The 284029-nt window shown below is 49.2% G+C and overlaps 3 protein-coding genes, 2 long non-coding RNA genes and 1 pseudogene across 14 annotated transcripts in view; 4 read left to right on the top strand and 2 right to left on the bottom strand.

Annotated features, from left to right (window-relative positions):
• LOC140496507 (suppressor of cytokine signaling 1-like) overlaps positions 1–18095 on the top strand; it is a 22066-nt gene extending 3971 nt beyond the window's left edge. Inside the window, exons 1-3 of one of the 3 annotated variants that reach the window (XM_072596321.1) lie at positions 1576–1850; positions 2403–2508; positions 13721–18095. In XM_072596321.1, coding sequence (XP_072452422.1) covers positions 13769–14458 — 690 coding nt within the window. In that variant the 5' untranslated portion in view covers positions 1576–1850; positions 2403–2508; positions 13721–13768 and the 3' untranslated portion in view covers positions 14459–18095. Of the gene's footprint in view, positions 1–1575; positions 2509–13720 lie in introns of those variants that run through there. The other 2 variants (XM_072596320.1, XM_072596322.1) reach the window with 2 other exon arrangements.
• Positions 18096–34396: 16301 nt separating this feature from the next.
• Positions 34397–41556, top strand: LOC140531554 (uncharacterized). Its single transcript, XR_011976373.1, has 2 exons — positions 34397–34709; positions 41239–41556. It is a non-coding gene; the product is annotated as an uncharacterized lncRNA (long non-coding RNA).
• Positions 37730–38444, bottom strand: LOC140531553 (chloride intracellular channel protein 1 pseudogene; annotated as a pseudogene).
• A 24151-nt stretch (positions 41557–65707) lies between the features above and the next one.
• Positions 65708–84710, top strand: NFAM1 (NFAT activating protein with ITAM motif 1). The gene is made up of 6 exons (XM_072596319.1): positions 65708–66052; positions 73807–74139; positions 75323–75438; positions 76344–76487; positions 82032–82118; positions 84527–84710. The coding sequence occupies exons 1-6, from the start codon at positions 65998–66000 to the stop codon at positions 84578–84580; spliced, it is 789 nt and encodes a 262-aa protein (XP_072452420.1). The 5' UTR covers positions 65708–65997; the 3' UTR covers positions 84581–84710.
• Positions 72415–94753, bottom strand: LOC140496506 (uncharacterized). 2 transcript variants are annotated; one of them, XR_011964280.1, is made up of 3 exons: positions 94488–94753; positions 84972–85166; positions 72415–72666 (listed from the first exon to the last, which is right to left on the bottom strand). It is a non-coding gene; the product is annotated as an uncharacterized lncRNA (long non-coding RNA). The 2 variants fall into 2 exon arrangements; XR_011964279.1 differs by having other exon boundaries at positions 94382–94752.
• Positions 94754–94853: 100 nt separating this feature from the next.
• TCF20 (transcription factor 20) lies at positions 94854–277686 on the top strand. 7 transcript variants are annotated; one of them, XM_072596317.1, is made up of 6 exons: positions 94854–95221; positions 216999–222731; positions 264053–264146; positions 270767–270816; positions 271460–271586; positions 276304–277686. In XM_072596317.1, exons 2-5 carry the CDS (start codon positions 217035–217037, stop codon positions 271541–271543), a joined length of 5925 nt encoding a protein of 1974 aa, XP_072452418.1. In that variant the 5' UTR covers positions 94854–95221; positions 216999–217034; the 3' UTR covers positions 271544–271586; positions 276304–277686. The 7 variants fall into 7 exon arrangements, 6 of the variants coding, with proteins under 6 accessions (XP_072452418.1, XP_072452419.1, XP_072452416.1 ...); XM_072596318.1 differs by lacking the exon at positions 94854–95221 and adding an exon at positions 163725–163778; XM_072596315.1 differs by lacking the exon at positions 94854–95221 and adding an exon at positions 173511–173693.
• Positions 277687–284029: the final 6343 nt, after the last annotated feature.

Here is a 284029-nt window from a genome sequence, read left to right as displayed (position 1 = left end):
AAGTCCCTCGGTGCCATAATCTCACACATAGAAATCCCAGAGATGGGAGCTGTGTTTTCTTCTAATCAGACTAGTGATTTAATTGATATAAGGAAGTGACAGTGATATAATTCTCTCCACTGATGCAAATTGACACCTCCTTTGCACCATAGCCTTTTTTTAGAGAGGGGCCTGGGACAATGAGAAGTAGCCACTCGCCCAAGGTCACCCAAACAGGATAGGTCAGAGGCTGGGACTTGAGTCCAGATCATCCCAGGAGCCAGACCAACTCTAACTACTGGGCAACACTGCCTCTCCCAAAGGTAGCAGTGATAGAGCTTAGATTTCAGAAGCAGACAAGTTCCTATTATAAACCACTTGGTTTCCAGGATTTTTCTGGGGGGTGCGGTGGGGTGCTATGATGCCCAGGCAGGCATCACTGTGTAAGCAGAAATATTATTAAATAGCACAAAGATTTACAAATATTATCTCATTGGCTATTTAATTTTGAAATCTTGACATTGTAGAGTTTTTATTTAAATAATGCATAAAGAAATGGAGAGGAATGAAAATAGATGAAAATCTTATTGGGTGTTTTGCAGATACAGGAGTATTAGAAAGAGCATTGTGTGGGAGAGGAAGTCAAGATGTGGGTCTTTGGTCTGACCTTGGGTGACTTGTTGAATTTCTCTTGCCTCAAATTTCCTCATCTATTAAATGAGGGAAGGGGATGATAGAGGACTTGAGGCCCCATCAAGCACTGAAATTCCAAACTGTTTCTGAAGCACCTTAGCCATGAGAGCCCTGAGAAGGTTTGCCAAAACACCTTTGCCCTGCCACCCAGGGCAAATGTGCTCATTTCAAAATAGCCTTTAATGACTCCGGGCCAGCAGCTTCCTGCAGGGATGAGTTGTGAGCATCACTTTCAGGGTACTTGCTATCATATGAGGGAACGTTCTGGATGAAGAGAGGTATCTGGTGAATTGCTTTGTGGATGATGATGGCCGCTCCATCGACCGCCAACCTAGCTCATGCCCCTCAGTCTGAGAAATCCCATGCCCACCATTTGCTCTGGTACTTTTCTCTTTGTTCTCATTAAAATGTGAGCTCAGAAATACTTACAAATGATTTCTTATCCAGATGCCAAATTGCAGGGTTTTAACAGGCCTTGAAGGCAAAGGTCATACAGCTGTGTCTGTTTATCTACTTCTGGAGACACCCATACTTGTATGAAGATGGATTGGCTGTTGTTTGAATGGAGGGCAGGGACTGTCTGCCCATGTGTGCCCACTCTGGGCTTGTCCTGGCACACAGTAGGTGCTTGTTGTTTTAATTTAGTCGGTGTGTTTTTCCCAAGCTTTTTTCAGGTCAGCTAGTTTTTGCACTTGAAATTTAGACAGGACAATTAGACAGACCTCACTAGACTATGTCTTAGATTATAAAATGTATGTGTGTCTAGGTAGATATACATCTCACCTTGGGAGACTTGAATAATTATTCTCCAACAGGTTCATTAATTAATTTTGCTCTCCTGTTAAGATGCCTAGAGCCAAAAGCAGGAAGAAAAAAGTCAGGGATCTCTGTTCCCAGGCGAGAGGGCTTGATTTGTTTGCATTTTCCTTTCTTTTGGTGGAAAGATGAAAATGTCTCCGTGTACTTCACAGGAAGTGAGTGCTTGATAGAGCTGAGCAGGCTGGCTGCATGTTTCCAAGAACTGGTCTCAAGATATTTTGGTAACACACATTCTCTCTCACCTCCCCCTTTCACTCGTCCCTGGTGCTACGCTTTCTTCCTCTCTCACGGACACATACGCAAATACCAGTCAATACAAACAGAAGCAGATGAGGCCTGCTTGCTTCTTCTTCAGCAGGGTAAGGGAAGCAGGTGCTCACATCCAAATACCCTCTTCTCAGTCCAGGATGGGAGGTCTGTGGCTCTGGGCAAGGTAGGGCAATGCTAGGGGCATTGGCAGCCGCCGATCCCCAAGTCAGAATGGCTCGTGCACCAACTGATCTCGCTAAGTGGAAGGAGCACCATCTCTTTCTAAGTCTCAGGCAGCTCATTTCGAAATCACTCTCCTTCCCCGGGGACCAGAGACTAAAGTCAGAAGGGCTTTGCCTACACTTCCTTTCCTCCCTTGCCCCCTTGGCAAAGGAAGGGTATTTGTATGGGTGTGAGGCTGTCCTAGTAACAAGTCCTCCTTGGGCTGCCCCATTCCAGGCCCTTGGGGAGATGCAGAAAGGAGCTGAGGCCAGGGTCTTAACAGATTAATCTTCTCTCCAAAAGAGACAGACAGCATCCTCTGGCTGGTGTGCTATGGATCAATGAATTCATCTTGAGCCTTGGAATTTCTAATTGGAAAGGGCTTTCAGAAATCATTTTCTACACCTGAATGAATCTCTTCTCTTGTCTTTAACCTGCAGGAATGAAGTCTGATAGGATGGAGATGGAGGATACTCAAGCTCCTCAGGAAGGAAAGGCCAGCCAGGTCTGAAACTAGGCTTTCATCGGTGGAGGCTTTGCCTGAAGGTAATTCACATTGGGAGGATGTCCTCTGGGACCGTCTCTGCTTGGGAGGGGAGAAGCAGCATGATAGCTGGAGAGGAGACTTGGGCTTGTGGTCCCTCTTCTGAGGGAGGGGGGATTGCCTCTGGCCTTTTTCTCTTAGGAGGAGACAATCTGAAGTCACGGCAAAATTTCCATGGTCTTGGTTACTTGCCTGTAGGCCCTGAAGGCTGCCTAGTAGAGAGTAGCTGAAACGACATAACCTTGATTTACCCGTTTCTAAGGCTATATTTTTATTTGTTTGGGTTTTAATGGTTTCTGTTCACACAGCGAAGACTGTGTAGCTGGGTGGTGTGTACAGTGCTGGCCCTGGAGCTCAAATCTGACCTCAGACCTTTATTAATCATTTGACCCCTGGCAAGTTATTTCACCTGTCTGCCTCAGATTCTGTAAAATGGGTATAATGTGAGGACCAAATGAGATGATTATAAAGGACTTGGCAAACCTTAAGACTCTGTATGAATGCCAGCTATTATTATAATCATATACAAAACTTATTTGGCAACAGGTAGGGAGAATGAGTGTGCAGACAGGTCAAGATGTTCCCTATGTAACATTCTTTCCCCTTGGCCTTCTTTAATGGACTCATCATAGCTTCTGGACTGGTGTCTTTTCAGCCTTATTAGATGGAAGGGTCCATGAGGTCTTGTCACCACTTTGTATCACCCCCCGGCCCAGACAGATGCTTCATGCACACAGTAGGTGCTTCCTGCATTCTTTTGGCATTATGTAATATTTCACATGTAAGTCATTGCATAAAAATGCTGCTGAGTACTTGATGTATGCACAGTCTTCTGAGGATTTACCGGGATTAAAGAGAAGTCAGACTGGGGGAGGGGTGGGGGACTTGCTTGAGGCTTCATATTAAGAACAGAAGCTTGTGGTTCTATGTAATGAGAAGAGGATGCTGGGACAGGAGTCAGGAGACCTGGATCTGAGGCCCAGCTTGAAAGGCTGACTTGTGCTTAGACAAATCACTGACCTCTCTAAATCTGACTTCCTACTCTATAAGATGGACACAGTAATAATGCCAGTGTGTGTCAGAGACTAGCTGGGAGGCTATCTTCACCCCACTAGGACACACTGCCTCTCAAGCTCAGTTTAAGAAGTATGTATTTACTGAATTATTGGTCTGTTCCTACCACTGTCCTAGGCACATTGGGGGAGACAGAAAAGCATAGGACAAAATAGTGGTGGTACATTGGTATCTACAGGGAGAGTCAGAAGTGATTCCCCCACTTCTAGGACCCATAGAGCACTGGCAGTCAGGAAACCCTGAGTTCAAATCCAGTCTCAGATACTTACTAGTTGGCTAACCCTGGGCAAGTCACCTAACCACTGCTGGCCTCGTTTCCTCATTTGTAAAATGGGGATGATAACAGCACCTACCTCTTACAGTTGTTCTGAGAATCCAATGAGATAACACTTGTCAAAAGCACTTAGCAACCTTAAAGCTGTCTATACATGCCAGCTATTGTTAGGACAGATTCAACATCAAACACGTCTGCTCATCTTCCTCTTTCCCATTAATGCCTGGTGAGATGCTGCGAGGCATTTCTGGGCTTTCAGACAAAGGCAACATGTGATGAAAAGCCAAGGAGAAGGGTCTGTTGGACTGGGGAGTTCTAGCTGCTTGTAGGGCTGTGGAGCAGGCTTAAAACTTCCTTTTCTGTTGATGTGTTTGGGAATCACACGATACTCCAAGGTGGATACAAACACCCATCTCCTGGATGCCTGGGAATGTCAGGGACTTGTTCTTAACTGTGGAGATGGGGCTGGATGCTCTCCAAGGTCTTTTCCAGGAAATCCTAGGATCCTGGGATCTATGGCTTCTGGTGACTCTGGTCAAGGATCATGGGAGCCTTTCATTTTTACCGTATCACTTTTCTGGAGAATCACGACTTTATTCTGGAGTTGACTGCACTGGGCCTGTTTGTGGTGGGTCCTTTGTGGGTCTGGATGGAGAAGAAGAAGTCTCACTAGGGCTTACAATCATATTGGAAGAGGGAATTTCTCTCCCCATCTTATGATATGGTTGGACCAGAGGAGTTCTGAGGTTGTTTCCAGTTCTAAGATTATCTCATTGTTCGGAGGCCACTTCGTTTCTCAACCTGCTCACATCACCATTATCCCTGTCTGACAGTTTTGTTTTTAGTGGTAGTAGCATGAAAGCAAAAGCGAGCAGGTTTCTGTAGCTTGCCCCTGCCTCCCTCTCTCGCCAGCCGTGGCTGGGCTTCCCCATACTCTAGGGTTGAGGCACACATTAGCAGAGGGGGTGGGAAAGAAAGCTGGTACTTCCCCAGGGTTTCCTCTCCAGTGGCTGTACAGAGGGTTTCAGATTCCAGAGAATGTCAAACTCTCCCCTTTCATGCATAAGAAATTGAGAACCAAATCACTTGGGTGAAATGCATATTAAGAAGACCGTCACCATTATCAGGACGTTGATGCATGTATTGTACTATCTGCGGTTCCAAGTGGCACTTGAGTTTATACCGTGATCATCCAAATTATCATCCAAATCCAAAGGATCATCCAAAGCCTTACTAAACTAAAATATAACTGAAAGAGCACTGGACTTGGAGTCAGAAATCCTGGGTTCAAATCCTGGCCATGACACTTATTAACCAGAGTCAATTCTATCATCACTATTATTATTAATTATCATTATCATCCTTTGTATTTGGGGCAGGGCCCTGAAGCCAGAGGACTTTGGTTTGAATGCTGGCTCTGGCACTTACTCCCCATGTTTCTTTGGATGAGTCTCTTCTAAACCTTGTCTGTGAAATGAGGGATCTCCCTTCTGAGGTCCCAGCCCTATATCTAGGGTTCTAAGTATTTCCACCCCCTTGCCTTAGTTTCTTCACCTGTGGACCAGATGGCTTGAGATCTCCCCCCACTCTTTATCCTATGACTCTGGAACATTAAGCCAGAGTTTTACTGAAGTCAAGAACCCAGAATGTCCATGAGTTCTCTCTCTGCATAAGGTTGACATCTCTCCTCCCCTTTCCTCTCATCATTTCACCATCAGAGGAGCTGGTGATTTATTTGAAATCCTGGAAGGGGAGCCATTGAGACCACAGGTAGAATCTAAAATATTAAACATCTGGGGGAGAAAATGGAGTCCAGAGGAACAGATGTGATACGTAAGAAGGCAGGAGTTTGAAAATTCATGATTTTGTGGATGGGGTGATTGGGCAGACTGGTTGGCAGCAGGTGGTCTGCTGGGCATCTGAGGTGGAGCAGCCATGGTTTTCCCCATGCCAGTTTTGTGTAATGCCAGCTCATTGAGAACATTCTTTATTACCAATTCTGCAGACTGATTTCATTTGATCAAATTTCATAATGTTTTCTAAGATAATCGTTTATGTTAAGTTTGTCTAATGATTAGGAGCTTAGTGCGTAGACAGAGTTGTTGATTTGGAGTTAAGAGACCTGAGTTCAAATCCCAGCTCTGACACTGGTAAGCTCCACAATGCTGGGCAAATTGTCTCAGTTCTCAACCTGAGTTTCCCCATCTATTAAACAAGGGGCATACATGATAGTTGACCCTCCTGCCATATAGAATTGCTATGGATAAAGCTGTTTGTAAAGGACCTACATAAATGTGAGATGTTATCTGTAATCATCATGTTTCTGCGTTCCTTGTGTCTCTTTCGAGAGTCCTCTGATTCAGGGCACCCCCACTTTCTGCATCAATTTCACTGGATCCTCAGGTACTCGCCTCAGCTTTTTGTCATCCTTTCATATATCCTCTTAGTTTCTCCCTTCTCCCACGAAAAGGAAGACACATTTCCAGATCTACTAGTCATGGAGTTTCATATAGTATTCTGGGCGGTGGGGAATCTGAGGCCTTGAGGCCATATGTGACCCTTTAGGTCCTCAAGCGAAGCCCTTTGACTGAATAAGACCACACTTGAGGACCTAGAGGGCCACTTGTGGCCTTGAGGCCACAGATTCTACACCCCCATAAGACTGTTCAGTCATTGGCACCATTAACTCTGCTGCTCTTACACAAAGTGCCTAGGCTTTTCAGGGAGTTTTCAGTGGTGTTTTGTCCTGAGTTGCTTGGGGAAATAATATTATCCTAAGCCCTAGGCTTTAAGAGTTGATTGGCCCAGTGCTCAGGCCCTGAACATTCCAGGTGTTCTGTGTGTGGCTGTCAGCTTGGGGCTGGTACCAAACTGGGCAGTGTTGGAGCTGCACCTTGTTCTCAGCCTGTTCTGACTTTTGTATGAGCTTGGGGGCTATGGTTCCTTTCCCTGTCCCCTGGTTCACCAAATGTTTACATAGTCCTTGTGGTCTTCGGCACACAATTGATTAGGAGTCTAGAGCAAGAAGCACTCCCTGGGTGGTGACTGCTTCCAGTCTGGTTAAGAGAGAGACAGATTGAGAGGCAAGCATGATGCTGTTAGACCAGGTGGGGTCCAGCTCCTCTCCACATTAAACACAGGTCTCCCCTGGTTGTTTCACACTCAGCAGCCCCCAGAGCTTGGAACGGGTTGTATTCCTAGTATGTGTGCCATCATGTGTGTGTGTATGTGTATGTATGTATGGGTGTGTTAAAAACCTGCTAATCATCTCAGCAGGCAGGATTCCATGTCGTCAGTGATAATAGGCAATGATTCTGCTCCATGATGCCAAATGAATGAGGCCCAGAAAAGGGCTCTTAATTAACCCTCTGAGCATCTCTGCCCCTTGCCTCGGTACTTCTGGGCAGACTTCTCTTCTACCGGCTCAGTCCAGGTCCGGCGTGAGCTTATCTCTGAGAATCGGAGGGTAGATAGTGTTGGTCAAGTGCTGAACCCACAGAACTCCCAGCATTTCAAGACTCAAACCTTAGAAATCACCTGGTCCTACTCCCTCATTTTACACCTGTGGAAATAGAGGCTCACAAAGACTTCTCCAGGGTCACAGCTCATCAATGTCCAAGGCAGGATTTGAATCCAAGTCTTCCCAACTCCAAGTCTGACTGTACTCACTACACCAAGCTAGAGGGAGGGAGACCTGAGCCGAGTAGCTTTTAGGATAGCCACCACACCCGAATCATCCGAGTTCACTGAGTAAGTGGCAAGTGTATTACCCTACACTGAAAGGCATTTTGATTATTGAGATTAGGAAGCTAGACACATCCTGAGCCAGGTGCATAGCTCCATTCCAATGCCAGGAAGATGCCACTTTTCAAAAATTGTTCTAATAAGCCCTTTATGACTCAGAAAGACAAATGTAAGAAACTTGGTATCTAAGAACTGGGTGTCCCACCCCATCAGCAGCATTCTATTGTAAACATCTATAGAGAAATGGGTTTATATTATATTATATCAGTGTCTCTATAAAGTCTTAAACACATTTCTACGCTTCTCTTTGATAAGAGTAATTAACATCTCATATGAACTAGAAAATTCTAAATTGTCAGCAGCCTTTCTTTCAGAGGCTGCAAAGGGGTGCAGTAGAAGGGGAGCTGGGCCTAGAGTCAGGAGGACCTGAATTCAGATCTAATCTCAGACATTTACCCTGGCAAGGTTACCCTGGCAAGTCACTTAACTGCTGTTTGCCACAGTTTCCTATCTGCTCTTGTGGAATGATAGTAATAGCACCTATCTCACAAGATGGTTGAGGTAACATATAACATAACATAACATAATATAATAATGTTATATTATATTTATAACATATCATATTATATTTATAACATAAATACAATATAATACCTTCAAGTATTCTATCAATGCTATTATTATTAATATATTATTATTATTAATATTACCATAGTGTAAAGTACTATGAGGTTATTGAAAAAGTCAGCATAGGTCCTAGCAGTGCCGAAGTGCCCCTTGGGGAGAGCCAGTCTCAAAGGCCCTGATGCTCTTGGTTCAGATACACCAGTCATTGGCCCAGTCCACCTAAATTTGTCCCTGTGGACAGTAGGTATTCATTATCCTTGAAGACAGCTAGAGAACATCCACTTCTGAGCGGAGAAATGCTCACACACCATTTCAGCTGGATCCATACTTGGCAAAGAGCTGTTGCCAGTAGCAGGTAGAAGAAATGACTTTAAAATTCACAAAAGAGGGCATTCCCTTATTTCCTTTTCCAGTGTTTTTTTTGTAATTTTTGCATAGACATTTTCAATAACCAAATCCTGATTAGCAGGTGAAAAAGGGATCCAAGACATCCCCAAAGTGGATGGGAAGAGTCATAGCTTTTGCTAAAGTTACCAAATGTCTCTGGCCTCGGGTCCGCCTGTAACCTTTGGGAAGCTTCATTGGCAAATGTGGAAGTTAAAAGTGAATCTTGATTATAAGCTAGCACTACCACAGTTTGTTTAGAATTCTTTTTTCATGGCCAGTGGTTTCCACTAGAAAGTCCTGTCCTTGAACCAAAGCAGGGCTTCTTCCCCTTCCTAGTGGCAGAGACCCCTCAAGCGGTCTGATGAAGCCCAGAGACCCCTTCTAACAATGATGGTTCTGAATAATTGAAGGAAATACTGTATCCCAGGTAGGGGTTAATGAAAATAAAGATGTGGTTTCTTTTCCCATCCAAGTTCACAGAGCCCAGACAGCTCCTGAACCCCTTGAAGTTTAAGAGTTTCTGAACTAAATCTTACACATATAAAACTGACCTACTCAGTAAGTTACTGGGGGGTAGGGTGGCATTTGGGAGAGCAGGAAGAGAAAGGGAGAGGAGAATGCCTGTTTTATAGACAACTGTGGTAGGTAAAGTAGTCCAGGTTTGCTGCAGGGACCTAGAACCAAGGCTGCTTCTCCCCACAGACTAACAACGTGTGGACTTCCCATTGAGGTCTTCCTGATTCCCACTATGAACATCAGTGGGATGCTGCTTCTGGTGTGCTCTAGAAGAGTAAGAATGGGGAGGGGAGGGCAGGCAGGTCCCAAAGGCCCCCACAGGGTGCAGGCGACAAGTCCGCCCATAAGTGTCTCGCTCCGGAGGTGTTCTACTGGACCTTGGTAAGGTCTTAGTGTGTTTGAATCGAGATGGCTTGGGAAGCCTGGGGCTGGCCTTGGCTTCCCCACCCTACTTCTCCACTTCTTCACCTCCATGCAGTGTTGATCTGCTATGGCCTTCCCTCAGCACCCACTTCCTTGCTTCAGTGGTCTATCATCTCACTCACCTGGATATTCCTTTAGCTGATACAGATTGCGCTCCCTCTATAACAAGGTAGATCATGGGTTCTTAGGCTTTTGGGGGGGTCATGGATCCCTTGGGCAGGCTGGTGAAGCTCATGGACCCCTTCTCAGAATAATGGTTTTAAATGTATAAAGTAAAATGCAAAAAGAAAACCAATTATATTGAAATATGGTCATCAAAATATTTTTTTTTAAAGTTCATGAGCCCCAGATATATGATCTTTACGATTTGTTTCTGAAGAAACATTTACACCCTGGTGATGAGCCTGTCCAAATCTGGCTAGGCTGGGGCTCTGGTATCAGGTCTACTGTTCATCACTGGACAATCCAGAAAATTGTCTCAGCTTGATAAGACTTCCTAGAGATTGTTGTCCATTGGCACAGTCTTCAAGAGCCCAGGGTCATCATGCCCATGTTCCAAGGAGGCATCAGAATGTGAGCATGTGCTATCAACTCCCCATTGTCACCAAAAGAACACTGAAATGAACTCAAAGACAGAATCAGAGGGCAGAACAACACCAAAAGCCAGGGTGGGGGAGGTGTTGGAAGAGAGGGTAAACCAGGCAATAGCTCTACCAACCACCCAAGTTCCAAAACAACCCTACATTGGGTTGGACCTATCATTCTGATTTTGAGGGCTGACTAGGAATGACTTCCAAGAGAGATTGGGAGGAAATGAAAAGATAAGAATGGGGAAAAAGGGGAGATGGGCAGCTGCCTGGGCCTGCTGGTGGGGAAATGTGGGTGGGAGGGATGGGAAAGGGAGGAGAACAATCATATGTCTTTGCTTGAGCAGAGGCTGATCTGTGGATCGGTCACAGCCTCTCCTCAGGAATCTGTGATGTCAGGTGGGTTTTTTTCTCAAAATTCCAGCTCATTTCATGTGTTGGAAGAGACGGAGAACAGAATGACACAGTCCAAGAATGTGAGCACACTGCATTTGGAAGAGTGGGGGGTTAGTTTTCCCTTATAAGTGAAATCTTGCCTAGGGAAGACTGAACACCAGAGCACTCCATGCCATAGAAGGTTATCCAGGGCAAGGGTGTTTGATCCCCATGGGCTGCTGGTCTATCTGCTGTGGACTGGGAAGAGATTTCAGTGGGTCCATGAACTTCCTTATTTTCACTAACCTCTCACTGAGATTTAGCATTTTCTTCGGTTATTTGAGATTATGATTTTGAGTAATCCCTGGGCTTTACTAGGTTTACCAGGGTCTGTGGCACAAAGCTGGGTTTAAAAGCTTCAGACCTAGGCTAAAGTAAATCAATTTAGTGCTATCAATTCATTTTATGGCTTGTGTACAAGTCACAATGAACCAAACACTTTCCTTGGTTTCTCCACCTGTAAAATGGGGCAATAGTACTTTTAAGCCATTGAATTTCACAGTGGAGCCTTAAGGGTCTTCCACTTCAGCCATCTCATTTTGAAAATGAGAAAGCTAAGAATTCCGAGGACTGACCTCAAGATAAAGCTGGGACAACAGCCTACACTACAGCCAAGGTCACCCAGCTGTCTCCTGTCTATCTCTTTCTCTTCCATGGCCTCCCACACCCTATAATGAGAACCTAGGCACCTTTCTGGGCATCTTGGGAGTAACAGAGTAGCTCTTGGACCATCTGTCTGTTAGCACATGAACATCCATTGTCCAATGAACTAACAAGTGTGTTCCAAAGGAACAAACCAGTTTCTTTGCTCCAGAGTAAGAGAATCCATGTCACATCTTTCTTGACAACAGCTGGAGAAAAATCCCCCCAATGAAGGGCCTCTGTTTTCTCTCCTTTATGTTACCACTTTCTTCCTCTGAAATTAGAAAAGGTGACTCCATGGTAATTCCTGGTCCAAAAGGACTTCATGCCTGAGCGCAAAGGGCCTAGGCAAAAACTGGCGAAGTGCCGCCATATTATGGCCATGTTTTGTTGGCCATGAACCTCTTTGTCATTCAGTGACTGATAAAATTATTTTGAGTCATGGGGAAAACTCTTACTTCAGAGTACCCCCGAATTACTGAAGTAGCCCAACTTATAGAGATGGCAAAAAGTCATTGCCATAATTAAAATATGTAAATGTTTATAAATTTTGTCTATTGGTGGGATTTTTCTTGAGTCAATATCAAAGGGAGCTTTTTTTGGCCCAGAGGCCAATGGAACTTCCGAAGGAAAGGCATACTTAGAATGACCCCACAGGAAGAGTTATGACATAGTGTTAGAGAGTGGGGAAAGGGACAGGCTGTATGACTGTCAGAGCCATTCCTGTTAATATCACACGGACATAATTGTTTTCAGATAGCATGCTTCGGTTCTCCTGGGTCACTGGACCCAGACTAGAAGGGTCCTAGACCTGGCATCTGAAAGAATTTATAGCTTTCATTTGTCAAATGAGCAAAGAAAACCAAATTGTTTTCAAGAAGTATAATTGTATAACGGTGGGGATGGGGGAGCTACTAAGAAATAGAAATGCCTACCTATTCGCTGCCTTGATTTTATTTTATTTTAATTAGAAGTGGTTTGGTTTTTTTTTTTTTTCCCTAACGCCAGCCTTGGTGGGTTTCACTAATGTAGCGCCTAGGGAAACCTAGGTTTTTGTGTCTTTCTGGGGAATATATACATTGCTTTAAAAACAATTTGTTGGAAGCTTTCCCCTCCAATTCACCATTAAATTCCAGAGGCTGTCAGTCACTGTGAGTGCCGCTTTGAGGCTCCTGAGCCGGTGATTTTGTTAGAAGGGCTTTGTGCATTAGCTTGACATGTAATTGAAGACTGTGGTGGCGGCAGCGAATGAGGTCCTGGGTACAATCTCATCCTGAACTACTGAGGAATAAAAACGGGTGGGCAGTATTTGTAGCCAGTTTACCCTGGTAGGGCACTTGATTCTGTATGCTATTAAAAATACTGTATTTTTGCTGATTTTTCACTAATTCAGCCTGGTATATAAGTAGCTCTAATTAGTGTGGCTTCATCACTGGGTCATCTGTGTATTGCACATGAGAATATTATGGGGGGAGCAGAGCCTTCTTCACTTGAAATTTTGATGGGCTGTTTTTCACGAGCTCGGTACTTCATGGCTCCAAGGATCCATGATTAATTTCCTCAGGGTGGCCACACCCTCCACCAAGAAACATTGGAACCCTTCCATGCCTTAGGAGAAGGCCATCGTGAGTTTGTGGGATGGGAGTGGTGGTCAGTGAGTCAGTCAATAAGCATTCATTAAGCATTCATTTTGTGTCAGGCATGCTGGAGATACAAAGAAAGACAAAAACCTGGTCAATCCCATCCTTCAGGAATCTCACGTACTGGGTTCAACTTTCTGGTGACAGACAAGTCTATGGTCTCATTGAGTATGGGTGACTGAGGAGAAGGGGAAGCCCCTTAACAGCTGCACTCGTCCATGTGTCCCCGTAAGTAAAATATAAGGGGTGACTGTGGAAGGAAGAGACTGGCCACTTCTTTTAGAATAAACTTGGTAGAGCTCTTTAGGCAAGGGGCATAAAAGAGGTGAACACCAACCACCCCCCATGACAGAGGAAGACTCCCTTCATGAATACAGGCTTTTGGGAGGACAGGGAAGAGAAGGGAACAGAATAAAAAGACAGATGACTGCGATCTGCATCAGCGGAGGGAAGGTTCACACCGAGGTCCTCATTGATCCAGCTCGTTATGGAGTAACTCAACTGGGCAGCTCTTTGAGTCTTCTGGTGATGTTTCCATGGCTGACTGTATTTCTTAGCTTTTGCTGCTTCCAGAGTCATTTTATGAATCACCCCATAAAGCTGGCATCATTACAATACACTTCGCCTTCCCTTGTTGTGTCTGGCATCAGCATCATTGAAGGGGATGAAAGTCATTTGGACCTCAGTTTGGTGGACATGGGTATTTCGTTAAGTAGCAGTTCCATTACTCATGGATCCCTCGAGTTTCCGCTTTGGGGGCTGTTTCTGTGTGCTTGCCTCAGTCCGTGCCCCCTCCCGCCCCTGGGAGCCTGGCACACGTTGGGTGTCCCTCCTGAGCCGAGTCTCTCCTTCATGTCTTCCCCAGGTCTGACTTAAGGAAGCTAAGGATGCGTCATTGTTGGACTCATGGGCCATGTGGGAGACGTCCGGAGGGGGGGCCAGTGGAGCAGATCTTCGAGGACCCGAGAGACCCTCTCCCCCTGCCCCACAGCGGCAGCCCGCGCCTTCCTTCATCCCATCTCCATCTCGATCCAACCCGCCCACTCACTATCGGGCCTTTCGGAACCACGAATGGGGTGTGGTAGAGCGCTCTCTCCGCATTCTGCAAGCCACTGACTTCTACTGGGGGCCTCTGTCGGTGGGCGAGGCCCACGCCCGGCTGGAGACGGAGCCCGTGGGCACCTACCTGCTGCGGGACAGCGCCCAGGGGGACTGCCTGTTCAGCGTGAGCGTCAAGGTGCCGCTCGGCCCAGTCAGCCTGCGCATCGCCTTCCAGAAGGGCCGCTTCTGGCTCAAACATCTGTTTTCCGACTGTGTCGTGAGGTTGCTCGAGATGGCTGTGGAGGCATCTCAGAGCAGTGCCCTTTATTGTACAGAGGGCTGCCCCTTGGTCTTCTCCAGCCCGCTAAGAAGGAGCCAGAGCTTGTCCCCGGGACAGGACTCCTGCCAACGAAGCCTGGACGCTTTGGGGGTAGCTGCTCCCAGGACAGAGCCCTGGGCAAAGGCTTCGGAGGAGGACACCACGGGCCTCTCCCAGCCTTGGCAGGAGCGGGACCAGCTGCCCCCCAGGATTCACCCTTCTCCCCACCACCAACCAAAGTAGGCTTCTGAGCCAACTTGTGGAGGGAGTCTGCTGCTGCCTTCAGGACCCCACCCTGTACACATGTACTAGGTTCTCTGAGAAGACAGACTGTTTCAGAGGCAGGGGTAGGGGGAAACTCTTGAATAAACCATTCCAAGGCTCCACTCGCCTCCCCTCCATGGGGCTGGGTGGGGGCTGTTGTCCCATCCTTCCTCATCAACCAATCCCCTTTCATCCTCCAAGCTTTCCAGGAGAGGATGAGTCACATATTAAAGCCAGGCTTAGTTTATTCAAGCATAGTCTTCTATTACAGTGGAGGCAGCAGACACGAAATGGGGACCCATCCTTGGGGGTGGTTCTCTCCCCCATTAAAGGCAGCCTCCTATGTACCTCCTTCCTCCTATGGAGACATTTTTCTCCAGCCCAGTAGCAAGCCCAGGTTATGGCCAGATCCCAAGTAGTGGGGCATAGGCTGAGACTGTTGTATTCCTAATGATCCTGTGGGGTGGGTACTGCAGCCTCTCAGGGTGAGAGGAATTTTCATCCCTATATTGAATATGAAACAGGCCAGGCAAATTAAACAACCCTCACAGAGATCCATGCCTCGCTGGTGGCCTGGGGCCTAGGTCACAGAGTTCCTGAACAATCATCCAGGATTTTTTCAATAACCTTGTGCGGCCGCCATGTTGCTTTTTCTGGCCTCAGACTCTTGTTTTTGTCCATAGAGGGGTAAGAGCAGAAAGTTCAGCAGGGTGTAAGCTATGGGAGGATGAGTGGGGGTCAGGCTGAATGACCTCCCCATCAGGAATTCCTGCTTAGGTAGGCACTGGCCCAGTTAGCCTCTGGGGTCCCTTCCAACAAGGAGATTTCTGATGGTGTGGCGCCAGCCAGCCAACCTGGACAAGTGGGAGAAGCTCACAAAAGAGAAAGGTCTGGCTAAAAAGCAAAAAATGAGAGGGTCTCTGTGGATTTCTGTAAGTGAAATGAATAGGTGTATCTCACTCAAAGTGAAAATCTGATAAGACCTTAGCCCAAAATGGTCAAGGTGTCCCATTGCATCCTGGGCCATCTCTAGTCATTCTGATGAATATCAGAATGGACCTGGATGGCTCTGGAGGAGAAAGTGATGCTGGTGACCTTGCACAACCCTTCCTCACTCAAATCCAAGTCCACTGCAAATCATGCCATCATCTTGGTGTCATGGCCCTCTTTGAAAATGAAGGACAAACACGATACAACAAGTGGAAGGTACCAAACAGGTCCACTGCAAAGAAACCCCAGACTTGTAGAACCCTCAAGCCAAAGGATCAGGGATGCTATCTAGTTCAATGCCCTCATGTTACAGACCAAGGGGAAGAGACCAGCAAGTGAAGTGACTTCTCCAGGGTCACACACCTGGTTAGGTGTAGAATCCCAGGCCTCTGGTTCCCAGCTCATGGGCCTTTCAGCTAGACAGGACCATTCTCCTTTTATTGAATCTTTTGATATTTTTTAACACTTCCTTTTCCATTCTGTGTCCTAAAAATGTATTTTAAATGGAGGGTCACTGGGGGAAAAAGAGTTCATATTATGGTACCTCATTTGTCCATGCATGACCATGATTCCCCATAGACATGAGAGATCAGAGGCCGTGTTATCCCTTGTCAGGAATGTCTTGGAAACTTAACACAACACCTGGTTAATAGTAGGCACTTAGTAACTGTTGATTGATAGGGAAAAAGTTAATGTTTCAAGCAGGGAAAAAGTGTAATTAGGTGACCTATGAGGACCTGTCCTACTTACTAGAGGACATATACACTCACCAGTCACTTTATATTTCTTGGGACATTTTGACTTTTGAGATCTGAAAACCGTCACAGATTTGCCCAGAGTCTCTCTCTCTGATCAAAGTTAAAACAAGATCTGACCTGTTCCCTGCCATTACAGAGTTGTTAGGCAATTGTACCCTGAAAATGGGGATTTTGGGCTATTGCTTGCAAAAATGTGCCAGCTGTATATTGGTCATGACTCAGGGTGCCTGCAGATTTGGGGTTTTCCCCTCACAGTGATGAGTGAATATATTTTGTATTATAATTTGACAGAAAGGGCCTCCTCAAGTGTTAAAGTCCTGAGAGATGAAAAAACCAAGGCTCAGAGTGGTCTGTGGTCACTTAACTCTGTAGAGAACCAGGCATCCGTAGGAAGCTGGTTTGCAGAGCTCCTGAATAACACAAAGAAAGTCGGAAAAACCTTAAGATCGACCAAGAGACAGTCAGATAAGGAAAGACTCAACGTTTCTGGTCTTGGGCAACTTCTTAGGATTTCAAATAATTGTTTCTTGCTGTGTCTTCTTTTGTTCTTGGAAGTGGAGAGAGTTCTAGGAAAGGAGTTAGGAAAACCCCAGTTTGAATCTAGTCTCAGACACCAGCTGTATAACTTGGGCAAGTCGCTTAACCTTTGTTTGTCTCAGTTTCCTCAAATGTAAAATGAGAATAATAACAGCCCTTACCTTTCAGGGTTATTGTAAGGATTAAATAAGGTCATATTTGTAAAGCACTTAGTACAGTGCCTGAAATATAGTAGGCATTTAATTCGTGCGTGTTCTCTTCCTGTCATTTTGGCACCACTTTACCTATTAGCTATGGTGGGGAGAGTCATTTCACTTTCAGATTCCTCAGCTCTCCAACCTCCCTTCCTCAAAAACTCTCCATTCTTTATGCTTTTATCCTCTAATGGTGGAGGAAGAATCTGCTGCTAATAGACCAGTCCTGAACCCGGAAGATGCTGTGGCTGTCATTACCTTCTGGAAGATGACTTCCCAGGTTGCCCCATCTGAATGCCTACAACTAACAGCTGTCATTCACCAATGTCATTGGGTCCACATCCTAGACTAATTTTTTAAAGTTTAAAATTATTTAAATCTATGTAATTAGCTATCATTTTATACCAGATTCAGTACCTTAATTCTTAAAGGAGAAAATGAAATCATATACTCAGACTTCTTGACCTTTGGGGCTAAGGTCAATTATAAAGCTCATTAATGACAACTCTGGATGGAACTGTCTTGATGTTTATAGCACCTTAAAAGCCCTTTCTTTATAGTATGAATTAACAGCATAATAAAATTACAAACAGGTTGTTGAATATTTTTTGCTAGTGGGTATTTCATCTCTGGAGAGCCACAGGACCTCAGAAGTTCTTATAAGGAAAGGATTCTTCACCTTGCTTGTGTCCTAGAATCAACTAATGGGAATACTGCAGCCTTTTGGGAAGCTATGCCACACATGCATCAGAGAAACTGCCAGACTGGGGGCTGAAGAAGGGTGACACCTGGTGGACAATGAAGATATTATACTCCTTTGCTGGATAATTGATACAGTGACACACTACCTTCCTGTAGGCTTTAGCTGCTTCCTGAGCTGCTTTAGACTGATATTATTTCAGTGCCCTAGGTATCTCATGGTGTACACACAAAGCAGCATGTGTATAACATTTTGTATTTCTTTCATATCATAAAAATTCATACTTGTCACTAATTAAGATTGTCATTTTCTCCATTTCAAATTATTTAAAAAATATTGTTAAATCATTTGCATTCTGGACATGAGACTATAGCTTATGATTCCCCATTCCAACTGGTTCATAAATCATTAATTACAATAAAAATCAAACTATTCAATTGAATTCAACAAGGGTTTATTATATACCTACTATGTTTCAGGCACTATGCTGGTTGCTGGAGCTACAAAAACAAAGACAAAACAGTCTCTGCTCATAAGGAGATAACATTCTGAAGTAGAGGTAAAGGTAGAGGGGGAGAAACAGCATATAGACACAACAGAAATTCCAAATAAATATGAAGTCATTTCTAAGTGGTTGGGATGGGAAGGAGGTGACTGGAACTGAGCCTTGAAAGGAGTTTGGGTTTCTAATAAGTGGAAGTGAGGAGCAGTCAGGGACTCAAATAGCCTGTGCAAAGGATGGCCTGTTGTGCACAGGAACAGTGAGTGGGTTTAGCTGAAACATGGAGTTCGTGATGGGAAGTAATGTGTAATTACCCTGGAAAGGCGGGCTGGAGCCAGTCTAGGAGGAGCTGATTTAGCAGTCAAGTTCACAGAGTGTTATTTACAACCTGTCAACACATCGATTGTGCTGAGCCATTTTTTTTTTTTTTGGCACCGGTTCAGGGGAAAAAAGAACATCTAAACGGTCCCTCCTCTGAAGCAGTTAATAATCATAGAGTATCAGAGTGGGGTGAGGTGGCAGGATTATGCTCCTGGGGTCTGCTGAGTCCCTGCACACTTAACATTAACCTAGGCGCTCAAAGCATGGAAGGAGATGAGAAGCAATTCCAGGGGAGAAAGAGATTTACTCTGCCAGACCCAGCTGTCCAAGCTCACACTCTCTGTCTCTGTCTCTGTCTGTCTGTCTCTCTGTCTGTCTGTCTCTGTCTTTTTTTGGCTTTCTCTGTCTCTGACTCTTGCTTTGTTTGTCTCTGTCTCTTCCCTCTGCCTTTCTCTTTGTATTTCTGTCTCTCTCTCTGTCTCTGATTCATTGCCTTTGCTCTCTGTCTCTGACTCTGTATGTGTCTGTCTGTCTATCTCTGAATCTGTCTGTCTCTCTACTTGAGCACTGAAGAAACTTGGTGCAATCTAGGAGGAGAGATGGGCTTAAGCAGTAGAATGAGGTTTGGTGGGGGAACTACAGAGGCATTGTTTGATTTTCTTTCTTCAATTTATCAATCAACATTTATTAAGCACCTACTAAGCACTGGGGATACAAAAAGAGGCAAAAGACAGTCCCTGCCCTCAAGGAGCCTATAATCTAATGGGAGAGACAAGAAGCAAATAAATATGTACAGATAAGATAATATGTACAGAGATAGGAAGTACAGGAAGAATTCAAAGAAGGCACTAGAATTAAGGGATTGGGAAAGGCTCCTTGCAGAAAGTGGGATTTTATCTGGGACTTAAAGGAGCCAAGGAAGCTTGGTGGAGACCAGGAGAGAAGGCGTTCTAGGCATGGGAGAAGACCAGAGAAAATACCCAGAAGCAACAGAGGGAGGGTCTTGTTCATGGACCAGCTGTGAGGCCAGGGCCCTGGAGTGGAGAGTTCACGTTGGGGTATAATAAGGGGTAAGAAGACTGAGAGGGAGGAGGGGGCTATGCTAGGAAGGGCTTTGAATACTGAACATTTGATCCTGGAGGGGATAGGGAACGACTGGAGTTTATTAAGTACTGGGTACCATGACTGGACCTGTGCTTTATGTGGTTTTTAGTGACTGAATGGAACATGGACTGGAATTGGGAGAGACCTGAGGCAGCCAGAGTCCCAGAAGTTATGGTCATGGTCCAGATGTGAGGTGATAAGGGTCTGCACCAGGGTAGGGGCAGGGTCAGAGGGGAGAAGGGAAGGTTTTGGAGAGACAGGTGTTGGAAATAGATTGGACATGGGAGCTGAGAGATAAGGAGGAGTCCGGGATGAGACATTAATAGGGAAGGTAGGAGGGGGGACATGTTGGGTTGGAAATGTCACCTGGACCTCCAATTCAAGGTGTCTGAAAGGCAGTTGGAGATGAGAGACTAGAGATGAGCAGAGAGTTCAGGGCAAGCTAAGTAGATTTGAGAATAATCAGAATAGAGATACTAATTAAATCCATGGGAGGTGATGAGATCACCAAGGGAAGACATCGAGAGGAAGAAAAGAGGGTCCGGGATAGAGACTTGAGAAACACTCTTAGGGGCATTATCTGGAGGAGGATCCAGCAAAGAAGACAGAGAAGGAGCCAAGGAGACAGTGAGTCCCAGGCGTGGAGGTCGGTCATTTCAAAGGCCCAGGGATGGTGTGTTGGGGGCTATCAGGAAGACAACTACAGAGTAGGGGGAAGACAGGACTGGTTGGGAAGACTGAGGAGGTATCTCAGGACCTTGCCTGAGCTACTTGGGACAGAGGATTGGTCAACATGCAACTTACTTCAGGAGCCTGGAAATTCTGGTTTAGGGGAGGGATCACTTTCTTCATCACTTAACAAATCATAGTTCTGCCCTAAATTACACCTTCAGGGGTAAAGTCATGGCTGATTCATTTCCCACTGCCCTCAGCCATAGCTTATTAAGCTAAATGGTGACCTTGCCCATTTGGGGATCATTCATTCGTTCCGTTATTCCATCAACAAGCAATCTACTATGCCCTGGGTCCTGTGCATACTGTACAGTAAGGGGCTGGGGATGTGAAATTAAACAATGCCTGCCTTCAAGCAGTTTATATTCTAAGGGGGGGTAGGGTAGGACATCATACATGTATATAAGACGCATCAATAAATACATGAAGTGAATCCAAGCTTGTCCGGGGAGGAAGCATCATTTTACAATGTGTGACTTCCCCTGTTCCAAAGGGCCTGTCTGAAAATTAGCTTGAGAATAGAGCCTAGGTCCCTTCTTGCTCCTGAGGCCTACCTAGAAATTACTCATGCCATGGCATTCTCCACAGAGTCAGAGGGGCAGAATATCAGAAAAACTATCACATTCAGAAACAGGAGACCCAGTTTCTAATGCCACTTCCTACCATTTACTAGTGATGTGGCCCTGGGCCTTAACTTCTTTGGGCTTCAGCCTCCTTGTCTAGAAGTACAACAATAATGTTGTACCTGCCTAAGACAGGAAGCTGGAGCAGCTGATCACTTGAGGTCTTCTCCACCTCAAAGATTTTTATTTAGATAAAAAGCAAGTCTTCACTGAGTGTAGACAGGGAAATGAAGTGGTGAATGAAAATGATGGGGCCTATAGTAGACCAGAAGGCCATATAAAATGTCATTTTGTATCTTTCCCCAAAGTACCTTTGCAGATGGCATTTTGGGATGGGGAAAATCTCAGGTTTGTAACATGTCCTGCAGTTTTCTGTGTGTGAGTAAATAAACTCACTGTTTTTATTGTTAATATATAGGTTTGAATACAGAACATATTAATTCCCAAATCTGAAATCAAACTCAATTTTTGAGACTAGACTCCAGCATGAGGGAAAATGGATCCAGGGAATTCAGACTGACTCTGTTTTAAAATGATATTTGATCTAATTCTTCTTTACAACATGACTAAAGTGGAAATACATTTAATATAATTGTACATGTATAACCTATATCAGATTGCTTGCCAGCTTAGCAATGGGGGAGAGGGCAAGGAGGGGGAGAAAATTTAGAAGTCAAAATTTTATAGAAGTGAATGTTGAAAAAAAATACAGACCCGAATTTTTTTTTTAAAATGAAATTTGAACAAGAAAACTTTACTAAAGAGAGTGGGGGCCTACTGGTTAGGAATGGCTAGATGGTTTGGGTACATGATTATAATGGATGAATATAATATAATGACATTACTGAACTGTAAGAAATGATGACCACAGAGAGGTATGGGAAGACTTACATGAACTGATGCACACTGAAGTCAGCAGTACCAGGAACGCCATAGGAATGCATCACTGTCCTCCTTACAGCTTCTCCAGGAGTCACTGAGGAGCTCAGGATCCTAGAAACAGGTGTGATGGTTGAACCAACTGTTGATTATAAACAAGTTATGCCTGAAGGTGTCAATCTCCAGTATTCTCCTCCTCACCCCCTAGGGTTGACTTTGGATGTGACTCATGCCTCAGAATGATGGGCAGAAGGGAAGCAGAAAGAATGTGTGGAGCCTAGAGGGGAGAAACTGAGGAGGGATGGCCACCTTGGAAGGTACAGAGGGACTGCACCCATGAGATGTGTCAGTGCTGGGCCCCGGATCTAGGACAGTGTGAGCCCAAGTCAGATTCTCTGTTTCTAAATCCCCTTTGTACTGTATATGCAAGTTGGGGGTTCCTCACTCCCCTTTCTCATTTCTTCCATTTCTCTCTGTGGAGAAGATGGGAGGCTGATTTTTTCTCCTCAGTACCCCACCCCCGATCCCGGAGGCTTACATTTGCTTCTTAGAAGTCTATTTAACCTTTTGTTTACACATTCACCTTGTCTCTTAAACCCAGCAATCAAGCTGGCACCCGTGTTGCTAGACAGTTTCTCTGTTCAGCACAGTGTTCAGAGTAGGTACTTGGGGGCAATACCAGGCAAAGGAGAGAGAGTTTAAACAGTGATCTTTTTCCAGAATGTGATCTAGCTCTGGAGGCTGAGTTAAAGAAGATTGGAGTTTTACACCTTCCAAGGTGTGATGAGACCACTACCTACCCAGGTTCCCCCCTACCCCTGTCATCTGGATTAATCTAGTTCTTTCTCTAAAAGGCAAGGAGAAGGTACCTCACTCACTACTTATGTGGTCTGGGGGCTAAGAATCAACCTCCATCTCCGTGGACTCTAACCCTAACTCCTGGAAGCCTACAGCCATATTGATGGCGCATCCTGGTCACCTAAGGGCATAAAAAGGTCACCCATGTGGCGTCAGGGTCCTGCATACTTGTTAACATATGTTCTCTGCCCTGATGACCTGATACATTTCTGTATGAAAGGGAAGGGGCCTCCTTCTAAGGTTTCATGTACCCTCTCTATGCTGTTACTAAGTACCATTCCAATATTGAACCTAAACTCACAGGGCAATGGCCTGAGTCAGCCCCACTTAGGGCAGGGAGAATACATTTACCAGGATTCTGCTGGACAAGTGAGTATGAAGCAGTAGCTATGTCTAGCCAGCCAGCTAGGCTGACATCTGCCCTATTTTTGTTTTAAAAGGAAAACTATTTCTTCACAGGGAGAAGGGAGTAGCTAAAAAGTCATTCTCAAAAGGGGAAGAGAAGCCTGCCCACACAAAGTGGGGTGGGGGGGCTGTGGGGGGGGCACAGGAGCGACTGACAATCCTGCTCAGTTCAGAGTTCAAAGCCACTAAATGTTAGATATAACGTGACAGCAATGTGTGTGTGTGTGTGTGTGTGTGTGTACACAACAGTGTGAAAATAATAGAAATTGAGCACTGCCAAATTATAACGACCAAGCTTGACTCTGAAGAACAGGTATGGGAAAGCCCTTCCCCTTCTGTCCTTCTCTGCAGAGATGGGAGACTATATATAGGGGGTGCAATACCACATGGAACATCAGATCTTTGGGTCATATTGGCTTTCCTGAATTCTTTTTTTTTCCCTTCTTTTTTAATCTTTGTTATAAGAAATGGCTCTCTGGGAAGGAAACTAGGAAGAATATATCGGGAAATGTAGGTCATGTAAAAACCAAAGCAATCAATAAAATTTTATTTTAAAAAAAATAAAAGGGGCCAAAAGCTTAGAGAATGAGGCTGGTACACAGAACCCCAGGTGTGAGGAAAGTATATGCTAGAACAGGCTGAAAGAGCTTGGGGGTGGGGATTAAATAGTATTTGCCAAGGCAGGAGCACCCAGAGCTTTGCCTTAGAGCGTATCACTAAAGTGCAGGGTGTTGACAGCCTACCTACTCCAGCAGAATGAATTCTTCCTTCCTTCCTTCCTTCCTTCCTTCCTTCCTTCCTTCCTTCCTTCCTTCCTTCCATCTTCTCTCCTTTCCCTCTTCTCCATTCTCTCCCTCTGTCCACGTAGGAAATCATACCCCTACCTGAGGGTGCTCTGCCCAAAGGAATAGGAATTTTCATTGCTGAAACTTCCAAACTCTACTACCAAATTATTGAAGGGACCATTGTCTACTTAGCATCCATCCTCTGGGAAGAGAAGGAAGGCAACATGGCCCAGCAGAAAGGGCCAGTAGGGATTGGAGTTCATGGGTTAGATTTATTTTTTTAATGGACCATGCCTGAAACCCAAATGACTCTGGCTCTCATTGATTGACCAACAACAGGTTCCAGCCCAAGCCTCACTTAGTGGTCATTTGGGGGGCCCTGATTGGCTCAGAGTGAATGTAAATAGCAATTGTTTCTGTTTTGGCCGAAAATCCTAAAGGTCTTCCCCTCTCAGATTGATTTTTTTTTTTTGACTAGGTAAGAGAGGCTATTCTCTGCCTCATTTCTTATCTAGCCTTACCATGGGCATTGCTTCAGACAAAATGAGACTTGGAAAGATCTTAGCTTAAAAAGGCCTAGGACTCCCACCGTATTGGGGCCAAAACCAGTCTTCCTGATCTATGTCTGAGCAGAAGAGAGTGAGGCAGGTGACTTTGCACAGCCCTGCCTCACTCAAATCTAATTCATTTGTGAGTCATGGTGTCACCTCCCTGATGTCAAGGTCCTCTTCCAGAACGAAGAACAAATAACAAGGCCAGCAGAAGGCAGAAAGCAGTGAGCTTATCTGGAGGGCTCCTTCCTGGGCCCCATCCTCCTTCATTCCCTTGCCCTATTGCAACTTTTCCAGGAGCAGCCAGTGTCTGGATGTTGTCTTTCAGGACATGGAGTTCCAGGGCCTCCCCACCTTCAGCTGAATTTGGCCTCGAAAGTTGACTTTGAGGGTACCTTTTCTGTTGTTTGTCCCCTGCTTGAGAAAGTGGTGCTCACTTGGCCCACATAAAAGAATGGCCACTTATGGCTTTGGGGTAACTGTTGGCAGGGGAGGAAGACTCCAGCAGGGTTTTGAGGCACCCCGGGGCATCTGGGGCTGCCCTCTGGCTTCAGTTCTGACAATCATAGGAAAGTTTCCTTCTCTTCTCTTCCTAAGAATCTCTCTTGATCAACCAGCTCCATCTAGAACCAGAGCACAGCTCAGTGATCCTGGAAGGCCCTGGGCACCCTCTTCTCACCCTCCTTATCAGACTAGGGATTCCTAGCAAAAGACAAAAATAATCTCTGAGGAAGGAGATCATTTAAAGAAAAGAACCTGAAAGTGTTTTTAAATGTTGACTTGGTTCTGTTGTTGTGGTTTAGTTATGTCTGACTCTTTCTGATCCCATTTGGAGTTTTCTTGGCAGAGATACTGGACTGATTTGCCATTTTACAGATGAGGAAACTGAGTCAAGCAGGGTTAAATGACTTACCTAGAGTCACACAGCTAATAAGTGTCTAAGGCCAGATTTGAACTCAGGAAGATCAGTCTTCCTGACTCCAGGCCCAGCACTCTGCTTACTGTGCCACCTTGGCTTCGTTGGAGTCTGATAAGAAGTCACTCACTGATAAGTTTGGGAGTGTTAGCACCATTTATGAGATTTAGTAAAGATTTTGTGTAAACTGCCTTAAGGGGGAAGGCATAGTTTTTAACTGTGTAACTCAATAATAAACTTTTCTTTTTAAAGCTGGGTCTCCTTATTTTATCCAGGCTAGAAGTGCTGGGACCACTCCAGTCACACTCAGATCAGCAGGGAAGTTTGGACCTCCTCCCATGGCTCTGGGTCAGGGATCACCATGCTGATGCCAGACTCAGTGCAGGTGCTCAGGTGATCCACCAACTTCAGCCTTCCCTGTAGCAAGGACTATACCATGCCTGGTTGTAACAAACACTTGATCCCCAAATCTTGCCCCTTTGGCTTCCTGGTACCTGCTACACGAAAGTAGAGTGATAGCTAACACACCCTCTTTGGCAGGGAAGAAATTGGTCCAAACTCTACTACCAAATTATTGAATGACCATTGTCTACTTAGCATCCATCCTCTGGGAAGAGAAGGAAAACAACATGGCCCAGTAGACATGGGTTCAAATCTCAGTGTTGCTTCTTTCTGCCTGTGTGACTTTGTGCATGTTGGTTAACCTTTCTGGGCCTCAGTTTCCTTGCCTGAAAAAGAAGGGGATGGGACTGGATGCCTTCAGTTTCCTTTGAGCCCAAGAGCTAGGGGACTAAAATGCTGAGACCTTCTGAGATGAGATCCCTAAAGATGGCGTTCATATCCTGGAGGAGATGACCATCTCTAAACTAGGAGACTCCACCTCTCTTCCTGCCCAACCTAGACTAGGAAGAGCTGACAAGGGTGATGATAGGGCCCAAGACAATGATCCCAAATGGAAACTAAAATCATGAGACAGTAGGGCCAGAGTTGTTGGGAACCTGAGGAGTCATCTAATTCAACTTCCTCATGGGACAGATGAGGGAACTGAGACCAACAGAGAGTAAGTGACTTGCCCAAGGTCACTTGGGCACAAGGCAGGAAATAAAAAAGTTGGGAGTATAACTCCAAATTCAGCACATTTTCATCCTGCCATGGTGCACCTTCATGACTCCATCCCTGTGCCTGGGAACCTCTAGGGAAAAACAAGATGCTACAATCTTCCTCAACCCAGCTCTGTAAAACTGACTCTGAAACAATACTCTTCCAGCAGAGGCCAATATCTAGAAAATTCCCACCTAGCAGGAAGTAGGAATCAACTTTGGGTTTTGCCTCAAGGGAAAGAAATGAGAGAGGCCAAAGACTTGTGAGCACCAAGTAATCTCACAAAGAATAAAATTGACTATGTTTTGACAGACAAGAAAAGACTTATCACAGATGTGGGAGTTAACCCTGAGTCAGCTCTCTGTGCACGATCAGACCATCAACTTGTCAGAGGTAAGAGCAGAATTATAACAAACAAGAAGAAAGTATAATAATGAGAAAAAGATATTGCATATAATTAAGAAAAGAATTAACCCTGAATTATTTAGACATGACGTTGAAATTTTTAAAACGGGAAATGGATAATAGAAATGACAACCAATACTGACCAAAATAATTTCATCCAATTGTTAAGTCAATAAGTTAAATGGTACAACAGGGAGACCAAAAGAACCCAGGAAGCAAACATTTGACTTGCTGAATTGAGAGAGGTGATGCCAATGGCAACACTGGGTTAGAATATAAACTTGTCTGTAAATCTTACAAAGGACCATGATGGATCAGTGTTATCTCGTAAAGCAGAGAGAAGTAGAGGGTAAAGTCAATCTAGAGAAAGTTTGCAAACTATCCAGTTAAGCAAAGTAATCTTAAGGGTATTCAAAGATGAAGCAGGAAAGAAGAAAATTGGAAAAGATCTGCAAAAATCATTACCACAAACTGTTTTCTCCTGAAAAATAGTGCACCCCGTACTTGGATTCTAAATTATAGTTTCTGAGGTACTTACATAGGAAGCAGGAATAGCATTAAAGAGAATGAAGGCAGGAAAAACAACCAGATTCATCAAATGTGGAGAGAAAAGATCATGCTTGAGCTGGTACAACTAGAAAGGAACTGATTTACAAGGTGTCTAAGAAAGAAAGACACTAACTAGGTGAAAGAAAAATCTCTGACCTTATTAATTTATAATTTATAAATTCATTTTAAAAAGTTCACCAAGAAAACTTTAACACCTACCAACCTCTATGCCTACTCTCCTATCTACACGAAATCTTTGTGAAAGTCATCTATATACGAAATGAGGGTATCCTTGATGAGGGTATCAGTAGAGAACAAGCAGAGTTTGCAAACGATATTGACCAATGGAGCATATCTTTATTTTCTCACAATTGACTGAAATATATGAGTATGAGATCCTATTGTGCCTATGGAAATGGCGAACCACTCCAGTATCTTTGCCAAGAAAACCCTAAATAGGGTCCCAAAGAGTCAGACATGTCTGATGACATCATGATATGACATCATGCCTACTGTTTGTTGATGACCAAAAAGCATTCACCTCAGCAGAATCTAAGATCATTCTAGCATCCCTGGAAGATGAAACAGCAGAAACAACGCTGTTCTGTGACCATCTGGTCATAAACATCCATCAAAGCACAAAAGAGGCAGATAAAGGCCAGTCAGCAAGCATTTGTAAAGGGCTTCATTTATTTATTTGTTTGTTTGTTTTATTTGCGGGTCACTCGCTGCTTGCCAAAAATATTTGTACCTGTTGTAGAAGAGATACCAGCAGCTAGTTGTTGCAGTAGAGTTCAGGACCTAGAAGCAGGAAGACTCCTCTTCCTGAGTTCAAATCTGGCTTCAGACACTTAATAGCTGTGTGACAGCTGGGCAAGTCACTTAGCCCTGTTTCCCTCAGTTTCCTCATCTGTAAAATGAACTGGAGAAGGAAAATGCAGACCGCTCCAGTATCTTTGCCAAGGAAATTCCAAAAGGGGTCATGAAGAGTCTGACACAAGTGAAACAACTCAACAACAATGAATCCAAGTCAGGAGAGGGAGTCCCTGCGGATGATGAAGTCTTCCAAATGTTGCCGTTTGTGGATGAGTGTTCTGTGGTGTGGATTGCATCAAGCTTCAAGATGCTGCAGAGCTGTCTGGAAGGGATTTGTAACCACTCAATGGAGTGTGATCTATCCATCCGCAAGGGAGAGACCAAGTGGATGAAGTAAATCTATTGCCCAGATTTCTACATGCATCTGAATGGGCACCCTACAGGACTCATCTCAGCTGATGTGTATTAGGGACAGACGGGACAGATGGACAACGAGTTGGGTCCAGATTTGAAAAGGAGGAGGAGAGCAGACTGGATGGACTTTGGGAAATTGCAAAGATCTTTTACTGACCTCAAACTTCCCATGATCACAAAGGCCCATCTTTTCAAAACAGATATACCATTGGTGTCATTGGACGTCATTGCTCCTGACAAGCTCAAAATAAGTGACTATGCACATTGATTACAGTGGTTTTTTTTTTTTACTTTCCAATGTGAGAGGTTGGGGGGCAAAGGGGAACAGATGAGAACCAGAGAAAGTAAATGCTTGTTAAATGAAAAAAAATTGTATAGAAAAATGAACAACTAAAGATGAGTGTCATGAAAAAGGTAATGGGAAAATATATGGCAAAAATGAACAGGCTGTATTATATAACTAGTTGGAAACTCCAATGAAGAACAGGAAAGGGAGTGTATGGGAAGGAAGATGGGCTGGTCATGTGCTAAGAGTGAAGGCCAAGAGGTAGATGGCCAGTGGGCTCCCCAGATACCCTGGGAACATTGGGAGAAATAGAGGAAAGCATGTTGGGCGGACTCCTTTCAGTGAAACTTTGGATGGACATGAACAAGAGTCACACAGAATGGACAGACAAAGATGTGTTGCTGGAAGGAACTCCTAAATGGATAAAATCATAGATCCACTTGAATGTTTGGCATCAGTTGCCTTTGAGAATCATACAAATGCAAACTTTCCTCTCAACTATCTAGGTAATTGGTTCACTTTGGGTTCCTTTTAGCTGGAGATGTGTGGCCTGAAAAAATCTTTTGACCACACCTCTTGGAGTCTTGGAAGTTGGAGCATAAACTGAGGAGTTGGGGGGATTCCTTCTAACCTCACTCTTCATGGGATCATAGCCCTAGGGTTGGGGGGGAACATTCATTTCACAGTTGGGAGAACTGATGTTCAAGGATCATAGATCTGGAACCTCAGAGACTGTTTTATGCAATTCCTTCATTTTACAGTTGAGGAAATTGAGGTCCAGATATGTTCAATGACCTGCCTAAGGTCACATGACTAATAAGTGGCAGAGTCAGGATTTGAACTCAGATCTTGTGACTCCTAACCTAGCTCTCTTCCCACTGCATCACAGTCCCGTCTCTTTATTGGCCATGGATATAGACTTGGTTCTCTCAGTTCGTCTGTGTTCTGATCACTTTCTTCCTCATTTTTGGACGACTCATCATATTTCCCCTGTGAAATCAAATCTTTATGGATTCTGAGTTTCCTCCCTACTATATTAACCTGCGATATGGTTGAAAGCAGCTAGGTAGATAGAGTGCTATGCCTGCAGTAAGGAACTCAGGTTCCCATCTGGCCTCTGACACTTCCTAACGGTGTGACTCTGGGCAAGTCACTTAACCCTGTCTACCTCAGTTTCCTTATCTGTAAAATGAACTAGAGAAGGAAATGACAAAACATTCTGGCGTCTCTGCCAAGAAAACCTCAAGTGGGGTCACAGAGAATCAGAGACTCCACAACAGCAAACAGTTGAGGACATTCTCTTAGCCATTCTCGCTATTTGGCAGGGACCCCAACCCAAAGGAGCCTGGGAAAGAAGGCAGAGATTTCTAAGAATAAAATGCTAAAGGGGCAGATGCTGGGAGATCCAGAGTGTATTCTCCATATTCCCCCCGGCTTCCTGTAACCAGGGGCAAGTCATTTCTTTGTCTGGGTACAATAGAGATGATAATAGCTTCTTATACAAGCGTTGTTGGGATGAATGACATTTATTTATGTCGTGTTGAAGCACCAGACGATCAGCTGGGCTTGGAACTGAATAGGAGGAGAGGAGTGGGCACAAGGAGGAACCTGTGGGACTTCCAGTCATCCCAAGCTGCTCCCTGCACAAAAGCCCATTGTCCAAGCATCCCTCTCCTTGGGGCTGATGCTCTTTAATAAAAATCAGGGTATGCCACCATCTCCAAAGAGACACACCAGCCAATGGTAGTGTAGAGACAGATGGTCAGTGTCAGTGGCCACAGGAGCGGAGATTCGAAGTCTCACAGGCATGAGGTGTCGGAAAAGGTGTCCCAGACAAGATGGTATGGAAGCCCCTTGAGGTTCCATCTTTGTTTCTACACCCTCATTGCCTGGAGCAGTGCCTAGCCCAAAGTTGGCATCTAACAAAGGGATTGTTGAGCACAGATCCAGAGACTGAAGGGAACTCTACCTTCTCATTTTACAGAGAAGAAAACAGGCCTAGGGACTTGATCAAGTCTCCCAAGTAAGTGTCAGGGGTAGAATTAGAGAGATCCCAGATGATGAGTGTGTTGGTGCATTGTGTGCATGTGCATGTGCATGTGTTTAAGCTTACTTCAAAATGGGAAGGATATGTGTATAAGGAATGTGCATATTCCTCAGGTTGGCTATGCCTTCCACTGATACACATAACAGCTCCTCTGTGTCTTAGATCAAAATCAAAGGAATAAGAAAGCATTTTGCAGACCTTAAAGCTTGATATAAATGCTAGCATTGCCAGTCTTTGTGAGTGTGTTGGCCTGAAAAATTCCACCACTTGGTAGCCAACCTAATCATAAGATCATAGAGTGTAGGGCCTGAAGTCAGAAGGATCTGAGTTCAAAGCCAGTCTCAGATAATTACTAGTTGTGTGAGCCTGGTCAAGTCACTTAACCTCATCCTGACTCAGTTTCCTAATCTGTAATATGGAGATAATAATAGCACTTACCTCCAGGATCATTCTAAGGCTCAAATGAGATAAGATTTTTAAAGCACTAGCTATGTTATTGAGATCAGAAACATTTTCACAATCGTCTTTGTGTCTCTGGCATCTGGCAGGTTGGAGGGCATATAGTTGGTGCTTAATAAAAACTGGTTAATTTATTGATTAGGAAGACCCAGACCTGCCTCCACACCATGAAGAGACATTTGGAGAAGATGGGAGCAGGGGTTTATGATGTTCTCATTGCCCTCTGGAGAGCCTTAGAGACTGATATGATTATAAATAATTGTTAGAAAACATTAATGTTCACTCTGCAGATGGCCCAGATTTGAATTCTAGGGTTTTCTGGTTCAAACAGGGGCTAATTAGGGCCCCATCTCCTTGAGCTGCCTCAGATGTACCTGCTAAGCCACTCTACCAAAAATGTCACTTCCCAGTTTGCATAGATCTTTTTCTTTAATGCATCATGAAAATTCCCGCTGCAGACCAAGAACAGGCAGAGCTCCTTCAGAAGGAGGGCTGCTGCCCATGTCTGAGGCCTCCTCTCTGCCTCCCCTACTTTCATCTTGAGTCAATGAAATTAGGACAGACCCTAACCACATTTCATTTGGTGCTTGAGATCACAGATTCTGGGTAACTGAGATCATTATCATTTCCTAGAAAGGACTTCAACTATGTTCCAGCCCAGCTGGGCAGCACCCACCCAAGGTTCCAGGAGAGACAGGCCTAGGAGGAACCTCGATGGAGCTCAGATAGCCCAGGAGGGAGGAGGTGAGATTGCATTTTCCATGAAGTAAGGTAGGAATTAATCAGCCATGCAAATTAGCTTGAAAGAAATTAACCCAGAGAAATCAGACAATGAGTGAGTGCAAAAAAGGTTTTTTATGTTCAACTTTAAAACACACCCTATGATTTTTAGGCCAGTAGGATGCAAACTGATGTCCTGTCTGATATGGACCAAATGTAGCTGAAAGGGGTGCCAAGGGCATACTTATCATTCTCTTGGCTAGGGATCCTTGGGTTCTGGAGCTTGGGAGTGCCCTCCTCTGCCTAACTCTGGGCTCTCCCAGCATCAGAGGGGTCAGAGGTGGGTTCAGGTGGGCAGGGGCTGGGAGGAGGGATGGGGGGCAAGATCTGTCTGGGCCTCAGTTTCCTCATCTGTTGAATTAGAAGACCTGAGTCCCCCTTCATCTCTAGGTCTGAGATTTCTGTGAGCCTCACTCCTTATCCCCAGTCAAGGAAAGGCTAAACAAGTCTCTCTCTCTCTCTCTCTCTCTCTCTCTCTCTCTCTCTCTCTCTCTCTTCTGTCTCTGTCTGTTTTTCTGTCTGTTTCTCTCTCTCTCTCTCTCTCTCACACACACACACACACACATACACACACACCCCTCAGCTTGTCACCCTGACTTTGCCTTTCTAGGAGTTGTGCAGACAGGCTGCCTTGGAATGAATGAAGTTCACTTCCAGAGAAATGTGACCCTTCTGTGACATTGCTAAGTGCCCATGCTGGCATCCAGGTATTTTTCAAATTGCAGCTTGGCTTTTATACTCAGAAAATTTCTAGGATGGCCCACTCAGGCTGAGGGTGTAGTCCCCATGTAGGCAGCAAATTATTATTCCCATCCTTCTCCTTCCCCTCCCTCTTCTTTGAACTATCGGATAGGGAAACCTTGGCAGCCCACTAAACTATAAATTTGATCATTGTATATTGAGACCAAAACTTTTCCCTAAGAACACATCTCCAGTTAAAAAAAATGTAAATCAGCAGGTACCAGCAATTCCCCAACATTTTCCATAATGCACCTGTTCCACAAAGCAAGGCACACATTGAAAAGTGACAGCATTAGCTAGGTAATCTCTTATGGGTAGCTAACTACTTAAATAATGCAGGGAAATACAAAGCTGATTTTGAGCCCACCAAAATACTATTTTTGGGCAGCTAGGGGGCTCAGTAGATATAGAATGCTGGCCCTGGAGTCAGGAAGACCTGAGTTCAAATTCGGCCTCAGACACTTACTACCTGTGTGACCCTAAACAAGCCACTTAACCTCAGCCTGCCTCAGTTTCTCTAACTGTAAAATGAGGATAATAAGGATGCCTACCTACAGAGTTGTTGTGAGTTTTGAATGAACACATAAAGAGCTTTGCAAACCTCAAAATGCTATATATAAATGTTAGCTATAATTCTTACTACTAGGCTGTAAGCTACTTCTTGTGGTGGTTCAGTTATTTTCCATCTTGTTCCACTCTCTATGACATGATTTGGAGTTTTCTTGGCAAAGATACTGGAATCCTTTGCCATGTCCTTCTCCAACTCATTTTACAGTTGGGGAAACTGAGGCAAACAGAGTGAAGTGACTTGCCCAGGATCACACAGCTGGTAAGTGTCTGAGGCTAGGTTTGAACTCAAGTCCTCCTGACTCCAGTGCTAACATTCTATCCACTGCGCCACCCAGCCACCTGCATAACCTACTCAATGCTGTGTTATTCTCTTTAGTAATAGATACTGTAGTAATATCTGTTGAATGAATGAATAAATGAATCAGCTTTAGGCACAACAAAAAAACCGATGTGGCAGAATGACCATTTAATAACATGTTCTATTTATTTGAGGGGAGTACCACATATAGTCTCTAGTCTCCAAACATGGTGCGTTTTCAGAAAGACAATTGCAGGGTAGTGGGCTTGGTGCCAGGAGATCTGGGTTCGAGTCCCAGGCATGTGGCTGTGGGCAAGTTGTCGAACCTCACTGGGCCTCTGTTTTTTCGTTTGTAACATGATAGTCCTCACTTTCCCTCCTTCATACCCCTGAAGAAAGTACTTTACAAACCTCAAAATCCTATATTAACATATTCTTGTTATTATTATTTTAAAAACCCACTACATTTAAGAAAAAGTTTTTTCAGTTTTAAAAACTATCCAACATATTTCACTCTTTCATTCACCTATGTGGGTTGACCCTCTGCTGATGCAGAGAGCAGCCCTTTCAGGCCCTCACATCCTTGGTGCCTTGGTTTATATTTTTATTTTGTTTTCTTATCTTTCCATACAGCTCCATTCTTTTGGACTTCCTGGGCTTTTCTGGCCCAGGGCAGCACCAGGGCTCTCCAGTGGCTTTATCTCACTCTGGGGCAGCCCTGAGGCTGACCACTGGCTGTCTCTCCAGACTAGATGGGAGGACAGGGACCCTCAGTCACCTCCAAGTTCCATTCTGTAACTGTCATTCAGGGCCTTGTTGGCTCATCACCAGGCTGGCTGCCTACGGGGAAGATTGCCCTTCTCAATCACGGCTGTTGCTGACTCAGGCAGCCACACCCAGGAGCTTCTGGTATGTTAGAACTGCTCACACTTGGGAAATCATGAGTCCCTGAAGTACTTGGAGTCAGGAAGTCCTGGGTTCAAATTTGGACTCACACTTACTAAGTAGGTGACCCTGGGCAATTATTTAAACTCCTTGGGTCTCAGGTTCCTGTCCTGTGGCAGGGTTGGATCATAATGAGAGAGGATATCTGTCTCAACTGGGCTGAGTTATCTCACTGCCTACTACTGTTTGGCGTAGACCCTCCTGTGTCTAACTTTCGTTTTGCTGCTGATTGGGATTAAACAAATTTTCTTTGCCCTTCTTTATGGGCGTTCATGGTGGACCTGGTATTTGAGAGCAAAGAGTCTAGCCTTGGATATAGAACTTCTAACACCCTTCTCTGTAATGCAGGGTCTCCTTCAGGTCCAATCCAATTGCCCAGAAAAAGATTAAAGAACGTGGAGCCTGATTTCTTTGGCCTGAAGTCACAGGTTTTCTCTGGCTGAGGCTGGCAGCAATATTCTGGTGATGGGGAAATTGTAATTCCTTCCTTCTTTCTTTCTTTCCCTAGAAAATGGAAATAATGATTATTCCCACCACCCTAATTTGCCAGGCCATTTTTAGGATTCTAAGAATATGCCTGTAAAGCATGTTGGAACTGCTCAAATGTAAGAGGCAGCTTCAATTTGGCCCAGACTCAAAGTTTTCAGATTCTTTGCAAAGTACTTTCAAGGTTAGGGTGAGCAGTGAGGACTCAAGTCTGAACTTAGGAAAGGGATATGTCAGGTTAATTCAAAATTCAGTTCAGCTTGACAAATATTAATTAAATACCTCATGGCAAAATGGACTCTGAAGGGAGATACAGAGTTCAAGAAGCAGAAATGAGGAAGGTTTGCATTGTAGATATGGGGGACCCATCAATGCAAAAGCTTGGAGGCTGGACATGAGATGTCACATAGGAAGAAGAATCCGCAGGCAAGTTTGCAGTTTTGGTGTGTAATATAGTTTTGGTGTATAAATACCCATCCACATGAGCTGCGGCCTACCCCGTCAACCTTGAGCTACCAAATGGAGAAGCTGGGCATGCTTGAAAAGCCGGCTCCCAACTAAACATGCTCAGACCAGACCCATCCCTCAGTAAGGGGTATGAATGATCACACAGCTTTGTCCCCATTCCCTCTCCAAGGTCAGTGGGACCTTAAAAAGACTGCTCACCCACATAACTTAAGTGGGTTTCACCAAAATGAAATAGAAAATGAATCCACTTAAAAGCCCCTTGTGGAGGTGTCAGGCCCTTGTGGGAGCCTGAATCTTTCAGTCCCTGACTCCTCTTCTGAGCTTGGCCATGGACCTACTGGCAGGAGAATCATCCCTCCCTTCCTCTTTGCCCAAGGTCGCCCCTCCTAGCTCACCTACCCTCTCTCCCTGGGGCAGTCCCTCCCCTCAGGCAGGGCCTTCACCAAGGGCTCAGGGGGTCACCTTGGAAAGGTCCCCCAGGAGTCGCTAGCCCAGAACATACCTCCCAAAGCCAGAAGGACTCTCTAAGAGAATGGCCTCCGGCAATCCCATTTACATAAAATGCCCAGAGGCCACTCAGCTCTGCATTTTCTCTTCTTTCTGGGACCTAAAAGAGCCAGAAAACTGAGGTGGTGGCAGGTGGAGACACTCAAGCTGCTCCTGCTGTGTGTGGAGAACAGCTGGGCAGATAGGGTGGAATGGGGAGTAACTGGACCCGAGTACAGAATCCATATGAAACGTGAAATCAAATCCTCGAGCCTCCTACTGACAGGAGAGGCAGGGGGCCAGACCTGGAAGGTGTTAAACACCAGGCTAAGGACTAGATCTTCAAGGCCCCAGGCAGCTGCCACAGAAGAGTATGGAGGGGAGCAACAACAGGATAAAGCCTAACTGGGGACTTAAAGTGCCCAGGGACAGAAAATTAGAGATCTTCAGGCTTTAATGGGACTTTAGAAGTCATTCACTCCAGCCTCTTCTCCTTTCAGGAATTCCTTCCACAGCCTCCCAGATGCCTGATAAATCTACTGCTTGCAGACTTCCTGTGATGGGAGCTCAGGTTGGGCAAAGGCCTGGCGAGGGATATGAAGTGCTGAATTCAGGAACAGAAAATAGACCAGTTTGGCTGGAATAGACAATCAGCAATTCATTGGATATGTTGGGGGAAGTAGAAAGGAGAGTTTCCCAGAGTTCCCTTCAGAGGAGGCTATTTATTGAAGATAAGACACAGGCCCTGCCTTAGTGGAATGCATGTGTCTGTATGCATATGTGTATGTATGTGTATGTGCGTATGTGTGGGTGCATGTATATGCATGCAGCTAGGAGGCACAGTCAGGGCACAGCCAGAGCACTGGCCCTGGAGTCAGGAGAACCTACCTTCAAACATGGCCTCAGACACTTACTAGCTGTGTGACCCTGGACAAATCACTTCACCCTGTTTGCCTCAGTTTCCTCATCTGTAAAATGAGGTGGAGAAGGAAAAGAAAAAGGCAAACCCTCAGTATTTTTGCCAAGAAAACCCCAAAGGAGGTCACAGAAAGTCAGACACAACTAATCAGAACAATAACGTAATACACACATACACAGATACAGAAATATTCCATAGACAGATGTAGAGATAGATTGATGGAGCATGTATATAATATATAAATAATAGATGACATACACATGTCTATTCACACATATGTAATATGCCCATGTACCTACGAAGGCAGATATAGACACACACACACACACACACACATACACACCCCTAACTCTGCCTCCCCACTCCCCTGGACCTCTCTAATTAGAAGGTGGAACCATAAATTCTTTTTTTTTTTTTTGTATTTTAACATTCATTATTGAAATATTTTCATCCTATCCCTTTCAAAAAAAAACCCAACTCATTTCCCTCCCCATCCTGCCCTTAGGTACTTTATTTCAAAATTCTGTGCTCAGTGACCATCTTGAAATGTGTTCATTGGGCAGCCTTATCAAGCCATTTGTGAAAGAAGTAGTGGGGTAAAGGAGGAAAGCAGCTCTGTCCATGGCTACTGTAGGACTTTAGCTACTAGCTCATAGGCCACCACTACATCCTCAGCATCTGGACAGGTAGAGGTGACTTCCTCTCTGGCATAAGCATTGCACAGGTATCTTTACACCCCTTGAAACTCTTCTGGGATAGAAAATTCCCAATATTTCTTACATCCAAACTATACAATGTGGAGCTTGGACAGTAGATTGCAATCAGTCATCGTAAGCTCATCACCAACCAGAAACTTTCGGTGGGAGACACCTTCATCTTCTGCACTTGTCTTGACAATCTCCTCGGTAAGTGGTGATGTCAGATAGTTGTCAAGAACCTTCAGGGCTTTCAACAGTCCCTTCTCCAAGCTGGCATTGAATGCAGGGTTTGAATTCTTGGTGTAGGCAGAAAATTTTGTGAGCTGTAAAATCTTGGCCAGCTGTATTGGATTCTGGGTTCTCAGCCGCCAACTTGGGGTACCTAGGGGGACTCAGCTCCTCCAAAAACTTTTCAGTCTTGTTAGTGTCTGTGTGTACTTCAGTGCCATACAGTAAAAATGGGAGCTGACCTCCAGGACATAGCTTCAATATTGTCTCTGTTCTCCTCTTAGTGTCTACAGTGGTGACATTGAAAAGCCAGAGCACCATGAAAAGTCTTTGGGAGAAGGGGCAGTTCCTAATCTTGGTACCATCACTGCGGGCCTTGATGAACAACTCAACCTGTGCTTGCTTTTCAGTCATGGTTGCAACTGGGACCAGGAAGCAGCAGGCACTGGGGGAACAACCAATCCTGCCCAGGAGAAGAGAGGATTCCGGAATCCTGGAAATGGGGAGTCTGGGCAATCTAGCTCCCAAAGAGGGTTGTGGTTGGGGGAAGGAGAGAATTGAACTAGGTACTTGGAGCCCCTTTACTTCTCTGATCTCAACTCTAGACCCCTTCCTTCTTGCCTCATTTCTGCAATTGGAACCGTAAATTCAAAACCTCCCTTTAAAGAGAGTGCCTGGACACAGAAATCTCCTGACCCCCTCCACTCTGGGACTTCTCTGCCTGCCCTCCCCACCAGGTACCTTCTTCTCCCTCATCCATCCTTTTTCAGCTTTCTCTTCTATTTTATCACCATCTAAGAGATCCTAAGCTCCTTGAGAGCAGGGATTTTATTTTTTCTTATTTATAGTCTCAGTGCCTGACATGTAGTAGGTGCATAATGAATGTTTACTGACAATATCTACATCTGTACCTAGATCTCTCTCTCTTTCTATCTATCTGTCTATTCATCTATCTGTCTGTCCATCTATCTGCCTACCTGCTTGTCCATCTATCTATGCATCCATCTACCTATTTTTCTGTCATTTTAAGCCTGTCTATCCATCCATCCATCCATCCATCCATGTGTCCATCCATCTGTCTGCCCATCTGTCTGCCTGCCTGTCTATCTATCCATCTATCATCTACCTACCTACCTACCCACCTACCTACCCACCTATCTATCTATCTATCTATCTATCTATCTATCTATCTATCTATCTATCTATCTATCTACCTACCTGCCTGTCTGCTTGTCTGTCTATCTGTCTATGTGTCCATCTACCTATTTGTTTGTCATTTTAAGCCTGTCTATCCATCCATCCATCCATCCATCCACCCATCTATGTGTCCATCCATCTGTCTCTCTGTTTGTCTGTCTGTCCATCCATCTGCCCACCTGTCTGTCTGTCTGTCTGTTTGGGATACATAATAAGCTTGGCTTGGCCTTGAACAGGAGCAGGAGAACAGGCTGTTTTGCCTTTGGGAATCAACAACATTCTTTTCAAGAGCTCGGACTTCTCCCTGAAAGGAAAGCCTCTCAGTTTAATAGTAATGTTCTGTCCACTTCACTATGGGCTCTTGGAGAGCTCATGGAATCCTGCTGTCTTTCAGAGGGAAGGGGAGAGGTAGGGGAGGAGTGGGAAGGAGGCTGGTGCTGGTTACAGGCAAGGAATAATTAAGGAAGAGTAGGTTAGCTGAGAATCCTGGCTTCCTCCCAATTTCAGCTCAAAGGAGACCTTCTGCCACAGGTTTTTCTTGGCCTCTTCCCCCTGGAGCTTCCCTCTGGTCTTTTGGCCCCATCTCTCCTCCCATTGGAGAGGGGCTCTCCAGGCCTCTGCTAGGGGTATCCTGCAGCCCCCTCCCCACTGTTCTTCTCACTCTAGCCTTAGCCACTCTTCCCTGCTGAGTACTGACCTCTACCAGCCTCTCCCCAGCCCAGTCTGCCCAAGCACTTGTTGAGGAGTGAGAAAGGAATGCCTGGGTCACTCAACCATAAGTCTAGGTGGCCTTTGGAGGTCCTTTTCAATGCTATTTGGACTCATTGAGAGAGTAAAGGGGTTGGCAGGAAGGTTGAATTCCACAGCGAATCAGACCACTTCATCTTCCGTGAAGACCCCTACTGGATGCATATTGATTTAGAACATCACTTATGAACATTATCTATGTTTTGTTACATATTACATTTTCTCCTGGTTCAGGCTGCCCTGGGGAGTGTTTGGCTCACAGGCCGACTGTCAGACTTCTCTGGCTTAAATGACCTGTGAGATCTCCTCCAGGTTTAAATATGGGACACCCAGAAATGATGAGGATTTTAAATTCTGTGTTTATCCTAGTATTGTGGGGTGACCACTGAGCCTTAGCCTGCCTCTTTCATTATCTTGTGGGCCTTGGCCGCCCCCTCTGATGCATTAGTCTGGTGAACCGGATTATCTCTGAGGCACCTCCCAGTTCTAATAATTGATGATTTATTGCTATCATTAGCAACAATAATAGTAGCTAACACTGAAATACCATCTGCTCTGTGCCAGGCGGGCACTGTGCCAGGCATTTTACAATAATTATATCATTTGAACCTTACAGCAACCTTTGGAGGGAGGTGCTGTTATTATCCCCATTTTACAGATGAGGAAACCAAGGCAAACAGAGCTTAAGTGACTTGGCCAGGGTCACACAGAGGCCAAATTTGAACTCAGGTCTTCCTGCCTCTTTCCATTATTAATTAGTCAGTCAATAAACATGGTCCAAGTGACTTTTCTCTCCCCTTGTCAAAGGAGGGGAATTAAGGTGTTATGGGACAGTGGGAAGTCTACTGAGTTTGCAGAACCAAAATTTGAATTTTGATTTTGTCCCTTAATAGCTGTGTGATTTTGGGTAAGTTGTTTTCCTTCTTGGGGCCTCAGTTTTCTAATCTGTACAAGGATAAGGACACTTAAGTGACTTTAAAGGTCTCTTCCAGGCTTTGAGTATCAGATCCTCTATCTAGCCAGGGGTGGGGAGCCTGCAGCCTCAAGGCCACTAATTTGTATACCCTCAAAGGGCTGCACTTAAGGACCTAGAGGGCCACATGTTGCCTCAAGGCTGCAGGTCCCCCATCCCTGATCTAGGCTGAAATAAAAGGTCTCTCAGTCACTCCAGCATCCCTCATAGCCCTCGTGAGTAGCTTTAATTAGCCCAGTATAAATTTCATATTTATGTCTCCATCCCTGGTGCTCTCACACAATTTCCCAGGTGTCTCCTGCATTGATTTAGAAGCTTTCATGGACCTTCAAGGACAGAGCTCAGCACGCAGGGAGGGTCCAAGCTGTGTTGTGGCCGAGGATGGGGTAGTGGAGACACAGACTTGAAGACACAGGACCCTGCCTTCAGGAAGTCAACTAACATTAATGAAGCACCTGCTATGCCAGGCACTGTGCCACATGCACTCCAATGAAATCCACTGAACGAATGTGTGTCAAGGGCCTCAAAGGGAGGGTCAAGATTTACACAGGAGGTTCCCTGCCTTCAGAGACCTTAGCTGTCACACAAAATAAACTCTCTAAAACCTCACTTACCCTAGAGTGAGCCCTACCTCATAGAAATGCTGTGAATATCCAAGGAGACCACGTGGTGTCCCTCTGATTCTACCCTCCTTTCTCTGTGCTTCTGCCCCTGTCTCTGCCCTTGGAAAAACTGGGCAAGAGGAGGGGAGGCAGCCAGAAGTAGGGGTCCTGGAGTGAAGGTCTCAAGGACAGGGAGATCCCAGGGCAGCATGGTGGATGTCAGGCTGAAGCCACTGGGAACTGGGCTCAGATCCTCAGCTTCTTTCAAGGCTCAGCTGAGAACCCCTCTTCTACAAAAGACCTTCCTTCTGAGGGATTCTCTTTAATTTATCCGGTTTAGATCTTGTTTGCACAGAGATGTTTGCATATTGTCTTTCCATTAGACTGTGAGCTTCTTAACCATCTTTCTTCCCTTCCCTTCCTTCCTTCCTTCCTTCCTTCCTTCCTTCCTTCCTTCCTTCCTTCCTTGCTTCCTTCCTTCCTTCCCTCCTTCCTTTCCTCACTCTTCCCCCCTCCTCTTCCTGGTATATAGTAGATGCTTAATAAATGCTCATTGAGTATTGATTGACTTCCAGTAACAGAGCCCCAGATGGGTGAAAGCCCTGGTCATGGGACCTTTTTTCTTTTCCCAAGCCCATAACCTTCGCTGAGAGAGTTCTGGTCCCTGGGTCAGAGTTCTTCAGTCTCCACCCTGTGAACGGCCCTGCTGGATGCTGATCATACATCAGCTGTGGACTGCATAGCACTGTCTATACTCCTTTCTGGTTCTAAGAGGGATAACTATGAGGAACCAAACAAACTAGGCTGTGTCTTTCCTAGAACTCTCAAGTTCTGAGCACCCTGGGTACTATTTAGCAGAGGCTACGAGCCCTTCTGCAGCTGCAGGGAAGATGGTCTATGACTTTTTTCTTGTATTTAATTGATTCCTTACCAAGACTAAAACGTGCTAAAGTGCGTCTAAGCAGGCTTGGCCATCCCTTAGGGTGTCCATCAGGCTCCGTGAAATACAACCCGATCAAGGGAGATGGTAAAGATTCTTCTAGGGTGGAGGCTTAAGGGCTGCTTCCAGTTGGATAAATGTGCACTAACCACACTCCCTAGACCTAGGCTGTCTGTATGGCTACCCAAAGAAAAGCTGAGCCAGGGGGACAGAAGGTCAAGTTCCTGTGTGAGAGCCATAGAAAGTTTGACATTTCCCCCAACACACATTTTGACTCAGTGGAGTAAGACCTTATTGCTATCAAGGTGAGCATCAAGGTGAGTGTAGTTACTGAGGTGTCAATGAATCATTCACTCAGGCAAGAAGCACCTACTATATGCTGAACATTGTGCTAGGCAATAGGAATGCAAAGACAAAACTGAGACAGCTCCTGCCCTTGAAAGCTTCTATTCCACTGATGGACACAGCATATAGTATATAAGATATACACAAAATAAAAACAAAGTCATTCGGTGGAAAGGAGGCACTAGAAGTTGGAGATATAATTAGTATAGCACTTGGACTGAGCTTTGAAGGAGACAAAGGTGAGGAAGGAGTTTATTCCAGGGCTAGGGGCCAGGCGGTAGGAGGACAGGAAATAGGAGTGTTATGTGTGGAAACCCCAAACAGGACCAGCGTAGTGGCTATCGGCGCCACCTGGTGGCTAACTTAACAATTCCCATTTGTATATTGCTTCAAGTTTTAGTAGCATTAGTAATAACAGACATTTATATGTTTATGGCATGCAAAGTGCTTTACGTATATTAGCTCTTTCTAGTCTTTAGTTTGCAAAGCACTTTCCTCACAATAACTGCGAGTTAAACAATCCAAGAATCATTACCCTTGAAGGAGACTGAGGCCCCATGAGGTGACCTAACTTGGCCAAGGTCTCATCGTTACTTGTAGAAAGCCACAAAGCCAGGATTTGCACTCATGTCTTCTGACCTGAAATTGAACGTTTGTTCCATTATACCTCAGCTCCAAATTGTTGCCCTGGAAGCAGACACTATTATTATGGAAATGTTCCAGGAAGATATTTTCTTTCTTCTCACTCTAGTTTCTGTTGACTTTTGATTTTTTGCCCCCTACTACCCCCCAGGACTCCTTCGCTGCCTGGCTGGAATGTTTTCATACTAATGTACATTTCCTGTAGGAGGAAGAAACAGCCCAGGGAATCAAGTTAAAGCTGAATTTAAAAAGAAAAGGGAAAAAAAAACCCAGATCCCAATTAACATTCAGCTAAGAGAGAAAATGATGTCTCCTCCCAGCAGTAAGTCAGGAATGACAGCTCTATCTGAAGATGAGCTGAGGGGTCAGAAGTGATAGGTTTGGGAGGAAGGCAGCAGATGGCCAGAGATAATTGTTGGAGAGAGAGAGAAAGAGAGAGAGAGAGAATCAGGGAATCATCCTCATCATCCTCATCATCTGTCTGTAGAGAGTGAACCTCATCCTGCTCCGGGAGTCCCCTGCCCTCTGGTCCCCTTTGGACTGGGGAGGAGAGATGGGCAGGACAAGGTTGGAGCTGGAAGCCTGCGAAGGGCCTTCCTGGCTGGACCTCTGCTGCCAGTGTGTCTGCATTCATCCCTTCTGACCTTAGCATGAAAGGGAACCCTGCTGTCTGTTTATGGTCTGGGAAAAGAAGGTAGATTATGCACACACGTATACACACATGGGCACACACATGTATATGCACATGTGCACACACATCCAGACTGGGGACAGAATGTCTCCAGCTTTTCAGAGGAAAGATTTTATTTCTTGGTGATCTGAGTGACACCTAACGTGACTTCTTGAAGGTTACATAAGTCACAGCCTGTCATGATGCCCATCAGGCTTGAGCAAATGGCAGAGTGGAGTAAGAGTACCTTCCACAATTGGAAGGTACCTGTTCCTTGAACGAATCCCCTTAGCATAATCTCCAACAAATGGTCTTCTAACCTTCACTTGGATAATTCTAATAACAGAGAACTCACTACCTCATAAAACAAGCAGGATAGAGTGGGAAATGCTACGGATTTGGAATCAAGGAACTTGTGTCACTTACTAGCTGTGTGATCTTGGGTAAATCATCTGACCTCTGGGGTCTTCATTTTCTCATCTGTAAACTGAGGAGGTTGGATTAGCAGACCTTCAGAATGCTGGTCTTAGAGTCAGAAAGACTTAGGTCTGAAGCTGGATGTATGACACTGAGCAAGTAAGTCACTTCATCTCTGCCTCAGTTTCCTCATCTACAAAAAAGTGATAATAAAATATCACCCCTAATTCCCAAGATAAAATAACACGCGTGAAGTGCTTTCCAACCCTTCAAGGGCTTTAATTAATACCAGTTATTTAAGGAGTCTTCTACGCAGTATTCCAGATAGGCACTAAGTGGGGTGTTTGTTTTAAACAGTCGCCTGCAGAGGAGAAAAGGAGAGAATGAGTGATCTTGGGGGAACCGCTCCAAGAGGGAAAAAGACAAAGGCTTCAAAGGCAGCTCGGCTTCAGATCCAGGGCTCTTTCTCAGCCAGGAGAGGCTGATTGATCCACAGCTCAGCCTAAATCTGGATGTCAGCCCGAGGGAAAGAAAGCACACCGGAAATGGAGGAGATGCTGGGGAGAGAGGAGCAGGGAATCATCTTATAATTATAAATAAAAATAGAGAGGCTCAAAAAGATTTGTCACGATCACATGGCTGGGGCCTCGCCCCACCTCCTGCTGATCTGGAGCTCTAGTGCCCTTAAAGGGAGAGAGAAATGCTAGTTATTATTCTGTATCATGTGTATTACCTTGGACTCTCCCCAGCAGATTTCACTCCTCAAAATGCATGAGATTTAGAAAAGAGAGAGAGATGACAGAGAAGTAGGGATGGATGGATAGGTAGCTAGAAAGATAGAGACAGGCAAATAAAGAGGTAAATACATAGATAGATGGATGAAGGGATAGATCAATGGATAGGGAGATAGACAGGAAGTAGGTAGGTAGGTAAATGGCTAAGTGGATAGAGACAGATAAATATAGAGATACAGATGGATGGAAGGATGGCTAGACAGATGTTAGGTAGGTAGAGAAATATATAGATTAATATAGAGATCTAGATAGATCTATGGATAGATCATGGATCGATAGATAGATGTTAGGTAGGTAGGTATGTAGGTAGAGGAAGAGGAAGATAGAGATAAATAAATGTAGAGATCTAGATGAATTGATGGACAGAGAGAACAAGAGGGATAGAGAGATAGACAGTCAGAAATAGGTAGGTAGGAAAAGATGACTACATACCGGTAAATACATGGAAATAAATGACAGGCAGACAGACAGAGGTGAGTAAACAGATGAGTGCACAGAAGTACCTGTTGCTTTTCTCCGGTTTATCTTGCACACATTTCCTTTGTATAGAGTTGTTTGCAAGACTTTGGACAAGCCCCTCACCCGTTCCAGGCCTCAGTCTGCTCATTCACAGAATGAGGGGCTCTGAGGCCCTGTCTAGCTCTAGTTCCCCCATCCTGACATGGGACCTCTCTCTAGATAGGAAGGTGGGGCCCCAAGATGCTGAGTGGGGCATCCATTGTTAGTCTGACTAAGACTCACAAAGCAGCTTTCTTTTTCAAAAACCGCCCAGTGAAGGGAGGAGAGGCAAGGAGGAGAAGGAAAAAGACAAGGAAAGAGACAAGAGAAGATGGGGAGAGAGGGAAAGGGAGGGGAGAACAGGGAGAAATCATCCACCCCAAATCCCTGCCCTCCAGGAGTGTCCTGGGAGGACGTACAGACAAGGGATAACAGAATATAAGGACTGGCTGGTGGGGGGGGGGTGGGGGGGGCAGTTAGGGGGAAGAGCTTTGGACATGGAACCTAGAGAGGCCTGACACTTACTGCCTGTGTGACCTTGGCTAAGTCCCTTAACCTATCTGAGCCTCAGTTTCCTCCTGTGTAAAATGAAGGGAGAAAAAGATAGTTGGCCTCTGAGGGTACTTCCAGCCCATGACTGTTACAGGCCCAGAGAATGTCAGCTACTGCTCTCACCCCCAGATTCAAACCTGGGGCATTGATAGGAGTAGACCCTCTAGAAAGGTTTGTTAAATTGAATTGGACAAAGAAGGAAAAGAAGGACAAAAGAGAAACAGCTTTCCTGTTGTGAGGTCTTGGTTGTGCCTGGATGGTTGGCATGCATCTCTGGGCAAAGCTGGCCTGCCAAACCAAGCCAAGCCAGGAGAGATTGGCTCTGAGCGCCTTGCTGGCCAGTGAGGAGGGCCTGGCCCCGGGCCTTAACGGTACTCCCCCACCCATGTTCAGGCTGATAGGAGAGCTCCCCCAACACTCCCATTGGTTATGCCCTCCAAGCCCCTGGCACCAAGAAGAAGCAGCGTTTGGGGTCCTGGGACCAGAGCTTCCTGCTTAGACCAAGCTCCTGCTGCCAAGACGTGAAGAGGGAACAGTGTGGCTGTTGAATTCAATTTTTGGTCCCTGTTCCCTGGACTTGTGTGGTTCTTGGGAAGCCAAGCAATGGGCCCCTGGAGTCTGCTGCCATCCTGGCTTATCCTCTGGTGTGTTGCCCAAGCCACCAAGATGCTGGCATCCACACAGAGGACTCCTCATCGACTGACTGATGGTCATCCTTGGGAGCGTGGCCCAGGAGCCTGCTGAGGACTGTGGCTCCTGCTCCAGCTCTCCTCGGCCCATTTCTAAGTGTACCAGGGGCTAGTGGTGCAAAGCCCAGGAAGTTTGGGTAGTCTCTGCCCCAGGGTCCCACAAAAAAGGCCCTGGGACAGAGAGGACCATTTAAAGATGGAAGCAAAATGTTGGGGGGCTTCCTTTAGGATGGAGCTATCCCAGAATGCAGGGTCACCTGTCCCCCATCCTCTTGTCTTTTAGTAAGCTTTCCCACACCCCACTCATCTGGGGAGGAAAAAAATTCTAGAGCTTGCCATGAATATGCAATAAGAAATAAAATAAGGCCACGAATTCATTTCAATAGGATTGTTGTTCAGTTGTTGCTTCTTTCCTCCCTTTTAGCCACCCTCCCCTTTCTTCCCCCTTCCCCTCCTACTACCTATAGAGCTAGTTAGGATTATCTGCTTAAGGTTATTGTTCCCTCCTTTAAACAAATCAGATGAGAGTACCTCTCAAACAATGCTCATCTCCCTCCCCTCCTTCCCTCTACTATAGTTTTGTACTTCTTCCTGTGATATAATTTGCCATTTTCTGCTTCCCCCTTTCCGCACCTCCTATTACAATCCCTTCTCTTACTTAAATCATATTTTTGACATGACATCATTTACTTTATGCCCGTTCCCTCTACATATATCCCTTTTATCATAATAGCTGCACAGTTCTCAAGATTAACAGGTATCATCTTCCCTTATAGGGAGGTAAACAGTTTGCCCTAATTAAGTAGCAAGTTTTTGTTTTTGTTTTTTCCCCTCTGTTTACCTTTTTATGATTCTCTGGAGACCTGCATTTGAAGATCAAATTGTCTATTGAGTTCTGGTGTTTTGGTCAGGAAGCTCTGGAAATCCCTTATTTCGCTGAATGACTTTCTCCTTGCCTGAAATGTTATGCTGAACTTTGCTGGGTAGTTGATCCTTGGTTGAAGTCCCAACTCCTTTGCCTTACGGAATATTGGGTTCCAATTCTTTCGATCTTTTAATGTAGAAGCTGCAAGGTCCTGTGTGATCCTGACTGTATGTCCTGTTGTTCAGTTGTTTCGATCATGACTGGCTCTCTGTGACCCTGTTTGGGGTTTTCTTGGCAAAGGTCCTGGAGTGGTTTACTGTTTCCTTCTCCAGAGCATTTTACAGAGGAGGAAACGGAGGCAAACAGGGTGAAGTGATTTGCCCAGGGTCACACAGCTAGTAAGTGTCTGAGGCTGGATTTGAACTCAGATCTTCCTGACTCCAGGACTATATTGTCAATAGGATAATAATCATCAATTATCCATACCCTGTTGGCAGCTTCTCTTGCCCCTTTGGAGGTATGGGTATGTACCAGGTTCGTAACCCCTGCCATGATGGAGTGAGCTACTTGGAGGGGTAGTGAGTTCCCCATCACTGCGAGTCTTGAAGAAAAGCCTGGATGCCCACATGTCAGGCCTGTTGTGGTTGGGATTTCCATTCAGGTCCAAGTTGGACTAGCTGCCTCTGAGGTTCCTTCTCTGTGAGCCCCAGTCTTCTCCTCTATACAACAGACATAATAACAAGGAGGTAACAATTCTAACAGGGAGGCCCTTCCTAGCTAGTGCCTGCCCTCCTTGTGTGTGCCTGGTGGTTTACACTTTGTCTCCCCATCAGATGATGAGTTCTCTGAGAACAGGGATGGTCTTTTGCCCTTCTTTGTGCCTCCAGTGCTTAGCCTAGGGCCTGGCACATCTTGAGCATTTAATATATGTTTGTTGACTGACTGGACGGATGGATGGATGGTCTCTGAGAGTCCTAATATACAATGGGAGAATCCTCTCAGCGCCTGCAGTGGCCCCTTCTGTATTTATTAAGCACCTTCCATGTTCTTTGCCTGAGTGGACTAGAGTAGTCTGGCTGAGTTTCGCTGAAGAGTTTCAAGGCCAAGGAAAGAAAGGCGGCTGATTTCCCCTCTCAGAGGCTGGACAGGAGGGGAATCTGTCCAAGCCCAGAGGGGAGAGCCAGGACCCAGCAGCTCCAGTGGGGCTGAGAGCCCCGCCTGTCCATCACCAGTGACTCTGCACCGTGGAGGAAGGGGGCTGGGAGCTGCATCTCCTGTGTTCCCAGAGGCCCGGAGCAGGCAGCTGGGTGGGGACTATAACGGGAAAGGTTCTGCTGATGAGTCCCAGAGAGGGCAGCCTGCCTTGTCACAGCCTCGCCAGCACGTGGCATCCTCTGCCACCCTCCCATCATGCATTCCCCTTACTCCTGGCTGTCAAGCCACCAAACAGTAGGAGGCCAGACTGGAGAGCTTTACAAATATCAGGTCGTTTGATCATCACAACAACCCTGGAAAGTAAATGCTGCTATTACCCTCATTTTACAAGTGAGGAAACCTAGGCAGAGAGAGGTGAAGGGACTTGCCCAGGGTCACACAGCTGGGAAGTTTCAGAGCCAGATTTGAACTCCAGACTTCCTGACTCCAGGCTCATCTCTGTCAATGGATCTGAACTGATTATTTCACTTACTGCCTGTGTAACTTTGGACAAAACCCTTTATTTCTCCAAGCCTCAATTCCCTCATTTGTAAAATGGGAGTGAAAATACTTGAGGCATTTACTTGGTGGGGTTATTGGGAGGGTCAAATGAGAAAATGTGTATAGAGGTCTTTATACTTTAGCTATATGAGGCAGTGTGACTTAGTGGAGAGTTCACTGACCTTGGAGTCAGGAAGCCACAGGTTCAAATCTTGCCTCAGATGCTTTTAATTGACAGTTGTATGACAGATTCACTAACTGTAAAATGGGACTAAAACAGCACCTGTGCAGTTCAGACAACATGAGCTAGCCTCTGATCCTCACAACCATCCTGTGAGGCAGGTACTTTTACTATCTTCATTTTACAGATTGGAAAACTGAGGCTGGGACAGGGGAGGTGATTTTCCCAGGTTCACACAGCTAGTGAGCACCCAAAGCAGGATTTGAACCTGGTCTTCCTGACTCCAGGCCCAAAACTCTCTCAGAGGTGGCGCCACCTATAACCTTGCCTCTGGAATCATGGGGTTCCCTTTGCCTTTGGTGAGGCCTCTCTGGGTGTCTTTGAGCAAGTTGCTGGGAGAAACCATATCTCCCTGACTCCAAGTTATAAGAGTCAGTGACCGGAGAGAAGCATTTTGCCAACCTCAAAGTGCTCTATTGATGCCAGCTATTCTTATCAACAATAATTAGAATTACAGTGTGGGTACCCACAACAAGGACAGCACCACCTGGGATTTCCAGGTGACTTGCATGTCCATTTTAAGGAGTGGCCCAGCCCAGCCCAGCCATGTCCACTTCTTTCTTCGTCTCTGGAATCCACCTCTAGGATGCATGTGCTTATGTTCCCACCACTTATATCCTCCCAGCTGTGACATTGTTCATTGAAGGGTCCTCCCAGCTCTGACCTTCTCTGTTCTCTGTCCTAAGGACCCTCTCAGGCAAGGTAGCTGAGGTTCAGGTCCCATGAAGGCCACATCAAGGATACAGGCAGGAAGTTTTCCAGGGTTTCAGAGTGGGGAGAACTTAGCTTATGTTCCCAAAATCCAGGAAGGCTTCCCAGAGGGGATGGTTTGGGCCCACGCCAAGGAAGACAGTGGGCTGGTCTATGGGTCTGTCTCCCATGGCTCTGTCTCCTGTGGCTCATTGGGCTTCCTGCCAAGAGGCTATGTCTCCAGTCAGCACACAGTCACCCCCCGCCTTCCCCTGAGCTGAGCTCGGCTGAGCTGGATGACTCAGAGGAGCTGGGTGATGCGGGGGCTACCTCCCACCTCTGTCACCCCAGGGACAGATGAAGCCAGGCAGAGACTTTCCCACAATGCCAGCTGGGCTGTCGGGGCTTCCCCTGCTAGAAGAGAGGGGGTAGGAACTCCCAAAGAAGAAGGCCCTCAGCGATACTCCCAGATGGCTCTGTCTGCCCAAAACCCTCTGAGATGCATATGGCCTGAATGCATGAGTGGATGAGAACCCAAGGACTCTCCTCCCCACAAGGGCCTGTCTGGCAGCACACTCCGCCTCCTGGACACCCAGGCCAGGAGACAGGGTCAGTCTCATAGGCAGCTTGGGCCCTGGTGCCATCCTCTTCCTCAATGACCCAAGAAGGGGGCTCAGAGATGAAAGGGCTCTGGATTTGGAGTCTGAGGTTATGGATTCAAGTCCTGTTTCCATGACTTTGCCTCTTGGTATACTGGATAAAGGGCTCAGCTTGGAGTCAGGAAGACCTGGTTTGAATCCTATCTGTGTGAACTTGAGCAAGTCAAGCCAAGGAGTCTACAAACCTTTATTGGAGGAAGGGATGAGAGCTTGGTCTAGGAAGACAGGCAAAGGCCCAGGAAGACTTGGGGTTAGGGGGGCAAGAACATGCAGAAGACCATGTAAATACATAGGGATGTAGACAGGGCCCAAAATACAGAGGTGACCATAGCCCCCCTGCTCTCCGCTGGGACATCGGGGCTGGACTCAGGGGTCTTCCAAGGCTCTAGAGCTAGAAGAGGCCAGCCCCATGGTGGGTGCAGGACCTGAAACCTGGGGGTGACCACAGGAGGATGAGGCCTTGTCTCCAGGCCCTGGTGCACACTTGGAGGGGGCTCCTCTCAGTCACACTTCTCAGACCTTGCCTGGTCACAGGGGTTGGATGAGATGATCTCTAAGCCCCAGGAGCAGCCGGGAGCAGGCTGTGACTGGAATGCGGGAAGGGAGTGTGAAGGCTGTGGGCTCCAGCACAGATGGTTTTAAAAAGCATTTGGCAAATTCTAGTCACAAAGGAGGCCTTCCTTTGTCCATGCTACTGTTGTATGACCACGGGCACCAGGGAGCGCCATAGTGCTCAGAGCAAACCACCTCAGACACTAGTGGTGTGACCATGGCCAAGTCATGTAGCCCTGTCTGCCTTAGTTTCCTCATCGAGAAAATGAGCTGGAGAAGGAAATGGCAAACCACTCCAGTATTTCTGCCAAGAAAACCCCCAATGCGTTATGAAGAGTCAGGACTGAAACACTGAACTACAAATTATCTGGTTGACACTTCATATGGACATTGATGTCAGAACTGGGAGGGGCCTGTGAGATCCCTTAGTGACTTGCTCATGCCAAGTGGTAAAGGGAGGTTCTCTGACCCTAATCCAGGGCTCTTTCCACAATATGAGGCTGGTGTTTTGGCTGATAAAGGCAAAGAAAATATCAGGGGAAAGAGGTCTTTTGTTGATTCAATCAAAAGAGAATTTTAAAAAGAGGAGGAAGAATTGAATTACAAGGGAGTATGTGTGAGTGTGTATGAGGGTGTATGTGTGTGTGTGTGAATGTATAGGTGAGGGTGTGAGTGTGAGTGTGTGAGTATGGGTAAGGGTGTGTGTGAGTGTGTATGAGGGTGTATGTGTGTGTGAGTGTGCATGAGGGTGTAGGTGAGGGTATGTGTGAGTATAGGTGATGGTGTGTGTGTGAGTGTGAGGTTGTGTGTGAGTGAGTGTGTATGAGTATGTGTGAGTGTGAAGGTGTATGTGTGAGTGTAGGTGAGGGGGTATGTGTGAGTGTATATGTGTGTAGGTGAGGGTATGAGTGTGAGTGTGTGTGAATGTAGGTGAGGGTGTGTGTGTGAGTGTAGGTGAGGGTGTGTGTGAGTGTGTGTGAATGTGTATGAGTGTGTGTGAATGTGTGTGAGTGTAGGTGAGGGTGTGTGTGAGTGTGAGGTTGTGTGTGAGTGAGTGTGTATGAGTATGTGTGAGTGTGAAGGTGTGTGTGTGAATGTAGGTGAGGGGGTATGTGTGAGTGTATATGTGTGTAGGTGAGGGTATGAGTGTGAGTGTGTGTGAATGTAGGTGAGTGCGTGTGTGTGAGTGTGTGTGAATGTGTGTGAGTGTGTGTGAATGTGTGTGAGTGTGTATGTGTGTAGGTGAGGGTATGAGTGTGAGTGTGTGTGAATGTAGGTGAGGGTGTGTGTGTGAGTGTAGGTGAGGGTGTGTGTGTGAGTGTAGGTGAGTGCATGTGTGAGTGTGAGTGTAGGTGAGTGTGTGTGAATGTGTGAGTGTAGGTGAGGGGTATGTGTGAGTGTATATGTGTGTAGGTGAGGGTGTGAGTGTGAGTGTGTGTGTGAGTGTAGGTGAGGGTATGTGTGAGTGTGTGTGTGTGAGTATGGGTAAGGGTGTGTGTGAGTGTGTATGAGGGTGTATGTGTGTGTGAGTGTGCATGAGGGTGTATGTGTGTGTGAGGTTGTGTGAGTGAGTGTGTATGAGTATGTGTGAGTGTGAGGGTATGTGTGTGACTGTAGGTGAGTGCGTGTGTGAGTGTGTGTGAATGTGTGTGAGTGTAGGTGAGGGGGTGTGTGTGAGTGTGTATATGTGTGTGTGAGTGTGTGCTATCCATCAAGAGCCTCCTCTTGCCCTTCCCCCAGTTTGTGGGCAGACCCATGCCCACACACCTGCTGGGGACATCTAACAACAGATGAGCCACTCTCTCTCCCCATCCCTGACACTTGTCATCTCCAGGTGAGGAGAGGTCTCAGAATACTGTCATTCAGACAGGAGTCAACCACCGCCTGTCCCATGAGCCAGGTCTTACCTAGTCCCCTCAGTGCTGCCTCCAGTCAGGCCCTGTCAGGATGACACCAAATAGCCAGGCCCCAAAAGGGTCACAGACTGTAGGACCTACCTCCCCTGAGAGAGAGCAGAGACACCCCTTGCTAGACCCATGGGGCAGGGACCCAATCCTACAAAAACACAGACATAATTCTGTCTGCCACCTCTCTGGAGACAGCCCTTGTCAAGAGGCTGGACTCCACAATCTTGGTCTTCAACACTATTAAAATGGGGCCACACCTGGGGAGGCTGAGCAGCCTAGCCCTGGAGGAGGAAGGCAGCAGCTGTGGCCAGTAGCCCTGATGGGGGCTCCCTCTGTCAGGAAGCAGGGAGAAGAGTCCAGAGAGCCAATATCATGGCTTGGAGGTCTTCATACCTACTCCAAACTGTGGTGTGTATTGAAAGAAGAGAGAATGAGAGACCAAGGTAAGTCCTGTCCCCAGTAGAGCAGAGACCAAGCTTTGAGTGTGTCTGTGTGTGAGTGTTATGTGAGAATGTGTGAGTGTGTGTGTGAGTGTGTATGAGTGTGTGTGAGAATGTGTGTGTGTGTGTGTGTGTGTGTGTGTTGTCCCTGGAGGAAGGCCCTTGTGTGAGGAAGTCAGGGGTCTTGGACACTGAGAATACCGAAGGATTACGTGGTCTTGTTGACGATGCACAGTCATCTGTGTCATTGATGACACCTCCCTATTCTCTTGAGGAGCTCTGTGGCAGAGGTCATGGGACTCTTCTCCTGGAAAAGACCCTCCTGCCATCCCCAGAGAAACCCCACGCAGTAGCTCCCCTCACAGCCCCACATGGGGACAGGACCTTTCACTCCTGGTCCAACATCAAGGGCCCCGAGCCAGAGGGAGGCACAGTAGGAGAAGGGATGTCTGATTCCCTCTTTGGGGTGGGCTTCTCCAGGAGTGTTGTGACTCTGGAATCTCACAGAGTTCCAGATCTGTAATAATTTTTCCCAAAGAAGCTGAGACAAGGACAGTGGAAGTTCAGAGATGGTGGCCACAGGCTCCCCAGTATCAGAGTTCCCCATGGGAGCCCTAGACTAGCTACTCTGGTCTCCAGTGGAGAGAATTCTGTCCAGAGTGTTCTGTGTAAGAATCTCCCTTCCCTCTGTCGGGCTGTGATGTCTGTGCTTGATGTCAGCTGCTTGGGGCCGGTGAAGGGTTTGCTGGGCTCCAGCCAAGGGTAGGCACGACTCTTTACTGGGCACCTGGATTCTTCAGAGGTGTTTCCTTGTCCTTCCTTGGAAGCTTTTCAGATACAGACAGGTAGAAAGATCCGAGTTCTGAGGAATAAGGGACTTAACACCAAATAAAATGGACATTTCCATATATAACAGATGACTGCCCATGAAACTGTTACTTATAACTTTTAAGTACAAAGATTTTTAAAGGATTTATACTTTTTAAAAGTATAAATAAGAAATTCAGTCCCAAACTTGTCAACCTGTCCTGTTTGGCCGTCTTTCCTTCAGTTCTCATCTGTGCACTACGAATGACCTCAATGACTTTTTCTTTCTTTCCCTTTTTGAGGAGACGGCAGCTCTATTACTTCCCCCTCTCTCCCTCCCAATTTCCTTCCCCCACAACTGTACAAAACTTTCCGCACCAAGCAAAGGAATTTATGATCCAAGAAGGATTGTCGATGCTGGTGAAGGAGGGGGGTTGATATTCTGTGCTTTAGGACGATCACTTGAGCTGGTTGATTGGGTAGATGGGTAGATCTATGGATAGATGGAACAAGGGAGAGATGAGGGGTGGCCCCGGGTGGGATCCGCTGAACATGCCCTCCAGCAAGTGTCAAGTTTCCTCATCCCCATTCTTAACCTCACAAGCAGTCAATGGGTTCATCTTCCATCCTCCTTCTGAAGCCATCCAGTAAGGTTTTCTCAATAGTGGCCCACTGCACTTTGAGACTAATCTAATTGTTAGCACTCCATCTGCTCCTTTAGAGTTGGGGTTTAGCTGAGCAAGGTGAATGGCCCTTCTCCTGGGATAGTCCTTCAAAGGCCTGGACAGCTTCTCTCACCTGGAGGAAACCTATCAACTCTTTCTGACTCTCCTCCCATGACTTGGTGTCCAGATTCTTCTCCATTCTGACCTCTTTTCCTCCATGGTCACCATGCCCACTCCCAAGACTCTTTGAACCCATGGTGCCCTGGGAGGTATATCGAGGGACTTTCCTCTGTAGGTCCCAGATAGGACTTCCATTAATACTGGTCTTTTGGTCAGGCCAGCCCAGACCCTTGACTCATTGTGAATTTGTGGCCAGCTCAGCCCTTCAGCTCTTTTCCATTAGAACTGCTGTCAAATCAGGTTTCCCCAATCATTTCCACTTGTTCCCTTAAAGATAAATCTTGTTGGTTCCTTTAAGTTCTGAGCAGCTTGGTGGCACAGTAGCTAGAACCCTGAAATTGGAGACAAGAAGACCTGAGCTTGAATCCTGCTTCATGCATGAGGCACCATCTGAATATTTCCAACACTTCCTAGCAGTGTGGCCATGGGTGACCCTAAGTGACTTAACTTTTCCTTGCCTCAGTTTCCTCAACTGTAAAATGGGCATAATGATAGCACCTCCCTCTCAGGATAACACCAATTATCCAGGTACTCTCTAAATCCAGTTTTTCCTCTTCACCACACCCTTAGGCACCACCTTGCTCTTTCCCAAGTGCTCACAAGCCATCAGGTTAATTCTCCATCCCTGTGTTTGGGTCTCCAGTTAGTTTTACACATTTTCCCTTCTAAGGAAATGATAATTTCCACTTACTTCCAGTTTCTTGGCACTTCCTTCATTGCCTAGGATTTCACTTCTTTCTTTTTTTATTTGGTGGCAATCAGGGATAAATGACTTGATCAAGGTCACACAGCTAGTAAGTATCAGAGTTCACATTTGAACTCAGGTCCTCTGAACTCCAGAACTGGTACTTTATCTGCTGCGCCACCTACCTGCCCCACTTAGGAATTCTCAAGAGTTCTATGAAGTGACTCTATGATCCATCTCCAAATTCCTGGACCCTTTGTACCTGGAACCTGATTCACTTCAAGTGCCAATGTCTCTCTTACCCTTGTCTCATATATTTGGAGATTTCCATCGTTTATGATCTGATACCTTCATGCTTTCTCTCTCACAAAGGTCCAGTGGCTCCCCCTTGCCACAGGATCACAGGTAAATCACTTGTTTGACCTCAGAAGTTCCTTCCCCTCTCTGGTTCTCAGTTTCCCCTTCTGTAAGATGAGGGGGTGGAACTGGATTGGATACTCTCTAGGCTTTTTCCAGCTCTGACATCCTATATCAGATCCTTACTACAGAGGGGACAACACCCCTTAAGGTCTGAAAGTTTCCTTCAGAGCTGAGGGGAGGGGAGAGGGTCAGATAAGGGAAGAAAGAAGGGAGGAAGGCTCCTCTTGGCTCCTTCCAAACCCACCCAGCCCACCTCAAATCCACCACCTATGAAAGGTCACTGGTCTCCTCCATGAAGTCTGCCAAGGTCTCTCCCATTCTCCCCACAATTCCTCTTCAAGCTGGTCCCAGCCCTTTGCTTACCCCTCACGCAGACTCAACTCAAGTAACATTATCTGTGCAAATGCCTCCTTTATCTCCCCTCCCAAGTTAGTGATACCTCAAGGACAGGGGTCCAGGAAAACTTTCCCCTCCAGGAGCCCCTGTTGTTTCTTTGTCCTACAAATGGGGAGTTTTGATTGGTTAATGTCTGAAGGCTCTTCTAGATTGGGCCTTCTTGAGTTCTATTCATGTTATATTATAAATCTTCAAGACCTACATAAATGTGTGTTGTTGCTTATGCAGCACAGGCTTCCTTCAAATAGGCTTTTGAGAGCTACTCCTAGAGCAGGGGTGGGGAAGGCTTTGGATCAGCAGAGGTCTTGAGCCCCCATCCAGGGCTTTCTTTGTTTTTAATCAAACCAAATGCAAATGCATATTATAACCTGAAACAAAAGTCTTTAGTTAAACAACGGGAAAATGCTGGATTTGAGAGCCAGCGTTTAAATCTTACCTCTCCTTATTATCAGCTGTGACACTGGGAAAGTCATTCCCTATTTCTGTGCCTCAGTGTCCTTTTAAAATTAGGGGACTGGATTTAATGATGTCCGGCTCTACGTGTGTGAGTTGGATAGTCTGGATTGCAATGACCACATCAGAAGCCACCATGACCTTTCGAGTTTCCTTTTGCCTTTAAATTAATGATTTAGAGTCTGATCGATCCTTGGAGCTCTCTTGGTGCCCATCATGGGGAACTGTGCACTGCCAGGGTTCAGAAAATGGGAATCTGAGAACTCTGAGGTTCAGGAGGAAGCAAAGGCTCAAAGAGGAGATATCCCCTGCATGGTCAGGCCAGCACTAGCCTTTGCTCTCCCTCTTGCCTTCAGCCATTTACTTACAAGACAAGACTCAAGGCTTCAGATTCAGGGTGTCTAGCAGGGAGTGAAAGAAACAAAGACCCCTCAGAAGGGGCTCTCACAGTCTCATTAAGCAGCTCCAGAGAAAAGGCTGAGGAAAAATGGGAAGATAAAGAAAACTCAATCAGCTGCTTTCTTGAGGGGGGGGGGCTTTGGGGTGAAGAACCTGGGTTCTCCATAAGGGAACTGATAGAATTGGGAAGGATCTGAGGTCAGCCTGCAGAACCTTCACAGTCCAGAACATTGTATAGGGGGTCAGGGCATCTTACAACAGGGACAGAGAGAGCTGGGAGGGGGCCCTAGAACACGGACTGTGAGAGCTGAGAGGGAGCCCTAGAACAGGGATTGTGAGAGCTGGGAGGGGGCCCTAGATCAGGGACAGAGAGAGCTGGGAGGGGGCCTTTGTTGTCATGCCCCCTCTCCTAAGGGAATCTTCATTTTAAGACCAGTCTCTGATTTTGGCTCAAAAGGTTCTGTCTGTGATTCAGGGTGTTTCAGACCCCAGGGAAAAGCCATCAGGTAAACATGTGTGTGTGTGTTTGGGGGGCGGGGGTTAGTCTGCGGGGTGAGAGTATTTCTAGAGAAGGGACAATCTGGCTGTGTTGCTGAGAGCATCCTCTGCTGGAGGAGGCCGGCCCTGAGGCCCAAGGGCTTCTGTAAACAGCTCAACAAAATGTATTCAGGTACAGAAAGATGGGAGAGTGACAAGCCCCACCCACAGGACCTGTCCCTGAGGCCTAGTCAATGCTCAGATAAAGCCCAGGGGCCAGGGATGCCCACATCCCTCCAGAGCTGAGGCAGCCCTTAGGATGGCAGAGAGGCAAGAGAACTGCCCTTGGGCCTTCAGAGGGGGCCAGCTGGCCTAACCCCAGTGCCCTGGGGTGGCCTTGTCTCCAATTCAGGGGCTGGGCAAGGGTGGGGCTCCTCCTGTTCTTGGGGTTCAGGCCCCCGTTATGCTCTTAAACTAGGAAGCACCCCAGAGAGCTTTGGTTTGGAGTTATTTCAATTAAAATTTATTGAATTAGAAATTAAAACTGAAAACATTTAAAATATGTATTTATTTCATAAACCAACAACACTAAACCTATTGCCTGTTAACATAAATAACATTTTTATAAGGAAAAAAAAGACTTTTCCAAAACAAAAAATCGGGGGAAGCGTGGCATTGTTTTCTGTACTTTTGTGAACCTCCTTAATGTGTGGCTTAATAGGGGACATCTGCATGTTCTCTCTGTTTCTGCATTCAATCTGTTGCGTTGTGTTGTTTGGTTGAAATACAGGAAGAAAATCTGGCCTCACACAGAAATGTGGTTGGAAAAGGGCAGGGTGTGTTGGCATGCCTTAATGTGATTATGAAAATGGTTTGGACCTTGAAGATCCTGGGAAATGGGGGCAGGGGCGCAGGGGGCCGGGGTCCTCAGGACATACTTTGAGAGGATTCTTTCCTAGGCGGTTCTTTCTTTATTGCTGGATTCCCCCCTGGGCTTGGCACAATACTTAGCAGACAGCAGGCGCTAAATAAATGTTGGCTATGTCCTAAGAGCTCTCCCAGCCCTGACATTTTCTGTTCTGTGGTTCCCTCCCACCCCTGACCTTCCAGGTTCTAAGATGCTTCCCAGCTGGATTTCCCATAAAATCAGCAAAAGCGTCTGTGTGGGACTGTGTGGAGCCTCCATCACCGAGAGTTTGAAGGATGCTAAGGCGAGCTGGGGTTAGAGCTCTTCCCCACGCCCACCCTGTTATTCTTGGTTGTACCTTCTGGGATCAGGCAACCCAAGGCTACTCCCTCTCCCTGCAGGGCAGCAGCCTTCCAAATGTTTGAAGAGTGTTGTCCCGTGTTCATGTGTTTTGCCTCCTTGCCGGCTCGGCATTCCCAGTGGGATGCTGGCCAGCTCTCTCCCATGCCTAGGTCCCCATCTCTCGCCTTCCTGGTCATTCCCTCCTGGCTCTTTTCCAGCTCATCATGCTTTATCTGCGTCTGCTCATCCGCCCTGACAGGAAGGACCCTCAAGAGCCTCCCAGACAGGCAGAGCTAGGCTGGGCGATCCCCCCTCCCTACTTCAGGCATGTGTTCCTCCGATGTCTATCACCATGGCATCGAGGCAGTGAGACAGATGGCCCCCCGGAGGATTGCAGGAACAGCATGAAACAGATTATCCATATCTCCCCGAGACATGTGCCGTCATCTATCATTGTGAGGGAGCAACGATAAATATCCCTGTGGCTCCCTCCACCACCCCCCTTCAGCCCCAACGGGAGCCAGAAAAAAAATCCTTTCTTCATTGATCATCCCTTACTCATGGTGCCTCGCATCCCACCCAGCCAGGCTTTCCTTCCACTTGGAGCTGGAGAGCCTGGGGACTGGAAAGTGGCCAGACCCTTATCATCATCCTTCTGTGGAGGGCGAGGATGAGTGAGGAATTGACCTGCTCTCGAATAATGAGGAGAGACAATCGTGACTAGAGGGTTCAACGGTTGGCAAGTCACTAACAAAACAGCCCAGGGAGAGAGGGGCCATAGGCATCACCATCGCCTCTTCTACACATGGAGAAACTGAGGCTTGGAGAGGACAGCTCACTTACCAAGGGCTGCAAACTAGTTAGTGTCCAACATGGTTTTGGTTTGGTTGACTTCGTGTCAAAATTTTTATTAATATTTTTTGTTTTTATATCACCTACATTTCCAGGTAGATCCCTCTCCTTACTCCCACCAAGAGAAAGGGGGGGGGGAATCCAGCAAAGCTAATCAACATATCAATTGTCTGACAAATATGTGCGATATTCCACACTCATAGACCCCCACTTTTGCTGAATGGAAAGGAGGTATATTTTCTCATCTTTTTTTTTAGGACTAAGCTTGGTCATTACAATTAAGTTGATAACATATTATATCATCTGATCCTCACAACAACCCTGTGAGGGAGGTCCTATTATATTCCCCATTTTACAGATGAGGAAGTTGAGACTGAGACTTAAAGCTGAAAAAGAACTCGTCTAATCTCATTTTACAGACAAGGAAACTGAGACTCAGGAATTTTAAGTGACTTATCAAAGGTCACACATAGATTATATCTCTAGAGCTGGAAGGAACCTCAGAGACCATTTTGTCCAACCACCTCAATTTACAGATGGGGAAGCCGAGGCATGAAGGGGTTAAATGACTTATCCAGTCATACAGCTACTTTAACGCTATTTCTCAGAATGGAGGAGCAAATCCATCCAAATATTGAGTCAGTCATGAGGTAAGGGGCAAACAGGAGCAGCTGAACACGGCTGAGCAGCACGCCAACCTCTTAACATTGCCATACTGTCTTTGACCTCCTGGGGTGATATGCGTAGCAGTGAGATCCGAGAAGGGATCTGAAGTCAGGTCTTCCTAATGACAAGTTCACTGAGCCACACTGCCTTACCCTTTCAAAATCTGAAGAGGAACTAAGGAACTGACTTGTAGCAAATGCCCATGAGTTCTGGACGGACAACGGCCGCCCTGTTTGAGACTGGGGCTTTTGCACCAAGTCTCTAACAAGTTGTGCTTCATTCCTACCTCTTAGGTCTCTGACCATCCTACACTATTCCTCACCTATTCCTGTTGTCGCTGTCTGAAACCTCTCCCAGCCAAGGGAGTTACACATTGGCCAAGTCCCCTGGTCTTGAGCCCCTGGACAGAAAACAAATTCACCTGATTTTGCACTGCGGTGGTATCTGGAGCTTGGACCCTAGTCCTAGTAGGAAGCAACATAACTGTTACTCTAAGAGTCAGCATCAGAAACCTGCCATGCCAGTGATTCTAATCAGCTCCTTTTCCAGTTTTGTTGACAAGTCCTCACAAATACAGGGGCTTTGTGTTTGTGATCAGCAAGAAAACAGCCAAGGAGAACCAGCCCAACTGAGCCCTGTGAGGAACTCTTCTCTTATGGGGTCTAGCTGTCAGCCCAGCCTTGCTGTGGTATGCAAGCAGGTGTAATTCCCCTCTGAGTCACCTTCTGATCCTCATAGTAGGTGGCCAAGGCCCCTGCAGGAAATCAGTTATCCAATATAGGAAGCATCAATTAGGTCTGTGAGGAGCTGCCATGTCTGCGAGTCGGACAGAGCTGTCCATGCTGAAGGTCAGGTAGAATCATGGAATCCGAGTTTGAAAGGACTTTCTTTAGAAGTCATCCAGTCTAGGTTCCTCACTTCATATATTAAGACACTGAAGCCCAGGACAGTGAAGTGACTGGCCCAGAGCCACACAACTAGGACTTGAACTCAGCTCCCCTGAGTCCATATTCATGATCTTCCCACAATACTTTGGTTTCATACAACCCTTTAGCTGTTTCTAGCCCCTTACCCTGGATTCCTAGCTCAGAGGCTGCATAAAGGCTCAGACACAGCCCCAGGAAGCCCCTCCCTCTCCCTCTTTACCTGTGGAATTCCTCCCCCTCCCTTTATAGCCCAACTCACATGCTATCTCTACAGGAAAACTTCCCTATTCATTTCTTTCCAGGCAGCAATGTCTTCCCTCTCAGTCCTCCTGGGGAGCTTTTGTTTGCCTTCCCTCTAATCCACTTATAATGTCAATCCAAGAAGTATTCATCAAGCACTCACTACACCCCAAACCTAGCAAATAACTCCTGCCCTCAGGAGCTTCACTATAGGCACAATACTAGTTGTGGGGTATACAGTTACCAAAACCCCCAGAGAGCTTATGTTTTATTTGTATGTAAAGGTATCTACACAATGGTCTCATATTACATTTGTATATAAAGGTATATTCAAAATAATAATAGCTAATAATTTCGGGGCAGCTAGGTGGTGCAGTGAGTGGATAGAGCACCAGTGCAGGAGTCAGGAGGACCTGAGTTCAAATCTCACCTCAGACTCTTGACACTCACTAGCTATGTGACCTTGGGCAAGTCACTTAACCCCAGTTGCCTCATCCTGGGTCATCTCCAGTCATCCTGATGAATATCTGGTCCCTGCATTCAGATAGCTCTGGAGGAGAAGTGGGGTTGGTGACCTGCACAGCCCTCCCTCACTCAAAACAAAGTCAAGTACAAGTCATGCCATTACTTCTCTGATGGCATGGTCTTCTTTGGCAACGAAGGATGAACGCAAACTTGAGCTAATAATATGATAGTGACATTATTATTATCTAGAATAGTTTTCTCTGTCCTTTCTTATCTCTCTACTAATCGTAAACTCCATGAGGACAGGGACTAAGTCTAATATAAATGTTCCATTTCTCTCCCCTCCTCCCAAGCACAATGCTCCCCACATAGTAGATGCTGAGTGAGTGAATGTTTGTTGAGTGAATAAATGACTAATGGTCCTGAAACTAAGAGGATCATTTCAGGGGAGGGAGGTCTTGCCTGCTTTACATCCAAGACAGCAGAAATCACTAGTGGGGTGCCTACTGGTCTGGATGTGTAGGGGGACAAGAAGGATTTGGGACAAATTAAAACAACTCTGAGGTAACACATCATACCTATCAGATCAGCTAACATGACAAAACAGGAAAATGATAAATGTTGGAGAAGATGTGGGAAAATTGGAAGACTAACGCATTGTTGGTGGAGTTGTGAACTGATCCAACCATTACGGAGAACAATTTGGAACTATGACCAATAAAACTGTGCAAACTCTTTGATCCAGCAATATCACTATCAGGTCTGTATCCCAAAGAGATCATAAAAAATGGGGAAAGGACCTACATGTACAAAACTATTTATAGCACCTCTTTTTGTGGTGGCAAAGATTGAAAACTGAGGGGATGCCCATCCATTGAGGAATGACTGAACAAGTTGTGGTATATGAATGTAATGGAATATTATTGTGCTATAAGAAATGATGAGTAGCCAGATGTCAGAAGAACCTGGATTTACATAAACTGATGTTGAATGAGTTGAGCAGAACCAGGAGAACACTGTATACAGTAACAACCACACTGTATGATGACCAACTTTGATAAACTTAACTCTTCTCAGCAATGCAAGGATCTAAGACAATTCCAAAAGATTCATGATAGAAAATGCCATCCACATCCAGAGATAGGACTATGGGGGCTGAGTTCAGAGCAAAGCAGACTGTTTTCCCTTTTTTTTCCTTGTTTTTTGATTTTCCTTTTCATAATTTTTCTCTTTTGTTCTGGTTCTTCTTTCATAACATGACTAATGTGGAAATATGTTTAAGATGATTGTATATGTACAACCTATATCAGATTGCATGCTGTCTTGGGGAGGGGACAGGGAGGGAAGGGAGGGAGAAAAATTTGGAAATCAAAATCTTATAAAAGTGAATGTTGAAAACTATTTTTGTATGCATTTGGGAAAAATAAAATACTATTAAGTAGAAGGAGCAGGGAAGAAGGATTTGGAACCTCCTTAGGCCATTTCTTGTGTCTGAGAAAGTAGCTCTGAGCCATCCTCTTTATTATTACCCAGTGAGAGCCCAGAAAGAGTCCACTCCTTCACACCCAGGCCTTGGAGGTTATCCCAATATTCCACTATTTCCACCCACTCATTGGCCTACCCACCTTTCCTGAAAAGTCCACAAGATATCCTTGAATATGGACTTTATATAATAGCATCGCTAGTGGATTTTGAGTGGATAAGGAGAAGTTTTTACTGAAAAGGGGAAATCATCAAGGTAGCAAGTCAGAGCATAGAAGGAACCTGGGCCCGGCCTGTTCCTTTGATAGGACAAACAACTCCAAGTAACCTTTTTTAAGATTCTGGATTGATTCAAGAAGGACCTTGGACAAGTGACTTCCCCTCACAGGGCTCCAGTTCCCTCATCTGTCAGATAGGGGGGTTGGGTGAGAGACCATGTGCCTGGTTCCTCCCAGCTCTGACAAGTGATGTAAGGATGGACTCTCATGTAACCCAAAGTCAGGATCATGAGGTTCTTCTCTCCCTCCCTCCTCTGTGACTGGGGGCTACAGGATTCTGGACAGTCACCCCCCTCCCTCTCTTTGGACCTCTGCCTTGCCCTCTCTAAAACAAGGAAGTTGGACTTAATGATCTCTAAGGCTCCTTTCATGCTTTTAAGGGAACTCTTTGACTATCATCACTAATAAGGCGGTTCTGAATCCCTCTAATTTTATCTTTGGAGCTTTCTCCACAGTTTGAGTCACAGAATCTTTAAGGTCAGCCAGTGTCACTTGATGGTGGCCTAAGCTCAAGAAGAGCCATGAGATGTGTCATCAACCAGAAAATGAGGGAGCAGATACTGTCATTTGAGTGGAGGATGGTCCAAGGGTTGCACTGGTCCTCCTGAAATAGTAAAAGGCCAAGAAACATTTATTATGCACTCACTCTTTGTTGGGCTTGTTTCTAAGTATGAAGTATACAAAGACAAGAATGAAATACTCCTTGTCCTCAAGGGGCACGGTATGCTAGGTATTGTGCTAGGTGTATACCAGACACAGTGCTAGGTGTGGGGTGTGCAATTACAAAAATACCACAGTCCTTGTTATGAAGGATGAATCACTGGTGAAGGATTTCCAGGAGAATGGGAGGAAGGAAAAGACATGGGTCTCACAGGATAAGGAGAGGTGGATGGGATTACTATCTGCACTGGTGGAATGAGCCTCCATGGGTGAGATCCCAGATCTGTTGACTGACAATGGATTGTTAGTTCTCTGGACAAAGCTCTTTGTAAGTATGGGCAGCAAAGAGAAAGGAGACTAGCTGGGAGCTAAGGGGAACTCTGGTTCCCTGAAACAGGCAATCTGTGGGGCCTCTCTATCCTGCAATACCCAAAGAGGAAGGAAAGAAACTTGACTAAACCACAAAGACACTGACTGCCTCAGACCAGCCTCTTTTGGGAAAGAGAGGTCCTCCTCCTCCTCCTTCTTCTCCTCCTCCTCCTCCAACTCAGCATGGTCTTCAGATTCCTTGGTCTCATCCTACTCTCATGGACCCTTCAGCTGGGAGGTGAGTGTCACACCTTGTCTTCTCTTGTTCTATCACATCAAAGTCGTTTTCATCTAGCTTTCCCACCACTTCCCTCCCCTTCTGGGGTTTTGTTCACCTTAGGATCATGGGATTAGCTCAGAAGCCTTCTCCTACAACCCTTTTACTTGACAGATGGGAAACTTGAGACCCAGGGAAGGTTTAATAATTTGCCCAAGGTGACAGAGGCAGTGACATCAAATGCGGTACTGGGACCCAGTTTCTCTGACTACAGAACCCAGGAGTTTGTGTGATCTAGCAAAAGGAGCCCCTGCAGGTCCTTGAGTGACACATTCAGACCTATGGAAACCCCAGCCCAGCTTTAGGGAATCAGAGTTTCTCTGGGACATAACATTTAGTGTATCTTTTTTGCCTGGAATGTGATTCTAAGCTCACATGACTCAGAATCGGCATGTTTCCCATTAGCACTTTCTTGAGGCTGTCCTGGTACAGATGATAACAGTGCTTAGTTTCTGGCTTTGCTCTCCGCCACCAGCCCCCATTCTGAACAAGGGATTTCATAACCGTCACCTACTGTAAATAAAAGCAGACTGCCATTTCCCCCATTGCACCAATAGTTAATGCAATTGGATAAATTCCTCTTGTACAAGGTCTGGAAACAAAGCATGGTCATAGAGAACCCCTAAAGGGGGCTGGGCCCTCAGAAGCCACTCCAGGATCACAGACCTAAGCTCAAGAACTGGACTTCATCTTTCTCATGTCCCTGTAGTCTGGGTCCAGATATTTGCCAGAAGAAGATAGCCTAGCCACTGTTTGGTATTTCTCCACCCAGCCTGACCTGTGATCCCATTTTGATTTCTTCTGTTGTCGGCTTTCCCCTGCTTGCCACCACCTTCATTCCTGACCTTACATAACACCTTTTCTTTTTTCTTTTCTGAAATTTGTTCTTTTTCAAAATTAAATTTTTTTTGTTATTGATGAAAGTTCACTTTTATCTCCCTCCCAACTCCCTCCAACCCCCATGGAAAAAGAAAGGAAAGCAAAACTCCTGTTACAAACATGTATAATTAAGCAAAATAAATTCCCAGATTGGTTGTGTCAAAAAAAACCCCAAAAGACCTAAAATGTCTCAATCTGCCCCCTGAGTCCTTCACATTTCTATCGGCTCTCTCAGGAAGTGGGCTGTATGCATTATCATGAGTCTTCTGGAATCCTGGCTGGTCATAAGACTGATCAGAGCTCCCAATCTTTCAGAATTGTTAGTTAGTCTGTGTGTGTGTGTGTGTGTGTGTGTGTGTGTGTGTGTGTGTGTGTGTAAAAATTGTTCTCCTGGTTCTGCAACCTTCACTCTGCATTCATCCATACAAGTCTTCCCAGGTTTCTTAAAACCACTCCCTTCATCATTTCTTTTTTTACATTTTTATATTTTATTTTTTCAATTACATGTGAAAGCAATTTTAACATTGCTTTAAAATGGTTTTAGTTCCAAATTCTCTCTCTCCCTCCCTCCTTCCCCTCTCCCCTTTTTAAGAAGGCAAGCAATTTGATATAGCTTATACATGTGCAGTCATGTAAAACAAATTTCCATATTAGTCATGTCGGGAAAGAAAATACAGACAAAACAAACCCAAGAAAAATAAAGAAAGTTTGAAAAAGTCTGCTTCAATCTGCATTCAGATCTCCTCAGCTCTTTCTCTGGAGGTAGATAGCATTTTTTGTCATGAGTCCTTTGGAATGGTCTTGGACCCATGTATTGCTGAGAAGAGCTAAGTCACTCACAGCTAATCATGGTGCAATATTACTGTTTCTGCTGCTTCTTACTTCACTTTGCATCAATTCATGTAAGTCTTTCCAGGTTTTTCTGAGAGCATCCTCCCTGTCATTCCTTATGGTAAATAATATTCCATCAGAGTTATATACCGCAACTTGTTCAGCCATTCCCCGATTGATGGACATCCCCTCTATTTCCAATTTTCTACCACAAAAGAGCTGTTAGTACTATTTTTGTACATCTTTAGAGTTTTTTTGCTTAAGATAGATCCCTCCCATATTCTATATTCCTTATTCCCCATCTCCCTTCTCTCCTTTGCCTCATAGTTCCACTTTTAGTGAAATGTATTTTTGTACCCAACTGTGTGTGTGTGTGTGTGTGTGTGCGCGTGTGTGTGTGTCCTTTGTATCTGATCTGCATGCAGGCTCTATCAGTTCTTTCTCTGGAGGGGTGTGTGAGTGTGTGTGTGCGTGTGTGTGTGTGTGTGGCCATGCAGGCATGCCCATATATTCTTCCTTCTTTTGACAAGTTCAGATGAAAGCAAGGTTCAAGGGTCAGCCACTCCCCCCCCACCCCTCCATCTTGTTTGTATGGATTTCTATGTTGACACCTGGATTATGTGAAGCAATTTCCTCCATTCTCTTTCTTCTTTCCCCTCCCTTTACATCCCTCTTTTAAGATCATCAGAACATAATCTCCTGATTAGAACTAGATTCTGAGAGGACAGATGTACCATCTCACCATGTCGGGGGGGGGATATAAAGTTTATCTTCATTCAATTTGATCCCTTATGTTTGCTCCCTCATATTCACCTTTTTGTGTTTCTCTTGATGCCTGTATTTGTACTTCGAAGTTTCTATAAGCCCTGTCCTTTTTAATCAGGAATGCTTGGAAGTCCTCTATTTTTATTAAAGATCCACTTGTTCATTCCCTTGTAGGATTTTACTCAGTTTTGCAGAGTATGCTATTCTCAGTTATAAGCCTATATAACCTTTGTCTTCTGGAACATAATATTCCAAGCCTTTATAGTAGTGGGTACTAAATTTTGTCACACAGCACTTTGTCTTGGAATCAGGAGACCTGAGTTCAGATCCAGAGTCTGACACTTTTATATTATTAACTTCTCAATTAATAATAATAATAGCTAATATATATATAGCATTTACTACGTAAAACAATTATTATCTCATTCAACCTGCACAATAATCCTGGGAGGTGGGTGCTTTTGTAGTATCCCCATTTTGGAGATGAGGAAACTGAGGCAGAGGTTGTGACTTGCTCAGGGTCATATAGCCCAGTGCCTGGCACATAGTAGACACTTAATGCATACTGTTGACACAGAGAAGGAATACAAAATGAATCATGCTTCTAAGTCATTAACTGGTTTTCTTGGGGCTAGAAAGAGAGTTGGACTAGCCCCAGCTCCCTTTCAGCCCTAGATCTATGATCCGCGACATGACAGTCTCACTTTCCTCATCTGTAGAATGGGATGATGCTCTCCTCTGCATTGTTAACTCCCCAGCACTATTGCCAGGAAGGAATGTTGCCAACCCTCAAAGTCAAGGGAGCAAACAAGTATTTAAGTAAGCTCTTAATGTATGCCAGGTCTGTGCTAAACAGTATCTTAATTGGAGTTGATAGAATGAGTGCATCTCTATGGTGCATTTTTCTATGCTGTAGCTTTCTGGGTATGTTTCTTATCTTAATAGGAAAAGCCGAGTTTTGTTAGGGTCACTCCCCAACCTGCCCCCCTGCTTCTCTTCATCCATGGTTCCTTCCCTGCTGCTCATAGACACATAGCCCTTCCTAGTCCTTAAAATCCTTTCCCTTGATCCTCCAGCCACCTTCTGCTCTGGTCTCTACCTCCTTATGAGTCTCCCTTCTCCCCTTCCTTCACAGCCAAAACCCTGGAAAGAGGCATCTCCCTCTGCGGGTACACATCCTCACCTCCCACTCACTTTTGCCTCCCCTAAGGCTGCCCTCTCCCTGGCTATCCCAGGGCTCTTACCTGCCCAGTGGGTTCTCCTTGACCTCTCTCTCCAGGGGGTGGGCTGACTACCCCTCCTCCAGGATATTTTCTTCTCCCTGGGTTGGTGTTTTTTAAAAATACCGCTCTCTCCTGGTTCTCCTCCTGCCTGTATGACCACTCCTTCTAGGCCTCTTTTAGGGGTCAACTTCCTTCCCCTTCCTTCCCAGAGAGACTCTGATCCAGGCCTTTTAGTCTTTTCTCCTTCATGTTCCAGTCATGCTCTGGCTTCTTCCCAGTAAAATGCAATTACGTCCATGTGTCCCAGGTGCCTAGCACAGTGCCTGGCATGTAGGTGGAGCTTAATAAATGCTTATTGAATGAATGAGTCTCATTTTCTCTCATGAGATTCAGTTGTCATCTCTATGGGGAGGGAATGAATGAAGTTCTTACTGTGTGTAAAGCACTGACAGGGGGGCGGCCACAAAGAGAAAAGTTAAGCCAGCCCCTGCTCTCAGGGAGATCCCATTCTAATGGGGGAGGCAAGACCTGTGGAAGGTTTCAGCTGCAAATCATGTGGAAAAGTCCCTGGTCCTCAGGAGGCAGCTGCATAGCACATGGATAGGCCAGTCTCTTCTCTAAGGCTGTTATTTCTTTCATGTTGTTATTCTCATAACTCCTCCCCTGCCCTGGTACAGGGCCTGAGGGGAGATGGAAGGGGCAGTTTAGGCTGATTTGTCTGTTACACGCTGCCTCAGCAAGTCTAGCATGCCTGCCCTATGGGGGACAGTTAGGGTACTCTGGCTTAGAATCCAAAAGACCTGGGTTCAAGTCTTGCCCCTAAAATTTACTCCCTCTGGGAAACTTATGTAACTTCCCTGAACCTGTTTCTTCCCATAAAATGAAAGAACTAGAGCTGAGGGCCCCAAGGTCCCTCTGCAGCTTCAGATCTGGGCCCTGATGATTCCCAAGCTGGCATCCGCAGCTCTGAGTTCCAGTCCAGGGTCATTAGATGCTCACTGTTTATCTCTACCTAGAGAGCCCACGAGCATCTCACATTCAACATGTCCACAACATTATCCCTTACCCCTATCCCATCACACCACTAAGCCCCTCCCTCAGGGCACCGTCACCCAGGTTAGACTCCATGCACTCATCCTTCATTCTGCCTTCTCCATTATCCTCCATATTTGATCATTGTTTATGATGGGACCGTTTAAAGAGAAGTCATATGTGCATTTGGAGCTTATCTGATTGTGTGGTGTGAGATGTTGGTCTCTACCTAACTTCCACCAGACTGCTTTACACTTTGCCCAGCTGTTCGGATCAAATAATAAGTCCCTACCCAGAGAGTTTATTCATTTTGAGCCTACGTAGACATACACATATGTCTCCTCTGGTGGAATGGGAGCTTCTTGAGGGTAGGGATTGTTTCACTTTTGCCTTTGGATCTCTCCTGCAGTGCCAGACACTTGGTAAACATTCCTCAATTCTTGTTTAGTGATTGTTAACCTGACAAGTCAGAAGAGGTGAGTTTGGATGTTGGCTTTCCTTCCCCCTAATATGTCTGTGACTTTGGCCAACCCTTTTCCCCTTTCTGGGCTGCAGAAATGGAAATGATGAACTGGATGATCTAAGGTGGCTCCTAGCTCTAAATTCTATCATTTCTAGTCAATCAATCAGCAAGACTTCATCCAGGTTTTGGAGGCTATCCCTGTTCTCAAGGAGTCTACATTGGACTAGGGAGAGACAATATATGAAAGGAGTGATGGCTAAGGAGGGAGCTTTGTTCTGAGGAGTCACAAAGATTGAGAGTTAAGCAGCAGGCAGTAGATAAGCCTGTTACTTCCACATCCATCAATTCAGGCCTCTTATTGTATGGAGGAGGAAACTGAGGCACAGAGAAAAAAAGTAATTTGCTCCCAGCTATAGGGGTAGGAAGGCATGGGACCAGGATTTGGAACCAGGATTTGAACCCAGGTCAAAGGATCACAGATGTAGAGCTGGAAGGCAACACTGAAGTCACTGAATCCAACTCTTTGGTTTTTTTGGACAAGGAAACTGAGGCCCAGAAAAGTTAAGTGACTAGACCTAGATTGTATGACCAGGAAGTGGCAGAGCTGGGACTTTAACCCAGTTCCTTACAGTCTGCTCCTCTAGTATCCTAGTATCTCAGTACTCAATACCCCAGTGCCAAATACTCCAGTACACCAGTGCTCTAGTATCCCAGTACCCCAGTATTCTAATACCCTAGTATCCCAGTGCTCTAGTACTCCAGTGTCCAAGTACCCCAGTGCTCTAGTACCCCAGTAACCTTCATCCAGGTGGGTCTTTGTGAAACCTAACTGTGGCCAGCTCCAACAGTCCCCTATACAATCTCAGCCCCCACACACCAGTATCATAAGCGGAGAACTTTTTAAAAAAATGATTTGGGGGCTGACTTCCCTAGATTGGCTGTCAGTATTGATTGAATCCATCAGATAACATCTCATCCCTTGACATTTTGGAGCCCTTGCCGATGCATCAAAGAGCCAAGGTCGTCTCTGCCCTAGCATTCTGAGCAGCAGGAGCCCTGAGCCCAGATCATGAATTTACATGCTTCTGACCCGATGGCCTTAAAATAATGACTTCAGGAAGGATCTGGAGACAGCAGAAGCTGATTTTTTTTTTTTATAGATTTCCCCCAAATCTTAAAGACCAGATTAATTACAGTGGCTGATCTCATCCACTTCTGCAGGACACCTCAGGGTCTCATGGGTTCAGGTCCCAGGAAGGGGAGTTGTAGTTTCTTTGCCAAGGCAGAATGAGCACGGGGGCTGGGCCAAGTCCCAAAGAGATCTGCTGTTGTTCATCTGCTGGTGAGCAGACTTCACCCATCCCCTCATTTCCTTGGAAGGACTGCGTGAAAAGAAATTTAAAAACATTGAAAGCATTCTCTAAGTTAGAATTCATACCAGAGGTTCAGAGGATCCTATTGCAAGAATAGAGGTCACAGAGCCCAATCCCCTCACTTTATAGATGGGAAAACTGAGGCCCATAGGGTGAAGTAGTTCGCCAAAGTGGCACTACTAGCACCACGGGATCATAGGATTTAGAATTAGGGAGGACCTTGAAGTCAGTTAGTCCAAGGCCTTGATTGTACAGGTGAGGAAACTGAGGCACCAGGGCCTTTTTGCAGTTTGATTATTTTTATGGATACATTTTGTTTTTATACCACCGCACTTCTCACTGTATCCCTCTCTTCTTCTTCTTTGAGACCTGTGCTTTATAACAAAGAATAAAAAAGAGGAGGGAAAGCTACTCAGCAAAACTAACCACCACATTGAAAGTCTGACATTGTACGCAGTGTGGCCCAGCTCTGCAGAGAAGCAGGAAGAGATGTTGCCTTGTAGCCCTGTTTTAGGGCCAGGCTTGGACATTGCAGTTGTACTTTGAGAGTTTTTGGTGGTAATTCTTCTAGTTTACACTGCCGTAGGCCTCAGACACTTACTAGCTATGTGATTATGGGCAAGTCACTTCATTCTGTTTGCCTCAGTTTCCTCTTCTGTAAAAATGGAGAAGGAAAAGTGCGAACCACTCCAAAATCTCGGCCAAGAAGACCCCAAATGGGGTCATGAAGAGTCAGACATGACTGAAATTACTGAACAATGACATGAACAGACATAGGTATGCTTTAGGTACAGAGGGGTTGCCATCTGCAATGCTGAAGGGTCTTTGCACACCAGGAGCTCTGCATTACAATGGTGGCAGTCATTGTTCATCTTCGTTGATGAGAAGCGTCATTCTTCAGCATGGTGGGGGCACTTCTAGTGTGCCAGCTCACGTCAGCAGTACAGACTGACCATTCCTCAGTAGCTTAAGTCTTGAGTCTGCAGCAGGTAGCTAGGAGAAGAGAGGGCTCGCCTTCTCTATCCCCAGTGTTGCAGCAGGGGCAGAGTTCCAGACCTCAGGCCCGTCTAGACTAGGGAACACCCCCTACCCCCTCCCATGCCCCCTACCCCTCCCAGCTCTTTCCTTCTCTTCTCCTCCCTTCCACAGGAGGCCAGCAATTGAAACAGCTCGGAGCACCGATCCTGGTGACCTTGGCTCACCATCACATTCCGTTGGCGTGTGAGGTCCACTACCCTTATAACTCGGCCTTCAAGACGTACAGCTTCTATTATTATCACATCAACCTCCAGGGCAAGCAGAGTGCCCCCATCTTGGTTAACTGCCCTACGACCCCAGGAATCGAGAACAAGACCCACACTGATAGCTGCTCCTTCACCCTGACATCTCTGCACAATGCTTCAGCTACGGGCACCTATTACTGCCAGGTGAAGTGGTCTTCCCAAATAGAGAAGGGCAGGGGGACCTTTATTTTGGTCCGAGGTAAGTTGTCTTGGCTGAACTACAACTTCTCCTGGGGTGGAGAGAGCAGAAACCAAAGGGACAGCAGATTCAGGGCTGTGGGAGGGACCTTAAAGCTCATCTAGTTCACCACCCTTCCTTTACAGGAGAAACTAAGATCAAAGGTGGTCTGGGGCTGAGCTAGGACTTGAACCCAGGGCCTTTGACTCCAAACCAGGGCCTGGGCACAAGTGGGTGTTGTATGAACTTGGAGGTGCCAAAGAAATTGTAGCTGTGATAATTTTGCTTCAGGGGCCCAGAGGTGGTATCCCAGAGGGACCTGAGTGAACTATCTTTCCTCCCCCACCCCTGTCTCTCTACCTGGGTCTCCAAAAGCATCAAAGGAAGACCCAAGTTCTGGGTGTGTGACTTCCTAGTTGTGTGACCATCAGTAAGTCACATAGATAAGTCGTTAAATGGAACTGAACAGCTTTCTCCTTCACAGAACGGGATTCATAACCCCCGTTACCAACTCTCCCCTCCCCCCCAGCTCCTTCCTTGGAGGATTGTGGAAGGTGCCAGATGAGACATGGGGTCTGCAGACTCTTAGGTATTCAGATGCTAGCTACTCTTTTGTAGAGCATACCTGGAGCACCTGGTCAAGGAGAGGGGCTCTCCAGAAGGGTAGCCTTCCCCAGTCACCTGCACCAGAGCACAAGGATATCTGGTGACCTACCCAGGGTCACCCATCAATGTTGGCAGGGGAGGGGAGTAGGATTTGAACTTAAGTCTTCTAGTCTCCAACTGTAATAAGTTTCATCTGGAAACCTTGACCTTGGGAGACTGTCATGGAGAAGATAGGAGGCGGGAATCTAGAACCCTGGACTTCACTCTGGACAGAGCCCAGCTAGCCTCCAGCCCAGCCCCCACTCTTCATTGCTAGTTGCAGAGCTAGTTTCAAGCCCATACCTCCTGATTCCCCTTCTCCATCTGTTGTCCACCTGGGCTGGAGGCCCAGCAGAACCCAACTGACTGGATGACTTTGGCCTCTCCAAAGTCTGTCTCAAGCTCCAAATCGAGGATCTAGATTTCTCACCATAAAACAGCACTGAAAGACAGGTCCCCCTCCTCCCTCCCTTAACGAAGCTTGAGGCCACCAGGACAGGGCCAGTGTAGATATGCCAGTGTTGCTCTGCCCTGTCTCCTGCTCATCTTATCTTCACAGATGCGGGATATAAAGAACCCCCTGAGGGCTCCAAGAAGCTTCTCCTCTGCACTTTCACCAGCCTTCTGGTCATGCTGAGCATCCTGGCAACAGGCCTGTTGCTCTGGAAGGCAAAGGTATGTCTTAGCCTGTGGGGATGAGGGCCAGGATCCTTGCCCTCTCTCCATGCCCATGGGCGTCCCAGAGGCATCCAGGTTTAGGCCAGAAGGCTCAGGGTCTCTCACCTTCCCACAGGAACTGCCTGCTACCAGCTCCTAGACCCTGGGCCTGCTCCCCATTTCCAGGAGAGGGGAGCACATTTGGGAGGGGTCAGGAGAGAGTCTGTCTGTCCTTCCTCAGTTATCCAAGTTTGCAACTATGGGAGCCATGTGGTGGTTCTTTCCTCATGGTCTTGTCATAGGATTGGAGATCTAGAAGTGGAAAGGACCCGAGAGTTCCTCTGGTCTAACTCCCTTAGAGCAGGGAATGTAAGGGCTGGGAGGGAGCCTCAGAACAGGGGATGTCTCACATTCTTCCAGGAGATGAACAGATATTGGAAACCTCCTCACACCCTAGACTCCCAAAGGGCCTGCCCTGATCCGGGCTTTGCTCTATCTGTATCTGGTCCTGCTCCAAGCACACAACTCTGACCATACGTGGGATGTCCATAACAGATCTGCTCACTCTACTGTCCTCCCTCATGCCCCCTTAGAATCCTGCTCAGGTGCCCTTCAAGTCTCAGCTTGGGGTGGGCCGACGTTCTGTGTTCTTTCAAGCCCCGGAATCCTTTGAGCACATTTTGCATTTATTTCTCGGTGTGCTGCTTGCTTTCTCCAATGCAATGTCCCATCTTTGTCTTCACAACCCCAGCAGACAGCTCAGCGCCTGCCCCAAGGAGATGTTCAACAAAGGCTTGAAGGAATGAAGGAAAGAGTGACTGGCTCTCGGTATGGCTTCCTGGCAGCTGAGGGCCAGGTGTGTACAGGCCACACAGGATGCCCCCATAGGGGAAGGCTCACCAGGCTCTCTCTCTCACCCACAGGGGCGGCTCCAGGGACTTACCTGCCCTGTTCTTCTGTCCCCACAAAAAAGGAGATCTGCCAAGAAGATCCCACATCAGAAAGACCCAGACCCAGCTGGAAGTTCAGCAGAACCCAAGCCTGATCAGTCAGGATCCATATACACTGTGAGTTGATCATTTTTGTTCTGGCCCGACTCAGCCTCCCTTTAGTCAGGCCCATTGGGGGACCCATTTGTTCAACAGCCTTGAAGCAGGGGGCCAGAGGAGATGAGGGTGAGGCTTATGGAGGGCTATTTAGGAGCTCTGGAGATGGTTGCAAGAATCTGTTCTGTTCCTTCACTTACCTGCTCTAGGGTGCCATTACACAGTTAGTTATGAACAGAAAGAGGCAAGGGGAAGAACCCCAGACTGGAAAACAGAGGAGCTTAGAATAGGGAATGTCAGAGCTGGGAGGGGTCTGAGAAAAGGGGCTGTCACAGCTGGGAGGGCCTTAGAACAAGGGAAAGTCAGGGTTGAGAGGGGCCTTAGGACAGGGAATGTCAGAGATGGTAGGGGCCTTAGAGCAGGGGATAGCAGAGCTGGGAGGGCCTTAGAACAGGGAAGGTGAGAGTTGGGAGGGGCCTTAGGACAGGGGATGGCAGAGATGGGGCACAGGTCCTGAGTTCAAATCCTGACTCAAACATGTTGGCTTGGCATGTTGGGCAAGGCCCTTTGCTACCTTGGGCCACAGTTTTTGGTAAACTTCTCCAGAATGAGGAAGCCATACCGGATGACCTCTGAGGTTCCTTGCAGCTCCATTTTCTCATCTGCAAAATGAGTCCACTAACTGACTTCTAAGATTCCTTCGTGCATTAAATCTCATGGAGTCATCAAGGGTGGGACAAGGGGCTGTCCCCCTATCCCTCACCTCCTCAGGGGCAGGGGAAAGGGGAGGACAGTTGGCATCACAAGAGCTAGCTCTGGGCTGGCTGCTCTGCACTGAGTGCTTCCTGAGCATGTGGAAGATTCCTAATGTACTTACTGGACCCCTCAAGGCAGACAGCATAAATGTTGTCATGCCCATTTTACAGGTGAGGAATTGAAAGCCTAGTTTGGAGCAGTGACCTGCCCAGGGTGACACAGTCATCACGTCCAGCAGGTCAGAGGCAGCATTCTAACCCAGGCTCTCTGATAAGGTGTTCCTAGCGAGTGAGTGAGTGAACCAGGGCACTGTTTGCTTTGGTGGCCTCGTAGGGCATGTTTCTGACTCATCTTGTGTCTCTGAGCCTCAGAATTTTCTTATCCCAGGGTCCCAGCTCAAGAGCTGGAAGGGACCTCAGAGGTCACTTAGTTCAAGGCCCTCATTTTACAGAAAAAGAAACTGAGGCTCAGAGAGGTTAAATCCCTTAGAATCTTGAGACAGTCAGTAACCCCAAGGGACCAATCCAAACTCCAGCCACTCTTCTCAGTCGTTTAGGCTTGGGTTCAAAGGTTGCTTCAGATACTCTCTAGCTTGGTCACTCTGGCTAAGTCAAACTCAACCTCTGTCTTCTAGAAAACGAAGGAAAGATAGCAACTACCTCCCTGGACTGTCCTGAGAGTAAAAGGAGATGATATTTGGCTCGGTCAAACTTAGATATTATTATATATTATTTAGCCTTATTGTCATTCCCCTCACTCAGCAAGGGGCTTTTCTGAGACCCCTCCAACTCACCCTCACAGAAGGGGGCATGGCCCTGGAGCCCCCAGCTCTACTGATTACCTTTCCTGGATAATAAAATGGGAGAGAGGAGAGGCCCCACTTTGCCTTCCTCCTAGAGGCTTCCTTAGGTAACCTGGCATCAGGATTGGCCCTTTTTCATGGTCCTGGGGTCTGACAACTTGGGAAGAGCAGGAGTTCCCACCCATCAGCACTGGGGAGCTGCGGGTTTCAGACATATGAAGAGCCCTGTTCAGTCATTTTCTGGGAGAGGAGAGACCCACATCCTGCACACTATGAACTCAACCCAGGCAACTTGAAATTTTCTTCATAAAAATTCAGGTCAAAACCTGAATAAAAACGCAGGTCTCAGAGGTCACCCCTGGTCCAACCTCTTCTCTCCAAGCTGTTAATTGGCCCCTTGCTCATCAGACCATTAGTAGTTTCTTCATTCCATCAGGACCCAGAGAATAGTCTCTGGCTGCTCCCCTGCTCCCCGCCCCCCCAACCCTGAGAAAAATCAGAATATGCAGCAATCATTAGGGGATAATCCTAGCCCAGAGTTGAGGAAGGCCAACAAGCCAGGGACGGGCAAGAACTTTGTAGGGTATAGATGTAGGGCATCGTAGATTTAGAGCCAGAAGAGACCCAGACTCATCTTGAGGAAACCGAGGCCCAGAAAAGGCTCAAGGAAAGGATCTTGCTGTGTGGGTGGTAGGAGAGGCCCCCTTGCCTCCCAATGCCTCGATGGTGATCAACCCTGTTCCTAGGGGCTTCTAAAACTTACCTAACACATGGCGTACAATTGCCTGTGAGGCAGGTAGTGAGTTATTATTGTCTTGTGTTATAGAGGGGCAAATAGAGGCTCAGAAAGGACACCTGCCAGGGCAGAGGGCCAGTGGAATTCAAGCCCAGATCCAGGTTTTGCCCCCAGGATGATGCTGCCCTTCCAGGCTCCCTTGCTCTGAAGGTTATTGGAGGGAGGGAGGGCCTCCCTTGAGCCTCATTCCCCTACTCAGCTCTCACCTCGCCTGCCTCCCAGAGTGTTGGGGACAAACCTTAGAGCACAACAGAGGCAAGAGTTAGTTCAAATTGTCTTTCCCTGCGGCTGCCTCTCTTTGTAACCCCTCAGCCAAGGTGGCCCTTTCCCTGTGATCTTACGTATTGAGGGTTTTAGAGCGAAATCCCCCTTCCCCAGAGTGCCCTGGATGGAAGGGCTGCCGACTGACATCACACTGGTCATCATACTTCCGCATTCAGACCCCACATCCCATTCAGCAGCTTCCAGCTTCTGTTTGTCTGGACCCACCACCCTGCTCCTGCAGCTGTCTTCCTCTCCTCCTCTTCCTCCTTCCTCCCCTCCCCCATCTCCTCCTCCTCCTCCTCAGATCCTGCCTGCACGTTACCAAAGAAACCACCTCCTTGGCAACCCACTCTCCTCCATGTGACTGAGGCATGGGGAGAAGTCCCCATCTCCCCCTCAAATTTCTCCCAGGATGCTGGCTCCATTCAGACTGAGGACCACTGGACTGGATGCTCTCCTCAGCTCCCCCTAGTTCTGGGGGCTGTAATTCTGGGATGCTGTGAGTCCATAATGGTGGTGAAGGCAGCCTCAGGTGGTGGAGAAATCACTGGAATTACAGTCAAGGACCTGACCTAGAGTCCCTGCCCACCATTGATTTACTATGTGGCCTTGGGCCAGTCAAGCCCCTTCTCTGGTCATCTGTTTCCTCTTCTGTAAAACATAGGAGTTGGAGAAGATGACCTCCAAGCTCCTGTCTGTCTCTGATGAGCTATGATTCACTTATCCTGTTTGCAGATGCCCGTGTCTGAGACCCGGGCACTATCAAGCAGAACATACACATCTCCCTCCACCACATCCACGTGCCAAGCAGTGGAGGGGGGTCTGGCCCATCAGAGCTCCTCGGGGCACAAGCAGTGGCACCTGACTGGCCTGCCTGGGGGCACTCAGCCACTAGAAATGGGTGGATTCTTCAGCTGGTGGTCTAGAATAATCCTGTCCTGCCACCCAATGCCCAGTGGCTGACAGAGGGAGGCAAGGCACCACTCATCGGCAGCACGGTTGTTACCATGATTATCTTTGCTTTCTCTCAGAGGAGCCAGGACCACAGGGGACCCAGAGGGCAATGGGAGACATGAGGAGGCTGTTAATAGACTGCCAACCATAAGCCAAGCTGATTTATCCATGGGAAGAAACAGCAACAAGTCTTCAAGGATATGGGACCAGGAAGGAAGTTGGGCTGGTCACTTAGCAAGAGGGAGGGAGGCTTAGGACTGCCCTTCAGTCATTCCCATCGACCACTGACAGAGATATTGTGGATAACCTGGGAGTCACAAAGGAGGAAACGGGTGGTGACTTGTACAAGAGAAAGGACTGCTCCAAGGAAGGGTCCATGAGCCCAGCAAAGCATGGATTTATCATTATCACTGGGGCTGCTATTGGGTTCAGGGGATACCATGACCAAAAATTCACTGACTAAGGGCCAGTCTCTGGTGAGGGAGCTCTCTGCAGCTAGCTGGGACCCTAAGCTATTTCCACCTTCTCATTGTATAAGAATGACCTTCAGGAAACCAGGGTGCTCCAGAGCCATGATGAAGCACACCCAGAGTCAGGACTTGTGTCTGTCACGTCCAGGCAAGCAGTGTGAGACATGTAAATATACCCTCAAATCAACTTTTAAGGCCGAATTCAGTCAAGGGGAGAAATGGGGATACCAGTCCTTCTGGGCAAACCCCAGGGCACAGCAAGCCCGTTCTGAAGTGGGTTGGCCGTGGGATGAAGCCAGATTAGGAATTCACCTAGGACAGGCCAGCTAGAAGGGAGAAGTAATTTTAAGTAATTATGTGTGATCACCAGTAATTATCAATTATCAGTAATTAAGTAATTATCAATAATTCCTATGACACTGAAACAGCACAAGGGGCAGCTGGGGGTGCCATGGTGCACAGAGCACTGGGCTTGGAATCAGGAAAACTCTTCTTCCTGAGTTCAAATTCCACCTCAGATACTTACTAGCTGTGTGACCCTGGACCAGTCACTTAACTCTGTTGTCTCAGTTTTCTTATCTGTAGGATAAGCTGGAGAAGACGATGGCAAACCACTCTAGCACCTTTGCCAAGAAAACCCCTAACAGGGTCACAGAATCAAATGAACAACAAATATAATCAGAACCCTCTTAATTTATCACCCTAGGATAAATTCCTGATTGCCCCACCTGGTTATGGCTCTGGGGATCAGCACCCTCCGGCTTACACATATTCCCCAGTCTAATAATCTGCTCCAAATTCAAGATACTCTGTGGGTCTGCTACATGCCTTCAAGCCCCTACCAATGTAGACGCTTAGTGCGCAAAGAGAACTTTGTTCCAAGTAGAGGCACGTAGTGAATTAGCATACTAGGAAAAGTAGTTATGGGACATTTCTCCCACAGACAGAAATTCTCCATCAGTGGGAAGGATGGATGTGGGAAGGAGACCTGCTTGCAGGGGCACATTCCTAGGAGACAGTATTTGCTGTGTATTATCTCTTTGGCTCCTCAGTCAAAATCCTGGAAGGTAAATGCTGCGATAATCCCCATTTTCAGTTGGGAAAACTGAGTCTCATCTTAAATGACTTGACAAGCATCACAAAATTGTAAAGCATCCAAGGCAGAATTTGAACCCAGGTTTCCTGACAGCATAGTCTCTCTGGGCCTCAGTTTCCTTCCCTGTCAAAACAGACAACCTAAAGTCTCTTCCAGAATGAAATCCTATGGTTCTAAGAGCCGTTAGTCACCAGTGAAGAGTAGGCTGACGTGCTGGGAAAACCTGGGTGGGATCTTCAGGTCACACCCTTGGCCTGGAAACAGGGCCACCTGCTGGGAATGCCAAGCATCATTCCGTACTGTACTGGTTCCTGCCTGGCCTGGGGCCCAGGATCAGCCCATGGACATCCGGATGTGAGACGAATGGATTCAGGAGAAAGTCTTGGGTTCCATTCCAACCCTTCCCTTGTCTCTGTCTCCCCTGCAGGCTCTTCAGTCCCACCAGACTGAGGTCTATGACTGTCTTCAGAATGATGTCAGCGTCCCTCCATCTGAAGGGAGCCCGCCAACCCAGGTACCATCTTTGTATGAAGCTGAGGCTATTGCCAGAGCTGGGGGTGGAGCTAGAGTGCAGAGGAAGAGGGCAGCAGCTGTGGCCACTGACCCTGAGGAGGGTACCAGCCTTTCCTGGGCCTCCCCCTTGCCTTCCCCTAGTCTAGGCTGCTGGACTGGTCTTTTTAAATAGTCCTTTTCACTTAAAGTGCCAGGCCTGGAGTCAGGAGGACCTGAGTTCAAATGTGAGCTCAGACACTAGTTGTGTGACCCTGGACAAGTCACTTAACTACTCTCTGTTTCAGTTTTTTATCTGTAAAATGGGGATGGTAATAGCACTTACGTCCCAGAGTTGTTATAAAGATCAAATGACATAATAAGTGTAAAGCCCTTAACACAGTGCTTAATAGAGGCCTGTTCCTCTCCTTTCTCCCCTTATCACTTAAGTGCCGGTGGCTAGGACGAGAAAGTTCATCTATTGAGTAGCTATTAAATGCCTCCCGGACCAGATTAACTGACTGGGAGGTGTGGGACCTCACACAGTTCACTTGTCTCCTGTGAGGCCCACTTTCGCACCTATAAAATGGGGTGAAAGGAGAAACACCGCCTATCCCACTCAGGTATGATGAGACCCAGGTGAGGCCAGTAGACCTTGGCTCAAAAGCTTTCCCCCAAAGGCTGCTGGATCACACGGACTGCCTTGGCTTCCAGGCACCAGGACCAAAGGCATCTCTGGCTGGATGAGAAGCTCAAAGAGAATTGGAGCAGACTTGATTCTTGCTTCAGCTCTAGCCACACTACAAAGCCCAGCCTCCGGCACTCTATTCAGCATCTTCTGTGGCAATTCCTAATTAGTTCTCAAAAGATTCCCCTCTTGGAAAGGACGATTTCCCCATTTCTAGGACGTGCAATGTCAGAGCTGGGAGGGGCCTTAAAATAGAACCTGAGAGCTGGGAGGGGCCTTAGGACTGGGGAGGTCAGGGCTGGGAGTAGAAAGAACCCTGGCTCTGGTCTCTGGAGTCAGAGAATCAGGGTTCAAATTCCATTTCTGCCACCTATGTGACTTTGATCAGTCATTTAATCTCCCTGAGCCTCAGTTTCCCCCTTTGTCTAATGAGGGGATTGTCTTCTGAGGTCTGCCATCCATGATCCATGAACATAGACTGTCCAAACTGAAAGCGCCCTCTCTAGCTCCATTCTCCAGCCACACCTTCAGCTCAGGTCAGGGCTAGGATTTAAACCTAGCTCTCTGGGCTCCTGGTCTCTGGCTTATTTCACTAGCCCCTGCACTCTCCAAGCAGGACTGGGTCATTTCTGTGGCTGCTCTCACAGCCCTGCAGATTCCAGACTGCATGTATGAGGCAGGGACCAGCTGTTGCCAAAATGTTGTCTTCTCCATCTTTTCACTCAGTAGGATTAGGTCCTGAGTAAATGTTTGTTGAATGAATGAATGACTATTTGTAAACGACAGTAACTCACTATCTAGTCAATGCCTACTCTATACAGAGGCCCCGTATTCAGTCCTAGAGGGTCCAAGACAATAGAGACCAGCCTTGTCCTCAAGGGGCTTCTACTGCTGATGGGGAAATGAAGATGGATACAAATCCATCTTTGTGGGAAACAAAGTAGCACAGAATACCCACATAAGGGAAGTCAGAGAGACCTGGGAGATTTTTAGGATGGAGCAATGATGTCCTGATGAGGAAATCCAAGAAGGCTTCATGGAGAAGGTGTCCGCGTTGGACATCTATTCCAATCCTCTAACTTTAGTGACGAAACAATTGAGGCCCAGAGTGAGCGATAAAATGGGATCAGATCCAGGACCAGGGGCAACGTGGTATCCTCAATAAGATGGAGGTCACGTTCAGAAATAAAGTTGGGACGTTGGATCCCCTTGGTGTAGATGTCCATCACAGTTGAAAATTGTCTGGAATTAGAGCCCTAATTTCATTGGGCCTGGAGTCAGGAAGATCTGAATTCTATCTGGCCTCAGACAATCACCAGCTGTGTGACTCTAGGCAGGTCCCTTAACCTCTGTTTGCCTCAGTTTCCTCATCTATAAAATGGAGATAATAATACCTTCCAGGGTGGTTGTGAGGATTGATTGAGATCGTATTTGTCCAGCCCTTAGCCCAATACCTGACACATAGTAGGTACTATAAAAATGTTAGCTATACCCATTTTACAGATGAGGTCCCAGAAAGACTCAGTCACTTGCTCAGGGTCACAGTGTCACTTAACTCCAAGGCTGGCAGTTTCTCCCCTCAGCTCCTTCAGTCATGTGGAGTTGCCCCCCCACCTACTATATCTGCTCCAATTTCAAAACCTCCCAGAATTACTCCTTACAAGAGCTCCTAAAAATCATTCCATTTGGCAAATTAATATCTCTCCAAATTTTTCTCATTATTGTTGTTGCTGCTTATTTTGAAGGGACAGCACCACATGGGAGGAGAAGAGCTTAATGCAATCTATGAGAATTTCTAGAGAAGGTCTCACCAGAGAAGGTGGGTTCCTTCTCCTTTTGCCCACATTCAAGGATAGGACTCGGGGTCAGTGTCCTGGGACTCTGCTGCTGTCACTGCTGTGTTGGGGATGCAGACTGCTGCATGCATCCTGGTGTCCACCGGGACACAGCCCCGATGCGCTTTTGAGTTCCCCGAGAGGGTGCATCTTCCTCTCCCTCCTCCCTTCCCCTTCTCAGCATCCCCAGCCCTCTGAGGAATTCCATGCCTTCTCCAACACTGAGTTCAGAAGGCATCTACATGGACCACCTCTTATCATCTCATGCACATGCAGTACTCTCCACCTTCTCCACCAACTACAGAGAAGTCAGGAGAATTCTCTGTTACTTACTGTGTGACCATGAGCAACTCACCTAAACTCTTTGATCCTTGGCTTCCTCAGCTGTAGAACAGGAATCGTGACCCCTGTCACGCTTCTCTCATGGGCTTTGTTTTCAGAGGCAGCACAGTGGAATGGTTCAAGTGCTGGACCCGAAGTCTGGAAGACTCATGCCTCTGACACTTACCACTTGATCACAGATAGGTCACTCAATCTCCTTAATACTCATCTGTAAAAAAAGAGGAATATGGATGAGCCAGCATCCGGGCTCTCCTTGGGCCCTAAACCTATTATCCATGACTAAATAAGACAATGAATGCACAGCTACCTTATAAACATAGAAAATGTTATTAATAATGCCACTAATCCACTTGTCTAGAATCACCAAGAGCTGAATCACATTGTTGGTATAAGGGTCATAAATTCCATTTTATGGCCATTCCCATCACAAATTCCAATTTTTCCCCCTTGGGAACGATGACGTCCAGGTTGCCCTAATGGTGTCATGTGAGGAGTCTCCAAGAAGTAGCAGGTTTTGAAAAATGTTGGGGACAATCCCCTGAAGGATAGGACACTGGCTTGGAGGAAACACATGATCTGGAGGCTGAGAGCAGTTAGCTGAGAAGATGTGGGAAGGAAATTCCTCCTGTGTCCTGAGTGCCTGGGGGCAGCTAGGTGGTATAGTGGATAGTGCACTGGGCCTGAATTCAAATCCAGCCTCAGACACTCACTAACTCTGTGACCTTGGGAAAGTCATTTCACTCTATTTGCCTCAATTTCCTCATTTGTAAAATGAGCTGGAGAAAGAAATGGTAAACCTCTCCAGCATCTTTGTCAAGAAAATCCCAAATGGGGTCACAGAGAATCAGATACAGCTGAAAATGACTGAACAACAAATACCTGAATGCCAGCATTTCCGCTGAGCCTAGGTGTGTGACAGCCTGTGGTTCATTGCTCACCCAGTTCCTGGGCTGAACAGCGCTGATGAGCCTACGGTTCAGTACTGGGTTTAGTTCCCTAGAGTGACATTGAGTTTCCATAGCATTCCTTGGTGAGTGACTGATATATCCCCTTCCTGCTGAGTTGGTGATATAGTATGATTAATCAGACACTGAGATTAGTGCTCCCTGGGAGACAAATGTGGGGGCAACAGAAATTTGGAAATGGGTGCCAAGAGCATTTACTCTCTGATTTAATTCCCTGTTATTGTCAAGTTATTCAGTTCCATTAAATGCTTTTGCTTTAAATTCATTGTTGTCTGGTCTGGTCGTCCAAAAGAAGCACCAGCGGGGGCTCTTGAGCTATGAATTTGAATCGGTGCTTACCCCAACAGTACCTCGGTCCTAAGTGTAGCTGAGGAGAGGCTATCCTCAGGGGACCTCGTGGCTACATTATTACCACCCCCTTCTTGCATTATCTCAGCTGCACTATTGTAATCTCTGAACTTCCACTGATAATGTCGCTTCTCTCTAATGATGCTTGGGAAGATTTTGTGGAGATAAGGTTCGTGCTTCAGATAGATACAGGATTAGGAGACCTCTGAGCTCCCTTCCAACTCTGTGTTTTATGATCTCCCTTCTTAAGGCTCTGTTGGGGGCTGGCTAGGGGTAAGCTTCCCATTAATCAAACCAAAAATCCTTTCTCTCTGCTTCAAGCTGCTTTCCCAAGAAGATCTGGTGTTCCCACTCTCTTTCTTCCACCGCCATGGTCCTGTCCACTCTCCTCAGTCACACTGCCCCAAGGTCTGTTCATCCACTTGTCACACCATCCCACACATAGAACCAAGAGCTATCTCCTTCCCATTACAAATCTTTACCACTGTGTTTCCTGGGATGAACTGGAGGGAGAAGTGCCACATATACTGAAATATCCAGAACAGCATTGTTGTGGTAAGAAAATATTAGAAACAAAGTGAGTGCTCATCCATTGGGGAATGATGGAACAAGTTGGGGGTATCTCACTAGGATCAAATACGATTATGGAATATGGAATGATAGGTACAAGGAATCCTGAAAGACCCTTGTTTGAATGGACACAGAACAAAACAAGCAGAAGCAGGGAAGGAACACACAAGATGACCACCAGATTGGAAAAAAAAAAAAGCAATTCTAAGAGGTAACAGAATCTGAAACGATGCCAGGACCCGTCTGGACTGCAAGGGCTGGTGATGAAGCACACCTTCCTCTTGGTGGAGAGGTGGTGGTCTACACGTGCAGAATGAGGTATACATGCCTGCTGTGGTCAATATGTTGATACGTTTTACCTGAATGATTATCTTTTACAGCTAGAGGCTACCTGGGTGGTAAATGTTAGATAAATTAAAGCATATCACTTCAACATAGTGAGAGCACTAGGTTTGGTGTGAGAGGAGCTCGATTCCAATCTTGCCTTTTCAAATGATTAGCTGTGGGACCTTGGGCAAGTCACTTCTTGGGTCTGGGCTTGTATAAAATGAGAGTTGGGGCCCAATCCTCAGATCCTAAGTGAATTCACCAAGGAAACCCTGCAGCATGCAGGCTTGAGACTTAGAGATGGGCCATGACTCAGTCCAAGTCACTCAGCACATTAGTGCCTTGGTCCAGAAAGAGGGATCATGGCAGAGTGGAAAGCCTGCTGGACTTTTAAGTCAGAAGGAGGATCTGGTTTCAAATCTCATCTCTGCTGCTTGCTACCTCTGTGACCTTCTCTGGGCTTCAGTTTCCTCATCTGTCAGACGGGGAGGGGGTGTTGTATTAGATGACTTCTGGGATCTCTTATGGTTCTAAATCTATGATCCTAAGTGACTTAACCCTGTTGGGCCTCAGTTTCCTCCTCTGTAAAATCAGAAGTTAGGATTGGGTGGCCCCTGAGGGCCTCCCTTTCAGCTATACATCAATGATCTTGAGCCAGTTAACCTCTGGCCTCAATGCTCAGTTTTAAATCTAGGCTTCTATAAATCCAATCTCCTGGGCCAGCTCATGCTTAGCCACTGTGGTCACTGGGACCTGCCTCCTGAACTTGCCTGGGGCTGGAGATGCAATAGGGCAGGGCATCAGGGTTGCCCCTAGCCCAGGCTGTGAGGGAATGCAGGAAAGCACTTTGGTCCAGCTGATAATGCCCAGAATGGCCCCCGAGGCTCACCAGGTGTCATCCTGGGGCCTTGGTCATGGCCTCCTGGCTAGGCTCCAAGGCAAGGGCCCTGGATCTGGAGTTCTCACCCCTGACATCTCACAAGGAACAGTTTCCTCCCAGTCCAGATCCAACAAACATCTCAGAGTCATATTAAGATCAAAAGATTTAGGGCTGGAAAGGGACCTGGGGCATCATCCAAGTCAGCTCCCTGAACCTGGGTTCAAATCCTCTCCCTGCCCTTTAATGAATGCTGGGTGACCCTGAGCCAGCCCCTGAACCCTTTTGAACCCCAGAAAGGCCTGCAATGGGAAAGATTAGACCCCGAGAGCCCTTCCGAGGGATTGATGATCCCCTGAACCTAAAACCAACTATCCTTGCACTGGGAGATGGGGATAGAAGGAGCAGTTCTTTGGGGGACAGAGGGAAGTCCAGGGTCCTGAGTACAGAGCCAGGCAGGGGGAGCAGGAAGGCTGGGGGGCCTCCTGGCCTCTCTGGGCAAGGCCCTCAGTCAGGATGGTGGAGTTGGAAGAAGGCTGAGACATCACCCTCTGGTGGGAGGAAATGGGTCCCAAGAGAGCAGAAGTGAGTGGACCCAGGCCTCTTCAGGTGAGTGGACTCAGTTCCTCTGATCCAAACATCATCCCCATTTTGTGAATGAGGGAGAGAAGGCACTTGTTTGAGCTTGAATGGCTAGCTCAAGGAAAGCCTTTCCTGGCTCGAATCTACCAGATACTGGAGTGGGTTTCCAGTTCTGCCTTATGACTCCTCTCAAAGCCTCAGTTTCCTCCTCTGTTCCATGAGGGGGTTGGCCATGGACTGCAAACCTGTCTAATTTTAGTGCGTTGTCTCTCAAACAAAGGCCAACATGGTGCCAGGGGTTCTCCTTTCCCATGGAGTCATTGTGTCAAGGGAGGAGTCAAGACCAAGGGTCCAGGAGCTGGTGAGAGGAGGGGGAAGTTTCATTGGCAGCAGCAGGAAAGGCAGCCTGCACCTGAAGAGGAAGACCAGGTTGTGGATGAGGTCAGACAGCAGCAAGAGCATCTGGCAGAGGCTGGCAAGAGCATCAGGCAAAGGCTGGTGGGAGCATCAGGAAGAGGCTGGAGGGCTGGGGAGAGGAAGGCAGCCAGCTGGGAGTGGGGAGATCATCTTGGCAGGGCCAGCATGGGATGGCAGCCACCGTGACAAGTTTCTGATTTAGCTCAAATCTCCCCAGGATCAATAGGGCTGAGTTTGGCTCAGAGGGGAGTGGCTGCTGGGATCCCGGCAGGCTGGATGACACACCCAAGTTCTTAGCTCATTATTATTGTTGCCATCACTAATGGAGTGTCAGTGGTTGGGGAGATAGTGACCAGGATGAGGTGGGTGGTCTCTTCATCTCCAGGGTGGAAAAGTCCTTTCCCTTCAGCTACCTTGATAGGTGATAGGCCCCTCCACATCTGGCTGGTTCTTGAAGTCAGATGCCAACCTGAAAACTTTCCAGCTTTTTCCGGGCCTTGCAGACGCTTGTGGGCACAGTGGGCAGGGAGACCCACTGTGCCCATTTGTCAGATGGGGAAGCTATGTTTCAGAGAAGCCAAGAAATTCACCCCGAGTGGCATAGAGATTCAGTGGCAGGGCTGGGTACTAGTCTGGAAGCTTTCAAAGTCTATGTGGGACATTCTTTCCATGACACAAGCTGTCTTGAGGGAAAGGTGATGGACCAAAGCTGAGCAGTCCCAAGACTACTCAGGCATCATGGGGGCACTTCTTAGGTAATAGCTGTATACAGTAACCAGGGCCAAGGTACTGGAGTGCTTAAGGTGCCAAGTGGTCATGAAGAGATCACTGGCTCAGAAAATGTGACTTCTCATCCTCTCCTGTCCAGTCATGAGCTGAGGAGAGGTGAGTTCACTGCCCCTATCTAAATCTGTTCCCTGTCATGGAAAATTAGGGGACTGGACTAGAAGTCACTAATATTCCTTTGAACTCTCACCTTCCCTGTTCTAAATAAGGCCCCTCCCAGCCCTGACTGTTAGGAATGCAGGTATCCCTCATTCTATATAAACTCAGTCTAGTTGTACCTCACAGAATGACTAACTCAAGGCATTACTTTATTTTACAGAATTTAAAACTTTAAATTTCCAGCCTCAAATCCCTAGAGCATCAAAGGGGATGCTCAGAGACTGACTAGTCAGAGGGAAAAGTGATTTCAACCCCTTGGATGTCTTTACTGGTAAGCATGAATGCCCAGTATGTCCCTGGGTTGGCCTTCAGACACTGGCCACCAAATACTTATTGTACTCAGCAATGTCCAAGTGCTATGTCGAGTAAAAGGCAGAATTACTAAGTGTCAGGGCTGGGAGGGGCCCAGGAACAGGGGATGGCAGGGCTGTGAGGGAGCTTAGATCTCAGAGTCAGAGGGGAAAAGAACCTTAGGACATGGGTTGTTAGTGCTAGAAAGGGCCTTCAAACACATTAGGAACACCAGGTTCCAATCCTGTCTCTGGCCATACCTTTGTGACCTTGGGCAAGTCACTAGATCTCTTGGGCCTCAGTTTCCTCCTTTCTAAATGAGGGGCTTGCACCAGATGATCTCTGCTTCTAGCTCTAGATCAGTGATTCAGACTGATCCCTTCTCCAGCTGAGGAGCAATGACCAGGCCTGCCTCACATTGTGGAATCATAACACTTCTACAAAGTTGTAGATAAATGGAATTTTTGGAAATGGAATCCTGTTTTAATATTGTTGGACAATTCCAGCCCAAGGTAAATACATCCTTTTTATGAAATGCTGAATCACCTTTTTAGTGTGCTTTGTGCTCCTGGACTTCTCCAGTGCTGCTTTGTTAGAACAAAGGTCCAGTCTCACAGTGTGAAGCTGTTCAACTATTTCTGGCACAGCAGCCTTGGATTCACAAGTGAGAACTGAGAGCATCCCTTTAAACTGCAGAAGGGAGTTTTCTCTGAGGAAAATGTGATTACAACTGGAGTTTGTCAGAGAGGTTCCAGTGAGAGAGTACCTGAAGCCAAGCACAAAGTGCCTAGGAGATCCTCTCAGATGCTCTAAGGACTAAAGACTGAGCTGGGATCCCTGCTGACAGGCAGACATTGGAGGGATCAGGGTGCTTTCCCAAGCTCTGTGGCCCAGTCACCAGTGATAAGGTCATGGCAGCACTTTAAGAAAATCACTTTGGCTATTTGGGAGTGGGATAGACAGGAGTAGGGAGACACTCAAACCAGAGAAACTGATCAGAAGGATGGAGGTGAGAGGTGATGAGGGATTGGATGTGGATGGTGGCTGGGAGAAGATCTTGGGCTTGGAGGCAGGAGAAATGGCAAGAGGTGATGACTGACTGAAGATGTGGGTTGAGAACAAGGAAGGCAGCCAGGGTGACACCACAGCTATGTATCCAAGATACTGGGAGAGGGGTGGTGCTGTTGGAAAGAGGGAAGTTTGGGAGAGAGGAAGAGAATGAATCCAGTTCTGGACATGTTGAGATGTCTCTGGGACATCCAGTTAGATATGGCCAACAGGCATTTAGTGAAATGGGATGAAGCCTGGGGGAGAGATAGAGGTTTGGAATTGGACACTGAGGTCTGTGACTCATTTACATAGAGATAGACATTAAAAGAGAGGGTGGGAGGAAGAGAAAAAGAGAGGAAGAAGAGAGAGGAGAGGAAGAGAGGGGGAGGGAGGGAAGGAGAAAGAGAGAGAGAAAGAGAGAAAGAGAAAGAGAGAGAGAGAGAGAGAGAGAGCCAGAACAGAACCCTGGGAAACACTCACAGTTTGGGGGCATGATATGAAGAGCCAGCAAAGGCAGCCAGATTGGAAGGAAGAGAGCCAGGAGGGAGCAGTCATGAAAACACAGAGAAGGGAATGCTCAGGAGTGTCTGAGGCTACTGAGAGGTCCAGCAGGCTGAGGGCTAAGGAAAGCTGGTCAACTTTGGTCATAAAGCAGTCCCTGGTAACCACAGGGGGCATTTCAGGGGATGGAGGAGGCCAGAAGCAGACTGTCAGGGGCTGGGCAGAGGGAGAGGAAAGGCAGCCAAGGGCACCAGGCTGGGGCTTTTGGGAGGTTAGCTGAGAAAAGGAGACATAACTTGGGATGGTCATAGGACCTAGTGAAGATGTTTTTAAGGGTTAGGGAGATTTGGGGGTATTTTCAGGCAGTAAAGAAGGAGCCAGTTGAGAGGACGAGGTCAGAGATTGGAGAGATGAGGAAGGATGGAGAGAGGATCTGCTGGAGCAGGCAGGAGGGAAGGGATCATGGGCCAAGTGGAGAAGCTGCCCTCAGGAAAGAAAAGAGCCCCTTCTTTGCCAGACAAAGGAAGAAAAGAGGAGGTTGAGGGGCTCTCAGTGAACAGAGTCCATGGTAGACTGTCTCAGTTTACTCAGTCTTCAGCCCAGAGAGAGCTGGGGGAGCCTCCAGGAGGCCTAGGCCTCTCTCCCAAGCCAGCTGCCTCCACGATGTGCCAGTCACTTCGAGGGCCCTAGGCTATAAGTGTGGAAACACCCTCCCTCAGCCTCCCCCTGGCTCAGGAGGGCAGAGCAGAGGGCCAAGATGCCCAGCAGAAGCCAGCGCTCACAAAGGTCCCCCTGGCAGTGAGTCCCAGGAACAGATCCTTCCTGCCTGGATGACACTGGGTGAGACACCAAACTGCTCTGGCCCTCAGTCTCCTCCTTTGTTCTGAAGTCTTGGCATCTCTAAATCTGGCAAAGATTCAATGAAATCAGAGGGGCTTCTCAGAGATCATCAGTCTAGCCCCCTCTGTTTTACAGATGGGGAAACAGAGGCTCAGAGTGCTTATCAAAAACAGTCTCTGTCCCCACAGAGCTGTAGGAGATGACATGGCCATACAGAGGTAGGATAAGGTAGCTGGAGAGAGGGAGGGCCAAGTGAAATCCGTGTTGCTAGTGGTTTGGGGAGAAGGCCAGGCTGACTTGGGGAATCAGGAGAAAGTGGAACTTGAGATGAACTGTGAAGGAGAGGAGTCATTCTGAGAGATGGAAGTGAGGGAGGAGTGCCTTCCAGGCATTGGGCAAAGGCAGGGAGGCCAGAAATAGGAATGCTGTCTAGTTTTTGCCAGTTTATGCTTGCTGCATTTGTTGTCAAAGTAACTGGATGAACATTTGTCGAGAAGGGACTCTGCTCAGGGATGGGTACATACAAATAAGAAGGACATCATTTCGGCCCTCAAAGTACTTCCTTTGTACACATGCAGAGTGGGATCACAGGTAGAATGGGAGGGAGGGAGGGAGGCATAAGTGGTTAGCTTTCCTGGTAAGGCTGTTTTCTGAGGACTACAGAAGCCGAGACCTCTGCCCTCTGCCCTCACAGCTAGGATGCCCTCTGGCCTCTCCTCAGCTTTCTCAGGCACCCAGAGGTCTCTCTTGAGCATTTCACATCCCCAGGCTCCTCAGGTAAAAATGAGGGACTCGAGCTGTCAGAGACAATGAATACTCCTCCGGCTGTCTGGCCAGCCCCTGAAGGCCTTCAGGCTGGCCCCTGAGCCCTCAGGACTTTCTGCTGGGGCATCTGCAGTCCCCTCCTTTGGAAGATGGCTGGATGGCTCAATGGACACCATCTTTGGGATGCTAAACGTCAGGGTCCTGAGAGCAGGTCCAAGGTTCCTGAGTTTGGGTTCAAGGTCTCATGTTGGGTCCTCCAGGGAAGCCTGTACCCACTTCCCTCAGCTAGTATCCCCTTTTTAGTGGTGCTACTTCTCCGTTTTCAGAGCGATTTTACATCATAATCTCATCAGAACTTCAGAGCACTCTGAGGGGAGGGAGGCACTGCCCCCATTCAGTCAGCCTATCAATCAGCTGACAAGCATTATTAAGAGCCCATTCCTGCAGCAGGCCCCTGTGCTAGGGGCTGGGGATACAGACAGAAACCGAGGGAAGTCGCCCCTGCCCTCATTCCCAGCAAGGCCTTAGCCTGTAAAGTCAGACCATGGGACTGGATGGCTTTAAACGACAGCTCCCAGCAGCCTCCCTGGCTCATCCATGCACCTCAGTGTTGGGAAAACTACAAGAATCCCCCTTCCCTTTCATGGCTGCCCACCAGTATCCTTAAAAATATAGGGACATGACTTAATTAACTCCCCTCCCCGTGGGGATCCGCACTGAGGCCCTAAGCTCAGTCTTGGGGGCCCTGGGAGGGTGACTGGCACAGGGTCACACAGCAGGGACAGGCAAGGACAAGTCTGAAACCTAGGCTTTCCTGGATCCAGATTCATGCTTTGCCCTGGGCCTCCGTCAATCCCTTGGCTGGGTGGCCCTGGCTGGACAAGTCACAGCCCCTTTGTGCCTCAGTATCCCCATTTGTAAAGCGGCCCTCCCGGAGGAGCCCACCTTAAAGCCCGAAATCAACAACCGTCATTAGGACGAGTCTCGGCCATGTTGCACCGGGAGGTCGGTCAGGGCAGAACGCAGTGCTCAGCACACAGCAGGTGCTTACTCAGTGCTTACTGCCTCGCCGTGGGAGAAGCCCCACGGTGTGCTCTCCAGCCTTGGGGATCCCTGAGGCCTCCCCGATCTTTTCTCCAGGGTTCCTTCCTCTTTCCATCGGGAGCCAGGCAGGTCAGAGAGCAGGAGCAAGGCGGCGCCCCTCCCCCGCCGCGATCTGCAGACCTGGGCACACAAGCCCTCTACATTTGCACGCGCGCGCACACTCACACATATGCACACATATGCACACACGCACGCACACCCACAAGCGCGCACACACCCTTGTCCTCCTCCTCCAATCAGGAGCCCCCCTTGGCCTGCTGGCTCCAATCAGCTGCGCGGACGCCGGGCTCGGAGCAGCCGCCGCCGCCGGTCCCGGAGGCCCCGCCCTCCCTGCCCTGGGCCCGTGTGTGGCCCGAGCCGAGCCCGCCGCCCCGGCAGCCCCAGCAGTCCCCGCAGCCCCGAGCGGCCCGTCTGGGGCAGGCCCGGGGCCTGAGGCGGAGCGGAAGGCGCGCGCCAAGGAGCGCCGAGTCACGTGACAACAAAGGATTGGCAACATTGTTGCTACCTAGAATTCGGAAGCATGTGCGTGCGAGGCCCCCGAGCTTGCGCCGGACCAGGCTAGGGCCCCCTGCGGAGCCCGAGCGAGCGATCTAGCGAGCCCAGGAGGGGCCGCGGGCCCGGCCTGGCCCGAGCCCGGCTCGAGCGAAGCGAGAGCGCCCCGAGAGCCCGGACCGCCCCGAGGTAAGGAGCCCTGCCCGCCTGCACACGCGCGCGCGCGCACAAACTTGTGCACGCTCCCGGCGGCACCGCGACGCGCACACGGACACACACACACACGGACACACACACACACGGACACACACACACACACGGACACACACACACACACACACACAAGTTGTGCACGCTCCCAGGTGTACTCCGGCTCACAGCCACGCAGATTCACGACACAGATGAACAACCGCGACGGACTGCGCACGACTTGGCACGCTCCGGGCATGCACACGCAGACACTCGCACACTTCCCACAACAACCGCGCACCCTCCACATTCCCACACTCAGCAGGACACACGCTCACACAACTGTGTACAGCCCCCCGACACAAGAGACGCACGCTGCACAGCCACACACACGGCCACAACGCGGGGGTCTCCCGATCGATCCCCCGCGTGTGCTCCTCACTGGAGGGACCCCGGGCCGGGGCTGGGGCAAGGGGGGGAGGTAGGGTTTGGTTGAATGCCTGCCCCCACCCCAGGACCAGGTTCTAATCCGCAGGAACCGAACCGCCTCCTCTGATGTTTTCTTCTCGAACCCCTTTCCTCCTTTCCTCTCTCTCCCCTCGATCTCTGTCTCCGTCCTAGTCCCTCCCCTCCTTTTCCTTTCTCTCTCTCTCTCCCTCCCTCTCTCTCGCTCTCTCTCTTTCTCTCTCCCTGTCTCCTCCCTTCTCTCTGTCTCTCCTTTTTCCTCCCATTCCCTCCCTCTTCCCCCCATTCCCCCTCTCTCTCCTTCCTTCCTTCTCTCTCTTTCTTTCATCTCTCTCTCTCCTCTCTCATCTCTCTTTCCCTCAGTCTCTCCTCTCTCTCTGTCTCTCGTCTCTCTTTCATCTCTCTCTGTCTCTGTCTCTCTCTCTTTCTCTTTCTCTCTCTCCTTCCCTGGCAGTTCTTTCTGGGGATGGGGTTGGGGCACTGTCAAGGGAGAAGAATGACCCTATGTGACCCCCTCCCCCCCCCCAAGTCTCTCCCCTGGAAGTTTTTTTAGGGGGTTGGGGCTGGACCCGCCACCCTGGGGCAGGGTGGGTGTGGGGATAGAACTTTTCCCTTCTTTGGCCTCTTGGACCATTTCTCTGCTTATCAAGGCCCCCCACCCCCCACCCCGAGGGTAACCTGAGCTCTCTGGATTCACAGAGAGGGGTCTGTGGGCAGTAATAGATTCGTGAAAGGGGGTCTGGGTGGCTGGGTGCCTGTTTTGTCTTCTTCTGAGACCTCCTAGGCTCCCTCCCCAGAGCCCCACATCCCCTTGCACACTGCCAGGTGAGTGTGAGCTGGTGTACCTTCCCCACCAGCCTCAGAAACTCATTTTCTCCTTCTGTGCAACTTCAGACTTCCCTTCCCCCACCCCCTCCATGAAGCCAGTTAAGCCAGGGAGAGGATAAAGGGGGGGGGGGGTTGTGGGAGGCCCCAAAAGCTGATGGTGCCTGGGCTGCTGCAGCCCCAAGATATCTGCAGATCTGGCAGGGAGTTTTCTTTGCTCTGTGATTCTTTCCATATGTCCACATCTCCCCTGATCTGGGTTCCTCTTCTGCCCCTTCTGCCCCCTTCCTCTCCAGTGTGCTGGGGCTCCCCTTCCTTTGGGTGATGAGCCCCTCTCCCCCAAGATTCCAAGATCAGACCTGCACAGGAGGTTACAATGAGGACCACTAAATCTGATGTTCCCTGTTCTAAGTCTCCTCTCAGCCCTGCCATCCCCTGTTCTAAGCTCCTTCTCAGCCCTGCCATCCCCTGTTCTAAGATCTCACCTCTGATATTTCCTGTTCTAAGGACCCCAGTCCTGGCAGCCTCTGTTCTAAGGCCCCCTCCCAGACCTGACAGTTTTTAGTACCTGGGCTAGACTGGGTGACCAACAAGGTCCTTTCCAACCTTCAGTTTCTGTGCTGTTCTGGGTGCTAAGGCCCTTCCCAGCTCTGATCTTCTCTGGGCTTCTAATGCCCCTGGCCTCTTTTGGTGATTGCGGAGAACTGATTCTTGAGTAAAAGAATGAGTGAGAGGTGCTTTGATGAGGCCTTGCTTAAGAGGATAGACTGCATCATGGGAGGCAGTAGTAAAGGTGTAGAGGTGGTAAAATGCCAGGTGGGTTCAGGGGAAAACATGGTGTTCAGAGATGGGAGGGACCTTGGGGACCCTCCAGTCCAGGGGTTCAGAACCTGGGGCCCTGACTTAGTTTTTAAAAAATACAGCAGGACTGCTCTATTTCCTTATGATTGGGCTCCTTTGGAATCCTCAGTATTTTATTTTGTTCTCTGAAAACCATGAATCTGTGAAGGGGCCCGTAACCTAAAAGGTGACCACCCCTCCTCTAGTCTGACCCCTCTGGGAGAGAGGGAGGGACTCCCTCAGTCAGTGGCAAAGCCAGGGTTCCAATTGAGGCCTCCTGACTCCCAATCTCATGTCTCCTGGTGGTGGGCCATGGTTCAGAATGGATGTTGAAAGCGGGGATTGTCCATCTGCAAAGGGCCTTGAATGCCAGGGGAAAGAATTTGCATTTGTTTCCATAGTGAGTGAGTGAGAGAGAGAGAGAGAGAGTGTGTGTGTGTGTGTGACAGAAATTGGTGCTGCTGTTATTTCCAGGGTGACATGGGGGAGCAGATCAGCTCTTATTCCCTGGGTACGTTTGGACAAGGCACCTGCCTTTTCAGCACCAGGAACCAGGGTTCCTCCCCAGAAAACTGAAGGGCTGGGCTGGTCCCTTACACTTCCTCCTCTGTTAAATGAGGGGTTGGACTGGGTGACCTCTGAGGGAGGCCACTTGTGACCCCCCCCCCCACCCCCCCACCATCCCCCCAGAGAGCAGGCAGGAGGCCAGCTTCTCAGTAAAGCACTGTCCTTAAATGGCTTGTCTCAGGAAATTCATTGAAAGCCTCAAGTTACTGCCTTCCTGCTGAATGGCATCTGAGGGTGTGTTCACCTAGAATGTCAGACCTCTGGGGCCCCAGCCTATGGGAGCTGCCCCATATGGAAGTCTCCTTCCTTCCTCCCTCTCTCCCTGCTTCCCTTCTTTCCCCCCTCCCTCCCTCGTTTGCTCCTTCCTTCCCTTCTTCCTTCCTTCCTTTCTCCCTCCCTCCCCACCCTCCCTTCTTGCCTTTCCTTTCTGCCCATCCTGCAGGAGCTGAGACTCAGGAGAGTTTCCTTCTCCCTTTGGTTGAGGAGGTCCATAGAAGGGCCATCAGAGGCCCTCTGACCCACTTTCTTCCTTTGACAGAAGAGGAAACCGAGGGGCCAAGCAGCTTGCTCCAGGTTGCATGGGCCATAGCTCTTGGATTTGGTCCTCAGGCACCAAATCCATCGCTCTTTCTGCCACGCCAACATGCCCATCAAAGACTAACCTAAAATGAGGGCTGAGCCATCCAGGCACTGTGGTCCCTTCTCCATCTATTAGAATAACTCAGAGTAATAAAATATTTTTCCCATGACAAAGCAGTTGATTCATGATGCCCCTGTGACCCGGAAAAAAGGAATTTCTTTTCATTCAAGTAGCTGCCAATAGGAAACCAGAGTGGAGGCCTCCAGCCAGCTTCCTTCCCTTTGCCCTCTCCACTTGCAGGCTCCTGGAGGAGGGTGGGCAGGTGCCTAGGGGCCCACCTCCTCCACGATGTCATTGTCTAGTAAACTGGACCCTCCTGGGAATGATATAGGGAGGATGAGCGGAGGGAGGGAGAAGTAGAGGCCCTTGGAGCTCATGTTCCCTGTCCAAGGTCCCATGGGGGGAGAGCCAGATTTTGAACCCAGATTTATTCTACTGCCTCACATCTTTGGAATGCCAGGAACCCACCTGGTGTGCTCTTGGCTTAGATTTCCCAGTCAGTCAGTCAGCTGAGTCAACAAGCCCTTATGAAGTTCATGCTTATGTGCCCAGCACTGTGCCAAGAGCTAAAGCTACAAATATGGAGCACAAATGATCCCTGCCCTCAGGGAGCTTATCTGGTGGTCCAGACATGCCTGTTGATTGACAGTAAGCAATGGAATTGGTGTCTGAGATTTTGGGTCTGATGCAGCACTCCCCTTTGACTTGCCATGGCTCTACATTAATATGATCCATCTCCACCATGATCTTGGCCAAGTCCACTTTCCTCTGTGGACCTCAGCTTCCTTCTCAGTAAGATGAAGGGGCCAAAGGTGCTGGCCTCCTTGCCTGTTCCCACCTAAGAAGACTGATTCTGTCCAGGCTCAAACTATTGGAAGGAGTAGGGAGCATTGTGGGGGATTGTACCAGGGGTGAAGAGCACCCAGTCGGTCTCCGTGGTGCTGTCCAGCCCATGCCTCTCCCCAGGCTAGGCCTCTGTCCTGTGGAGCAGGTCCCATCCCCCGGACTCCAGACAGCCGCAGGATTTGTTCAAGAGTAGGTCTTGCTGGTGGAGCTCCCAGGGGAGAGCTCTCCCCTCCCCCTCCCTGCTTTCCCCTGTTTCATCTCTGTTCCTGGAAGGCTTTTCTAGAGGAAGCTGATGACCTGGCAGGTCGCCAGGTGTGGCGGCTCTCTGGGGATGGGGACTGGCTGCCACTACATCAGTGGGTCCCCACTGGGGCTTCAGGCAAGTCCTGAGCTGGTCATCTGCCTGGTGGCTGGACTCATAGGCTCATGATGCATGTGCATGCTGGAAAGGACCTTGGAGCTCCCCCAGTGGACCCCTTGCTACTGTTGTACATACATTGGAGAAAGCTGAGGGCTTGAGGAGGGAAGAGAATGGCTCAGGGGACCTGGGTCTATTTCCTTTACAGAGCCCGGCTCTCCCAGGGTCACTCAGCCAGGCATGCAGAGGCAGGTGTAGGCCTCTCCCCAAGGCCGATGACATTTGGGAGCTGGAGGGGACCCTGGAGACTGTGCTCAGGGTCCAGATCCAGGCCTATCTGGAACCTCAAAGGGATGGGGTGCCACAGTAGACTGTGAGGAGGCCAGGCAGGAGCTGTGATGGCCACTCGTGGTCCAAGGAGGTGCTGTGGGTGCAGCAACTGGACTTGAGGGCTGGGTTGTTTTCTAAGTGTCCGGTGAGCACTGCTTTCCAAGATGCCCATGCACATCAGCACCACCCTGAGTAGGATCGGTGTCTGCAGATACTGAATGCCACTGTCAGACAAGAGTTCCAGCCCCTGATGCAGGGCTTGGCAAGTAAAAAGCAGCTACACGTAGGCTTCTTCTCTGCTTGGAAGGAATTTTTAAAATGAATCTGCCGTGTTTTACTCTTTCCTTGCTGAGGAGATTGGCAGTGTTTTAAAGATCCTGCCCTTCCTCCTAGGAACAGTGAGGGTGGGGTGGAGGGAGAGCCGAGTTCTAAGGCTCCTGCCCAGCTCTGACATCCCCTGTTCTAAGGCCACTCCCAGCTCTGATGTTCTAGGTTCTAAGGCCCTCTCAGCTCTGACATCCCCTTTTCTGTATTCCAGGATGCCCTTCCAACCTTCCCAGTCCCCTCTGCCCAGTGTCCTCCCTTGTCATTTAGCTCTTATTCATCTTGTCTAGAGCTTGGTGTGTGCGTGTGTGTGTGTGTGTGTGTGTGTGTGTGTGTGTGTGTGTGTGTCCAGTGTCTGTGCTTTGCCCTGGGCTTGGCACGGGTCTGTGGATGGATGGATGGATGGTATCCCGAATCCCCTTTAGGGAACCCCTCCCTGCCTTTGCTCCCATCCACACCCCTCCCCCTGTTCTTCCTCTCTGATGTGAGGCTGCCAGTGTAGACACTCTCTCAGGTCTCTTCCAATCCTGAGCTCCCCTCCTCACCCCCCCACCCCTGTCTTCCACTTTAATAAATTCTCTTTGCCACCATTTTGCTAATGATCTGGGAACTCTGTTTTAATTAATTAGGGCTGTTTTTTCCAGCCCATCTGGCTCTCCTGCTCGATCTCCCGCTAAGAGCCCCAAGGTCGCCTCTGGAGGGCTTGGTACCTGGGGGTGGGCCATGGTGTTTATCCTGGGATGTCATAGCCCCCACCCCATGACCTGTGTCACCTGCTGAGGGAAGGGCAGGATCGAGGGAGGGCTGCCTGGGTCCAGGAGAGCTCATCCAGGGAGTGTATTATATTGTCTGGAAAGGGCTTCAGAGGTCTGCTTGTCCAACCTCATCATGTTACAGAGGAGGTGAACTGAGGCCCAGGCCAGGGAAAAGGGACCTTACTTAGGTCATGTAGGTTACCCTTCTGCCCAGTGCAGAAACCCCTAACTAGAGAGCCCCTGACTTTTCTGGGATACTTCTAATGACAGGGAGTTCATTTCCTGCCAGGCAGTCCATTTCCAAATCGAATTCTTCTCTCCCTCCTGTACACAGCCCAAAGTGTTGGCTGTTTCTGCCATTGCAGGATGACCTCGGTCCCATCAAGGACAGTGTGCCGCAGGACTTCAGAACTCTGGTGAAGGCGGTGGTCAGAGAGACTTGCCAGTGCTTGAGAATGGACCAGGTCATCTCCCTGAGAGGTTGGCGGGGAGGCTACAGGGGCAGAAGGAAGTGTGCATTTTCTGACAGAGCCCGTGGGTTGATTTGTTTTGCTTGATTCGAATGGTTTCTTATGATTTGTTCCTGCCATCTTCAGTTTTCCCATCTCTAAAATGGGCATAATAAGAATGCCTGCCTCACAGGGCTATGTATGTGGGGATCAAATGAGATAAGGTACGGAAAGAGTGCTTTGAAAACCTTCCAGGGCCCTAGAAATTTTTTTTCTAGAAAAAGTGTTTTTTCTTTGGAAATATGCCTCTTCTCAGAAATGGTCCCTGATACTGTGGCTATTGAGACAGTGTCTGACCTAGGGCAGAGCCTGTGCCTCAGTTTCCCTTGGGGGATGGTGGTCTTAAGTCTCGAAGCCAGGGGCCAGGTGGGGCAAGGGGCCCAGAGCTGTGTTGGGTCTGCCTTGTACTTTGGTCAGATCCCAGGCTTGCTCGGCCCTGGGAGAACAGACAGGCCCCTTTTGAGAAATGAAAGCTAGGAGGGAATGAGATGTGAACCCTTCTTAGGGGCCTTGAATTTTTCATTGAGTTTTTTGTGTGTCCAGATTCACTAATAAAGAGGGAAGAGGAAGACCAGAGATCTGCTTGGACTCCCAGCCTTCCTCACGTCAGAAAGAACAGACTTTTTTTTTCCACCAATAAACCTCTTAGGGTGAATGACTAGCTTATATTTTCCAGAAAATCCACTTTAATGGCGTGCCCTTGGTCCTGACCCACTTGGCAGCACCCTCTTTTCCTTTGGGTGTTTCCAGTTGTTAAGAGGCCCACATGTGTGTGTGGGGTGAAGCCTCTTCTGGAGGGGGAGTCCTTGTAGGTAGAGGGTGAGCAGGGTGGGGGGGCCTGTTGGAGGGAGAAGGCTCAGTCCAGAGAGGGATGTTGAAATCCAAAGCCCTGCTTGTGGTGAGGGGACTCCCCTCCCTGTGGCTCTGCTCTGTCCCATGCCTGGAATGCGCCCCTGCTACCCTCCCTCCACCTTCCCCTCTGCCTTGGGGGCTTCAGCTGCTTCATCACCTCTTGGTATATTTTTGTGCATGTTGTCTCTTTCAGCAGAATGGAATCCCCTTGAGGGGGAAACTGTTTCTTTTTGTGTGTTTGTCTCCCCAGTGAGGGAGATTAATCGTCTACATAGTAGATGATTAATAAGTGCTTGCTTTCTTAATTCGACCAGCATTTATTAGACACTTAGTTTGTACAGAGAATACAGCCCCACTTAGCACCATCTGACCACGCATTCCTCTCTTAATGTGCTCCACATATTTTCTTTCATGAATTTCAAAGCCTGATTGTGAGAAAGGGTCCATAGGCTTCCCCAGCTTGAGGGCCAGAGGGGTTCTGGGCACAAAAGGGTAGAGAAGTCACTGCCAGGGGCTGGGGGATCCCAGGCCGACTGTGGTGAGGAGGGTCCCTCTGGACTGAAGGGGCATTGGTTGATTGTTTTCATTAGTGTATTATGTCCTTCTCACTTATGTCTCCAGTACTTTCCCTGCCCCTGGACCCTTCCCTCTAAACAAAGCTTAGCCAAACATGTCAGATGACAGCATATGCCCCATTCTGTACCCCTGGCTCCCCGCTTGTCTGAGAAGAGCTGACATTCCTCTGTCCTCCTGAGGCTGTGCTGGGTCACACTGAGTTTTCTTCAGTTATGTGCCCTGGTACTTTTCAGTCATTTCTCAAACCCACTTTTCCTTCTAGTTGTTTTCAGTCTGGACCTGTGATGTCATTAGCATAGGGAACCCCCTTTACTGAAGTGCCATGACTCCTCTCTGAGTCTTGCAGAGTATCCTGGGGCACTGACGTGCAAAGGCTTGGAGGTGGGAGATGGAATGTCCTGTAGGAGGAACAGTAAGAAGACCAGGCAGGGTTGTGAAGAGGGCATGTCTAGGAATGGAGAACAGCCAAGGCAAAGGTTTGGAGATGGGAAATGGAATGTGCATTGGCTCATAGAAGGAAACTGAGGCCCAGGGCTGGTTTTTTTTCCTTTTAGGAGCTAAGATCCAGAGCTGGAAAGGACTCTCAAAAGCCATCTAGTCCAAACCTAACAGAGGAGGAAACCAAAGCCCAGAGAAGGGAGTGATAGAACTAGAATTTGAACTCAGGTCCAGAGCCCTTTACAAGCATCTCATGGCCTCCCCGGGGGAGGGGCTGATACCAGGACCAGTATCCAAATGTCTCCGGCTGCCCTCATTTGCTTGTACTCAGGGTGCTTAGGAGGCAGGTGGGAGGTGGGCCGTGCTCTCCCTGGGGTGGGGGTGGGGGTGGGGGTGGGGGTGGGGGTGGGGGTGGGGTGGGAAGTAGGCTGAGGCCAGATGGCCTGGGAGGCCCAGCCACCACCTCTGCCTTCCACAAGGGTTTCCATGCTCTTTCTGGGACAGGTCACCGCCCTCTAGGAGGAGGGACCAACTGCTTGGGGAGGGCCTTTCAAAGGAGAGAAGTCCAGTGTTCTGGCATTCTCTGTTCCAAGCTCTCTCTCACATTTGCCATCCCATGCTCTAACCCCTCTCCCAGCTCTGACCTTCCCTGTTCTAAGGCCCGTCCCCACTCTGACACCCCCTATTCTAAGGCCCCTCCCAGCCCTGCTGTTTGGTGACTCCCCGATTCCCATGCCAGAGCCAGGCAGAGTGAGCAGAGGTCTCTCTTTTCTGTGGGTTTGGCTTGACAGTTCCTAGTTGCCCAGCACTCAATAGGAGTCTCCTGGGTGCCAGGCCCAGCGCTTCGAGGGGGCTGGGGATGCAGAGACAAAAGAGAGACAGCTGCAGCTCCCACGCTGCCCTTAATCGAGTCAAGTTTCCCTCCAGGGAGTCTGAAGCCCTCTGCACTCTATCAGACGATGGGGCTGGGCACCAGGCACTGAGAGGGGTGGGTCTGGGGCAGCCGCCTGTGGGGAAGGCCTTGGTCCCCTGACCCTGCCGCCTGCCTCTGTGGTGGGGCAGCAGGAGCGCCGCCTCAGCCTGGGCTGGTGCTCGTCAGTGTCACACTGATCAGTTACTGTAATGTTACAAAATGGCTGTTTGCAAAGAATGACTTTGATAGGCTGGCAGAGGCTCCTGGCTGGGGGTGGGGGGAGGGGAGGGGAGGCGCTGCCGGAGGAGCCTCTCCCTGCAGAGTCTGATCGGCTCGTTACCCACCCTTCTAGCCTCCCTGCTGCTGGCCTGGGGCCCCTTCCCTGGAGCGGCTGCAGGGTGGGCTGTAGCGGGGGAGAGTACAGTGTCCCCAGGAAGAAGCAGGATCCGTCAGCCACTTAACCAGTGTTTGTAGCCTGTGTGTGGGCAGAAGCTGGGCAGAGCAGCCTTCCTCCTTACTGCATGTATGCTTCATGCCCCAGCAAGCCTCAGTTTCCTCATCTGTATTTACCCTCAGGGTTGGTGTGAGGCTTAAATGAGAGGATGTCACATAACAGGCTTTGAGAACTGTCAGTTATTATTATGATGGGAACTGCAAAGGGGTTGAAGAGTAGAGGTCTGCTGGTCTAACGCTTATTTTACTGATGGGGGAACTGAGGCCTGAGAAGAGAAGTGACCTGCCCAAAGATGTGTGTGGGGAGCAAGAAATGTTGCTGGAGCTGGAATCCACAGCTCTCTCCTCCAAACTCAGGTCTCTTCTCCCTCAAGCACATGGTCCAGGGGCACCACAGGGAACAGAATTCTTGGTACTCTATCCAAAGTGCCACCTCACTACCCCACAGAAAAGGGAGGGCTGAGTTCAAATCCTGCCCTGGTTACTTCCTAGCTGTATGACTCCGGGCAAGTGATTTCACTTCTCAGTCAAATCAAATCATCAAGCACTTAGTAAGCACCTACTGTATGTCAGGCACGGACTACGAAAAGAGATGGAAGACTGTTCCTTCACTACGCAGACAACCCTGTACATAACTAGATATGTACTGGATAAATGGAGCTAAGCCTGGCTTCCTCGCCTGTATAGTGAGGGGAATCACAGCGCCCACTTCCCAGAGTGGTAAGGATGGTGTGAATTGCTCTTTGCCAAGCCCTCTGTCCATTTTAAGGTCTTGGGTCAGTGCTTGCTTGAACCCCTTCTATGAAAGTGAGCCACCCCTTGGCCTTCCTCCTTCCTGGAGTCTGTGAGATGGGGCATTGGTGAGATGGGGTGATGGTGAGGCTTCCTGGGTGCGCACTTCCCTGGGCCTGGTGCTACTGATCCTAGAGCTTCCCTCCAAGCTCCATTCTACCTTTATCACAAGGAGAGCCCTCTAGGAGAGCCCCCTTCAAGTGTGGGGCATGGGGGTGGGATGGGGGAAGGAAAAGCCCTTCCAAGTCCAAGATCCCTTTTGGGAATCCCCTCCCAAAGGCCTCTAGCTGTTGACCCCCTGCATCTTCTTTCTCTTCTAAAGAGAAAAGGAGAAAACTGAGACACCTTTGAACACATGGGGGGCTGGGGAGTGTTGGGGAGGTAGCCTAGAGACCAGACATGGGAGGCCTTGAATGCCAAGACAGGGAGCTTGTGCTGTAAACAGCAGGCAGTAGGTACCGTTTTCATAGAATTTTATCATTTAGAGCCACACAAAGCCTTAGAGACTATCTCAACACTTTGCAGAGGAGAAAACTGAGGCCTAGAGAAGGGATGGGCCTAGCCCAGAGTCAGCCAGCAAGCCAGTGGCCAGTGGGGGCTGAACCTCTAGTAGCCGGGCTCTTTACCTGCCCAGGACACAGCGCAAAGTAGGTACGTGGTCACTACTCTTTGGCTGAGTGCTTGGCCTGACATGAGAATCCCAGAAGCTGCTGGGAATGGCCCTGGAGGTGAGAGACCCCCACTCCCAGTCTGCCTGTTTTCTTCCAGTGACTGGGGAGCCTTAGGGGAAAGGTTCAGGGACAGTAGCCAGTCTGCAGAGTAGAGGGGAGGGGCTGTGGAGAGGATGGGAGTCTGGGGGCCTGAGCTCAAACCCTGGCTCACTGCTGGCTCTGCACCGCAGGGCTTCCCCAACTTGGGTCTCAGCTCCCTCATCCATAAAATGGGCCCATTAGGCAAACTTGATTGACCACTCAGGCTCCTCAGAGGCCTCACACCCACACAGCCCAGGAGTGGGGGGGACTCCCTGGGAGTCTGCTCTGCCCTCCCTCCCCTCACCGCTCTGCTGAACCAGGCCATGGCCTCCCCCTCCCAGAATCTGTATGTTTTTATTTAAAAATGTAAAAAAATTTTATTGGTTTTTGTTGCCTTGTGCACCCTTGTTGTTCTGCTGAGGTGGGACCTCCTCTGCCAGCGTATGCGGTGTTCTGGCCCTGAAGGCCCTGCCGCCACAAAGGAGCCAGGTCTCTGACGTCCTGAAGCTCTGCGGCTTGGTGGCCAGTTTGCTTTTCCTTTATTCAAAGCCCTCTGTCTCCTAGTCCTTGGCCTCCCCCTCCTCCGCCCCGCTCCCCCTTCTCCAGCTGGGCCCTGATAACCCATTCTGTGTCCCCCTGACACGCTTGGGCTTTCTGCCAGGGCCTTTTCCACATCTGGCCTTGATTTGACTCCTTGTGAGCTGGCCCCGGCTTCTGCCCCCAGAGATCGAGCGGAACGAGTCACAGACTCATGGGTCAAGAACTGAAGACTTCAGAGGCCCAGTCTTGTTACAGATAAAGAAAATGAGGCTGAAGGAGGGCAGGTGACCCACCTGAAGTCAGGATTGGAACCCAGAGCTAGGCCTTCTTTTGCTATCCCATGGCATCTCTCACCTCCAACTCGCCAGAGTTGTCCCTCTGGTGAACAGCCCGGGCAACCCCTCTCCCCCTTCCCCCATCAGGGAGCCCTGGAATCCTGTCCCCTCTGCTCAGGCTGCCCTGGAGGGGTTATCAGTGTCAGCGTCTTGGGCTCCTGGGACTGCTGCCACAGGAATCATGGATTTCCAGGACTGAGCCATGAGCTAGAGAGTTGTCAGGGGATCCTTGCCCCATGCCTGCTCCTGGTGTGCAGGAGAAAGGGGGGCCAGTCCCACTGGCTGGGGAGGTGGGAAGGACAGGGGTGCGTGACATACCAGCTGGAGATGCCTCCTTATCTGCTCAGTGAGGGGCGTGGGATCAGGGGGGCTTCTCAGGTTCAGCCCACTGGCTCCTAGATGCTAATGGAAAGTTCTTGGTCAGTGTGTAGGGGCCTTTGACAGAGCCTGGGTTCTAGACTCAGGAAGATGAGTTCAAATCCAACTCAGTGACCTTGGGCAAGTCACTTAACTCCTGTTAGCCTCAGTTTTCTCATCTGTAAAACTGTAAAAAATCATTATAGCACCTTCCTTGCAGGGTTTAGCACAGGGCCTGGCACATTAAAAAATACACCTTTTTTTTTTTAATAAGTTTTTGTTTTTATATCCTTTTTATCTGCCAGTAAATCATTCCTCCCTCCCCCCTCTCCCACCACCCCCCCCCCCGCCCCGCCAAAGAGCTGCTCTTTTTAACAGGGAATTTTAAAAAATCAGTTTAACAAAACCAAAACCCCACTTAAGACTGAAGAACATGCTGTGTTCCACAACCATAGCCCCCCACCTCCACAAAGAGCAGTTGAATTCTCTTGTCTGGTTGGGATCACACTTGCTCGTTATAACTGCAGGGTAACTGTCATTGTAATCAATACTTGTTGATAGATTAATTGGGGCATATCACATGCTCCTAGGAATAGGAAATACTGAGAATTAGGAATTTAGGAAATGCTGAAGAATCTCTGCCTTCAGGGAATGTTTATACAAATATGGGAGCCAGTCAGTGAGTGAGAGAGAGAGAGAGGAGAGAGAGAGGAAGGGAGAGAGGGAGAGAGAGAGAGAGAAAGGGGAGAGAGGGAGGGAGAGAGAGAAGGGGGAGAGAGGGAGGGAGAGACAGAGAGAGAGACAGAGAGAGGAGAGAGAGAGAGAGGGAGGGAGAGAGAGAAAGGGGAGAGAGGGAGGGAGAGAGAGAAGAGGGAGAGACAGAGGAGAGAGAGAGGGAGGGAGAGAGAGAAGAGGGAGAGAAGGAGGGAGGGAAAGACACAGAGAGTGGTTATGTAGAAAACTACAAGGCAGTTTGGGAGGGAGGGCACTTGGCTATTGATTGCATCAGGCACAGGCAGCTTCCTGTAGAAGGTAGTACCTTACTTCCTTGAAGGGAGGGAGGGATTCTGAGAGATGGAGTGGAGAAGGGGCAGCCTAGTGCAAAGGCCCCGAGGTGGGAGATGAGGGTCTTGTCTGAGGAGCAGAGAGAAGGCTGGTTTGTCTGGATTACAAATCTGATGTTACCTACAGTTTTCACCCCTGTGGTCCTCCTCAAGAAGTGGGGCCAACCTTGGTCTGTACCATCCCACAGCTTCTGGTTTGAATTACTTCCTGTGATGCATGTTGTTTTCTGCTGACTTCACTTTGGATCGGTTCAGTCGAGTCTTCCTATGCTTCTCTCACTGTCAGATTGGAGGACTGTGTCAGGTAGAATATTCCTCCATGTTTGACCATGTATAAGTTTTCAAATTGTGAGCCAGATGAGAGTAAAAGGTGAATTTTAGACTAGCTGAATGACCAGAGACAAGAAGTAGTTGAATTGAGGGATCATTGGATTTGCCTGGAAGGAAGTCTCTAGTAGAGGACCACAGGGATCTGTCCCTAGCCCTGTGCAGTTTGTCATTAGCACTCAGATGAATGAAATGTACAGGTGACATAAAGCTGGAAGGGACAGCTAACTCAACGGATGATCATCAGACTCCATAAAGGTCTGAGTGGGTTAGAACCAGGCAGAAACACTGCAACACTTTGATGGGGAGAAACACAATGTCCTGTTATTATACTGGAGTTCAGAAAGATTGAACCCAATCCATGTCGACAGGGTGGAAGTGCCTGCTGAAGGAATGAAAGGAAGACTTAATTGGTCTGAAGAGGAGCTGGGGGTCTGGGTAACCTGTAAACTCCATAGAAATCTGTAATGAGAGCCAAAGCAGGAAAAGTCTCATGAGTGGTGTTATGATAAAGGCATTGAAATGTCCAGCACCAGTGGTCTTTCTCAGCCTGTGTCTGTAGTACTGACTTCAGTTCTAGGGCCTTAGGTTAATAGTCAGCCAGGGGACACCATTTAAAGCAAAACCATTTTTTGAATCACTTAGTAAGAAAAGTTGCAAACAAACTTTTTCTGCATATGTGTCTCACAAATACATATGCACTCTCCTATGGGAAGTGGACATAGATGGGGAGCATGCACAGAAGGACACATGCATGAAGAACATGAAGGCAACGCATGCTTTCAGCTGTGGGGCTCTGTCTTCCTCACAAGGAGTGGGCTCTGTCATGTTCTCTGGTTCAGAGCCAAAACCTTTTTAGGATTAGATTTTTATCAACTAATTTTTTTCTACTAGTAGAGTTTATCCGCTGTTTTTTCTATTAGTACTGTTATCCATGCTAATCATGGACATGCAGAAGCCTTCCCTGGGGAGAACACTCTACAGTGTGACCTGCACTGGTCCCTTCAGGCATGGCTGTGTGTGTGTGTGTGCATGTGTGTGTATGTGGCCTCATCTCTGACAGGTGTTTCCTAGCTCTGGGTGCCAAGTTCTTTAGAACCAAGAGACATTCCTAACTCTCCAGCATTCCTTCAGGCCATAGTGTGACATCAGGTTTGAGCTCTGTCACCTGGCTGACTATTAAAAGTAAACAGACTGATGGGGGCTTGTGAGCCGAGGTTTTTGAACAGAACACCCTGGTGGCTGACTTGTGACCTACCCTGGCTTATGTTGAACATTCCATCCGTCTTCCACTTGCACCAGCAGCTGCCCAATGTTCTGAGGTTCCTGGATTCCCCCAGTTTCTCAACTTCTAGTCCGTTCTAGTCTCCAGTACAAATGAATGAATGAGAAGATACTTGCCAAATACTTACTGTGGGCTAAATACTGTGCCAGGTGTGAAGGGTGCAGGATTTGAACTGAAGTTCCTTGAGGACACATGGAGGAAGTGTGAAAGTTAGAGGCACTGTGACTGGGGTCTGGCCCCACACCCCTTCTAGGCACAGCAGCGATCCATGGCTCCAGAACTTTAGGTCATCAACCCACAAGCATTGCTTTGTTAAGCACCTACCATGTGTCAGGCCCTGGGGAGACAAGTACAGAAGAGAGTGGCCATTGTTCCAGATACAGGGCAGGGCTTAGGAGGAAGGCCTGAGGACCCCAGGGTTCCTGGGTCTGGTCCTTAGGTTTTGTTCTTGTACTTGGCCTACCCTGTCCCTGGCCGGCCAAAGCCCTTCTGTGCCTCTGGGCTTCAGCATTGCTGGCTGCCTACTGAATGATCCTGGAGACGACACCTGGAGAGAGGTTCTGAGGGGAGATCCTTCTGATGGGAGAGATCAGGGAAGTAAGGGAGGGAGGGAGGGAAGAAGGAAGAAGGGATGTTTTCCAAGGTGGGGAGGGTCTCAGCAAGAAGGGGCCCCATTTAAGGGGAGGGCAGGGGCTCCCTTCTCTGTAGAACTCCATCCATGACTGAGGTAGAGTGGGAGATTTGTGATCCCAGTTTTACAAGTGAGTAAATTAAGGCTTGGAGAGTCAACTTGATGGGAGTGTAAGGACTTGAACTCAGGTCCTCTGCCTCCAGGCCCAGGGCCATTCTCATTGCCCTACTCAAAGGAGGGATTGAGTCTCCCAGTGTGAACATGAGAGCTGTAGAGTTGGAGTCATGAGATCTGGATTCAAATCCCCATTATGACATGTCAGGTCCAGCCACGCCTCAGTGTCCTCCTCTATAAAATGGGTCTAGATTAGAAGAGGTGACCTCCAGGGCCACTTCCAGCCCTAACTACACTCCTGTGAGCAGAGGATGCCATCTGGCTGGTTTGGAGCCAGACGGGGGAGGGAGGGCTGGAGGTCCTAGTGGATCCCAGACTGAGAGCTAGTCTCTTCCCTTCTTTTAGTGACCAAGGCCCAGAATGGGGGGAGGGATTTGCTCAAGTTTGCACAGAGAGCAGGTGGCAGCCATTTGAACCCAGGTCCTCGGTCTCTAGCTCTCACGTCCCTTTTACCCCCACACAGCCTTGAAGGCCAGGCTGCAGGGTCTGTTGCTGGTGCCAGGGAGATGGTAGAGGGCCGAGGGGGGAGATCAGGGGCCTGTGAAGGGACTAAGCGCGAGCTCATCCGGGCTTTTCCCTGCGGCTGCCTCCCCCTCCTCCCCCCACTCTTCCATTATCCCTTCTGCCTCTCTCTGTCTCTCTTAAGTGCTATCGAGGGGCGCAGGGAATTGCAGTCTGTAAATCGCATCCAGCCACTCACGGGCTGCCTTTCTGGCGAGGTGTTGCGGTGCTGGCGGCTGCTGCTAATTCATCCAGCTGAGCCCTGGCCCCCTCCCAGCTCCCCAGCCTGGCCTTTGCAGTTTTTAAAGGCCTGCCGCTGAGATCACTACATTGGGCTTCCCCTCCCTCCTGGAGCCCTGGTCCCTCTAAGCCCCCTAGCTCAGCTGCCGCTGGCCTCCTCAGCCCCGGCTCCAGCTTCGGCTCTGGCTCCTTGAGCCTTGGCCTTTCATGGTAATTGAAGTAAATGACTCTCCTGGCAGAGCCCTCAGCTCAGGCGCCCCTAAACTCTCTCAGGTCTGGAGATTTGGTTTGGGGCTGCCTGGCTTTGTTGGTGGATGCAGCCCTGCTGGGGTCCAGGTAAGAGGCCTTCGGACCTGGGGAGTTAGCAGGGGCTCCCTGGGCATGCCCACTCTCGGAGGTGCCTGGGAGGTGACAGGGGGACAGTGATGTGGCATGTGGGCCACTGGTCACACAGGGCAGGAAATTCCCTGTGGGCTCCTCCCTGGCCCTCCCCCATCCCAGCAGGGCTCAGCTTGGCTCCTCCCTTTCTCTTATTGGATCCTGGGCAGTGGGTGGCCCCACTGGGGACCCTCAGGGCAGCCCTTTTTACCAGTCAGCCAGCATTGGCAACCCTTCTGGGAGGTCCCTAGCCCCTAAGCCAGTAGGCAGCCTGGGTTCAGGTCACTGGGGGGCTCTTCCCTCCAGCTCAGGGTGCTCCCTGAGGGACTCTCAGGCTCATAGCAGGGAAGGAAGCCAGCCCTACCACTGGGTCTCAGCGACATGGGGCTCCATCATTCCTGTCCTGCCCAGAGCAGGGAAGCATTGGGGCATGGTGGGAGGAGGGCAGCACTTAGGAACTCTGTGCCAAGAAGCCCAGCCAGGGTTGGATGGAAAAGGGAACCCCTGGCCCTTCCCAGAGGGCAGGGATAGGTTCAGTGAGCCTTGACTGCTTTCTGAACGTGAAAAGTGATCTGATGGACTTTGAGATCCCAGAGCAGGCAATCTATGATGTCTCCATGGCAGGGGAACAGCTGGTGCTGAAGAACACCTCTGCCTAGTACAGAGGACCCCCCCTAATCCTGCAGGACTCCACTCCCCAGTATAAAAGGACCTCTGTCTAGTACAAGGGACTCCCCCATACTGAAGGATCCCCCCTAATCCTGGAGGACATCCTCCAGTGTGGAAAGACCCTCCTAGTACTGAAGGACTCCACCCACCAATATTGGGTACAAAAGAACTCCTCCCCAATGGAGAAAGACCCCCTCAGTACTGAAGGATTCCACCCCCCAGTTTAGAAGGACCCCCTCCCCAGTATAGAAGGCCCCTCCTGTATAGAAGAACCCCCAGTACAAAGAATTCTACCCCCCCAGTCCTGAAGGATTCCCCCAGTACAGAAGGACCCCTCCCTACCCCCACAGTCTACCATGTAAATGGGTGGCAGGCTTTGGGCACTTCAGAATCCCCCTGTGCAGGCAACTGAGCATCTTTCCAGAATCTGAATCCCAGAGCGGGTCTTCCTGGGCTCAGCTCCCCCCCTTGCCTCTGTGAGGCTGGGGGAGCTGGCCAGAGCCCGGGCCAGACCAGGCTTGCTGCATCTGCCTCAGGCTACCCTGGCAGCCCTGGCTGTGGGGCTGATTGGCAGGACGATGGATGGGTTGGTGTCAGGCAGGCCCCGTCCAGGCAGGCACTACTTCCTGCCCACCCTCGGAGGGCCAGCGCCTTCTGCCCGCCTCTGTTCGGCTGTGCCCTCACCCTTCTCTCCTCCCTGGGAAGAGCAGGGAGAGTTATGTCAAACCCTCTGGCTAGGAGCCAGGGCTCCCCACGGAACTATAAATTGACCTGTCGGGAGAGGGAAGAGATTAATGGTGACCATCTTCATTAGCGAGTCCCCCGAGGGAAGTGAGGCTGCCGTGAGCTGTGAATGAGCCAGGCTGATTGGACAAGGATGCGTGCCCTGGTAGGGGTGGGGGGGCCGGGCCTAAGGGTGGGGGGCCCAGGTCTGGGGATTGGGGGGCCTGAGGGTAGGGGGGCCTGGGCCTGAGAGTAGGAGGGGCCAGGCCTGGGGATGGGGGGGTCTGAAGGTGGGGGGACCCAGGCCTTCAGGCAGGAGAGCTGATGGTCAAGAAGGGGGGGGGGTGCCCTGTCCAACTGTGGGGCTGCTGACCCATGGGAGGGACAGAGGTCTTGGGGTGCTAACTGGGAGCCCAGATACTCATGGAACTGAAAGTCTGCTGGGCTCAGGGAACGTTCATGGTGGATGGGTTTGTCCCTAGATTCACAACCCCCTCCCACCCCATCTCTGGGGAATTTCCCTCCCAGCCCCTTCCCCGCCATGCCTGGTTTGTTCAGGGCCCAGATCTGGTATCTCTCCCTTAAACCAAGGGTGGGCTAAGGCAGCGCATGATTGGGGTCATTCCAAATTGACGGTTATTGTCAGAGGATCTAGGTTCAAAGCCTATCTGTCTCTACTACTGGCTGGGTGATTTTGGGAGGACTCGGTTTCCTCCCCTGTGAAAGAAGGCACTGATCCCTAAGGGTACTCTCTGACCAATCTGATGAGCCTGGGATCCCAATCACCTCTCCTAGAGAATGGCTCTTGGCAAGGGGCAGGAGGAAGGCTGTGTAGGAGACCTTTAAAAGGTGTTTGTTGATTGACTGCCCGCTTGCATTTGGGTTCAGAAAGACTCCTCTGCCAGTAAGGGAAGGCGCCCTCTCGGATGAAGACAAAGGTAGGGGTGGAGTTAGGCCAAGGCTGCCAGGTCACAGCTCACAAGTGCTCCATCCACTGAGCCACACTGCCTTTGGAAAGATCAGGGGCCAGCTCTCTTGGGGCTGCCATGGGTGAGAGTCCTAGGAGCCTCACCCAGCCTTGCTTGAAGGCCAGGGGAGAGAAGTGGCTTTGGCAGATCTGTGGAAAAAGCGGTGCCATCTTGAAGTGTTGGCCAAACGGAGCTGGGCTCTGGCAGAGGGAGGCAGTTTGGCTCTGTGCCTGGGCAGCCAGCCCACTGGTTTGTGTGCTGTTAAGGCAGGCTCGTGAGGGAGGTAGGTTAGGAGAGGGGGCCACACACAGGATCTCTGTTCCTTCACAAGGTCCCACTTGTGTCCACGCAGCCCAGCTGGCTGCCCAGTTCAGCCCATCGACTCAGCCAGTATTTATTAAGTGCTGAGTGTGTAGAGCTCCCCCATGGGGTAGACACAGATCTGACCTGGTTCCTGCCCTCAGGGTGCTCCTAGTCATAGAACTACATCTACAGCAGAGACCCAGCAGGAGTGGAGCTGCCTGAGGGCAGGGCGGGTTCCTCTCTTTGCATCCCCAGGGTCTGGCCATAGTAAGGGGAGGGGACTGTTGTTATGGCCTAGGGTACTAATGGTCATGAGGGCCCACACCTCAGCACCCAGGGCACCTGACTCCCAGAGGAGCCATCACATCCGAAGTGTCCATGAACAGGAAGCCACCTCTGCAGTATGGCAGCGGCCAAGGGGCTTTCTTCAGAGATGGGTCCTGCCTGTGGTCACATCCTTAGGGAGCTGTCCTTGGTGTTGAACCCAAGGTGAGTCTCTTCTTTTTAAGAAGAACCATAGAGGGAGGCTGATGCCTGGAATGGGGCAGCCACAGGCCTGGCTCTGCTCCCCCTTGGGAGATGACCTCCTATCACTCCTGGTCAGTTTTCTATCCACTTGACTGTGTACATGTGCCCCCCAGTGGAATATAAGTTCCTTATGGGCAGGCAGAGCTTTGACTTTCGTTCTGTCTCCCCAGTGACTGGGGCACAAGTGGGGGCGTAAGTGGAACCTCAGCACCCACTCTCAGCACCTGGGTGCCAGGTGCAAGGGAGTCCCTAGGAGAGCCTCTTCCTCTGTAAAATGGGCATCAGATGAGGTCAGAATAGGAGGGGCTCTGCAGACTGAGCTAGAGAAAAGTGCTCTCAGGATGCCCACCTTGAATAGGAAGAGAGAAGAGGGGCATGTTAGCTAGACCACAAACACCCCCTCTCTGTGCCACAAGGCATGGGGCAAGGCAAGTCATGGGGATCAATCTCGTCTCCACCCTCTCTCCCTTAGACCAACTGAGCCCACTCCTGGTTTCCCACGTCCTCTTGGCAGCGGGCAGCAGTCATGAATCGAGTGCAGCGCCAGACTCGATTCGCTCCCGGTGCCTAATGGGGGTGTTGGCCATCTGTTCCCCATCTCTTGGTTAGCTGATGACTCCTGGACATCAGCCAACGACTGGGCAGCTCTGTGTCCTTGGAGGCCCTGACCTGAGTCTCTACTGCCAAATCTTCTGAGCCTGAGAGATGCCCAGCCAGCCAAAGCCTCGGTCTTTGTACTCAGGTGGACAGACGGCCCCCGACCACAGCTGGGACCATGGGCATTTCTCTTTTGTGCCTTCAAGGGGGATGCTGTCTATCTGTCTGTCTGTGTTCACTCTTGGCATGAGATGTGGGCATCATGCAAAGTGCTATCACTTCCTTTTTAAAAACAGGATTTTAAAAGGTTTGCTCAAGGGTGAGATTGTTCCATATATATATTGCCTTTATATATAGCGTTAAAATTTATGACAGTGCATTGAGGTGCATTCTGGAGAGCAGAATCAGAGCCTATTAGAACTGGAAGAGACCTCTGTTTAAGCTTCCCACATAACAGAGGGGGAAACTGAGGCTTGAGCAGCTGGCACAGTGGAGAGAGCCCAGGACCTGGAATCAGGAGGACCTGAGTTCAAATGTGGGCTCAGACACTTCCTAGCTGTGTGACCCTGGACAAGTCACTTACTTCACCCTGTTTGCCTCAGTTTCCTCATCTGTAAAATGAGCTGGAGAAGGAAATGGTAAATCACTGCAGTATCTTTGCCAAGAAAATTCCCAAGTGGGGTCATGAAGAGCAGACAAGTCTGGGGAGAGGGTCATAGCAGGGGAGAGATGGGCCTGGGCTTTGAGTTTAATTAAGTCATCTGACCCCTAGTTCTTCGACAAGCTGGTGACTTCTTAAAATCGGCTGTCTAGTGTTTTATGGAGAGGCAGGAAGGTGCAGGAGGCTTGAGATAGACTGGACGCCCCTGGAGAGTAGGGATAGTTTGGGCTTTGTCTCTGTCCCCCAGCGCTGACCTCCAGTTCTGCTGCTTGTTCCCTGGTGACCTTGGCCAGGTCTTGTCCCTTCCCTGGGTCACCTGTTCTTTCTCTGTGGAGTGGCGGCCTCTCAGGCCCCTTCACGCAAATTCTGTGACAATTATGTGTGAAATGCCTTCTCCCAAAGCACAGAGGACAGTGAGGGAAAGGTCACTGTGTGTGATTTATGGCACATCGGGCAAAGAGCATTTATAAAACTCCTACTGTGTGCCAGGCACCAGGAATCCCACAATAACCCTTGAGAAGGTTCTGATTTTTGTCTCCAGGAGGGGCTGCAGATTCCCCCTCCCCCAAGTATTTCCAACAAACCTCTTCTCTGAAAGCCAGCTGCCGAGCTCAGTGGATTGAAACCTGGAGATAAAGAGACCCAGGGCACAGCCCTAGACCACCCCAGCCAGTTAGCCTCGCTCCACTGAATAATGCCCATATTAGTCTCACAGATGGCCTTCCCCACTCACCATCTCTGAGGACACTGGAGAGAGGGTGTCTCAGCCCAGAGAAGGCAGGCAGCAAGTGGGCATTTGTTACATTCTGGCCTGTGGTGGGGAGACAGTGGCTCACATGTAATGGACCTGAATTGAGAGCCGGAATGACCCTTTGAGAACATTCAGCCTGACCTGGGAGGAAACGGAGGCCCGGGAAAAGAAAGTCTCTGCCCAGGATCCCACCAGCAGGTCCCTGTCAGGCCTATGCATGAGAACGGACACTTCCTGAGGGCCCGGACTGTCCCCTTTGTGTCTTTATGTGGTCCCTGATACCTAGTAGGTGCTTAATGTTTATGGGAGGTTGGCTAGAGTGATGGCAGAGGGGTTCATAGGCCCCTTTGTGGATGGGACTGTAAGAGACACTGTAGATTCCAAGTGTCTTGGCCAAGGTTATTCAGCTAAGTTCAACAGGTATGACGACTGTATGCCAGCACAGGCATTAAGCACCAACTGTATGCCTGCTGCTGTGCTAAGCTCAGATGATGGTCTTTCTAACCTACTGAAAGTCACTGTCCCTCCCCAAGACTCAGTTTCCTTATCTGTAAAATGGAAGAAGTATGATTATGTGATCTTTAATGTCTAAATTTATGATCTTACTAAAATCCCTTCTGCTCGCTGCCTCAGTTTCCTCTTTTTTAAAATGAAGGGATTGGAGTCAGTGACCTCCCCAAGGTCCTTTTTAGTTCTGAGTCTCATGATACTGAGACAGGAAAGTTGCTGCTGATCTCTGAGACTGTTCTCTCTTCTTTAAAATCCAGGGTTGAACTGAATGGCTTGTGAGGGCTCTTTTAGCTCCTGAGGGAGGATTTGCACCCAGGACTGTGCCATGGGTCTCAGCGTGTGCAGTGTCCTGCCTGAAGCCAAGATGGGGGGATGCTGGAGAGGGCTCTGGAGCCCCCAGGATCCTGGGCAGCATCTCCCTCCTTTCCTGCTGCCCCAGTGGCGGGCCGAGCTCTGGGGCCAGCCGGGATCTGGCTCTCCAGCTCCGCGGCAGCTGTTTGGATGACAAATCACATTCAAGCTTCATTAGAGTGATCACAGCTTCCCCTCCCCTGCATCCTGGCCAAATGTGACTGTCAGCTCGAACTAATCAAATCCCTTCCCCAGCTCTCCAGTCACCTCCTCTGCTGCCCAGGCAGCGCCTGCAACTCCAACCCTAGCACATCTGTGTGTGGCCCTTGGGGCCCAGAACAGGTGAGCACCAGCAGATGAAGTCTGTAGGGGGCTGGGGGGCTGGAGGGGCCGCAGGGACGGGGAGGGGGATGTGTCAGGCCTTCCTGGGCCCAACACCTACCAAAGCTTGAGAGCCGGTAGGGGCATCCCTCATGTGATAGCAGGGAAACTAAGGCTGGAGCTGAGGGTTATGAGGCTCTGCCAATTTTACAGCCAGGCAGAATGAAGCCAGTAGAGGCTTCCCAAAGTTCTGACTGAGATTTGTGGACTTTGACGCTCAGGTGTGGCCTCCAGCTTCAGGGGGACTTCTGATCCAAAGTTCCTGGCTCCCTTCCTTCAGTGGGAGGTGGGGTATGGGGCTCCCAAGGGGCTTCTGGCTTCCCCTAAGGTAGCTGCTGCCTCCTGACATTTCATAAGATCCTAAGATCCAGAGCTGGAATCATCCAGTGATGACAACTGATACTCAGTGTGTGACAGCTCACCAGCTGGGTCTTGTGTCAATGCTGTTACTGGATTTTCATGACAGCCCTGGGAAGGGAGTCCTTGAGGTCCTGGTATCTTTAGGGAGCTCATGTCCACCCCCAGCCCCCATTTTACAGATGAGGAAACTGAGGCATGCCATAGAGGAGAGAAGAGACCTGCCTGAGCACTCTTAGATGTATATAGGCAGCAAAATTGTTTTGGAAGCTCACTCCTTGGACTGGTCCAAATCCAAGGCTGCTTCCTGAACACTCATTCTGGCTGCTTAGCCCTGTTGGAAAACAAGGGGGTGGGATCAAATGGTTGTTGAAGTCCAATATTCTCTGTTCCCAGCCCTGACATCCCCTGTCCTAAGGCCCCTCCCAGCCCTGACACCCCCTGTTCTAAGGCCCCTCCCAGCTCCGACATTCCTGGGTTCCCTTTGTAGCCCCCAGCAATGAGAATTCCCATCATTAACTCATGGGAGATGAATCATTGGGAAGAAATGAAACTAAGTCCTTATTTCAGGACTAATCTCAGTAGAACTTGGAGGGCTCGCCCTGATGCTCTCCCTGTCTCCCTTTCTGAATCCCCAAAGACTGCCTGCCTGGACCTCATTCATTCTGAGCTGGGTGCAGAGCGCTACAATGGAGAGAGCCTGGGCCCTCTAGGCAGAGGGCAGCTGGGTCCCTGCTCTCTCTGACCTTCTGTGTGACTTTGGGTTCAAATAAGCGGATTGGACCCGAGGGCCTCGAAGGGCCTTTTGTTCTCTCACTCCGCTCTCCTGCAGCTGACCTGTCACACTAGATGTGGGTAACCTCTGGCACTCTGGTGTCTCCTGTGGCACAGCCTCATCTCCCACCTCTGTGCCTTTGCACAGGTAGTGCCCCAGGGATGGAAGACTCTCCTTCCTCTTTTCCCCTTGAGTCACTGCTGCTTTCCTGATTCAGCCCCCAACCTCCCCTGTTCTGGAGGCCTCCCGCCCTGCCCATTGTCCCCTAGTTCCCTCTGAGATTGCTTGCTCTCTAGCTTGGAGGTGTCATGCCTTTATGTCATTGTTCTGGCTCAATCTCCTGGGGCCAAGGCCATTTTTTACCTTTCTGTGTTTCTCCCATGCTTAGCTCACAGGCCTCCCCAAGACAGGCATTCTCCTTCATCCCTTCATTTATCATCATCATTATGAAGTCATTTGGCTTGGTGGCCAGAGAGCTAACCTCGGGGGAAGGGAAGGAGACAAGCATGTATTAAGCTCCTGCTGTGTGCCAGGCACCCTGCTAAGCACCTTGCAAATTCAGTTCTCACAACAACCCTGGCAGCTATTGTACAACTGAGGAAACTGCCCAGGGTCATATAGCAACTACCTATTGGATGCATGATTTGAACCCAGACCTTCCTGGCTCCAAGTTCAGGGCCTTTGAGTCAGAGGACCTCCTGAGATGTTTGACGCTCAGGGGGCAGATTGGTGAGTAGTGGGACCTTCGGGCCCCTGACTTGAGTAGTGGGAGGTCATGGCAGGCCCAGGAGAGCCCAGCCCAAGAGGGGGCAACTGGAGCATGTCAGTCTCCTCTGAGGTGAGGGAGGGAGTCTGGGGGCATAGGCTGACCCTGCCAGATGCCACTGCTGTACAAGGCCTTGGTGACCCCCATTACACCAGGGTTCCTCAAGGCCTGGGGCTAGCTTTCTTTTTATTAATTAAACCCTCAGTATTTAACATAGTGCCTGGTATATAGTAGATGCTTAATAAATGTTGATTGGATTGGCTTGGAGAGGAAGGGGGTCTGGAGGAGGGCGCAGGCCAGATGGCTAAGGGCCGAGGAAGGCCTGGGAGGTGAATCCTAAGTTGGTAGAGATCATCTGACTGGCAAATGAAGAAACTGAGACAAGGCAGCCTGGAGAGGACTGGGTAGTGACTGCTTCAGGAGGCAGATGGCACAGATGCCCAGCTTCCCGTACCAGGTCCCCAACCCCCCTCTTTAGGAAGCTCTGCCTGGCTGCTATAGGCAGGATGACTTAGTTTGGGGGTGCCCAGTGCTCCATGCTCTTGTCTTCTGGGTGGGACAGACTGGCACTGTACCCTCAGCTGCAGCGGTGGGCAGGGTTGCCAGCCAGGGTCTCACTGTTGTCTCCTTTGCTAGCTACTTTGGCACCCAGACCCTGGGGTTCATTGTCCAGCCTTGGCCAGGGTCCTCCCCTCCCATGCCCTGGTGGGAGGCAGAGGGGCTGAGCAGGTGTAAAGTTTCCCTTCTGCCATCCTGTGTTTGTACATTGTATTTTCTTAGTGATTTTCTGTCTCCAGTGCTCTTCTATTCACTCATCCTCATCCTCTGAACCTTTACCTGGGAAGACCTGACACCTTCCTGGAAAGTGGAATGGGGGGTGGATAAAGAATTGGGGGGGCCTGATATGGTGAGACTGGCCACCAGCTGATGTCCCAGGATCCCAGGTGCTCTGGTGTCAGGCGGGGGGGGGGGGCCTTTTCCCCCTAACGCACTGGCTTGTCTATTGGCACATCAAAGGGGTGTTCACTTGGGCCCCATTTTCACCTTTGTTACAGGAAGATTGATGTTGTTTTATTTGTAATATCCCAAATGAGAACTCAGCCCCTAAAGTTGACAGGATTGAAATGGAAAAAGGAAGGAGCCCCTGAGCCTGCTCTGGGGATCCTGGTAAAGGAGACGAGTCAGGAGCTAGAAGTGAGCTGCCAGGCACCAGGCGCTGCTGTGCCCTTAATCAGGTGGTGATTTATTGACCCAGTAATTCACTTATAAAGCACCTAATCTGTGCCTGGAACTCCCTGGTTGTACCCTGGGCAGAGGACTCTGTCGGCCCTATGCAGGAATAGGGGGAGAGGGTCCAGCCTGCAGGCAGCAGGGAGACCCTAGAAGGTGACCCACTGTGCTGGTGCAGAGGTGACCAGGGTCCAAGCTGGGGGAGACTGGAAGGATGGTGGTATCCTGGACTGTTCAGAAGAAAGGAGGGTGGAGGGACTGAGACAGCCAGATCCCTCCGGAGATTCAGATGGGTTATGCAGTGGGGCCTGGCCTGGCATCGCAGTCTGCCCCACAGGAATTCTCCAGAACTCTTCCTGCCCTGTGGAAAGTGGGGGTCTAAGGGGAGAGGGGAACCAGCCCCCCAAACCTGCAGCACCACTGACTCCAAATGGAGAGTCCTGTGGTCCCATGAGAACTCACATCCCCTTCTCAGAGTAAGAATACCGCTCTCCCAAAGTCTCTCAGTTTGGAGAAGGCCAAGCCAGTATTTGAGCTCACAGCTTCGGACACCATGGCCCGTTCTCTTCTGCTGATACTTCTTCTGCCTCATCTTCCTCACCAAAGGGTCATTGGTCACTGGTCACAGATGGCTTGCCAGCAGCCAGCCCTGGCCCACTGCATGCCTCTCCCTTGGCCTGGTAAGCAGCAGGAGCCCCCACCCCGTGCTTTTGGGGTGATTGAATTATGGACTTGCCCACAGGACACAGGCATCGAGGTGGAATCTAGACTGTCAGATCTTGCCAGAGGCTCCCAGCAGCCCCTGCTTTCATTACCAGCATCCCGCTTACCCGAGAGTCCTTCCAAAGCCTGGGAGCTTTCCTCCAACATCGTCAGTTTATCAGATCAGGTTGCATGCAGGTTGGGACCCTCAGCTCACACCCTCTGCCCATTCAGGGCCTCCCCCTAAGAGCTCACGGGGACACATCCCTCCACCAGAGCAAGGCCCCCGCTTGCTTCTAATCTGACTCAGAGGAAAGACTCAGGCCTCATCCCTCAGGGCAAGGCTATTACCGCTGCAAAAGACTCTGGTGCCTGCTCTCTGGGAGTGAGAGGCACCCTGGAAATACTCAAGCATTTAAAAGGACCTTTACAGGGAAACCCTAGCCATTCTGGGGGCCAAGGAGGGAGGAAGGCAGGCATTCATTCACTCAGCAAATATTGGCCGGTTGCCCACGTGTGCCAATCCCTGGGTTAGTCCCGGATGCCAGGGGTCAAAGATGCCCCTAAAAAGGGGGATCCAGGGAAGCTGGAATACACAAAGTGGGGATATTTTTTGACATGAAAACAGCAGCGTGGGTAATGGTGCAGTTAACGCTGGCTCATACCCTGTATTCTCTCGATGGAGTCCTTGGTACATTTACTCACTCATATGTTAATGGTTTTTTTTTGCTTCATTATTTTAATAGAATTCAAATTTCTGACTTTGAATGCTCCCCTCCCTTCTCCCCTCCCCCTCCTGCGGCAGGCACGTTTTCCTTTCTTGTCTGGGCTGTGGGATTAAGGGCCTTCCAAACCTAAGATTCCGTGCTGGGCTGGGAGGAGTCAGTAATTAATGTTGAATCCTGGGCTTCTGTGATTTCAAAATTTGGGGATTCAGGATGATTTCTGATAAGAATGAGTTGGGTGATTCAGTGGTTGGGTGATTATTAGATTCACCAGTGAACCAATCAAAAGACCTTAATTAAGTACCTACTATGTTCCAGGCACTTAAATATCATCTCATTTGATCCTTATAAAAACTTGGGAGGTAGGTGCTCTTATTATCCCAGTTTTGTATTTGGAGAAACAGAGGCAGGCAGTGACTTGCCCAGGGTCACACAAGTAGTGAGTGTCTGGGGCTGAATTTGAACTCAATTTAAATTGAACTTCCCAACTTCAGGCCCAGCACCCTGTGCCCTGTGCCCCCTGGCTGAAAAACTGATTCCTTTCCTGAGGGAGCTTGTGATTCTGGTGGATTTTCCCTGGGTTTTAAAGAACATTAGGAGGGTGTGATTCTCAAATTAAGGGATTCTGAACTTGGGAGTCTGAGATCTCAAGGTTCTGAGAGTCCTTGACTCAGAATTATAGGGGTCTCAGACTTCCTGATTCCAGGATTGAAGGGATCCCCAGATTCGGAGATACTGAGATCGCCTGCTTTTTACCCTTCCTCTGGTAGGCCAGGGTCTGGTGATCCCATGGGTCCAAAACTCCCCACCAGCGCCAGAGCAGCCCCCAGACTGGATGGGAAGGTTTCTCTGGGTTTCCAGGGGCATATGCCTGTGTAGAGGGAGGGAACCTGGGTCAGCGCCATGTGCGGCAAATGCCGAGAACCGCAAACAGCCCATCCCCAATGGCCAGGGTTTCCTGTACTCGGTTTGACCTCATTAGGACGGCCCGTCCTGCTGGGAGGGAGTTCTCTGGCTCTTCCATCTGTGACTGGTTAGCACTGGCCTCTCCCGCCCGCCCGCCCGGGTCAGGAGCTGGATTCCCCCGTGGGCGGGTCGGCTCCTCTCTGTTCCCCGGCCAGCAGACCGCACCCGAACTAAGCCTGGCCAGCTGTCTCCCAGATGTGTGGGGGACTCTGGGAGAGAGTGGGAAGGCATCCTGCTCATGGCAGGAGCCGCCCCAGATGGAGGCCCAGCAGCTGTGGCGTGTGGCTTTGGCAGGCAGCCTCCCTTCGGAGCCTCAGTTTCCTCATCTGTCAACACGTGCTGTCTGTACACTGGGAACATTCCTCTCTGCCTGGGGATCCCAGGCAATCAGCCCACTCTCCTTAGGACTGCAGGAGTACTGACCTGGAGAGACCCCAGAGCTCCTCCAGGACAACACCCCCAATTTACCGATGGGGAAACGGAACCATGATGATGTGAAAGGGCCACATGTGTGCTCAGATTTGAACTGAGGCCCTCTAATTCCAAATTCATACCACTTGCTCCTTGGGATTTGGTCATTGGTGGTTCGTTTCACAAATGTTTGTGTGAGTGTTTAAATCCATACACAGGAGCAGCCTGGCTCAGTGGAAGAAGGTCTGCCTCAAGAGTCAGGGGGCCAGGTTCGAATCTCACCTTTGGCACTCACTTTAGAGAGTGCTCAGTTTGGGGCTTTTCTGTTTCTTACTCTTTGGTTGGCACTGCGCTCTGGGCTCAGGGGCCCCCTGAACCTCTCTATCTCCAGATGCCAAGCTGGCCAGGTACCCCCTGACACCCCTGCGCCCAACAGGGCTTCCTCACTTGTTCCTTGTCCCTGTGGGCCAAACTTCGTGCCCCTTCTGCCCTTCCTTGTCCCCCAGACCAGAAACCCATCTGTAGGGGACTTGGTCCTTCTCTGGAGCTCTCGCCTGATTTGGGGGGTTCTTCGAAGGTGACCTGGCAAATCCAACCATGTTTTACTCTGTGCTCCCACCATTTTGTGGCAGCAGGGTCTGAGACCACACTCAAGGCCTTCATTTACTATCCCTGTCTCTTTCAGAACTAGCTGTATGACCTTGGGCAAGTCACTTCACCCTGTTTGCCTCAGTTTCCCCATCTATAAAATGAGCTGGAGATGACAAGCATTCTCATATCTCTGCCAACAAATCCCCAAATGAATGAAACTAAACAACCACAAATTTTCTAAACACCTGCTTTCTCTGAATTAGCACAAAATCTCCCCCACAACAGGGCCTGCTTTACTTTGTTTTTGCATCTCCATGAGCAAAAATGAAGTCATCCCCTCCCTTCCTTCCCACGAAGCTGCCTAGAGCCAGACCAAGGGGATTCCTTAGGTCTGGGCTCTGAGGACCTGGGTTCCAATCCTAGACATGCCACTGTCATGCACTCTCTGTGCCTCAGTTCCCCTTCTGTTACATGAGGGGATCAGACTATGGCCTCTGAATCCCCTCTTTGCCCTTTGTATGTGGGAATATTAAAAATGCCGGTGGCCTGTCCCACCAGTGCCTTCCCGGGTATTACTCTCAGGCCCGGGGGAGGGACAGACGGGTGGAGTTAGGACAAACCAGCAGGACCTATTCCTGGCATCTCCCGAGTCACCCAGCACAGGGGTCTGACCCAGGGATTCCAGTGACTTGTCCTGGAATGGAAGGAAGCCTGGGGGATATCTGAGAGGGGTCTTCAGGGCCATAAGGGGGGCTTCCTTCTTCCTTGGAAGAGTTGGATGAGCTTTAAGCCACAAGAAAGACCCTGGGGAATTCGGAAAAGGCAGAAAATGTATGTGGGGGAGGGGACTGCTGAGTCTCCTGAGGGCCTTGTGCAGGGAAGTCAGGAAGACCCCCACCAGGGAGAGCGGTGCACACAGGGAAGGGTTGGATCTGGAAGGGGAACCCATCAACCCTGGGTACAGCAGGTGATTGGCACCCCCTCCAGTGGGGACGGGGTCTGTGTGAGGGGCCTGACCGGGCACTGCAGCTGCCCTGGGAGGGCCATAGGCCAGCCTCTCATCCTGTGGCTTTGGCTCCAGGAAAGAAGATGAAGGAGTCAGACTTGGTTGGGCAGGAGAAGTGGGGCTTCAGCTCCTGTGGCAGGCACACAGGCATTACTTCAGTCCTGGGAAGGTCCCCTCCTTTTATAGGGGAGGAAACTGAGGCCCCGAAAAATGAAGAGAGTGGCCTGAGGTCGCAGAGGTGGTGGGATTTGAACCCAGGCTCTCCGACTCTTATGTCTTCCCTTCTTTGTGTCCCAGACCCCTCTGGCAGCCCACTCTGGAGCACAAGATAGAACAGGTTCTGCCTGGACCCTGTGCAGTGTGCCACCCCCTTGCTACCACTAAGAGATTTAGAGGAAGGGCCCCCCGCCCCCTGCAGTGCTCTAGGGGCACATCAAACGAGGCCATGAGCAGGAAGATACCCAGGATGATGGAGCCTGGATTGGACACCTACCCTGAGCCAGGGACAGAAGAGATGGCATTCAAGGCTCTGCCCTTGGGTCACTCTCTACCACCCTGTGTGGGTACCCTGGAAAGGAGAAGTCACTGCCAGACCTTCAGCAACTCAGGGAACCCCAGAATACACCTTGACAGCTTGGGCTCAACATAATAATAAGCCTGGGCTTATTATTATCATGCATTATTCCACAGCTCAGGAATCCTCAATGGTTCTTTGTTGCCTGTTGAGTTCCTCTTTTTGCCTGGCATTCGAGGCTTTGCTCGTGGGCCCCTGGACATTCTGCCAGTTGTCTTCCCAGGACATCACCATAGACACCCTGCCTTGGGGCATGGCTGCCTCTGGTCACATGGGAGCTGGCACATCCTTTGGTCCCGCATCTCATAATCCACGATCTTCTCTCCCTCCTTGTCCTCTACCAGGAGAATGACCCACAGGGGAGGGCCAGGGTGGGGGTGGTGCACTCACCTCCCTGGCTTGCTTATTTTAGCTTGGCTGTTGCTCTGGATGAGCAGGCCCTGGGGTGATGGGTGCCCCAGAAATGAAGGGAGCTGGCTTGGTAGGTTTGTAGGCCAGTCCTAACGATCTTACCCTGGAGATCCCATTATGGGAAGACTGGATAGTGTGATTCACCATCATGGAAGGTGGGACCTGAGAAAGTGCTTAGAATGGGAAAAGCAGGGAGAGAACTTAGAACAGGGGAGGTTAGGGCTTGGAGGGAGCTTAGAACAGGGGAGGTCAGGGCTGGGAGGGGCCTCAGAGACATCTGTTCTAACCTCCAGGCTTTACATCTGAGGACATAGTGTCCCAGAGAGGGTCACCCAGGGTGAATCCCAGATTGCTTTCCGCTCCTGCTCTCTGCACTTTCCTGCTTGAGGCACAGCAAGTCACATTTACCTCCCTTGCTCTCCTGGGGGGCTCTAAGCCCAAAGTCAGCAGCGCTGGCCCTGGAGCTCCCTGGCCCCACATGCTGATCAGGAATGAGCAGAAGGCAACTTCTAATCCCACTCCCTGCTCTCACTCCTGAATCACTTGTGCAGCTTTTACAGTTGCTTGGGGACCTGTAAGTCTGAGCTGCCTGACTCCTGTGTATTTAAATTTCCAGCCATAATGTTATATTAGCTCATTCCTGCTGTTTTCTCAGTGGCCCTGCCTGCATTCAAGGGGAGCAGGGCATGTGGACTTCAGAGTGCCCTGGACATGCTGGCCTGTTGAGTCCAGGCTGTGCATTCTGGGGTTCCCTGAGTTGCTGAATGTCTGGCAGTGACTTCTCCTTTCCAGGGTACCCACACAGGGTGGTAGAGAGTGACCCAAGGGCAGAGCCTTGAATGCCATCTCTTCTGTCCCTGGCTCAAGGTAGGTGTCCAATGCAGGCTCCATCATCCTGGGTATCTTCCTGCTCATGGCCTCGTTTGATGTGCCCCTAGAGCATTGCGGGGGGCAGGGGGCCCTTCCTCTAAGTCTCTTAGTGGCAGCAAGGGGGTGGCACACTGCACAGAACTCCACTCTTTGCAGTCAGGAAGACCTGAGCTCAAATACTGCCTCAGATGCTTATTAACTCACTGAACCCATCAGTACCTCAGTTTCCTCCTCTGTAAAATGAGAGCGTTGGACTAGGTGGCCTCTCGGGTCACTTCCAACTCTAAATTGGTGATGCTAATGTCTGGGGTGGGGGTGGGGGCCTCAGGTACTGTCCTTTTGTTCCCTCCGCCCCACTACATGACTATCCCCTTTCTACTCAGACCTCTTTCTCATATTAGGCATCTCTTCCATGTTGCCTTGAAGTTCTCCCTTGTACATCAGCTGTAGCCTACTCCCACTGGCCTCCTGCATTGGGTAACCTGCAGTTATGATTCCTGGGAGACCGTGGCATCCCATGATCCTTAGATATACACCAGAATCATATTGATGTAAAAAAATGGGTCTTTGTTTTGTGGAGAAGCCACTGAGGGACCAACTCAGCGTCATCCTGTGGTATCTTTGCAAAAAGGATGCACGATCTGAATGATTGGCTCACTTCATCCGCTTGGGTTTTATTGTGTGAATGGTAGGGCAGAATTCTGTTACGTAACAGATTTCATGTAGGAGGCTCTTAATGAAGTTGGCACAGTAGCATCTAGAAGGAAAGGTATCAGGAGGAAGCCCCTACTGTGTGCCAGGCCTGGTACTTTGCACTGGAGATCCAGCTGAGAAGGAAATCTGCGTGTGTGTGTCCGAGTAAGTCATGATTGTTACATGCATGTAGAGTGTCCTGGCTGATCCTCTGTGACCCCGTTTGAGGTTTTCTTGGCAAAGCTTCTAGAGTGGTTTGCCATTTCCTTCTTCAGCTCATATTACAGGTGAGGAAACTAAGGCAAATGGTGCAATGACTTCTCTAGGGTAACATGGCTAGCAAGTGTCTGCAGCTGGATTTGATCTTAGGTCTTTCCGTGTCCAGACCCAGCACCATCTGGCCACATGCATGCCATGAGGGAACATATTGCAGGTAAAGAACTGGCAGGGTATTTAGGGAGGGTGGGGGCTCCTGGAGGCCAGCTTTGATGGAAGCCAGGGATCCCACAGGGCATGAATCTTCCATTTGTTCTTGGTGCTGGCCCTTCTCCATGGTGCTGTCAGGTGGCTTTGGCCAGCATCCCACTCCCTGCTTTCTGCCTGGCTTGGCATTAATAATGGGGGAGTGGGGATGCACTCTCAGGAAATCTTGGGTGGTTTTCTCCTGTGTTTGAGAGGAGGATCTCTTCCTACCAGGCTGTGAAGATGCAGACCCGCACAGCCAGAAGCCTGTCCCCCCCCAGGTCAGCTTCCCAGGACCGGGGAAGAGGGATGCCAGGGAGCCAGAGGTCAGGGCCTCAGGTATAAGGGAGGGGAAATGGGTAAATGTTTGCTAATTGGTTTCTGTCCTTGGACACATTGGCAGAGGTTGCTACCTCTGGGACAGAGCCACCCAGCACTGGCCCCACTACCTGGGCACTGCCAGCTCTTTGGAGAGGAAGGGCACTTGCCCATGGAGTCAGGAAGGCCTGGGGTCAGATGCTGCTGCTCACATATGTTATCTGGGTGATCCTGGGCAAGCCCTAGAAATTCTCTGGATTTGGGCTTCTTCATCTGTGAAATGGGGATAATAGGAGCAGCTCCTCACTCTTAGCATTGTTAGAACGAAGATCTTGGGAGGGTCCTAGAACTTAGATTGTGCCAAGTGGGGCTGGCCCTTGGAATAGGGAGTGTCAGAGCTGGGGGAGGAGCTTAGAACAGGGGATATCAGAGCTGGGAGTGGGGAGCTTAGAATAGGGAATGTCAGAGCTGGGAGGGAGATTAGAGCAGGGGATGTCATAGCTGAGGGGGAGCTTAGAACAGGGGATGTCAGAACTGGGGGGGAGCTTAGAACAGGGGATGCCAGAGCTGGGAGGGGCCTGAGAACAGGGGAGGTCAGAGCTGGGTGGGGCCTGAGAATAGTGGATGTCAGAGCTTGGAGGAAGCTTAGAAGATGGAATTTCAGAGGTGGGAGGGGTCTTAGGACAGGGAATGGACAGAGTAAATATTATGTAATGGAAAAGATCTGTTGGGTTTGGAGTCAGAAGACCTGCCTGGGCCTTTCAGTCCTGGCCTCAGGTCATTAACTCCACACATCTGTGCCTCAGTGTCCCCATTTGTAGAAGGGGGTGTGTGGGGAGCTCTGCAGCCTCTGGGCCCTCACCACACATTGTGACCCCATGGGGGCGGGGGCTTCAGCAGGAGGGTGTGAGGAGGGTGCAGCCGCCCTGTTTCAGAGGTTCTCATGCCAGCCTGCCCATAACCATGCTCTGAAGCTGTCTTCACATGTCTGCCTCTTTCCTTTCCCTTAATGGGCTGGCTCTGCGCTCCCCCTCCTTCAGAAATGGATTTACCATTATCCTCGACTGCTTTACTTCTCCCTCCCTTTCTCCTCCCTCCTCCCCGTGCTCGTGCCACTCTCCAAAGCCCAGGCCTGGGAGGGCCAGGCCAGGATGGTCTGTTTCAGCCCTGGCTTTAGGAGCCCTGATTGCTTTGGGGTGAAGGGAGGGATTTGGGGTGGGGGGGAAGGGAAGTAAGTAAATTATATATTGAACTCCTAACTGATGCTGAGGCCTTGTGGTTTCCATGGCAACAAGCCTGGAAATAGCTCGGTGTGACATCAGCCTGATACAGGTATAGTCAGATCCAGCCCCGCTCCCCCTCAATGAGGGAGCACAGAGGGGAGGAAGGATGCTCTCGTAATTAGCATATGCAAATATCCACCCAGAGGAGAAAGCAGGGCGGGGCCCAGGATCAGGCCCAGCATCCTCCTGGTACCGGTATCATGGGTCCGGCCCTGCCGGGGGCCTCCTGCAGGTAAGGAGAGCAGAGCGGGGGTGGGATGTGGAGGGAGGACCAGGGTGGGATGTGGAGGGAGGACCAGGATGAGATGGACAGTGCCAGTGCCAAGGGTTCCCAGTGCTATTCACTGGCTCCCGTCAGCTTGAGGACCAAGGGTCCTGTCTGGTGTCAGGCCAAGGGGAGATGGTCGCTCCAAGCCAGAAGAGGGATCTGGCTACCCAGCTGGCCTTGGGGGGCCTGGGGGGCTCATCCCTGGAGTTCCCAGGGTTTCTTAGTGACTCGGTTGAGTCTGGAGAACACAGCCTGACACAAGGCTTCCTGCAACTAACTTTATGCTATACCTCCCTAGGCCTACCCTGGCCTGCCCTGGAGTCTTGCTAAGCCCAAGAATGTTCATCTGGAGTGGGGCAATGATGCCACTCATCAGAAGCAGGCCTGGCAGCTGAACCCAGTGCTAGCTAGAGGTGAAGGGGACTCTGGGCTGGGGGTAGGCCTGACCTCTTGAGAAGGGCCAGGCAGCTCCTGAGCTGAGCCCAGCCCCAGGGGCAGTGGAGTAGGCCTCCAGCCATCTGTGTGGCCTTTTCTGCCTCAGCTCCAGGGACCACCCACTCAGAATGCCCGCCTGCCTGCTTCCCTGCCCATTCAGACTTCAGTCTTCCCTCCACGTGTGTCCTCTTCTCCCTCTGCCCACCCAGCCTGCCGCCCAGCTGGGCCACAGCAACAAGACAATTGCTGGCATTTCTCCAGAGCTTGGCTTAAGTGGGCTTCTGTGTCACTGGGCTCCTTGTTGCCTAGATCCCTTACTGGCTCTGCCATACAGGACTTCCTTAGCACGGGCCTGGCGCGTAGTCAGTGCTGTATTAGTGGTCCCCATCCTCCTCCTCCTCGTTATCACAGTCAGCTTGGACGGATTTCATCCCCTTGCCCTGGCCTCCCAGTGAGATGTTTCCCTCCCACATCTGCCCTTTTCTCTGATGCGATGTCCCAGAAGAGACAGCATCCTTGTGTAAGGCCCTCTGCCTAGCCTGCACACAGTAGGGACTTCATAAATATTTGTTCTTTCCTTTTTCTCATATACCCTCTTAGGCTTCTCTGGATACCTCCTGTGGGCTCTGTGAGTCTGCCCATTTCACAGCTGGTCAGCTCCCTGAGGGCAGGGCCTGACGCAATTTGTAATCTTTGCATCCTGAGCACACAGTAGGTGGTTTATAGATCTTTGTCTCATCCAGTTGCCTCCTTTAAAGTTTTTTTCTGGTATGGTGTTGGCTCTGAGGCCTCGAGGGCTTTGCCAGTGGACCTCGGCCTTTATTGGGTCCTGCCAAACTGAAAGGGCTTGTGAGGAGGAGCACAAAGGGGTTGTGATCAGCCCAGGTGAAGGGTGTGTGTATGTGCCCGTAGGGGAGGGACTCAATCAAAGACGTCACTCCTTCTCAAAAGTGTAAAAACAAGTTAGTCTTGGTGCTTTTGACACTACCACCTGACCCCATCCCCTGAGTACTCCTTGCGTGTTTTCCCCATTCACTGCAGAGAAGCGAGAGTCAGGGGATAGACTGCAGGGTCCCTCCAGACAGGGAGCATCTCTGCCTTCGCCTTGGAACGTGGTGGGCACTTGGGCACTGTTTGTGAACTTGGCCAGTTGGACGCAGGGCCCAGCTGCTTTGCTAGCTCTGCAGATCCAGTGGTGAATGCTCACTGTGAAGTGGGGTTGAGCTTGTGGGAGACCAGGAGATGGGGGCTCGCTTCCTAATCACTGAGGCCCCACACAGGCATCTTTGGGTGTGTTTGGGCTTCAGTGCACTGAGCTCTGCTATTGAGGGTAAGGGGGAGGGGAAGAGAAGCCTGTTAATGTCACATGTACATTCTGGGTAGGACGTGTGTGTGTGTGTGTGTGTGTATATGTACCTCTGTGTGTGTGTGCCTCTGTGTGTGTGTGCCTCTGTACCTCTGTATGTGTGTGTGTGTGTAGGTGAGTGGGTGGGTGGCTGGTAGATGAGGAGGCCAAGCCTGTTCTCTGAAAATTAGATTAATGATAATTAATCACAGTAATCATGATAGCAATAATCTGAGAATGAGAATTAAAATCTAAGAGGGGTGAAGGTATTTTCCCATCATCCTGCCCTAGTGGCTGCTTATCTCTTGTTCAGCAAGCTCAGGAAATCTTTAAAGTAGGGCAGAGAGAGAGAGGGAGAGGGAGAGAGAAAGAGGGGGAGAGAGGAAAGAGGGAGAGAGAAAGAGAGGAAGGGGGAGAGAGAGAGAGGAAAGAGAAGGGAGAGTGGGAGAGAGAAAGGGGGAGACAGGAAAGAGAGGGAGAGAGGAAAAGAGAGAAGGGAGAGAGAAAAGAGAAGGGAGAGAGAGAGGAAGAGGGAGAGAGAGGAGGGAAAGAGAAAGGGAGAGGAAGAGGGAGAGAGGAAAGAGAGAGAAGAGGGAGAGAGGAAGGGGGAGAGAGAGATGCTAGGAGCTGGGGATGGTATGTGAGGACAAAGCTGACCCAGGCTCCTGGAGGCTGGGCAGTGTGAGTAGGGGCAGGGGAGGTTTTCCAAGGACACAATAGGGGGCTTTTATAGAATCAGGAGCTGTTAGCGTACCTGAGAGGGCCTCAAACAGCATCTTAGAGAGGTTTTTGTCAGAGGAGCTGAGGGTCTGGAGACAGACAGTTGGAATCTTAGTTGGAATCTAAGCCTTTGCTATTTGGTCCATACACTGCTGTGGCCAAATCTGGGCCTCAGTTTCCTCTCCTGTAGAATAGAGGAGCTCCTAAGTTTCCTCCCAGCTTTGAATCCTTACCTCCTAGTAATCTAAGGAATTCACCCTGGGTCACACAGTTGGTAAAGGGGCTAGCCCCGGAACCAGGGTTCCTTCCAATACTGTCCTTGGATGACCACCTTTGGGACGGGCACGTTGAATAGGAATCCCCTTCATTGCTCCTGCTCCCTGACAACAAAGCCCCCAAGAAATAGTTTTTGTTTTTTAAAACAAAAGGGCATCAGCTTCCAGTGGCCTGGACGATAGCTCTGAGGGATGAGTGTGGATCCAGCGGGCTGGATTCTGAGCAAAGCTGACTGACTACCTGGGAGATGCCTGAGTGCAGCAGCAGCAAAAGCCAGAGTTCCTGGGATTTCCCTGGGCTCGGAGGAGTCAGCTTCTCTGCGGGAGCTAGGAGAAGGAAGCAGGAGACCCTCCCTCTCCTTTTAATTCAATTTATAGTATAGCTGGGGTCCCCCATGACCTTGGGAGCCTTTGCTGCATCCCAAACTCAGGGAGGACTGTTTTGGGTAATTGAGGTTGCATGTGGCAATGCGAGCCCCCGTTGGGTGTGGTGCCTTTCTGTTAACAGAATAAAAGTAAATAACTCAGGAAGCCCCCAGCCCCCCCATCCTGTCACAGATCCCTGCTTCCCTCCTAGCTCAAGCTGCTTGGGTTGGGTCCCAGCACTATCTGCCACGCTTCTGGTCCACCCTGCCCCTGAAAGTGCTTCTCGCTGCTGCCAGACTTGAGCAGGCTGTTCTCTGTGGCTGGTTTCTTCTCCCTCAAAGGGAAGGTTATCTCCCTTGTGTGAGACCATCCTGCCAGTGTACCTCAGGCTGATCAGCATCAGCGCTTTCCTCTCATGCCCAGTACAAAAGGGCCCTTCAGGTGCCACCATGCACCTGTACACACCCCTCCCCATCAGACCTCACCCAGGCTCCCTTGATATTTACCCTGGGGAGCAAATTTCTTTCATCTTCTTTAGGTCCTTGGTGCTTACCTCCAGGGCCATGTCAATTAACTTGAAACTTTAATAAATCTCAAGAAGATTCTTAGCAATCCTAAAAGGGGTTGGAATTGGTAACCTGTGCTCTGCATTTCTAAGCCCACTAGGCCCTGGGCCCTCTGCCCTTTCCAGTGGGATCATGGGATGTCAAGGCTGGAAGGACCCTCACTTAATAGATGTGGAAAACCCAGGGCCTGGGAGGTAAAGTCAGTTACTGGAGGTAACACAGCCAATCCCAGATTTGGCTCCAAATTTAGTGCTCTTTCCATGGTACCACATGATAAGGATGTAGGCAGGTACTGGGATAAATGAATTAAACATCGAATCAGGCATGATGGCGCCATCAATGGAGTTCTGAGCTGCTGTGGGCTATGCTGAGGGGTGTTTGCGCTGGCATCAAAGGAACACATCAGTCCAGACTGGAAACAGAGCAGGTGGGGTTGGGCCTGTGAGTGGTCATTGCATTTCTAGCCTGGGTGTGAGAGGAAAAAACTTGAGTTCAGAAGTCTGTTATACACATGAGATGGTGAGAGCAAATCGGAGAATCAGATTGGGGGTGAGAGTGGGAGAGGTGTACAGATGCAAGGAAGGCTGCACGGCATACATAGGCATGAGAGGGTAGCTCATGTGCCAGGTCAGGGTTAGGGATCCAAACCCTCCAGATGTGTCTTGTCCTGGGTAAATCCAGGATCTCCAAGGTTCACAACAGCTCTGATGAAGTCTGTGAAAGAAGAATATAAACTTCCTCTCTGTGGTGATTACCTGAGACCTCCAAGTAATGAATTTTTCAGGGCCCTCCCACCTGCAAGAGCCTTGACCAGGAGCTCAGTCTGATGTAGGGCCAGCTAAAAATAGTTGATGGGAGCAGTCAGGGTAAACTCCCTCAGTACTTGGGAAGTTGAAACATCTTTTTTTCTACTTTTAAGGAGACAGTCTCTCCAGAGACTCCCCCTGATATCAGACTGCTTGTGGGGGACCTCGGCTCCCAGCAGGCCTAGCCCTGCAGGATCGTTCCTTTACCCAACACCATGGGCCAGCACCTAGCCTAATTCTCCTCATATTCCAGAATTTCAACTCTGCTCATTGAAGGGGTTTTCCCACCATAACAGATATGAACACTTGCTTGATATTAATTTTCCCGTAATAATAACTTACATTTACTTAATGCGTTGTGTGTCCTTGGGTTACCATGGCTAAAACGTTCCTCTCTTGTTGGACAAGCTGGAGCCTAGCATTTACTTAGCTGGTCTGCTCGTTGGCCAGCAGCCCCCCAGGGTGTGCCCCTGCAGGACTCTAAGCCTTCCTAATTTGGCAGAACCTGCCAGAGATTGTATTTCACTGGTCTAGCTTTTGAGAGCCCAGGTATTGCCCTCAGCCCACGATGAGCTTCAGAAGTACCTTGTACTGTATGTTGTGTCAGGGTTCTACAGCCTCTGACTGTCAGCATCCTACCACCATTGGCACAGGTCTGGCTGAGAGAATTGGGATGAGCTCTGAAAGGATCCTTGCAGCCTCTCCTGGCTCTCCCACCTTCCCTTCTCTTTGGTATGAAGGCCACCCCGAAAGCCTGGGCTGTCTTTGCTTTCCTAGGCTGGGTACAGGTCGCCTCCTTGGCACCAGTGCCCTTGTCAGCTGCTGCCTTCCTGTTCCATAGATCGGTTGCCCCACCCTCCCTGACTGTCATAAAAGCAACAAGGAAACAGAGGCCAGGTACCAGGATAAGGGAATAGAACTTGGAGCCAACCTCATGGCACACCGCCAGGAAAGCCAAGGTCTGCAGAGATCTTGAGTTTGGGAGTTCTGAGCTGTAGGGGGTTGTGCTAATGGAGTGTGCCACATGGCTTGTCCCGGATCACATATATGCAGACTGTTTCCAATTGCTGCTTGACTAACTGATATATGACGAGTGTCAGAGCTGGGACTTGAACCTGGGTCTCCTAACTCAAGGCCTCGCCATGGGGTGAAGAGAACTGTCCAAGGGATCTAGGTCCCCAAGAAAGGTTAAGAGTCCCTGGTCTGGTACGTTGCACTAACTTTTATTCATGGGATAAAATTCTTTAAAAATGGGACAGGTGAAGTTGATGTAAAATGTGTTTACGCATATATATTCATATATTCTGCTGCTGACTCACGCCCACTCTCAGGTATTCCATTGCCCTGTAGGACACCCACAGTATGAATTCTTGGGCAATTGTGGTATTGACCATAACTTATGTACGTTATGTACAATGCCATCCTAAAGTCACCAGACTTAAACTCTGGTCTTTCTGGCACATAGTAGGTTCTTAATAAATGCTGACTGATTGCTTCTCCATGAAAAGACTTCTGACTCTGAATTAGAGTGGGCTCCCTAATTAGCCCAGAATCTGACTCTAGGGAGATGAGGCTGCTGTCTCTCCCTGCCTCCTAACACCCTTGGCTCAGACTGTCTGAGATTGAGCCCCAGAGGGGACCCCCAGGATCATTAGTTCAACTTCCCTGTTTTATAAGTGAGTAAAATGAGGGGAAGTGATTTGCTCTTGATCATTCGAGGTGGCAAGTGAGGCCCTGTGACCTTCCTCCCTGGCTCTCATTCTGCTCTCTGGGGTGGACCAAAGCCAGTTCAAATCTTACTTCTGATCTTTTCTGCACATATCATGCCATCTGCCCTCCCTGGGCCTCAGTTTCTCTCTCTGTAAAATGAGGCCCTTTCAACTCTAGACCCATATGCCTGTAGTACTAAGGCAGTTCTCGGGAAGTCTCAGTTTCCTTCTGTGTAAAAGGAGTGGGGGTTGGGCTGGATCGCCTCTGAAGCTGCTTCATCAGCTGGAGCTTCAGACGTCTGTTCACTTAGACCTGGAGGCTTTTTTTCCCTTTGTCTGGTCATTAGCAACCTAGTGACATGAAACAATTCCCATTCAGCGCCTTGTGAAGCCCCCCTGGTCTGTCTGCCAGATGCAGCCTGCCCAGCGCCAGCCGGGGCCACGCTGCCCCCAAACAAAGCAGCCACCCATCACCGCTTGACCTGAGTTTATCTCCTTGTTAGTGCAGCAGAGGAGAGACGAGCAGGTTGATGGGCTCTGGGAGATGCTTGGGCACCTTTGGTTCCTGGGGAATGCAGTTATCCTGATCATACTGGGCTGGGGAGAGGGGCTGGTGAGTCAGCAGCCCTGCTGTGCCAGCCAGCCCTGACAGCAGAACCCACGGCTCCCCTTTTTGTGGGAAGGGGGGGTAGGGGGATTCCCTAAAGCTTTAGTGGTGATGGAGGGGATAAAGACAGATTCTTGCTGAAGAGCTTGACAAAATCACAGAACCCTTCTACCCTTAGAACAGAGAATGTTAGAGAGGAGAGGGGCCTTGGGATCTGATTCCCTCATCTTACAAAGGGAGAAGCTGAGACCAGGTCATATGGTGGACAAGTCTCCTCCCCACCACCATCAAGGGTACATTCAGGCTTTCCTGGAAGACACAGTCTCCCCTTCCCAAGACAGACCAGACCCCTTCTGGGGAAATTTTCCCTTACATAGACCTGAACAGAGAACCTAGGACTTGGGTCCCATGGGCCATAGGCCACCTCCCTACCTACCTCTTCCCCCATCCCCTGCCCTTCATGGCCTTTAGAGGTCAGAGATGAGCCAGCTCCTTCTAAAGGAGAAGGATGAAGCAGAAAAACATAACTAGGGATGTACAGATGGAGTGACAGCCCCAGGTGTGATGCTGAATGGGGGCATGGAGGTGCCCAGCAGAAAGGTCTTATGCTCCAGGAGGCAGTTTGGGGGTGCTGGGCTTGGAATCAAAAAGCCCCAGATTCAAATTCAACTTCTGCTGTGTGACCCTGGGCAAGTCACCTTTCTTGGTCTGTTTCCTCATCTCTGAAATGAGGGGGATGGACTATAAGTTCCCTTCTAACTATAGTTCTGTCAGCCCAGACGGCTCACCTGATTCCATGTGGATCGGGGAGGGAAAGCAGAACTCTTCAGGCATCAGTTTCCTCGCCAGTAGAATGAAGGGGATGGGAGGTGTCTTGACCCACCTTGAGCAGTTGGGTGAAACCTGCGGAGCCCTTCTCTGAACCAAGATGTGAAGTCCTGAAAACAAACTATGTTATAAAGGAATCAGTCGTACTGAAATGTGTGATCAAAATAGTTTTTGAGAAAGGAAAGAAAGAAAGACTCAGGGGAAGAGGTATGATCTGTAAGCTCCCCTTCCCCCCAGCTCTAGAAAGGCACCAGCTCCATTGAAAGAGGTGAGAACCTGGCTTGGAAACCTCTCTCTGAGCCTGTCCCTTCCCCAAGGGTTTGGATTAGGTGGAGGTCCGAGCCCTGCTTCATCTCTGTCTATGGTCCGGCATCATGACTCTCATCCTGAGATGGGAAGGCCTCAGAGCCTGATCCAGGGCAGTGGGTCAACCTAGTCTGTGGACACCAGGCACTTTGGTCAGCCATGGGAGGGACTGAAAAGATGGAACTGGATGGGAAAGGAGGAAGAGGCAGAAACCGGCCCTGGGCCCTTCTCCTATTGGTCTTTGGAAGACCTGAAAGTCATCAGCTTTTATTACCCAGGAACCTGGGGTGAACCTGAAAATGTGTATGTGTGCTCTGGCCACCCCTCCCACCCCCTGCCAGGTGTCCAGAGACCCCATTCTGCTCGTATTCACAGCTAGCAAGGGATGGAGGCAGACCCTCTGCTCTGGAGGGAGTCCCATGTGTCCACTGTCCTAGGAAGCTGCTTCCCTGAATGGTGGAAGGTTCTGGCTTGGAATCCCCTCCTGATGGAGCTCATTGCCAGGCCCCTCAGCTTCTCAGAGGTTCTGAACAGCCAGCTGGCTGCTCTTCTCCTACCTGCTGGATCCCGCTGACTCTGCCCGAGTCCAGCAGCCTGTTGGGCCTTTATTGGAGGGGAAGGCCTATAGTGGGCGCAGGCACCAGGAAACACTGCCTTCATCCATCAGATGTCAGGCACTACCTTCATCCATCAGATGTAACTCATTCTAGCCCTTCCATCTTGGCGGGGGGGGGGGGGGGGGGGGGACAAGCCTCCCTAGGTCTGAAAGGAGGGAGCACCAACAGCACCAGGGAACAGCCCATAGCCCTTGAGGATGGACGATTGCTGGGACAGGGATGCTTGGCCAGGGAAAGGAGGAAGAGGAAAAGTAGCTGCCTAATTAACCACTCCCTCCTTTATCACAACTCTGGGAGGCAGGCAGGGTTATCCCCATTTTACAGGTGAGGAGACTGTGGCTCACAGAGAAGCAATTTGCTTGAGGACATTCACCCAAGAAGTGGCGGACCCAGGATCCAAACTTGGGTCCTCTGACTTCTGCCACTCCCCTTAGTCTGCTTGCCATGGCCCTGCCCCCAGGCTGTAGGTGGTGCCCTCACCCTATCTGGCCAGTGCCACTGAGGCTTCTGGCTTCTTTGCTGTGTTCTCGCCCCACCCCCCCAACTCCTCTTTCCCCTATCCTGCACCTGCTTGAGGATGTCTTCCCCATTTAGAATGTAAGCTCCTTTGTCTTTGCTTCTACATCTATTCCCTGTGCTTAATTAAGACAGTGCCTGATGCATGATGGAATTTAATAAATACCAATTCTCTCTCTCGTTCTCCTTCTTCCTCTCCTTTCTCTTTCTTTTCTCTCTTCCTCTTCCTCCTTCCTCTCCAGATCAGGGAAAGGCCCCCATCTAGAAGGCCCTGCTGCTTAGGAGAGCCATTGTGGGCCAGCAGACCTCTCGTATCTCCTCTGTCCTTTGCCTTGGCGCATCTGTGACCTGGAAGGGGGGCCCTTAGGGAGGAATGGAAACCCAGCAGAAGTATGGTATCAGTACAAGGGCCCCAGTTCCATTGGCCAACAAGCAGCGCTTAGATCCTTGCTGTATTCCAGGCCTGGGGCCTGAAAAGATGTAGGGCCCACGTTGAGGAACCACTAGTGGGGATCTCTGAAAAATCCTGAAAAACAAGAAAAATTTCAGAAGATGAGAGAAAGGAAACAGTCCTGGCTTTTAAAATGGGCACATGTTGGCTTCTGGGAAGAATAGTTCAGTAAACTTAGCATTCAAGTTCTATGAGAAGCAATGAATTGGCTGGTTTGTAAGGCTCAGGGAAAAAGAAGTGGTGATCACCAGAAGCCAGTATGGGTTCACTACTAGGCCAGGCCATGGATCTGAGGTAGTAGGTGGAAACCCTACCTTAGATGCTTACTAGCTAGATATTCCTGCATAATTTACTTAACTGCTCTCAGCCTTGGTTTCCTCATTTGTAAAATGGGGATGATAGTAATAGTACCTGCCTTCCAGGGTCATTGTAAGGGTCCTACATGTAACAAAACCTTAAGATTTTTTATCATACTCATTTTCCTTTTTAGATGAGGTTGTTGCCCCTAGTAAATGGGGGATCATGCTCTCAAAGAGCTTCTCGTGGTATTGTTGTGAATAGTACCGGGAAATGTCAGGGATGTTGTGACTCGAACTCTTGACAGCATTTTAGCAGTCGAGGCAGTGGCTCTGTCTAGGTGAATTCTGAGCTGCTTGAACAGGTCTGCCAGCACTGCATTAATGAACAGATTTGTGATGTGCTCAGGGGAGGTCTAGAAGCCGCCTCAGACGAGGAGTTTTGGAGCTGTTAGGCTCAGTGAAGACTTGGGAGCCAACAGGATCATCACCTTCAGTGACACAGGCTCCCTGAGTTATCTGAGCTCCTGTTGTGGGAAGGAAGGATTTGACTGATTGATTGGTTCCCTGGGTGAAGAGTGTATAGCGATGAGGACTGTGACAGAAGAGCAGACATCTTCACCTGACCTGGCCACAGGATTGGCTGCCTCCTTAAGGAGGGAGATCCTTGGTGAAGCCAGTGTGCAAGCAGAGACTCAGTGGCTGTGGGTCTGAAAGGTTGAGGGGAGATTCCACTAGAGGATTGAGTGACTTTGGCAAAGTCACACATGGAGGGAGGAGAGGCTAAAGCCAGGCTTTGAACCTGGGTCCTGGCTTCTAGCAGGGCTTCCTCCCATGGACAGTCTTGATCATGCCTTTGTCTTTGATACCTAAAATGAATTCTCCCCCTCGTGGACTGTGAGCATATGCTCATACATTCACACACACATACACACATGCACATACACATGCACACATACACATACACACACATATGCACACATGGTCCAGGGCACCAGGGACCACTTGTGGGTGGCTTGGCTGGTAAGAGAGCTCCTATCCCTGCTGGGGCTGGCTAGCCCAGCTGTCCTGTTTCAGAGCACAGCATGGCTCCCGATAGCAGTCCCTGGGCAATGAGCACTAGGGCTGACATCTGCTGCTGGCCATGGCTACTCCTGCTTGGAGCGTAGAATTTCTTCTCATTGGGTCCCTTTGAGCCTCCCTCTTCCCCGCTTCCAACCGCATACACTCCCAGCATCCTTCTCAGTTGGGAGGAGCAGATGTCCCCATTCCTAGACCCTGGCCATCAGTCGCCCAGCCGGCCGCCGTGGAGTCAGGCCCTGACCCTGCTTCTCTCCTCTTGTAGTGTCTCCCGAGGTTGACAGTGATCCATCGACAAACGCTCCCTGGGCACAAACCTCAAGACAGTTGCTCATCTGCCTAATCATTAGACCCTCTGGGCCATATTTTCCTGTTTATTGATGAGCACAGGCTGTAGGAGATGGGACAAGAGCCTGGTGGAAGTCAAGATAGATTGCAGCCAGGGCTCATCAGCCTGCCAGGCTGCCTCAGGCTTTGGTAGGGATTCGATCCCCTGACTTGAAGGAGAGAAATCTTGACTCATGACGGGATCAGTGTGGTCTGGTGGCTGGAGGCCGGGGCTTGGGACCAGGAAAGGCCTGCCTTTGACCCTGAGTGTCTGCTTCCTTTTCTATAAAAAGAGGGTCAGCAAGCATCATCCGAGATCATGTTTGTGGAATACACATGTGTGCGCTGGAGCACCTCTGTGGGCCCATCAGGCTGAGGGCTCCCCTATTGTGATGTCTGACCCTGCTCAGTTCTGGAACCACTTTAATACCTGCTCGGTGCTGAGCGCTGGCAATGATGGTGAGCCTCTATAGGGTGCCTTAAGGTCTAGCAAACGGGCCTTCCCAGTCCTTGGGCTTGGATCCCACCCTACAGGATAGACCAGGGTCTCAGGGAGTACCTTAAAAGCAGGTGAGGGTGGCACTGAAAGGGAGGAGAATCTGGGACTGTCTCTTGGAGGAGCCAGCACCAAGCTTGGAAGGAAGCAGGGTGTTCTCTGAGGCTCCCGAGGGGAGAAGGGGGACAGCTCATGCCAAGTTCAGGGTGAGAAATGGAAGGGCTTGTGTGGCACACAGATCGGTGAAGAAGGTGTCTATGTGGGCACCAAGACTGTTGTGATTGTAATGACCAGTCTTGGCCCACAAAAGAGCTGACCAATTAAAGCTCTCCTTTCTCTGGAGAAGTGGGGAACTGTGGGTGCAGCATGGTGCATATACTATCAGATGCGGCCACCACATAGGTGGGTTTTATTCAGTTATGAGGAAAGGCTGGGGGGGAGGATGGGAGGATGGGCAGGGAATGTACAGAAATGGCCATGATGGCAAAGGCACCAATTAACCTTTGGGGCTTTTTTCTTTTAACAAGTCTTTGTTTCTCGTCATTAGAGTGCACTTTTAAGGCAGTATTAGACCTGATGCCTGAAAAGAGCCCCGTGGCATGCCTGGTTCCCTTTCCCTGTGGTCCTCTGGAAGGTTGGGCAGGGAGGGCCCCAGCAGCCCAGAGCTGGCCAGTTTGGCAGGACTGCCTGCTGCCTTCATCAGATAACAGCACGGTATGCCTGCTAGGAGAAGAGATGACAGGGGGCCTCTGGGTTTCCCTGGAGTCTTTCTTCTTCCTTGCAAAATGCCAGCAGCCCAAGAGCTGGGCTCAGTGCCACATTACCCTGGCAAAGCAGGGAGCGAGGAGGCCGAGGGCAGGGCTAACAGTAGGTGGGAGCCCAGGCTGCTTGACTCAGCACTTGCAGGCCTGGGGGATTATTGGACCCTGTGGTGAGGGTCTCAGCATCCCCTTCTGGGGTCTGAGTATTTATCCTGTATAGCAGCCCTGGGAGGCCAGGAGTGGTAGGACCATTATCTCCATTTTATAGATGAGAAAACTGAGGTCTTGGGTGGTAAGAGACATTGCTCATGGAACCTCTCCTACTGAGGGCCAGAGCTGAATTCACACGCAGGCCTGGGGTCTCCAGGTCCAGCTCTTTGCACAATCTCAAATGTGAGAATATGCACAGTACCTATGATGTGGTAGGTGCTGTATAAATGCTTATTCCTGTAGCTAGCCTGAGGTCTTGTCCCCATAGCGTTTTCCTCCCAGGCCCCCGCATACCAAGTCTGGACAGGCTGCCTTCTTGCTGGGCCTTTCCCTGCACCTCCCACCTGCATTCTTATGTCCAGACTTCCATATGCTCCTTTCCCCTCCCTATTTTTAGAAGCTTGAGCTCCTTTGGGAGGCCTTTCCCAGTTCCTGTCCTCCCCCAGAGGAGTGGGGGGTGGGCTTCCTTTCCACACCTCTCCCATTTTTTCATGTTTACTCACTGGCCTATATCTGGTTTTCCCTTTGGAGTGTAAGCTCCTCCAGGCCAGGAATTGCCCTGCTTTTGTCTTTAGCACAGGGTCTGGCATATAGGGATAGAGTGCCCTGTGCCAGGCTCCAGAGAAAGGCCAAAGACAGTGCCTGGCCTTGGGGAGTTCCCAATCTGATGGGGAGAGGCCCTGCAAACACCCGTGTGTGAGCATGATACAGAAGGCATGATTGGAAATAGTCACCAAGGGAAGGCGTTAGGGGAACCCAGGAAGGGGGGATCTTAGCTGGGTCTGGAAGCCAGGAGGGGACAATGAGGAGGGGTGTCATTCCAGGCCGGGGCAACCAGGGTTACCAGGCCCAAGAGAACAGAAACCTGGGAAGGGAAGAGGAGCTGGGTCAGTAAGGGCTTTGGAGGCAACGGGGTGGGGGGTTGGGGGGTGGGATGGACTCAGTCAGACCATTGATCTCACTGGCAGAGTGAACTCCCGGGGTGGGGGGGGGGGAAGCTCCTCATGCCAATGCAAGTAGTATCCTCTGATTCTGGGTTCCACTCTTTTTCCATGCTGGTCTTGTCCTGATAGAATTTTCTTCTTCATCAGGCAGATAAAGACTTTAGCCAAAGACATGAAAAACAGTGCACATAGTCTGGGAGCCTGGGGACCATTCATTTTTTTAAAAAAAATGTTGATAACTCCTTCAGTGTACTAATATTTAAAAAATAATAGTAATTACCAACTTTTATGTTGTTCAGCTGTTTCAGTCTTCATGACCCCATTTGGGGTTTTCTTGTCATCTATACTGGAGAGGTTTGCCATTTCCTTCTCCAGTTCATTTTACAGATGAGGAAACTGAGGAAAGGGAGTGAAGTGACTTGTCCAAGGTCACACAGCCAGTGAGTGTCTGAGGCTGGCTTTGAACTCAGATCCTTCTGACTCCAGGTCCTTCATTCTGTTGTCCAGCATCATTTGGGCACCAGGCTTTGGATATGATACAGGTTTTAGTTAAAGGTATGGAAAATAACCTCTACCAAAACGTTTACTAAGCCAGTGCCATGTCCAGAGGAAGGGCCAGACTCTCAGAGTCAGTCCCCATGCCACTCCTGTCTGGGATCTGTCCATATCCAGGGCTGCGTAGTCACCAGCTTGTCAGACAGCTTAGAGAACACTAGCCCACTTCCTCACTTGAGCAGAAGATGGAGACCCAGAGAGGAGATGGGCCAGCCCAAAGTCACACAGCTGGCGAGGGGCAGGCCGGGGCTCAAACCCAGATCTCTGGACTCCAGATCCCATTTTTGACACTCCCACTTTCATAAAGACGAGTTAGCCAGCTCTCAGTTACGGCCCTCGAGAGATGGGCACCCAGCGTCAGGACTGAGAGTTCCAGGATACTCCTGGGGCAAGGTGGGGAAGGGTGGACGTCAGCCGTGCAGGTAAGGGCAGGCCTGGTGGGGACCTCGGGTACTTTCGGCAACTGCCTTTTACCACTTTTTTTTCTGCCTTGAAGGGCTCCCCTTTGGGTGAGGCAAGAAAGCTAGATTGTGGAGAGTAATATAGATACAAAGGATTCATACAAACCTTAAAAGGTTCGAGATAATCATAAAAAGTGTTCAAGCTGGGATGACTTTTAGGACGAGGAATGTCAGGACTGGGAGGGGCTTGAGAACAGGAGATGTTGGGCCTGGAAGGGCCCAGCTTAACATGGCATCTAGGAAGCCTGTGCTGTTAGACCATGCTGAGAGGCACATTCTTGGATGGAGATGTGCTAGGCCATGTCCCACCCCTTGCTACCCTGCTCTGATCCCATCTGGTGCCACTGTGTTCACCTCTGGAATGTTTTAGGAAGGACAACATGGCCAGAGCCCATGCAGGGATGGGTTATCAGAACAGCGCTGGCTTTGATAGAATGGGTACATGTAGCCCGGATAGAGAGGCTCCACTGTGGTCACCTATTCAGTATCTGAGCCTTGTGGACCTAGACTGTGTAGTGGGTGGGTGGGGGGAGGTTATGAGTGGTCCTGCTGTGGGCTCCCTCTCCCTGGGGGGCTTCTTTCCTGGCTGGGCGTGCTTTGGAGGTGGCACTTGTTCAGACATGGGTCTTTGGGGCCCTGTGACCCCCTGGGCTGCCAGCCCCCCCATCCCCTACTTCTCTAGCCTGCAGGCCCAGATGAGCCAGTGCTCTGTCAGGTCAGGAGTCTGATATCTCAAGCCCCCAGACACTAGGTGTTTATGAAATCTCCATAAGTGAATTAAAACTTGGCTTTGAGCTTTCCCTGGGAGGGGGCGCTGAAGCTCACAGATGGAAGAGAGGATTAAGGAGATGCTGGATTCTGGTCTCAGTGAGAGGTGTGATGGGACCCTGCCTGATGCCTCCCTGCAAAGAGCTGCCCATGCCCCCATGGTGCCCATGTTGGGGATCGTCCTTCCCGCCCACCTGGCGCTTCTGGGGAGACAATTCTGGATTTAAAGATTTAAGGACTTAACTTCCTTAAAGGTCACTGTGTGACCTTGGACAAGTCACTGCCCATCTGGTCCCTGGGACTTAGTGCCTGTTGTTTACATGGAGTGACAGGGTTGGACTGAGTCCCCTCCCAGGGCTTATCCTGGCCTGGTCACAGAATCTGAGTGTCTACCTGGCCAGTCAGGAAGCATTTATGAAGTTCCTACTATGTGCTCTGCCCTAGGGCTGCAAAAAGAGGCCAGAGGCAGTCCCTGCTCTCAAGGACCTTAGGATCTAATGGGGGAACTGAAGCAAAGCAGGAGGGGAGTTGAGGCCGGGAGAGCCAGGGGATGCCGAGGGCTTTAAGGTGGGTTTCAGTGGGGCCTTGGAGAAAGGCCCTGTGGTGGGAGATGGAGGGTCTTGTCATTAGGCAGCAGAAAGGCCAGAGTCTGGAAAATGGGGCTTCCTGGGGAGGTGATGCCCAAGGACCCAGCCTCAGTTTTCTGCCCTGTAAAATGGGGGGTTGGGCTTCCTGCTGTTCCAGTTTTGGGGAGGGCGTCGAGGGGGAAGGACTGAGTTGAGTGGAGCCGGGGGTGGGGAGCTGGGTCAGCAGCCCAGGGACAGGCAGGCCCTGGCACCGATCGGAGGAGGGGGCCCGGGGCCAGGTCCGAGTCCGAGAAGGGCCGTGGGCGGGTTGTCGAGTCAGGAGGAGGGCAGCAGGCCTGGCGGGCTCAGAGGTTGCTGGGTGGAGGGCCCCTGCCCCCGCCCCCCAGGAGGTGGCCACCCAGAGGAGGCGGGCTCCAGGGCCCCCGGCTTCTCCGCCCCTGCCTTGGCTTTCTCTCCAGTGTCAGACGGTCTGGGAGGCGCCCCTCCCCCCTTCCCCTGCCCCCCCTTCCTAATTGCTGTGTTTAGGGGTGCTGGCAGAGTGCCCCTCCTGGCTAGCCCGCCTGGCTGGGGCTCCAGGGGAGGGAACGGGAGAGTCCTGGGAGCCCCCCCCCCCAGCCACAGCCCCGGAGCCCGGGAGCACTCCCAGGACTGGCACGGAGGCGGCCGGTGTGCCAGGGGGTCTCGGCCCCGAGGAGGGACGGGCGCCGGCCCGAGTGGGCTTCCCCCGGGGCCGAGTCCCGGTCCGAGGAGGCAGAGACCCAGAGCCTTAGCGCCGTGGGGCCTCCGTGCCCCAGAGACCCTAGATTGGGACCCAGACATTATGACTCCAGGCCCAACGATCTCCCCCCTCCAGGACCCGGGGTCACACGAGTGAGAGCCGAAGCGGGGAAACTGAGGCCCGGAGCCGAGGGCACGGAGATCCCACGTGCAATTCCGTGAGCATGGCACTGCGCTGTGTGCCCCCGAGCAGGGCACTGCCCGGCACCGGGATGGGCCTGCCCTGGGGCACAAGGCGGAATGAGAAGGTCAGGGACAGGCCCCAGATCACCCCGCGGGGGGGGGGGGGGGTCTGCTAAAGGGTGGGGCGGGCTGCCCGTGAGCCTGCGTGTGCATGGGGGAGGGCGGTCTGGGCGGATCCCCTCCCCCTAGCCCACTCTGTGGTGGGGCGGGGCTGCCCGGCTTCCCCTCCCCCTCCACCACCTATCCTCTGAACCCGGGTGACCTTGGCCGAGTCCCTTTCCTTTTCCCAGATTGTGGGTGTGGCGGCCCCAGCATCTACCAAGGGGCCGCCCTCCCCCTCCTCCCTTCCCCCTCCCCCCTCTTCCCTCCTCTGCCCCCCTCCGTTCTTCCATCTCTTCCCCTCCTCCCTTCCCCTCCCCCTCCTCCCTTCCCCCTCCCCCCTCTCCCCTCCTCCCTTCCCCTCCCCCTCCTCCCTTCCCCTCCCCCCTCCTCCCTTCCCCCTCCTCCTTCTCCCCTCCTCCCTTCCCCTCCCCCTCCTCCCTTCCCCTCCCCCTCCTCCCTTCCCCTCCCCCCTCTTCCCTCCTCTGCCCCCCTCCGTTCTTCCATCTCTTCCCCTCCTCCCTTCCCCTCCCCCTCCTCCCTTCCCCCTCCCCCCTCTCCCCTCCTCCCTTCCCCTCCCCCTCCTCCCTTCCCCTCCCCCCTCTTCCCTTCCCCCTCCTCCCTCTCCCCTCCTCCCTTCCCCTCCCCCTCCTCCCTTCCCCTCCCCCCTCTTCCCTCCTCTGCCCCCCTCCATTCTTCCATCTCTTCCCCTCCTCCTCCTCCCCCTCCCCCCTCTTCCCTCCTCTGCCCCCCTCCATTCTTCCATCTCTTCCCCTCCTCCTCCCCCCCCCCCTTCCTCCCGCTGCCGGCCCATCCCCCTCCTAATTACGGCTCCTGCTCAGCCCTGGAAGCCAGAGCTCCCCAGGGAGGGGGCGGGGTGCCCGGGCGCCCCTCCCCCCTCCGAGCAGCGCCCCCCGCCCCCACCTCCCCCGGCCCTTCAAAGAGGAGAGCCGGGTTTGATCGCCAATATCTTAAGCATTCTCTGCGATCTCTTATTAATTACGCCCTGGGGAGCCTGCAGCAGGCCTCGCAGCCCCCTCCCCTTCCCCTCCTCGGCTCCCCCTCCCCCGTCCCCAGCAGCCACGGCAGCCACACGGATCCCGCCCCGCCCCCGCTGCCTTCCCTCAGCCTCAGTTTCCCCGTCTGTCACGCGAGGGACTCGAGCTCCGTGACCTTGCAAGCCCCTTCCTACTGGAGAGACCCCTGGGGAGCGGAGGCCCCTCTCAGGGGCAGAGCTGGGGGTCCCCTCAGTCTGCTCTCTCGAGTCCCGGAGACCCAGGGTAGAGCCGGCCGGCTCAGGGCTCCTGGGGAGGGAACACGGCCTGCGTGGGCCTGTTCTAGAGGGGTGATGTTGGGGGAGTATGTACCTGGAGGGCCAGAGTCAGATCCCCTCATTGAGTCATTGAGCAAGTTCCTGCTCTGGGCAGAGACACCACTAAAGCAGTCCCTGCCCTCTGGAAGGCTTCCGTTTTAGGGGGTGGAAGGTGGAGACAACATACAGCTGGGTATGAAATAATTCCAGGGAGGGCCACTTAGAGAAGTGTTTTGGGGGGGCCTCTTTTCTCTTCCTTGGGGAGTATTCTCCACTTTGGCACAGTCTTCAGCTCTTGTCCCCGGGGTGTGTGTACTTGGGAGCCGTCTTCACCCCTCTCCAAACCTTCCCCCATCCAGCCATCCCTGGGCACCGTTGGCACCAGTGGCACAGCATCCCTGCACTGACCTTGAAGTCAGGATCCCAGAACCAGAACAGAAGAGCCTCAGAGGCCCTCTGTGTTACAGAGGTCCAGGGAGGGAGGGAGGGAAGTGACCAAGTGAGAGGACTTAGGTTCAGGTGCTGCTTGTATAATCCGAGGCACTTGGGTCTGAGCCCACCTGTGCCCCTTGCTTGGGCAGGGTAACTGGCTCTGCTGGGCCTCGGTCCGAGCTGGAAGGGTTAGGCTGCCCAGTCCCCTCCCCCATACTCCCAGTGTAAGGGAAAGAAAACTCCTGGGTCTGGTTCTTGGAAGGTGGTCTACAGCCAGCCTATTGCTGGCTTGTTTCCGCACTTCTCCCCAACCCCCTGCTGTGAGCTGGGCCCAAAGTTATAGGAATCATAGAAAAGCCTGCATCCCCTGTCCAGGAAAGGGGAGGCCTGGAAGTTTCCTGGCCAGTCTTCTCACTGAGTCTTCACTGCCTCCTCAGTAAAATAGGCCTGGGCATCCTAGAGTGGGGAATGAGGGGGCGGGGCGTCTCTGTGCCTGGGAATCCTGGGACACATGCAGGCAGTACTGATGGTGCCCATGGAGGAGGGGCAGGCCCCAACCCTGGGGACAGTGTCCCCTTGCTGAAAGGCAGCTGGCAGGGGATAAAGTGCTTGACTCGGAGCCAGGAAGGCCCAAGTTCAGATCTAGCCTCAGGCACTTAGTAACTGTGTAACCTTGGGTGAGTCACCTAACTGCTCTTTGCCTCAGTTTCCTCTGCTGTGAAATGGAGATAATGATATCCCCTACCTTGAATGATCAGATGAGCTAAGATTTGTAAACCACTTAACCACAGTGCCTGGCACATAGTAGGTACTTTCTAAGTGCTTATTGTCTCCCCCGAAGAGGTCATTGCTAGGACCACAGCAGCAGGCTTGTCCTGGGTCCTTATCTCTCTCCCCTCTCCTCCCCTCTATTTCTTTCCCTCTCTCTGTCCCTGGCTCTTCCTCTCCCAGCCTTCAGACTTCCACAGTCTGGTAATTAAAAACCTTGAAGGGGGATTTTATTGAGTTAGCATTACTGATTTTGTTGGGCTGGGAGCAGGGAGTGATCCTTCCTCAGGGAGCGGGGCTGTGGAGCGTGGGTGGAGGGGGCCCAGATTGGCAGGTGCCAGCCTGCTGCAGGCAGCAGTCCCCCCTTGCTTGCCCCCCCATCACAGCCTGCACTGCAGGGACCAGGTGAATGGGGGCTGGGTGGAGGTGATCAAGAAGGATGGGAGAAGGGCACTTCCTGCCCACCAGGAGAGAGGGGAGGGAAGGGATCCAATTCTAGGCAGTCAAGTTTCATTGGGCATTTTTTATGAGTATGGGAATTTGTGGGGAAGTTTCTCTACTATCCCTCAAATAACTTGAAGTTTGGAAATGGCAGGGTTGTGTGCTTTTATTTTGATGGATAGGTTTTGGAGGGTGAGGGGGAGACATCAACTCTAATGTCTGGTCTTGGCAGATGGTGAGTTTCTCATCACCAGAGGTATTCAAGCAGAATTAGATGAAGAGTGGGGAAAGAACAGGAAGTGTGGTGGGTCCTAGGTCCTGGGTTTTGGTCCTGGCATAGATCTGGGGCAAGCCTGCCACCCTTCTCTCTGCTGTCTCTTCCTCTGTGAAATGTTTGGGGCAGGGACTGGGGGCAATTCTCTCCCTGGATCCCGTGTCGTGATGTTCTTAAGAGAATTCCCTGACAGCCCCTTCCCATCAGAGATTCCTGAGACCTTGGGCCACAGTCTGGATCTGAAAAGGTTCAGTGTCCTCACCTCCACCTCAGTGACCCTGTCTGTCCCCCCCGCCCCATTATTTAAAAACGATTATCTTTACAACTAGAATGGAAGTGACTTGAAAGCAGGAGCCATTTTAGTTTTGTGCTTATATGATACCTGTGTCAAATGGCCTGTGGAATGGGAGCTGAATTGAACACAGCTTGGATGATTGTAGCCCTTGGTACCTATGGGACTACACAGTGAGCAGAGTCAGTTCCGCTAGTGTTCACCAAGCCATTCCACACCAGGGCGGTGGGGGAGCAGAGCCCCCAACCCAGATTTCCAGTCACTTGTCCTGGGAATGACTAAGATATTCCTAGAGACTGTTGGTGTTGTGGGATGTCACAGCTTTGGAGTCTGAGAGCCTTCTTCATTCGGTAGCCATCTCGTTAACCAAAGACCATGAACTTCAGCTGCTGTGACCTGTCCCTGGTGGCCCCTCAAGGCCTGGTGGTTGTTGCTGTTCCCTTTTCTGAGTGATGATCAACCATCCGTTAAGTGGTCCATTTGAAAGTGGCTTCTAGTCTTCCAGCTTCTGCACTGGGGCAGATAGCAGAGACCATACGTGTTCTTACGCTATCTTCCCAGATTGGGTCCTGGGCCTTTCCGGCTCCATCCCACCGCCCTCCCCCCATCCTCCTGTGTCGTAGCTGCTCCTTTGGGGAGGACTTGTCAGTGATTCAGAGGATTGTTGCTTCTTGTCTAGACCTGTGAGATTTCACTGGTGGAGGCAGCTGAGGAAATGCCCTCCTCCAGGGAGGATCACTCACCCTTCTGTCTTACAGAATTGTCTTGGGGGATCAAGGTGGAAAGTGACCTGCTCTGAGACTCCTCCATGTCAGAGGCAGGACTCAAACCCAGGTCTTTCCTGCTTTCTTTGCAGAGCTCTAAGTTGCCTCTCTGGCTTCTCAGGTGTAAATGGGCAGTTTTCTCCCTCTTCCTTCCCATGCCTTTTCATTTTAAAGTCCTCCTGATCTCCAGGCAAGGGCAAAGGGAGGTGTGGCATGGCCCCATAGGGACAAGGGTCCCCTAGGTCCAAAATAAATATACTCTCCCTGGTGACACCATCAGGAATTGAGTAAGCTGACAACCTCACTTATCCAGAATGTGTACGGGTACCCAATGTAGCATCTTCTGTGTGTTTATGGTCTGTGCATTGGGGAGATGTGCAGCCTAACCTCATTTACTACTCAAGGCCCCCAGTCAAGCCGTTGCTGGATTCATTCATTTGTGAGCACCTCCTCTAGGCTTGCCACCAGGGGCTCCAAGGGGTTGTTGGGCCATACCCTCGGCCACTGCCACTGAGCTGGCTCTGACAGTTTGTCTCCCATGTTTAGAGCATGAGTGCCTTGAGTACATTGGCTGTCTCCCCAGGATGTGACCAAGGACAAGGTTTTTCATTCATTTGTGTTTTAAAATGACTTAAAACTTTTAAAAAGTTGTTTTGTTGATGAACTGTTGATTTTTTTATACCACAGTTCTTTGTCAGTGAGCCCTCCCCACATAGCATTGCAGCATGCTGGTGACCTGGTGACCCCCCAGCTCTCATCCTGAGAGGAGGGAGTTCCAATTCCTGTTCCTCATTAGAAGTCAGCACCCAGAGTACTTGTGGGTGGCCCCCTTGTCAGCAGTGAGAAAGAGCCTTGAACCCCAAGGAGTGGCAGAAAAACTGAAAGGGACCTTAGAGGTCAGCTAGTCTGACCATCTCATTTTCTCATTGGGGAACTGAGGCCCAGAGACCCTAAGGGTCACATGAGTACTAAGTAACAAAGCTGGAATTCAAACCCAAGATCTAAGGGACCCTCAGAGATTACTCAAAAAGCAGAGACAAGAACTCAGCCTTTATCTGTTGTATCAGTTAGTGCAAGGGTTGATTTATGGTGTGGAAGTGTTGATTTATGACTCCAGTCCCAGTGTAGTAATAGCACAGTAGCAGAGCCCACCAGAGTAAATTATATTCCCAGTCTAAGTCACCAAGAAAATGTTAATTGGGTGGATGTGGCATTTCTCAAACCAAGCTCATTAACCAGCACCCTCTAAGTCTGTGGACTCCTCTGCCACCATCAATGGTGGCCATCGTGCCTGGGCATGAGGGAGCTCCCTGGCTTCTACCCTCTCTAGGTAGAAAGCTCTAGTCCAGGAAATCTCTCAGCCTGAAGTCACCTCTCTCTTCCTGGGGCCATCTCCCTAACCCACATTCCTTACGCTCCTCATTACCACTCCTCTGGACTATGGTCATCAGCTTCCTAATAGCTCTTGCCCTTGACATCCCTAGTTCCCAATGGTCCTGCATAAGCAGCTAGAATCAGCTTTGTTATGCAGAGATCTGATCATGTCCTTCTGCTGCTCAGTGATCTTCTTTGGCTCCTGATTGCTCCCTGACTTAAGTGGGTTTTGCCTGACGTTTAGGACCCTTGCCCAAATCTAGCACAACTTGACCTTTCCAATTGTATTTAGGAAAAGTGGATCAGGACAAACGTTAGTCGCTAATCTGTCTCTGAGTTTACTGCTCTTTGAAATGAGGGATTTGGGCTGGTCTCAAGGCCAGCCCTACCACCCCCTGTTCTCAGGCCCCTCCCAGCCCTGCCATCCCCTGTTCTATGGTCTCTCCCGGCTCTGCCATCCCAGGATCCTATGTGATCACTCTCCTCTAGACTCCTGGTTCTCTAGTTTACTTGTTAGTTATTAGACATACGCTGTCAGTTCTGTTAATAAACCCATAGAGTCATGAGATGTCAGGACTGGGAGGGGCCTTTTAGATCATCCCTCTCTCCCTGAGCATTGCCCAGCATGGCATGTGGGGGCAGCGTGGTGTCCCAGGAGCCCAGATCCTCTGACCCAGATCTTGTGCATTTTCTGTCATACACCAGGCTTCTGCCAAACTGGTGGCACCTTTTCATTGTACAGATGGGAAAACTGAGGCTGCCAGGGCAAGGGGAGGTGGCCCGCTTCAGGTCATCCAGCAGGCTGGTTTGGCAAGAGCACCTGGCCTTCTTGGCACCATGTTGGCCTGCCCTCTGTTGGGGAGTGGACTTCAGCCAAGGGTCATTCATTGAGTTCCTCCTTGGCCTGGGGCCATGGAGGCCTGGTTGTTCGTGATGCTTGGAACTGGAGGAGGGGCAAGGTGCCCGGCCAGGATAATGCTTTATATTTCTGATGAGTCCAGTCCAGGCAATGCCACGGGGCCAAGGAAGACCAGACCTCGGGGCCAGGCAGTCTAGGAGTTTAAGAACAAGGACCAGGGAACCAGGCTGTAAAGGTAGAGGAGACCAGCAGGGCTGTGCTTCCTAGCTGTGGGACCCTCTCTACCTCAGTTTCCCCAGCTGTAAAAGGAGCAGCTGCTATGGATGATCCTTCAGGTCCCCTCTGGCTCTAAACATCTTTGGGGATTCCTCAAGATGTGAGTGCTCCAGGCTGTGCCTTGTCTCATTCCCACTGGGTGCCCCCTTCTCTGACCTCTCACAGTCCTCAGGTGTTCCCCATCGTTCCCATAGCTGCAGTCCTGAGCCAGTGATGAGAGCATCTCCCAGCTCTGTGGAGCTTCAGGATCTGGACTGGGGTGAGATCCCACCTCTCTTCCTTCCCAGTTGTGTGACCCTGGGCATATTATTTAGTTTCTCGGCCTCAGTTTCCCCATTTGTAAAATGAGGATTGTAATCACACTTCTCACCCAGGGCTGTGTGAAAAACAAATGAGATAATATATTTACAGGCCTCAAAGTGTTCTAGAAACAGCGGATGTTATTATTAGAATTTTGTCTACAACAGTCCTGTTAGGCAGGTAGTGGAGAGAAAGAAGGGAGGGAGGGGCATTTATTCCACACTTCCTACATGCCACACACCCTGCTTAGTGCTGGAGATGAAACTAGAAAAGGCAGACCCCCCCCCTGCCCTCAAGGGGCTTCGAGTCACTCCTTGGGCCTGCTCACCTCCCATACTGGTTCTAAGAGCCCAGTACTGCCCCTGTTGTGACATGAGGGCATTGGAAGGGACAGATCTGTTGCTTTTGTCATGCAGGGAAATTGCTGGGATGTCCAAACCCTTGGTATTTGCCAACTGTGTGACCTCAAGGCAAGAAGTCTCTTGCACTGTCTGGGCCTCAGTTTCCTCCTGTGTAAAATGAGAGTGTTGGCCCTCCTGACAACAGGATCCCCTTCAAGTGTCTGAGCCTCCTTAGGTAATTTACCTACATAGTCTCTCTCCAGGCTCCCAGCAGCCCTGAGAGGTGGGCACACAGGCCTTGTTATCTATGTTTTACAGAGGAGCAGGCTGAGGCTGGGATGGGACAGCAGGAGGGACTCTTGCCTTGAGGTCATGCTGTGAATATGAATTAGAGTCAGAGAAAGACATAGCCTTTAGTCTCCAAACCCTTGCCCCGGTCTGCAGCTCTTTGCCCCAGACAGTCTGCCCTCCCCCACGCCCAGTGCCTGTCAGACTGGCATGCCATGAATGCCGTCTCTCACTCTGTCCAGAGACCAGGGCAGGTCTAAAGGAACTCTGGCCAGTTCTCTCTCTGCTTTTTATCTTGTGATATTGGAAAAATGCCATCCGAGTTTGTCGGGAGAATTAATGCGATGACCTCCTGAATCACCGAGCAGCTCACAGTTGGAGATGATGCCCAGGGAGGGCCTGGGTTCCACTGGAGAGCCATTGTCAGTTCAAACTGCTGTGTGCACAGCCCTGGGGTCAATCCTTGGACAAGAGGATGCACCGGAGACATCATGCCTGCCCTCAGCAGGCTTACCCTCTGGTTGGAGAATAAGGTGCCTGCCCCAGAGCCCCCACACCCAGGGTTTCTCAGAATGTGCCTCTATGAGAAGCCAGCACACTTTGGATCCTGAGACGTCCCAAGGGGAGGTTGTTAGAGGTGGTGGCCCTATTGTTGTTGTGGAGGTCTGAAGAGGGGGTTGTTATTGCCGTGGTAGGTCAAGGAAGTTTTCTGGAGCAGGTGGCATTCAAGAATGGGCAAAAGAGGGAGGAAAGGTGGTCCAGGTAGAGGGAACAGCCTGAGCAAAGGCATGGCGGTGGGAAAGCACAATTCCTGTTCCAGATCATAGCATCATTGCTTTGGAGCTAGAAGAAAACTTGGGGGCCCTCAAGTCCAACCCCTCATTTTACAGGGGAGGGAACTGAGGCCCAAAGAGAAGGGAGTGATCCAAGTCAAGGCAGATATAACAGGAACTGACTTTCAACACTATTAAATCAAACTCCTTCATATTATAGAAGAGAAACTAGGGTAGGAAGGAATTAATTGGCGTGTCCAAGGTGTGTAAGTAGTAAGGGAAAAACCAAGATTTGAACTCAGATCCTTTGAGGCCAGATCCAGCTCTCTCAATAAAATTCACCAAGGGAAGGAGCATGAGATGAGATGGGGAGGGGGTCCGGGGGCCTTGAGTGCCAGGACTTGGGTCGCTTGGTTAGCAGGAAGGAGCCTCAGAAGATGTGGGAGGTGAGGAGGGCCAGAGGCAGCTCTGGCAGCCTTGGGGCGTCCGTGATTTAGACCAGAGGAACAAGCCTTGAATGTGGAGTCATCCAGACCTGAGGGGCTTGGAGGCCTCTTCCAGATCTTTCTCTGTGTTCCTCTGAGCTGGGTTCAAGCCTAAGCTGGGTGTCTGTGGAGGCGACAAGCATTTATAAAGTGCCTACTGTAAACCAGACATTGAGCTTAAGCACTGAAGGTACAAAGAGTGGTCCTTGCCTCAGGGAGCTCCCTTGCTCTTGTGGGGAGACAATGTGCAGACAGCTGTGTGGCAGTCTCAGAGGGCAGGCACTAGCTGTGAGGAAGCCCCCTCTGTAAAAGAGGGTGATGAAGCATTTGATTGGTGCCTTGACTCATAGGAGGTCCGCCTGTGCCCCAGACACGGTGCTGCTGTGTGACCGTTCTGTGCCGTGGTGCTTTTGGAAGTGAGAATGGGCAGCCTCTAGGATCCCTTCCATTCCTCAATTGGGATGATATTTCCCGATGGTGTGACCATTGTGTGCCTCAGTTTCCCCATCTGTAGAATGAGAGTGTTGACCTGGGGTCCCCTCTACCCCTCAATTGGGGTGACAAATTCCACCTCTGACATTTCCCGATGGTGTGACCGTTCTGTGCCTCAGTCCCATCTGTAGAATGAGAGTATTGGCCTCTGGGGTCCCCTCCACCCCTTAATTGGGTGACAGATTCCACCTCTGACATTTTCCAATGGTGTGACTGTTCTGTGCCTCAGTTTCCCCATCCGTAGAATGCAAGCCTTGGCGTCTAGGGTCCCCTGCAGTTCTAGAACTCTGTGCTTAGGCCCTGGGCTGTCTGAGGCCTCCTCATAAGGATGCAGGTGTGTGGTAATGAGGGGCCCGCTTAGGGGGGTATCCAGGGGAGTTAAGAGGAAGGAAGGGCCGATCCGAGGATTGGTCGGGACAAAGATGCTGCTTCTCTCAGCACCCTCTGCCTCCCTGTGGACCATTTTCTATTTGAAGGAGATGAAAGCCATTTTTTTGGTGAGGTTTAGTTGGTCCCTAATTGGCTGTTCCTTCAAAGATCACTTGTGTTGAAAGGAATTAATGCCTGTCTTATTTGGATCACTTCAAAGAACACCCCGACGGACGTCCTTCTGGCCTGTGTGCTTGTCTGTCTGTCCTTGAGGAAGCCAGCTGCTCTGGGGCCTAGGCTGGAACATGGGGTCAGAGGCTGGGGGGCCAGGCCAGGCAGGGAAGCCAGGGCCCCTTCTGTTTGAGCCTAGCCTTGCTAGCCCGCCTGGCACTGCCCGTGGGCTGCCAGCCCCCATGGAGGATTCCCAGATGCACCCATCTCCTGGGTCCAGCCGGCCTCTGCACGAGCTCTTGGGCCTCCCTCTCCCTCAGGTGTCTTGGGCTGGTCCCCAGGCTGGGCACAGGCTCATGCGTGAGCCAGTGGTAGAGCATTAGCATTCCTGGCGCATCGCCCCAGCATCCTGCACACGCTGAGGAGAATATTACCGCTATTAGCCGTGGGAGCTCGGCCGGCGTGCTGGATCTGGATGGAGAATTCACTGTGATTAATCTGCCTCTAAGTAGCAGCCTCCGGGGTCCCGAGATTCTGTGGCATGTTTGGAATGGGAGAAAGGCTTGGGAAAAGGAAGGATCCTGGGGGCAGGGGCAGGTCCCAGGCTTGGGCCAGAGTGATTCGGGGGAGAGGGCTGGGGGGCCTGGCCTTTCTGCCTCTCCTCCTGCTGGACTTTGATTGCTGACCCCAGGGGGATCATAGGGGCCTAATTCTTACCTCCTCCTCGTAGGCACGAGTCAGCTGAGACCCAAGGTCAGACAGGTAGTGAGCTCTCCAGCTGGCAGGAAGACCCTCTGAGGGCATCAATCCAACCCCCTCATTTTACAGATGAGCCCAGATCACACAGTCCGTCTGTGAGCAGAGCCCGGACCTCTGACTTCAAACTCTATTTCCAGCAAACCTTGCTGTCTCCTTCCTTCATTGCTAAAGTGCTTGCTATGTGTAGCAGCAGATGTTGACTGAATGCCTGCTGTTTGCAGAGACCCCGAGGCCTGGTCCCCCCAACAGGGCCTGCTGTTCCCAGGGCTGTGGGAGATCCGGATGGGAAGGTCATTCCCATGAGCTCTCAGGAAGCAAGGAAGGCTTCCTGAAAAAGGTGGCACTTCTGGAGTATGGAAGCCCCTTGGGAGCAGAGACACCTGGGGCTTTGTAGCACAGTGTTAGGCACAGATTACAAGACTGAATTTTCTTTCTTCCAGGATGGGCAAGAATTCACAGGCAGCAGACTAGGGGCCACCTTGGGCAGAAGAGGGGAGGGAAGGGCACACACTGGGCACACACTGGCATCCTCACCCAAGCCCAGGCTGCAGAGCTGGCACCATGCAGTACCGAGCCGTCAGGCATCGGGTAAGAGGATTGAGAACTGACACCCAGGGTCATTGTAGGACCTTGGTCCAGTCCCTTTCCCTCCTAGGGTCCCCATTTCTTCCTCTGTAAAGGGAGGGGTAGGAACAATCTTCCAGCCTTGGATCTATCCCTGGGCTTAGCCTGGAGTCTGGCATGCTGTAAGTGCTCAGGACCTGCTAGGTGACTGTGGTGTATAGCTAAAACTAGGAGGGGAGAACAGAAAGAGACCAAGGGCTGGGGGAGGAGGGAGTGAGGTTCCTAGGCTTAGACCAGGGGTGTTCTCAGGGACTCTGCACAAGCCCAACGAGGGGCAGGGTCCCATGTAGGGCCCTGGATCTGGGACCTGGAGAGACTTCCGAGGGCCTGTCATCCAGCCCCCTCCTTGGATGCAGGAAGAAACTGAGGCTCAGAGAACCAGAGTTCAGGGCCTGGCCTGGCTTTTTGGGGAAGGTGCCAGAGGCATGGGAAGGCCTGGTGTCTTTGTACCAGCCCTGGGCTAACTGAAACATTTTACCACGGTCAACTTTGGGTTTTTTTAAGAGTCTTTCCCTTTGTGGTTTTAGCTCCCCTTGATTTTTTTTCTTTTAAGCCGGAAAGACTGTTTAAAAACCTTGTGCTCAGGAATCTTTGCAGGCCCCTGAGCCTCTGATTTACTCAGCCCATTCCCTGCACTTAGAAATGGAAATGAGCTCACTCTTTTTCCATCCTGGTTCCTAGGCTAGTGAGGAGAGCTCTCTCCATGGGGTCTGACCTGGCCTGGCCTCCACCGTCATCCTCCCTTGCTCCCCCTGCTCCCCCTCCTCCTCACCCCCAAGCACTTGAAACAATGGCCGCTCATGCCACTCACTTTATTTCAATTTGACAAGCTTTCATTCAGACCTACTATGTGCCAGGCTGCTGTATGCTAGATGCTGAGGATACAGAGGCAGACCGTGCCTTCAGAGAGCTCATAGTCCGTCAGGCAAATTGAGCAGGTCATTTCCAGCAAGGGGTGGAGGGAGAGCTCTTGGGGAGAGGCAAAGAGAGGAGGGAAGAAATCCTTATGCAAAGGCATGGAGGTGGGAGATGGGGCATCATGGTGGTGATTATGGTCAGGGCCACTGGGACATGGTGAAAAGAGGCTGCAGTGCTGGGTGGTCAGAGCCTGGCCAGGAGTCATCGTCATGGATAGTATGAAACCCATGGATGCTGATGCTGTCAGAGAGAGAGAGGGAAGACAGAGAGAGGAAGAAAAGAGAGAGGAGGTAGAGAGAGAGAAGAGAGAAAGAGAGGGGAGAGAGAAAAGGAAAGAGGGTGAGGGAGAGAGAGAGAAAGAGAGAGAGAGAGTGTGTGCGCACATGTGTGTGCCGGGTAACCTGGAAAAGCCTCCTGGGGCCTGGCCTTGCTGACATCCACAGTGCTGCCAGTATAACAGTGAGTTAAGGTATAGACCCTTAGTCTGGTCCCCACCTCCAGGCCTTCCAGGGGTTACCAGAAAGCGGCACATGGTCCTTGCCCTCAGGGAGGCTTCCAGTCTAGCCTGAGAACCCTGTAATTAGGAGAGTCTAGGTCCCGTAGGAGTCCAGGAAAGAGCAATGGGGGCAGTTTCCTAGAGGAGGCTTCCATGGCCAGGCAGGGTGGTCAGGGCACAGCTTGATGACCTAGGCCATCTCTCCAATCCAAGGGGATGGAGAGGCAGGTGGTGTGTGGCAACAGATGGTGCGGTGGGGACTGGAGTCTGAAAGAGTTAGATTCAAATCCTGCCTTAGACGATCACTAGCCATGACCCTGGGCAAAAATCCACTTCTCTCAGAGCCTTAGTTTGCTCATCTGTAAAATGGAGTGATCAGGGACTTCTTAATGGGGATCAGATGAGAGAATGTACATAACCCCTTTGGGAATGGAAGCTTTCCTTGTGAGGGTCTCAGGACCTGATGGCATCTGGGGCAATGGATAGAAGGGTTGGATTTGGAATCAGGAAGACCTGAATTTGAATTCTGTCTCAGAAACTTATTAGCTATGTGACTCTGGGCAAGTCATTCCCCTTCCTTAACCTCAGTTTCCCCATCTGTAAAACAAGAGCAGCTCCCCCATGGGGGTCATCAAAGGAGATTTGTACCGTCCTCTGCAGACCCGGAAGCTGTGGTTCTGGGGGTTCTCCCTGCCACTGCAGAAGGCCCCCACTTCCTGGCAGAGGCCAACTCCGCAGGTCTCCCAGGCCATCTGGGTCAGTTGACGAGGTCTTTCAGAGGCCTTGGGGAGCCCTGGGCCAGGATCTTGCTACCAGCATCTCCATTACATTTCCTCCCACACACCCCTGGAAGGGCCCTGGTGCCCCAGGAGGGAGAAGACAGAAGGCTGGCCATGGGCCCTACCCCTTGAGCTCTCCAACACTCAGCTCCTGGCCTTGGTTTTCTAATGTGCAGGATGGGGATAATAATTTTTATACACTTGACCTCATATCATGCCTGGACTGAAAAGGCTTTGTGGGCCTTAAAGTGCTCCAACCGTGGAGAGGGATTAGGACTTGTCTCCAGAATGATAACACCTGGCCTTGTCTTTAAGCCAGTTGCATATTTGTGTGAGAGTCTGGGGGAGACACAGGAGGCCCTGCCCAGCTCTTTCATTCTATGTTCTAAGGCCTCGCCCAGCCCTGACATCCCCTGTTCTAAGCTTCCTTCCACCTCTGACATCCTCTGTGCTCAGGACCCTCCCAGCTCTGACATTGTATACCTTGATGAATGTCTTTAATCAGTTTTTAAGCTACTTGAGGGCAGGGACTATGAAGTCTTATTAAGTTTTCTATTTCCCTTAGGGCCTGCTAGCAGATGTCTTACTAATGAGAGGAAGGGTGGAGAGGAGTGGGTGCATCCCAGGAGCTCATGTGTGCTGAGGAGCCAGGTCTCCTGCTCCTCCACATTCTCTGGAGACAAGGATAGACTCCGGCCCAGGCACCCCTGGGTCACCTATGTCCTCCATGGCTCTTCTCTGGGCCACCTTGCCTCTCTCCTGGACTGTCCATGGCACCATGGAACACAGCTCATTTGAAAAGACCTTTAATGGTCCAGTACAGAGGCCCTGAGAGTGACTGTAACCTAATGATCACACCTGATATTTCTATGACATCTTAAGGTTGGCCATCCTTAGAATAACCTTGTAGGTTAAGGCTTTATCCCCATTTCACAGAGGTGGAAACTGAAGCATGCAGAGGTTCAGTGACTTGGCCAGGGTCACACAGCTAGGAAGTGTCTGAGGCTGGATTGGAACCTAGGTCTCTCCTAACCCCAGGTCCTGTGTGTGCCATAGTACCACAAGCCCTCTTACTGTGGGCAGAGGTGGAGTAGCAGGGCTTAGTGGGCAGAGTTCTGGACATGGCACTGCAGGATCTGGCTCTGCACCTTCCCAGATGTGTGTGAGACCTGAATCAGACTTTGGAAGGTACCCCAGCTGTGGTGGTCAAGTGAATCCCGGGTGGCTGTGCTGGCTCTGCTCCACAGAAACCACTGACTGCAGAGCAAGAGAGAACCTTCAAGGCCCCTTTTTACAGAGGAAGAAACTGAGGCCTGGGAAGGGCAGCCTACCACCAGAAATTACTCAGCAAAGGAGGAGGTGGTCAAAGGCAGAATTCAGTCCAGGGGCAGCTTTGACAACCGTGACCTGACCCATGGGGCCAGAGGGTGGGCCCCCAGAGGGCTGGATGTGACCTGGGTCTCCAGCACCTTGCCCCCCTCCCAGCGCTGTCCCCTGCCCCAGGGCTCCTCAAAGGCTCCCTGGACAGGGAGCGGTTCTGCGGAGATGCCAACCACTTGTTCTCTGTTCTCCCCCCCTCCCTTAGCATGTTCACACAGGGCTCACACGCGTCCACACGCGCACACACACACGCACACACGCACACGTTCCTCTTCCTCCCCAGCAGCTTCCTAAGCCTGCCATTCCCCATGTTCCGCTTCCCACCGCGTGCTCGCCGGCAGACGGGGCCCGCACCAGAGCTTCCCGCATCTCTCAGCCGGTCCTCCGGCTGCTCCAGCCTGTGACGGGTCCGGCTGGGCAGCCAGGTGTGATGTCACGGACGGGGCCTTGTGACTTCACTTGCAGACTCGGGCAGGAGGAGCAGAGAGTAGGCTGAGACAGGAGGCCCCCCTCCCCCACAGCGCTAGATTGAGATCCGGAGGGGCCCGGGCCAGAGGGGCTGGGCAGGATGCTGCCAGCAAGGTAAACGGCTTGTTTTATGGATGCTGCCTTTCTCAAAGTTTTCTCTTGTGTAAAAAACAATCCTCCCAGTAGCTGCCGGCGGGAGGGCACAGATGGCCCCTTGGGCCACTGCCACTGGGCAGCCCCCTGGGCCAGGTTGGGGGCAGGGGCCAGGGACACAGCTGGCTCTGGGCCAGGCTGGCAGTGCTGACTCCTCTCTCCCCTCTGTCCCCTTCTTTCTCGTCCCCTTTCAAAGGCCCCAGCTGCCGCCTGGCTCGTTGAAATAAAGGGGGGCAGTGCAAGGGAGGCGGGCACAGGCAGGGACATGGACAGGGGCGGGCTCAGGTTCACAGTAGTGCCCAGGACAGGAGGAGAGATGGGCTGGGGTCTCGGTTTTGGTGTCCCACCGTCCTGCCCATCTGTGTGTCAGGAGTACCAAGGGCAGGGCCTGGGGTCAGGTTCCCAGGCAGTGGAGGTGGTGGTGGTGGTGGCGGCAGCCAGGCTCTCCTTTTAATTTTTTCTGTCAGAAGACAGTACAATACAGTGTGGTTTCAGGCAGATACAAAATTGCTAAGTGTGTGGAGGGAGGGGAAGGAGGGTCTGCGTCTTCCTCTCCTGCTCCCCCCTCCCAGCAGCCTTTTCTGCCCCTATATTGCTGGGGGGTATTTATCAGGGACGATTTGGGACCAAGAAGGGGCTGGGGGTGGGATGCTGAGAGTTTCCTGATCTGTGATCCAAATGGAGTGAGGAAGGGAAAGCTGCCAACAATTAAGGCTTAGACCGAGGGCTGTGTTCATTCAGCCTGTGGAGAGAGCCTTCATTTTGCATTAGACTGTGTGTGTGTCTGTAGGTGGGAGGAGGGAAGGAGAGGAGAGAATGACAAGGAAGGATGGATGACATTGTGTTGTCTCTGTTTGCGCTCAGTGCAAATTGGGGAGGGGGAACCAACCGAGCCGTGGAACAATCGGGGGACCTGGGACAAAGCACCCCTGGCTGCGCTTCCCTGGGGAGGTGGCCGGTGGGAGAAGGTGCTGGGGCTGCCCTCCCTCCTCAGTCTGGTTTGGGCTTCTATCATTTATTTTTACAGTGAAATGATGAAGACAGGCAGGCAGGCGGGCAGGCAGGCTTGGGCGGTGGATTCCTCCTCCCCTCTTGCTCTGCCAGAGGCCCTCAGCCCTGACCTGCCCATCCCCTCTCCTCCCAGCCCAGGCAGCTCACCCTTTACCGGATCAGGACCCAAGGAGGTCTTGGGGGCGGCCAACCCCAGCCTGCACCTCAGCAGTAGTCCTGTTCCAATGGTGATCCACAGAACCCTTGGCGAGTCTGGTCCTGGGGGTCCCCAGCTGCTACCCCCCCCCCAGCTCCCTCCTCCAGGTCACCCTCTCTGTAGCCCTGAACCTCCTCAAATGCCCCCCCCCCCAACTCTGATTCTGGGATTCTGTAATGGTTGATGATGCCTGGTGGTAACAAAGACAGATCCCCCACCCCTCCACCCCCAGCCCAATTCATCTCCTCTTCCTGAGGAATCAGGGTTAGAATTGCTGGTTCACAGCCAAAGTCTCCATGCAGAACAAGCCCAGACACTTTGAACTTGTCCGGCCTGGCCAGAGGGAAGCCCCCCCTTATACCAGGCATCCTCTCAGCCCACCTCCCCACCTCCCAGAGAAAGCGCCTCCTGCTCTGAGTGTTTACATCCTCTGGCGGCTCCACCGCCTTCTTCCCTCACCCCGGAATCCCCATCTGGCCGACCCCTCCATGGAGAGGTTCCAAGCTCAGGAAACCCTGCATCTTACTCATTCGCGTCGCTCCTTTCTGGATTCCCTGGCATGTGGCACTTGTCTGGAGTGTGGCTCACAAGCTCCGGGCGGGGGGACTCCTGCCCCCAGAGCCCAGCAGGAGCAGGGCTGATGACTGCCGGCAAGGTGGCAGCCAGGCTAGGATGGTCCCTGGCTCCTGCTACCCTGGAGAGCAGAGCAGTGGTTAGACCCAGCACTGGGAGCCAGGGACGTGGGCCCTTTTTACAGAGCTCAGCCTCTGCTCTCCCCCAAGAGCCTGCCTGGGTCCCTTTCATCTTTGGTGCCTTGGAGGGCAAAGGAGGCAGGCCCAGGAGCCAGCACACACACATACGCACACTCACACATAACATTTACACACATTAACACATACACATTCACACACATACACAACACATAGGTACACAATATACATATTAACCCACATCCCCCCACATTCACATTCACACACACACGGTACATACACATGGTACATACACACATAATACACACGTATAACATCTACATACATTAACAATGCACATTCACACTCATACAGAATACACACATCCACACACACATTCACTCATGCATCCTATACACACATACATATTAACAGTCACATGCAGCACATATATGCACATCAACACACATAACATACAAAACACAGTAACATACACACACACACACACATGCACACCTCTCAGTCCTGGGCACCTGGAACCATTAAGGCAGCCTCTGATTTAATGTTGCTGAAGAGACTTCCTCCAACCAGTGGTGGACAGCAAATGGAGCAGAGCTTAGTTGTCCGGTTTTTCAGAGGGAGAGACTGAGGCCCAGGGTGGGGAAGGGATCCAGCTCAGCTTGATAGCCCCAGACAGAGCCTGCTAGGCCGAGGTGGGATTGGATTCCAGGGGGATTTTTTGACACCCCTCCAGATTCAGTTACCCCACAAAAGCTGCCCCAGGAGCTCTATGGGGGCCCAGAGCCCCCCTCCGGGATAATAGATTTAGATGCCAAAGACACCTTAAATGTGTTTGAGTCCATACCACATCCTCATTTTACAGATGAGGAAACTGAGGCCCACAGAGACTTGGGACCTTGCCAAAGAACATCAAATCTAGCTTCCTTTTGTTACAAAAAAACTTGAGCCTCAGAGGGATGTGTTTGGCCCAAGGTCACACCCCAAGATTTGAGCCAGGTCTTTTGGGCTCCCCTGTCCAGGTTCTCTCCCTGCTCCTCCCCCTAGTCTGATTGGGTAGCCCCTACACCTCCCAACACTGAGCCTCAGTCTGCCTCTGAGAATCCCACCCTTTTTCTCTAGCTGTGTCCTCCCTCAGGGACCAGGGGCTTCCAAGGTGTCTTAGGGCATACCAGAGGACCTTGGGCTCAAGGCCTGGCCTCTCCTGGGGGCTTTTTCTCTATCAGATGTGAGCCCTTGTGGGCAGGCGCTGACTTTGTTTTGGCTTGTATTCCTACCCTAGCACTTAGCAGATGGAGTTCCCAGTACACAGTTAGGGATTAATATGTGCTTATTGGCTTGAGCATGAGTCAGCAGTGTCATCGGAGAAGCCAACAGTAATTTCCAGCCAACTCATTATAAGAGTAAGGAGAGGACAGTTGGAGGACCAACTTGGAAGTGCCAGTTTGGGATGGGCTCTGTTGGGGGCTTATTTAGATGGTAGTGGGCCTCAAGGAAGTGAGGAAGGAAAGACTGGGAGCACTGGGGTGGGGGTGGGGTACCTGATAGTGGTCCTCAGGCCCTGGAGAGGGAGGCTAGGGTCTACGTGGCGCCAGAGGACAGATGCAGGACCGAGGCTGGCCAAGACTCCTCATAGTGAAGGGGCATGGGGGGATGGGGTACCCCCTTCTGGGAGGCCTGCTTGTAGGTGGGCTGGTTGATGGGATTCTAGTTCAGGAGGCTCCCCTCCTCCATCTGGGGGCAGCTATGAGGGGGGGCAGGAGGGTGCCGTCATCCTCAGCTCTCTTGAGCGGCCTGATAGTGGTCTGGCCCCCTCAGTCAGAACCTGTCTGTGGTCCCTTCTGGGCTGGGCTGCTCAGTTTCAATTATTGTAATTGTTTTTGCCTCCTGGGACTCTGTCCAGCTGTCCAGTTCTGTGACTTTACAGAGAAGGAAACAGGCCCAAGGAAGGAAGTGAGTCCCACACTGGGAAGGGGCAGTGCAGGCTTCTTCTGTGCAGTCACTCACTACGCTGGCCTGTGCCAAGGTCTGGCCATCCCGGATGAGACCAGGAAGAGGAATTGAGCCCAGTGGGTTATATGAATGGAGGACTGATGGGCAGGTCTGGAACAAGTGGCTTAACCCTTAAAACCCCCCAGACCTGGCTCCTGGGGCAGCTCCAGCCGTGTTTTTATCACCGCTTAGGTCTGGAGAGTTGGTCTTTGGTGTGGGAGGGGACCGACCAGGGGTAAAGAGCACATTCAGATAGGGAGCCCTCTTTGACTCTTGGCGTGAGGATGTCTCTAGCTGTGTAAACTAGGGCCTCCTTCTCCTCCCCTGTAGGGGTTTGGATGAGGCTCTCTTGGAGCCCCTACCAGACTGGTGACTAGGCTGTGTGAAGCCTGGGGGAAGGAACTGGGGTGTGAGAGAGAAGAATGTGAGATCCCTCAGTGACTGAGGAGCCAAGTGGGAAGGGAGAGCAGCCTCTTTGTGCCTGGCCCCAGAGGCAGTGAATTGGGGGGAGTGGTCCAGAAGGCAGATTTCAGCTTATTGTTACCATAGGTCAGAGAGGTAGAGGACCTCTAGGACCATCAGAGCTAATGCTCTTGTTTTATAGATGGGGAAACTGAGACCCAGGGAGAGAAAGTGACCAACCCAAGGACCTTAGGGAGGTGGAAGAGATTTCAGAGGCCTCTAGTCTAACCTTCCTATCTTAGAGACAATGAAGTGAGGCCCAGCTAGCAAGCATCAGGGGTGGGGTTTAAACCCATCCCTTTCTGTCTCCCAATTTTAAGTCAAGTCTTTGGAAGTCACTTGGGGATGTTGGAACCCCTTCTTTGAGGGAAAACTGTTCTGGGGAAGAAGAGGTATAAGAATCCTACCTTGGAGTTAACAAAAGTCATGAGCTGGCATTTGCCTCCTGAGCTGTGACTGAAATCTCCCAGGGCTCCCTGGAGGAGGACCCATCTTAAGAATCTGCATGCTGGTTGCCACTTTTGACAAAGGATGTTGGTCTGCCATTCCCTGTTCTAAGGGCCCTCCCATCTGGGAGGGTGTCAGAGGATGGGGATTGGTGACTTTGGGCAAGTCCCTTGACCCCTCTGAACCTCAGTTTCCCCATCTGTAAAGTGAAGAGAGGACTCTGAGGTCTTCTCCTGCCTTAGACATATGATCCTATGTGTTGTCTGAAAGTCACCTTGCTCCTTTGGGTCTTAGTTTCTTCCTCTGTAGAATGGGCAGGATGAATAGATCTGATTGTGTGATCTGAAACTCAGAGCCCAGCTTTGGCTCTGCATAAGGAGAGCCCAAAGAAACAGAATCTAGACTCCTTCATCTAAGAACCCCTCCCCTCCATGCCAGCCCCAGTCAGGAAGTTCCAGAGGCTTGGCCTTCCTTCCTTCCTTGCTGTCAGCATGTCCTGTTTCAGGGATGAGCATGGCCAGTGATGGGATGGCAGAGCAAAGCCAAGGCCTTTCACCTTTGGCCCTGAGTTTATCCATCTGTAAAATGGGGGTGCTTCCAGGAGAAGCAGAGCTACAAGGGGCTTCTGGCACCACCCAGCCCAGAGCATTCATTTTACAGAGGGGAAATTGAGGCAGAGAGAGGGAAATGACCCTTACGAGGCCCCAGGCTAGAGAGACTTGAGTCTGGACCTTCTAGTGCCAACTCCTAACTCTTGCCCTCCTTATTGTATGGGACACTGGTAAGGCTGAAGCAGCCTGGGGCCTGCAAAGTACCCTATGGGGAAAGGCTGGTTCTGAGGTTATCAGACTTCAAGGGAGGCAGTGTGACATGGTGGGAGGGGCAGCAGAGCTGGGGGGTCCCTCCCAGCTTTGCATCCTGCCCTGGACACTTGCTGATGTGTGTCCTTGGAAAAGCTGCCGCCTTTCTCCCGGCCTTACTCTCATCTGTCACACTTGCCCAAACGTCCAGGGGCAGTATTAGGGGCTGTATGTGGAGAGTGGCATGTGAGTTGATCAATAAACAGCAGTGAAGAGGCTGGCAGCTGGGGGGTTGGGAGGAAGGGCTCCCAGGAGTCCCTGATGCCTTTGAAAGGGCCACAATATGTCTCCTTAGAAATCCTTGTTTTTTAATTTTCACATTTGAAACCATGGTTCTGAGAAGGACTTTACCAGAGGGAGGGGGATTGGGGTGGGGGGAGGGTGTCCATGACACACAAAAATTAAGAAGCCCTTGTCCTAGAGGTCTCAATGCTCCAAATTGGGAAGGGGAGGCCCCTGGAGCAGGGGACAGAGAGAACATTGACAGGTGAATGAGAATGAGAAAAGTGAAGATGGAAGGGGGGCAGTGGGAGGGGTAGGTGTGAGACAGAGAGAGAGAGAGAGAGAGAGAGAGAGAGAGAGAGGAGAGGAGCAGGGAGCCTGAGCCCCTGTACTGCCAGACAGTAGTACCCTCCCCACTAAACATCTTCCAAGTAGGGCCAGGGCAGGCCATCCATCAGTATGACAGCTGGAAGTATAGGCAATGACCTGAAGTTAAAAAAGTCTCCATGTCTAATCCCCATTTTGCTCTGGTTCCTGGAAGAGGACAGAGGCATTTATAGTGAAAGGAGAACTGGGCAGTTGTGCAGGGTCCCCAGCGCTCTGGGAAGGGAATGCAATTTTATGGAGCTAAAGGCTCCCATGAGCGGAGCTGGGCCAAGCTAGTCCTCCCAGAATCTCCTGCACCAAAGGCCCTCCAAGGGCTGCAGAGGTGGCCCATTCCTCTGATCCTGGTCACAGGCCTCAGTTCAACTCCTTTTCTCTCTCCTGGTTCTGCCCTGTACATCCCAGCAGAGCAAGGCTGATCCCTGCAGCCTGGGGCATCCCTTCATGTACTGAAGGGCAGCTATCAGGGCTCCCTGGGTGAGTCTCACCTCCGTCCTCTGACCCTCCTCAGCATGATCTTGGGACTGATTGACCCACGCTGACCTCTGCAGTCCAGGAAAACCTGAGCCCTGGTTCACATGGCTGGCAAATCTCTTTGCCTCTGCCTCTATTTCCTCATCCGTAAAATGGGGAGAAGAGTCCTTGCTGCCTCCTTCAAGCCTTAAAGACACGTTTATGAGCTTTCACTCTTCAATTTTCCTCCTTTGAAATGCTCTGGATTCAAAAAGGGAGGCCAGCCCTGGTCCAGTGCAAGCTAGCAAACGGAAGCCTTGTAAGCCTTGTGCTCCCTGCTCTTTGGGGCCTGGGGTAGAGAACAGAATGTTGGTAAGATTGCCTTGAACCATGCCTGGCTCGGACGTGTACTAGCCGTGGGATCCTGGGCAAGTCATTCGCCTCCTCTATAAAAGGAGGGGTTCCCGATGGACAGCCTTCTAGTTCTGTTCTAAACCAGCTTCAGTAAATGGTGTCGTTTAGTCATTTTATTTTTTGTTTGTTTTTTCCACTTAATTTCTGTGACTCCCTTTGGGGTTTTCTTGGCAGAGATACTGCAGTGATTTGTCATTTCCTTCTCCAGCTCATTTTACAAGTGAGGAAACTGAGGCAAACAGGGTGAAGTGACTTGTCCAGGGTCACACAGCTAGTGAATGCCCAAGGCTGGATTTGAACTTGGAGGTTTGAGTCTTCCTGACTACAGGCCTGGTGCCCCCTAGCAGCTACCCTCAGGGCATACTGAGCATTTAAGAACTGCTTCTGCATGGCTTCCTTCTGCCCATGCTGAGGATGTCCATGGTGCCTTCCATGCCTCAGCAATGGCATGTGTATGGGAAGACTAGAGCTGCCTGGTGTGGGGAAGCCTGTCTAGGGTGTACTCAGCACCCTTGCAGGGGAGAAAGAGACACACGAAGCTTTGGGGTGTCTCCTGTGTGCCTGGCACTGTGCTGAGCACAGATCCAGGAAGACTTGTCTTTGCAAAGGGAGGCCAGAAAGCCGAGGGGGGAGGGGCTAAAAGTGGACCTTGCCCTTGGAGGGTCCGAGAGGGCAAGCTCAGGACGTTGCCCTGGCCACTGTTGGGGTTTTTAGAAGAGACAAAGAGCATGGAATCATAGGTGAAAATCTGTGCCCTCGGGGTCCTTACATTTCTTTATATTCCTATGATCTGTATCTGATCCAAAACTCCACTTTTCACTTACTTACTTACCTTACTGTGGCTACCCCCACCCCCACCCCCACCCCCACAATTCATTGAGTTGAGATGCAGAGTGTTGGACCTGAATTTAAGAGACCCAGGTTCACATCCTGGATCCTTAAAAGCTCCCAGGACTGTGGAGGACCCCAGGACCTCCTTTTCCTAAGCCTTCATTTTGAAATCTCTTATGGAGGTGGGTCCTGTAACATTATCCCCCCTAGACAGCTGGGGAAACTGAGGCTCAGAGAGATTGTGCTCAGGATTGCACACAGCTAATGAGGTCCTCCCCTTCGAGGCCCTTCTGCTGGCTTTGAAAACCCCACAAGGTCTCTCTTTTCCTGGGGCTGACTTGGACGCTTGGGAATCTGCAAATGAAATTCCCTCCCGGAGCTGGTGCCCCAGCCAAGTCTCCTGTCAGTTTGCTTTGGGGAGAGGGAGAGGAGCCTGGGATAGGATTCCCTACACAGTCAAGCTCTCCCAGCGTTCCTGGGGAATTCACTAGGTGGGTGTGTACTTTCCCTCCTCAGATCTCTAATTGCCCTGTGCTCCTCGGCCTAACCTGCCTCCTCCTGGCCGCTTGGGCAGAGGCCTGGGGGTAGGGAGGGGTGGCACTTGAGCTGGCTCTCCCTGGAAGCCCGGGGGCATCTGTAGCGTTTCTTTTGTAGAGGAAGAGAGGGGCCGGTCCATCTCTAGAAACCAAATGCCTCTACCCTAACCCTCCCCTTCCCCATCAGCCCCCTCCCCTGCCTCTGGCAAAGGAGAGAATTTTAATATTTTCATTTTAACAACCATGTCATGGAATTTTCATTTTTAAAAAAATCATCAGAAAAGGAGAAATGTGTTTCTTCTGATCTAACCCCTGAAGGAGCACAGGGGCCAGCTAGCTGAACCCCATTGGTTTCCATTTTACTGATGGGGAAATTGAGGCCCCAGGGAACACCGGGCGTTAGCGCCCAAGGGCACAGAGCTAAACCCTGAGTTTCCCATCTCTCCACTGGGGACAGTGACAGCGGTCTTGGGAGGGGTCCCTCGGGGCCCAGTTACCCAGAATCATGTTTTTAAATGCATACAGTGAAATATGGAGGGTTAGAGAGGCAGCCCACCCTGCTGAAGGAGGTATCAAAATCGTTAACCCTTAAGTTCAGGCCTCCTTCCCACGTGAAGAACTGGACCGGGACCGGCCTGAGGCCCCCTTGGGGGGATCTGCCCCAGGAGCTTAGACCCCTCAGCCATGGGCCCCGAGTTTGGGAGAGACCGTTTTGTCTCCTGGTCAGGAATCATCCCCAGGCCCCTCACTTTACAGGGGAGGAAACTGAGGCATGCCCCGGCCAGGCCCAACCAGGTGGGGCTGGGGGCTCCCAGGGGGCTCCCAGCTCCCGGGCTGTCTGGGGCCCTGGGTGCCTAGGGGGGACGGGGCTGGAGGGGCCCCGGGGCTGGGGAGAGCTCCCTCCCACTCCTCCTGCCAGCCTTGGTCCCTCTGCCCCCAGGGGCAGCCCCCACGTGCACAGGGCCCCCCAGGGAGAGGGGCCTTCACGTTCGCGGGGGTCTGGCCCCTGCCCTTGCTGGTTCCTCCCCTCCCCCAATGCCCTCCTCCTCCTCCTCCCTCCCCTCACGCTCCCCCCGCCTCCCCCCGCCTCCCGCGCGCCCGCGCGCCGCTGCCCAGGCGGCCCCTGATTGGCGGGGCGGCGTCACGTGCTCCTCTGTTATTTCCTGTGTGTTTGGGAGAATGGAGAGAAGCAGCCCCGAGCGGAGCCGCGCCGGGGCCGAGGAGCGCGGCGGCCTCAGCCCCTGCCCCTGCGGCCGGGGGGCCCCGCGCTGAGCCCCGGCCCGGGGAGGGGAGCCGGGCCCGAGCACGCCGGCCTGCGAGCGAGGAGCGAGTCGCGAGCGAGCCCGTGAGGGAGGGAGCGAGTGAGTGAGGGGGAGGGGAGGGGGCCGGACGGGCGGGCGGGGGGAGGGGAGCGGGGGGAGGGGAGGGGGCGCGGCCTCGAGCCCGGAGCCAGCGCCCAGGTAACCGCGGCCCCGCCCTGCCCCGCCCGGCCCGGCGCGCCGGCCCGCCCCGCGCGCCCCCGCGGCCCCCGCCGGATCGGGTCGGGGGAGGGGGGAGGCCCGAACCATGTGCGGCGGGCCGGGCCCTGCCCCCGGCCGGGCCGCTCACTTCCTGGGCTGGGCAGCCCCGAGCCCCTCCCCCGGGGGAGGGGGCCGTGTGTACTAGCGGAGCACGTGGCTGCGTCGGGGTCCCGGGGCCGTGTTTACACCGGGCGGGCGGGAGGCCCCCCGGGAGACCCTGCTCGCGCGCCCCTAAGCGCCTACTGTGTGCGGGCCCGCCCAGCCCCGAGCACGTGCGCTCGTTTGTACGGTCACGGGATCGCCCTGGTCCCCCTCTGCCCCTCGGAGCCCCCCCAGAGGAGCTAAGTGACTCTGCCAAGGTCACGGGGCAGGGATGGAGAGGCCAGTCCTGGTTCAGCCTTTGTGCCTCCAGCCAGGGCAGTGCTGGGGGGGGGGGGTCGGGGGGGATCATTGAGGAGCTCTCCTGAGGGGAGAGGTCTAAACCCGAGTTGTAGGTGAGCAGCTAGGGGCAAGGCCGGCCCCACTTCGGGCCGCTCTGCCCAGCTGGCCCTGGTGAATCCAGGTTGGACTCTGTGGAGTCACCATTGGCCCTTTGGGCTTCGTATTGGGAAACACTTAGAGGCAGGCAGCGCAACACCTCTGGAGTCCGGGTGTTCCCTCATTTGTCCAACAGGGATCATGTTTTGTAGTACATAAGGTTGCTGTTGTGCCCAAAGATCCTGTGACACCTGTACCACCCACTGTGTGCTAGGCGCCATGCTAAGCGATTTACAGTTACTATCTCTTGATTTTTACAACAAAGGTAGGGAGGTTATTATTATTCCCCACTTTACAGCCCAGGAAACTGAGGCAGATGGAAGGCAAGTGACTCCAGTTAGCGTTTGAGGCAGGATTTGAACACCAGTGAAACTCAAGTGTCTTGAGTAAGTCAGGCTCTGCTCCTTCTCCTTACCTGTAAACACCCTTTGACCTCGGATTTGTTTAGGCTTCTCCCCCCTAATTCGCATTCTTTGTCGTTTCTTTCACTTATCTGCTTTAACACTCGCTAAGCAGCTTGGGCAGCAAGTCAGCATTGCCTTACCTGGAGTTGGAGAAGCTGTTTGCTGGTGTCTGGTGGGGATAGCCCTGGGGGAAAGGGTCCTTCTGCATCCCATGTCCTTGTGATTGCCTGTCTTCCGCCTTCTGCACCTTGCGAAGGGGCTGGCAGGGTTTGGCTGTTTTAGGCTGGGCCCAGTAGGAAGAGCCAAGAGAGGTCTGTGTTTCATGCGCACTTTCTGCCCTGACTTTTGGAAGGTGAATTTGAGACGAGATTTGAAAGAGTGCAGTTGGCCTGCTAGGGAATGGAGCCACTGAGGTGCTTAAGAGTCCTTTCTCTGTCCCAGAGACTGGGTTGGGAGAAATTGGGGGGAGGTGTTGATTTTCTTTTTTTAAACTAGGTCACCATTTCCCATTCTAGCTCTCTCCTTAGAACAGAGCATAAAGGGGTTCAGGGAGCCATCATCACCTGGGCAATGTCTGTAGCATGATGCACCCATCTGTGCCCCTAGAAAGGAGTACGGGCCCAGTCTTCTGGGAGATAGGTGCTCCCACAGAGGCTTGCTTCTCTACAGCTTCTCTTATGGAGGATGAAGTTGGTGGGATTACTCACCCAAGGGTGCTTTAGTGCTCAGTACATCTGATTTATCCCTTTGGAGGGGGCCTGAGGCATACTCTGGGAGGTACCTGAAGGAAACCAATTAGTTTCACTGTTTTGTTTTTAAAAGCTTGTAAGCTGCTGAGGCTTTACTTTGGGGTACAGGCTTTCAGTGCCACCTCAGAATTAAATGTTGAGCACATATTGGACATGCAGCTAATGTCATGGAGCGAGGATCACCTTTATTCAAAGCAAAACAGACCGCAGCTCCGGATAGGCTTCCATTACTAAAGCATACATGGAGTTTGATGCATGTGATGTTTGGAATTGAAAGCACTGAGGTGTGACCACCAGTTCTAGTGTTTATCTGACCAGAGAAGGCAGAAGGTCATCATTGTACTGTGTGCAGGAAGACTGGGGCTCCAGACCTACCTTGGGCACATTCTGACTGTTTGATTCCCCATCTGTAAAAGGGAATACTCTCTGCTCTGCTCCTCCCTTCATCAGCTCCTAAGTACTCCCATACTCCTGTGTTTCTGTGAGGGCTCCTCTGTTCAGGAGCCAGCCAGCCGTCCTATAGTTCCTCTTCCCTTTCAGGCACTGAGATGTTCCACTTTCGGGGAATTTCCATTCCATGTGCTGTCCAAAGACAGAACCTGCACAAAGTCATGATGAGGGAGGGTGCAGGAGAGGTCTCTAACATGAAGTGACACTTGGGGTATGGAGAGATGTGTGTGGAGGGCTAGGGGAAAGCTGGAGGCTGGAATTTGGGAGTTCCACACTTGAGTAGACCAGTTTATCTATTGGGAAAGTAATACAATCTGCCTGGAAGCAGCCTGGGAAGGGCTGTAAAAGCCCTCAGAAGTTTGCATTTGAGCCTAAAAGTAGTTGGAAGCCAGTTGCTTTTTGAACTGGAGAGGGACATGGTCAGACCATAAAGACCTGCTGGACACCTGCCATTTGGAGAGGGGCAGAATCTCAAGGCATTGCAGCCCCTCAGACCTGTGGTAATGAGCCTTGAGGCAGGCGGCTGTGTTGGGAGTTAAGAGAAAGAGCTGCTACAGACTTGGTGAGTGATTGGTAGGGGCAGGACAGCTGTGAAGACCTGAGAACTGGAGGGATTGGCAGTGCCCTCCCAACCAAAAGAATAGCAGCCGGGCAGCAGCCTTCAGGGGAAGGCCCGAGTTTTAGAGACGATGAGTTTGACGTGCCTGGAGTTGTAGGACAAGAGCTGGCCTCAGTGACGAAAGAAGAGAATAGGATATCTCTGGTGGGATGTGGTGGGGAGCCCAAAGCCAGAGATAGGGCAGAGTGTGAGAATGAAGCTAGCATGGGCCGTCACCTAGTCAGTAAACATTTGGTGAGTGCCTACTGTGTGCCAGGCACTTGTAAACACCTGCCCCTGCCCCCAGGGAGCTTACTGAGGAGAAGACAAACAAGGCGGCAACCTTTTCTCTTCTCTCTTGTGCCCAATCCCCTCCCAGTACAGCTGTTGAGTTCAGGCCCTCATGGCCCTCTAACTAGTGTTCTTGCCTCTGGCCCAGTTAGCCTCCTTGAGAAGCTTCCGTGGCTCCCACTTGTGTGTAGGATAAAATGCAGGCTCTCCTCTGTTCAACTGGAGCCAGATTGTGAGGGGCTTTAGATGCCAATCCTCCTGGGCTAATGACTCATTACTCAGTCCCATGGGCTGCCCCTCCCCCCAGCATGCTGCAACATTCTTCCTCTGGTGCCATTTGGAACTTGTAGCCTCCTCTAAGGCTTTGAGGGCCTCCAGGAGACCTTGCAGATTCCTCTTCCCCCAACCCCCCCAATCATTTTGTCTTTCTCCCTCTAGGAGCTCTGGCTCCTTTTTCTTGGGTTTCTAACATGAACCACGGCCTGGTACATAGTAGGCCTGTCATGAAGTGTTAGCTGGTTGCACTGAATGATAATTAGCTCCCATGGCACTTGCTGGAAAGATCCAGCACTTGGCCAGGCTTGCCCATTGGTTCACTCCTGTGGACGTTTGGACCAGTGCGGAGGCTTTCTTTGGGAAGCACCCCCTTGGCCCTTGTTGCTGATTCGCCTTCGAAGTTGCTTTCCCAGGCTCCACAACTGAATTATGAAGTGATGTCTGTGGTGGTTTTTCTGGGTTATTTCTGGTTGTTTAAGCCGTCTGTGCTTGGCTGTATCGGCAGTCCTGGAGAGATATTTACAATTGGGCCAACACTTTTATGGTTGGGTGTAAAAGACTGCAGAATTTCCAGAAACCGTGTGTGTGTTTTTAAAACTCTTCTAAAGTAATTAGTTTAAGTTTGTTTGAGGGGGGTACCTTTGTCCCCAGCTTTGTTACTGACTAGTGCTGTCATTTAGGGGCCAGTCACCTACCTTCTTCTGTTTCCTCATCTCTACAGCAAGGGCTTGGACTGGGTGATCCCCAGAGTCTCTTCCAGCTGTAATGTTCTAGGGGATTGGACAGTTTCCTTTTCTTTCAGAGTAGATGCTGCCCTAGTAGCCAAGAAGTCTCCAGTGACATAATTCCTGCCTCTGTCCCTTTCTTCTGACCTCAAGACCTCTGGGAGTAGGGGCACTTTATCTGGAGCCTGTCTAGTCTTTGGTGACCCAGGTTTGGGTTGGGGATCCCACATCCAGCTGCCGGCCAGGGCAGCTTTTCTTACAAATGATAGGTTGTTGGGTTTTTTTTTAAAGTTCTCTTAAGGGCTTTGGACACTTGTAAGAGGCTAAAGTTTTGAGTCTTAAATTTAGAGGGAAATGTCCATCTGGTGAGCTTGTTGAATGGGGAGACTTGAAAACAAAGAGTGGGCCATCAGAAAGCAGGGCCCATGGTGGGGGGGTCAATGGGTCAATCACCCTTGGACTAATGCAGGCTCTTGATAAAGCATTATTATCTTACTTTCTAATTAGAGCTCTGTTTTAAATAATTTTATCATCTAATTTGAATAAGTTTTTCTAATTTTCATAGTCTTTTGCCTGCTCCTTAGAGAAGAAATGTACTGCTACCTTCAGGGTACCTGAGTGGGTAGGGGAGAGGGCCTTGGGTTTTCAGGCTCCAGAGGGACTTGGGTCCTCATGTCAGCCCAGGGCACATGGCTCGGTTAGCTTGTATCCTGAAAGTGAGAGGATTGGACCAGCTCAGACATTAACCTGGACCCCGAATAGACAAGAGAGGGTCATGTCTGTGAACTTTGATGGATGGAGTACATCTTTATTGTAAGCATGACAGGTTTCTCTTTGTAATCCCTTTGGACCCAAGGAAACCAGGTTACAAGGCTCAGAACCCTAGAACTGGACCGTCTTTCCCACGTTCTTTCCTGCCCTTGCCTCTCTTAGATGGCCTTTCAGAATCCTTGAAGGCTGTGACAACTTTCGATAGATGCAGTTAGAAGGAGACTCAGCTGCTCTTGTCCAAACTCTGGCTCATTGAGCCCCAACTGTGACTTGTCCATTTGTTGCTTTGTTCAGCCCACAGAGCAAAGGTTTAGGCCAGGGCTGGCCCAGAGACTGGGCTAGAGGGACCTGAACCTTGATCTTAACCTCTCAGATTCCCTTTTCTTTCAGATACAGCTCTATAGATCTATCTCAAACTCATAGAAAGTTCCTTGTCCTTACGTTGGCCCAAAGGGTTAACATTTCTTCTCATTTCTTTGGTTTTATTCTCCTTGTTGGGCTGATGCTACCCAAGGCTGATAACCATCCATCTGTGTAGATTTACTTAAAAAGACATGTTTCTGGACGTTGATCCTTTCTTGACTATGTACTCCGAGCCCTGTGTTGGCTTCGGAGATGTCTGTGTGCAGGGCGGAGATGGGGAGATTAGGACCCATGGCAAATCTCTAACTAGGTGCACATGACACCTCAGTAGGGAGGAGATATTATCCTCATTTTACAGATGAGGAAACTGAGGCAGGCACGGAGGGTAAGTGACTTGCCATGTCTGAGCCAAGACTTGAACTCGGATCTTCCTAAGTCCAGAGTTGTGTCTACTGTATTACCTAGCGGCCTAGAAAAGAAGCCTCGCTTTGAGTTTCTGCTTCTCTTCTACTTTTTCCTTCTGAATAAAAGTCAGACTTAGAAAAGTCACCTCTCTGGATGCCATTCTCACGTATAGAGAAAGGAGCTTGCTGCTCTCAGTGTCAGCAAGCATTTTTTCAACATGTCTTGGGTGCCTAGCCCTGGGAGGGGCCCACTGATCCCCGATGTCTGGACCTGTGGGAGCCTCTTGACTTCTCTATACCTTGGTGCCAATACTGATGAATCTGCCAGCCTCTGAGAGCGTCAGGATAGAAGCGCATGTGTCACTAGTGAATTACATGCTTTGCATGTACTTGGAATTTCTGGAAACAGGGTGACATTAGTAGATCTCGTTTTCCTCTTCTCCCAAAATGTTGTGGGTTTTTTTTTTTTTAAACATTTGGGAGAAGAATATATTCGAGTTGTACATTTAAAATGGGAGCTGTAGAAGAGAAGGTTCTCATGGCAACGTTTGACTTGCCCATTTTGCCCATAGAGTAGGTAGTATTTTTGATTACGAGTGAGGCTGTTTAAAGCCCTTCAGGATATACAGTATGTGCGGTGTGGGCGAGAGAAAGTTCTCATAGCAACGCTCACTTTCTAGAGTTCCTAAATTTAAAAATTAAAATTAGCTTTAAGCACCAAAACAAAGGAACAGTTTGAAACATTTGATTGAATTGGTAGAATTTTTGCTGTACCCTTTATGGAAGAAACCTAATTCTTGCAAGACCTGAGTAGGGTATGAACTCTTTGCTTTGGAGATGAGGCCAGACTGTGACATATGATGCATGTGCTGGTGGTGCATGTGACTTGGGTGGTCTTCATTTTTGAAGATGGTTGGGATTTGTCTTTATTTCAGAGACAGCTGGCCTTGGAGTCAGCTAGGGTGACTTCAAGACCAGCCTCTGAGCCAGGCACAGTTAACTGGAGTGTTCAGGGAGGCTCAGGGAAATCCTGGCTCCTTCATGAGCTGGGGGCAATACAGAGACACTTCCCATCCCTATCACACCTTACCTTGTTGGACCTTAATGAACTGAGTCCCCTAACCCAGACTCTATTTTTGTTTATTTGTTTGGAATCTTCCTTTTTCCCTAGGTGAAACAGAAGGCCTTTGCCCATGGTACGGACTAACAAGTGTTTGTTTTGATTGTTTCCTTCCCCAAATTTCTTTGGCTTTTTCCATTAAAAACATTTCTTAAAAAGGTTACACTATTTTAAATTCTGCCTTTTGTTCTTATATCACATGAATTTCCAGATAGAGCCCTCCTCCTTCTCCTGCTATATGAGTGGGGGCTTGTAATAGACTGCAAAAATGTGGTAAAGGACTGGAGCAGTCCAGTCCATCACCTGTGCCCTGTGGCGCTGGGCAGGAAAGGGATTGAAGGAGAAGTTCTTTTACCTCTTTCCCGGGGCCCAGCTTAGTCATTGTCACTGTAGTGTTCCTTTGGGATTCTTTTCCCTCTGTAGTACTCAAATCATTATGGGTATTGTCTTCTTGGCTCTGCTGCCTTTGTTTGCCATCATTTATAGAAATCTTCCAGTGTTTTTCTGGCTTAGAGGGTATCATGAGGTCCTAACTTTGGGAATGGAAGGAACCTGTGAAGGGGTCTAATCCCAGACCCCCATTCTGTAGATGAGGCCATGTAAGGCTGTAGCCATAAAGTGACTTGTCCGAGATGACAAGTCAGTGGAAGAGCTTGGAGGTGAACCCAAGGTTCCTGACTAAATCATTCACTGACTTTGTAAAAGTTTTTTTCAACTAACAGGCATTTATCTGGCCTCCCTTTGTCTCCCATCGGGGAAAAAAAGAACCTTTGTAGCAGATCTGCATGTTCAAGCAAAACTAGTGCCCACAGGAGCCATGCCTTCTCATGCATCTTGAATCCATCAGCTCTCTGTCAGGACTCCTGGACACGTGGCAGGTCAGGATATTATCAGGGATCTTCAGACTTGCTCGGTTGTCTGTCTTTACAATGTGCTGGCACTGTATAAATTGTTTCTACTCACTGCACTCTGCATCAGTCCATACAAATATTCTAGGTTTCTCAGAAGCTCTCCTTTTCATAAATTCTGGCGCCACAGTCGTATTCCATTATGTTCATATGCCATAATGTGTTCAGCTCTTCCCCATTTGACGGTCATCGTCTCAGTTTCCTATTCTCTGCCACTCCAAAAAGAGCTGCTGTAATTATTTTTGTACACATAGTTCCTTTCCCTCTTGTTTTCATCATGTCTTTGGGGTATGGAACTAATAGTGTTACCATTGGGTCAAAGGGTACGCACAGTTTGGTTTCCAGACTGGCTGAATCAATTCACAGCTTCATCAACAATGTTTTAATGTGCCAACATTTGTCCTTTTTCCTTCCTTCTATCCATCCATTCATCTTTGTCAGTCTGGGAGTAGGATAGAACCTCAGGTTTCTTCCATTTGTATTTCTCTTGATAACTGTGGATAGTTTGGATGTCTTCCTCTGAAAACCACCTGTTCTTATCCTTGGACCATTTAGTAATTGCAAAATGGCTCTTATACATTTAAATCATTTTCTTTCAGATCTTGGAAAATGAGACTTCTGTCAAAGAAACTTTGTGCTGAGATTTTTTTTCTCACTTAATTATTTCCCAATTTTAGCTGCATTGGTTTTGTTTGTGCAAATCTTTGTTCATTTTTTAAAATCAAAATTATCCATTTGTATCTTCTGATCCTCCTTGTTTGGCCATGGACTCTTGCCTACCCCAAAATCCAAAAGGATATTTCTTCCCTGTTCCTCTAACTTGTTTTATATCTAAGGCACATGTCCATTTGGAACATACCTTGGTATGGGATATGAGGTGTGAGCCTCAACCTAATTTCTGTCCAACTGCTTTCAGTTTTTCCAGTTGTTTTTGTTGAGACTGCTGTAGCTAGGATCCACCAGAGTTTGGCGGAACCAACCAACGTGTCAGTCAGATCCAACTATGGACAGTTTCACCCCTTTTGCACCCCTCTACCTTCAAAGAAGTGAAAGAGGTGATTCTCGGGGCATTGTATTCTGCAGTAATATTTTCTTATATTCAGGAACCACTGTTTGCTTAACCATTCCTCAGAGGTCTCCCATATTTCCATTTCTTTGCTACCACAGAAAGTGCTGCTCTGACCATTTGGGTGTATGTGGACCATTCTTTCTCAGATCTCCTGGGGTTATATGCTCAGCCGAGGGCTCTGCAAGTTGAAAGGGCCTGAAAATCTTAGAGGGGTTTTTAACACACTTCCCAAATGCTCTCTAGAGTGGAGGGACCAATCTGTCATTTCATGGTGGTATCCTCGGATTCCACTTCCCCAGTGGGGAATGGCCTTTGGTCTTGGTGATTGTGGCTCCTTGAGGTCATGGGCCGTCTTGCTTCCTTCTGTATGCCCTGCATCTGGCACAGTGCTTAGCATGTTGTAGGTACTTAATAAATACTCACTGACTGAAATATTTGTGTTCATTTCCTCCATATCTTGGATACAGAATCCTTAGAGATGCAAAGCTTTTTTTCTCCCATCAAGTTTCTCTTATCCTACCTATTTAGATTGCTTTTGTTTATGCAAGAGCCTTTCAATTTCATGAATTGAAATGGTGTATTTTATCTTTTGTGATCTGTATCCCTTGTGTGCTTAGGATTTATCCCCCTAGCCATAGGGAAGAAAGATGCCTAATCTGATCTTCTTATAATTTTCTTTATGATTTGACCTTGACTTGAATTCTTTGAGATTGACAAGGTACATAATTTGCTTAATTCCGTTGAAAACATTCCCCGAGCTGTTTGGCAGAGTGATGTGCACACATCCTGTCATCTAGATGGGTGGGTAAAACCTACAGACCCATACCACACCAGTGATTCATGCTCAGGAGCCAGCAGATTTTGCAGGTGTGGTGATTCTCATTTTACAGATGAGGAAACTGAGACTGGAGGACTGGTGGTAAGTCCATGCCACAGCTGATTCTTATCATTGGAGATTTTTCTGACTCCAGGCCTATCTTTCCACTCTACCTTGTTTGTGTTGGTTATAGGAAGAAGATAAGGAAAATTGAAACAATCAGACAGAAAAATCTGTTTCTCCTCTTCTCTGCCTCCCTCCACCTGAATAATTTAATCAAATGCAGTTTGTGTTCCCTGAAATACCTAGACCTTGTCTTCCCTCCTGTGCTTAATGGAGCCTTGGCTGAAGGGTGAAACACAGGGGATGGTTGCAGGTCTCTGGCACTGCTGGCATGTTGAGCCAGAGGACTGAGGGTCTGATTCTGAAGGAATGACTCCGCTGTTTGGATATGAATTAGCTGGTGGTTGGGTCCATTCTGGTTGTGGGAGTAGTTTTTCTTATTGGGGAGAGATGGAGTTGACGTGCATTCAAACCACTGAAACTGACCTTGATCAGGCATTGGAGAGAGCTTGCCCAAGGCACCTCTCTGTAAGACACGCTGCCCTAATGGGTTTTTCCTCTATTGAATAAGAAGGTCTAACTTTTTGTTTGTTTTTCTCCCCTCCAACCCCAAAACAACAAAGGTTTTACAGGTTTTTCTGCTCCCGAATTGCAGCCATTGAATTGGGCTGGCCTGAAGCCAATATATAATAATACAGCCACCAGTGAAATTGGTCTGCTTCCGGAAGTCACCTTTTTGTTGAGTCTTTTCTGTATGCAAGGCCCTTACCAAGTCAAAGTAGGAAATCAGGAACCTTCCAGCTCAGGGTGGGGTTTTGTGGAAGAGAGGGAAGGCATCAGGAGAGAACAGGAAAGGAAAATATTCAGATGGGGACAGCCCTGCCTCCCCATAGACCTTCTTTCCTTTAAAAACAATTGTTTCTGCCTTTTGTTTTTAACCACCTTCATTTCCCAATATATCTCTCTTCCCTCCTGCCCCCGCCATTACTTAGAACAAAGAAAAGCAGAGAGGGGCAAAACATGGTCCAGTCAAACTTCCCAAAAGGGTGAGTCCAACCAGAAAACCTGGGGAGAAGGTGGGGGGGTGCCTTTGGCCAAGATGTCGCAGCATAATTACACTAACAAGCAGTTTTGTTTTGTTTTGTTTTCTTCATCAAAATGGGCATGGTCACTGGGAAGGTGTTCATCATTTTCCAGGTTCTGCTCACTTCCCTTTGCCTCCGTTGACAAACATTCTCCTGCCTCCCTGTCTTTTTCACATCCATCATTTCTTATTGAGCACTGTCATCTTATCACATTCACAATTGGATGAACCATTCCCTAATCAATGGGAATCTTTGTTTCCAATTTTTTTTATTACTACAAAGTCATGCTTGAAATATTTTGGTGTATGTGGAGCCTTCCTCTCATTGACTCCCTTGGGTTATGCGTCTGGCAGTGAGATTTCTTGCTTAGAGGATATGGATGTCTGAGCTACATTCTTAGCAGAATTCAGAGCTCTTTTCCAGAAGGCTAGACCAGGTGACAACCCCAGGAGTGCTTTAGTGCTTCCCCATCCCCATCCAACACTCTTCCTATTTGGGTTTGCTTGGCCAATTTTCTGAAAGGAAGGCAAAATCTCAGTTGGTTTTCTTTCCCATAGCATATTTCTCTTGATCAATAATTGTTTGGAAGTCTTCTTTGGGGAGTGTTTGTTTATGGGGGGATGCCTTTTCTTGAAGGCTCTTTTCCTTTTGGCTGGCATTTTCTTCATTAACTTATTATTTAATAAATAGGCTGTTGGAAGCAAAGATGAGATGCATAGGCAGAACTGACCCTAGACTTATTTCCCTTGTGTGGGCCCTCTCTTCTTTTCTACAGGTGAGGAAATGATAGTTGTAATACAGGAAATAATTTGTCCCTTGTCTCCCAAGAGTGAGTGGTGGAGCTAGTCAGAAAACTGTCCTGCCTTCTTGTTACCCTCCAACCTTGTCATCAGGAGGACCAGATGCTGGATTGCATGGACAGTCGTGAATACACATCAGTTATCGAACTATTGAACAGGGCAGTGTTCACGTGTAAGTGAATTGGAAGGGCAACTGAGAGACCAGGAGATCAGGTGTGACCCAGCAGAAAGACTGCTGCTCCAGTCCCATCTCCCTATGTGGTCTGCCTTGGCCGCGCTGCACCTCAGCTTTCTCCTCTGCATAATGATGGGGATGGTCTAGGAATACAGCCACTTGAAAGATGTAGGCCAAACCCCTTATTTACAGATGAGCAGGGAATGGATTTGTCCTGGTGGCCCAGGTGTTATCAGCCTTGGGATTGGCACTTGAAGTCCCTAGATTCCAAATGGATCATTCTTCCACACTTCCCCAGGTTGGGTTCACTTGATCCAAGCCTTGAGTGTTGCAGTAGCCTTGAACTTCTCATCTCTCCCCAGTAGCCTTGTACACAGGCCTATGGCAGTCCTGCTCAGTGATGCCTTCGGCTTTTTGTCACCTTTAGGAACCATGGGAAACTCCTGTTTGAGAGCTTCTTATGGCCTGTTTCTACCTGATTTTCCCAGCATTACTCCCCTTCACACACTTTGCCGGATGATGAAAATGGCCTTCTTGCTGTGGCTCACGCATGCTCCTTGGTCTCAGTCTTTGTGCCTCGAAGGCCCTCTGTCCTCACCCCTCCTTTTCCCTGGTTGCTCTACTCCTATAAGAGGTCTTCTCTGACCCTCACCTCCCCATTACCTTGATGAAATTTTCTCTGTGTGTAGGATATTTGAGGGGCCTGAAGACAATCTAGGTCACTTACTTTTTTCCTTCCCTTGGATTCGAGGCAACAGACCTGATTGATCCAGTAGATCTCTTTTCTGTGAATGGTTATCAGACCTTTTGGAGTGGATCACAGCCTCCAGGAGACCTGCAGTTGTCCTTGGCTTGATACCCCCAGCCCAGTGTCATGTGCAAGCAGAAGCATCTGGAGGACCTGCTCACTCACCAGGAATCCTTTTTTCCACTTGGACTCAGCCCTGTACCACTGCCAGCACAGTGGGACCACCATCACAGTGGGCAGTACCTGGCCAGGGGTGTATAACCATATTGTTATTTTTGTTCTCTCTTACAAGGAAGCTTAAAGGATTTTGATGCATGGTTAGAGATACCTTGTTGAGAGTCATGGTGGCAGCATTTTGCTCTGTGGTGTCAAATGTTTTTTCATAACGGACAAACATGGTGAGATCTCCATGTACCACATCTTTGAGTCCATGACTTGATGGTCCAGATGCTATCAGTTGTAGGGTCTGGATTAAGTTAAACAGCTTGCCCCTTTATCAAGGATGCCCTACGGATGTGGACCTGAACGTGCCATCATTTCATTTAGATGCCGTGATAGGTTTTTCCTTCCTCGATGACCTCAAACTTCTCCAAGAAGCAAAGACCCATCTTTTTAATACCAGTGTTTCTGCCGGGACTGTATGACTTCAAGACATGCAATCCCACAGTCTACGAAGGATCAAAAATGAGTATCTATAGAAGGTAATGGAGAGAGGCATGGTGGATATGAGAAGGCAGCAGCATCTCATGATCCACAAGGAAGGACTTTGAAGATGATCCATGTGAAAGATTTCAAGGAAATGTGTGGTAGAAAAAGAAAATGGTCTGGTTACCCAGCAAGGATGAAGAAAGGAGAAGTGAACAACTCAGGGCTCAGTGTGTTTCCTAGAAGCATTCAGAGTGTTGGAGGAGGCTTCCAACTGGTTGAGTGGATGCTCTGTGACCCAAGTCTTGGGGGACTGGAACAGTCAGATTGGAGGCCTGCTAGAACCATCGTAATGTTGTGTGTCTGGATGGAGTAAAGAGTCGAGGCCAGAAAGACTCAGGTTCGGGTTATCCCACTGGCACATACTGGCTGAGTCACCCTTCACAATTGCTCAATCTTGCCATGTCCGACGTGGCTGCTTCAGAAACAGTGACTGATGAGAGTAGAAGAGGAGATGCCAACCTGCACTAGTAGAGGGACATCCGCCCCCCAAAATCTTTCTAAGTCAGTGAAGTTATAGGTCCAGTTTCTTTGCCCTTCTTTGAATATGTTTTACAGATAGTCTAGGTTAAATGCATTGTTTTCCCTGAGAAGACATGAGACCCCTTGAGGACAAAGACTTCTTTCATTTTTGATCATGTCCCCAGGGTCTGGCACATAGTAAGTGCTGCTTGTGAGTTGTTTCAGTCATGAAAATGGGGTCCGTGACCCCATTTGAGGTTTTCTTGGCAAAGATACTGGAGCAGTTTGTCACTTCCTTCTCCACCTCATTTGACAGATGAAGAAACTGAGGCAAACAAGGTGAAGTGACTTTCCCAGGGTCACACAGCTAGTATGTGTCTGAGGCCAGATTTGAACTCAGGGCTTCCTCACTCCACACCTGGTGCTCTAATCTTGGAGCCACCCAGCTGCCCATCATAGCTGGTCCTCAGACAGTGCTTGGACCACACTTGGAAGCCTTTCCAGGGCCTCAGAAGACCAGCTAGAAGTTGTGCTTCCCACTCCAGACAGCCTTCCAGAGGCCCAGCTGCCTCCCACTGATTTTTCACCAGGCAGGTGGCACGTCTCTTGGACCAGAGTTGGTGACATAAGGCTGCTGTTGAGTAAAGTCCCCCTTGAGGCTGCAGTGGCATCTGATGCTTAGCTGAGCTTCAGCCCCTCACTTGGGTTCAGAAGCCTAGCCTCTCTTCCATTCTTTTCCCTTCAGATTCCATTTACATCCCTTCCTAGGCATCCTGAGCAATTGGAACTGAGAATTTCTGGAGAAATGTGAGGCAGTGGTGAATGAAGGAAATGGACAGAGGGTTTCCCATGTCTCCAGACCTATGGGGTTCAGGAGCTAATCTTAGCTGGTGTGCCGAAGCCTCCCCTTGCTCTGCTTGGCACCCAGGCACCTGGCACAGGCTAGAAGCCTAGGCAAGGTTGTGTTGGGAGAATGTTTACTGATGATAGAATCCATAGGGGAGAGCAGGTGGCTGCCTCCAATTCTAAGAGCGTGACTTGAGCACTGAGTATTTTCTAGGGTTCTTGGGTACCGGGAGAGATGAAACCATGTGACCTTATTAGCTGAGTGGCCTTGGGGAGTCCTTGCTAGCTACTCTCAGTCTTGGTTTCCCCATTTGTAAAATGGGAGGAATTAGAGCATCTAGCTTCCAGGGTTTTCAGGAGGCTCAGATGGCATCACAGCAAGGACTATGTAAACCTTAAAGGGCCCTGCAAATGTTAGTTGCTGTCATCATCATCATGTACATGTTTTAATGCAAATAATTGCTTGTGGAAAGTTCATGGCAGGTTGCAGAGAAGAGAATTTAGACCTCGGTCAAGGAGGGGATGAGTGACCTCATGGGCAGCCTCTCTGCAAGCCTGGCTCTTCCTAGTTAGGGGCCACTTCCACTTTCAGGGAGCGCTCTTGGTAGACTGAGGCTGCTGGTTTGTCTTTCTTGGTGTCCCCCGCAAGGAGGAAGCTGGCTCAGGGCACCCTCTGTTGTCCACTGCTCTTGTGACCTACTTGTAAAACCCCATGGCACCCACAGAGACATCACCCTAACAGAGAGGAGCGAGGCATCCCTACTTGTGGAGGCCATATTGGTCATCACACCCATCTTAGAGTATTCTGTGTTGACTTTAGAAAATGAATGGTCCACATTCTTTCCTCACTTCATGGAGGCAAAGGATAGAGAACAAGCTTCTTATGCATTGTGGAAAGGGTTTTTTATCCAGTCTGGCCCCCTCTTCCCAGGAGGTGCTCATGCTTCTGTCAAATGGTTGAAATCTACTCCATGGCTGGAGAGGATCCCTGGTAGGGCTTGGCTATCTGCAGGTGCTTCTTGCTGCTGTCTCTTGGAGGGATCATCAGTCAGTTGCCATGTACTGATGGCACACCTGGGTGCTAGGCATGCCAACCCTGATAGGGAGGCAGTCCCTGGTCTCCAAGAGTTTGCATTCTAATGGGGGAGATGAGAAGTCCCAAGAGCCCTGCTGTGAATGAACAGACGCACTGCAGCTTACTGGCTAGTTTGGGAGGAAGGGTCCTAGTAGTTCAGGGCATCAGGAAAGGGAGAGTTCTGCAGCTAGACCAGGCAGGAAACTGAAGCTCAGTTTGGTAAAGTCACACATAGCACTCTGGCCTTTGGATTTCAAATGCCTCTACTTTTTACTGCCTCATTTTGTTCACCCTCATTTCATTCTGGGAAAGCCCTGAGGGGCAAAGGAGAAGCCTGGTTGGAAGATTTCAGGCTTTCTGGAAAGGAGTCAGTAGAAGATCAGTGGGCAAGGCTTTTTAGGCTTCAGTATTAAATATTTACCTTCTGGTGGGGTTGGGGGGAAGGTGCCAGACATGGGAGGCCAGGGGTCTCCAGGGTGGCTGCCTGGGGTGGGAGGAGGGAGTGGTCCCCAGCAGGACGTGGAAGCTGAGAGCTGGGGAAAAGAAGGGACTGGTGTGGATTAGCTGAAACACCTTCCAGGACAGTTGGGCATTTGGGGGAACGGCTATAGAGGGAGAAGAGGTTCATGCAGCAGGCAGCTTACATCAGAAGATGACATCTCTGGCTTTTTTTTGTGGTTGGGAAGCCCTTAGCATCAGCTCCCAGAAGGTGCCCACTGGGGAAGGTGGCAGGGCTGGGGGAAGCTAGGCACAAGGACTCCGTAGGGCAGCACCCTGATCTCTGTTCCCTGTCCTTGCATTACTGGATTTACTGGGTTTGAATTTCCCCTCTGACCTTGAGCAGGCCACAAAACGGTGGGAGTTCTGTAACCTAGGACTTATAATCTCTTTACTGGACAGTCAGGGTAGAGTTGGAACTTCACTGGTAAGCAATGAGGAGCTATCCTGCAGATTTGGGGGCAGGGAGAGTTGTGAAGAGAAGGTGTTGGAGGTGGAAGGATAGCTTGGAGTGGGGAGGGCCTGATGGACCTGGGCTGGTGGAGGGGAGTGCTTGGGCTGGGCCAGGAATAAGGGCCTGGGAGCCATTTGGGGCCCACGGGCCCAGAAGCCAGTCCCTTCCAGGCACAGGAAAAGGAGGGTAGTTTGCCTTTCACTTAGGTTTAAGGAACACTTAAAATAGAGGCTTGTTTGGGTTAAACAAAGACAGTTTTGGTTGTTTGCTGTCAGCGTATGGTGTGGAGAAGGTGCTGCTTCTAAAGCAAGAAACAAATGCCTGCCCCAACCCCCAGAGAGCTCCCATGGCAGGAAGTTATGCTACTGGTAGCATCACAGGCATCACTCCGGTGAGCCTTAGGCAAATGGAGCCACGTCCTGGTGGAGAAGGCTCCAGAGCAAGGGATCTTTCGTGGTAATTCATCTCAGTCCATCAGCTTTGTTAGGCTGGAAAAGCCCATGGCAGGTGAGTAGAGCATCCTCTGCCAGTGCCCCAGGCAGGGGCCTCCAGGATCCTGCTCGCTTTCAGAGAGTCACTGCCATCCCTCCTGTGCATTTAGACACCTTTCCCAAAGGTACTGGAGGCTTGCTCCAGTTTTTGTTGAGAATGTTGAAGAGAAAAGGGAAGCACAGTTCGGCATGGACACAGGTGTTGGTCCAAGGATGCCCCCTCTCTCTGAGCTCTGTCTAGGCCCAGCATTGAGGCCGATGCTCTGCACACACCAGGTGCTGCTTAACACCTGCTTAGAGGTAATGTTAGACTATCATAGCTTCCCCCACACACTGGCGGTGTCCCCTCTAAAACAGATCTTGGAAGGAGAGTCCTTCACCCTCCTTGCTTTATTGCTCTGGCCCAAAGAGGACCCCTCGTACAAAAGTGCTAGTTATTGTTGTCATGAAAAGGGAAGAGTCTTGGCAGGCCAGGGAATGTGGCAGGGCCAGGGTATTTGGCTATTTGACTTTTTTAAACCTGAGAATGCCGAGGGTCCCTATGTCAAATTGCTGTCTTAAGCCTTCCTGTAAGGCAGATTTCTTCACCCTTCTGGGCATCCTGGACCCCTTTTCTCAGCGCCGTGTTTTTAAATGCAAAAGAAATAATAGATTGATATAAAGCTCTCATTGTTTTACTGTCCAGATTCATAGAAATCTCTCCATGGGCCCCCAGGTTAGGACTCTGCTGCAGGACCCTGGACTGTTGGGGGCTTTGAGCAAAGTCTTCTCATGGCTCCCTCCTTGTTCTGGGTCTTCCTGGCCTCCCAGTTTGAACTTAGTAGAAGACAAGCATCTTCACGCTGTTGACAAGATTGATTTCCATAGAACCAGGGGGTCTCTCTCAATGTGCTCATCTGTGCAGCCACTGAGGAATGCCTCTCAGTGCACCCCTTAGTCCTCTTACCCTGATCCAGGGGCCTAGTTCAGGAAAGTTGTGGTTGGATCACAGCTGAACTGATGGAAGCAATCCCTTGTACTTTCTGTTTCCTAATGGAGGGAGGAAGAGTAAGGCTGTTTATTGACCATCTTTGCTTCCTGGTGACAAGACAGAATCTGCCTCGTGGTTTACAGGATGCATGGAGCAATGTGGCTCACAGTTGTAGCGGTCCTGCCTGCCAGGTACAGTCCAGGGCGCAGCTTTTGGGCCCTTAGCTGTATTCATTCATTCTGCAAACGCTGAAGTAAAGAAGTCACCTCAGTCACTATCCAGCAAGTTATAATTTAATCTAATCGCCTTTCATTCTGTGGATGTATTGTGGGCTTAGAACCTTTCTCTTTGGAGTTGGTTACCTTTATAGCATACAGCAGCCCCATTGTCTTTATCGGGGTGTGTTCTCTTTATCTCTGTGTGTTCTCTTACTCTCTGGCCAGATGTCACCAGTTTGTGCTGTGGAATGGGCCAGTATATGGGAAGTAGGGATGCCAGGGAACTGGGCAACCCATTCTCAAAGGGGTGGGCTGGATTTGTGGGAAATTTCTTCCCTGTTCTTTGAGACTTGGGTGGTAGTCACTGTTTCACATTGTTTCTGGACAGGGTCTCTGCTCACTCTCCTGGCTAGAAGGGCTTCTGTTCTGTTTTTCCTCACCCCCATCCTTCCTCTTCTTCCTGCAGTGCTGTGGAAGCAGAATCCTCCTGAGGCCAAGTTTCCAAAGCCACACCGCAGATCAGCTCGTTCATCCTCTTTGAGGCTTAGATCATAATGGGCAGTGGAGAGAGGTTTGCATTTTGCTTAGTCTCTGCCCATATGCAGGTATTTCCAGGAATTTAATATGCACATCAAGAGCCTGGAAATGAGCATACTTCATCCAGCATGCACTTTGGAGACCCGTTCTCTGAAAATGTGTCTCTGATGCCATTAGGCTATTAGGCAGCTCCAGAGTAGATGAGGAGGGAGTTACGGGGAGCTGGGCTCCTCCTGGGATATTGGGGGCAGAGGGAATGGGGTTCTAGGGACTTGGGAACCCATCCCTCCTTCACTTGTCATGTTTTGTTTTCTGGTACAGTTAGTCATGTGTGCTCTGTCTCCACCATCATAAAAAGGACGCCAGAATCCAACTGGGCCATTCCCCCATTTGTAAAGGTGGGCACCGAAACCCAAAGACAGAACATGGACAAAGAAGAAATCAGGCTTCTGAGTGTGGCCGAGATCAGTGGGTCACAGTTAGCAACTCCGTGTCTTTATGGGGTCTCCTTTTTCTTCTCTTATATAGAAAAGATCAGAACTGAAGGGTGAATGGGGAAGGTGTGCCTTTTGGCCAAAGTAAAGGTATTTACTCTCCAGAAACAGAAGTTAAGACATCTTTAAAATGTCCACTTCTTTTGGCAGTCCAGTGTCAGCCAAGAGAAGAGCCCCTCGCTTCTTTGGGAGCCAGTGTTCCCCATCTTTCCCTGCTAGTCTCCCTAATGCATTCAACTGAATTGGGCTCTAGTTGAGTATGGAGGAGGGTTTTATGGTTATTGCTTCTTTTAAATCTCTTGGGAAAGACAGCCAACAGCCGGTAGGTAATGTTAGGCCTTGCCCTTTTGTTGCCATACACTTGAGGTTTTTTATTAATGTCCTGGCTTGGTGGATTTGAGGAGGATCTGCCCCTGTGTATGTGGAGGTGTGCTAGGCCAGCCAGCTGTGTGGGAGGCCTCCCAACCCTCCCTTGGCTGAATTCTACTCCAAAGAGTTTCTTTTTGAAAGTTGTTCTCCTTTGCCACAAGATGTCTGCTCACGTGGTTTCTCCCTCCATGCTGGCTTCTCATTTCTCAGAAATTAATCATCCCAACAATATTCTTTCCTGCCTGCATAGCCAGCCATACGGAGAGAACCCCATAAACTGTAAAAAGGTCCATTGGCTTTTATCTGGAGTGGACGAGACCCACAGAATTGGAGCTCGGTTTTTTGCTTCTTTGACAGCTTGACCTATGGTGTCGGTAGCTCCAATAAAATCGAGTCCAAGGGGCTCGGCTGACTGCATTTCTCATTGCCTTTTCCTCACAGGCCAAGGACAGGTTAAAAATCTGTTTGAGGCACGACGGCCTCCGGAGCTTTCCTTTGTGGAAGTGAATGAGGTAACCATAGATATTTTTACCAAGTGTGCTTGGTTTGGACTTCACCTCCACCTGGGCCTTGGGCTTTGGTTCTTGGAGGCTTCAGAGGACTTGGCATGAGAGTGCAAGGAGAAAGGGACGGGCATTTAGTTAGAGCCTGCTGGGCATGGTGCTAACCACTTTTATAGAGATCTTTAATCCTCACAACAACGGGGGGGGGGGGGGGGGGGGGGGGGGGATGGGCAGTGCTATTATTGCTTCCATTTTACAGCTGTGGACACAGAGGCAGAGTCTTGCCCAGGGTTACCCAGGTAGCAAATGAGTGAGGTTGGATTTGAACTCGGGTCTTCTAGATGTCAGACCTTCACTCCGCTTGGGTTCCTAAACTCTTTACCCACTTTCAGGTAGGCTTGGGCTACAGATAGCCTCATTTCTGTGGTGGATACTTAGAATCTGAAGAGTCTTGTATCCTAAAAACCTCGCTCAGCTTGTGCTTTGAAGAATATAGTCCTTTTAGAAAAGAAGTTGTAGGAGCAGAGACTGACCAGGAAAGAGCTCCTAAGGTAACATCTGCCAACATCTGGGCCAGACCTGCTCTTGGCCCCTTCACCCCTTCCCCATTCATTTTAGTGGTGGAGGAAACTGAGGCTGGAGAGGCCAAGTGACCTGAAGTCACATGGGTGGTGAGGATTTGAACTCATGCCCTCTTGACTGTAAAGTCAGTGCTCTTCCACTGTCCTCCCTCCCAAAACTGCTTTCTCTTCTTACCTGTATGCCTGCTATGTCCCCCTCCCTGCTCTAGTAGGTAAATTCCCTGAGGGCAGGGTCATACCCGGCCTGGCCGCAGATTTCTCATTCTCCCCCAGAGTCATAAGCAAGCAAAGGAGAGTTTTAAAAATATTGGGCTGAGTTGGTTTGGTTGGTTTGTTTTTCTTCAGTCAGGCATCTACCAGTGTGAATGAAGGAATGAAGACCAGTCATTTCTAATGTTCCTTATCTGAAAAAGGTCCCAAATGAGCTGGGGTGTTGCAGGTTGAAGCCCCCTGCCCTGGGGGAGAGCAAGTAGGCTGTATGCACTGTGGGTCTGATCTGTTTCTGGATTTGGCCAAAGGTGGACGTGGGTTAGATGTGGCAGAAGTGAGAAGGCCACATTGCCTTTGGCTGTCGGCTAGCCTGTGGGGGTCCACCCCCTTCCGCTCTGAATCCATGCCTCTTCCCTCGGAGGCCCCTGCTCTGTCTCCCCCTTTGCAGGTGACTCTCTCTTAGTTAGCCCTAGGGAGGGAGGGTGGGGCCGGGACTGGGGCCTCTCTAGTAGGACTGACCTTGGGCTTGGTGTCTCAGAGTAGGGTTCCTGGTTGGTAAGATGGGGGCTGCCTGTTTCTTGGCAGTGTCTCCTCAGAGCATGAGCTAAATGTGGATCCTCCAATCATTGCTTGTTTTTGCCCTGGCTTTGCAAAAATGGCATGGTTGGCGTTGGAAGCAGGGCCAAGCAGGAGGAGCAGGGCGAGATGCCATTCTGTGCTAGCTTTGCCTCTTGCTGGTTGGACCAGTTTGGGTCTCTTGGCCTAGGTCTCCAGAGTCACTTTTACCTGCGAGGATGGACGTATTCAAACACTTGTTGAAGGCCTATTGTGTGAAGACCCTAGAGAGGTGAGAGAAGCAGCCCCCTAACAAAGCAGAGAGATGCCTCTCTGCTCTCTTTCATCCCTTATCTCTCTCCTGAGTTCTCTGGCTAGTGGTCTGTTGAAGGCCCCACCATTGGTGTCCCAGGTTCCCTGAAGTGTTCGTTCCTCTTCTCATTTCCTCACCACCACTGTCCCTTCATGCACCAGGATCTGCCAAGTCTGAGCCTTTCTAGTCCCCAGACCTGTCTCACTCTGCTCACAAGCCTTTATCAAATACTTAAACCGATTATTCTCCCTTCCCCTGCCTAGTGTCTCCCACTGCCTGTTGGATACCTCAAACTGGATGATTCCAAGATGTCAAAAACTCAGACCATCCAAAGCTGACCTTTCCCCAAGCCTCCCCTTCCCCAAACTTCCCCATTGCCATTCATGGGGAACCACCATCCTCCCAATCAGTCACTGAGGCACACAGCCTGTCACCCCCAGCTCCTCACTCATCCCCGCTCCCTCCAGTATCCAGCCTGCTGCCAAGCATGGTCACCCTCATCTTAGCAGTAAACAGCTTGTCTGCAACGTTGCCTACTCGTGGTGTGCAGGGCTAGGCTCCCCAGCGCCCTCCAGGATCAAACAGAAAATCCTTTCTTTGATGGTCAGAGCCCTGCAAACCTGCCCATCAACCCTTCCAAGCTTCTTAGCCCTTATCCCTTTACCTCCTCACCCTCCCCTGACTCTGCAATCTGTAAGACCTTCACTACTGTAGCCCCTCGGTGGGCAGTGACGCCCCTCCGGCCAGGGCTCCCACCCACCCCCACCTTCCCAAATGGGCTCCCTTCTCCTTATGCCCAGGCTCTGTCTCCTAGGCTTGGAATGTCTTCTCTTCTCCACCTCTTGGAATCCCTCCTGGATTCCTTTGAAGCCTTGGTCAGGTGCTGCTGCCTGCATGCCTGCTTTCCTGGCTTCTCCATTCTCATGCTCTTTCCCTCTTGGGACAGCTCCACATTGACTTGCCCGACCTGCCTGTAACTCCCCTTCCCAAGGCAGCAGCAAGTCCCTTTCTTAATCCTCCTTTTTGAAGTCCACATCACCCTGTTGACTCACTGAACTTGCAGGCCACAAAGAACCCCTGGTCTTTTACAGATAAAATTGTCGGTTGGTCATGACTGCAGGTGCCAGCTAGGAATGTGCTTGTCCATGGTTGGCAAGGCCTTAACATTCTTAGACAGTAGACCAGGGCTTGAGTGGGGGACCTCTTGGATTTTTACAGCTGTTTTTGTTTTCATACTTTAGAAAGAGCCTGGGGAGTTTCTAGGTGATACTTTAACTGGACTTTGTGGGAAGGGTTGGGGAACTTGTGGGCTCAAGACTATATGTGGCCCTCTCAATTCTCAAGTGTGGCTCTTTGACTGAATCAAAACTTAACAGAACAAATCCACTTCATACAAGAATTTGGTCTGTAAAACTTGGACTCAGCCAGAAGGCTGCACCTAAGGACCTAGAAGGCCACATGTGGCCTCAAGCCTGCAACTTCCCCACCCCTACTCTTACTGTGAGGATTTGTCAGGTGAAGTCAGGATGGAAGTGGAGTGGGTCATTCTGTTGTTTTTCAGTTGTGTCAGATGCTTTGTGACCCCATTTGGGGATTTTTTAGCAGAGATTCTGGAATGGTTTGTCATTTCCATCCTGGCGAGTTTTATAGTGAGGAAACTGAGGCAAACAGGTTTAAGTGATTTGTCCAGGGTTACACGACAAGTAAGTGTCTGAGGCTGGATTTATTTAGCTCAGGTCATCCTGACTACAGGCCTGGTGCTCTATGCACTGCACCACTCAGTTTCCTTTGGAAATGTAGTCCATAACCAGGTTCCTCGATTGAAACTGTTACCCTAGATGAACTTAGAACCAGATCACTTCCCTGATGAGTAGGTGCTTGTTCATCCCTCCTTCCTTCTTGAAGAGAATCGATGACATCATCAGGGGGATGTCTTGACTTGCAAGTGAATTGAAGTGAGGCAGGGCTGTGCAGACTCACCAGCCTCATTTTCTCCAGAGCCATCAGGGTGCATTGGGAGACCTTGAGACAACACCCATTCAGTGGTTAAAGGCTGGGTAAGGACTGAGGCAAAGATGGCCTGGTTTGCCTTCACAGAAGAATCATTCTGGGAGGGGAGAACCCTCAGAGTTTCTGGCCAGAACAAATGAGTAAACTGAGGCCCAGAGGGGTGAAGGGATTTCCCCAAGGTCACACAGGAAGTAGCAGGTAGTTCATCAAGATTCAAACCCAGGGCTTTTCTCTTGCCTCTGACCTAGAGGTCTTTTCAACACACTCCATTCCTCCCATTGTTCAGGGAACTGTGAGCAGTCTGGTTTGGCTGGGATGTCATGCACATATAGAAGCACAGAGTGGGCGATTTGGGCCAAGTTTCTGTGATCACTGAGTGTGGAGGGCTGGAAGGTGTTTCTGGCTAGGAATCCTAGAAGATGAAGCTGGAGGGGACCTTAGAAACCATCCACTCTAGCCCCTTTATTTTACAGATGTGGAAACAGAGGTCATACAGGTGGTGGACCTCGGAGTCCTCAGAAGGCTGTCGTTCTTGTGGGGAATGTCCTGCTGAGAGGTTTGCTTCAAGCCCTTTCACAGGAGCTTGGCTGGGGGTCTGGGGAGAGGCTGTACACTGTGTGCTGAAGGGAAGGCCCTGATGTGTATGCTGCCTGCCTTCGCTGGGCGCTGTCTTTGAGAGAGTTATTGGCTTCTTGGAGTCCTTCCCTCAGGAAACAGGAAAGAGATGAGAGCATGGCAGCAGGCTCCTGTGGCTGAGCAGGCTGCCAGTTGGCTAGGGGGACCATGCCCTGATGAGGCTGGAGCCTCCTGGGGAGCCCGTCCCTTGTCTTTCTAGAGAGGTGTGCCCCTCTCAGATTCCTTAGCTGTTAATTTCTGCTCAGCTGCATTTTTTTCTTCAAGAAACTTATTGTTTCTTTCCTAGCTGAAGGGAAGGTGATGGTAATGATTCTAATCATTTCTCTGTGAAGCTCCCTCAGTGGCCTGGGGCGGGGGGAGGAGGATCAGATGCTTGCACTGCTTACCCTTCTTGCCCTCTCCTAGGTGCCTCCCCAACCTGTGAATCCACCAAGCTGGAGGTCTGCTGGAGGCTTCCATTGTTACCCTGGACGTGGCAGGAAAGGGATGGGGAGGAAGTGGGGGGTGGAGAGGGAAGTGGTTTTGTTTGGAAAGCCCTCTTGTCCTTGGTGAGTGTACGTGGAAGTTCAGCACAGATCCAGATTCTGTGCTGAGAAACGAGGCATTCTTCACAGCCCCTGTCCGGCCAGCAAGGCCGGAGAACAGGAGTCAAGTGATAGCCCTGTTGGGGTTTCCTGCAGAGTCCTCAGGGAGCCCCAAGGATTGGTAGACCTCTCCTCATCAGCAGACTTGTATTATTTTGTCTTGATAATAAGAGCTGGCATTTATCAAGCACTTTATGGACTGTCCTTGACAGATGTTCTCTCATTTAGTGCTCTTGGGTGCCTCTATTCACCCCACTTTGCAGTTGAGGAAGCTGAAACTAAAGGACTATGAAGTCACACAGCTAGAAAGACCAAGTTCAGCCACTTTTTGGGGTTTTTTGGCTTCCCTTGGCTTTTACTGCTTATTCTTCTAGACCCATTCAAATCAAACTCCAGGTGAGCCTCTTGGCCTCTGATCATGCCCCTCTGGGCTCTCACAACTGCTCAGGAGGCTTGTGGCCATGGAGTCACGGTGTGCCTGGGTCTGCTTTGGGACCCCATCGACATCATCCGTGCATTTTGGGTCATACTTGACTTCCTTCTGTCAGAAAAGGGAAAATCATTTCAAGCATCAGTGTAATAAGAAAATTATTTGCAGGGACCTACATTTTCTGAGGGTTGTTTTTTAAATTTTGTAGTTTAATCAACTTTACAGTAAGAGAACACAGACATTCATAGCAACTTCTCAGTTACTAACAGTGCAGTGTTTCAAGACCTTGAGGGAGTGGCCAGTGTGTAGAGTATTTCTGAAGTACGGTGGTAAGGAGGGGAAGCAGTGGCTGCATGACGGATCTTCTGTACGGGTCTGTAGTCCTGCGGGGTCCAGTATTCCTGATCATTGATGACACACTTGTTCGCTGGACATTGTCCCTACAGCTGTCCCCCAAACCTGGGCCGGTTAGGTGGTCTCCACTTTTTTCTTCTGTATATGTTACAGCAAGGAGAACCTTGGAACTGGAACAAAACGTTTCTAATGACGGTACAGCCGTGAAGAGAAGCTGCCTGAGAAGCCACCAGAGTGCTTCCTGTGGCTGATAATACCTTTCTGAGCAGAACCATATGGGGGTCACCCAGTCAGCGCCATTCCCAAAGAGGAATCTCTGCCTGGACACAAACTGATGAGTATTCAGGCAGTCACTCAGCCTTGCCAACCCCATTCCCCTTTGATGCCCATACAAGCCCCCATTGAGGGTTGTTTTTCAGTGCCTAAGTCGGCCTTTGTTCCTTGTTCTACCCCCTGGGGCCAGTCATCAGTCAGCAGGGATTTGGGGCCTACTATGGTCCAGGCACTGCTGGGCCCAGAAAACCCTAAATGGGCCCTGTCCTCTGGGAGCTGGGGCGGGGGAGGAGAACCCCAAATAAACAAATATATGCAGATAAGCTATAAATAGGAGATGATTAAGGGGAGGCACTCGAATTAAGAGGGCTTCAGAAAGGCTTCCTACAAAAAGTGGGGCTTTAGTCGGTGGAGAGGTGGAGGGTCTTGTTCATGGAAGAGCTAGGAAGCTAGCATCGCTGGATTGAAGAGAATAGGGGAAGGAGGTGTAAGGAGATTAGGAAGGGAGGAGGGGCTTGGCTTTGGCTCCCAGGCATTCTGTATTTAATCTTGGAAGTGACTGGGAACCACTGGAATTGATTGAGTAGGAGGTGACATGGTCAGACCTGTGCTTTAGGAAAATCATTTTGGTGGCTGAATGAAGGCTGAACCAGCTCACGAAGAGATGTGTGGAAGAGACACCAACCTGCAGGTTATTACAGTAATCTAGGCATGGGGTGTTGAGGATCTGCAGCAGGGAAGATGGCAGCCCAGAGAAGAAGATGGGCAGGCCTTGGCACTGGATTGGCTATAGAAGGTGAAGGGAAGAGGAGTCCCAGGCTCTCGGGCCAGAAGGGCCAAGCTGCTGAGGAGAGTCCTCATAGACCCTGCTCATTACTTCGTGTTGCTCTTTTCAGGATGGGATTCCAAGAGGAGTCCTCTGGAAACTAAGGGGAGAACTCAGGCCTTCAGAAATCATCATACAAACCCCTGGCTTGCCTTTGGGGACTGCTGGCCAGAAACCCTGAAGGGCCTTCCCCATCTGGAATTTTTTTTAAATTTTATTTTATTATTTTTTTTAATGTTTTACAATCACTGCCATAAAATTAAGATTTTATCCCCCCCCCACTACCCCCCTCCCTCCCCACGACAGCATACAGTTCTGTATAGGTTCTACATATACTTTCCTATTGAGTACATTTTCACTATAGTCATGCTATGTAGTCAAACTAAAATAAATGGAAGAAATCATATAACAAATCAAAACATGATACACAAAAACACACACACATACACACACATGATCTGCTACATTCTGCAAATGACTTCCATATTTCTTTCTCTGAGTGTGGAAAGCATTTTGCCTTAGAAAACCACCATTGGGATCGTTTGGTTTTTTTTTTTAATAAGTTCTTGCGTTATTACAAAATTCCAAGTCTACCAGAAAAAACTCTCGCACACTGTGGTCATTGCTGTGCACAAAGTTCTCCTGGTTCTGCTCCTTTCACTCAGCATCAGATCATATAAGTCCTTCCAGGCCTCTCTGAAGTCTTCCTGTACATCATTTCTTATGGCACAATAGTACTCCATTACACTCATATACCACACCTTGTTCAGCCATTCCCCAGTTGATGGACATCCCCTTGACTTCCAGTTTTTGGCCACCACAAAGAGTGCTGCTATAAATATTTTTGTACATGTGGGACCCTTTCCCATTTTTATGATCTCTTGGGGATACAGTCCTAGTAGCGATATTGCTGGGTCAAAGGGTATGCACATTTTTGTAGCCCTTTGGGCATAGTTCCAAATTGCTCTCCAGAATGGTTGGATGCACTCACAGCTCCACCAGCTATGAAGTAGTGTTCCAGCTCTCCCACATCCTCTCCAGCATTTATCATTTTCTTGTTCTGTCATGTTTGCCAATCTTATAGGTGTGATGTGGTATCTCAGAGTTGTTTTGATTTGCATCTCTCTAAATCAATAGTGATTTAGAGCATTTTTTCATATGATTATAGATATCTTTAATTTCTTCCTCTGAAAATTGCCTGTTCATATCCTTGGCCATTTATCAATTGGGGAATGACTTGTATAGTTATACATTTGAGTCAGTTCTCTATATTCTAGACATGAGGCCTTTATCCCCGAGCTTAGCCATAAGAATTCTTTCCCAATTTACTACATCCCTCTGAATTGTGGTTGCATTGGCTTTGGTTGTGCAAAAACTTTTCAGTTTAATGTAATCAAAATTACCCATCTTGCATTTCATAATGCTTTCTATCTCTTTAGTAAAAAATTCTTCCCTTCTCCATAAATCTGATAAATACACTATTCCTTGCTCCTCCAGTTTATTCATGGTATCAATCTTTATACCTAAATCATGTATTCATTTGGACTTTATTCTTGTGTACGGTGTCACACATGGGTCTATGCCTAATTTCTGCCACTCTGTTATCCAATTTTCCCAGCAATTTTTGTTGAACAGTGAGTTCTTATCCCAGAAGCTGGGGTCCTTGGGTTTATCAAATAGGAGGTTGCTATATTCCTTGCCTACTGTGTCTTGGATCTTTTTTTTTAAAGAGGCAGTTCTTTGCCTTAATCACTGAATGGCCACCATCAGACTGAGACCTGTGAAGGAACTCAGCTTGAAAAGGCCAAGGTCCCCCACTGCATCCTGGGCCACCTCTAGTCGTCCTGGTCCATATCTGGCTCCGGTCCATATCTGGCTCCGGAGGAGAGGTTGAGGCTGCTGATTTGGCCCAGCCCTCCCAGTCCAGTTCACTTGCATATTATGGTGTCCTTTCTCCCATGTCAGGGTCCTCTTCGAAGAAGGACAAACAGCCTAGGGATAAGATATATGCACACAAATAAACAGAACCTGGGAACCCATGGATGAAGCCCTGGGCCCAGAGAGGAAGACCCGAGTTCAAATGTGACCCCACATATATTAACTGTGCCAGGCAAGTCACTTAACCGACTGCTTCAGTTTCTTCATCTGTAAAATGGGGTGTGATCATAGCAGTACACACCTCCCGATGTTGGTGTGAGGGGTGCTCTTGAAATGCCGGCTCTTCCCTATTGTGGAGTGTTCAGTGAGGAGGTGGGGGGGGTGGAGGGGAGTGGGCAAGACCCTGGGACCCGTCTCTGGCTCTGTTGTTGGATCTGTGACTTGGAAGAAACTGTGGTGGTGTGTGCTTGTTTCTGCAAATCCAGGCCTCTGGAAGTAGCAGCTGGGCAGAGGATCTCCAGTGAGTCTGATGAGGTGGAATTGAATGGAGATCAATGTTAAGTTAGAGGTTTTCTTTAAAGAGACCAAAGAAGAGCCTTTGCATATTGGAGGTAGAGTAGGTGAGGATGGTGCACAGTCTGCAGGTCTTCCTGTTTCCTATTGACTGCCTTTCTTTTCTCACTGGCACAGTCTTTGAAATGCTTTGGTGATCTCTTGCTAGCCCACCTGTTCCCCCATCCTGCACCATGCACATAGATAGTCAAGCAAAGGAGATGGCCAGGTGGTTCTTGTCCCCTGTCTGACCATCACTTGGGAGGAGGTGGGGGAGTGTCCCATGCTGTCCATCCTTCCTCCCCCCCACCATCTCCCCATCCTCCTGTCCTCTGGCATTCTGGTAAAGATAAGAGTTTCAGGTTTTCAGTTGTCTTTCTTTACTTTCATTGGTATTGTACAAAACGTTCTCTGGATTCTTTCTGTTCACTTTTGCTCTGCAGCAGGTCATAAAGTCTTGGGGTCTTCAGAAAGTGTCGTTTTGTCATGAATGATGGGGAGCCTAGTACATTCACACCCGTGGTTTTTTCAATCATTCCCCAAGAGATGGGCACCCCCTTGGTTTCCAGTTTTTTGACACCACAAAAAGAGCCGCTAGGAATGTTTATGTCCGTATGGGTTCTTTCCCTGATGTCTTAGGTATGGACATAGCAGGGCAGCTCCGGGTCGCACAGGTGGGTGACTCTAGTTACAGAGTGACTGGACTAGCTCAACTAACTAACAGCATATTAGTGTGCCTGCTGTGCCACAGGCCCTCCAGCAATTGGAATTTCCCTTTTTTTCATTATTGCTCCAAAGATTATTTTCACAATTATGGCATAGAGGAATTGTGGTTAGATAATGGTGATCTTGAAAGAGACCTGAGGGCTTTAGTGGGCCCCAAACACAATGAATCAGCAGTCTGACACTGTAGTCAAAAGACTGGGCCTTCTAAGACCCAAACAAATAGGATCACTCATTGTTTTGTTCTGCTTTGCCCCAGGCAACACATTTTAGTAAGATTACAACAAGCTGGGGTGTGCTGAACATCCTCAATGAAATTGGGAGAAAGCTCAGCAGTGAGGAGGCCGTCAGAAGCTTTGAGTGTGGATAAATGTAGGCTGGCATTGGAAATGTCAGGCTGGGGGATTACTGAGAGGTGATAGGGAGCCACGGAAGACTTTGGAGCAGGCAGGGGCATTGGGATTCATTGTGGAAGATAAATGAGAGACCAAAGTCAAGATAATTAGCCCAATCTGGGTCAGGGTTGGGCCTGAACTTGACCCAGTGGGAGGAGACAGGTGTCAGGAGGGAGAATTGATGGCACCCCACTGGCCCCTAATTGGTCTCAGGCTGTCCCACACACTGCTGCCAAATTAATTTTCTGATCATATGACTTTCCTCATGAGTCAACTCCAGGGGTTCCCTAGTCCCTCCAGGATCTGGGAATTTTTCGGGTTTTGTTGTTAAAGCCTTCTGTCCAGCACCTTTGGCCCTTGTCCCCCCTGAGCCCGACTGGCTTCTCTGTTCTGCCTCTCAGCAGCTGCTTGTTGAACTGATCTTCCCCTCACATACACCTCGGGTGCACTCTTTGTGCTCCTCTCGTCAAGACTTCTCTCCCCGGTGACCTTGTTATTTGGCTCTAACTGACTTAATCCTGTGTAGTTTTACATGTTGTCACCCCTATACCCCTCCACCTTTGGAATGTACAACCTTGTGAGTCCAATTTGATTATGTATGGATAATAAGTTGTTGAAACTGATGTTGGAGAAAATTCACTTGCAAACCTATTGATAACAAGGTATTTCAATTGTCAGCCTCATTGTTAATGACAGTTATATAAGGTAGAATTGTATTGGACTGTGCATGCGCCTTCAGGTGGACCATGTGTAGAAGCTCACGGTCAGATTCCCCAGTCCATTGGAGCCCACTGCATATTCATAGCCAGTTCCACACCAAGAAATTAGTGAGGATCTACAGAGAGTTTGACATGATGGCTAAAGTCATCACCTTTATAAAAGCCAGTTGAATGATGTGAGGGGGAATACTTGTTGCTTATTGCAAAACCTCCTGGCTTCCTCATGCCCATATACTTTGAGGGGTATTGGAGCTAAAAGTAGAAATTGCTATTTTGTTAGTGACCATAAAGATGAAGCAAATTCCTTTTGTGAGAAAAATTTCCCTTTGAAAATTGTGTATTTAGTGGATAGTTTTGAAAAACTAAATAGGAACAAATGAAAGAAACAAATTTATTGAGCACTTTCCATGCTTGATTATGCCACGTTTCTGCCTTGAAGGACCTTCCATCTACTAGGTGATGGTTTTAGCCAAGGGAGTCTTTGAGGATGATGAGTATGGAGTGATTGGCAGATCTGCTTTCCAAGAACGAAAGTTAGAGCTAACGTTCATGGAGCTCCTTAAGGTTTGCAAAGCACTTTACAGATATTAGCTCATTTGAACCTCACCACAGCCATGTAAAGTGGGTACTGTGATTATTCCTGTTACACAGCTGTGAAATTGAGGGCAAAGGGGTGTCTGAGACAGGCTTCAAACCACTTCTCAGATCCGATGACGGCTCCCAGAGACAAAAGTATACAGAATTGGAAGGGGCTTTGAGGAGGATGGAGAAACGGGTTTGGGTAGGGTATGACTTAGACTCAGTAACCAGAAGTCCAACGTCCCCTAACAAGCTCAGAGGGGAGGAGTACATGAAAGACTTTACACTCCTGCAGTGATGCAGAGGGCTGGAGCTGGCTGCATTGTGAAGAAGTTAACTACAGATAATTTACAAAATAATCTGTTTGATATTTCCCCATTTGTAAAAAAAAAAAAAAATGAAACTTAGATATTCTTAAATATGAGTAGGTAAGAAGGCCATCAGCAGATGTGATGTGGTCATTTTGTCTCGTTCCTTCCCACCAAGATCGTTGAATGAACTTGTTAGGGTGAGGCCTAGGAATGGTACAAAAGGCTCCTGCTTTGGCCTTGGTATGTGAGGAGTCTGGCAGCTGCCCTGGAGGAGGGCCCTACTTGTGGAAGACTGTGTTGTCTGTGGTACTGTTAGGACACCAAATGTGAGCTTCTTGACAGAATAGTGACTTGTCAGGGCAGGGCTGCCCCGGTGGCAATTCCTAGTGTCACTAGTTGTCTGCTGAGGTCCTTCCAACCTGGACATTCTCGGAACCTGTCATTTCAACCAGTGGCTGAAAAAGTCTTAGGAAAGGGAAAGACTGCCCCGCCCCTCCCCATCACAGGACAAATATGGTGCTTAGTAGTTGCATACGTTCTAAACAGGAAAATTGTAAAAGATTTTGTCCACAAATACCTGTGTTTAAGACTTACCTGTATGTTAAAGGTAGTAATGTAGCTTCAATTTTATTGAAATAAAATACAAGCCAAGAAAACTGTTAGTGTATGTTGTTTTGTGTAGAGGAGTGTTTCTTTTTGTTTTGTTAAAAAAAAAAAAGTGGGGTAGAGGGGAGAGGATGGGACCCTGACCCTATGGAAGTCCTGTCCATCTCCTCATTTCTGATCCTAATGGAAACCAAAGCCACTGTTCAGAAGAAAACAGGAGGCTGACCAAAGGGTGGACTGTTAAAAGTGCACAGCCTTGATTGGCTGGATGCCATTTCTATAAAGAAATGCCAGTGGGATGGTGTTGGGGGAGAGAGATATGAGCCCTGGGTTTTGCCTGAGCGTAGAGGGGGACAGCAGGTGGTGGACCTTCGAGGAACATGGATAAATGGCCATCATCCGCAGCGGGTGGGAGTGGGATGGGTGAGCCCAGTTGCCTCCTCAGTAAAACGAGAGTTGGGATGGCTAGCTAAGTAAGGGCCCTTCCTGTGCTACAGTTTTTAGGAAGAGTCGGCATCACATGGTCCTCCCCAGTCTGCTCTGGGGTCTCAGGTGGTAGCCTCCAATGGGCAGAGCTTTCACAGCTTGTTTCATTGCCCAGAGCTCCCAGTCCCTCATTCCCTGCCCATCCACCAGGCTTTATTTGACCAGGTGCCAGAGACCCTTTCAGAGGGTTCAAATTGAGAGCTCAGTTGCATCATAATGAAAGAATTGGGCTGTCTTGAATGAGCTGCTATAAAGAATGGAAAGTTCAGCTGGCTTCCACTAACCCTCCATTTCTTGGACTTCAGTCATTATTCTTGGGTCATTTGGGTGGAGCATCAGCCAAGCTAAATGGAGCTTCTGGGAAGTTGGGGCCACTTCTTACTTAGCATGGGATCCGGTTCAAGGAAAAAAGCCATTCCCTTCTCACCAGCCTCTTCCGTGTCGACCTGCCCCTGTTCTCCTCGGCTTAGACCAAATAAAAGGCCAAAACTTCTCCCTGCCATCCCCATATCCCTGCCCAGCCCTGGACTCCTTACTGCTGAAGTGCAGGTGATATCCCTGCCCCACTGACCTCCCAGGGCTGTGTAGGAATGCAAGTTAGGACCTTATTACTCCAGCTGAAACATTCTGGAAAGGATTCAGGGCAAGAGAAGGCTGTGTCTGGGCTGGGCCTTACAGGAAGAGGAGAGAGACATATTAGCTGTGAATTTTCAACCTTATCACACAGGACGAGTGGGAGCTTGTCTCTCCTCTGTGTGCTGGCCTTTGCTCTCTGGCCCCCTCAACAGACTCTAGAGAAACTGGAAACAGCCAATAACTTTGGTTTTTAGGTGGTGGCTTATCTGTCAGTGTCTTAGAACTTGGAACTCTGATCTTTTAACTGGATTATGGACTCCCAGAGGATGGAGATGGTCAGTCTGTGTCCAGTCAGGCTCTCACTTAAGTGTTTAGTTAGACTGAAGCCAATGCTCCATCACCAACCCAACCAATAGCTGTTTATTTTTTACCCAGATGTGGGGTCTCCAACAAATCTTAAATGTCCAGTAGGCCTTCCTTGCTACCAGAACCAACCTGGGGCACATGTCTTCCCCAGCACTGAACCACAAGGGACAGAGCCACAAGGGACCCAGGATCCCATTTAATACAGCCCCTTTGCTCTATAGTGGGAGAAGTTGAGGACCCAGGAGCTTTCTAAATTTCTAGGTTCAGGAACCTTCTCTTAGACCTCATGCTTTCTATTTTATTTGTCTAAAAGGCCAATAGTGGGTTTTTTTTTTCAGCAAGCCTGTTTTATAGCAAGTGAGCCATATTAAGGGAGAGTATCTGAAATAAGTATTAGAAAACCATAGAACTGTAAGGTTGGATGAGACCCCCCAGATTGTCGAAGCTGGCTTATAAATGAAGTCCTGAGATGGAAGGGATGGGGTTGCTTGCAAAGTACTTGTCAGGTCCTGGACTCCAGCAGCTCACAGTCTGGTGGGAGAGATGTAAACGTGAAAAAATTCAGGAACGTCGAGATGCCCCTAGAGTTGGGGGGAGGGACGCCTGCTGAAGAGCTGCTTTCTATGATCTGTCCCACACCGTAAGTCTGGAGAAGGCCTAGTGCAGTGCTTAGAAGGTGCGGCCAAAGTTCTGAGACTGCTGGGGGTCTCTGGGAATGGGGGGAAGACTTTCTGGAGGAGCTGTAATCAGGAGGTAAGGCATTTAGGGGCCAGCCCCTAAGCCAGACTGGGAATCATGGGTGCTTAGGGATGAGGGGCAGAGTGTGCAGTAGTCTAATTTGGGATGCCTGGTATGAAGGCGGTGATGGCAGATAACAGGAAGGATGGTTTGGCATCTGATGGAGAAAGGCCTTGAGTGGTAGGCAGAGAAGTTTGGAGGGCAGGTCAGTGTGGGGCTGCTGAAGATTTGGAGCCCAATAAACAGTGACCTCCTGGTGTACTGGCCTTGGCATTAGGGGGCTCAGGTTCAGATCCTGGTTCTGAAACTAGCTTTCAGACCTAGGCTTCTCTGAACCCCGATTTCTTCATCTTTAAAATGGAAATAACATTTACTTATCTTGGTGTTACAGGGTGGTGAGGGAAGTTCTTCAAATGGAATGAGAATTACAAATGGGTGTGGACAGTGGGAGAACAAACCTTTATGAAACTTTTACTGTATTTTGCTGAGGCACTGAGAGAACTCAGTGGGGCAGTGACTGAGCCCAAGAGAAGGCTAGTCAGCAGACACTTAGTAGGCCCTGCTGGGTCCTAGGTGCTGTGCTTTGTACCTGAGAGAGAAAGGCCATGATTCTGTGGACATTTGTCCCGTTAGACCCAAGGGCACCTACCCCAAGGTTATTTCCAGGCCCCTAGGAAAGGCGGCCTGGAAAGATGGGCTCCCTGCCTTCAAAACCCTGCTAGTCTTCTGAGAGTGAGGAGCACAGGCTTCAGACAGTGTGAAGTAGAGAGGAAGCCAAAGTAGGGTGCTCCGGGGGGAGTACACTCAGAGAAGGCCAGCTTGTCAGAGGGGCTGCCTTTGGAAGTGTAGCTAGGGTGTCTCTCTGCTCTTCTGTCTGTCTGTCTCTCTCACATGCACATGGGGTTGGGCCATTGAAGGTGTCTGGGTTTGGGAATCATTCACTTGTGGCTGTTGGGTTTGTTGGAAAACTGAGGATCTTAAACCAAAAAGGGCCCTTCTAAGTGAGTAATGAAACCTCCATAGCTCTGAACAAACTCTCTTCTGATCGCACTGTGGTTGTGCCTGGGGTGTGGGATTTGTCTCCCAGCCAAGTCTAAGCTTATTGGCATGTACCTTCTGGCTTGCAGGGGCTCTTCATCAGGAAGGATTTCTGTGTCTGCTTTTGTGTTTTGATTAACTGTATTTAGTTAAATTCCTTTGTAAATCCTTTGTATTTGCTGTATTTAACAAGCACCTACTATGTGTCAACTGTGCTGCCCAGGCCCTGCTTTTAAGGAGGTCACAACATGACGAGGCAGACAAACGCTTGTCTCCAAAAACTATAGACAAGACAAATTGGAGATCTTCACCAAAGCGAAGGCACCAGCTTCCAGGGGCTCAGGAAAGACTTCCTGTAGGTGGAGGGTCTGAGCTGGGCCTTGAAGGAGGCCAGAAGTGGACACAAGGAGGGAGAGCATTCCAGGCATCAGAGCCAGTAAAAATTCCTGGGGTTGAGCAGGGGAGGGCTTTGTTTGTGGAATTGCAGGGAGGCCTGCATCACTGGATTGAGGCCCAAGACACTGCACGGGGGAGGGGTGGGAGGTTGGAGGAGGGTACAAGTTATGAAGGAGTTTGAATGCTGCATAGGAGATTTTCTATTTGATCCTGGAGATGCTAAGGATCCACTGGAGCTGAATGAAGCAAGGTGGGGGGGTGGACATGGTCGGCCCTGTGCTTTTAGGAAGGTGGGCTTTGACAGCCAGATGGAGGATGGATTGGAGTCAGGCAGACCTTTCCTTTCCCTTGTGCCCTCCCCCACTCCCAAAGCAAGCTGTTGCCATACATAGTCCAGGTGAGAGGGAATGAGGGCCTGACCCAGGTTAGGCACCTTATGCAAGAGATGATCTGAAGGTGAACTTGACAGGCCTTGGGTATTAGGGGAACAGGGGAAGAAATGATGAGGTGACCAGGAGAGCCTGAGAGACTGGGTGGGTGGAGGTGCTCTTGACAGCCAGAGGGCAAGTGGAACAGAGAAAGGATTATGTGGGGAAAGGTAATGAGTTCTATTTTGGACATGGGGAGTTTAAGACGTTCAGGAGGCAGTTGGTAATGGAGTCTGGAGGTCAGTAGAAGATCAGGGCAGGATGTATAGATCAGATAACCAGCAGCATAGAGATGATCGCTGAACCTGTGGAAGCTGAAGAGGTCACAGGGAAGCATTCTGAGGAGAGAGTCCATAGGTGTCTCCAGACTGCCAAAAGGGGCTCTGTGACACAGAGTAGTTCAGAGCCATGTGTCAGACTGGCATTGCAGTCACTGACTTCAGAGACCTCCTGACTTGATTCATTTCCCTGGTGCCTCTTTACTGCCGAAGGCACAGAATCATTAGCAGTGTGGGGCTGACTGGTGACCAGGGAGAGGCCCAATCTTTGTTCTCTTGGGGGTGACTCCAGCACAGGTGCATTTGTATGAGAAACACTGACTGTAGCTAGGCAAAGGTTAGGTCATGAGGCTCAGTTGGTGTCTGGGGGACTCTTGGGTGGGTAGGAGAGAAATGGGGCCTGGGCTAGAATAGGCATGCCAGGCCTTGGCCCTCAAGTTGACATGAGTGTGTTTTTTCTGGATTTGTTTAAGCCTTGGGAGATAGATGTGCCCAACTGAATGCTTTGGTAAGCAGAGGGGGATGTATTGGAATGTCTAAAAGTAGTAGTTTCTCAATTTCTCTATAACAGATTTTGGCCTTGTCTAAAAGTAGTAGTTGGCCAAAGATAAATTTTTAGGGGAATAGGGGGTGAGAGGAGTAAATACTGAATTGAGTGAATGTGAGTGATAGGTCAACAGACTCAGGAGAAGGTTTGTTGACTCCGTAGGGGCAGAGGATGTGGCACAAAGGCCACATGCTGGGTTTGCAGACAAGTTGAATGTGGTTTCAGAGATAGGAAGATGAGAAGGTCCATGAAGCAGCCACTGGCATGTAGACATGCGTCCAGTTACCCTTTGGGAGCTGGGAAGCCCAGGAGATCTGGAACTGCCCTCCAGTGGAAGGGAGAGCTGTCCCTAGGGCAGTGCAGGAATGGCCCTTGCATAGGGAGTTAGGAGGTCTAGGTCTGGAGCTGGGGTCACAGGATCCAGTTCTATCAGGGCCAGGTCTCTCAAAGCTTCCCAGAAGGGAACTCTGACATGCTTTGGAGAGAATTGTTTTCATGGGATGGATTGGAAGAGGTTCCAGCTAGAACATGGGTATCTGTCGTCAGATTTGGGGACTAGAGTTGCCCCTGAAGACTGTCCCAAAGCAACTGATCTGTTAACCAGCACTTTGATGTTGGCAGTCTGGGGAGATGCGGGTCCCACACCTCTCCTTCCCATTCCCCTGCCTCCAGGTACAGCATTGAAGCCTCAATGGAGGTGATCTGCTGGCAGAAAATGAGATGGATGCCAAATCGAGCCATATTTAGCCCTGAAAAGGAGATTGTGGAGGGCTGTGAACTGCTGAGCTGACCTGTTTGAACTCTGGCACACAGTAATGGATTAACAAATGCTTATTGACTTACAGTCTTCAAACAAAGCAGTCAGATGGAGAAAAATTAAACTGGCCTGTAGGGGGCGGTGAAAGGAGGGAATGGATTGGAGGGCAGAGGGTCACTGATAGTGTGGAGGCCCCAGACACTGACTGAGGACTTGACCCAGCTGGCCTGAGAAAGGAAAGGAGGATGAATGAGAGAGATTTAAGATAAGGGCCTGTCTGGAGCGGGGGATGGGCTGTAGGAAGTGGAAGTGTGGGACTTTGCCTGGAAGGTGAGGGCTGGGGGCAAGGTGTCAGCTGAGCCATCTGCCCCCTTACCGTTGCCTGGCCTCCATGTGCTCTAATGGAGAAGGAGCCCTGGCTTTCTTCTAAGGCCTTCTGAATGTCTAGCTGGAAATCTATCAAACCTTGGGCATCAAAGTTAGCCATTTATTTTTAAATCCCAATTTGTACTCTTGGGGATTGAGAAAAAATGGCAAAGGACCTTTCCTAAAGAAAGAACTACAAATGGAAAGAAAGGGAAAAAAAGAATTAGATACTTACTACACTTCACAGTTGATATGGAGGGGTGATGGATGCTTAGTTTGGGAACAGAAGCCGTGAACTTCTCTGCCAGGAGCCTTCAGTCCCTCTGCCATCCCTCTGAGAGAATGAGTAATTCCTTCTGGGTTTCCTTCTAGTTGTCAAGCTAGTGGTTGAGGTCTCTGGTCTCCAAGCCCTCTGACTTGGAAAGTGGAGGCACAGTTCACAGCCTAGACCTCTCTGAGGCAACAGACCTTTTTTCAGGTCACATAAAGAAATAAGCCTAGACCCGTGTGGTGATGACTCATTCACACAAACAGAACAAGGCTGAGTCAGCCTGGGGACAGGGCACCATCAAGGCTGCCTCAATCAGAATGGGTACAGGCTTCACAGTGAATTTGGAAGGGACAGAGGAGTTTGGACTCAGGAAAAGGAGGAGGAGGAAAGCCAGCTCGGGGAAGATTAATCTAACCTTCTTGTACAGGATTATTGAATGGGTGGGAAAGAGACCAGTTGAAGAGTTTTGTAGTAATCCAGGCACAAAGTGTTGAGGGAGGCCATTGGATTACAAGGGCTTGGCCACTCTCAGGCCACTCTCACCCTGCTCCCTAGATTCTTGCTCCCTATCACAGAGTGTTGGGAAAAAAGTTCCCACTCTTATTGGGTGTAAATGTTAAGGTGAATGTCTGAATGCAGTGGTGATGAACAAGTGAATCCTAGGTCTGCTTCAGGGGAAGGAAACCAGCTGTAGCCTTCATTGGCGGGGAGGGAAAGAGTCCATGCCGACTGGCCAGGGTGTCCAGCCTGACATGGTGGCAGCTCCTGGGACCGCAGTTGGAAAGGGGCACTTGGGGGAAGCCAGACTTGTTTCTTTGATGTAATTACTTTAGCTTTGGACCACCCAGATTACTTTTCATGTTCTTTTAGAGAGGGAACCTGATCACCTGTAATTATTAGCTCCTTTTCATCCATCCCATTTTCCTCTCATTCTGAAGGCCTTTTTACAATAATGGTGACACCTTTCATGTTTATAGTACAGTTATTTCTCAGCTCTCTGCCACAGGTTGAACCCCTCCTGCAGGGAGGGTAATTTTACTCTAACACTAAAGAAAAGCCATTTAATAAAAACATCTGACAATGTATATAGGATTTCAGCCGAGTAGGTGCCCACCTCTCTGTCCTGAGGGAGTATGTGTATGCTGTTCTTCACAATCTTCATTTTTTAAAAATACATTTTCTTTTTTTCTTTGTTTAACAAACACCAACAGATACAAACATTTCACCATACAAAGAATAGAAAAAGGGGATTCTCCATGAAACTGAGTTCCCATATTTCAGCATGTTTTTAATCATATGCTAAATTTAGCACAGTAGTGGCAGAGCTGCCCTGCTCCTCTCTGACCCCTCCTCAACTTCTTTTTCCTTCCATGGGCTTGGAAATTTTGTTCTTGTTCTGGCCTTCCCCCTTTTTTCTTCATCACCATCGACACCTATCCGCCCCCTGCTACTTCAGCTAGAAGCCTTTCCTTGTAACAAACACGTGTGATCCAGAAAAATAAAGCCCATCCCAGCCCTTCGTTGGCCATCAGTGTCTCCTTCTGCCCAGAGTCCATCCGCTCCCGCTCCCCAGCAGCCTGCTGCAGTCACTGAGGGTCATTGCTTTGACCAGAGTTGGGTCTTCAGTTACCCTTCTTATGGACTGCCTAGTAAGTTGTCTCTGAGTAGCATTAAGAAGGTGAGCATTAGATTCAAAATAGGGATTAAACTTGAAAGTATGTATGCCAGTTGACATTTAGTAGGAGAAATGTTCACCTTTCTCTTGAGATGACCCTAGAACAAGGGTGAAGGAAAGTTCTAACTTGCTCTCATGTTCACTGGAAGCACATTGTGTCTCGGACTCTCTAGGGTCCTATGATTTTTTTCGTCTTCATACTTTCTGAGGAGGGCCCAGGACCCTCTGCTTTCCCCAACACCCAGCATCCCCAGTAGAGCCAGCCTTTAGCAGGTGGCAGAGGGAACAAGGGTCTATCAACTGGAGTTGCCAGTTGTGCTGATCTTGGAATCCAAGAATGGGAACATGCAAAAAGCAGGTCACTCTTTTCCAGTGAATTTATCTTGTAAACTGGGGCTGTGTGTGTGTGTGTGGGGGGGTGACTTCTGGCTCCTTTAAATCAGCCTTTTGCCTGTCTGTGGACCCTTCTTGGGAAAACTGAGCATCTTAGAAGAGACTCATACACACAAAACTTGGTTTCATTTGTAAAAGGAATAAAAAGCAGAAAAATCAGCTGAGCTATAAACAGTGCTGGGTGCTATGTTAGGCAGGCACTGTGGTCACAGGTAGAAAGAAATAATCCCTCCCCTCTGGGACCTTACATCCTGACAGGGCCAATGAGTACATGTCTAAGTACATGCCAAGAACATTTTGCATAACACAAGGTCTAGTTATTTATCAGGTAGTTGGGGAAGGAGAGGGCATCAACAAGTGAGGAGCTCAAGACATTGGTCAGGGATGCATGAGCCGCTACCTGAAGGCAGAGAATCATTCTCACCCACAAGGGAGAGGCAGCCTCCTGCAGAGCCACAGGGAGATATGGAAGAGAGGACCATCATGGGGTTGTAGACAGTGAGGCTGGAGAGGTGGGCTAGGGTCAGGAAGGGCTTTCAAAACTAAACAGAGTTTGATCATTTTCTCTAGATCTGTGGAGCACAGGGGCTGACCCCAGAACGAGGAGAGTCTTGAAGTAAGGAGAGCAGTTAGGGGGCCTGTGGGAGCCTGAGTTAAGATGTTGCCTTTATTTGCAGTGAGGTTGCATTTTAAAATTGTTGGCTACTATCCAAAGACGTTTATTTCCATTGATTTTTTCTTTCTTTTTTTTTTTAAACAATGTTTTTTCTCTAATTTTCCTGAAGGCTGAACTTTGAGCCAGACTATCTTATTCCTGAAATCAAATTTTTTTTTTTAAGAGGAGGACAACCTTTAGAAGACTAATGTAGCAGATGTGCAGCACGAGACTAGGCCATGGGCATGAGAGGAACATTCAGTTACTTCTCAAGATCTTGTTATCTGCTCGCTCACATGTTAGCCCATTCTCATCCCAAAGTAAGGGTGAGTTAATGTTGACTGGTTACTTAACTTGGACATTTATTAACTACTACTCTGTGACAAGGCAGGTGCTGAGTGATCTTAGGAAAACCTAATTTGGTTTTAATTAATTTATTCTGAACTCAGATTAGGACAGTGGGAACAAATGAACATAGACTTTTGTGCCCTGCTCTAACCCCTTCCAACTTCAGGCAGTGAGGTCTTATGGAGATCCTTTTAAATAGAAGAAAAGGTGAGTTGTTTCAAAAGAGGCAATCTTAGTTCCATTTCTTAGAAGATTTGTGTTTGCTAATCGTTAAGGGTAGCTTTTGGAAGTAGAAAATCAAACTTACTTTCAGCATAACAGAAAATTGTCCAACTTCTCCAGTCACAGTGTGATAAGAGAAATGGTGCTTTAGACACTTGGGGGTGGGGAATTTGTAGATGAAGAGCCATTCAGAAATGCCCTTCTTTGGAATCACATAACTTTTCCATGTTGGAAATATGAGGCTGTTATGGTGTTGAAGAGAGAGGGCTATCTTTGGAGACAGAGACCTGGGACCCACATTCACACCCCCTACTCTTGAGATAACCTAGCTTTGTGACCTTGAGAAGGTGCCCAGGAAACACTTTCAGGCTTGGTGGGGAAAGCTCCCCAGCTGGCAAAAAGTCTAGGCCTTGGGGATTCTTTAATCTGACAGTGCTTTACAGGAATATGAAGCATTTGGGGAGATTGATTTATTTCAGACATCTGAAGGAAGCTTTTTCAGGCAAGAGGCTTGGGGATTGAAAGGCAAAGGAGGCTGAGTTGCTTCTCAATACAGTCTTGATTAAATTAGTATGGACATTGCACAGTGGTGTCAGTTAAAGATCCAAGTCTGGGAGGTGACATGGAAGATGCATGTGTCTTCGCACACTCTTTGGGGCCTACGCCCTCAACTCAGCTTCTTGGATTTCCTTTTTTCACACCAGTGAAGGATGAAAGTGAGATTGCTGGGCAGGCATGCAAGGAATCTGCTTGACTTTGGATGGAAGAGTCTAAGGAGAGGGAGGGCAGAGATGTTAGGGACTACTCACTCAGGACCTTTCTTACCCTAACATTCTCATAAGTCTTTTCATTGATGGTGATACACATACACACGCACATTTCTCTGGTAGTTAGCTTTTCCACAAGACAGTGGCCAAGGAAATTAAATGAGGTAAAACTTAAGTCAATCCATTTGTCAGCTTACTAGACATTTTATTAGAAGAGGTTTTGAGCTTATCTGTGAATTTCAGTTATCTGTGTTCCCTTTAGTTAAGATTTGGCTGCTGTTGGTACAGTTTTTCTGACTTCTTTTCTTTTTCTGTTCTTTCCCTTCCAGGAGGGCTCTTGGCCTGCTGCTCCACTGTTGAGCAGTATGCAGTCCTTTCGGGAGCAAAGCAGTTACCACGGAAACCAGCAGAGCTACCCCCAGGAGGTGCACGCTTCATCCCGGCTAGAAGAGTTCAGCTCCCGGCAGCAGGCCCAGATGTTCCAGAACTTTACAGGGGGAGGAGGGGGAGGTGGGGGCAGCAGCAGTGGGGGAGGCAGCGGAGGTGGTGGGCGCCGTGGAGCAGCAGCTGCAGCAATGGCTGGTGAGAGCTCTGGCCATCAGAGCTACCAGGGCTTCAGGAAAGAAGCTGGGGAATTCTACTATATGGCTGCCAACAAAGACCCTGTGACCTCAGGCAACCAGCAGCCTCCTCAGCGCAGGCCCTCAGGGCCAGTGCAGAGCTACGGACCACCCCAAGGGAGCAACTTTGGGAGCCAGTATGGGGGCGAGGGGCATGTGGGTCAGTTTCAGGCTCAGCACTCAGCCCTTGGAGCAGTATCTCATTATCAGCAGGACTACAGTGGCCCCTTCTCTCCAGGGAGCACTCAGTACCAGCAACAGGCCTCTAGCCAGCAGCAGCAGCAAGTGCAGCAGCTGAGGCAGCAGCTCTATCAGTCTCATCAGCCCCTGCCCCAGGCAGGAGGCCAGCCAGCCTCCAGCTCCACCCACCTCCAGCCTATGCAGCGGCCATCCACCTTGCCCTCCTCTGGCACTGGCTACCAGCTCCGGGTGGGCCAGTTTGGCCAACACTACCAGGCCTCTGCAGCTGCCACCTCCTCCTCCTTCCCTTCCCCTCAGCGCTTCAGCCAGTCTGGACAGAACTATGACAGCAGCTATAGCGTGAATGCCGGCTCCCAGTACGAGGGCCATGCCGTGGGCTCTGGGGCTCAGGCTTATGGGACACAGTCAAACTATAATTACCAGGCTCCCTCAATGAAAAACTTTGAGCAGTCAAAGCTCCCTCAGGGAGGCCAACAGCAGCACCCTGCACCCCAACATGCAATGCCCTATGGAAACACAGCTCCCAAACTCTCCATGCAGAGCCAGGTGGGCCAGTACAACCAACCCGAAGTTCCTGTGCGGTCACCCATGCAATTCCACCAGAACTTCAGCCCCATCTCCAACCCATCCCCCGCTGCCTCCGTGGTTCAGTCTCCGAGCTGTAGCTCCACACCTTCTCCCCTCATGCAGAGTGGTGAGAACCTCCAGTGTGGGCAGGCCAACATCACCATGGGCTCTAGAAACCGAATTCTGCAAATGATGCCTCAGCTTAGTCCCACTCCCTCTATGATGCCCAGTCCTAACTCTCACACTGCAGGCTTCAAAAGCTTTGGAGTGGAAGGGATGCCTGAGAAACGGCTCACAGACCCGGGGTTGAGCAGTCTGAGTGCCCTGAGCACTCAGGTGGCCAACTTGCCCAATACGGTTCAACATATGCTGCTCTCTGATGCCCTGGCCCCCCAGAAGAAGAATTCAAAAAGGTCTTCATCGTCTTCCAAGAAAGCCGACAGCTGTACCAACTCAGAAGGCTCTTCTCAGCCTGAGGAGCAGCTGAAGTCCCCAATGGCTGAATCGCTGGACGGAGGCTGCTCCAGTAGTTCGGAGGATCCTGGGGAGAGGGTGAGGCAGCTGAGTGGTCAGAGCACTAGCTCAGATACAACCTACAAGGGTGGCCCCTCAGAAAAAGCCAACCCTTCACCCCCACAAGCCTCCCAGAATGATCCCCCTAAACTCAGTGCCAGTCCTACAGTGAGGGATGATGCCACCTCACCAGATGATAAAGAAACTTTATTATCAGCAGAAACCAATCCAAAAGTAAACGAGAAGGCAATAGGGGTGATTGTATCCCGGGAAGCTATGTCAGGTAGAGGAGAAAAGACAGGTGGCCAGGAGAAAGGCTCCCAGGATGAAGATCCCACCGTCACCCAAGCACCGCCAAGTACTGGTGGGGCGAAGGATACTGGCCATGGACCACTAGCCCAGCCAGAGCCCCAAGGAGGGAACAAAGGCTCCAAGAGTGCAGATGGCAGTGCCAACCACACTGGAGAAGGAAATGGTCAGACAGGCCATTCTCTTGGCTCGGGTTTCACCAACAGAACAGAACCTAGCAAGTCTCCTGGAAGCCTGCGGTATAGTTACAAAGACAGCTTGGGGTCTGCCATGCAGAGAAATGCCGGTGGCTTTCCTCAGTATCCTTCAGGACAGGACAAAGGGGATTTCACCAGCCATGGTGAACGAAAGGGTCGAAATGAGAAATTTCCCAGCCTCCTGCAAGAAGTCCTTCAGGGTTACCACCACCATCCTGATAGGAGGTATTCCAGGAATGCCCAGGACCATCAGGGAATGACTGGAGGCCTTGAAGGAGCCATGAGGCCCAATGTCTTGATTAGCCAGACAAATGAATTAGCTAGCAGAGGCCTTCTAAATAAAAGCATAGGGTCTCTCCTGGAAAACCCTCACTGGGGCCCTTGGGAGAGGAAATCAAGCAGCTCTGCCCCTGATATGAAACAGATCAATCTGGCTGACTATCCGATTCCCAGAAAATTTGAAATGGACTCTCAGTCATCAGCCCACGAGGCAGGGGGAGGCCTTTCAGAACGGAGGTCGGTGATCTGTGATATATCGCCATTACGACAGCTAGTCCGGGACCCGGGGACCCATACCTTGGGACACATGGGTGCTGATGCCAGGATGGGGAGGAATGAACGTCTCAATCCGAGTTTAAGTCAGTCAGTCATTCTTCCGGGTGGTTTGGTATCCATGGAAACAAAAATGAAATCCCAGAGTGGGCAGATAAAAGAGGAAGATTTTGAACAGTCTAAATCCCAAGCCAGCCTCAACAGCAAGAAGTCTGGTGACCATTGCCATCCTTCTGGCGTCAAGCATGAATCCTACCGCAGCAATGCTAGTCCAGGAGCTGCAGCCCATGACTCACTCTCAGAGTACGGCTCCCCGCAGGACAGCAGGCCCACCCAGATGAGGCGCGTGCCTGGCAGAATGGGAGGCAGGGAAGGCATGAGGGGCCGGTCACCTTCTCAGTATCATGATCTGGCAGAGAAACTGAAGATGTCTCCTGGTCGCAGTCGGGGGCCTGGGGGAGATCCTCATCACATGAACCCACATATGGCATTCGAGAGGGCCAACAGGAGCTCTTTGCATGCTCCCTTCTCCCCAAATTCTGAAAGTCTGTCTTCTACCTATCACCCCAATACTAGACCTCATGCTTATGGAGACCCTAACCCTGGCTTGAATTCTCAGCTCCATTACAAAAGGCAGCTGTACCAGCAGCAAGAGGACTACAAAGACTGGGGCAGCAGCTCTGCCCAGGGGGTGATTGCTGCGGCTCAGCACAGACCAGAGGGACCACGGAAGAGCCCAAGGCAGCAGCAGTTTCTTGACAGAGTAAGGAGCCCTTTGAAAAATGACAAGGATGGCATGATGTATGGCCCACCCACTTCTTACCATGATCCCGGGAATCAGGAGGCTGGCCGATGCCTCATGGCCAGCGATGGCATTCCTTCTAACAAGGGTATTGATCTGAAGCACAGCAGCCAGAAACTTCAGCAGGAATCGTGTTGGGACCTGTCCCGGCAGACCTCTCCAGCCAAAAGCAGTGGACCCTCAGGAATATCCAACCAAAAAAGGTACGGTCCTCCCCATGAGACAGATGGACATGGGCTAGCCGAGTCTGCACAGTCATCCCAACCTGGCAATGTGATGCTGAGACTTCCAGGTCAAGAGGATCAGTCACCCCAAAACCCTTTAATTATGCGGAGGCGGGTTCGCTCCTTCATCTCCCCCATCCCCAGTAAAAGGCAGTCCCAGGATGTTAAGGGCAGTAGCAGCAATGATAAAGGGCGATTGCTTCCTCCATCAAAAGAGGGAGCTGACAAAGCGTTCAATTCCTATGCCCACGTGTCCCATAACCAGGATGTGAAATCTCTCCCCAAAAGAGAGTCCTCCAAGGATCTTCCAAGCCCTGACAACAGAAGCTGCCCGGCTGTTAGCCTCACAAGTCCAACCAAGACCAAAATACTTCCCCCCCGAAAGGGGCGGGGGCTGAAGCTGGAAGCTATTGTTCAGAAGATCACCTCCCCCAATATCAGGAGAAGCGCTCCCTCTAGCAGCACAGAAGCCGGGGGAGATACAGTAACCCTAGACGACATCTTGGCCTTGAAGAGCTGCCCACAAGAAGGTGGGAGCACTGCTGGCCACGAAGCTGACGTGGAGAAAAGAAAAGGAGAGGTGGTGGTGGCGGACCTGGGCAGCCCCACAAGCCAGGATTTGAACAGTGAAGCCGCTCTCCCTCGCTCCTCTGAAGACTGGCGTAGTAGTGGGGAGGACAAAGTGAAGAAGGAGACCCTTCCAGAAGCTGCAAGTGCTGGAAAAGATGCCCCTGGGGCCATGGCTCCCCCAGCCTCACAGAAGCCCATTGGTAACCAAGGAAGACCAGATGGGTCTCTGGCAGGAGGTGGACCTTTAAGTTTCCCTGACTCCCAGAGCGTCTCACCAGCAGGCATCTCGCCTCCTGAGCCAAATACCAAGTCTGAAGAAAAAGAGGGAGAAACAGTGACTGTTTCACCCAAGCAAGAGTGTTTTCCTCCAAAAGGCTATTTCCCATCAGGAAAGAAAAAGGGGAGACCCATCGGAAGTGTGAACAAACAGAAGAAGCAGCAGCCTCCACCCCCACCCCCACCACCAATGCAGGCCACAGAAGGTTCTGGGGATGGAGAACCCAAGCCTAAAAAGCAGAGGCAGAGGAGGGAGAGGAGGAAACCGGGGGCCCAGCCCAGAAAGCGGAAAGCCAAGCAGGCTGTCCCAATCGTTGAGCCCCAGGAGCCAGAGATTAAGTTAAAGTACGCCACCCAGCCACTGGATAAAACGGATGCCAAGAACAAATCCTTTTTCCCTTACATCCATGTAGTGAACAAGTGTGAGATAGGAGCAGTTTGCACAATCATCAATGCCGAGGAAGAGGAGCAGAGCAAGCTAGTGAAAGGACGGAAGGGCCAGCGGTCACTGACCCCTCCCCCCAGCAGCACCGAAAGCAAGGTGCTTCCCTCATCCTCCTTTGTTCTTCAGGGCCCTGTGGTGACCGAGTCCTCAGTCCTGGGCCACCTGGTTTGCTGCCTCTGTGGCAAGTGGGCCAGCTATCGGAATATGGGTGACCTCTTTGGTCCTTTCTACCCTCAAGATTATGCAGCCACTCTCCCCAAGAATCCACCTCCCAAGAGAGCCACAGAAATGCAGAACAAAGTGAAGGTACGGCACAAAAGTGCTTCCAACGGTTGTTCCAAGACGGACACAGAGGAGGAAGAGGAGGAGGAGGAGCCACCACAGCAGCAACAGCCACCGCCGCCCCCTCCCCCACAGCCAAAGGAGCAGAAGGAGCAACGGAGCCTGGCCACCCACCCTAGGTTTAAGAGACGACACCGCTCAGAGGACTGCAGCGGCACCCCTCGCTCCCTTTCCCGGGGACTTCCTTGTAAAAAGGCCACCACGGAGGGCAGTGGTGGCGGCAGCAGCAGCAGCAGCAGTGAAAAGACTCCTTCGGACTCAAAGCCCGCGGGGCCCGTGTCAGAAGGCGCAGGCCCCGAGCTGGAGCTACACATTCCTGAGCTACCTCTAGACAGTAATGAACTTTGGGTCCACGAGGGCTGTGTTCTCTGGGCCAACGGCATCTACCTGGTCTGTGGCAGGCTCTATGGGCTCCAGGAAGCCTTGGAGATAGCCAGAGAAATGGTGAGTAAGAGAACCCACGTGGATTCTGCCTCTTCGACCCTTGTCCTGCTCCCTCCTTCACTCTTTCTGTCTGCTTTCTATCAGGGCTGTTAGACTGCTCCTCCGAAGGGAGGATTCCTTAGAGTCTGCAGACCTCTCAAACCACAGTTTGCTTTGGAGAGATGAGAGCTGTTTATCTTTGCAGTTGAATTGTTGTCGTATTCTAGGGGAGTCCAGAGTTCAGGACTTGTGCTGGCAGGCTTGAGGGAAGTGATGCCCCTTCCCCATTAGCATTTCTGCCAAATAGATGAGCTGATTGATTGCTGTAGTTTTTTTGAAAATGTCTTTTGATTTACTCTCGCCTTCCCCCACCCCCCTTAATAATTTTTATTTTCTGTGACTTCAGCAGCTCAATGCCATCTCCCCCATCTCTGTAGCTGGCCTGGTCTCTGTCCTGAGCCAAATGTCACAGCACTGTCTTCAGTAGTGAATGTGAGAGACTGGATGTCAAGTGGACACATCCAGTTCTGCTTGGCCAAGACAGGCCTTGGAGTCATGTCATCCCCTTCCCTCCAGTTGTCACTTGGATGTTTGTCCTTGTCACTCAAGTAGCACCCCTCCCCACCTCCCACCCCCAGCCTGGAGCACTCTCCTCCTCTCTTCCACTTCCCACACAACTCACCTTCAACCCAAGGCTCGTCTCATTCTCTTCACACCACCCCCCTCCTGCCCACAGTACCCTTCTGTTGTCTGCATGTTGTTTCTCTAGTTCAAAAGTGGGCTCCTCGAGCAGATAGTCTGTTTTGTCTTTGGGTTCCTGGTGCCTAGCACAGTGGTTGGCATGCAGTTGGCACTTTATAGCATGATGGTTTTTTGTCAGTAGGCCTCTGAGGTTCTAGGCAGGTGTGGCTCATAGATATTCACTCTGTAGGAGTTCCCTGTTCCTGTACCAATGACTTTAGAAGTCTGGTCTCTCCCAGAAGATTTGTGTAGATGCACACATGTGTTCATACACTCACACAGGCATGTATGGCCTTTTGGGTTCAGTCCTGCTGAGTATGTCCATGCAGGGAGGTCCTCAGTGAGGAGTAAGAGTCTACTTCTCTGACCCAAACACTCATTATCACCCTTTTGATGATGGACTCTCCAGCCTTAGTGGGGCCAGTCCTTGTGTACTGCAGGGCTCATGGGTCAGCCTGCCTGTCAGAGCTCCTTTCTTCTGGTGTGGGTGCTGAGGACTCACTGAATCCATCCTGCCAGCACTTTTCTTTCCCAAGGGCTTCCCAAACAGTGTGCCTGCTGTTCACTGGTCCTAGGATTGATGCTTCAGAAGATTGAGCAGACTCAAGCCTCTGCCATGTGTTCTGTGCTTGAGAATTTGTAGCAGCCCTTAGCCTGGTCACTGCATGTGACATAAATTCTCTCCTTTGGCTCCTCTGTAGAGGAACAGCTGATGATACGTGTGCATGGAAGCCTGGTCCTCATTCCTGGCTCTTGGCACCTGAGGCCTAGTGTGGACCCTCAGACCAGCTCTGTCTCCCTGGCTCTTGCTCCCTTTGTTTCATATGCCTCTGTAACTGCTGTAAAGCCTTCAAGGCACTCGCACCATGGCTCTTTATGTCTGGATGAATATTGATATAGGATTGGAAGGAAAGGTAATAGTAACCTGATTTCACTGTGGAAGAAACTGAGGCACAGTGCAATTAAACCTTAATTAAGGCAGGTCGAGTTGAGATGACTATTTCTGTTTCTTGGCTTCTCAATGTTCTTTCAGTCATTGAAGAAATTGTATGTTTGGCCCACGTGTTTACTCAACCCATTTCATTCATTTGCAAGAAAAGTGGGGCATATCGTACAAAGAATGGCGAGCTTGGGATTGGGGAAGAGTTATTGCTTGGCAGTCTGCTCCCAGGGTGAGTGTGACCTAGGCATGTGAGCTTTGTTCCCCATCTGCACAATGGGTATAATGAGGCCTCTCCTGTACCTACTTCACTGACCAGGGCTCATCAGTCTGACTGACACTAAAGCCTCTAGGAGCCTGAAGCCCAGAGACTCTTCCAAAAGTCCAGTGACCCCTCTGGTGGCCTCTCATGTTCTGTTCTCACTAGATTGAGGACACACTCACTGTAAGCTGGGCTTGCTTGGGTATTTCATGAAAAACACTGATGGAAAGTAATTGTGTCTTTAAAAATACGCTTCTCTCTATTTTACCAGGCCTCAGATCTTTGTAGGTAAGGGGGTGTTTGAGCTTTCGCAGGTGCAGGGGAATGTGTGTGGGCCTCCCTGGAGTGATTGATGGTGGGCTGCCCCCTAGTTCACTCAGAGGTCTGCTGGGACAGAGCCAGCCCTCCGGGGTGGGGGCACTTGGCTTCTTACTTCTAAACTCAAGCACCAAGTAGAAGGAACCCTTCCAAATACTCTTCACAATCCGACAGAAAAAGAATTTCTGCGTGAACCAGGGTGTCTGTGTGGCAGCAGGGAGTGGGGTGCAAGCTCACAGCTCACTCTCCTTCATTCTCCAAAGAAAAATCAAGCTGCCTGGGCCTCTTGTTGTTGTTGGTGGGGAGCAGGTGTCCCATCAGTTTCCCCCTGAGCATTCTGCACACAGTGAGAATTCAGCCAAATCTGGTTCTTGTGTCAGATGAGGGGGTCAGGCTTGGGTGGCTGTGACCTTCCGGTCTCTTGCAGCTTTCCATCTCTGGTCTTTTGAGTGAAAGCCCCCTTTTGCCCTTTCCCTGTCGAACCTTATCTTGTTTGCAAGACACCATTTGTCAAGGTCACTTTGAATTACCTTTTATCTTCCAAGGTGTTAGCAGGCACATACAATTTATTTTCATCTACTTAATGAGCTTGTTCTCAATTCTATCATCCAGGATAGGGCCACATAAATTGCATCAGAGAGCCATTTCTGCCTGTGTATTTATCAGATGTTTTGACAAGCATGATGTTCAAGCGTAAAGCAGTATGGCATCTGCAAAGGGGTGAGTGTCTCCTGTTGGCTTGAGCCAGCAGGCCCAGAGCCATGGAAAGAGCAGCTCTGGGCTCTCTTACTGACTGCTTGGGGGAGGACTCTGACAAGAAGAGGGACTTTCCAGACCTTACCCATCCTAAGCCAGAGAGAAGGCAGCGGCATGGTTGGGCTCAGGCTGTATCTGAAGAGGCCTTTTTGAATTCTTTATGCTCTGGGCCCTTGCTGCTGTAGTCAGATTTGGGCCCTGGCTCAGCTCACTGGGGAGCAGGGTAGGCTGTGCAGTGGGGGTGTCCCCTTGAGGGACTCAAGGCCTCTCTCTTTCAGAGCCTGAGGAAAGTGAACTTCATTTAGCCCTTGGCCTAGAGTTACTGTCGGAAACCATGACAGGGGTTTAGGATCTTACTAGTGACTGACAGAGCACTTTCCATCTGTTATCTCAGTGCTGAAGTAGGGGTCGGGAAGCCCCGAGTGCAGATTCACTTCTGATACTGACTAGCTTCATCACTCTGGGCACAGCTCTTCACTTGTCTGGGCCTGTTTCTTTCTTTGTAAAATGAACGAGTTGGACTCAGCAGCCTTGAAGCCCCTCCCACTTCCCAATCCAGGTTTCTGGGAATGCTGTGAGAAGACAACATAGAGTCTCCATTTTACAGAGAAGAAAACTGAGACTCAGAAATCAGTCATTCAGCAAGCATTTATCAAGTGATCACTGTGTGCCCAGCACTCTGCTAAGCACCGGAGATACAAAGAAAAGAAAAAACCTGGCTTCAAAAAACTCACATTCTAATGAGCAAAACATGCAAATTACCATGCACATACAAGGAATAAACAGTGTAAGTGAAGGATTAGGTGAGACAGAGCACCAGCAGGGTAGAGAGACCAGGAAAGGCCTGCAGCAGAGGAGACGCCAGGAGGCTAAATACTGCCCACATGGAGTGTGGGGGCAGCCAGTGAAAAACCCAAAGTCCAGAGATGGAGGGTCATGTGTGAGGAATGACACAGAGACCAGTGCCTCTGGATGCATCAAAGAGGGGAGCCTAGGGCAAGGCACCTGGACAGTCAGGAAGGGGCTTCCATGGAAGGACTCTAAAAGTCAAGCTGAGGGTTTTCTGTTTAATCCTAGAGATCCTAAGGAGGCACCAGAGCTCTGTTAAGTAGGAGCATCATCCCAGCAGCTATGTGGGAGGTGAACTGGGAGACCCTCAACAGACTTTGGTAATGGTACAGGTATCAGGTGATGAGGGTCCTCAGCAAGGGGCAAGCAGTGTCACAGAAGAGAGAAGGAGACACGTCAGAGATGTTGGGAGGGTAGCACCTACAAGATTTGGCCATAGATTTCACATGTGAATAAGTGAGAAGGAGAATGTTAGGTTGGCCCCAAGGCTACTGTAGACAATGATGGGATATGGGAAGAGGGAAGATTTGGGAAGGAAATAGAATGAACTCTTTTCGGACATGGTGAGTTCAGTGTGTCCAATAGATAGTTGGTCCCTGTGCTTTTCCTGATGCTTCTCTCAGATATGCCCCCTTCTCTCCTCTAACCCTCATCCTGGTACGGGCTTCTCACCTCTCACCTGAACTATTGCAATAGCCTGTGAGTGGTTCTGCCCTCCCCAAGTTTCTCCCCACTTCTGACCATGTCACACCTTTCACTTCCAGGACCAAATGCAGAGTGCTGTGTTTGGTGTTCCAAGCCCCTTACCACCTGGCCCCTCCTATGTTTCCAGGCTTCCCCAGCATATACTCTCTGACACCCCCAGCCACCTGGACATCTCCATCTCTTGACTCTGGGCATTTTTCTCTGGCTGTCCCTTGTGCCTGGAATGTTCCCCTTCCTCTTTCTACCTATGGGCATCCTCGGGTTCCTTTAGGGCCCAGCTACAATCCTATCTTTTGCAGGAAGCCTTTCCCGCCCCCTCTTCACTCCAGGGCCCTCTTCTGCTGCTCATTTCCTGTTTGTCCTGTATTGAGCTTTGGGCTTGCTCATTAGACTGGGAGCTCCTGGAGGGTAGGAGTTGTCTTGCCTTTCTTTATATCTCCAGCACTTATTGCCTGGCACATAGTAGGTGCTTAATGGATGTTGGTAGCCTGACTGACTAACTCAGGTCTGAGAATTGTCTACCCAGGGTCGATTGTTGAACCCAAGGGATATGGGAAGCTCATCCAAGGAGAGAGTGTATGGGGATGGAGCCTTGAGGGCCAACTGGACATGATCAAACTGGTAGAAGAATGAGAAATGTGTCCCCCAAACCTAGAGAGATGAGAGGCTGCAGAGAGTTCAAGTGCAGTGAGTCAAGACTAATGAGATTTTGCCAGTAAGAGGGCGATGAGGCTGAGAGCCAAGCCACCTAGGGTTTAGGCCAGGGGTGGGGAATGTGACCCTCTAGGTCTTTGAGGGCGGCCCTTTGACCGAATCCCAACCTCACAGAACAAATCCCCTTCATAAAAGGATTTGTTCTGTAAAACACTGATTCAGTCAAATGGCTACCCCCAAGGACCTAGAAGGCCACATGTGGCTTCCAGGCCTCAGGTTTCCCACCCTGGGGTTAGGATCTGGAAAGAGAAGAGTGATTGGAGGCGGGGATCATGGGTCCAGACAGAAGCCAGGCAGTCCCAGCCTCCCAGACCAGCCCTTCATCCTGCTGCTGACCTGAGTCCTGCCCTCCTAAGGGAGCACCAGCCTCAATGGGACTCTGGGACAGACCCCAGCCCCAGCTGTCTAAACTCCCAGTGGAAGGTGTTGTAGGAGGCTCCTCCCCGAGTCCCACAGTTCCTACCAGGGGCAGGATCAAATCAAGTGTTCTTCCTTCAGTTCCTGCTTTCATCAGCCTAGCTAGTTCACTTCCCAACCAATGAGTCACAGAGGGCTAGGCTAGCAGCAGCGCCTAGCCTGGTCAGGCAGCTCCACTCTCTTCCACAGTACAACTGGAGCTTCCTTCACCCTGGCTGTCACCATCACTGTTCATCTTCTGGTTACACCAAGGACAGGACTGTGGCTGGGGCAGGATAACTTGGAGAAGTCCTTTACCCGCTTCCAGTTTAGGATTGAGGAATTTTTGAGTTTCCCAAGTAACAATGTAGTAGTGTTGGGCAAAACCATTTCTGGTGTTGCAGTGAGGCACCATTTTTAGAGCCTGAGACTTTTGGTGAGAGGTAGGAAAGAAGGCAGGACCAATTCTGTCTTTAGTAGGGGATGAGCTGCAGGAGGCAAGAAGCGTTTCTGGAGCACCTACTATGTGCTAGACACTGGACTGAACATTTTACACGTAGGATCAGATGGGAGCAGGATTGTCTTTCAGGATTATTCTTTCTGGCTGTGACGTCATTTTATTTAGGAACATGAAATATGTTCTGGACATCTTGATTTCATCAAATTTTTATCTTATTTTTTAAATGGGGAACCGGAGGCCGAAGCTTTTTAAAGACATTTTATTGGGGCCCTTTTTCCCCCCTCATAGTGAAGGGAAGGGAATGAACATTTTTTAAAGCACTCACTGTGTGCCACACATGGTGATGAGTACTTTTTACAAATGTTGTCCCATTTGATCCTCATGAACAACCCTGGGAGGGAGATTCTGTTATTATCTCCATTTTACAACTGAGGAATCTGAGGCCAGCAGAGTTGAAGTGACTGGCTCAGAGACACACAACTAGGGCTTTTCTGAGGCCAGATTTGAATTCAGAGTCTTCCTAAGTCCACACTGCTCTGTGAAGTGTGGCACCCCCTCACTGGTTCAAGGACAACCCTCCCTTGTGAATAAGTGCAGCCAGCCAAAACAAGGCAGTGCCTGCCTCTGCTGAGAGACGAGAGACCAGCTTCACCATCCATCCTTTAAAGTGGTGAGTGTTCATTACGTTTAGCGCAGCTTGCACCTCCTTCAGAGTTCCTTTTCTTAATGTTTTGGTGATGGCCTTGTCATTACCATTTTTTCTGGTTGAGGCCTTCCTTTCCATAGTCCTGAGGCTCCCCCCTTCTGTATGTGCCTAGACCTTCAGCTGGGAATGGTCACATGGCCACGCTCAGTGGAGGGATGCTCTGGACTCTGACTCATCTCACTTGTGCCCTCTCCTTTGGGGCTCATCTTCCTGACTGTGCTCAGCTCTTGTCAGCAAGCTTGGACCCAGTAGGGGAAAGGGTTTCATCACTTCATGAAATCAAAGCCAGAGTTCAGGTATGGGCTCATTGAGGTCGGGCTTTTCAAGTGCGGTTTTGGAATATTTCAGCCAGTCTGTGTATTTGGTTCTCGTTCCCAAGCTAATAACCGCCGTGTCTGCTGTACTGTGTGTAGTATGATGGGAGGAGAGGCAGAGTGGGCTTACTTGGCCAAGTCCTGTCCTCTCTGGGGGTGTGCTTCTTCATTATGACTATGGGATGGAGAGGTGTGGCCTGGGTCCTTTTGTAAGTATTTCTTCTCAGAATCACGTTTCTAAAGCAGTAAGATAAATACTGTAGAATTGCAAAAGAAAGCAATTATATGAAAATAGTTCTTGAGGTTTTGTTGTTTTTTAACCCAAGTTCACTGAACCCAGGTTCAGAGCCCCCCAGCAATCAATCCTCTGGGGATTGTTTCTCTGGCATATCCAACAGGCCTGACCATTTCCCTGTTGAGTTATAGCACAACAAGCTGGGGGATGGAGGAAGGAGAGGAAAGAATGCAAATTCATCTGGATCAAATCTGATTTTCCTAACTTAGCCAGGCATCACGCTAAGCAGTTCATGTGTTTTCTGATGTGCCCAAGCCACAAGAATTGGAGAAGGACCTGATGTAGGAAGACTCCATAACTGCTCTCAGTTTACAAAGCACCGACCTGAAGAAATCAGAACCAAGGGAAGCAGTCACTTAGCAGGGTGGGAGTCAGTGACAGGCCCTGTTACCCAAAAAAAAACAAAACAACCCCAAAAAACTTGCTTTGAACAAAGGCATTTGGAATGAGACCGTTTCAAAATAAAAGTTCATTTTATGTTTTATTCATGAACATTTCCATCCCTACCATGATGTAAAAGGCATTGTGGCAGACGGGGGCCCCTGTGCTCATGGAGCTCATGTAACAGTAGAGAAGAGGGGTGTTCATCTGACATCTGACATTGGCGTTTCAGTAGTCTCATTTCATCTGCCAAACATTCAGTGCCCCTTGCGTGCAGACTGGGTTTGCAAGATACTGTCTTTGAATTGAGCTAGAAAGACTTACAGCCTGAAACAGGGAAATTATTTAATCATTTTCTTTTACTTTACTTTCTCTTATAGCTTAATTAAGTGCTTCAAGAGACTGGAGTTGAGAAAACTCATTTTCACCTGTAGAACAGTCATAGGGCAATGTTTCAGGGCAAGATTGGCCCTGAGTTGGGCATTAAAGAGAAGGAGTTGAGATTGGGGTCAGGAAAAGGTACTTTTAAGATACAAACAGTACTTCGAACTTAGGAAGAAAGAGGGATGGAGGGACATAGTGGTACGAGAAGAAGAAAAGGTCCATTGGGACAGGCCCTGAGGACCATGAAGGACCAGTGACTAGCCCGATGTTCACCCCTGCGTCGTGGGGTTATGGACAAGAAGGCCAGAATCTAAGTGTGTGCTTCACCTGGTAGGCACTGACAATGATTAGGCCTGGGCTGTAGGGAGAAAGGCTTGATTGGAGAGGGACTAATCAATTCACTTAGGCAACTGCCATGATCTGGCCCACAAGAGGTGGGAGTCTGAGCTCAGTAAGTTGGTTTTAGGTCCAGAAGAAATCTTAGAAATTATCTGTATGGTGGAGTGTTATTGCATAAGGCTCCCAGAGATGCAGAGATTTATCCAAAGTCACACGGAGCAAGCATGGGGGTTGGAGCTAAGGCTTGACCTTGGACTTCAAAGCTGGTGTTCTTTCCACTGTAACACGCAGCTTCCTAATTAGGTTGGTTGCTTTGGGATTGGAAAAGAAAGGGAATCCCAGGGAATATTTTATGGAGGTAGCATTTGAGCCAGGCTTTGAAGAATGAGTAGGAATTAGGCAGATGGAATCGGATGGGCAGCACCTTCATGTTGTATTTGCTTTATATAGTGGCTTTCTGAAGCTTGGGGTTCTTTATGTAAACCAAAGTGCACTTTCCATCCTCCTGGACAGGTTTCTATTATCTAAGTATTTCAGGGCATTTTACTTTATTTATATACTTCATTTTTCCCCAATTACACATTTTAAAAGTAATTTAAAACAAATCTTTTCAGTATTGTTAAGGCTGATGCCTGATTTGGAATGTGACTTCGGAGAATATAGGATAGGGCGTTTTCCTGCACCTCTATATCTGTATTCCTTCTGCAGAAGGGAAGTCAGAAGGCCCCAGAATGTAGGGTCTGCTCATTCTCCAAGCCTCAGGCACTGTGGGCATAGCAGCAAGTAACCACTCTCAAGGGCCAACCACCAAGGATGTCATTAGACCCTAATCAAGCAAACTGTGAAAGTGTGGGAGAGCACATTCTAAGGCAAGAGGGTAACTCCATCTGAGTCAGTCACAGAAGTTTCCTCTTGTGGGTTTGCATCTGAGAATCATGTTCTGCATTTAACTACCTGCCATCTACCACAATAAGAGCCAGGAGCAGAAGCGCCCTGAATGGCAATGTGATGCAGTCGAGGCCATGATCATGAGTGTAGTGAGTAACAACTGTCATATAAGCAGTACTTTGCATTGTTAGTCATGAGAAACCTGAATTTGGAGTCAGGAGACCTGGAGAATGATACTTAATCCTTGGTGACCATTGCACACAGCTTTGTACTACTTTGGTTTTATTCAGTATAAATTGAGGCTGTAGTAACTTTATGACTTGGAGGTGATCACCTGGTCCAGGCTCCCTGACGAGAAACTAGCCCTGTGGGAGTTGACTTGGATATCTACGTGGAAGGGTCACAGTCAGGAAAGCACAGTGTTAGCTTGAGAACAGAAGACTGACCATAGCCAGTGTTAGTAACTTGATGAAGGTTCCTTGTTTTGGCACAACCCTGACCCTCTCAAAATAACTCCAGAAAAGAGAAGGGTCACCTTGAACTTTGGGAGCAGGACCTGGGCAGATGTGTTGGGTGCAGGCTCACTTGCCTTTTTGATTGGACCTGGTGGCAGTGAGTATGAATGTTTCTTTGGTTCTCCTCACTTACTCTTATCAGTTCCTTTAAATTTCCATACATTTATTTGAATTCCTATTCACTATCCTCTTCAGTAAAGAAATATTACTTCTCTGTAAATTGTCTAGCCTCCCCCCATCGATTTGGCAGGCTTCATAACCTGTTATTTTCTCAAAGAATGCAGTTATGAAATCTCAGCTACTTACTTTGGGGCCTTTTCTTGCAGTCAGCTTTCTTGGAATACAGAGCTCCAGGAATGGGGTCCTCTGTTCAAAGGATATGAAGAATTTAGTCATTTTTCTGTATGATTTCAAATTGATTCACAGAATGGTTGAACAAATTCACATTGGTATTGGTAGGGAATTAATGTTCTGCACCTTTAGTGATGTTTTCTTCTCGCATCTTTGCTAGTTTGGTGACAGTCACCTCAGGGTTCTTTTAATTTGCGTTTATCTGATGAGTGATTCTGAACATTGTTCAGGTAGGTTTTTTGTAGTTTTTTTCTTTTTGAAGAGAAATACCCTTTGACCATTTGCCTATTGGGGAAAATAGCTCTTGATTCGTAATATCAATCCATACCGTATAACATTTGATATCTTTGAATTTTATGTAATAAGTCTGTTTTGTTTTCTATAAGCTGCTTCACCTCTTCTGGCTAGGAATTATGAAAGCTATAACCTTCAATTCTCCATATTATTTTTGATGTTACACTTTTCTACTTAATATGCTTAATTCATTTGTAAACTGTGGTATAAGGTACAAAATGTTTTTCTAAACCAATTTTTTTTAACCAAAATATTTTCTAGTTTTCCCAGTAGTTTTTATTGAATAAATAGTCCCTTTCCCTAGTCATTTTATGTTTTGGGGTTTATTTAATACCAGCCTGTTTATATTTATTTCTAGATCTTTCTTGTCTGGTCTAGTTTGCTGATTTTTTTTAAATCTGGTATCATAAATTGTGATAATTAGTGATTTATGGTATAGTTTCAGCTCTGGGAGCATCATCTTCCTTCCTGCCCTACCTCTGTCTCCCAGTTTTCCTACATTTCTCCATCACATTCCTTACTAATGTTCTTGATCTTTTGTTCCTCTAAATCAATTTTACTATTTTGTTTCGTATTATAAGGGCATGAAACTAATCTGTAGACTATATTGGGAGGTATTCTCATGTTTACTGTACTGACCTGGCCCAGGCATGAACTTGAATAGCTCTTGGATAGTTTAGGTACTTTATGTCTATAAACATTGTTTTATACTTGTATTTGTATAAGTATTGTGTGTGATGAGACAGTTAAGGCATTTTGTTGTGAACCTACATATAATTTTTCTTCCCATCTCTTTCTCTGGGTTTTGTTAGTATTAAACCGAAAGGCTACTGAATTTTGTAAATATATTTACTGACCTGTTACTTTACAGAAGCTATTAATTATCTTGATAAATATTATCATTGATTCTCTGGGGTTCTCTAAGTAAACCATCATATATTCTGCAAATAGATAGTTTTGCCTATTTGCTTGTGCTTATTCTCTGTTTCTTAATCTTACTTATACTTACTAGAGATGGCACTTGTGACACTATGGAAACTAATAGCCAAGCCAACAAGGCATCTTTGCTTTACCTGTGACCTTACTGGGAAGGCTTCCACTGTCTGTTATAGATGATACTCGTTCTTGATTTTAGATGGATGTTTTTGATTTGTATTTTTATTGAGCCAAAACCCTTTTGTTATGATTTGAACGTTTTAGAGAGTGTAGTGCTTTGTCAAAGGTCTTTTCTACATCCATTGACGGAATTGAATGATTCTTATTTTTTGTTATTGGTGCGATATAATTTTCCTGATGTTAGTTATTCTTGTATATCTCATGTAACTTCAGCATGGTCATAATGAATTCCTTTTTAGAAACATTCTATACATTATTTAATATTCCATTTAATATTTTTGCATCAGTGCTTGAGCACTATGAATCTCAGTAATCAGTAAACATTAATTAAGTGCTTAGTATGTGCTAGGCACTGTTCTGAGTGCTAGGACACTAAATGGTGTCCTGCTAGATTATTATAACTGATACTTACCGAGTATTTTAAAGTTTGCAATATACTTTATAGACATTATTATCTCATGACAATCTTGTGAAGTAGGTAGTACAGGTATTATCTCCATTTTGTAGATGAAATGCTAGGGGATTCACCTGAAGTCACACCTACTTGAAAGTAGGTGTCAGGGATGAGATTTGAACCTAGGTATTTCTTTTTTTTTTTTTTAATTTGTTTTCAGTGTTCTACAGTCACTTCCATATATCTTAGATTTTTTTCCCTCCCCTCCCCCTCCTTCCCCCCTCCCTTCCTACTCCCTCCCTGAGACAGCTTACAATTTTATGTAGGTTCTACACATACATTCCTATTAAATACATTTTCACCTTAGTCATGTTGCATAGAAGAGTTAAAATGAATGGGAGAAATCATAAAACAAACCAAAACATAATACAGAAGAAAATGATCTGCTACATTCTACGATCAAATTTCATAATTCTTTCTCTGGATGTGAAAGCTGTTTTGCCTTAAGAGACCATGAGGAATTTTTTAAGTCCTTGCATTGCAATGAAGTTCTAAGTCTACCAGAAAAAATCCTCACACACTGTGGTTGTTGCTGTATATAAAGTTTTCCTGCTTCTGCTCCTTTCACTCAGCATCAGTTCATATAAATCTTTCCAGGCCTCTCTGAAGTCTTCTTGTCCATCATTTCTTATAGCACAATAGTATTCCATTACATTCAGATACCACAATTTATTCAGCCATTCCCCAATGGATGAGCGTCCCCTTCATTTCCAGTTTTTGGCCACCACAATGAGTGCTGCTGTAAATATTTTTGTACAAGTGGGACCCTTTCCCATTTTTATGATCTCTTAGGGTTACAGTCCTAGAAGTGGTATTACTGGATCAAAGAGTATGCACATTTTTGTAGCCCTTTGGGCATATTTCCAAATTGCTCTTCAGAATGGTTGGATCAGCTCACAGCTCCACCAGCTATGAAGTAGTGTTCCAACTCTCCCGCATCTTCTCCAACATCATCCTGTTTTGTCATGTTAGCCAATCTGATAGGTGGGATGTGGTACCTCAGAGTTGTTTTGATTTGCATCTCTAATCAGTAGTCATTTAGAGCATTTTTTCGTATGACTAGATAACTTTGATTTCTTCCTCTGAAAATTGCCTATTCATATCCTTTGACCATTTATTAATTGGGGAATGACTTGTATTCTTGTACATTTGACTCATTTCTCTATATATTTTAGAAATGAGGCCTTTATCACAAACACTAGTTGCAAAAATTCTTTCCCAGTTTTCTGCTTCCCTCCTAATCTTGGTTGCAGTGGGTTTGTTTGTGCAAAAACTTCTCAATTTAATGTAATCAAAATTACCCATTTTGCATTTCATCATATTTTCTATCACTTGTTTAGTCAAAAATTCTTCCCTTCTTTATAAATCTGATAAATACACTATTCCTTGCTCCACTAATTTGTTTATAGTATCAATCTTCATACCTCGATCATGTACCCATTTGGACAGTGTACAGTATTGTGCATTGGTCTATGCCTAGTTTCCGCCACACTGTTATCCAGTTTTCTCAGCAATTTTTGTCGAACAGTGAGTTCTTATCCCAAAAGCTGGGATCCTTGGGTTTATCAAACAGTAGATTGCAGTATTCATTGACTACTGTGTCTTGGGTACCTAACCTATTCCACTGGTCTACCCTTCTGTTTCTAGCCAGTACCAAGTGGTTTTGATAATTGCTGCTTTATAATACAATTTGAGATCTGGTAGAGCTAGGCCACCTTCCCTAGCATTTCTTTTCATTAGTTCCCTTGATACTCTGGACCTTTTGTTCTTCCAGATGAATTTTGATATTATGTTTTCTAGCTCTACAAAATAATTATCTGATAGTTTGATTGGTATGGCACTAAATAAGTGTTCATCCTGGAGGCCGATGAGCTACCCTAGTCTTCTTACCTTTCACAGGTCTTCGGTGGCCATCTGGATAAACATATTGAGAGAAGAGACTTTCCAGAGTCAAACAAGGGTTAGGCTTTATTCAGGGTCTTAGTTACATATCCATATGCAGGGTGAGTTCTTCCTCAGGAGAGGAATCCTCCTCCTCCCAAGGGGCAAGGATCGTACAGCAAGAGGATGGGAGTGAAAGAGGGGAGGGACCCTCTTCCCTTCAAGGGCCCCACAGCAAGAAGAGGAGGGAGGGACCCCCAAAGGGGACCCCGCAGCCAGAAGAGGGCCTTCAGGCTTTCCTGTCCCTACTTAAGCTTTCCCACTGCATAGTTTGCACGTGAATACCGTGCGTGCTCTCAGCCCCTAGCTAATTAACAACAGGTGTGCTTGGACCACGGACCAATCTCAAGGGTGGGATGCTCTCCCCAGCAAGTTTCCCACTGAGAAGAGGTGGAAATACACAAAATAGCCTGTGTTTCATGCCTCAATCCCCAGCTGTTCCCTGGGGGGCCTTGTGAGAACTCTGAGATTTAGAAGTCCTCACTTTTACCTGCCCGAGACTGTCCACATGAAAACTGAGCTTACACCCCCAACAAATAAGTAAATTAATTTGGGTAGAATTGTCATTTTTATGTCATTTTTGTTGACTTGGCCCATCCACGAGCAACTGATGTTTTTCCAGATGTTTACTTAGATCTGACTTTATTAATGTGAAAAGTGTTTTGTAAATGTGTTCATATAGTCCTTTGTTTTGGTAGGTAGACTCCCAAATATTTTATAGTGACTACTGTAGCTTTAAATGGGATTTCTCTTTCTGTCTCTTGCTATTGGGCTTTGTTAGTAATATATAGAAATGCAGAAGATTTGTGTGGATTTATTTTGTAACTTGCAGCTAAGTGTATCATCCTATCATCTGCAAAGAGTGATAACTTAGTTTCTTGTTTGCCTATTCTTATTCCTTCAAATTCTTTTCTTCACTTATTGCTGTTATTCAATATGGTACTAGAAATGTTAGCTGTAGCACTAAGAGAAGAAAAAGAAATTGAAGGAATTATAATAGGCAAAGAAGAAACTAAGTTATCACTCTTTCCAGGTATTTCTGATTTTCTCTTCTACTCCCTACTTATGAAATCTTTATCCTTAAAATATCACTTGTGTACTCCCTGCAATGGCATAAGCTACCATCCTCCCACATCTGTCTTCAATCCTTCTCCAAAAGATAAGGGGACCTGATGTTCTAGAAGTTACCGTTTATATGTGTTTCTGGTGAAAGTAAAGTTAATGTTTTCTGACTGTCTAAAAACCACCTGTTTGATTCTCAGCACCATCCATCCTCTCTTCTACAACCCTGCCACTATCACTGCAGCAGCACATGGGGACCCCACAGGAGAGAGGGATATTCTGGGTCAAGTTGCCCAATGCAGCCAGCATCTAGCCCCATCCAGCATGCTGGCTGGTCTCACTGGATGCTGCCTGTAACTGGGGAATGACCATGGACAAGAACTGTTTAGGTGTGAAGGTGTGCAGGCCAAGCAGCCAGTTCCCGAATGCCAGTGCTGCCCCAACCAGATTAAAATGTCACTGGAAGATGTTTAACACAATAAATAAAAATAAATACAGAGAAGGTGAATTTGTGGTTTTCTAAGGATCTGTTTCTGTTTGAATTGTTATTAATGGAGCACACAATTGATATTTTTATATTAGTATTTCATAACAAATAAAATGCCTCTGATAATTTTTCCACCTTAATTTTTTAAATTGAATAAGCAAAATTCAAAATGATGTTTTATGTCTTCAGGGAAACACCATATCACTTAGTGTACTGAAAGGTCTTGGACTTCAGGTCTGAATTCACTTCCCTTCTGTGACACTTTCTAGCTGGATGATGTGCAACAAGTCTCTTCGTTTTTTTTTACCTTGATTTTGCCATCAGTAAAGTAGACTGCCTTACAAGATGCAAAATACACTGTGAGTAGGAGGGGCTGTTTTTACTGAGTTATCAGCACAAGCTGAAATCTGAAAACATTAGTGAAGGGGATGTTTCTGACTCAAAAGGAAGGGTTCACTAAAGCTAAGCAGTGTCAATTGGTAGCATCGTTTCAGGGCAGATTTTGAGTTTGTATGCTAAGTTTCCCATTTTGATCAAGTAAGATGCTCTCTTAAGCACTTTAAAACAGTTGCATGCCGTATTAAACGTCAGCTGTCATTAACAGCTCACTGAAGTACTTCATGGATTCGTGATTTTATCAGTGCATATGCTCCCTTCACTGCTACACAGATCACCTCTCCAGTTCCCTTCAAGGGTCAGCCTAGTAATGAGCCTCTCTGAACATAGGACAGCAGCCCCACGGCCTGGTCAGGGTTAGCATTCCAGTACTACTGTAGCCCTTGAGAGCATACTTTTGTTCTACCAAAAAGAATGCTAAGTAATAAATACCTTATTTCTTGTTCTCTAACACTCAGTTTTGCAGCCTTCTATGAATAGTTGAGAAGGCCTGCTTGTTTAAAATTAATTTTGTTTAAATTTTATTGATAATCCTGCCTCACCCTCCCCTCCCCCAAGATAGCTTATCCCTTATAATAAAGGAATTTCTAAAAGAGGAAGAAAGGGAATGGAAATCCACAAAATATCACCGACTCAGTCTTAAGAATGTTTCTTAGGGGCTTTTCCAAGTTAAACCTAGCCACCCTCAAATCTCAGTGGCTTTAGGGTGGAAAGAGACCTTAGAAATCATGAAGTTTAACCTCTTTTGTGAGTGTAGTAGGAGTAGGAAATGGCAGACCATGCAGCTAAAAGACTCCCAGATGAGCAACACTAGAGCATTTTTGGCTACATTCGTCTGAAAACCATGGCTTATTTGTGCTATTTTGGCAGCACTCGGCCATCAAGTAATCATCTGATGGAAAAGGAACTCACTGGGCCCTGAAGAACCAGTGTAGACTGCACGGTCAACAGGAACAAGCTTCTGACTCAGCTGGAGAGTGTAGAAACCCAACCTGACTTCTATGGCCAAATTTGCTGTCCCAGGGCCCCAGAGCTGCTCCTGACATAGCTTCCTGTTTGGAGATGATTCCTTGCTTCTGTGCCTGCCACAATAACTTGCCCAGTGGAGCCTTTCTAGTAATGTTTGTGTGGGTTTCCAGAGGGCCTTGCTGGGGCTCCAGGCTCCCAGGGCAGCTTCTTCTTGGCAGAATGGAAGAACAAGCAAGCAGTTAGATTCTTGAAGAATTTGCTCACCCCCAACCTGACCCTTAGCAAACTTGGGTGGGTGAGACTTAAGTTAATTTAGCACATGAGTGAGGAAGGCTTAGGCTAGGCACAGTTTGGACCAGTCCCTCTCCTATGATTTTGTTTTTTTCTTTAAAAAAAAAAACAACACATTTTTTTTTAAAATTTAGAGATTCATTTTTAGAAATCATCTGCTAAATAAATTTCCAGGATCATTTGCGTGGGCTCTCCCTTCCTGACATAGACCATAACTCTACAAGTTGCTATACTTTTTAAAAATTTTCTTTTTTTTTTTTTAATTTATTTTCAGTTTTCAACATTCACTTCCACATAATTTTTAATTTCAAATATTCTCCCCATCTCTCCTTCCCTCTACCCCAGGACTGCATGTATTTTGATTACCCTTTCCTCCAATCTGACCTCCCTCTGCCTTATCCCCTTCCTTTCCATTTTCCTGTAGGACAAGATAGATTTTTATATCCCATTATGTCCCAATTTTTAACATTCATTTTTAAACCTTTGAGTTCCACATTCTGTTCCTTCCCCCACTGCCCACCCACCCACCCTCATTGAGAAGACAAGCAGTTTGATATTGGTTATACATGTGCAGTCATACAAAACACTTCCATAACAGTCATGTTGTGAAAGACTAACTGTATTTCCCTCTGTCCTGCCCCACCCTCTATTCTGTTTTCTCCTTTGACCTGTCCTTCTACCAAAATGTTTGCTTATGATTACCCCTTCCCCAATCTGCCATCCCTTCTGTTATTCCCCCCTCTCTTATCCCCTTCCCCCCTGCTTTCTGTAGGGTAAGATAAACTTCCATACCCAATTGAGTGTGTGTATTATTACCTCTTGAAGCCAAATCCAATGAAAAGAAGGCTCACTTAATCCCTCTAACCTTCCCCTTCTTCCTTTTCATTATAAAAGCTCTTTCTTGCCTCTTTTATGTGAGATGATTTACTACATTCTCCCTTTCTCTTTCTCCTAGTACATTCCTCTCAATGCTTAATTTTCTTTTTGAGGTATCATCCCTTCATATTCAGCTCACCCTGTTCTGTGTGTGTGTGTGTGTGTGTGTGTGTGCGTGTGTGTATGTGTGGGGTGTGCGTGTGTGTGTGTGTGTGTGTGTTCCCTCCAACTATCCTAATACTGAGAAAAGTCTCATGAGTTACAAATATTATCTTTCCATGTAGGAATGTAAACAGTTCAACTTGAATAAGTCCCTTATGGTTTCTCTTTCCTGTTTACCTTTTCATGCTTCTCTTTGATTCTTGTATTTGAAAGTCAGATTTTCTATTCAGCTCTGGTCTTTTCAGCAAGAATACTTGGAAGTCCTGTATTTCATTGAAGTTCCATTTTTTTCCCTGAAATATTATACTCAGTTTTGCTGGATTCTTGGTTTTAATCCTAACTCCTTTGAACTCTAGAATATCATATTCGATCTCTTAGTGTAGAAGCTGCTAAATCTTGTGTTATCCTGATTGTGTTTCTACAGTACTTGAATTGTTTCTTTCTGTCTGCATATGATATTTTCTCCTTGACCTGGGAACTCTGTAATTTGATTACAATATTCCTAGAAGTTTTCCTTTGGGGGCAATCTCTTTCAGGAGATGATTGGTGGATTCTTAACATTAATATTTCGCACTCTAGTTCTAGAATATCAGGGCGGTTTTCCTTGATAATTTCTTGAAAGATGATGTCTAGGCTCCTTTTTTGATCATGGATTTCAGGTAGTCCAGTAATTTTTAAATTATCTCTCCTGGATCCATTTTCCAGGTCCATTGTTTTTCTAATGAAATACTTCATGTTGTCTTCTATTTTTTCATTCTTTTGGTTTTGTTTTATAATTTCTTGATCTGTCATAAAGTCATTAGTTTTCATCTGCTCCATTCTAATTTTTAAGGAATTATTTTCTTCAGTGAGCTTTTGGACTTCTTTTTCCATTTGTCCCGTTGTGCTTTTTAAGGCATTCTTTTCTTGGTTTTTGGGGTCTCCATCAGCAGGCTGTTGACTTATTTTTCATGATTTTCTTGTACCACTCTCATTTCTCTAACCAATTTTTCTTCCACTTCTCTTGATTTTCAAAATCTTTTTTTGAGCTCTTCCTTGGCCTGAGACCAATTCATATTTTTCTTGCACGCTTTGGATGTAGGAGTTTTGACTTACTTGTCTTCTTCTGGTTGTATGTTTTGATCTTCCTCATCACCAATGACATAAGAAAATACCTCTTCACTAATAAAGTAAGAATCTGTAGTCTGTTTTTTTTCCCCTTGTTTGCTCATTTTCCCAGTCAATTACTTGACTTTTGAGCTCTTTGTTAAGTGAGGGGCTCCAGAAGCAGCCTCTGCTTCAGCAGAGGTTGCCACCACCTTGGGGCTGGGACTGGGGCTGGAAGCCAGACCACACTCTCCTCTCAGCCAGGTGAGAGACCCTTCCCACTGACCTTCAAAACACTGTCTGGTGTTTTTGGCTTGAGAAGACAGGAAACTGAAACTGCCACCAGCAAGTCAGTCCCCTAAGGCCTACATTAGCTCTGGCCACACTGGTGTGACCCATGCCAAACTGCACTCCACTCCCAGCCCAATAAACCCATTTTGTTGACTTTGCAGATTGTCTTGTGCTGGAAATTTGCTTCAGTCTGTCATTTTGTGGCTCCTGCTGCTCTAGAATTTGTTGAGAATCATTTTTTACAGGTTTTTTGAGGGGTTTGGAGGGAGAGTTCTAGCAGGTCTCTGCTTTTACTCCACCATCTTGACTCCACCTCCCCAGGCACTGCACTCTTAAAACTCTTCTGCTGGCCAGAGAGGATCCTCCACAGAGGAACTGCTCCATATGCCTCCCCCTCCCCAGTCCTGTCTTCAGGTGACAGGTGGGCTTCCATCCCAGGGCTCATGCTCACAATTGCCTTAACACAAAGGTCACCTGTACACCATGAGGAGGAATTGGCATGGAGGATGATTTGCTATAGAATGTTTTGGTTTTTAAAACTAAACTTGAAACTTTGTCAGAAATTGGAGTGATCTAGTCAGTTTCCTAGGCAATAGAAGAAGCCCTGGAATTTGGAGCACCTGGATTGGAATCCCACCATCACTACTTACTGACTGCCTGTGTGAATTTGGGCAGTCCCACAACCTCAGTTTCCTCATCTGTCGAATAAAGGAGTTATACCATGACCTCTAAGGTCCTTTACATATCTTGTATCTATGAACTTGGAAAGTTAATTTCATTCAAACTGGAGAACTAGGAGATTTTCTTGGCTCCCTTAGAAGAAGGGTACACACCATCAGGAGAAATATATTTTCATTTCAGAGTCAAGTTGTATTATGTTCTCATTTAACTTTTGCAAATGAAGCTTATAAGCATTTAACAGAGATCGAGGGAAAGAGCAGGTGAGCAGAACACATCTGGAGAGGCCCATCACTGGCCCTCAGAGTCAGCGATAGAAGATCTGTTTTGCCTACTTCCATTACCAATTATAGACACAGTATGTAATCAGATGAGCCAGAAATAATGTAGGAGTCTGTTATAACCTGTTTGTGACACTTTTTGAAATTTAATTTTCTAAATTCTTTCCCTCTTCCCACCCACTGAGAAGGCAAGAAATATGCCCATTTATACATAAGAAGTCATGCAAAACATTTCCATATTAGCTATGTTGTGAAAAGAAGAAATAATAGTGGTAATGGGAAAAAAAATATGCTTCAGTCTGCATTAAGTCCATAAGTTCTCTCTGAAAGTGAACGGACAGCATGCTTCATCTTGGGTCATTAGGAATTGTGGTGGATCATCTTATTGATCCTAGTCACTAAGTCATTCACAGTTGATCATTGTTACAATGTTGCTGTTACTGTGTACAATGTTCTCCTCGTTCTGCTTACTTCACTTGGCATCAGTCACCTTATAGAAGTCTTCCAAGCTTTTCTGAAACCATCCCCTTCATTTGTGAAGCTTTCCTAAAGAGATTACGTGAATCAAGTACTCCAGTATTAAATAATTAAAAGTCATAATCCCTCTTCACTAGTGAGATTTTTAATGTGTCTCAGATTAACTTTTATATCAAAGTCCTTTGACTCCAAAAACTGTTGTTTAATTTTTTTCTAATGTGATCTTTAAGCTCTTGATTTTCATCTACCCTGATGGAAAATGAACATTGATATCTGCAGTGCCTGATAATAGTCAACAACTCACCCTTCTGAATTGTCTCATCCTGGGCTTCTCAGCATCTGATTTCCCTGTTTCTTCAGAATACTTAGAATATTCCCCATTTCCCTTGTGCTGCCCATTGAAATCCTTGTCAGACTGAACTCACATGTTTCCTCCTGAAGTCTTCTCTGTTCATCCTCCTACCTGAGTCAGAAGCAGTCCTCCTTCCTTAGACTGTTCATATGCCCCTGTGCTGTTGTTGGGCCTTTATGGTCAGCCTTCATCCTATGACTTTGGGTAAATAGACTTGGGGTGGTGGAGCATTTTAAAAAGCTTAGCTGATTGTCTATTGGAATAAATTTGTCCCCATTTCTCTCCCATTATAGATTCTCAGGGAACCGGGACCTCAGAATCACTTATCTTGGATGCTCCACTAGAGCAGGGAGTGCTGTCTACCAGGATTGTTGTGATAGGCAGATGAGATCATCTTTGTGAGGTGCTTAGCCCAGTGCCCCACATTCATCGGAGGTGCTCCTCCCCTCTCCTTCTCCCTCTTCCCTCCCCTCTACTCCCCTCCCCTCCCCGCTCCACCTCGATGATGTCTTACAGGTTGCTTTCCTTCCCTGGGCCTCCATTTCCTCATCTGGACTAGATCACTGGCATGCCCTCCTAGCCTGTAATTTGATTTTTTTTTCTACATGAACAAGGGATAGAAGGCAGAAATTCTCCCACTGTGTGGCGCCTGTTGGTCTGATTCTGAGGCTGAATGTATATGCCATGGCTTCCCTGGGCTGGCTGTCACCAGTTGTGTTTCTAATGAACGTTAACAGCAATAAAAATATGCATTTCCCTACCCATATTCATGGACTCTCTACAGTCTACCTATAGATCGCAGGTCGAGAGCTGCTGCTCTAGGACAGTACTGGAAACCACTGGGCAGCCCTACTTCACAACTTATAGGGCTTATCCTGCCTCGGTGGGTGCAGATCTTGTACCCCACCCCTCCTATATCTGGGCAGGCAGAAAGAACAGACACCCTACCCCCACCCCTTTGCAAAGAGACTCTTGGGAATTTCTTCTGGAAGGGCAGATTTGCAGCTATGTGAATGGCTGGTGTTTCTGTGAGATGCTTTCTGAGGGCCCCTGAATGTTTCTCCTTTGAGATGAAGGGTGCCCATAGTGTTCACCCAGGTAGGAAAGGGTGGTTGGTATCAGAGCCCAGGGTCCCTGATTCCAAGTCTGTCCTGTTAGCAAGAATACCAGCCAGAGAGATTCTGTCATTGCTTGACTAGACCTTCTTTAGCACATGCCCTGCAAAGACATCTGCTCCCCATGAGGTCTGCCGTTAGTGCTCTCCTTGCCCCAGCCAAAGGAGGTGACTCCCAATACTCGAGTTCCCTCAACCACCCCCACGTTGAGGAAGGAAGTGCATTCCAATGTTCCAGGTGTCAGGAGCCTCAGGATGCCTCGCAAACATTTGTAGGATTCAGCTGGCACACCCAGGGTGCATGTTTATGTGCGCGCGCACACACTCATTTTGGATCAGAGAAAGTTTTCACCAGGACTGTCCTGTGCTAGCCTAGCAGACTGACCTTTTCTGATAATGGAGTCAGCTTCTGTCAGAGGCCAAATGTGAAGTGTATGGTATGGGACATGCTTTGTGTTTTCAAAAAATAGATTGTTGATAATCTCTCACACCCTCGTAGAGAGCCACGCATTGTAATCATTTTTTAAAAAAACTTTTAAGAGGGAGGAAAAATATGCAAAATGAACCATTTCAGAAAGTGTGATGCTGTGTGTGGCAACATGCATTTATTAAGTGCTTTCTGAATGCCTGACCCTGAGCTAAGCTCTGAAGACACAGAGAAAAAACCAGGGCCCACTCTTAAGGAACTTGGATTCCAGTGGGGGACATGATGTGACAGCTGTTGGCCGGCCCCCACCTCCCCAGATGCCAGAGTCAGGCCTTGACAATTGGGGCATCACAGCTGCATAGCATTCAGTGCCAGTTTGAGTCTTTCCATTTCATTGTAGCCCTAATGGGTGCCCTGGTGATTTCCAGCCTTTGTTTCATTCCCTCTTCCTGAAAGGTTTCCCATAGGTGTGTTGTGAGGGCTTCCATATCAGAAAACCTCTTTACCCCAGACTCTCCTTTATCCTTACTCCTCCTTTTTAGAAGGCCACCTCATGAGATGCAGTGACAGTGTTTCTCAGCCCTCAGAGTCTGGAGCATTGAGAGCTGTAGCCAGTGACAGAAGGCTTTCACAGCGGCACCCCACAGCCACGGTCAGTTCGCCCTTTGTCCTTTTGGGATGTCCCTAGTGTCTGTAGAATCACACAGGCCTAGACAAAGCAGAAAGCAGGGCCTTGCCTGAGTGTTTTGGCAACCATATTCAAGGCCAGATTGTGGTCTAGCATTAAGTGCCTGTTGTATACCTGAGACTGACTGGGTGCTGGCCGTACAGATGTGTGTAAAGAAAGTGTCCACTCCCTGTCAGGAGCTGTGTGGGTGTGTATGAATCTGTAGTCAGGTACCTTTAGGTGACTCAGTGGCATTATCACGAAGCACTGAAGGAATCTGGAGGGGGCTTCGTGTCCTGGGGCTTCTGAGCCTTAGAGACAGAAAGAGTGGGGGGGAGGGGGGCACTCTTGGCATGGGGAAATAGCCAGTGCAGAGACCTGGAGGAAAGACATGAAAGGATGTGAGGGGAAGCAACTTGCCTGAATCTTGAGGGGCATGTTGGGAAAGGTCACCTGGAACAGAGGGCAGAGGTCAGACTGGAACTTGTCTTTGAGTCTACAGGGGTCTGGGAGCCGCTGTCTGGTTCTGACCAGATCTCACTGGACAGTCGGCTTTAAGGAAGGCGGATTAGAGGCTGGAGGCAGTGCCAGGCACTATATATTACTTGAACAAAATTGCTACCAATAATAACGTATTAATTTATTAATTAAATTATTTCAACTATTAACTCATTGGATCCTCAGCAGCCCTGAGAGGGAGGTGCTGTTATTCCTCAACATTTTACAATTGAGGAACGTAAGGCAGACGGGCTAAATGACTTGCCCAGGGTCACTCAGCTAGTAAACGTTGAGGCTGGATTCTAGCCCAGGTCTTCCTGACTGCAAATCAGTCCCACACAGGGCCATTGCTATAGTCTAGGAGAGAGGTGTGCAGGGTCTGAACTGGGACCGGGCCTTGTCCAGAAGGAAGGGGAAGGATTCCAGACAGGCTAGGGAAGTAGATGCAACAAGATTTGGGGAGGAGTGGGGTCTCTCTTCTCCAAACTCTTCTGGGGGCCACGACTGCTGGGGACTTAAAGCACAGTGCTTAAATGTGCCCTTGCCCATCTGTCACTGATAGTCTAGGAGAGATGACGAGAAGGAAGGCTTCCAGGATGTGATGGAGTGGAAGGAGCAACCAGGGAGCCGGGAGCTTCTTGGGGTCTCATCAGTTTCCTCCTCTGTCAAACAGGAGGGTGGAGTTGTCACAAAATCTGAGTTGGGGTACACCTTGTTGGAAGCCACCTCGTTCTGAATTTGTCATGCAGCCATGTGTAACTCTCCTGAAGCCCATTTGGGGTTTCCCATCTCCTTCTCCAGCTCATTTTACAGGTGAGGAACTGAAGCAGACAGGGTGAAGGGACCAGAGTCACACAGCTAGTAAGTGTCTGAGGTCAGATTTGAATTCAGGAAGAGGAGTCTTCCTTTTTCTCCAGATCCTGTACACACTCGTGTGTACACAAACACACACACACTCATTCACTCTCTGTCTCTGTCTCTGTCTCTGTCTCTCGTAAGGTCATTCAGTTCCTTCAGAGACCTCCAGTGATCAGTCACCAATATCTACATTTATTAAGCACTTGCTGTGGTGTTGGGGACACAAACCCAGAAGTGAATGTCTGCTTTACAGAGAGGGAAATGTGCCTGTGTAGTAGAGATCTCCACGATACACCTCACAGACAAGCTAAGGCTGCTTGCCTGAGTGTCCCTGATGACAAGCCCAGTTTTAGGATCTCCTCTTTCTTGTCCTGTAGAAGTGGCTTTAGTGAGCTGGGGCAGCTTTGGACCCTCTTCACTTCATAAAGTAGCCCCTAGGAGCAGCCACTGAACCTGCCCTTGAGGAGGCAAGAGTGGGCAGACTCTGCCCTCGTACCTCCTCTTTGATTCCTCCTTGTCCACAAACCAGTGCCAAGTGCCTCAGGGAAAAGGCCTGTGCTGCTTTGCCCAAATAACCCATGTGCAGACTGGGGCCTGGAATCCCAGTGGCAGGAGTGTCTCCTGGCTCGCTCTCTGGGCGACAGATGGAAAGGAGCACTCGATTGGGATTTTGGACACCTTTCATTTGGCCCTCACAGTCATTTCTAGGTGCATCCTCCCCTCAAGTCAACCTTCCCCAGAGCCATGCGAAACTGTGCTGGACAGCGGCATCCACGTCAGCCTGTACCCAGATTCCTCTGCCTTGGGGCATCTACCTTCGTTCTTGCAGTGTTTTATTTTCCATTAGTGTACTTCTGTACTTTCTGGGAAGGGGGGGAATGAGCACATATGTGATCCCCTTGGATCCGTCTGCCTGCTCCACTTTCCTTTCCCTGTGTCAGTTCACGTTCATCTTCCCAGGGTTCTTTGATTTCCTCATATTCATCCTTCCATGAAAACAGTTGGTTGACTTCTGTTTTTTTTCTGATTAGCAGAAGAGAGCCATCCCTTTCTTTGTAACCTTCTCAGCCTTCCTTCAACCACCAAACATAAGTTGAAGAGCCCAGGAATGTTATCCAGCTTAGTGAGCTGGATACAACACAAAAACTGGAATAAGTCTCTGTGGAAATAGCCAGGGCTTTTGAGGGTCCCATGGGCTGGCCTGTACTAAAGCAGCTCTGGACACAGCATGCCAGGCAGGGAGTCAGGAAGACTTGTCTTCCTGGAGTCAAATCAGACCTCAGGCTCTCACTAGCTGTGTTACTTCACCCTGCTTGCCTTAGTTTCTTCATTTGCACAATGAGTTATAGAAGGAAATGTAGACCACTCCAGTATCTCTGCTGAGAAAACCCCAGATGGGGCCATGAGGAGCGAAACACCTGAAAAAGGTCTGAACAACATTTGTTTCATAATTATAAAGAAGAATTAAAATTCCTAGATCAGGAAAGGCAGGTGGTGTGGAACAGACAGAAGCCTTTGCCCTTGACAGGGTAGTCCCCCAGGAGCAGAGGGGGCAGCTGAAGTCTCAGCCACAGGACATAGGCTGTGGAGGGTCAGAAGGTCCAAGGCAGAGCCAAGTGACTGTCAGCAGCTTCCTGATTCCATGGTCAGCCTTCTCCTACATGTCCACAGAGAACCCAGACAGGAGCCATGTTAGGTCACATGACTGGGAGGGTTCAGGAACTGAAAGAGAATAGAAGAGTCTCAGCTAAGTGCAGGGCAGCTTGAGTCACAGAGCAGAGTGTGGCCAGTGGAGGCTCTGTGGTGACTCCGTGTCCAAACCAGCTTTGCCCCAACAGTTCACCTCTTGCCCCAGCCATTGGTCAAGCAACATGGAACTGTGTGTCACATCCAAGGGCCAAGGGTAGGCATGAAAGCCTTAGGTCAGTGGACTTGGACTCTGGATGGAGCAGTTGCAGGATGGGGCCTAGAATGTTGGAGCCAAAAGGGGACTGGGGACTGAGCCCCCTGAGGTTCTTGGAGCTGGGGCTGGATCCAGGCTGGCCACGGGGGGGCATTCCCTCAAGGGCTCTCCTTGGTAATTGTGTTTGGGTGTGTTGTGAAGTTGCAGGACAGAAGTTGAGGGTCAGCCTGCATGGTCCCCGAAGTCCCTTCTACTTCTATGCATTCACCTATAGTCTTTGATCTCGTGGGGCCACTTCCATTCTTACATGTGGTCTGGGATCTCATCCAAATGAGCACACACCTACTAAATGCTGGGCACTGGGTTGAGCACCAGAGGACAGAAAGAGAGGCAGAAGTCATCAAGTTAATGCTGGGGTCATAGCCGTGCCACGGAGAGCCAATGGAGAGGTCCCGGAATCCTGGATTCAGAGCTGGAAGGCATGCTGCCTCATTTTAAAAATAAGGAAATTGAGGCCCTGAGAGGGACAGTGGTCCCATGGTCACGGAGGCAGCAAGAAGCCAGATGAGGCTGGAAACCCTAGGCCTTTTGGGCTCCAGAGCCAGGATCCCTTTCAGCTCCATGTGGAGCTAAGGTCCCAAGAATGCTCTCTATTCCTTCCACTGCCCCTTTCCCCTGTCTCTTGTCCCAGACCTCTTTGTTTCAGAAAGACAGTTTTCTGACTCAGTCCCACCTCCACATCCCCTCAGGGTAAGTGTAAAGACAGCTCTGCTTGCACCAGCTGGGGAATCATAGCTTTGGAGTCAGGCCTCCTTCCTATGTGGGCTCCATTGGGGCAAGAGGTCACTGCTTCCAGAGACCAAGTCCAAACCAGCCAAGAGAATGTATATGATCTCATCTGATCTTCACAGAAGCCCAAATTAAAACTCCTGACTTCTTCCTGACTCCTGGTTATACACTATCCATCACCTTATTCTAAAGCCCCCCCCTAAAACCTGAGATTCAAGGATCTCTTCCCAGGTCCAAGGTAGTGAATGAGATAAGGTAGAGAAAAAGGCAGGAAACCAAATCTGGCCTCAGTGTTAGTTAGGCCTGATTCCAAAGCTATGATTCCCCAGACTGCTGTCACCTGTCAGGACTGACCCTGGCCCTGAGGGGATGTGGAGGTGTAACTGGGGGCTCTGCCTGCTAAGAGGCAGATGGTTGCATTTCTAGAACTTGGAAGGCTGAAAGAAGAGAGAGAGGGAAGGACACAGTGGGACCTTAGCACCACATGATGCTGAAAAGGACTTCAGGTTATCAAGGCCAGTGCCCTTGTTTTATCATCAAGGAAACTGAAGCTCAGTGAGGCTTTGTCCAAAAGCAAGCCGAACAAGTCCCTAGGCACAGCCCACATTTTGAATTTCTGCCCTTTCTGTCCAGAACTGCAGGGGCAGGACCACCATGATTATATCTAACTATGGTGGGAGGAAACTTGGGCCTCTATAACCTAGGGGGGGTGGGACACTTTCGTCATGTCCGTTTCCAGTTTTATGAAGAGCCTGGGCAAGGGAAGGTTGGCGTTAATCAGGCTCCTTTCTTTTTTAACTTTCCTGACATCCTGTGACCCAGTGATCCTGACACCACAACTCACATCTTTACAGATGGAGCGACAGAAGAGAAGTGAGCATGTGAGTACTCACTGGCAGTGTCCTTGAGACTGGCCTCCCTTTGGGGCATTAAAATGAATCACTTTACCTACCCCAATCCACCTCGTCACTCGCTGTAGGTACTTAGGGATTGGAACTCACTGTTAGCTGAAACAGGGGGTGCCCAGTCCTCACAGGTTCCAGCTTGCGGCCCAGCTTCTTGTCCAGAGAAGGAATGTCCATGCCGTCTGACCAAGCCTCACTTCTGGCACAGACTCCAAAGAGACCCAAGACAAGAGAAGGTCCCATAGACATCAAATCCTCACAGCTGCACTTTCCGTGCTGGCAAAGATCTAGGAACAAAGTGGGGGCCCAGAGAGGGCTCTGGTGTGCCCTCAGAAATGAACTCAGAGAAATGTGGGGAAAACGCCAGCTAGTGAAGTGAACAAGTTGGCAAACAGGTGACCCAGTGCCAGCCACAGTGTATGTGGGAAGGAGCAGGGACTGAAGGTGAATGTACTGGGGTAGAATGACCAAGCTTGTCCTAAAGGAAAAGAGCTCCTTCTCTTCCCCCAAAGGTGGGGGGCTGTGAGTGTGGCGCCCTGCATCTCCTACTGCCCTCTGTGGTTGTGTTGGTTTGACTTTTCCCCTCTGTTTGTTATTCTGAGGGATGCCTGGGGGTAGTAGGGAAGAGAAACATATTTAGAAAGGGAAGCAACATAGAAGCAAGATAAGAAATGTTTCTAAGCATGAGGTCTCCTCCCCACCCCAGTCTTCCCAAGTGCCACCTGGCCCTGTGTGGGCACAGAGCTCCCAACTCTGCTGGAAGCTGCAGGCCGACTGCTACCATCTGCTGGCCGAACGCTGTCACAGGAGGGCAGCTGAGGGCAGGAGATTCCTCGGGGATCAGTGCTGGGCCACATCAGCGCCTGAATCATTTCTGTTGTTGAGACACTCCCAAGTAAGAGGAGCTGCGCTGCTGGCTGGCCCCCTGCCCTGGGGACTAAGGCTACTTAGCTGCTGTCAGTGATAACCTGCCGCCCCAGCATCAGCCTCTGTGACCAGATTCTCTGCCCAGATTTGAGAAAATAAGACTGGTGAGGGCCTGGCCACCCAGTCCACAGTGGGGAATGCCTGGGATTGGCACAGTCCTTTTCTTCTGATGAGAAGGAGATAGCTGTGTCCCATGAGGCAGGGAAGACGGGCCCATTAGGCCCTTAGTGATGGTGAAAAAGCAGCAGCATCTGCGGGGTTCAGACCGACTTGGCAGCAGGGGGTCCCACAACAGCAGCCTGTGATTTCTGAGTTGAGCAAATGAGATGGCAGCGTTGGGGCGAAGAGGAGCTGGGGGGGCCTGGGCCAGGAGGGCGCCGTGTAGCGGGTGACCCTGGTGAAATGCCACTAATGAGACTTTTGTGAGTGTCGGGGCCTTCCATATGCCAGGGCAAAGGGAAATGTCTCAGATCTTTGCCAAACAATCCATGAGGCTGCAGATATTCTTTTTCATCCTGGTTAGACTGTTTGGGGACTTGGAATGTTTCTGAACTCCTGCTAGCTTCTCATTTGCATAGGGCTGTGGCCTTGGGTTCCATTTGTTCAGCCCCTTTCCTCTGAAGCACTCCAGCTGCTTCCAAGGACTTGGCAGTTTCATCATGGAGTACCCTCCAGACAGAGGATGCCCTCGGGATGGGGCTTGGCTGGGGTGTCACCCCCTTCTGTCTCCAACTTCGGGGAGAGCAAGATTTCCTTCAGACGTTACTCTGTAGTTTAGGGTTTTGTCCAGGGTCTGGGCAAACATTAACATTTTCCTCAATGGGAAAATAAAGCATCATTGGAAAGGGAATTAATTCAGTAAGTATTGATTGAGCTTCTGCTGTATGTCTGACACCCGTGGGTTGGGGAGAGAGGGTATCCCATCTGGTTCCTAAAACAGGAGGAAGGACAGGAGTTACTGTGGGAATCAGCTGGAGACAAGGGGCCCTGGAGGGTTTGGGGGAGCCTCCTCAGGATGACTGTGATTCTGCCTGAGCCTTCTGCCCAAGAGAAGGCCTAGTGGGAAAGTTCAGATTAGATAGAAGCCGGGAAATGAGACCATGGTCCCAGCTCTGTGTGGCCCTGCAAAAGTCATTTTGTCTTGATAGGAGCATGGATCTAAGAACCAGGGGAAACTGTAGCAGTCAGAGTCGTCCTGGGAGTGGGAAGCAGCAGCACGTTTGAAGTGTCAGGCTGTGCTAAGCAAAGATATGACAAAGGCTCCCCAGGGGCCCACATAGCCTAATGAGGGGACAGCAGAAAACTGTCATTGAGTGAGCCCAGGCTTGCTGACTCCCAAGCTCTTCCCATTCCCATTCATTTCCTTCTGATCTCCAGGCACATGATAATGTGGTGCTGGTTGAGTCCCTACCTCTGGGGTGGAGACTGCAGGAGTCTTTGCTGGCCTCCCTCCCCAGCTGGAGTGGAGGCAGCCCAGCTAGACCAGGATTAAGAGGGAAAGGGAAAAAGCTGGGGTTAGGAACTGACCTGTGAGCTTCAGAAATTCAACCATGTATTTATTAAACCCCTACTATGCACCAGGCCTTGTGCTGGGTACAGGCCCTGGGAACGAAGATGCCAAAGTGAGCCAGGAAGCTTGTTGGCAGCAGCCAGGTTCACTGCCATGTGTCCATTCATGGCAAAGGAGGGTGTAGGATGAGGATACTCCTGAAGGGCCCTCTGGCACGCTTAGCAGTCTGGTGCTGTTCAGTAAATGAATGGAATGAAAATAGCTGTAGAGCAAGATTTCTGGGCCCCACCCAAGTTTTTTCAAGGAATGTTAGCACAGAAAATTCAAGACAGCTGAAGAATGTCAAAGGAGTTGGTTGTCATGTGGTTAATCTTGAAATGATGATCACAGTGCCAGTAGACAAGAGCAGCAGGGCATTGTAAGTCTCCCGCTGGCTGGATGCTACCTTGAGTCTCAGTACAGATGTGTCAGTGAGTCACTGCAGACACACATACACACACCCTCATGTCATGACCAGCTAGCCTAGACCCTAGCACTGGATGTCCCATTGAGAGCTGGAAGAGAAAAGAGACGATAAATTCAACCCCTCCACTCTCCAAGAGATTCATGATACTGGCAGATATTAACATGTTCACTTATTGCTGTAGCCAAGTTGTGCCTTTTTACCAAGACTTGTCAAGAGTACAAGTTAGATTTTTTTTTTTAAACACCGCGAAAGAAGCCACAGAATTTCCAGCAGCATGAATCAAGTCAGTTGTAACAACGATTGGCCATCCCCTTGTCTCATTCCCTTGCACACACACCTCATCTTGACTTGATTGATCCAGTTCAGAAATGTAGCTGGGCTTTTTGGTGCTCTCCAGGGCCGTGTTACTCAGGGAATTCCAGAGACACGCTGCCTAAAGCAGCTCTCCAGCGTATAATAGATAAGCCATAGGCAGAAAAAAACACCAGCTGATCTCTAGCTGTCGTGAGGGAACATAAGGCGAACATCTGAATCCTGGAGAGCAAGGCCCTACAGTGAGACTAAGCCTTTCTGTCCTTCTTAGATTCCCTCCAAGGCTGGCCAGGCCACAAAGCTCAGTTCCTTTCTCTTGAGTTCTTTTTTTTTTTTCCTTTTTTTTTTTTCTTTTTTTTTTAAATTTAATTAAATTTATTTATTTAACTTTTAACATTCATTTTCACAAAATTTTGGGTTACAAATTTTCTCCCCTTTTATCCCCTCCCCCCCCAAACACCAAGCATTCTAATTGCCCCTATGACCAATCTGCTCTCTCTTCTATCATCCCTCTCTGCCCTTGTCTCCGTCTTCTCTTTTGTCCTGTAGGGCCAGATAGCTTTCTATACCCTTTACCTGTATTTCTTATTTCCTAGTGGCAAGAACATTACTCGACAGTTGATCCTAACAGTTTGAGTTCCAACTTCTTTACCTCCCTCCCTCCCCACCCCTTCCCTTTGGAAGGTAAGCAATTCAATATAGGCCAAATCTGTGTAGTTTTGCAAATAACTTCCATAATAGTTGTGTTGTATAGGACTGACTATATTTCCCTCCATCCTATCCTGTCCCCCATTACTTCTATTCTCTTTTGATCCTATTCCTCCCCATGAGTGTCGACCTCGAATTGCACTCTCCTCCCCATTCCCTCCCTTCTGTCATCCCCCCCACCCTGCTTGTCCCCTTATCCCCCACTTTCCTGTATTGTGAGATAGGTTTTCATACCAAAATGAGTGTGTATTTTATTCTTTCCTTTAGTGGAATGTGATGAGAGTAAACTTCATGTTTTTCTCTCACCTCCCCTCTTTATCCTTCCACTAATGAGTCTTTTGCTTGCCTCTTTTATGAGAGATAATTTGCCCCATTCAATTTCTCCCTTTCTCCTCCCAATATATTTTTCTCTCACTGCTTGATTTCATTTTTTTTTAAGATATGATCCCCTCCTCTTCAGTTCACTCTGTGCACTCTGTCTCTGTGTGTGCGTGTGCATGTGCATGTGTGTGTGTGTGTGTAATCCCACCCAGTACCCAGATGCTGAATAGTTTCAAGAGTTACAAATATTGTCTTTCCATGTAGGAATGTAAACAGTTGAACTTTAGCGAGTTCCTTATGACTTCTCTTTGCTATTTACCTTTTCATGCTTCTCTTGATTCTTGTGTTTGAAGGTCAAATTTTCTTTTCAGCTCTGGTCTTTTCATCAAGAATGCTTGAAAGTCCTCTATTTCATTGAAAGACCAATTTTTCCCCTGAAGTATTATACTCAGTTTTGCTGGGTAGGTGATTCTTGGTTTTAGTCCTAGTTCCTTTGACTTCTGGAATATCCTATTCCATGCCCTTCGATCCCTTAATGTAGAGGCTGCTAGATCTTGTGTTATCCTGATTGTATTTCCACAATACTTGAATTGTTTCTTTCTAGCTGCTTGCAATATTTTCTCCTTGACCTGGGAACTCTGGAATTTGGCCACAATGTTCCTAGGAGTTTCTCTTTTTGGATCTCTTTCAGGCGGTGTTCTGTGGATTCCTTGAATATTTATTTTGCCCTCTGGTTCTAGAATCTCAGGGCAGTTTTCCTTGATAATTTCATGAAAGATGATGTCTAGGCTCTTCTTTTGATCAGGGCTTTCAGGTAGTCCCATAATTTTTAAATTGTCTCTCCTGGATCTATTTTCCAGGTCAGTTGTTTTTCCAATGAGATATTTCACCTTATCTTCCATTTTTTCATTGTTTTGGTTTTGTTTTGTGATTTCTTGCTTTCTCATACAGTCATTAGCCTCCATCTGTGCCATTCTAGTTTTGAAAGAACTATTTTCTTCAGTGAGCTTTTGAACCTCCTTTTCCATTTGGCTAATTCTGCTTTTGAAAGCATTCTTCTCCTCATTGGCTTTTTGAACTTCTTTTGCCAATTGAGTTAGGCTAGTTTTCAAGGTGTTAATTTCTTCAACATTTTTTTGGGTCTCCTTTAGCAGGGAGCTGATCTGCTTTTCATGCTTTTCTTTCATCTCTCTCATTTCTCTTCCCAGTTTTTCCTCCACTTCTCTAACTTGATTTTCAAAATCCTTTTTGAGCTCTTCCATGGCCTGAGCCCATTGGGTGGGCTGGGACACAGGAGCCTTGATTTCTGTGTCTTTGCCTGATGGTAAGCATTGTTCTTCCTCATCAGAAAGGAAGGGAGGAAATGCCTGTTCGCCAAGAAAGTAACCTTCTATAGTCTTATTTCTTTTCCCTTTTCTGGGCATTTTCCCAGTCAGTGACTTGACCTCTGAATATTCTCCTCGCACCCACCTCGCCTACTGGTCCTCCCAGCCAGCGTTTGGGGTCTAAGATTCAAATGCTGCTTCCAGCCTCAGGGCTTTTGGCGGGGGCAGGGCTGCTATTCAGTGTGAGATTAAGTTCAGGTGGTCAGGTCGGGGCAGGGCTGTCTCTCAGGCTCAGTTCCCTCAGGGGGTTTATGTACAGACCTTCTACAATGGATCCAGGCTCCCGCCCGCTTGGGTAGCCCCTGTCTGCAGCCGCCTCTCAGCTTCTACCTCCCGGGGGGGGGGGGGGGGGGGGGGGCCTGAGTCATGGGGGCACCCCACTCCCCTCTCAACCCGCCAAAGAGACTCTCTCACTGACCCCCATCACCTGTGGGTGGAGGGACTTGTGCGGCCACTGGAGATCCCGTCCCTGAAGCCTGCTCGGATCTGTACCTCTCGGTGCTGTGGCCACGGCAGGGCAGCACTCAGCTTCCAGTCCCGGCGCCCAGTCCACAGCGTGAAGGACCCCCCGCGAGAGGTTTGCAGGTCTCTCCGGAACAGAAATCTCCCTCGCTCCAATATTCCGTGGCCTCTGGGTGCAGAATTCGCCGTGAGTTACTTCCCTGTAGCCCTCTCTTGAGTTCTTTTAAGGCAGTTCCATTTGGGGGGAAACTCAGAGGGATAGGTCACCATAGTCAGGATTTCCATCTGAAACCTCTTGCCATCATCCTCAGGCCAAATGAGAAAGGGCATTTGAGAACCAGGGGTCACCTGAGTTGTAGGAGCCTTGAGAGCTGGATAGTGACAGCTCCCCACATAAAGGCCAGTTAGGTTCCCTCTCTTGGCTTGTTTTCTTGTCTATAAAAAGAAGGCAGTGGACCATCTCTGTGGCTCTTATAGCCAGAAACCATTTTTCAAATCATTCTTGTGGCTTAGAATCAACAACTCTTCAGCCTATTTCCCTTGTCACTCAAGAGCCAATAGTGCTGGTAGCTTTCTTAAGTAACTGGAGCTGTGATCACATAGCTTATCCCTGCCCCTTCATTGGCCTGGCATTGGGATGGACTCATTCAAACTCCACAGTAGAAACTCCATCTGCCCTTCTGGCCTTGAGGTGGGCACCTTTGTGAGGTAGTGAGTTCTCTATCCTAGAGGTCTTCAGGTTGAGGCCAAATGACCACATGTCAAGAAATTGGGGCATAGGGTTCCTACTGAATTGTAGGTTAGGCTGGGTGCCCTCTGAGGACCTGCCCAACTCAGATTCTGTGAAATGTTTGTTGAGGATAAGAAGTTCTGGGGATATTGGGACATAGAGACCTTCACTTTCATAGACATTTGGCTGAAGCAGAAATAGGCAAGAAGTGGATCCTTTTGGGGTTTCATTCCTATGGGCCTTTTCAAGAATGAAGAGGGCTGGGAAATCCCTCTTATCATCCACTCCAAGAGGGAAAGGAAATCCTCAAATCTTAAGTCATTGAATACTTCTGTGGGGGCGGAGGGAGAAGCACTTTCCTTCTCTTCTGTCTTCCTGTGTGGATACTTTCCATGGCTTAAACATTTTGAAAAACCCTGCATCTTTGGATGCAAGGTTGCAGGTAAACATCACAAAAGGGTGTGAGGGCTTTGTCACTGGAGACTGCCGGGCAGCCAGAGGCCCTCTGCAGGCCTTTGCCACCTTTTTCCACCTCCCTGAGAAGGTGATGTCGCCCACAAGGGCACAGATCTCATATTCCTCTCACTGGGTCACAGTGCATCTCCTTGTGGGTCCTACCTCTTGCCCTTAGCAGAGGAAGCCTGGTCTGTAGTCCTTCATCTGTCTGGAGAAAAGAACATTAGAGATGGGACAGTAACAAAAGAAAATTGTGATGTTAAACAGTTTCTTGAACACTCAGCTATTTTTGAGGAATCTGCCTCATAGTTCATTTAACCCAGTCCTCCCTAATAGCTCTGGTGCTGGCTTCCCCTCAGAGCAAGGACCAAAGGGTCAGACTGTTCCTTAAGTGACTGGTGCCCAATCTTCTGGCCAGTCTTCACCTGAAACTTCTTCACTGCCCTCTGCTTCCCTAAGCCTTGACCTCCTCTGTGCTGATAGGAGTGATCAAAGAGCATGAAAACTCAGAGAATTCCTTTATTTGACAGGAGAATGGTGGTACGCGTGCCTTTTGTGATAGTGAGTGGTGGGGACTGTATGTTCATAAAATAGCAGCAGCTTGTTTTACAGATGAGGAAACTGAGGCAAACGGTGAAATGCCTTGCCCAGAGTCACATAGCTAGGAAGTGTCAGATTGGATCTGAACTCAGGTCTAACTGACCTGATAGACCTACCATACTATTTACTGAGCCACCCAGCTGCCTTCCACACAGCTAACCACCTTGAATTTACTCTGCGTATACTTGTCAAAGCATGTCCCCAACACTTAGCATGGTGCCTGGCGCAGAGCACATATTTAGTAAATACTTATTGAGCGAGTAATTAAGTGTTTTTGCCTATCCTTGAGTTGTGATTATCCAAGTCTAGTCTTTGGGAGGAGTTCGAGGAGTCTCCTCCAGTGGCCCTCCTGGGGGTTGATACTTCACAGGGGGAGCTTACAGGAGAAAAGTCATTTGACCATTAGAGTATATTATAGACTGGACAGAAGGAAGAATTCAGCAGCAGGGAGTCATAATTTTGTGGTGATGGAGGACTCTCACTCTGCCAGAAGCTGAGGCGCTCCTGGCCTTTTCTGAGACTGGGGCCTCTTTTCTTGGCCAGGATGGAAGTACAGTGGCCGCTTGAGCCCTGGTCAGCAGTCCTAGGCTCAGAGTTCAGATCTGCTCCGTTTCCATTTGGGGCTGTGGCAGCTCTCATCATAGGGCTCCCTGACTGATGCCAGGCCTAGTGCAGACCCCCCATCTGGGTTAACTCTCCTGCACCTGAATCTGGGACTTAATCTGGAAACCTTGAGGACAAATCACTGCGCCTACCTGTGGTTTATGATAAAGGAAAGGAAAAGTCGGTACTATTTGATGTGTGCCCTACATTTGGGGAAGCAGAAAAGACAGGCAGGAGGATGCCATAGAGTAAAGGTGCTACTGGGGGCAAGAGGGGAAAGGGGAGGCTCCAAGAAAGGAGGAAGATCTGGTGACAGTCAATGACCAAGAGAAGGCAAGGCTGACTCATGAGGAAAACATAAAAGCATTTAGCTGTGCTGGATGAAGCCAGATCAGTGAGCACATCCTCAGGCCCCATCCTGAAAGAGCTGGCAGATGGGATTGCAGTGGTGTTTGGGTGGTCACGGGAAACAGAGGAGGCACCAAGAAAAGCAAACATCCCTGTTTTAGTCTGCCTGCTAGGCCAGTGAACTCAACTTCAATTTCTGGGGAAATTTCCAAATGGATGATTAAAGAGATGGTTGGCAAACATCTGGAAAGCAAAGCCTTGATTAGGAAGAGACAGCCTGCCTTCATCAGGAGCAGGTCATGCCAGACAGTAAACCAGGTGGACTGGCTCAGATTTGGGCCTTGATAAAGCCTCACATTATTCTCATGGTGAAGATGGAGGAAGTGGATTCGATGATGATGCCATCAGTTGTATTTGGAATCTGCATGGCCAAGCCCAAAGGGCTTGTAAGTGGTTCAGGTCTCCAGTGCGGAGTGAGCACCCCAGGGACCTCTGCTTGGCCCTGAGACTTGGATGAAGACAAAGATGTCAGGCTCATCCATCAAACTGGCAGGAGGCTTCAAGCTGTGAGGGAAAGCAATTGCCCTGAATCCAATTAGATGCTGTTCAGGAGGGACATGTGTAAAGTCTTCTACTTGAGTATAAATAAAGCAGTTTCACAGAGATTAGGCAGGATGTGGGGAGGCATGGATAGACAGCAGTGCTCCTGGCCTGAAGGAGGGATTAAGCCTGAAGAGCATGGAGGGCAGATAAGGCCCAGATACTGCAGGCTCCCCCTCTTTGGAGGTCTCCAGGCAGAAGCCAGGTGACCAGCTGTGGTCTCTCCAAGTTTGGCCAACTTAATGGCTGCCAAGGAGCCCTCAGTGACTCAGATAAGATGCCACTGGCCTCCTGGCTGCTCCTGTCACAAGATACTCCATCTCTGGACCCTGGGCCTTTTCCCTGGCCTTCCCCCATGCCTTCTCCTCTCCACCTCTTGGCCTCCTTCCAGCTCCTGCAGTACAGGAACCGCATCCCTACCATTTAGCACAATGCCTGGCACATAGTAGGTGCTGAATGAAGCTCATTGGCTTACTGGACTGGTAGGATTCTCTGGACTAGAGAAACTTCTGATAAATTAGGCACAAGAGTGTGCTGGTATGCAGGTGGATACAATGCACTTTTAGGTCTCATCTGCATTATCTGTAGAGTTGACAAACAGTGCATTGAGTCTCAGCTTTAGCCTTTGCCTCTTTACAAGCTAGAAATGCTCACCCTAAAAACTGGCTCCAGTTCTTTCCTGAGGAGGAGGAGGAAGAGATTCATTTCTAATGAAGTAATAATTGGGATGATATCGGTGATAGTTGTTTTGGTGAACTATTTTGGTGAAGTCTTTGTCACTGTTCCCTCTTTGGGGGCTGGGATTCTGGAAACCCTGGGAGTTTGGTCATAGGATTACAGGAAGGTTAGAGATCCTTTAGCTCAACCTTCTTGTCTTACAGAGTAGGAAACTGAGACCCAGAAAAGAAAAATGATTGGCACGGAGCCACACAGGTGTCAAATAGCAGTAACAGGTTCAGGTTTGGTTCTTCAAACCATAAAGCTAGGAGTTTGTCCGCTTTCCCAGACTTAGGCCTGCCTTCGGTAGTCAGTATGTGAAGCCTTTAGAGAAGTCCTACAAGAGGAGCCCACATACACACACGGTGATGCTGGTCAGGCTAGGCTGAGTAAACCTGAGCATCTCCTCCATGTGCCCAGGCCCACCTGGGGCAGGGAGGAGGAGGAGGAGGTGTCTGTAGAAGGGGCTTCACAAGGAGTGTCTGGGGAAGACCCCATGAGCACAAGTCCTTTCCTTGGTGGACCATAAATTCAGAGTCATAGCTGATCATCTGTTAATGGTTTTGAAGGCAAACTAAATCTTTATGGCCCGAACCACCAGTAAGTGATAGAAAAGGGTTTTGGAGTCTCCAGAAAGAAAGAGTTATAATTAGGAAACTGCCTTGCTCCAGGTGGGGCTTTTTAGCTGGATTCCCCTCTGGAAAGATTAGAAGGGCCTGGGTTGGTTCCCTGGTCAGCACTTTATCCCTTTGAAGCCCAGTGCTTGGCCGAGAGTTTTGCTGAGGCCCTGTCGCTTCTCTTAAGTCAACCGCAGGATGTTCAAGGAGCTGCTGCTCTTCTAGTAAAAGAATTCTTTTTCCTGAGGGCTTAATTTCTTACATATTTTTCTTGTCCTTCTCATGATTATGCCTAAGGCAGAGGCTTGAAAGCAGCTGGTGACTTCCCTTTTCTATGTAGACCCCAAAATGTTAGAATTCATCATCTGTTGAATTGTGCCAGAATATCATTCCATTCTCATTGGAGGGACAGTCGATGTTCCTGACCTTCCCATCCCTCTGGCCTTCCTCGCTTCCCTGGAAAAAAACCTGACTGTAGAAATCTGCATGCACAGAGCCTGTGGGGAGGGGGAGGATTTGCATCATGACATCTTTGTGGGTGAGGGCTCCTTCATCCCTTTGTTCCCTGGTACATTTATGTGTATGGAAATACAGTTTGATGGAGAGAAGCCAGTCCATTAGGAAAACACCTAGTGTGTGTGTTGGGTGCTTTATAGCTTAAGAATCTCATTTGAATCCTCACTATAACCCTGTAACAGAGTACAGGTGCTCTTTTCCATTTTGCAAATGAGGAAACCAAGCCACCAGGGTTTCTTAGGACTTAGAGTTGGAAGAGATTTTAGAAATTTGGGATAAGTAGCTGAAAAATCAGCTTCCAGTTTTGGCCAATCAAAAATAAGAATTAAAAATAAAATTCTATTTTTAACTTTTAAGAAGTAAAAGTACAGCTGTACCAGTTCCTCCCTATTACCTACCTCTAGTATCAAAAATAAATCAAGTGTCTGTCATATAAAAGCCTTCCCAACCTTCCACTCCTATCTTTCCACTAAGTCCCTCTCCCCCGGTGACTGTGGCCTCCTGGTTGTTCCTCATCTGCAGACTTCGGCCATGTTCCCTGCCTGGCCTCCATGTCTAGCATGACTGCCCCCCGTCTCTACTTCCTGCCTGCCTTCCCCAGTTTTCAGTCTTAGTGCCATCTCTCTAGGGACTCCAGTTTATTCTGCCTGTGCTTTGTACCTAGATGTTTGCCTATTGTCTCCATCATTAGACTGCACGGGCCTTGGAGGCATGGTCTATATTTTGCCTCTCTTTGTATCCCTGCACATAGTAGGCACTTAATTCATCCACTAATTATTGACTGACTGACCGTTCCCCTTGGTTCTTGTGCATTAGAAATAATTGAGAAAGCTCTGAAGGTAAACTTTCTAACCATGAAAACTGATTAATAGTGAATGTCAGGGAGGCTACAAGAGCAGGGTTTGGCCTCAAGGCTTCCTGAGCTCTTGCTCATTTGGTTCCAGGTCAGTCCAGAATAGGTGGGGGAAGGACAAGGGAACAGGAAGAGGGTATGGTAATAGTAATTAATAAGAGATGACACATCTGTAGCAGAGTGCTTTCTCTCGTTTGGTCTTCACGACAGTCCTATGAGCAGGACTTTGAAGGGTCTTGATGGAATTTGAGCCTCTGCAGCCTCCATGGGGAGACTGTCCCCATTGGCCAACACCAGTGACCTCTGCCCTCAGCTTACTGAGCCTCTTGGCCTGGGGACCAGGTTGTATCAAGGGTCCATTTAGAATAGAGACCTGCCAGCCTTTGGGGCATTATGGCCCAGTAGATCATGGTCAGGAAGTGACTGCAATGACATCAGTCATGCTGATGTTGGGGAGAAGTGAGGTCGAGGAGAGCATGTTCATGTAGGTAATTGACCCCTCTCACCTCTTCCTTACTTTCAGAAATGTTCCCACTGCCAGGAGCCAGGCGCCACCTTAGGCTGCTACAACAAAGGCTGCTCCTTCCGGTACCATTACCCGTGTGCCATCGATGCAGGTAAGCACAGGTGGGCTGCAGAGCTCTGGTCTTGCCCCATCATTCTCACCTCTTCTTTCCTGTTTCTCCTGTATTGCCAGGAGTAGAAAGAGAATTAACAGTAAGAGAGGGGAGGGGATGGATGTGGGCCCCAAAGTCCTGTACTTGAACCTGCTCCCCTGGTGCACATGCCCCACTTTCTCCTCCTTGGGGTTCATGTCCTCTGGTGCTGTTGTTACTTGTTAACACGGGTGGCCACCCCAGTGGGGCAGTCAGTTCTGTGCTGAGAGGGGCAGTGTCATCCCCTGGACCCAAGCTGGTTGTTTCATTTAGTCTGAACTCTGGGGTCTGTTGGGGTTGTTATCATGGTCATTCACATGGTCTACAAATCCTCCCATGTCTGGAGGGTCCATCCTGCCCAACTCCCCCATTTTACAGATGAAGAAACAGACCTAGCAGAGTGAAGGCACTTTGTCACAGCAGCCTAAAGGGTCAGGGCTAGAGGAGGCCCCTCAAAATTCCTTGTATTCATCAAGCCATCCACAGAAGATCGTGACCTTGTCTTTTCCCTGGAGGCTACACAGGCATGCACTCATGGGGCTCAAGGGACAAACAGTCTCTTGTTTATCTTTATCTATGTTTACTGATTGAATTTGCTGACCTTTCTGGAGAAAGGCCTTTCCTGAGCGGAGCAGCTCTATGAGGAAGGTCTGGGAGCAGGGGCTGGCTGCCAGCCCTGGTCCTGTGTGGTCTCCTCTGTGCCAGGCCACCACACGGTGGGCCAGCACTCAGCTTGTGTTCTCCATGGGAGGGCTGACCAGGCCAAGCAGCAGCAAAACAAGACGACCAGTGACCCACCAAATAAAACTGTCACCAAAGCTAGTGCACCTTCTCATGAGGGGAAAACACTATTGTGGATTAAAGTGAGCCAAGGCCAAAGTGCCTGAAGGAAGGCCTCCTGACATGACACCAGCAGGAGTGCCAGGCACAAAGCCAGGATCGAAAAAGGATGGATGAAATTGTAAAGTTACTGCGAGAGAAAACATGGCCATTTGGAGCCATGGAAAGCGGAGTAACAGGGGTGAGTCCCCACCAAGCCAGGAGAATTGGAGACAGGATGTCCCACCCTTGACTTCTCATCTCCTCTTTTTCAGACAAATCAACAAAGGGAACATGGTCAGTCGGCTTAGAATGCCCACTTTGGGCAGGGTGCTGGGCAGGCTTTAGAAGTCTGGGCCTCACAGGACAAAGCAGCAAGCAAAAATACTTGAGAGCGTCTGAGTCAGGCGCCTGGCCTAGCATTATCCAACCAGCAGCTAAGCCTTTCCATTCCTGCCTCGTTCAGGTCCTCATCTGATCCCCGCTAGCCTGGGCCCTTTCTTATGGCCTCCTCATTGGTCAGTCTTCCATAGTTCTACAAACTGTGCCACCCCACTGCTGCCCCCCAAATTCCAGGGGTTTCCTCTGACCTCTGGCATCAAAGAGAAGTGCCTCCTTCTTCACAAGGTGCTCTCAGACCACCTTTTCATCCTCGCTGAGCCTGAATATGCATCCGCACATGTATGTGCACCTGACCTGCACTCCCACATCACCTCTTCATCTTAGGATCACCAGTCAAGATGCTGGTACCTCTTCCTCAAACTAAAGAGAACTTATTGTGCTTTTGGATCTACCTTGTATGTGTTCATGTATGGACATGCTGTCCGCATAGGAGGTCTCTCCCGGCCCCCACAGGGAAAGACATGGCAGCCCGAAGTCTCAGCATATATAGAAGCAGAAAACTTGATGTGGACACATCCAGAGCAAAGGGAAATGAGAGTCTTGCTAGTAATCTCCACCCAGAGAAAGTGCCCTTGTGTCCATCATGAGGGCAAGTCCAGGACGAGGCTGGAGCGAGCAAGGAGTGGATAACTCAGAGAGGGGACCTTCATGGAAAATGATGGGATTGGCTTACCTGGCCCTAGAGGCTGGTACCAGAGGTATCAGAGAGGCAGATTTAGTCTCCATGTCAGTAATAGCAGTGTCCAAAAGCATTACGGGCTGTCCCAAGCACTTGAGGCAAGAATGAGAGCTGCCACTGAGGGCATTATTTGTGGTCTCAGGGTGGCCTGCCTGGGTGGTCCCTTCTAACTCTGAGACTGGGATCCCCTGGGTGAGTGTCATGGCTCTTGAGGGGCTGCCTCTGTATTTGAAAGAGAGCAGCTGAGCAGAGACCCTGTTGGGTTTTCCCCCTTCCCTAAGGAGAGGTGGACCTAAAATGTCCCAGCCAGTTGTCCTCCCAGTTAGAGGCCTCACTCAGCCTCAGGGCCCAATCCTTCCCCCGAGATGGGGAGTTGCTGTCTGGCTGTCCACAGAGCCCCAGAAGCTCGGCACCAGAGGAGCAGCTTGTGAAGATAACAGTCCTTCGGGCTGTTGTCAATCTTTGTGACACGTTGGCTCCAAGTCTCACTTGGGTCCCTTGGCATTTTATACTCAGAGGAGGTACCAGGGATCAAGTCTAATTAGAACAGGAATCAGATTAGGGGGACCGCCCGTGGGAACCAGTCTCTTTGTAGCACCAAGTACAGGGAAAGTTTTGTCTTTGGTAAGGTGTTGCCTTCCCTAGGCCGTGAAGAGCGGTTGATGTCTCAGGGAAAACTTAGATTTCTCCAACATGTCCAAGGAAATGGCTCTTAGTTGGGAAAATGTGTTGACTCTCGGGCTTTTTCCCCAGCCCAGGGCTGGTCCAGGGTCCCCGACGTCCCAGCCAGTCCATTTCAGAGTTGGAACATGAGTTCCTAGGGACCTGGAAACCTTCTCTCCTTGAAGTTAGCCCAGAAGGAGGGTGACTTATCCTGCTGGAGTAATGAATCTTGCCTGAAGGAGGATTGTCTTTGTCCCCCTTGGTCCAGCCACTTTCCAAGAAGATGTGAAAGTGTCTGTTGTGCCCTCAGCCTTGGAGCTCATGGTGTGGGGCATTCCCACCCTCCAGATGGAGCCCATCTTTGCTGCTCCCCATTTCCTTCCTTAGCAGAAGCTCACTATTCTCTCTGCCTACCACTAAAGGGGCATGGCTGGGATCAGTAGAGACCCCATGGGACCCAGGAGAATTAGGCCCAATCTCTTCTCCCTCCTTTTCTCCCTGGGATCACTCGCCATTCTTCCACTCTTCTCATTTTTTTTTTTTTTGAAGGCACACTGTTTTGAGTGAGTCAGTCATGCCAAAGGGAAGTAGCGGGTTGTCCCTGCCTGAAGGGGATGTTGTGGGTCTGTAGGCTTGAGTCCAGAGAGTGCTCGCCTCAAATCTAGCAGGATCTGGAGCACTCAGTCACCCTCGGCAGGGGCCGAGCACAGGTCATGGAAGAGCTCATGGTTGGGGGGATGCCAGGCCTCTCCTGTGCAGAGAGGGTTTAAGAAGAAGGGAATAGGCTGGAGGAGCCTAGGTCTGCTTAGACCATCCCCCACCTGACTCCAGGCTCTGTGTGCGCCCACTAGGAAGAGGCCTGTGACTGCCTGTCAAAGAAGGATGAGAGAGTTTGGCTGCACAGGATGCTGGACTGCTAGAGGGAAGATTGGGGAAAAACATTCTCCCTCTTCCTCCCTCCCTCTCCCCCCTCTCTCCCCCTTCTTTCCTCTTTCTCTCGATCCCTCCTCTTCCATTTGTTAGAAGACTTCAGGCTCCAGCATGAGCAGCTTAGCATCAGGAGACAGCTGCCCTCCCTTTACTGTACGTTTTTGTAATTGTTCAGAGTAGGGAGGGGCTCTTAATTGGGTGAGGATATTTTCCTAATTTAGAATCCTGAAGGAACCATAGCAGTCATTTCCTCTGGACCGCTCCTGTTTCTCTGGCATCTCAAGGCTAACACAAAGTCCTTGCCTCACAACCACCCTGTGAGGAAAGCAGTACCTCTTACAGATAAGGACACTGAGGCACAGAGGTGGAGGGGATCACCCTCTAATGAGGAGCTGTTCCATGGGCCATGAGTCTCCTCACCAGCCTCCCAGCCCTGTTGGTGTCTCTCATCCTGACCTGGGAGATGCCCTGAGGCTGAGGCTCTGACCACCCCCCTGCAGCTTGCCCCCAGAAGAGTGCTGCCAAGGCCCAGGTAGAACTGGGAGGCTTCCCCTGGGCTCAGGCTGTCTCCTGCTGTTCTCTGAGTTCTTCTGGCAGATTGGAGCAGCAGGGAACCTTGGTCACGCTGTGTACTTGTGGGTTTTAAATTAACGTGTTATTTACTGCCGTGCTATTTGCCAGCAGGGGGAGGGGGCTGCAAGGTAGAAATGACTCGCTAAGTTCTCAAGCCTCAAGACGGGCTGGCCCTGAGGCTCCCAGAGAGAGTGGGGAAAAATGCAGCCTGGAGAACTGAGCAGAGCTGCTGCATGTGCTCCTTGTGAAGCTGCCATGGCCTGAGGTCCAGCTCAAACCAGGCATCTCTTGGAGGCCTGTGAGTTTCTTCAAGAGCCACCACCGGTCAGTGAGCATGGCTAGCCCTGTTTCCTCTTTGAGAGGATTGTTGGGAAATATCACATGAGCACCTTGGTACCTGGCAGCTGTGAATGGTCATGTTTTTTAATCCCCATGAAATTGCATAGCCCCTCCACTTCTGAGATTCTGGAGAATCAGAAGCACGATGTGAACTGGTAGGAAGACGGTTAGGGAGGCTTAGACCTGGCTCACTGGCCATGCCCGAATGACCTGAAACGTTGCAAGATTCCATTCTGCCCTTGGCCACCTCATGCCCAGTGTCGTTATTAGTGTGCTGTGAAAATGGGGGATGCTCATTAAATTTGTACTAAATGACATGAAACTGGGGATAGTACCAAATGCCACAGATGGCAGAAGCAGCGAGAACACTGGGTGCAATGGTGGCAGTGAGTTTGGACAGGACCCGGTGTGAACCAGCCTTCTGGGGTCCTGGATGGGCTAGGGAGGGAGCCATGTGGCAGCTCATCGAATGTCATGGCCCTGCAGGGCAGGAAAGCCAGGGCATCAGAGACTGGGGTAGGACCACGTTGGGGCTGATTGGCACTGTCTTGATGGTGCTCCGCCCCCTCTACTTGGACTTCTCCAAACCCTGCCTCTCAAGCTGGTCTTGCCCTGTACCCCTTCATTTGTGGGGTTTTCTCCCCTGGCCCCCCATTCCCAGGTTCATTTGTGTGGTGTTGGAGGCTTCAGTTCTTAGTTGGACCTCTTTAGGCTTCCATTCCCAAGACTGAAGAAGTAAGAACAGTAATTACATAACGCCTACCACATTTCTCACACTGTGCTAGGCACTTGACAAAGATTGACTCCTCTCAGAAGCCCTGGGAGGTGGGTGCTGGTTTTCCCATTTTACAGTAGAGAGAACAGGCAAACAGAAGTGAAGTGACTTGCCGGGGTCACACACTAATCGTTGTCTGAGGCTAAATTTGAACTCAGGTCTTCCTGACCCCAACATTGCCTGCAGCTGCCTCGGCTCAAGAGATGATCTCTGAGGTCTAGCACCAGCACTCCATGAGTCTGAGTTTACAAGTGGCACCCCAAACTCCTATTGCTGTTCCATCCCCATGTCATGATTCTCTGTGACCATGAGCTCAACTGTCCCATGTTTGTGAGGGCCCAGGCCTCGTTCTCTGTATTTGTCCCTTCAGTTCACACACACACAAGGAGCCAGTGTGAGGCTCCTGGGATAGAGAGACACAGAGCCCCTGTGTGTGGTGCTGTGAGCACAGCTCATCCACTGATGAGTGTCAGTGGCTTTGGGAAGGAAGGCTTTGCCATGGAGCCTTGAATGCCAAGGATGCTTCTGAATGATCAGTATCTTGGTGACTGGGGCATCTAGGGGCAGAGGCAGCCTCATAAATGCATGATGCTGGGGGTTATGGGAAGGGGCATTGAAGGCAGTGTGGGATTAGCATCTATGGTGGGGAGGTCAGGCCCCTCTTCTATTCCCATCAGCAGAGCCTTCAGAAGGTTTTGGAGGAGCCATGACGTAGTCAGCCTTGGATATTGAGCATGTGGAGGGATGGTGAAGGGTGGGGGTCAAAGATTACACCCATACTCCCAGTAGTTCCTGCACCTTTTAATGGCCTGGCCTTGCCTTGCCTTGCCCAGTCCCCCTGAACCTTAAGCCCCAGTGGGCTGGAGGCAGAGCCAAGCATTTGCCAGTTGCCCTTCAAGGACTGTCTCTAGGAAGGACCATGGTGGGATTTCCCCTAACTTAGCAACCCCAGCCAGCGTTGGGGACCGAGCTGTGGGGCTCATGCTCATGATGCCTGGCTGGCATGCTGAGGCCTGGCAGCACTGAGCCCTCCTCTTTTCTGATGGCCTTTCTGCTGTCCTAGGACAGGGTCTTCGGAGGGAGACATAGGCATCTTCACTCTGGCTTGGGCACATTTGGCAACACATCAGTCCAGGACTGACTGTTGTTCTAGGGGCCCCAGGGTTTGGATCTAGCTTCTCTCACTGACCAGCTGTCCAGCCGATGGCAATGGTGCTCAGAGCCCCTCGGGCTTCTCCCATCTGCCTTGGAAAGTGGGAATAATGGAGCCTGTGCTCTGTGCCCAGAAGAGAGGAGGTGGGGTGTGACACACACGCACACACACAGGCGCACCCCACATCGAGGCCCTCCTAAGGGCTCAGTGTGGCTTTCCATGACTGACATGTTCCTTCTCTGTTGCAGATTGTTTACTAAATGAAGAGAACTTCTCAGTGAGGTGCCCTAAGCACAAGGTAAGATCTGCTCCCTCCCTCAACTCCTGCTCAGAAACCAGTCTGCTCTAAGTGAGGCTGGGGTTTGGCTGTAGCCCAGCTGCCTGCCTGGGGAAGCCTCCAGTGAGAACTCTGCACCACTCTGTGCCTGGGTGGGGGGCACCTCACTTTTCTTCATCGCTCTTTGCTGCCTCGGTGGCCACAGCTCATTCCTCGTAGCTGAATTCATGTTCCTTTGGCCCATGGGGGTCTCAGCTGGCAGATCAAGGGAGCTTCTGTTTGGCTGTCTTTGGGGCTTAGAGGGCTTTGAGGTTATAGTGGTGTTTTTCCTTTCTGGCGTCCAAGATGAGGTTGACTCTGGGCTGAAAGGAAGCCTTGCCCTTGGCCTCCAAGGAAGGGACCCCTGCCATCTCCCTGGCATGGGACAATCCTGTTAGGGATGGGGAGAAGGGGCCGCTGGACCCACTGAGTCCCATGATGCTGACTTCTGGTGGAGTGAGTGGGGGGCTCCCTGGGTGCCTGGCCACCTGCGCTCTGTCCTGTGTGAGAAGCCCCTAGGGGTCCCTCTGGCACTGACTGTCTTTTTCTTTCCTCTTCCATGTGTCCTTCTCTCCTGTCTGCCTCCTGTTCCTCTCTCCATCTCCTCTCGGCTTGCTGGCGTCAGCCTCCCCTGCCCTGTTCTCTGCCCCCCTTACAGAACAAGACGGTGAAAGGCAGCCTCAGCACAGAACAGTCGGAGCGGGGGTGAGGGGGGCACTGTGCCCGTGGGAATGGAAATTAAAGAAGCACAGGTGAGTCGGGGGCACCATCTTATCCCCTAGGCAGCTCCCCATTCTTGGCACTGAGGGGCAGCCTGCAGGGGGCGCTTATCACCCTCCTGACGCCACCTTTCCTCTCTGTGTGTCTCTCGTGACCCCCAGGCTCCCTCCTCAAGGGCTTGCCCGAGCCTTGCTCTCATGACCACTTTATGGGAAGGCCGGGGCATTTGGCCTGTTGTCTTGCAGGTTAGGGAAGAAAGATTATCAGTCGAACACTTAGGATTTGAAGTGGTTGTTTCTCAGACTGGGTCTTCCCAGGCCTTTGGTGCTTCTGTGACTGGACAGTGGTGACAGCCACATAAGGCTGAGCATGTGGACTGTCCTTGCCAGGCTCAGCCAGGAAGGGCTGGGACTTCCCCTGAGGTCAGCACCTTTCCTTGCCTCTGGCAAGTGCTCCCAGAGAAGGCCTGGCCGGCCTGTGTTGACGACTTCCCACACTTTCTCTCCCTTCCCCACTCTGCAGCAGCTGGTAGGGGCATGCCAGGCTTGGACTGGGCTTCCTCTCCTCATCCCCACCACCCCCAGATTGTTGAGGGACCCAAGAAGCAAACTCTAGGTTAAAACAGAAACCTTGCCACGAGTAAACATGTAGTAAGTACAGCATGCTGTGACAGGCTTGGCATGGGGCTGAGTCAACTTGAGAAATATTCAGGGAGGCATTAAGAGCTTACAGGGTGAAGGTTCACACCAAAGCGTGATCTCATGTACCCCTTTCTGAGACTGTGGCCCCCAGTGGGGGGTGGGGTAGCCAGGGGTTCCCATGATCCTCCCGGTGACAGGTAGTCTCTGCTCTAGCACGTCTCCGTAGAGGGGACCCTTATGCTGTGCGTGGGCCCATCTGTGCTGCAGCACAGCTTTAAGAATTAGGTGTTTTGAATGATGTTCAGTGTCTGTGGCTCTGACAGTCCTCACAGACAGTCCTCCAGTCTAGTTGGGAAAAAGTGCCCCCAGGGGATCTTGACATGGTCTGGGGGAAGGAGCAGCAGGGGCAGCCACCCTAAGGTATTGGGGATAGCTTGCTAGATTGGGTTAATGAGGCCAGAGCATAGTCACATTGAGGAGGGCCCTGGATGCCAGGGCAAAGATGGAACTTTTACCAAATCTTAAAGAGTACTCAGCTCTGCTCAGGAAGGTTAGGCTGGCTATCTGTGAAGGAGATCAGAGGGAAGACAGTAGGGAAGCTTTGGAGGATGCAAAAGAAAGGCTAGTCTTCCTCTGCCTCACCCCTGCAGTCCAGGGGTCACAGCCCCTGCCAGTGCTAACAGAGGGGAACAGAACTCATCATGAGAGGAGGCCCCTCCCAGGCCCTCCCAGCTCCACCTCCTAGGCAGAGCCGGGATATCTATGGGGAGAAGAGCCCCAGATTTGAATTCCAGGGACAGGGGTGACTTACTGACAACTTGTATGACCCCCCCTCCCCCCCAGGGGCTCCAGGGCTTCTCTGTGACCTGGAGTGGTCTGGTGCTGACGTATCCTGTCTGACCTGGAAGAGCAGTCGGATTTTGTGAGAAGCTGCCACTTTACCCTGGGCAAGCTCCAGGGTCATTGGAGCATCCCCAGGTAAAGGAGGGTGGCCATGACATGCCCCAAGCAGGCTGGGCAGGAGGCCATGCACACTTCCACAGTGCCCAGGCTTCCTCCAGGTCGTGGTCCCCAGAGGGTGCCTGCTGCCCGGACAGTTGGCAATTTGATCCTTGTCAAGTTGAAGTTCAGTAGAAATGAGTTACTGCTCATCCTCATATGGGTCACTGCCTCCCCAACCCCATTGTCTGTCCCATCGTGACCCTAAACGCCAGCAGTCGAGCTCAGCAGGACCTTTAGCATTTACGAGGCTCTTCTTTGTTATCACTGTCAGTGTGGGCATGGTCTTGATCTGGAATTCTCTGAAGTGTTGGGCCTATGCTTGCCTGAGTTTGGAGAGATGGAAATGATTTCATGTCACTATCTTCATTTTTCTAGTCCAGAAAAGGTCCACACCCTGAAAAGCACTGAGGGGGGAGGGGGGGGGAGGGGAGGGGAGGGGAGGGCCTGCACGAGCCCCTGGTCTGCATGTACCAGGTCTGGCCAAGGCCTCAACCAGAGCCACGTGGTGGCTACCTGCTGGAGTGCTGGCTTTGAGTGGGTCTAATGACCAGGGTCTTCCCTTTTACATTTACCTTCTTAAGGCAGTAGGTGAAAGATGGCAGGAGGGAAGTGCTGCCCCCACCCTGTCCAGGCACATGGTCCATAGGGCAATATCCCTAAGGTCTTTCAGGACACTCTTGGCCAGCCTCTGCTGCACATATAGCAGCAGCTACCCCAGGGCCCAGAGGAGCATGGAGCCCAAGCTAAGGTGAACATTGGCTCCTTCACTTGACAGAAAAGGAAACTGAGGCAAGTTCCATGAGGCCATCTGTCAGTGCATCTTATTTTCTGGCCAGTCTCTAAGCTCACATCTAGTCCAAGACCCCAGTAGCATAACACTTTCCATACAGCAGGTGTTTATAAAAGTTCGTCATGTTCTTGTTGTATTGGACAGGCACTGTTCAGGTCAGGCAGAAGCTTCTGTTCTCGTCTTTTTTCGGGAAGTTGGAGACTGTCCCCTGGGCAGGCTTTGTGTTGGTCATCTAGAGAGCCCCTTCAGCCCGGAGGAATCTGCTGTCTGTCCAAAGGGGATTTGAGTTCAAGGGGGCTTTGTAAATGTTCACTGAATGCATGGACAACAGTGTCCTTGGAGTGTTGTAGAGAAAAGGGGACTGGAATGTTATAGTATCCAAGGTATACCTTCTTTGGGGTGTGACGTATGCAGTCATACACACACACACACACACACACACACATTTTATCTGTCTCTCCCTCTCCCTCTCTCCCTCTCTCTCTGTCTCTCTGTCTCTCTCTTTCCTGGATTCCATACGCACTGGTCTTGTCCCTCTCTGTGGATCTGTCTTTAGTCTCCCAACCATTTTACGCCAGCTTGCCACCCTGCTCCCTTAGATGCCAAAATGCCTCCCAGAGCCTCTCTGGGCTCTGGTGTCTCATGCTGCAGAGATGTGAACATGTGGGGCTTCTTTCTCCTGCCCCTGGAATTGCTGGTCCTGTGCTGAATGAGGGGGAGCATCGTCTTCCTCTTCTTGGCTACTGCACAAGGTGCCTTTGCTAGGGATGTGTTTCTGGGCACCTTTGAGTTTCTGCAGTGAGATGGGCATCAGTAGAGGAAAGATGTCCAGTCCATGATGACTAAAGCCGAATACCCAACTGCTCCCAGAGAAATCGTGGCAATAGTAGTCCACATTCCATTAGCCTTTTTAAGGTAAAAAGGCATTTTCCTCCCAGCCCTTGGGAAGTGGATTGTCTTGACTGGTTTCACATCAGCCATCCCCTTTTCCACATGCCAGTCTAATAATCTTCAGCCTCCAATCATGGGCCCAGGAATGGCCACACAGGTGCCTGAACACGGATCCCTGTAAATGTGGCTAGGCCTTGAGTGAGCAAACCTTAGATCTGGAACAGCTTATGGCCCGTTTCCTGAGCTCATTTGTTTTGTAGGCAGCTGGGGGCTCAATGGCCAGAGGAAAGGACTTTGAGTCAGGAAGTACTGAGTTTGAATCCTGCTTCTTGACAGATTGGCTGTATGACATTGGGCAAGTCCCTTAACTTCTCAGTCTCAGTTTCCCCATCTGTAAAAAAAAAAAAATCAGTCTAGAACCTGGACAGGTGAGAGGAGGAGGGATATGATGAGAGCATGTGTGGGCTTCCAGAGCTGTGAGGTCCAGTTTTTAAGCTCTGCTGTTGGGAAGTTTGGAGGTGCTTCAGTAACAAGAACTTGATAGTTGGGGGTGGTCCATTGAGCATAAGAGGGACTCCTCTGAGGAGTTTGTGTGTTGAAGGACTTGACTCTTTATTGGAGGCTTCACAGGAGAACCCTCACTGTCTTCATGTTCCCCCTGCAGCTCGGCAGGCTGGGCCTGACCCCAGCCCTTGGCAGGAGTGGCAGGGCAGGCACTCCCTGCGCTGTGGTCAGACATTGTTAGTGGTGGTGTCTCTTAAGTGCAGGCGTTCGGGGGCATGCCAGCCGGGGCATCAGTCAGCTCCTGTTACACTGGCTCCCTTCATATCCCAGAGAGCCAGAGGGCAGAACCTAGACGATGTTTCTGATGCTCACCTTGAAGATGAGGGGAATGCTGTGACTTAAGCACATGGTAAAAATCTGTGAAGGCGTCCCATGGCCAGTGCCCCCAGCAGGTCCCTGATGAGGAGGATCAGGTTTCTTCTGTGAGGTTGTGGGTCCCAGGCATAGTCATGACAACTGAATTTATCTGCCTGTCCAGTGAGAAGCGCATGTCTCTGTCCCATGCTCGCCGTTGCCTGGGCATGGGCAAGTCAGCATACATGAGAGAGCTTGGCCAGGGTCAGCTCCTCTCTGAAACATAGCCTCTGACCCCAGCTCCCTGGCTTGCTTCTGTCTGTTGAGTTGATTGGGAGCCTGGGCCGTGGCAGGGCGGGCACATCCAAAGAGATGACTTTGATGAACAAAGTAGCTGCATGACCTTGGGCGTGTGAAGGGCATCGTGGTCCGGCCATAAGTGGGGGGGGGTTGGGCGGGGCTACCTTCCTGTGTCACATCCTTGATGACTCTTTCAGGAGGGTCCCCAAGGCACCAGAGGGTAACATATGGGGTCAGTTCTCAAGTCTCCTCTCTCTTGCCTTGCAGGTTAGGCTGTTGAGATAAGAAGGTGGTGGACGCTCGTGACGGAATGGAATCTGTCCCACTGTGCAGCCACGACCCACCCCCACCCCCACCCCTGATGTGCCTGCCAATGCCAGCACCCCCTTCATCAATTCGTACATCCCACGTGACTGGTGACGCCCCAGGAAATGCCCAAGGAGTCCGAATGGCTGTTTCCATGGACGCAGTCTTCATAGTGACAATGTGGGGAGGGTGGGGGGGTGGGTAAGGGAGGGGGGTAGGGAGTAGGGTGGGGGGGATTAAAAGGGAGGGATAAAAAAATATATATATATAAATCTATTTTTAGTCTGGAAAGACTTTGTTTAAATGAAAGGTGCGCTATCCCTTTTTATCCACTTGGTTCTATTTTAAAATTATCCAGAATTCCAAATTTGTCACCAGGACAGTGAAATTTAAATGTGAAATTGAACAAAGGCCCCAAACCCAGAGCTCTCTCCTTAGGAAGAGCACAAGGAGGGCAGCCCAGACGTGTCTCACACCGATCTCACGAACACTATGCCCAAGATTAAAAAGCAAACCAACCAACCACACCAAATCCATTCTTTTTGTGATGAATTTATCTTCAGGTGGGAGGGTTGGGTGGGGGGATGGGGAGGTCAGGGAAAGTTCATGTTTTCCAGAGTGGGGGATGATGTTTAAACACACAGACACACACATGCAAGAAAAAATAAACTTTTTTTCATTTCAAGAAACACTATTTATTTATTTTAATTTTTTTTTATTTTGGGGGACAAGTTAATAGTAGAAGCCCCAGAGCCCTCAGCAGCCCCTCAGGTCATCACACTGGTAAGACCAGAGGGTACCACTGCTCATTCGGTGGTCCTGGGAGCAGGCCCTGGAGCCACCCAGGCAGGCTGGACTAGGAGGAGGGAGAAGGGAAGCCCCTGCCTGCCTTGCAGACATTGAGAAGTACTTTCCACCCATGTGACATTCCGAGAAGCTGAGCAGAAAATGGAAGGCATTGATTTTTCTGCCTGCTGGGACAGGGAGGTTCCATACATGGAATCAGTGGGGGTTAAGCTGACCAGGAAAAACCCAGTTAACCCGTATTTTCTTTCTTTTCTTTGGTTTTTATAAAGGAAGGTGAGGGGTGTCAGTGTAACGGCCCCATGCTTTGATTCTTTCTGTTGTTTTTGGTTTGGTTTTGTAAATCGTATCATTTTTCAACATGAGTTTTAAAAAAAGAAAAAACCTACAAAAAAATTCTTGTTAAGGCCTTAAGAAGGGGTTAGTGCATCTTTCAGGGGTCACTCTGCCATGGGGATTAAAATAGCTGTTTCACAAACAGTTTTATTTAAAAAAAGAAAAAAACCACCAAAAAAACTAATAAACTTCATTTTAACCTTGCTGCCTTTTGGTTTCATGAAAACAGTGCGTCTTTCCCCTTTCTCTCTCATTCCCCCACACGCATGCACGGACCTTGACCGGGGTTAGCTGGTACTGCTGCCATCCTTGGGATTAGAGATGTTTCTCTCCCAGATCAGGCCTCTGCTGAGGCATGTCACAAGTGTTGCTCGAAGGCATCTCCTTTGAGTGAGCCTTGGCTTCCTCTGTTGTAAAATGGGGGGATGTGGGGGAGGACTTGCAAAGCTACGGAAGGGGCTTCCTAGGTTGTCTTCTGGTTCCATCTCTCCCAGTGTCTACTAAGACGGCTTTACTTCAAGGTGGTTTGGAATCGAAGCATGCTTTCCTCTCTGTTCTCTGCAGCCCTCCTTGCTGTGCATTAATCCACAGGGCTGCCTTCCTGGTGGGGTGTCAGACCCCAGAAGGAATTCAAGCCTCTCCTGTGGCTTCAGCACTTAAGCACGCCTCCTAGGACAGGATGCAGACTCCATGAGGGGGGAAGGAAATGCAGCAGAGCACCACCACCACACTGGAATTCCAGGTGGACAAGCACATATTTCCAATCAACATTAATTTTAAAGGTTATAAGAAAATAACCCAATGTTAATGGATTTTTAAAAATTAATGAGAACAAAAAATACTGCAAGGAATATTATGCAATGCTAATAAGCAATTATAAATGGGTTATTCTTGTCTGACCATCAGTTCAAGGTTGCAGATGGCAGGTTCATTCTTTTTAATGGCAACATCAACCAGATTGTCAGTTTCTCATCGTGGCTTGGCTTTGGAGGGAAGGTACTTCTGGTAGGTTTCAGGCCAAGGGTCAGATGCATGTTGCAGGTATACAAATGAACACCTGAATTGAACTGGCTTCATTGTGCAACTTTCTGTAATACTGAAAAGTGAAGCTAGAGCTTAGCCTCCGCATCGGTACACTGCACAGATTTGTCCAAGATTGGAGTGGTGCACCCCAAAACTGTGACATCAGACTCCAAGAAACACAGACCACTAAGCCATAGATCCCTGTCAATTTTGCTTTTAAATGTTCACCTATATTTTGTTTTAGGTATTTTCTGATTGCACTTTAATCAAGTTCTGAGAGTGGGCCCTGTGTTTGACACCTCTGACCTAGAGGGAGCAGGAGCCACATTTCAGGAATATGGAGCCTTGGTGGAGATGTAGCTCAACAGTAATGTGGAAGAGGTACAGGGTCTCTCATGGATTCCAAACTTGACATCCGGCAGCAGTGACTTAGCCAAGAAATCTAATGTATTCCTAGGGCTGTGTTAATGGCTTGCAGCATCAAGCACCAGAGGAAGAGAGTCCTGCTGCCCCAGACAGAATGAGGAAATCTGAAGACTCAGGCTCTGTGGCTGGGCTGTGGGATATGACCTTAAGGCAACAAGTCTTAACTTCCACGCTTGGTTTTCACAGCCTCAAAGTGAGTTTGTGTTCCTAGTGCCATATTTCGGGATAGATGCTAATAGTTTAAGCATGTGCAGAGGAGGGCATTCAGGATGAGCACCCTGAACATGGGGCCACATCACCAATCGAAAGATCTAAGGCTGTTTAGCCTGAAGACCCGAGAGAAGTCTGTCTTCAGACATCTGAAAGGAAGGCTGTCATGGCAAAGACATGAGGAGACTTGTTGACTTCCACACCTTGGGGCAGAACTAGGGGCATGGGGTCCTCAGGATGGGCAGACAGCTGTGTGGAAAAAGGGCTGCTTCTGGGATTAGTGACCTTCCTCCCTCCTTACTGGCAGTGGGGAAGCAGAGGTTACCCAGAAAGGATCTTGGATCTACCTGGGGGTGACAGATGTGGATGCTGAAGAACTAGAGACCCTTTTCCACAAAGCTGCCAAAACTCATGTTCCTAAAGTCCAGATCTGACCCTAACACACAGTAGATACAAGGGACTCCCTAGTACTTGATTCATGTAAGATAAACTAGGAAAAAGTGGACTTCTAGATCAGTATCTGTTCCTTTGTCAATTTCCCAGACTTGCTGGAGCTGTCTGAATTACCACATTTTCTCACTTTTATTCTATTTTGATGTGAATTTTCACCTATGTTTTTGCTGTATGTAAGCAGCTAGCTGATTCAGGTACTCACTCCTTCCTGTCAGAATAGCTGTTTTCATGTTTTGTGAGTTTTCAGTGCTTAGTACATCCTGGACATCCAAAGATTTATGGCAGAGAAGTGTGAAGTTTCTCATTTCTTCTGAACAATGTTTAACAACCTGTTTTTTTCTGCTGCCCTCTCCTGTGACCAGGTTTCTACTTCCCATCCTCTATAATAAATGTTGACTCATGGGCTGCCTGGAAACTAGTGAAGGGCAAATGTCTAGTCCAGTCCGGTAAACACTTATTAAGTCCCTCTTATGTGCTGAGGATACAATTAATAGAAAGACAGTCCTCACCTTTGAGGAGATCTAAGGGCAGGAGGAAATCCTGTTCTACGGAGTTGAAACCAGGCAGGGCAGCCGATAGGGTGAGTCTATAAAGGAACGCAGGGGAGAAGTTTAGTACTCCCCCCTCTCACCTCCACTCAGAGGGCCCAGGAGGTTGGGGAAGGTGGGATCATCCATCAAGGCTCCAGCGGCAGCATGGGGTTAAGACCACAAGTGATGAGTTTATTATGTGCAGTTGAACTCAAACAGCAGATGCAGCAATATTTAAATTTTTCAATGTCCTCTCATTTTTGTTAAAGAATGGAGTCTAAAGATAATAGACCAATAAACAACTTTAATTTCTAGCAATGCTCAAAAACATTAAAAGGATAGTTTGTGAGCATCTAGAAAGAGAAAGTAGGAGGAACCTAGATGGGGCACAGGCCCTGAAGTGAGGAGGACCTGAATTCAAATGTGGCCTCAGACAGTTACTACCTGTGTGATCTTAGTGGTAAGGACATGATCCTGGAGAGATGGGCTGAACACTTCCATAGTGTTCTCAACAGACCATCATCAGTCAATGCTGAGACCATTGGCGGTTTACCTCAGGTTGACGTCAATCCCTCCTTAGCTGAACTTCAACTACAGAAGAGGTTTTGAGGGCCATTAGGCTCCTTTAATGTGGCAAGACACCTGGTGCTGATTCTGTTTCAGCTGAGATTTCCAAGGTAGGGGGACCATTGCTCAGACAAAAACTGACTGAAATTTTTCAGGTTATATGGCAAGAGGTTATCCCCCAGGAGTTCAAGGATGCCTCCATTGTCCATCTCTATAAAGGTAAAGGGAATAGATTGTCCTGGGACAATCACAGGGGGATCTCTCTCTTAGTCATTGCTGGTAAGATTCTTGCTAGAGTCCTCCTTAATAGGCTGATCCTTCACCTGGAAGATGGTCATATACCTGAGAGCCAGTGTGGCTTCAGAAATGCCAGGAGCAGAACAGAGGTCTGTGCACAACATTTGTAGATCTGACCAAGGCCTTTACATTGTCAGTCGTGAGGGCTTATGGAAAATCATGTGAAAATTTGGTTGCCCAGAGAATTTCATCAGCATTGTACATCAATTTCATGATGGCATGTTTGCCCAGATTCTGGATAGTGGACAATGCTCTTATGCCTTCCTGATGGAGTTCAGACTCTGAGAACCTCCCTGAACTCCTCCTGAATCTTCCCACAACCTGGCCTTTCATACTCAAATCTGTTGCCCTTGGCCTAGCCTGGCCTGCCGTTGTCTGTTACCTCTGCTCTGAATTGCCCCACCTGCTTCCCACCCAAGCCCTCTATTGTCTCCTGAGTGCCTCCAGCTGTTTCCAACCCCTTGACCAGTCACCCCAGTTCCATTGATGTCCCCTTGGACTTCTCAAGATCCTCCCATCACCCTAGACTACCAGACCACCTCCAGATCCCTCCTACAGTCTTTTTCTGTATTTAAGTTCCATCTTGCTTCCATGAAGGTACTCGGATTCAATCCGACTCAGACTGTCTAGCTGAGATTCTATCTGACCTGCTTGTTAATAATACAAGCGTTACAAATGCTTAGGCTCCTTATGAGTCAACACAATACAGCAAATCTTTAATAAACTTTGTTTTTCTTTGACTTTAAGAAGGCTTGTGTTGAATTCATTCGAGCAGGACCCTGAGTGTCAGTATTTTGGGGTCCCCATCACCCTGAACCTCAACATTCCCAGTTACCAATGGAGTGAAACATTGCTGTGTGCTTTGACCCATGCTTTTTAGCATGATGTTTTCAGCCATGTTGTCAGATGCTTTCAATGAGGATGAACAAGACATCAACGTCAGCTACCCTACTGATGGTAAGTTCTTCGATCTGAAAAGACTACAAGCCAAGACCAAAGCGGAGGGAGTGTTGGTGCACGATTTTCTGTTTGCAGATGATTGTGCACTCAATACAGCCTCTGAAGCTGAGATGCAACAAAGTATGGATCAATTCTCTGCTGTCTGTGCTAAATTTGGCCTAGTAATCAACACCAAGAAAACATAGGTGCTCCATCAGCCACCATCAATACCATCCATACACGGAACCATTGGTTACAACAGATGAAAAAATTCTGAATGCTGTGGATAAGTTCACTTACCTTGGTAGTGTACTTTCCAGGGATGTACAAATGGACAATGAGGTTGACACACACTCTGAAGAAAAGTTTGGGAGAGAAGAGGTATTAGACTGACTACCAAACTGAAAGTCTACAGAGCCGTTGTGCTGACCTCATTGTTGTATGCCTGTGAAACATGGACAGTCTACCAGCGCCATGCCAGGAAACTGAATTGCTTCCATTTGAACTGTCTTAGGAAGATTCTGAAGATCACCCGGCATGATAAGGTACCAGACACTGAGGTCCTTGCTCGAACTAAGCTGCCAAGCATTCAAACTATGCTTCAGAGAGCTCAACTCTGATGGGCTAGCCAGGTAGTTCCAATGCAAAATGTACACTCGTCAAAAAGACTGTTTTATGGAGAATTCGCATGGTGGTCAGAAGTGATACAAGGACACTCTTAAGGTCTCTCTCTCAAGAACTTTTGATTTGATTGTGGGACATGGGAGACACTGGCACAGGACCACTCAGCATGGTGTACTCACATCAGAAAAGGTGCTGTGCTCCATGAGCGAAGCAGAATTGAGACAGTACAAAGGAAATGTAGGATACTCAGATTTGGAGTATCTACCCCAAGTGTTACGGATTATCTGTGCTCAACCTGTGATAGAGAATTCTGAGCTCATATTGGTCTGATCAGCCACAGTTGGACACATTGAAACTTCACTTTATCATGGCGATGTCATTTTGGTCCTCTTCGAGAATGTAGGACAACAATCAACCTGTGTGACCCTGGGCAAGTCACTTAACCCTGATTACCTCAGAAAGCAAAGCATCGGGTTTCCACAAAGACATGGCTCTATAGGAGGCTAACATCTTTTTTTTTTTCTTTTTTTGGTTGGGGTTATTAGACTGGTAGGACACCAGTTCTACATGGTAGACACAAGTTTACCTAGATTTTAGCAAAGAATTTGACAAGGTCTTGTACCATTATTGTTAGCAAGACTGAAAGATAATGGTCCACGAGGTAAGGAACCAGTATATAAAGGCATACACTTCAGAGCTGACCTATGTTTGAATAGACTCTTCGGCAAAGATGACTTGAAAGTGATTGCTAGAGGGCAACACTCGAGGTGCCCATGGAAGGGTGTGAGGGATGGAAATGGTTACACACAGAGTGGTAGGTAGGTGGGGGGCAGCGTCTCTGCAGCTGTGAGTCTGCTGAGCTAGACTGGGAACCCCCCCACCCAGTGATCCCCTTGGGCACGCAGTCTGCTGAAACCTGTGGAGCCCCTCTCCCAGTCAGGTTTGCAAAAGCTTAAAAGAAAAAAATGGGCTTTTGAAGGAAACCAGTTACATGGCAACTTGCTGTCCCATATAAAGCACAAAAGGCCAGACACCCAGAGTTAAGAACCCTTGCAGGGTCATGCATAAATGAGCCAAATCTGGGGACCCAGGAGGCACAGGACCTCAGAGACCAACACCCCCAAGCACTGACTGGGAGGTATAGACAGACCAGTGGAAGAAAAAAACAACCTTGGACCAGCCCACACTATTCCAGCCCTGTAAGAGTGAAAGGGATGTCTAACCGGAACACGTGTTTGTGAGTTAATTGTCAGGAATGACTGTTATAATCTCCCGCCTCAGAGGTAATTGGAGGGTTTTATTAAGTAAGTGAACTTCAGGATTGTCTCTCCCTGAGCTCTGGAGAATGAAGAGAGAAGGGGAAATGGACTCCCATCTAAGTGAGGGGGGCAGGGGGGAAAGGAGTGCTTGGAATGTTGAGTTTTATGATTCAAGTAGCTAACGCTTTGATTTAACCGGGCTTTTGTTCATCTGATTAG

The sequence above is a fragment of the Notamacropus eugenii genome, chromosome 3 (genome assembly GCF_028372415.1).
Source record: "Notamacropus eugenii isolate mMacEug1 chromosome 3, mMacEug1.pri_v2, whole genome shotgun sequence".
NCBI classification, from domain to species: Eukaryota; Metazoa; Chordata; class Mammalia; order Diprotodontia; family Macropodidae; genus Notamacropus; species Notamacropus eugenii.
This window is presented reverse-complemented; position numbering and strand designations above follow the sequence as displayed.

Coding starts and splice junctions, on each gene's coding strand:
- NFAM1 (XM_072596319.1), top strand. CDS start 65,998: ATGGTCTTCAGATTCCTTGGTCTCATCCTACTCTCATGGACCCTTCAG. Junction 75,439..76,343: donor TGTTGCTCTGGAAGGCAAAG/GTATGTCTTAGC, acceptor TCTCACCCACAG/GGGCGGCTCCAGGGACTTAC. Junction 76,488..82,031: donor AGTCAGGATCCATATACACT/GTGAGTTGATCA, acceptor TCTCCCCTGCAG/GCTCTTCAGTCCCACCAGAC.
- TCF20 (XM_072596312.1), top strand. CDS start 215,572: ATGGGCATGAGAGGAACATTCAGTTACTTCTCAAGATCTTGTTATCTG. Junction 215,659..216,998: donor ATTCTCATCCCAAAGTAAGG/GTGAGTTAATGT, acceptor TTTCCCTTCCAG/GAGGGCTCTTGGCCTGCTGC. Junction 222,732..264,052: donor TGGAGATAGCCAGAGAAATG/GTGAGTAAGAGA, acceptor CCTTACTTTCAG/AAATGTTCCCACTGCCAGGA.